Source organism: Lutjanus erythropterus, chromosome 7 (genome assembly GCF_056507025.1).
Source record: "Lutjanus erythropterus isolate fLutEry1 chromosome 7, fLutEry1.hap2, whole genome shotgun sequence".
Classification (NCBI taxonomy): domain Eukaryota; kingdom Metazoa; phylum Chordata; class Actinopteri; order Lutjaniformes; family Lutjanidae; genus Lutjanus; species Lutjanus erythropterus.
Genome location: NC_139323.1, coordinates 39,544,664 through 39,827,508, shown reverse-complemented (window position 1 = coordinate 39,827,508; position 282,845 = coordinate 39,544,664). Strand labels below are relative to the sequence as shown.

The 282,845-nt window shown below is 40.2% G+C and overlaps 7 protein-coding genes and 1 non-coding gene across 10 annotated transcripts; 4 read left to right on the top strand and 4 right to left on the bottom strand.

Annotated features, from left to right (window-relative positions):
* The first annotated feature begins 10,199 nt into the window (after positions 1–10,199).
* prg4b (proteoglycan 4b) lies at positions 10,200–19,967 on the top strand. Of its 2 annotated transcripts, XM_084723744.1 has the most exons (15): positions 10,200–10,437; positions 10,542–10,626; positions 10,994–11,110; positions 11,387–11,509; positions 12,891–12,971; positions 13,092–13,151; positions 14,145–14,204; positions 14,314–14,634; positions 15,112–15,786; positions 16,200–16,286; positions 17,218–17,354; positions 17,571–17,727; positions 17,885–17,992; positions 18,633–18,761; positions 19,444–19,967. In XM_084723744.1, the coding sequence occupies exons 2-15, from the start codon at positions 10,560–10,562 to the stop codon at positions 19,551–19,553; spliced, it is 2,232 nt and encodes a 743-aa protein (XP_084579870.1). In that variant the 5' UTR covers positions 10,200–10,437; positions 10,542–10,559; the 3' UTR covers positions 19,554–19,967. The 2 variants fall into 2 exon arrangements, with proteins under 2 accessions (XP_084579870.1, XP_084579871.1); XM_084723745.1 differs by lacking the exon at positions 12,891–12,971 and having other exon boundaries at positions 10,202–10,437.
* tprb (translocated promoter region b, nuclear basket protein) lies at positions 19,564–45,182 on the bottom strand. Its single transcript, XM_084723746.1, has 51 exons — positions 45,016–45,182; positions 44,554–44,658; positions 44,378–44,451; positions 43,483–43,579; positions 43,290–43,393; positions 43,026–43,190; positions 42,230–42,322; positions 41,949–42,029; positions 41,388–41,475; positions 41,098–41,238; positions 40,863–40,966; positions 40,303–40,500; positions 39,470–39,577; positions 39,120–39,349; positions 38,758–38,921; positions 38,446–38,582; positions 37,318–37,466; positions 36,982–37,144; positions 36,676–36,810; positions 36,450–36,590; positions 36,074–36,242; positions 35,307–35,473; positions 34,115–34,267; positions 33,849–33,965; positions 33,267–33,470; positions 32,891–33,078; positions 32,542–32,689; positions 32,088–32,225; positions 31,821–31,952; positions 31,522–31,652; positions 31,213–31,423; positions 30,687–30,833; positions 30,250–30,448; positions 29,944–30,137; positions 29,504–29,577; positions 28,724–28,920; positions 28,267–28,557; positions 27,891–28,045; positions 27,699–27,776; positions 26,789–26,977; positions 26,554–26,709; positions 24,741–24,834; positions 23,761–23,917; positions 23,558–23,615; positions 23,362–23,453; positions 22,810–22,919; positions 22,623–22,721; positions 22,282–22,438; positions 21,867–21,988; positions 21,678–21,773; positions 19,564–19,869 (listed from the first exon to the last, which is right to left on the bottom strand). The coding sequence occupies exons 1-51, from the start codon at positions 45,164–45,166 to the stop codon at positions 19,820–19,822; spliced, it is 7,101 nt and encodes a 2,366-aa protein (XP_084579872.1). The 5' UTR covers positions 45,167–45,182; the 3' UTR covers positions 19,564–19,819.
* A 9,033-nt stretch (positions 45,183–54,215) lies between these two features.
* On the bottom strand, positions 54,216–58,349 carry pdcb (phosducin b). The gene is made up of 4 exons (XM_084723743.1): positions 58,208–58,349; positions 56,730–56,791; positions 55,678–55,826; positions 54,216–55,184 (listed from the first exon to the last, which is right to left on the bottom strand). Exons 2-4 carry the CDS (start codon positions 56,773–56,775, stop codon positions 54,669–54,671), a joined length of 711 nt encoding a protein of 236 aa, XP_084579869.1. The 5' UTR covers positions 56,776–56,791; positions 58,208–58,349; the 3' UTR covers positions 54,216–54,668.
* A 32,968-nt stretch (positions 58,350–91,317) lies between these two features.
* Positions 91,318–97,149, bottom strand: ptgs2b (prostaglandin-endoperoxide synthase 2b). Its single transcript, XM_084723742.1, has 10 exons — positions 97,001–97,149; positions 96,548–96,664; positions 96,306–96,449; positions 95,773–95,916; positions 95,266–95,447; positions 95,091–95,174; positions 94,754–95,000; positions 93,572–93,858; positions 93,335–93,482; positions 91,318–92,259 (listed from the first exon to the last, which is right to left on the bottom strand). The coding sequence occupies exons 1-10, from the start codon at positions 97,059–97,061 to the stop codon at positions 91,847–91,849; spliced, it is 1,827 nt and encodes a 608-aa protein (XP_084579868.1). The 5' UTR covers positions 97,062–97,149; the 3' UTR covers positions 91,318–91,846.
* A 1,826-nt stretch (positions 97,150–98,975) lies between these two features.
* Positions 98,976–126,215, top strand: pla2g4ab (phospholipase A2, group IVAb (cytosolic, calcium-dependent)). Of its 2 annotated transcripts, none has more exons than XM_084723739.1 (19): positions 98,976–99,112; positions 102,441–102,556; positions 104,881–104,962; positions 106,237–106,385; positions 106,706–106,819; positions 107,899–107,936; positions 108,520–108,664; positions 110,854–110,990; positions 111,573–111,795; positions 112,087–112,201; positions 114,341–114,478; positions 114,565–114,654; positions 115,944–116,009; positions 117,440–117,570; positions 117,728–117,839; positions 118,163–118,347; positions 119,509–119,698; positions 120,966–121,123; positions 123,049–126,215. In XM_084723739.1, the coding sequence occupies exons 2-19, from the start codon at positions 102,539–102,541 to the stop codon at positions 123,205–123,207; spliced, it is 2,250 nt and encodes a 749-aa protein (XP_084579865.1). In that variant the 5' UTR covers positions 98,976–99,112; positions 102,441–102,538; the 3' UTR covers positions 123,208–126,215. The 2 variants fall into 2 exon arrangements, with proteins under 2 accessions (XP_084579865.1, XP_084579867.1); XM_084723741.1 differs by lacking the exon at positions 98,976–99,112 and adding an exon at positions 100,846–101,795.
* Positions 126,216–134,744: 8,529 nt separating this feature from the next.
* arpc5b (actin related protein 2/3 complex, subunit 5B) lies at positions 134,745–137,494 on the top strand. Its single transcript, XM_084723738.1, has 4 exons — positions 134,745–135,029; positions 136,191–136,262; positions 136,424–136,600; positions 137,104–137,494. The coding sequence occupies exons 1-4, from the start codon at positions 134,886–134,888 to the stop codon at positions 137,164–137,166; spliced, it is 456 nt and encodes a 151-aa protein (XP_084579864.1). The 5' UTR covers positions 134,745–134,885; the 3' UTR covers positions 137,167–137,494.
* Positions 137,495–141,997: 4,503 nt separating this feature from the next.
* On the bottom strand, positions 141,998–244,393 carry hmcn1 (hemicentin 1). Its single transcript, XM_084723737.1, has 107 exons — positions 243,893–244,393; positions 220,222–220,292; positions 217,417–217,575; positions 217,212–217,334; positions 215,866–216,037; positions 214,005–214,111; positions 207,613–207,733; positions 207,228–207,491; positions 206,987–207,131; positions 205,958–206,079; positions 201,425–201,694; positions 196,790–196,931; positions 196,388–196,515; positions 195,895–196,008; positions 195,600–195,758; positions 193,441–193,632; positions 193,256–193,351; positions 191,467–191,594; positions 191,222–191,366; positions 189,577–189,689; positions 187,411–187,570; positions 186,669–186,834; positions 186,029–186,156; positions 185,362–185,613; positions 184,954–185,049; positions 184,581–184,775; positions 184,305–184,435; positions 182,774–182,921; positions 180,859–180,985; positions 180,618–180,772; positions 180,166–180,444; positions 178,669–178,950; positions 176,422–176,530; positions 176,164–176,333; positions 175,768–175,922; positions 174,704–174,827; positions 174,449–174,550; positions 173,025–173,201; positions 172,738–172,889; positions 172,471–172,594; positions 169,452–169,627; positions 169,239–169,335; positions 168,758–168,880; positions 168,359–168,514; positions 167,438–167,719; positions 167,121–167,288; positions 166,016–166,129; positions 165,586–165,672; positions 165,246–165,437; positions 164,962–165,135; positions 164,764–164,877; positions 164,206–164,351; positions 163,956–164,106; positions 163,529–163,726; positions 163,338–163,451; positions 163,058–163,245; positions 162,723–162,819; positions 162,395–162,556; positions 162,163–162,276; positions 161,864–162,066; positions 161,255–161,336; positions 161,041–161,172; positions 160,750–160,899; positions 160,421–160,580; positions 160,202–160,326; positions 159,934–160,117; positions 159,224–159,321; positions 158,843–159,121; positions 158,563–158,759; positions 158,323–158,404; positions 158,079–158,215; positions 157,848–157,989; positions 157,539–157,683; positions 157,059–157,186; positions 156,793–156,949; positions 156,474–156,595; positions 156,156–156,320; positions 155,638–155,745; positions 155,371–155,508; positions 155,157–155,291; positions 154,308–154,577; positions 154,014–154,204; positions 153,650–153,863; positions 153,364–153,498; positions 152,879–153,069; positions 152,605–152,686; positions 152,128–152,397; positions 151,731–151,901; positions 151,465–151,635; positions 150,513–150,683; positions 150,218–150,388; positions 149,950–150,120; positions 149,515–149,685; positions 149,278–149,424; positions 149,017–149,154; positions 148,758–148,879; positions 148,348–148,585; positions 148,088–148,150; positions 147,784–147,903; positions 147,545–147,679; positions 147,341–147,454; positions 146,539–146,664; positions 146,286–146,414; positions 144,340–144,708; positions 143,755–143,874; positions 143,518–143,644; positions 141,998–143,195 (listed from the first exon to the last, which is right to left on the bottom strand). The coding sequence occupies exons 1-107, from the start codon at positions 244,146–244,148 to the stop codon at positions 142,829–142,831; spliced, it is 16,875 nt and encodes a 5,624-aa protein (XP_084579863.1). The 5' UTR covers positions 244,149–244,393; the 3' UTR covers positions 141,998–142,828.
* trnas-aga (transfer RNA serine (anticodon AGA)) lies at positions 176,987–177,068 on the top strand. The gene has a single exon. It is a non-coding gene; the product is annotated as a tRNA-Ser (tRNA).
* Positions 244,394–282,845: the final 38,452 nt, after the last annotated feature.

Genomic DNA, 282,845 nt, shown 5'->3' with positions numbered 1-282,845 from the left:
TGTACATTTCCCCAAATTTTGCCAAATTTTGTCTGTATGGATGTAGTCTGGACTCTTGGGACATCTTCTAGACCCTGTTGTTTACCGCCAATACAGAAAGACACACATAAATATGATCTCTTGCATATGGTCACAACAGGTGTAACTTAAAACCGCAACACGCTCTCTTTGTTATGCTGTTTTGTGTCTTTGGGTCAGACTTGTCCTTCAGTCACTCTGATGTTGCTTCAGGGTCCCCGCTGTACAACTGTGATGAGTAAGACATGCGGCTCTCTACCTGGCCCTGAACATTTAACAAAACACAGCTGCAGCAGAGATTTCTCTTATAATGTCACCATCAGTCTTTGTTATAGCACAGCTGATGTTTTGTGTAGGTTGAAGGCTTGCCGGCTATGAGGAAATGTATAAAGGAGCAGTTGTGTACAAACAGAAAGCACTTAAGGAATATGTCATTTACACACATCCTGGTTGGAACTGATTTGGATATTATGACCTACACAGTGAAATATAGTCATTTAAATGCTGTTGAAATAACAGATACATGCAACATCTAAAAATATTTAAATATAGACCGCTAAACATGTCGGCACTGCAATAAGGAGAAGTATGGAGAGAGGCCTTTTTTTTTACTACATGGAAATGCCCAAAACTGCAATGAGGAAGTTGGAAGACAGTTTAGAGTTATTAAAGAAGATTAGATTAGATTCTGTTATGCACTGATACTTAAAAAATGTGTCCGTTGGATTTATGAGTGCTAAATGAATTATAACCACTAACTATTAAAATTATAAATGAGAAATTGTGATGAAAAAAATCTTGAAACGTTAAGTTAAGGACAGCTGTCTAATTCCATATATATTTAACGGCAGGGGCGTGGGTCACCAGCATGCCAAACGCTGTGATGCATTTATGGTTAAATGGTTCCAATACCTGGTTTAGATTAAAACTGATTTATTATGTTACTGAAAGTACAACCACTACAAACAGTAAGTGACTATATGACCAATTAGAGGCAAGTAGAGGTCAACTAATTTTGTAGCATGTAAGGCAGCCTGTATGGGACTGCATCACGTTTTCTCCACTAGAGGGCAACATACAGAGCACTATATTATGTTCTGTCCATTAGAGGTGCACCGTAGATGACACTTTACCATGCCTTATTTACCACAGGGGCATCCAAGAGGGCATTTTTTGCTGTGTGGAGGTGGGGGTGGGGGTGGGGGTAATGTATTTGTATATATGCATAATTTATACATATGTATACAAGTGTGTGCATATATTAATATGCATGGAGAAATGTATGAATATGAGTATGCATAATACATGCATGCTGACTATGTATAATCACTTGTGGGTACTATATTAAGTACTATGTGTCTGAGATCAGCACAAGAATATATACAGTGATCTTATCTTTTTTGTTATTTCTATCCAATATATTTTTTTTTTTACCTGACAAAAAACAACAACATAAAGCTATCAATAAAAAATAAATATAGGCTGCTTTTGACCTGCAAATCACCAAATTTGTGCATTTGTTAGAGGGATAATGAGACAGTGTGTCCATCATGCTGTCACAGGAGGTGAGTGACAGGAAAATATGTAGCTAATTTTAGACCATCTTATCAAAATCAGATGCGATGGCTGAGATGCTGACAGTAGTGGGTCTGGTGGAGGCTGTGACAGCAGCTCTGGTGAGGTGAACATGGTGATTGACAGTGAGGAGGTGAAGCAGTCCTCTCCATCAGTACTTCAGTCAGGCCTGTAACATTCATATGGTGCGGTTAATGTTTGCAGCCAGGCCGCTGTGGATGATTGGTGGCAGAAATACACTCCTGATGCTCAGATTCCTGTGAGTGTAGGACACAAACAGGGTGTCATTACCTTGGCAATAACAGTTCAGTCTGTTCTGGGTCTGTCCTAAAAATGACTCAGGACACATAACAAGGCTGCATCTCTACTCATAACCCTGCTGCAGATCTAACAGGCTGAATGTTTTCATTAATTTTATTTTTATGGGTATTTAATTGATTAAAAGTACACAACAAAACAAATCCACAACCCAACATCCTCTTGTGGTTACAACTGTACCAGAAAAAAACTGTACCAGTCCAGAGGTGTAATGAACTTACTAAGATTGTCCATCCCAGTCATTTATATCTTTTAACTTATTGGAATAAATTAAAAAAAAGATCCCCGTACCTTGTGGACTTATTTCCCTTAAAGCTGTATTTTATTTTAACCAACTTTAAGTGAAACGGTGCATCTGTCAGCCATCTGGCATGACAAGGACATCTAAAATAATTAAATAAATAAATCATCAGGATTTGTCAGATGATATATGTAAACACACCAGAAAGATATTTTATTGTTGAGTCTCATTTCCAGGTCATTAAACGGCAACACTTTGGGTTGGTAAAGAATCAAGTGCACAGCGAAGTGATGAGAAAAATAATAAAATACAGGCAGAAAGCAGAGTCTCTGCAGATACAAACACCACCACACACTTCTAGTGGGTCGGACAGTAAGTGATAATTGCAAGGGATTCTGTTTATTTGAGCCAATACACTGTTTTTCAGGAGAATCTTGAGGTGGTGTTTCAGAAGCGTTGTGAATGTGTTTACATTATGTTATGCATAATAGATGAGCCTATTGAGCTGAAACAAAGCAATAATGGGTTGAACATCTATAGTGATAAATGAGCTGAATCCTCACATAATGACTGATTGATTATCATCAAGTTCTGCAATAGGGAGTCAGAGATTTGATGACTTTAGACTCGTTTTGACAAAATCAATAAAGTCTTGCAACTTGACTTGGACTTTAACACCGGTGACTCTTGAATTCACTTGACTCGAGCCTCTGTATCTTCCCCCGAGCAGAAGTATCTGCTTGAGTTTGTTTGTGAAGATTCTCAGTCATCCAGGTCATGGTATTCATAGAAAAGGCAGCTGGACTCGGTAAAGTTCTTGAAGATGCTTCGCCTCTCATGGAAGAGGCTTCTTCTTCTGTTCTGCTGCCTACCACAACGTTTTCTATGATACCATGACACCTAGATGACTGAGAATCTTCACAAACATGTTGCTACACACTGTGGGACAAACACCCTTCGACTGGTGCAGGAGTGTGACCAGAACTGAAGAAGCCTCTTGGATGAGAGGAGAAACGTCTTCAAGAACCTTACCAGGTCCAGCTGCCTACGACGACCTTTTCTCCGAATATCTGCTTGAATATTTATTCTTCTGACAACTTTTCACATTTGCATTTTAACAGAAATATCTGTACTTTCTACTTCCATTTTTAAAGCAGGCTTGTTACTTTAGCTTTAGTGCATTTCAGGAGAATTAACAATAATTTTTATTTTGCATGATTTCGCGCCGCCTTCTGAACATTAAGACTGATTTCAACCTAAAGGGATGAGAAAAGACGAATCCTTGTTATGTCCATCAGTGCATATTACAAACGACGGACATAACAAGACGAAAACAATGTAGAAGACGTAACAAGACATTAAAGTCGTAACCCAATGAAACAGACAGACAGCGGAGAAAAGGTGAGGTTCAGTTAGCTTTGCACAGAAACAGATGGGAGAAATGTCCACAAGATGGCGACTTTTTACTTTTATACTTTGAGTACATTTCGAAGCCTGTATTTTTTCACTTTTACCTGAGTAAAGAAATTGAATCAGTACTTCTACTTTTACCATTATTTTTACTTGGAATAAATTAATGATATTAACTTGTCATGAGCCAACTTGTTCAAAATCAATAGTAAAATCTAAATAAATGTGGCTATTCTCCATCAGAGGTGCATGCAACTGGTGTGTTGGTTGACACTGAGAGCCCTGCAGCAAGCGCAGCTGTTATGACTCACCGCTCGAGCCTCTCGTGTCCTTTCAGGTGCTCTGACACATCAGAGGCATGAGCAGTGAGAGGCCTCTGCTGGAGGTGTTGATGCCTGATGCGCTACTTACTGATGCAATATTAAAATCAAGACGGGGTGCAGCAGAACAAAATGTCAAAGGCAGCGCAAGGTTATAGTTAGTGAACATTTCCTGTGTGGAGACTGAGATGGTTAGATTGCCGCTTCCACCTTCAGACTCACACTGAGCCACAACCAGGAAGAGAACATTTTACCACAAAGTCACAAGGCAGGATATCTTATCTAAGATATATGTGAGGGTTTGCATTAATATGACATGTAAAGAAAACAAAATTTAGAGCAAATAGAGTGTTTTTATCCATATGTTAAGTGTCAAATGACATAGAGGAGGCTGACATTTATGTAAACAGTCTAATTGGCAGGGTACCTCTCCTCCATCTGCACACACAAGTGAAACGGAGGATAATCTTTTGAGCCTTTAATCCTTGCTAAAAATCTTCCCAATAAAATGAAATGAGCTGTCGAATTTAATTATGTATCATCAGTCCCTGCCACCTGTTGATGCTCCTATTCTTATCCTGCCTGAGCGTTGCCTCCGACAGCAGCCGATACGCTCTCATTTGTCTCCCTCTAAAGGTCCTTTCTGATCATGTTTCATTCATCATATCAATACACTGCAAACTAATACACTGTGACAGGCATTTTCATCGTTTCAGATAGACTTTGCAGCTGCCAGATGAAGAACTTTCACTGGCCAAGTCCTTCCATAGCTGCCTGATCAGTAACAGGCCTCTTCTGGCTGCTTAATTAAGCATGTTAAGTACAAATGTATATTGAAAAGGAATTCAACTTAAAAGGCACAGGGTGTTTCACTTGGTGAAGTACTGCACTTGTCCTCCAATGGTGGCAGACTGAGGCTACTAAGATTAAGATTTAGATTAATTTTTAATTCTGTTGAACCAAAATTTTAACTAACTCCATTTTGAACTGTGATCCACTGGCTAACTAGCCTGGCTAATTTTGTAGCTAGCTACCAAACAATATAACATTTTATTTACTTTTTTAACTAGCTAGTGATCAATATAAGCTTTCTTTTTAAACTTTGCATTTAACTAGCAAACAATGTAGACATTCTGTTAACTTTTTAACTTGCCATAAAACAATATGACATTATTCTTTTTTTATTTTTTTAATTTACAACACGTAGCAAACACACAGCCGCTGTACTGGACCTACAGCGCGGGAACATGGGGCCCACGCTCCAGCAAGTGAGCCACCTGATAAAAACCAATAAAACTGTATTTAATTTAGGTTGACATCACTAAACTTGGATTTATTAAAGAGAAAATAGTTTATAGTATAATATAAACCTAGTTTTGCTAACTCTGATTAGAGCTAATCTGAGATTTAATTGTGCTATTTCCTGTTTTAAACTTTAGTATGTTTGTTTTTACAGAAAAACTTCAACAAGTTCAACTTAGAAGCTGGCAAGAGCAAAAACACATGTACTGAATGAGTCCCAGTGTGAACATCCACATGCTCTTCATCACCTCACCTCTCCTCTCCTGTGTGTTTCCATGCCTGTGCCTCTCACTGAGCTCTTTCAAATCAGCTCAGCATCCCGCTCCAACAGGCTGGCTGATTAAAGCTGCCAAGACAGAAGATGGCCTCCGCTGCTCACAAAGCACAGACGCAGTTTGGATCCAGAAAAAGAAAGCTGACTCTACCCTCATCGGTCCTCTCATCTCCCCAGGAGGCCCAGTGTGTACGACATCCATCTGCGCTAATAAGTGCTTTGTGCCTCGTCTCGGTGATATCGCTGCCTTTTGCTGGCTGGTTTTCTCACTGTGGGCTTGTCGGCCTGTTGGGATGCTGCTGCTCATGTCTGTGAACCATCAGGGCAAAATGATGGAGAGGAAGTCACAGCACCTCTAGGAATTATATGAAGATCAGACTGAATGCTCATAGTAATCAGTGGTCATTTGTATGAATATATAAAGTAACAGAACAAACAAATTAAAAAATCCTCCTTTTAATGACCTGTGGAGTCTTCTTGTCCTGGGATGTGCACATCCCAAGATGCTGGTTTGTAATGTTTCCAGTCAGGATGCTTTCTATTCCTCCTCTGTAGAAGCTGACAAGAACTTGGTGAGAACAGCTGCGTCTGAGCCTTCTGGAGATGTGTGATGTCCGTGACAGATTCTCTGTGAACCTAAAATTGTTGTAGAGTCAATCTGAGAATTAAGATCGAGGAAATTAATAAAATATGACATGAGAGGAAGTGGCAAGTACATATAATTATGTATGTCACATGAATGTTTGTCTCACCTGAGCGTTTGATTTCACGGATTAGAAAAATTAAGTAAAATTAAATTCAAACAAAGCTTAAAAAAAGTCTGTGACTACAGTTGAACTTTGTTCTTACACAGATTTCACCTCAAGTGACTGGAGCATTTGGGACGCTGTAATTAGGGAGCACAGTGTCAGTCATTTGTTCACTCAGCATCCAGACGGACCACGAGCTGGTTTCTCTAATCTTAAGTGCCTGCCATGTCATCCTCTGGGGTACGTCACGGCAGAGACGCTCTCTAAATTGTCTGAACTGGAGAGCAGGTTTTGCACACACTAAAGGGCCTAATAGGTTTAAGAGGCTCCACAAAGAAAAGACAGCTTCCGCACTGCAATACTTTTAATTATCAAACTTTAATTAGGACCACAAGCTTGACAGTTAAAAGTTTTGCAGTGAGATCATGTGCAGAAACTCTTCGAGCTCAACTCTTGAGCTGTTAGATGCAGCACCGTAACCAGGATGTTAGAAATACTGAGGTCAGAGTCCCAGTCCTGCTACAGGGGCATGACTGTAGCTTAGTGCCAAGACATGGATGAAAATTGTATTGTAGTGCCAAATTTGTAATTTTTTCCCCCTTTTGGGCGTGGGGTAGCCAGGAATGTACATCATTTCTTTTAAATTTGGTGGTTTCTACACCAGCAAATATGGCCTGTTCCATACAAAGACAGAAAGGGTTGCTGGAATTTGATTGAGACTTATTCCTTTGCCAAAAAAAAAACAAAAAACAAAAAAACGTACTAATCATGCTCCACAGTTTAAAAGAAGCTGCGCAAAAATTGTTGAAAAGATATTTACAAGCCTCATATGTCTTTAAATATCTATATAAATATACATCCTTTAAATTAAATAAAATACCATAAATGTAGTTCTCATTTTCAATAAAATAAAAAGAAGAGGCATTTTTCATTATTGGTTAATGGATTACAGTTTTACATTTTGGTAATAAAACACAGGACACAAAAATATCAACTCATGCCTCATTTCTTGTCCACAAAGATTCATGATGGCGCGGCATTAGAAAGCAAATACATTAAGAAAAAAGAGAGAAAAGAGAGAAAGACTTCAGTGTCCTCAGCTGTAACTACAGGTCTAGTTAGAAGTTTAACTAGTAAAGAGCAGAAATGTAACTCACACAACCTTGTAAACACAAGGGGGCGCACTAACTCTACTTTCTAAACTTTAGCTTGACCTTGTCAACTCCTCAGTGAGGCATGAGATGTCTCTCAGTCAGTGTTTTTCAAATTAAGATGTCAGGGCCTCGATACTTCCTCTTTCACAGAGCTATAGTCAGAGGATTGTTTTGAGGACGTGTCCTTTATTAATGTCTGTGTTTACCTGACTGTTTGGTAAAGGGTTAGTCACTTCAACCAGATCCTGTTATTACTGTTGCCTTGACACAAGTGCACTAATGAGCACTTTACCTCTAATTGGACCATGACATGATGGGAAAATACCACAGCCATGATAAGGTTCATCGGCACTTCCAACCACAAAACTCCCACAATGCAGACAAGCCCTAAATCATAAAAATACATCAGCACGGTAATCAGTCTGGCACAGTACGAGAGGGATCCAATCTGTTGTTCCCCTATAATGGAAATACCCAACGTTAATGTTGTAAACTTGACAGGGCCTCACACCCAAATGTAGTTTATCTAAATGTGGAAAAATATAGCAGAGATAATCTACAGATAGATAGACAGACAGACAGACAGACAGACAGCGTTTTGTTCAGATGCATGTTGCAGGACCTGCCCAAGGAGTCGCTAGAGTTAAAAGTTAAAAAGTGAAAAAGTTAAGGATAGATATTTTCTTTGCATTTTTTTTTTTCCTGTCTACTAATATTTCTGATTTTTGCCCCAATGAACTAAAGGGAGATTACATTAGTGTTCTTTTCAAATGGTTCATTTAAAGTTCATTTAAAGTGGTGCCATAGGTTACAGTGCCGATGCCTTCCCTTCCCTCAACCTAGGTGTTTTTTGTTTGTTTGTTTATTTTTTTATATTTTGGGTGGCTTTTTATGCCTTTATTCAAATCAGAGGTGAATATTATGAGGGGAAAGGAGAAGGAAGAGTGGGGTGTTAACATGCAGCAAACAGCTGCAGGCAGGAGTCGAACCTTCATGGCCACTGCAGAGGACTCTCAGCCTCTGTGTATTTAGTGTATAAGCTCTAAAAACTGAGCTACCTGGCCTATAGCATACTAAAGAATAATGCAGTACAATACACTAACAATACAATACAATAATTGTTTTTTTTCTGCAGTGGTCTCAGGGTAATCAAACAAGTTGTCATAAGGTTACTATACTAGGGGGTAACTGCAGAGAGCCAACAACAACGACGACCAGGTTACTTAAGGGCACGTAAACTCCTGGACTATACACCATATCAGGACGGATTTGTTCGTCGATGACAGAAACCTCAAATAAAGACATGGCCAATAGTCCAGGTTTGTCCCTTATTACATACAATGTACTGTCTCAGCAGTGGAAAGTAAGCAACTGGACAGTTCACTTGCTTTTCAGATTAAAATTCATTTGACATACAAAAAATGTGATCATGTCCAGTAAAACCACCTTTTTTTATATGGTGCCATATCATAACAGAAGTTATCTCAGGGAACTTTTCATATAGAGCAGGTCTAAACCATACTTTTATAATATTATTTACAGAGACTCAACAATTCCTACCATGAGCAAGCACTAGGTGACAGTGGCTAGGAAAAACTCCATGCATTTTTATTGATTAAACTGCCCAAAAGTTTATAAAGCAGCAAAAATTAGCTCCACTTCAATCATCTATAATGTAAAAAATTTTCTTGTTTTTACATAAATGATAATGATCCAATAATGTAATAATATTATACTAAAAGGGCTCATTCTGCTTATTTTTGATCCTTTAAGCACATTTTGCCACTAATATGAACTTTCACTCAGGTAACAATTGCAATGCAAGACTTGTACTTTGATGTAGTATTTGAATAGTGTGGTATTGCTACTTTTACTTGAAAAAATCATCTCAGTCCACACCACTGGTCACTCTCATGTATTATCATGTGTTAGTGTGATATAATACATCATGATAAATATCTCGGTGCGTATTACAGAAACTTCCTAACTTACAGATCCTGTCATAACTGTATGGTCACTATGGTAATTAGAGTTAGGACCTGACTTAAGAGAAAATCCATTACAGATGAACAGGTCCTAAGGCAACGTTCCTATCCTAACTTAAGATGTGATAAGTGTATTACACAAGCCTCCTAACTTCCCAAAATCTTAAATAAACTCTCCTAACTTCAGGATAATTACCAAGCTATCCTTTGACTGTTCCACCTGTAGGAGCTAACTTAATAACAGTACTGCTCACTAACAGTAGTTAATGGGAGTGACGGTAGTCGCAGTGTTGTTGTTTTTGCTCTGTATATTTTAATGTTATCAAATGAACGGTTACAAAGTTGAGGGGTGAGAAAAGTAGGGTTGGTTGCTAGGTAACAGACATAAAAGTCGATAGGTGATGTTAGATTGAGCAGGATTTCTTAACATGAGATAAAATAGGATAAAGTAAGATAAGAAAGGATTCCAAAAGTTAATTAGGATTTGCTTCTGTAATGCTGAATTGGGAAAGATCCTATTTATTTTTCTTATCTTAAGACTTAAGACAGGAAGTGTCTGTATTGTGGCCCCAGAGGGATAAACTGAGGCTACTATGTTTCTAACAGCAGGTAACCATAGAAACAGCCTGTGCTTGAAGAAGACTGAACAATAAAATATCCTGCTGACCACTGAAGTTAAAGACTTCACTTATTATAGTTAATGAACTGTAGTTAGGTTATTTGTCCGTCCATGTGGTATTAATTTGACAAACCACGTCTGTCATGATGTCCAGCTCACCCATTTGTGACCTAACAAAAAGTCACAACCCCTGATTTTTTTTTTTTCTCTTGTGCTCAGAGGTGTGTGAAGTCAGCCGTCTGTCTGGCACAGATGTGTGTTGATGTGCTTCCAGCTGTTTGTGGGGACTCATGATGTCTAGACCTCTGGTCTGACTGGACTGGAGGACCCTCCCTTCTCAGCCTGTGAGATCATCACACTTTTAATTAGACCGGATCTGTCAATTAACGGGAAGTCAGCCGGTCTCTCTCTGGCTTTTATAAAAGCAGCCGACTCAAACCCTCAGCAGGAATCTGACAAGAGGACAAACAAGGTTGGTTACTCTTTATTTCCTCCTCTGTATCTCAGGATTTTTATGAACAGTTTCTGACACAAGAGAAATCTTGAGATGTATTTATTCTGTGTCTCACGCTTTAGTTTCAGATTTACAGAAGGATGTCTTCTCCTGTACTGTCTGCTGTTGTTTTGCTGGTTTGTGCGGTGACATTTAGTGCTGCTCAGAGTGAGTGTAACTTATGTGACATTTGTATTTCATACAGAAACATTTAACTGACATGTACTCTTCAGTATTTTGATTGACAGAAATTTATTTCCTGGAATGTATATGTGTTTTCTGTGCTTGTACTCATTCTTGTTTATTCTGTTAGTCTTTTTTTTTTTTTTTTTTACCATGGAGGGGAAATGCCTCAGCAATCAATATCTGGCACAGCTGTAATATTTACAGACTCTGTCATCAAGTAAACTATGTCACTGCAGATAAAATAGTGCAAATTTTAAAGGCACAGATGCAATCTAATTATCTGTACTGAATGTCCTATTTTTGACATGTGTTAATTTTTTTGTTTCCATGTACTCGTTCTCATGAACAGCCAGCTGTAAAGGACGATGCGGTGCTGAGTATTACAGGGGTTACATGTGCCAGTGTGATTACAACTGCCTGTCTTATGGAGAGTGCTGCAAAGACTTCGAATCTCAGTGCACCACAAGTGAGACTTTTTTCCTCTGATATATTTATAATCTTGTCTCCAGTAGAACCAGAAAAGTTTTGTAAATGTCAGTTCCAGTGGGGGAAGAAGTATTCAGCTCCTTTACTTAAATAAAACTATTAATGCCAGTTTGCCAGTGCAAACATTGCAATACAAGTAAAAGTCCTGCATTCACAAAGTATGTAATTAATATCAGCAAAATGCACTTAAAGTATGAAAAGTAAAACATGTCATTCTGCAGTGTTTTACGATTACTGCTGTGTTTGTGTTCAACAGAAAACTCATGTAAAGGGCGATGTGGAGAAAACTTCAGGAGAGGTCGGCTGTGTAGCTGCGACTCCGACTGCCTGAAGTACAATCAGTGTTGTTCAGATTACACGGCTCACTGTGATGCAGAAGGTAAGACCTGAACAACAAATTCAGCATGATTGTGTGTGTGTTATTTTTTGCATGGTAACAGATCGTACTCAGTATGATGATGATGATGATGATGATGATGATGATAATATCTGCTGTCCTGGTTCAGTTAGGAGTATCCATGCATCTTTGGTGTCTTTGTGACTTTTGGTGGTCATTTGATGCAGGACCAGCAGCGGTGTAACGATTCACTGATATGAATCCAAAACCGGTTTTAATGTTTAAGATCCGACTATATTGAAACGCAGATCAATTAGTGGATCAATCTACATATACCATGAACCAGTCAAGATAAGATAAGATAGATAAGACTGAAATTTATTAATCCTGAAGGAATTTCTTGGGCCAGATTGCTCCAAAATTACAGTAACAATAGAACATATTTTATATCATAAAATCATCATACACACATATATATATGTATGTACATATATATATATATATATATATATATATATATATATATATATATATACATATATATATATACATATATATACATATATGTGTGTGTGTGTGTGTGTGTGTATATATATATATATGTATGTGTGTGTATATATAAAGATTAGTAATGGCCTGATTCTAAAGATGCAAATTGGTTGACTGAAGGTTTGATTCTAATTCTGCACAGCTTCTCTGTTCTCGTAAAAAGGTTTTACAAAAGTAAAGTTTCTTGCAAGGTAAAAGCAAGAACGTGTCTGCCACACAGTTTAAAGTGCTCTTTCCAATCTAAAATCTAAAGTTAAAAATCCATTTGTATTTTAGAGAAAGGAAAGAAAATTTGTAAGGTTTGAGACGGACTTCAGTTTTTTTTCATAATGTCAAAATGGTTGTTCATACAGTAAGTCTTCTTAATCTGTCTGTTGGAAATGTAATAAATACAATAACATGTAATTCTGAAATTGGACATTTGCCTTCCATTTCTTTCTCTGTGCCACAAAAATACTTCCTATTATGAAATACTTTAATAGAATTGGCATATTTGAACTTATAATGGAAAACAAACATAAACAAACGATAAGATAAGTATAAGATTAGATCAAATCAGATTGCACAGAGTCGTTCCGTATTAAAGTGTATCGTCCCTGAATGTATCTGGATACGTATCAGAGGGAAAGTTACACACCCTGAATGACCAGCAAACACAGTGACGCTCTTGTGACTGCATGGCTGCAGGTCAGAGCCCTGAGCTGAGATGAGCACCTGTGCATGAATGGTGAAGTGCAAAGACGCCATGTTACATCTGATATGGAGAAACTTGCATGTCCACCAGCATGTGGAGCAGCATGCAATGCATGCAGTGATCTGCACTGATGCACTGGGTTAAATTTGACCATATTTTCTGTTTTGGTAATTACCACAGAACAAATCAGTGGAGCAGCCAGTGCTACAGCACCAGGGAAGACTAATTCATGCCAAAATGTAAATGATAACAAACCCAAAGGTATAACTGATTTGGCAAAAGTGGATTTTTTTCAGTAATTTAGGATTTAAGACAAATTGTTTTTCTTTTTGTGTGTGTGTGCGTGTTAATATACTAACCTCTTCATGAATATTATCACAGAGCCAACTCTGAATGAAGCCACAGAGCAGGACTCAACGTTCAGCGAGGGAAACAATGCAGGTGACTGTGCTTTTTTAAACTTTCTCATTATTTCACAACTTAAATAACTTCTGCTTGATTAAACTGAACTGAAAGAAATTAGTTTTAGATTACTTCAATAATAATAATCGATAATCACGAGCTGAACTCAGCAGATGTAATAAATCAATGTGTCAGGAAGACCGCAGGAAGATGTTGACGGTCGACTGCCACACTGCGGCCCTCTTGCTGTGGTTTCCTTCTGAGGCCAAGTCTCACCAGAACAAGCCAAGAGCGCAGGCCTCAGTGGCCAAAAGAAACACAAGGAAGCAGTGTTGTCATGAGTGTGTGGGAGGGTGACGGGCACAGGCTCAGTCACCAGAGAGGAAAGCACAGAACGAAGCCAAGAAAGGACCACAGAACATTTTCTTGGAGGTTTTAATTCAGTAATTGGCTGGGAATAGTTTTGTGGGTGGAGATGCTCTTGTATCCCTGTTACTTCTCTCTCAGGAGGAAGACATGTCGTAACATTTCCGTCTGGAATTTCACAGTCAGGAATGTACAGTGGACTAATGATTATTTTCATTATCGATTCATTTGTCAGTTATTTTCTTGATTAATTTTCTGTTCTGCTCCTGCCCCTTTTCACTCAGTAACAATACAGCATCTGATCAAACTAAAAAAATCAACCTTCTTCTCTCCTGTAGTCTAGTTAGATATGCTAGGCTCGTAAGTTAGAGAAGGTCAGTTGATTAGTTGTTTGGCTGATAAAATGTCACAAAAATGTTGGTCATTATTTGGAAAAAACCCAAACTGACATGCTCAGTGCCTTGTTTTGTCCTCAACCCAAATATATTCAGTTTATTATCATAGAAACAAACAGCCAGTCACCTCAGGCAAAGTACGACATTGGTATCAGCATCACTTTAAGGGTACTGGTATTGGTTCTGAGATTGTAATTTTTTTAAATGATATCCAGCGCTACTGCCAAATATGAACATTTACAATATTTAATTTTGCCTTGTTTGCCCACAGATGATCCTTTAAATCCACTGGTCAGTCCAACATCATATCCACAAGATGATCTCAGTGATGGTGAGCAATGATGTGCATGGATAATAAATCCAGCCAAGTGTTTTTTTTCCCTCCACTAAAGTTTCATGAGTGTGACATCCACCTTTTCTCATTTGTGACATTCCTCTAGATATGTACGGCCAGATTTTTCCAAGCGAATTTCCCAACAATGGGATGGAGGATCCAGAGGCGAGTCCAATCCCAGAGAGCACCAGCGGCTACGGATCGTCTACGCCCGACCTGCTGGATCACATTTCTGTTGAACCCACACAGTATCCAGACGCTCTGGAGATTTCAGCTGAACCCACACAGTATCCAGACGCTCTGGAGTTCAGTACAGAGACCTTTACAGCCGTCTCTCAGTCAGAGATGACCGGCTCAGACAATGAACCAACACAGGCTGATGACCTCCCCTCCATCTTTACTGCAGAAGCCCCTACTGAGAGCTCAGGTATGTGATGTCCAGAAATTACCTGACAGTAATAAATATATAGCTGGAAAATTATACTTTTCCCCCCAATTATTTAAACGTTTCTTGGAAGTACAGCTCAGTTTCTCAAAGCTTTAAACATAAAACATTGGCATTTTGAAGGCCAGTGTTTTCCAGGTGAACAAATGAGCTAAATGATGCACATTTGTGCTTAAACGTTTCTAAAAATGTGATTTAGAATTCTATTAGAGTGAAATCAACAACAGTGGGATTGTTCTTAGCAGTCTGGGGTTTTATTGTTGACACGCAAGCTTCAGGTTTTCAGAATTGTGCTTGTAGTTCCATATATGTGCTCATGCAATGGAGAAAAAACTGTAAAGGAAAAATATGTAGCGCCCATCAGCCTTCACAGCTCCTCTGTAAAGGTTCTTAACATTCTTGCATTGACTAAATTTAATGCAAATGTAAGAGTTTGGAATCATGTCCTTCCTGCTCCAGGTGCCGGTGATCCTACTAGCTTAGGTACAACTGTTCCTCAGCCCACAGCAGCACCTGACCACGACTCCAGCCAGCCGACCCCGACATCAGAACCCCAACCCTCAAACCCCACAGCCTACAGCCCAGAGCTGGAGGTGGGAGGGCAGGCAGAGGCACAGCTTGAGGATGAAGTTTTCCCTGAGGTGCAGAATGAAGATCCAAGTGTGGCGCCCTCCGATGAGCCAGATGTTACAACCACAGCTGGTTATCCACCTGTGGATTCAGCATCCACAGGGCCGACTGAGGCCTCTCAGGTCACCTTCACCCCTGACTCATCAACACTGGACCCAGCAGCCACCACCTTACACCCCGGAGCAGATCATACTGAGATCAACGCAGAGGACGTCACAGCAGGACCTGTAGATCCCGCAGGGTCTGATGACCTGACAACCCACATCCCTACATCCACAGAAGTAACCACTGCAGATTCGCTGAACGTCACCCCAGACTCGACCAAACCAAGCACATCTGAGGCCACTTCAAAACCTCAGGACAAACCGCAGCCTTACAAGCCACTGCCAGCTAAACCAGGACTGGCTAAACCAGCTGTTGCTAAACCCGGCTCCAAACCTGAGGCCAAGCCCCTGGACTCTGCACAAACCGTCACCATAGACGATCCCAGAGACTACCAAGCAGGTAAGACAAGTTCAGCAGCTCTGACAGAGGAAATTACAGTGCAAGTATCCAGATTTCCTCCCTGTAGCCTCTGCTAACATCTCATTTATTATACATGAGTTATTGCAGAAATGGACGCCTCTAGTTTCGCTCACAGCCTGCTTTGTGGGCTCGCTTGTGTTTTCCATTATGCCTCTGGGTCAACAGAGCCTCCATCAAAGCGTAGCTAGACTTTATTAAGTGACGGAGGTGGCTGTTTTCCCACACTGTAAATGAAACAGTCCTTTGAAATGTGAAATAAAGCTCAGCTACTTTAAAGGACGCTCCTGGAGCACAGAATTGCATTAACGCAGCCTGTGATTGCATGCTTTCTTTGTATTATTGCTTGTTTATTCAAACAGATGGTTTCCTCACAAATGTGTCCTTTTTCCCAGACGACAGCAACGATACAAATCTGTGCAGTGGGCGGCCGGTCAGTGCAGTCACCACGCTGAGGAACGGCACCATTGTGGTTTTCAGAGGTGAGCGCCAAACAGGCAGCTGCTACCGAGTGTGTTCACAGTCATTAGATCTAAAAATTATCATGTGTTCAAACAACCCCAGTTAACTGTCATACAGAGAGAGCAGTGGAGGAAAATTATTTAGTATATTTACTCAAGAATTCTACTTAAATGGTCCAGTGTGTAAGATTTATTAGATATATTAGAGTATAATCCACAGAAGCCGCCATGTTGAACCATGTTTCTACAGAAGCTCAGAATGGACAAAACCAAACACTGGCTTTAGACACAGCCTTTCATTGTTTTCGTGGGTTTTGCCGCCACTGTAGATCCTCCTACACGATTGGAAGGAGAGAGCGAGGCGAGCAGTATTCAGTTGGCAATAATCCACAGCCTCACCACTAAATCCTGTTACTTAAAGAACAGTTTTAGAAACTTGATTTTTGTTGTTTGTATTTTATGCTACTTTATACTTCAGTACATTTGTCTGATAACTATAGTTACTAGTTCATTTTGAAATTAACACTTTACATAAGAAAACCTACGACGGGTTTTAAAATGAACACAGTGCAATTTCCATTTAAACTGTTTAACAATGTAAAGAGATAAAATACAATATTTTTTTCTTTTCTATCCCATTAATCATCTCATGAACTCTCAGATTTAGTTCATTGCTCATTTTAGGGAAACAACCTTGAGGTTGGAAAATACCAAAGAGCAGGCAATATAAACGCCTCTCTGTTACAGCAGCTGTTTTTCTGCACACTGAGGACTTTAACCTTTGACTCTTTAAGGACATTTTACTCATTATTCTTTTACTATTGAGCAGGACTTTCACTTAAGTAGAGCAATACTTCCACCACTGCCAGAGTAATCAGAGTACAGTATAATGCTTTAAGGGCTGTTATGTGCAGGTGGACCACTCTGATGTAGCGATGGTTTTATGTTTCAGGGCACTATTTCTGGGTCCTGGACAGAAACAGGGTTCCTGGTCCGGCGCGTGGCATCACACAAGTGTGGGGCGTCCCCTCACCCATCGACACTGTGTTCACCCGCTGCAACTGCCAGGGCAAAACATACATCCTCAAGGTAAATTTATTCATCTCATGCAAACCATGTAGCGTAACTTGACAAATCTGGGATTTAAAGGATGTCACCCTGTGTGGACTAGGATTCACTTTTGGCACCTCTTTCTTCTTCAGTCTGCTCCTGAGTCGTCTTGGCCGATTGGCCACATCTGTAAAGTGCTGCACAGGTAGATTTTATTCACCTGAGGTTTAACGTTCTGGTCTGTGATCTTTGCAGGGAGCTCAGTACTGGAGATTTGAAAATGATGTTTTGGACGCCGGATATCCAAAGCCCATTGAAACAGGCTTCGATGGGCTCCGGGGCCACATCACAGCTGCTCTGTCTGTCCCTCAGTACCAGAGGAGGAGAGAGTCGGTTTACTTCTTTAAGAGAGGTGATGATGAACCGCTGCAGGGTCGAAATGACAAAACTAAACTACTGATGTTATTCTAAACTTCAATGATTTTGTAGTTTTTTTTCTTTTCAGTGTATAAAATAGATTTCTACTGAATGAATAAATTCTGTAATTGACTCTTGACTGGTTCTTGCAGGAGGATTAGTACAGAAATATTCATACCAGTACGGCCCCAGTTCAACATGTGGCAGGAACGTCCAATACGCCGTCTACACAGTCCGCAACCGAGTGGCTCGACAAGCAGGTGAACCAAGAATTTAACTTAACTCTAAATTTGTGTTGCATTTTACTTTTGTCATGGTCCAGTTTAAATGTAACTGACAGGCGTGCTGGGTGTTTGCTGAACATTTTAAAAGATTTACTTAAACTCACGTAAACATGTTTTATTTGAGTTACAACATGTGTAGTTCTCTGAAAAAGTGAGTCATGCTTTTCTGAGGGTGAGAAGGGCAGCGAGGTCCATCTTGTAAATAATTGCCAAGTGGAAATAAATTGCCTGTGTGCCGTTTGTGGGGCTGAAACTGTTAAAGGGTTGTGAGGTTAAACAGAAAAATGTCAAAACTAAATAATCTGTTGAAACATTTCACAAGTGATACATAATCAGGATTTATCCAGCTGGCAGCTCATGGACTCATACAGACCTTTGGGCTTTTAAACAACCTACTAACATTCAAAGTTTATGGGTGTTTACATCGTTTATAAGAAGATCATATTTTTATTAGTAGACTTTAAACTGTTTCTTTTCCAAAAGTAGAGAAAAAAGTGCATCAGTCATAGTTAATGTAAAGATTTTTTTGGTCCCTTCCAAAACAGTAACTGAACAGACCTGACTTAATCTATTATAGCACTTTGACTAATTTTACACGCAACCGTTTTGTTCTCAGTGTCTCTTCTGGGCCCAACTGTCAACATCCGGACGTCCTGGAGAGGTTTCCCCTCCACCGTCACAGCTGCGGTTTCCATCCCGAGTAACAGAGAACCAGAGGGATACAAGTACTACGTCTTCTCAAGATGTAAGACATCAACACACGCCGACGTTTCAAACTCTGTGATTTCTTCCGCATGTCAAAAAACCAGAATTTTTAAAGTCATTAGAGGAGAAAGAAACTCCTCGTTCTTGAATCCCCTCACACCCGCAACGGATCACTTTAACCTCTCTGTTCATAAGATCTTCAAAAGGACAGAAACTCCTTCACTTGTCTGTCTGCAGTAAGACAGTTGTTACCCTCATTCACATCATGTCTGTAATGCTTAACAAGGACCATGTGTGTCTGGGTGTGTGTGTGTGTGTGTCAGGGTGGGGTGGGGGATTAGACAGATGTGAAGCTCATTAAGGGTGGTGTCTGTCCATCCATCCACATATGTTCCATTTGAAAAAGTTTCCATTTTAACCATGATACCTATAGTTTAAGTTCCTGTCTGAAGAGACAAAATATTTCACTCAGTTTGAGGTCTGTGTCACACCAGGAGTCCGTCTAGTCATTTATGTCATTCAAGAAAAACTACAGCTCTTAAAATTCATGTCCTGGTGCCAAAAGCTGCCAGAGTCGGTTGAAGGCTGGGTTGTTTTTGCCAAATACATGTTCAGTGAAATGGAAACTGGCATGTACGTGGATAAAAACTGCATCCTAAATAACATGCATAAATTAAAATGCTTAATGAACTCATCAACAAACCATTCTGTTTCTTTTGCAGCCAAATCCTACAACGTGAGGATGGATGGTGAGCGTCCAGTCATCGCTACTCCTGCAGCCAACACGTCACCTCAGAGCAGCAATGTCTTCAAATGTCCAAAGAAAGTTTAATTCAAGAAAGTTGTTTTATAGTTTTAAAAGTTTATTACATTTTTTGTAAAACTCGCTGCTTCAGCACAGACTGATTACAAAATGTACTTTACAGGCACAAAAAATAAATGCAACTAAAAAAAAACAACAACAACAACAATAGGCTTCGGAACAATTGAACATTATTGAGGCTGAAAACAGAATCTGAACTCTCTGATTGGGAAATGTGTTTCTGACAGGTATGACAAGTTCTACTGTCACGGTTGTCAAGTTTTCTCATTAGTGCTTCATCTTGCGAACCTTCTCCCATGAATACCCCGAGACGGGAGTCCCTGACCTGTTGAAATATAAAATGTTTTATTCAAAACAAAGCCTGCTATACTGATGTAAAAATTCTGTACAGTGGCTGTATAAAATGTATGAAATGTAAAAGAATGATTGTGTTTCTTCTATTATTTTTCTCAGCACAAAACTGAATTATAATAAACCAACATGGTTGGTTGGTTGACTGTTAATTCAAATTTTGCAAATATTTATGAGGCCTGTGCATCTTGACCACAGACACATGTAGAGCTGTCAAAACACTTGTTGCACTGTGATGTATGTGCATTATGAATTAGTGAATAAGGAAACAAAAATCAGTTTGAGTTGTTGAAGTACAACTTCTTATATATATTATTAAAGACTGATATTATTAACATTATATTGTATTATATGCTGTAAAAGTTTTTTTTTTAAATCTGAAACAGGAAATCTGTAATTTTATTCTGATTTGCAATAAATATGGAAATATTGTTTCAAAAGTTTGTGTTGCTGTTTATTGGATTGATTGTAGAACTCTCAAATATAAACCGAGTGGCCGTGTGTGACACTACCGAGTGTGAAATCATTGCTTTATGTGAATTATTTGTCATTTATTTTTCAGAATAAGTTATGTTTTGACATTCAGGAGATTAGGAGCAAAATGTTTCCCATGTACAGAGAAAATCGGTCTGTAGATAAATGCTGCAAACAAAAAATACAAATATACTGTCTCATAAAGAACGTCAGATGTAGTGCATTATAATTTAAACCAGATTAATATCACTATGTGCACAGTTTGAGTCAGGAACATCATCATTAACCCTGGAGGAGAACAGACTATTACTGTTGTATGAACTCAGTGAAGCTGAGAATGAAGTTTAGGAATTTAGAAAGATGACAGAAGATGTGGAAATGATTTGAACAATGGACGTTACGGATCATCCTCAGTCTCTTGAACTCCTGAACCACATGCTGCAGATTTTAATGTGAAAACCTGCACAAACACAGCATCACTTTGAGCAGACAGTATTAACACTGTCAGAGAAGATGATGGTGTGACACGACGAGCTGATCAACGTTTCTCTATTTCTCAAAGCCCTCAAGAAATCTGAGAGGACAACGTGTGAGAATGCCGTTTTTTTTCCAGAAAGAAATCAAAGTTTTTTACTCTACAGTGAATACTTTGATTAGCAGCAGTGGTGTCAGTGTTTTTCACATGTAGACTTTACTTGAGCAGACCGCCCTGATATATCTGGTGACCCATTTAACTTTTTTTTTTGAAACAGTCCGAGGGAACGACTCAATGCTCCTTTTTTTGCAGTACTGATGGTCAGGTACCAGATGCACTTTCTCTGTCTCTCTTTTCTCACACAGGAAGTTGACTGCGGCGCCCACATAGTCCCGCCTCCTCTCATTACTCACAGCATCGTCTTCTCCTCTTGTCACTTGTCTCGTTTTCTAGATCAATTGTCATGTTATAGCCTTGTTATATTTATCTTTTAATAAAAATCTAAAATTTTATGCCCTCAGTGTTGACTCAAATTTGTTTGTTACAGCACTCGTGCACTGTGTCGATTATTTATTTTTATTTGGTTAACCATGATGGTTTTGGAGCGTACTGTTGTTAAATTATTCCTGCTTTTATTCACATCATCATAAGCAGATACAAAATTAACCAGACTTGAATGTTTTTCCTGAACTCCCTCTCTTCGTTTTATTAACCTGAAAATGAACCATGGAATAAATAATGACAAACCCACAGTGAGCCTGAAACATGTTCACACTAATGAGTAACATTAGCGCCATTACTGCCCAATTTGTGTGTTTGCTTTCATAAATTACCTCCTCTCTTCATGTGGCTGCTGCGGTGCTCTGGCCAGCGCTGCAGCTGTCTGCTGGGTCCGGGTCGAGAGGGTTTAGGTGGAGCAGTGCTTGTATCTAGAAAAAAAAAAACACAACACAGCAATCAGAACTGAAGGAGAGACATTAAGTGATGAAAGCCGTCAATCACAGCAGGAATCTACTGCGTACCTGCAGAGCTGGAGGAGGGCTCCTGGCTGGTGGAGGGGAGGTTGGCCTTGTCAGATGGCTGACTCGGCTCCTCGATGTCTCCCTGTGAGACCACCGGATCCACTGACACTTCTGCACTGGATCTGGAGTTAACAGATAACCAGACAGCACGCATGAGATCTGATGAAATTATATAATCCTGCAGTTTTAAAATCACAAGATGCACTTTTTATAAATCTGACAATTTCTACCGTGAGTTTAGTTTTATGTTTGATTCAGCAGTCGTATTAACGGTGGAGAAAGCAAAAAGTTTTCAGTGAATACTTGAACTTTGCATGGTGTTAAATAATAAACACTGCATTTAAAGGGCAGGGAAAAGACACTGACTGAAGCTCCAGAGGCCTGAATTCCCACGGTAGACAGAAGCGAGCCTCACCTATCAGTGTCTGGCTCCAGGAAGACGTCGTCTCTCTCCTCCCCTGTGCCGGCTGCTCCTGGCACGACCAGGCCCGGTGTGGACGTGCTCACCATGGGAACCGACTGGGAGGCGTGCTCGGTGGTGTCAGACTGAGCCACCTCCGAGAAGACCGTTACTGGAAGACGAGAGCATAAAAACAAGACACGCTCACTGATTTTGTTGTAGCGTCTGATGGCGCTGCCAAAGCCGAACGCTTCCAGCCAGCTTTCTGATTATTTTCAGAAACCATGTTGAGTACGGTGATGAAAAGGGCGGGTGAACAGAGAAACAGAACAGATCCCTTCATATCAGGAAGATACCTGGTGCTGCAACTTGTAGCGGTGTAGTGGGAACACTGCGTCCACCAGACTCCTCTTCATGAGTAGCGAGGAACAAGGGGCTTTCATACAACCCAAGACCTACAAACAAAGAAAAAACAGCTCTAATGTTGCGTACAAAAACTCATCTTTCTGCTGCAGATAGCTGGTGGGGTGGCGGCGGGAGTACCTCCTTGTGAGGCGAGCTGTCCGAGGTCAGAGTGTGAGGACGAGCTGGTCTGCGGCATGTCCTCTGAAGGACCAAATCTGAAGCGAGGAACTCCTGCCACTTGAGGAGAACTGAGCCAAACAAACAAAGTCATCCAGTGTCATGACACAGTGATTACAACTTCAGGTATTTAAGGTGCTTTTCCACCACAACTTTTTCTATCTAAATATAACTGTAATCTAATCTAAGATCTTTAGTCACATAGTTTAGAGCTGATATTCTTCCTCGAGCCATTGAGGTCAATTTAAAAACACTGAGGAGGAGAACAGTGTGAGCTCTGTGATTTGGGTGCAGTAGAAAGTGAGGCCCATTTTCTTTTGCACTGTATAAACAACAATAATTTAAGGGAGTTAATGTTCCATGAAATGGTTCGAGAAAACACAGAAATATTTTGTTGTTCAGATGAGCATTAGTATTCAGCATAATTTCGATCCATTTTAAGTTTGCCAATTATGTCTCAAATGCCTGGAGAAGGAGGCACGATAGATTGTTAATTACTTGTGCGAGACTTACTGGATGGCCTGGTCAAAACCATCGGAGCGGTGTGGCACCACCAGAGTGGGAGTACTGGGAACCATCCTGTCATCATCATCAAAGAAGTGCTGCTGCAGAGGGAGAGATGGCAGGAAGAACACAGAAGTTTAAGTTTCACACTAACATTTGTATTATGATTCTAAAAAAATTTGATATTGAATTACAGAGGACTTACAGCGCTGCCCGACACACCGGGAGTGAGCTGAGGGACTCGACGAACAGGGATACGCTGTGAAGCGACATTTAAAAGTGATTAGGAATATTTGTGCTCTGCAGAGCTGACAATGAAAAATCGACACTGTGAGAAGCACATTTGCAAAACAAACAAAAAACAAAGAAAAAAACTTTTCTTTTCCTTACTAAGAACACATTAGTCCTACCTGAGCAGGTGGTCCCAGTTCTGACGTCGGGGCAGGGTGGATGTTCAGGCGGGGGGGCAGCTGATGTGTTGGTCTCCGTGGTGACTGGGGCATCCTTGTACCAGAGCTTGTGATAGGTTGTTCTGTAGAGAAGGCCTCCATTGTGCTGCCCTCAACTAAAACAACAGTGGAGACGTTAAAATAAACAAAGGTCCATTTCATCTGTTTCATCAAAATACAACGGCATAAATCATATTAAAAGATCAAAGTATTTAAGTTTTCTAAAAGTGAGAGAAAGTTGATATGATCTGAAGGGAATGTGCACATTTTAGAAACACAGCTAATGTCAACAAAATGAGGGTAGAAGTTTTATAAACTTAAAAAAAAAAATACTTTAACAGACAAACAAAAATGTTTTTTTGATCGGTAGAAAAAAAAATAATCTTCCAGCTAAGATGCTTTGTTCTTTTTCTGTTAAATCTCAAAACACTCCAAGGCACTCTCATTTAAAATAATTAAAATACCTTTACTGTCACAGCATTAGAACTTAAAACAAACAAACTCAGGTGCATTTCAGCATCAATCAGAGAGAGAGAGGGCCTTGGAGGGTTTTTTTTGTCTGTTTATTTTTCTTTTTGTTTTTTTTTTCTGTTAATTTATCCCAGATCAGTTGGGTTTAAATAAAAATTGAATTACATTTGATAATCTGGCAGTTTAACATTTACTCTAAAGGCAGCTATAAGCCTTAAGAGCCACAACGTTACTTGAATGATTTGATTCATTTTCAAAGTAAAGCAACCTTTGGTGACCTTGGTGGACATGACCATTATTTTGGCTACCGCTTGTCTTCCCTTCAGACAGACAACAACATATTACATCTTCCTCAGTCATCGCGGAGCGTCCGATAAGTAATTGGATGTCGGGACATTTCGTGAGCGCATGTGGAGAGTGTGAGGTGGATCTACGTATGTGCGTTTGACGGGGTTTCCTGGCTCTTACAGCTGGGTGTCTGGGAATCCGCAGGCCTCTGGGTGGAGTCAGACGCCCCCAAACTCTCCTCTGTCTCCGTGCCTGGGTCCGTTACATCAGCTCCCTGAGAAAGCAAAGAACAAAAGGCATTAATATGAAAATGGGCGGTAAAGGGGAAAGGAAAACCATGGGCAGAATTTTAAAAAGTTTAACAGGGGCAATAAAAAAGTAACGTGAGAAAGTGGAAACGTGAAGACGAAGAAAAACAGGAGTTGGGTAAAATCAGAGGACGCAAGTTATGGGATGGTTCCCACACAATATAGATGCCAGGATATTCTGGCAGAGAAACACGTACAGATTATGATTCATTTTTTCCCTATATGGAACAAAGACCTCCTTCAGAAAAGGACACAAATTCTGTGTTAAAAAACACTGAAATACATTTATATTAGTTGGTATGGATGTTGACAGACAACTAACCCTAACTAGACACAGTTTCAAATCAATTTGTTTGCTTCTTTACAAACATTAGCTTCCTATCTTTGATACTGCCTCTAACAAGAAAATAAAAGCTAGCAGAAACACCCAGTGTTAATGGGAATCATAAGCTGGAACCACAAAGATAAATACTCCATTTCTCAAATACTATTCTTCTTAACATTGGAAACACATATGAAGCGGTCAGGAAGCCACCATGGATACAGAAAGTAAACAAAACATCCACCAGACGTGATTACCATGATGAAACACGAATCAGACCATGAATAAAAATTCATCCAAAACATCAACACATGAGGTGATTCAGTAGCTGTGATGCCTGAAGTACCGTCTTTTTCTTGGGAAACACTTTTGTTAGATTTGAATTTAATTTTAAAATTTGACAGACCAAATAATCTGATTATCCTGTCAGCATAATTGAATTAATGTTAATGTCTTTCTTCATACTTTAATAAATACGTCTCAGAAAGCTGCATTTCATTATCAACTTTGTCTCTTTTTTTTTTAAACTTGAGATGCACTGATTCTTTTTTTTTTTTTCAGTTCCAATCAGATTCTGATACCTGAACCTGGATATTTGCTGATACTGAACCCTTTAGCCTTTGCATTGTCTGCTGGAAGTGAGTGACTGCTGTCATACCACCATTTAATGACATCTAAATGTAGTCTCACGTCAGTATATCAATATAATATCAATATATTGACCAGCCCCAGTGAATCATGTCAGAATAGGCACTACTGCTCCTGATACTGAACTGGGTCGGTACAAACTTTAAACGCACTTTTGCACTATTCAGGGAAAAGTCAAAAGTAAACTTTCATGTTTGCAGCAGAGCTGACAGCCACAGTTTATGTTCAACTACCGGGTCATAAACTTCACTCATTGTCACAGCTGGTTCGGCACTTTTTCTTTCTAACAACTGCCTTCAAAAGTCATTCATTTAAAAGCAGTGGACAGCGGTTTACACATTCCCCACTTCAAACAACTTTCACACATGCAGATTAGAAGTGAAAGACCGTTTACTGTCCCCTCTGCAGACACTGACTCATCACGCCAAACATGTGCAACCAAGACTGGAGTAAAAAGGTAAACAACTAAAGTCAACACACACACACAGCTCTCACGCAGACAGAACGTTACGACACAGGGCTAAAATGCAAGTGACAGTGAAATGAGACGGTGTGGAAAAACTGAGTGTGTTAGCTGGAAACGGTGCGTAAACCCCTGACTGTAAGCGTGGGAAAGGTTAACGTGGCGTGCTGGATGTAGAAGTTGTGTGGGTGAGGACGTATCAAAGGTCAAAGCTGTGACTGTGAGTACAATATGCGTCACAGGTAATCTGACCTCTGTGTCGTCTCCTTCGTAAGCCTCGTTGCCGTCTCCGCTCCCCTCGTTACTGTCCTCTCCTTCCTCCCCCATCTCTCCGTCGTCTTCCTCCTCATCCTCTTCGTCGTCCTCCTCCTCTTCTTCCTCTTCCTCTTCTTCCTCCTCCTCATAGTCCTACATTGAGCAGCGGTCAAATCATTAGCAGCAGGAAAACAAAGAAAGACAAATTCTGCGACTAGCGTCTGAACTCTACCTGCTCTTCTTCCTCTTCATCCTCCTCTTCCTGGTCCTCGTCACTCTCTGTGTCTGTTACTATGACGATTACTTCCTGTTCCAGCCGGTCAGGGGTATCACTTTGGCTCAGGGTCACCTCTTGGTCCATTGCAATGGACTGGGAGGCTGCACCCTCGTCCCCTTCCTCCAGAGCTGGAAACTCTTCGGTCTGCAGGAAGAAACCGTGGACACTGAACAACGTGCATTAACATTCTTCTTAAAAAATAAATATCTTCCATAAAAAAGGTGTGATGCATGTGGTACCAATCTGCTTATGTCTGTTATACTGTATTTACTAGTATATTGTTTCCCATGAGATAGAATTTCATGGTAAGTCTACAGCTATAGGAGATTTCTTTATGATTAAAAACATGTAGTAGGCTATAACTCTGTGAGTGTTCAGTTTTTTTTGTTTTTTTTTGCAGGGTTCTGCTTTTATTGTTGGGCTGCACACTTTGCATTCGTGTTACTGGTTTCATTCTGTGGTTTTTACAGCTTGAATACAACCGTTCCCCGAAAACATATTTAAAAGCGAGACTGAAGTTTATACAACTTTAGCTTTAACGCCATAAACCAATTAATTTTTAAGATCTGTCAAAATCTTATTAAAAACATTGGAAGTCCTAAAATTCAGATTACTGGATTTGACACCTTATAAAGACCTGTGGAAACCCTGAACAAACAGGCAATCAGATGTAAAAAACCCCAAAACTTGCAGCATATTCATCTTTTCAAAAAAAAAAAAAAAAAAAGAAGATAAAAATCAAGTTGAGTCAAGATCTTTGTATCGCAAAACAATGGAGTTAACAGGAAAAGATAATTTTAAGAAGTCTTATCACTGCGATGAGTTCTTTTGAATATAATATTGCTCATATGAGATGATGGTCCACCTGGCTCGCTTCTGCACCGTCACTGTCTGTTGGCACCACCCCCTCAGCTTCAGCACTGTCCTCCACCAACACCTCCTCCTGAGGAGAACGTGCGACACTTATGAAACCCACAACACAACTGCACCCATTTTCAAATCATTAAAAAATAATGAAAACGCATATTAAGATGTCTATAAAGCCCCCGCTTCTCACCTCTGGACCCACTCTCTGGATGATGCGCAGCTTCTTCGGTATGGGAGCCCTGGAGGTGTCCTCCTGGGTGGTCTCTGTGTCAGTGACCATGGCGGCGCTCTCCTCCTCCTCACGAGGCCTCTTGGACATGGAGGAGGTTCCTGGTGTGGCTGAAACTAGAGAGAAGGCATCGGTACCGTTTAGACTTCTCCACGATGTGAGCCTGGGTGTTAAATCCAGTATTATTAGTTCATTATATGTGCTGTATCTCTTTAAAATATAAATGTCCTATCCTGATCTTCCCAAAACACAACATAAAACAGTATTATATATTATTATATTACACAATTTGTATTGATGTTTCATATAATCATCTTAACATTAAAAAGTCTCTCACCTGTACCAAATACAGAGGAGGTGGAGGACGTTGAAGGCCATTCCACCTGTGAGCTGGGTGTTGCCTCGATGACCACCGGCGGTGGCTCCTGATTGGCTGGCTCTGCATGGGTCACGCTCTGTTGCTGAGTTGGTTGGACGAACGCCGTGGCCTGTGTCTGAGTCTGCTGCACGGTCAGCATGGGGCTGGCCAGAGTGGTCTGGACATTTGGGCTGGCGGAGCGCACCGAGCCGCTGGCGCTGCCGTACACGGTCACGTGCTCCACCGGTGGGCCTTCAGTGGACTGCATGGCTGTGGAGGAGTTTTAAATTAGTGAAGAGCAGATTCAGCTTTTCACTGAGCCTGTAGCTGCATTAATTAGACTTAAACACACAATCTCTTTTTTAAACACTCATCTTTAGGGGCTAATACTCAGTTGGCTGGCTTCCTACTTTAACAGCTTATGACTGAAGCTTACCTTCCTGTGTCTCCACCTGTGTGGTGGGCATGACAGTAGCTGTGGGTGTTGGAGTGGGCACAGTGGCCGGGGTAATCATGGGCCTGATGCTCGCTCTTGGAGTGGGTTTGTTCCCTGGATTGACAGGCTGCTTGCTGGCTGTAGCCACCACAGGTGTTGGTTTAATGTTGGCAGTTGGAGGCTCAGAAGTGCTGGCACTGATCAAGACAAAGATCAGGGCATAAATCATGACTCTACTAATGAACATTTTGTACAAGAAGGACCCAGGATCTCATTTATAAAAGTCTATTCTGCAATTCTTGAATGCTATTTGACATAATCTTGGATTTCTACAACATCGACATGATGACCATGACAAACTGTCAGGCCATCTTCTCTGCAGTGTGAGGTAAGAATGAGGTGGAGACAGAAATATCAAGCAGACTCTGATTTAAGATATGTGCTGGCTTGCAAATAATTATTGTTTTTACAACATGGATGTAACGGCGATATTAAGTGAAATTAAATGTGAGAGGCATCATCATGTGTAAAATGATGCCTCTCACACACTGAATTTGTACAACCTGCCTTAATTCGCCATCTCATCATCAGCGTTGCCAATCTCCTGTCTCCAAAATGTGCATACACAAAGTTTACAGAAATATATGAACAAGTTTATGCAATTTTTTTGTGCATATACAACATTTACATGAGGTACATATGAGTGCACTGGACATGTCAAAGCCAATGTATTAGAGTACATCCATGACGTGCAGCGTTTTCGTGGTTTGTGTATCATACCTGCCCCTGTCTGCAGCTGGGGTCGTCTTCAGACTGATCTGTCTCTGTTCTGCGCTCCTCTGCTGCTCCTGGGTCTGAAAATCAGAACAGAAAGACAAAGTCATTATGGAGACGATGATCAACTTCTTCTTTTCATGACTTTAAGGCTTCCTTGCTTGTTTATCTTAAATCCACTTGTTCTAATTTTTGATTTGCTTGTAATTAAAAAGGCATTTTGCATTTGGAGTGAATTTCAGACCATGCTTACAAAATGCAATAACTAAATATTTAAAACATTACCAAACAGAATTTAACACTATTTAATGTTTTTGAGGACACTGTATCAGTAAATGTGACTTTAAGACATCGTAAGACTGTAGCCACCCTGTTTTATCAACCTACATCAACAGCTGATTGGATGCATCATGGGTGCTCATGAAAACTTTGAAGCAGACTCTCACCTTGCTGGGACCTGCCTCGGCTGGCTCGTCTCTCTGCTCTTGTCTCTCCTGTTGGCCGCGCAGGTCTCTCAGCTCTCTCTCCTGTCGACTCAGGCGGCCCTCGTACTGAGACTTGAGGGCGCTCACTCGCACCTCCAGCTCTTCACGCTGCTGCTTTAGCTCCTCATTTTCCTTCTGCAGCTGTTCTTTGGTGCCTGGACACAGATTAGAGTTTTAGATTCAGGTCTGAGATTAAAACAAAACACACATCACGACTAGAAAATAAGAAAGGTCCACTGGTTATAATACGAGGAAACATCGTCTTACTCATGAGCTGGCTGATCTTCTGCTTGCAGGAGGAGAAGATCTTCCTGGTCTTCTCCTCCTTCTCAGCCATCTGCTGTCTCAGCGTGTCCTCCTGAGACGATTTATCTTGCAGCTCCTGCCTCAGCCTGGTCAGCTCTGTCTGCAGCCTGGAGGACTGTTCCTGGGCATTACGCCCTTCAGTTTCACGCTCTGTAACCACCTGTCGCAGGCCAGGAAGACATGACACTAATGAATGTATGCATCTAGAAAAGAAAGATTATTTGGTGGGGCACTGTCTCGATATAAATCTCTTTTTCTAGAATATTTTTGCAGTGATGTAAACTGTTAACTATTCAAGCTATTATGATCCTGAAACTGATCATAGTGCTTGACACTAGTTTAACTACTAAGTGAACGGTTCAGTCAAACGTTCTGGTAGAAACTTTGTGGTGTTTAACCTTGTTGATGTTCTCCAGCTGTCCTTCCAGCTCTCTGGTCCTGGCTTCAGCCTGGCTCAGAGATTCTCGGAGGCTCTGCAACTCCTGAACCGAAGCTTGACGGGCTTCCTCTTCTTGGGACGGACCCGCTGCTGCCTCAGCAACCATCTGGAGGAACCGCAGTACAAAAGATTATTTATGCTCAAACCAGCACAATAACTGTTTAAACTGTGTCTTTTGCTTAAAAAAATATTATTATTAAATGTTTTCATTCATTCTCTTTTTTTTCTGTTAGTCTTTGACTTTGCGGTGTGTAACTTATTTTTTCTAAACTACATTTCATCTAGATTGTAGAGGATTGGGGCATGTGACGTAAGGAGAGAAATTATTCAGTACGATTTAGATGTTCAAACTAGAAATTTCAAAATAAAGGTTAAAAAAAAAAAAAAAACTAGGGGTGGCTTTAGGGGACTGTTTAAAAGTGCATGGCTGTATTTTACGTTTCAGCCCTTTTGGTTTCAAGACCTAGGAGCTACTGAGCTCTCACCTTGTCGTGTTCCACCTTGAGTTCATCATACTGAGTCTTGTAGCGGCGTCCAATCTTCTTGACCTGGGTAATAGTTCGGAATTTCTCCTGAAGCTCCTGGTTCTTGGTCTCCATGTCCCTCTTCAGCGTATTCCTCTCATCAGTAATCTTACTCATGTTGTCACGCAGGTTCTGTATCTGACTTTGTAGGGATGTTGTTAGGTTGTTGCTCCTATGGAAATGAAGAGATTGTAAGAAAGGGAGAAAAGGTTAACATTCAATTTCCTAAAATAATAAAATTCATTAGTTACATCATTTATAATCTCTCACCTGGTAGCCTCTTGTTTAAGCCTGTTGCTCTCCTCAGTGAGCTGCTGGATGCGTTTGAGATGTCCCTCCTTCTCAGAGTGCAGACGCTTATATTCTTCTGGATCTGAATCTTTTTGTTGGGTCACCAAATGCTAAAGGAGTACAAGAGGGAGTTTGTTTTAACAGTGTGAAATGGTAAAACACTAGGAATAAAAAGAGCCATCAGTTTTCATAAAAATGAAGCAAAACAATCTTTTCTAAAGACAACGGTTTTTTCCCCTTTAAAATTAGTTTTTTCTCTTTCTCGTATGTTCTCTGACCTGAGTGCGAGATTTCCAGCGCTTGATCTCATCTTCCAGAATCTTCTTCTCTGCCTGCAGCATGCCGCTCTTCTCGCTCAGCTCAGAGTTGGCCTGCTGCAGCGGCATGATGTCGGACTCAAGCCTTTGGACCTGAAACACACAGAAGATGAGCTGAACAGCGTCGATTTTGAAGTTCGCTGAGGGAAACTTATCAGAAACGTTACGGCTTTTTACAACCAGGAAGCACATCACCTCCTACATATTTCCATATAAATCAACTGATACCTTGGCTTGGTTTTGCTGCAGTTCTTGCTCCATCTTGTCCTTCTCCTCTCTCAGCATCTTGTTGGTCTCCATCAGGATGCTCATCGTTTCTGTCTTCTTCATCAGCTCATCATGCTGAGCCAGGGTCTTCGCTGTCACCTGAGTAAAATTATCATCAGACTTTTAGTTAGATATGGAACAACCAGGTTTGAGTCCTTGTAGCCAGGTTAGACTTAGATTTCACTGAGTAAAACATCTTTAAAGGATGGATAAACCATCCAAGAAAGAAATTCTCAATCTTCCTTAAAGGATCAACCCACTCAACTGATAACAGATAAGATTTCTTTGTGGACAGAGAGAAAAAAAATATGCATATCTGCCAGCCTACCTGTTCCCTACATCTGCAGTCTTACTTAGATGAAGAAAACGTGGATGTTGTAAACAAAATTATTAGTCAGTGAGTAGAAAAACATACCTGCATCCTCTCCTTTGCAGCACTCAAGCTGTCCTGCACCTCCTTCAGCTCTTGCTCCAGGTGCTCCACCCTCAGACGGTAACGCAAACTCTCCCCTTGGGCAACCTCAAAACGAGACTCTGCGATTTCCTTCTCCCGACGAACAAACCTGTGATGGAGAACAAATAAGGAGATTAAAAATAGCGACGAACAGGGAAGGATGGGAATGAGGCCAGGGGCAGGCAGAATATCTGATGTTTTGTTGAAAGTTTCCTTGATTTTTTTTTTTCACTTTACTAGTATTGATTTTCTTTGCAAGACTCCTCGAGTACAAGAAAGGATTTTTTGATTTGAAATGAGCATCTTTCACCTGAGAATCTCGAGAACTTGGTCTTGAGACTTGCCCTCCTCAGTCAGGGACATGTTCATCCGACTCTCACTGGCAGAACGTTGCAAATGGGCTGCCATCTTGCTGCTCATTGTCTGGATCTGCTCATGGACGAGGGTGTTCTGCCTCTGCAACTCCTCATTGCGGTTCTCCACCTTGGACATCTCCTCCTATGATATGAGCAAAGAAATTAAGATTTAAAATGCAATGGCTACTTTTTTATAAAAAGTAAATGATCAATAGTGGTGGAACAAAATAACCATATCACCTTTAAATATGACCAAATTTATTACAATGTTTAGCTTGACTGTGCAACTGTTATCACCTATACATCTACTGGATCCTCTCGACAACCAACCTTGAGGATTTTTTCCTGCTCCTCCCAGGAGACCCTGGCCTCCAGCAGCTCAGCGCTGATCCTCTGGGCTCTCTCCTCCAGCTGGTGTCTGAGCTCCACGGCCTGCAGGGCCTGAGCCTTCGCAGCCTGCAGTGCCTCCACGTCTGCTGCATGCAGCATCATCTCCCGCTCATATTTATCTTGTGCTTCGGCTGCCAGCTTAGCCTTGGGAATGGAAAAAGGATTTGATGCTATCTTTGCATGTTAAAGTCATATCATTTAATTGCAGTCACCTTATTTTTTTGCTATCAGACAAACCTGACTGTGAGATAAATAAATGTCACTCAAGTCTTTTCATGGTGTATTTTATTAAATCCATATTATGTCACATGTTATGGGTAAAACATGGCTGTTTTTTCATAGCTTCTTCTGTTGCAGAGTTCTCTAAAGTGTATTTGAGAACAGGAACCAAACAGTGTTAGGTATCATATCTGCAGATTATATTAAAAGTTGATTGCATCAACCTTAACTGCAGCATTCCCAAAAAATAAGAACTGATCATAGTCATATTTCCCTACATTACATTTTATAACAGCTGCTTACCTGCTCCTGGCTGTCCTGCAGAGCTTGCTGCTGCTGTGCTTCAGCTACAGACAGTCGCTGCAGCGCCGCCTGGTGATCAGCCTGGGCACTGCTGAGACTTCTCCTCAGACCGTTCATCTAAAATGAACAATTTTCCTTACTTGAATGTAACTGAACACCAAAACACTGCTCGTATGGTTGAAATACGGTGAGGGAGTTAACCATCTTTTAAGCATTTGTTACTCGATATGTGTAGATATTTCTTAATAATGTGGGGTTTAATCTACCTGTTCCTCCAGAGAAGCCTGATCTCTCCTCTTCTGTTCCTCCAAGTCTTGTTTTGCTTTCTCAGCTTCCAGAAGCTTCTCCTCCAGAATGTGATGCTGCTTCTCAGCCTCCTTCATGCGAGTTTCAATGGACGAGCGTGCCTGCTCTGTTACCTGGTGGTCAAAAATTACACAACAGTTATCTTCCAACATTTCCAAATGTGCAGTACTATTCCAAAGGTCTTTAAAGCTAAAAGCCAAAACTTTTTTGTGAAGCTTTCCCACAAAATTCCAGTTCATAGTGTTCTAACAAAAAGTTTAAAAGCTATTGAGACAAGAATGTAAATTTTTTGCCAGTTTAACTTAAAACAAAAATTCAAACGTGTGTTTTAGGGAAAGTAAGGATGTGAGGCAACACAACACAGATGCTCTTTATGGTGAGGAAAAAATAAATTAACTAATTAATCAAGCATGACTACTTTAAACCACTTTTCTCAACTTAGCGTGGTCTAATGCACACCTGGCAGACAGATGGATAAGAAAATTAAAATGTGCAATTGACAGTAATGATAATGAATTTCTGCACATCTGCCCCCAGTTTATTAGTGCTGAGAAAGTGCAGGAATTTATCACTATCAATTCGGTACAGCCGTGTTCCCACGACATGGTACGGCTTGGCTCAGCTCTACTCGACTCACTTTTGGTACCAGGTTCGTTTTTTTTTTTACATCTTCGACACAAACACAGGAACAAAAAAAATATATTGAAGTGATGGCTGTTTGTCACATCAAGGAGGCAAACTGAATATAGCAATACAAAAGACTGCTGAAATAAATTAAGAGTTTGGGAAACCCTACATCCGAGCGCAGATGACGAGACGACTCAGGTTGCTCAGTTTCACTCCACCCATTTAGTGTCAGCTCAGTTCACCTGGAACCTCAAACCAGATGATTGATAAAAAGTATCAGGTACTATCCACAACTTTTGTGGATAGTACCTGATACCTAGTACCAAAGAAAAAAAAGCAAAAAGGAGCGAGTCAAGTCTTACCATGCAGTGGAAACACTGCATCCCTCAGCTGTAATACAGGTTTATCTGCTTCCCCATAATTGCCTGTCTAAATATGTATAATTTTTTTAATAGTTTTTGTGGTTGCGGTCAATAGTTTTATGAGAGGTGGAGCACTGACAGACAGCTTGGGTTTATTCTGCACCTGTTTCTCTTTGTCCAGGGACTCCTCCAGGCTCTGAGCCATGGCTCTGTACTGCTCCATGCTGGAGGTGGTGGCTCTGAGGCTCTCCGCCAGCTCCTCTGCCCGGGTTTCAGCCAGCCGCAGGCGGCCCTGCAGGTCCTCTCTGTCCTGATCTGAACCTGGCAGGCCTGAAAGCAGGAGGAATCAGAAATGAGTGATACAATTTGACAACGCTACAATTAGTTGGTGCTTTTAGGACAGAAGGATGGACTGGACTAATGAAAATACCATTACCTTGTTAAGAGTTCGTGCTTAAAAGCCACATTTGTACAACATTATTTGTAAGAGTGCGGCTTAGACATTTCATTGGCTTTTTTACTGCGTCGGTCACAAATAAACTGTTTGCACAACACGAACTAGGGAGAGACCATAGCATCCTAGCATACATTTCTTTAAAAAAAAGAAGTAGGTCAAGTATAAAAGTGGGTCAGCTGACTAGAAAATGGACAGAACCGGTAAAATTTGAGCAATTTACATGTCTTATTGCATTACCAAAAATGTAAACAGGCATGTAAATGGTCAGTGTAACACACAGTAATTACACAGATGGTGACTTAACAAGAGGCCATAAATGATTTAAGTTCCAATAATGCTAAACCAGGAATTGAGGTCAAGTGATTTGAGGACAACCAGTGAAAATACTTTAAATTTAGCTGTACACACTATTAATTGTGTTATTGGGTTATGTACTTCTGCCTGTGTGTGTGTGTGTGTGTGTTTTTGCCAACCTCTGATAATGGGTGTGGAGGGGGCGCTCAGAGTGTGACGTGCTTCACTGCTGCCTTGCTGCAGCCTGAGGGTGTTGAGCTCCAACTCGGCAGCATTCAGCAGCTCCTTGGTCTTCTGATGTAAAGCCGCTTGTGTCTCCAGCTGCCGCTTTGCGTCCATCAACTGGACCTGTGCATGAGAAACAAACAAAGTATTGAATTTGAAGCTGACGTGTCAGTCTGGGTTTGAAGAGCAAATGAGGCATGAAGTTGTTCTTTAAACATAGTAAAAAGTATTGATTTATCAGCACTTCACATCACCTTTGAAAAGAACTAAAACAGACACAGTTTAGGTGGAATAATCTTGATGGACAAATGGATTCAGTTTTATACTTACTTCCTGGTTTCTGCCGAGCAGGTGGCGCTGCTCCACCTCGTGCTCCAGCCTCTTCTGGAGCTGAGAGATCTCTCGTTCCTGTTTCTCCAGCTGGCTGTTTAGACGCTGACGGGTGTCAGTCTCTGAACGCTCAAGAGTGGCCTAAAAGAAGGCAGCGGTTACAATTCTGAACCCTGTTCATGTGCGTGTGAGAAAATGAGTGAGAAGTTTCATACTTATAGATTACCTGAATGGTCTGGAGGTTGGTCAGCAGCAGGTTCTGGGTCTGTTGTTGGCTCAGGATCGCCTCTTTCTCCTGATTCAGCCTGGACTCCACTAGCTTCAGCATGTCTCTCTCCTTACGCAGGCTTTCAGCATGACCCTGAGAGACAGGGATAGATAAGTCTGGATGTCTCTATGGTACCTGCAACACTCACAAATTCACATCAAGCCCCAGTGTCATGGTCCTCAGAGACAATGAAATTCAAAGGAAACAAACTCAGACACAAACATCACTGTGAAAAAGGAAAAGGTTGCTGGAATGAAGACAAACCTCAGCCAAGGCCAGTTTCTCTTTGGCAGCTCTCAAGTCCTCATTCAAAGTGTGGTTGGTCTGCTCGTGCTTCTGTGTGGCAGCAGCCATTTTCTGTCCTTTCTCTCTGAGGGAAGCAATCTCTTTCCTGTAGCCCTCAACGTTGTCCTGCAGCATCTCATACCTGATATTGTTAACACAGACATCCTTTTTAGGGGCCTATGCATTTTCCTATGTATTCTTAAACATAATATGTGTTGAGGAAACCAGAGGATGTGATGGCCAAGAGTAGTTTTACTCAAAATAGCAGTTACTTTCTTCACGCAAGCTGTTCCTGCTCGTGTTGTTCAAACTAACCTCTTGGAAGCAAACTCCAGCTGGGTGGATATCTTAGCATTCTGGGAGTGGAGATCAGACAGCTGCTCCTGGAGTTTCTCGTTCTGCCCCGTCAGTGCCTTGTCACTCTCCATGCGCTCCTTCTTGTAGGTGGAGAACACCTCCTGCAGCTACAGATGCAAGCAGACACATTTATTTTACATCAACATGATTATAGTTATACACGAAACACAATTTTAATGGATACTAATGAACAGGTGTTACACTGACCTTTGACCCATTCATATGCTTCTGACTGTCACTGTTCTTATTTGGCCACTTGGCACTGTTGCACTTTTCCCCTCACTTCACTCCAATTAACTCTAGCATCGTTTGAAAAAAAGTGGTAATAATCTTTGAGGCACATAATTTAAGTCCCCGCAGATCTCACAATAGAGACATACTGCCATCTAGTGGCAGATGTGGGAAACAGCGTTTGTGACAATGTGCATACATACTTATACTAGCTACCTATTTTTCACTTTCAGAAATCTGGACACCTAAAGCCATGCTGCTGCTTTAAAGTAAACAAATAAAGTAAACCAACCATCAAGAAAAAACAAGCAAGGACCAAAGAGTGAGTCAACAGATCATCAGTCATTCTCACAGAACACGTGTTGGACACCGTTAATGCACCATGGCTTGGCTTGCTATGATAAATTCACTGTTAGATGACTTATATCTGCACCTGCTGTCTGAGCTGTGGGATTTTTACAATTTAAAACAGAAACTACTGTGAACATATCAAAGTTACAGCTCCACTGATTATTTGTTGATTTGGAAACCAACAGAAAATTAGTTGCCAGCTATTTTGATAAGTGATTAACTGTTTCAAGCAAAAATGTGCAACATTTGCAATTTCCAACTTCTTTAAGATTTGCACATTTTTTGTCATTTATGATGCTAAATTAAGAGTTTTGGACTGTTGGGTTAGAAAAAAAAAGTCATATGGCTTCATATCCTAGGAAACTGTGACAAACATTTATCACAGTTTTGACAGTTTAGACACTAAACAATTAATTGTGAAAATAGGCAGATTAACTGCTAATGAAAATAACCTCAGTTGCAGACCTAATTGCGATTTAAATGTTTGGCAAATTTTGCACTCACCTGTCGCAAAGCTGCCTTGGCCTCCAATGCTTCGGCTGAGTCTGTTGCCATGGACACAAGTGCAGTTGGTGTTCCTGTGGTGGCTGAAGGTGAGCGTCGGGGGGTGGAGGTCAGGGAGAACTCCTCAGGTGGTGTACCTGAAGGGAAAACACTCAGAGGTTAAGACAAAATCATAATAACCACACTGCATGAGGTGAAGTACTGTGACAAAAACAACTATTTTTGTTGGCAAACTAAACCACTTTGCACTGCTCTGTACTATAATCGAAGCAGTTCATTGTGCATGTGCAGGATGTCCTGCTTGTCTGTTACCTTGCTGAGGGAAGCTGACTCCAGTTGCCTGAGCCAGCAGCACACGATACATGTCCCTCTGCCTCACGATGGACTCAGTCATCTTAACCTGTTGGCTGCGTTGCTCCTTCAGGGACTCCAGCTCAGCCAGAGCTTTCTCCAAACCCTGTTCCATTTCACCACGTCTGTAACAGTTCATCTTTATTAGCCTAACTGGCAGTCTGACAAGGTTGGCTACCAGAAATAATAGATTTATGAACATAATATGTATGCTGAGATGGCATTTTTATGCTGAACAGTCTTAAATGACTTACAGTTCTGTTTGTTTACTGCAAAAAACAAAGAGAACAAAGAAAAACTAAAAGAAATCAGGACAAACATACTTGTTGCCAGTGGCCTCAAACTCCTCTTTCTCCTGGGCATCACTGAGCTCTCTGAGGGCCGTCAGGAGACGCTGGTTCTGCTTCTGTAGCTCCTCGATGCTGCGGAAGGTCACCAAATGTTGGCTGATCACCTCTGACGTGCTGCTGATGTCGGCTGAGCTCACCTCCTCGTCCTCTTGAATCACGTGGTTTCCACGAGCTTCTTCCAGCTCGATCAGCAGCACACGAACCTGGCAGGATAGACAAAGAAGGAAAATCAAATAGCAAGAATTTGGAGAAATCTGAAAATACATATTTTCCTGAAATAACAGTATTATCCTTTAAACTGGAGGGAGAGAGTGAGAACCCACCTGCTGAGCCAAGTCTCCCAGCTGCAGTTCACACCTCTGGTTGTCCCTTTCCAGAACAGAGGAGCGCTTGTTAGCTTCATCAGCCTCCTTCTGCAGGCGGTGCACCTCCTAAAGTACACACAAATTTTCCAAAGGCAAATTTAACAAAGAAATCAATAATTGTTGCCCTTAAGTGCAATATCTCTTGTGTAATGATTTTTATTTAGTAAAAGCATTAATTTCACATTCAACATTTTATATAGCATCAGTACTAAAGCAAGTAGCTTCACCTAGTTTTGTGCATGCTTACAATAACAAAAAAGTTGCAGTACGTGTAATTTTAAAGTTCTTTCATAGCATTAGCTTTAATTACTGAACATGGAAAGCTTTCACTTTATGAACAACTCACTCTTTATCCATTTTTTTGTGGTCTCTAACTTTGTTCGTTCCTTTTACTCAGTCCACTTTGTCCAAATCTGATTTTTTTTTGTTTGGACTTTGAAGGAAAAAAAGAAACCACACCCTTTCCATAATATAGATTTCATATATTATTTCTATCCGTTCATCAGTGATGGGTGGCTTTAATTTTAGACACTTCCTCTTGACAGCATTTTTACTTGCTGCAAGAAGTGTTTCTTTACAAACAGTTTCCAGATAAGCAAATTCTCTTTATTATTTTACCTATTTATCTCCACATAGATATATATTTATTGCACAAACCATAAAATTTGCTCTTGCATACGTAATGGTCAGCATAATACAAACAAATTAATAATACAGGAATAACAGAAATGTAATCTGATGGAAAATCACATTCTAACTGAAAATGCATGCAACTCGTCTGCATTACTCACCTTAACAGCCTGCTCCAACTTGGCAGACAGACTGGCCACTGACTTCTGCATGCGATCGTGTTCGTCCCTTTGGCGTTTGAGGATGGGGGCTTTTGCCTCCACTTCCTGCACAATGTCATCCAGGTACTTGTTAACCCGTTTGTTCTCCAACCGCTCCAGCTGCAGCTGCTCCTGGCTCTCCACGTACGCGGTATACAACTGAAAACACAGTGGACATCTCATATCAAAACAAGACAGTCCAAGAGGGGGCAGTAAAGACGACTCAGCTCACTGTTAGACCAGAACTGTTTGCTGAGCAATTAGAACCAGCAAGCCAATAACAACTCATGTGAAAATACTAAAACAGTCCCCATGGACTCTAATACAAGTGTCCAACACTGTGGTGTTCCAACATCAAAACCAAACCTACACTCGACCTTGATTTGGTCTACAGACTGCATTACATCATGTGGTCCATTGCAGCTCATCAATATCAAACTAATTTTCACAAGAAATTACTTCAGACTCATTTCAAAATCTACAGTAAAGTCATTTGGGTGCTGAAATTCAGCTGCATATACCTCTGTCAGCTTCATGCCAGGCTTTATCTTGGACACAGCAGCAGCTGTTGGAGACATTGTCGTCATTTGCTCCTCTGTGAGCACAGATGATGTACCGACAGGGCCTGGACATTCAAAAAGTGGAAGAGATGACAGGTTGTTAATTTAAAGACAAATCCCTGCGAGGCAACATTCTGTATGGATTTCCTTTAAAATATCCACCAGTCCAATGAAGACAAAAATCAACTCAACAGACCTCTAAGTTTAGAACTTGACAGCAGCTCATTGGCATTGTCCAGCTCTTTCTCAAGACCCTGGATCCTCTCCTTTAGCTCAGCAACAGACTTGTCTGTGGCATCATTCATTTCCTGCGACTTCTCCTCGAGGGCCTTGTTGGCTGTAGTGGAAGGAGTAAACAGAGCAACAGTCAGGCAGTACCAGTCACTCAAAGCTTAATTAGCAGTTTGCCAACTGAGTTATAATAACAAATGACAGCATATCCAGACTCTTGTCTTTCTAAGAAGAAGTGAAGTTAAAGCCTCGCACCTTCTCCGGCGTCCTTCAGCAGTTTATGTAGCTCCTCCACAGCTCGACTCAGCTCTTCACTCTTCGCCTCAGAATCTGCTGCTGCTCCCTGTCACCACAACAACATGGTCAGTGTTGGCAGAACAACAGCAAAAGGAACTTAAAAACATAAAACATACAGTGAATCATTTCAGTCATGGTAAATATGAAGCACTCTAATAAGATCACAGATGGAGGAAATATGCAGGATTTTTATTTTGTCTTCAGCACTATGTTTGAAAAAGGAGAAACATGTGGCAGTGATGCATCGATGCAATTCCTCATGCAGTCACATGATTTAAGTTTATTACATCTCTGATTTTAGATATTTTTACAGGAAATTAATATCACAAATTATCTATCCTAATTTTACCATAAACAATTTAATCTAATTTAATCTAATGAGCCAAAGGGCATAAGGTGTACTTGTCCTGAAAACATGAAACAGTGATTGAACTGTAAATAATGACTGGGGGCAAATGCTTTGGTGGTACAAAGTACAGCACCACATCGGCTTGCTGTCCTACATATACATATACATACCTTGTACAGATTGGAAAGCTTAATGTTGGCATTTAGCTCGTTTCTGAACTTTTCCTCCATGGTGGCTTGTTGTTCCTTGGCCTGGAATGAAAAAAATCAAATAAAAAAGTAAATCAATAAAAATCCATTTATACACTTCACTCATTGAAATTCACACTGAGTTCTATGATACTGATCAGTTTCTGGCAGATTATACAGTACATGACAAGTCTTACTTCTTCTGTGTAAAACAAGACAGGATGAAAACTCAGGATATGCTGTAACAAACACCACACACGTACTTCTTTTAGTTTGCTGATCAGCTCCTCATTCTGTTTCTGATGTTGCTCATTTGAAGTCTTCAAACTGCTCACTTGGTCTTGAAGTCTGTTCAACTGAAAGTCACATGGAAAAAAAAAACTTTTTAATTGTCTCAATAGATAAAGAAACAGGGTAGAGCATTGGGCAGTGCGAACTGTCTATTAAGCATACTGTAAAGTACCCACCATGTACCATTTGCATTACTATTAGTGCAAAACGATTGGGTCTGTGGTTGTTTCAGCGTGCCCATCTCTACACATTTGAGGTCATTCAAAAATATTACATACTGTCATTTCTTATCACTGTATTTGTTGCTATCATATCCATCCATCAGCTTTTTTTTCTACATCATTCAGCTTCATTAACATCTTCATGTTTAAAATCTTATTTTTTTTTCTCCTCTCATGTCTGTCCTTGCTTGCATTTGTTTGTTGTTGTTGACCTTGCTTGTCTTGTTGTTGTGTTATTTGCCTCTGGTCTTTTTGAACTGTGATTTGCTCTGCTTTTGTTACTCTGCCATTTCTGTTCTCTGTTTAATACTGTCTGTGTTCTGCTTTGACCGTAAGTAGCATGTCTTTAGAAATGTTGTTATGACTTGTTTCTTAACTCTCAAATTTCATATTGATTTTGGGCTACAAGCTTTACATCTGCCCAGAAACTACAGATAAAAACTAGCATTTTGGCTAATTCTGGCATATTTACAGTAATGTTTATTAATATGCACTGTGCAAGACAAATAAATATGTAAATAAATGTAAATACAAATGAGAGACATGCCTCATCTTCCTTGTTCTCCAGGTTGCACTTCAGTTCCAGGATCTGGTTTCCCTTTTCTCGAGACAAGGACAGCAGTTCCTCACTCTTAATCTTCAACTCCTCATTGAGCCAAGATGTTTGGCCGTGCAGCAGCTCCTTCTCCTGTTCCATTCGCTTCTCCTTGTACTGTAATAGAAAAACACAGAAAGTGTTTACAAAGTCACTTCCTCTAAAGACAATGTAAAGACAGTATTAAATCAGTGTAAAAATGACAACATAACTCACTTTGATGTTGACTTCAGCTGCTTCAAGTTCATCTAACTTCATCTGCAGGGCCATCTTAGAGGTGTTGACCTCTACCAACTTATCATTAAGTTGTCTAACGTCATCTGATGACGCAACAGAAATAACATAAATGCCGTGTACAAGGGACATTTTGTATTCACATAAAAGTAAAAGTTTTCAAAAACATCCATACCATTTAAATGCTCCACTTCCAAGGATCTCCTCTCAAGTGTTCGCACTAGCTCTCGTTTTTCCACCTCCAGTTCCTCTTTGGCTTTTGACAGCATTGTCTAAACAAATTATTACATTATTTTAATCATACTGATTTCTAGTAATAGCTTAAAAATTAAGCAAGACTTACAGAAATCAATCAATTAAAAAAATGGTCCATTCTTCAACTCAAAAGTTGAATGTGTTTATTTAATATTTTTCTCTACATGTATGCCAATAGGCACTGCAAAGGAAAACACAATAACCAAAAATACCTCTTGCAAACCACCAGGCTTTCCACTGGTGGTGAATTTGTTTGACTGTGCACACTCAACCTCCCTTTTTCATATATTTAACCATCTCATTGAAAAGGTCAATATCACAATATTTGCACAAATCAAAAAATATCTTGGCATCAAATGTTTAAAAATAGGCATGTTTCTCCGTCCAATCAAAAAAAAAAAAAAGATTTTCTTTTGTGCACATACTTTTACCTCAGCCTTGCAAACTATTGGTTAGTTGGTTTATTTACAGCACAGAGCAGAAAAAATGTGTTGCAAACTCCTGTAAAAATTCCCCAACTGAGATGCACATTCTGTTCATAAAATTTCTGTTTACATGTCCAAAAATGCTCCTAAAACCAAACTACCAGAATATCCCACGTCTTAATCAGAATATGCTCCATTCAGAATAAGACCCAATGTAGATCATCCAACCAGAATATGCTGTTCACGTGACTTGTATCGATTTCAGAATATTAATGGCAAAGTAGTGTGCATGTAAACGTGACCACTGTCAATGTTGGTCAATAAAATCCAAATAATACCCTATCCATAACCACAATACATAATTTGTGTTGCTAACTTTGTTTGCCTTACCTGCTCTGATGACAGCCTCTCTTGTGCGGATTCATATTCCCTGTTCTTCTCACGCACAGCTTTAAGTTCGTCGTCTAGAGAAGAGATTTAAAGAAAGCCAACATGATGAAGTAATCCAACCCACCCGAGTCAAGTTAAGATCATGCGTGATATTGTAACGATAAGTTCACTCTCACCGAGCTTTGTAAACTCCTCTTTGAGTTTCTGATGTTCTTGAGTCTGAGACAAAAAGTCTTCCTGACACTGAGCAAGTTGCTTCACCTTTTCAAAGAAATGTTGCTCTGCAAGAACAAACACAAACATGAAACGTTAAAATGGTTAATTAACTAAAGTTAACTACCTTTTGTCGTTCAATGTCATCTTGTTTATGTCAACGTTAGAAGCTAGCGGTTTAGCTAACAGTAGCATTAGCATCAAATCGTGGTTAATAATAGCTTACAGTGTGATTTACCTGGAGTCCAAAGGCGTTAATAGAACAAAATAACAAACATAATAAAGTGAGGCTGATATGTTAAACTAGCACATTCAAACCCACATTATTAACTTTAACTTTGTTCCATTAACCGACATGCGGGCATGGTGACCAAAGCAAAACACTTTAACACCGTTAGCAAACAAAATACCAGACAAAATCTTACCGCTGTCAACACGGAATTGTTCCTGTTGTGCTTTTAAAGAATCGATTTCATATTGCTGATCCGAAAGAATCCTCTCGAGCTTGTTCTGAATTGTTTTCGGTAGCTTAGATATCTCGGAGGCTTCCAACTCCTGCAGCAACAGTGCCGCCATTTTTCCGACAACAACCGGCGAGCGTGCGCAGTTTGACATTTGAGTTTGTCAACGCCACTGGAGCATTGTGGGAGTTGTATTTCTCACGTTTAAACTTAAAACACAAACATCGTTTTCTCTATCCTACTTCTCCCTTCTTTATATTTTTTAAAATGCTCTTTACTGACAAACATTTAAGATAATGTGAACAAAAAATAAAATAAAATAAAATAAAATAAATACACAACAAAACATGCAGGGGAACAGGAGCACAAATCTATTGTCATTTGGATTTGTGGATATAAAATTTTGCTAATTTTCATTAGGTTAATAATAAAATAGGTTTATTCTTTGATTTTATTGTCATCACATTTATTGAAACCAATCAAAACATTCTCTAAGCATAGAGTAGCATAGATAAAGAGTCAATACTGTCAATAATAAATCTGCTCAATAAATCTATTCAAAGAAAAATATGAATGATTAGTTGTCCCTGCAACATATCTGCAGTATTCAACTGAAGACAAGACAAAATCTTACCTCAAGGTCCACTAACTTTTTTTGGAGTTGACTCAATACCCACTCCCTCAGTCAAAGATGGTCAGCAGATGGCGCCAACACACACTAAAAGACAGCTGAGTGTTTGCAGTATCAGTATTAGTGTGTGTGTGTGTGAGTGAAAGTGTGTGTGTGTGTGTGTGTGTGTGTGTGTGTGTGTGTGTGTGTGTGTGTGTGTGCGTGTGCGTGTGTGTGAGAAAGTGTGTGTGCGTGTGTGCGTGCGTGTGTGTGTGTGTTTGTGTGTGTGTGTGTGTGTGTGTATGTGTGTGTGTGAAAGGATGTGTGTGTCACTTAAAAGGAAGAAGGAAGGAATTCAGCAAAGGATGTATTTTTGGGAAACTTCAGTTTCTGGGAAGTCCAGAGATGACCAAGCAGACCACCATCTGAGTGGTTCCAGTTATCTTACAATAAAGTGCAAAACATTTTTACACACATACACATATCAGCACAGGGAAAAGCACTGAAACAAACGTCTTGCCAGCTGCAATATTGATACCGGACGATATGTTCAATTCATTCATGAGAAAGTAACAACTGAAGGCATCATCATAAGATCATAAGACTGTCATTGCGTAATGTTAAAAGACCACTATAGATGCATGGTATCATCGACATGGTTAAACTTCGGTGTCTTTGAACTTGTTGATCAAACACAGGGTTGAGGTTTGAAGAGAACCAGTATGTTTCCATCTGCCTGGTGACATCACCTGTCCTTATGAGCTGCAGAGTGTCCTGCTGAATTGCCTACAGTGTAATTAGAAATTCTGTAGGTTGATAATATTGATGACGATGATATTCAAAATCATGCAGGGCCTTGATTTCATTTTGAAATGTCTTCACCCCTTCGAAAGGTTCATACTCAATGTTAGACTCAGACTTAGAAAAAACTTTAAGTGTCCTCAGAGAGGCAAGTTGTGGTACAGCACAGAAACATATAGACACATTAAAAGCACATCAGACAAAAACAACAATAACTGATCATCTGTAGCAACTGTCACAGTCAGAAGTGTTAAAGTGCATGTCAGTAATTACATACCAACAAATATACTGTACAACCCATATTTATTTCACATGTCTCACATCCCCTGATCCCTGTATTTCCCCAGAATCAAATTGGCAGTGGAGTTATGACCATGGGAATATATTTGTTTTTGCCCTGTTGGTTTTGATCTTGTGGGTATTTATTCCTCCCACCTGAAGGGAGTGGTGGAAACTCCACTGAGAGTGGACTGGATGTGTCCATGAAGACTTTGCCTGCCTTCTCAGTCAGCCTGGTCAGCTGGTCGGTGGTTCATCCGTCTATGTTTAAACTCATATTATTACTTATTAAATATTATTAGTAGCAATGTCCTGCCTTTATTTAAATGACCTAGTTTGCCACATTGATCTGTTCTTGTTGGTTACCACTGTGTTGTTGCTTTATTTCATGTTTGTACTCCATACCACGTTGTGTGGTAATTAAATAAACTTGAAACTTGAAACTTGAAGCAAGTCAGTCTGCTGTTTCCCCATGATTTTCCCACTGGTCTTAAGATTTTTTTTCCTAATTTGTTCCTGTGAATAACCTTAGAATGACCACACCAGCATACAATACAATAATACAAGATGCTTTCAATAAAGTAAAACACTTACACAGTAAATATGTCACGTAAGATGTTTTTGATGTTTTCTTTTCACAATTTATGGCTATGAACAGCAGACCATGTAAAATGATATATATGGTGTAGAATGCACTTGGAATGAAAGAGTGGGCCATAACTTTACAGTTTTAGTTGGATTCATAGAGATGAAGATGAGATGAAAAAAAAAAAAAACTCCAAAGAAATGACCTGTTGATTCAGCTTAAATGCATTTATTTCTCATTTCTAAAGTATTTAACATGTGGATGTTTTTTTATGACGCATGTCAAGATTATATAAGATGATGCAGACATTCATCATTCACTGATGAATTCATTCATTCATTCAATTCATTCATTACAGTTAAACTCTTCCCAGCATTCCTTTATAAGGCCTATTGTGAATTAGGTTGTGATAGTTAGTCATTTTTTAAAAAAAAGTTTGGGAAACACTGATATGCAGAACTTCAGCTTTTAGTTCCCTCCCTGCATGTGGACTTAAATTCCTTCCACAGTTTCAGTCTGAGTCGTTTATTGATTGCGTCCTTGGTGACATATACCTGGTAGGTATTTAAGCCCTGTCTGGACCAGTTTTGACAAATACTGTACCTCAGTGGTTTATTGGTTCATAACGAGACAAAAGAGTGGCGGCACGAACACACAAAGCATTAAGACAAATGTTTGCTCGAGGCAGCACAACTATTTTCTTACATTTGGTCGTCACGCCTGGATACCGAGATGTACAGTAACCTATAGCAACGCTGCTGTGCAAACCTCCTAATCTCAGTCAGCCATGTTGGTCATTGCCAAACACTTGCGCGTCCACGCAGTGTAATCTATGGTGTTTGAAGTAGCTGAGGCATGATTCATGCTGTCCAGTTCCCTTTTTAAGTTCCATATAACAGAACTCAGAAATTGTAAAGAACCTTTGATGTGTAAGGATTTAGACTTTTTCACTATAAATGAATTATTTGTCATGCCTCCAGGCCGCCCTGAAATTTTAAGTTGACTGAATTTGAAAAGACAAGTTGATATAATTTTGCAACGATTCAAAACAAAGAAACTTTTCAAGTCAAATAAACTTGACATTAATTCTCTTGTACTTGAAACACTGACAAACATTACAAACACATTTGGTTTCCTTTTCTTGACTTACATGTTAAAGTGTATTAGTATTTATAGTATATTAGAGACACACAACAATATTTCTGTCAAAACTGTCAAACAATGCAGGCTGGGAACTCTATTGTGCTGATCATATTTCTTTAGAAACTTCATTTAATGAGTTGAACTCATGTTTATACATTCATAACAGTGCTGGGATGTTTCTGTATACACACTGTTGGACTGCTCATGCTGGGTCTGAGGGATCGTAAGGGATTCATTCACATCCGAACAGCTGGTCGGGTTGTTTTGACCCTTGCAGCTGCTGTTAATTCACTATCCTGCTCGTCTGTTGCTTCTGGAAAGTTCTCTTTGAGTCAGAGGTTCACAGAAAACAATGTGGGCAAAGTGGAGTTTATAGTTTATCTTTATTTATTTTTAAGTTTTTTTTGGTGGGGGGCTTTTTGCCTTTATTTTGATAGAGATAGCTGAAGATATGACATGAAAGGGGGTAGAGAGTGCGGGAATGACATGCAGCCACTGCAGAGGACTAACAGCCCACAATGCAATGCAGGAGTGACGTACTGTACTGCGGGTATAAGGTATATATAATATTATTGATCCTTTCCTCTGTTCCTGCATGAACCCATGTATGAATCTGTATATTCATTCCATTGATTTAATAAAGTCAACCTAGTGTGAGAAACTCCAGTAAGACTAGCCCAGCTGTGATACAGGGGTGATATAATGTTCACTGTAATTTACAGCTTTGTTCCTCATTCTTTTGCTCATAGTGATTCTTATCTCTGACACCCTCCCTCTTGTTATCGTTAACAGCTTTGCTCACTTCACCTTTACTTCAGTAAAAACAGAATAGTATTTTGTGTTGATGTAGTGGTTGCCTTGCATCTATTTGTTCCACTCATGTTTGTTTTGCATGCATTGCATGCAGGTTGACATAAATGAGTCAAACCATAATATTTACAGCATCACTTCATCAATGAAACTAATGAGTCATGAAAGAACTTACACATATCTAAACAAGGACGATGATGACTTGAAATACGTTTATGATGACAGCCAGTGAGCACAGTTCATAGTTGCGTCATGTCGCCCACTTCCACTTTCCATGTTTGGTCAAGGGGCCTCAGACCGGGTCTCACTGCCGTGTCATGACATCACTCCAGTGCGATTGTTTTTTATTTGGGTGAACTAGAGCGTGGCAGCTGGGCTTTCCAAGACTCCAAACACAAAAATCACAAAAGTTCTCCAATTAGCGGAGCAGCATAAACAAAGGGATGGAATCTTAACGTCAGAAATGGGGGGTGGGATCACTGCAGGGGTAAACACTGAGGTAAACACTGGTTTGATAAGAGTGATGATTCAAATCTGGGGCTGTTTCCAAGAATCCAGTTCACAGAGGTGACTGGGTAAGTTTGGTGGGTAAAACCTGAAACACCCTTAAGTCTGGAGCACTTAATTTACTCCGCAAAGTTATACAGGGTCCATATTACAGAAACTTCCTATCTTAAATTAAAATAAGAAGAGTCTATATTGATTTGGGATTACAGAAGCGAATCCTAACTAAAAAGAGTTCACTCAGCAGAGTGCAGATATCTGCCAGGCAACAGATGATGAAGCACCTACTGCAATGTCACCACAACTGCCAGATGCAACCAGCAGAGACTTCCATATGTTGTCCCGAGCTGAAACCAGATTTTAAAGTTGATCTGTTGGACCCAGCAATAGTGGCATGAAATATCTGCCTCTGCTATTTTGATTAGTATTTCATATCTAAAATGAGCTATAATTCATATCTAAAACATAATTGCAAATAGCAAGTTAACATTTTTTTTATGTTATAACGGCATGCTATACTTGCAGATATATATTTGTATAAGTTGTTGTGAACTTAGTGGAGCAGTGGTGGCACACATGCGCCATCTAAAGAGTCAGAATAGGACGTTTCGGCTTGTTGGCTGTAATTCTTTTTGTAGTCCAGTTCAGCAGCAATCAGTGCAGCTGACATGTTTGGGCACCTCAGGAAAACCTCTCTTATACTCAGAAATCTCTTGTGGGAGGTATGAAAAAAAGGTTTTGATAAATCTTAGACACGCTACAGTGTGAAAGTGAGGTATTACCTGCTAGAGGCTATGCAAGCCGTGCCAGATGCGGTACTGTGGAAACACAAACACATATTTGTATATCTTCAGAGAAATATGTGTTAGCGTGTCACTGTTCACTAACTGCTGCATTCAGAGTAATTAGAAAATCAAATGTCTCTTTGCAGGCAATATGTCAAAGACTACTGGAATTTATTTCCATGAGAACTACATTAAATGACACCTTGGATTCTGAGGGTGTTTAAAGCTGCTTTTGTTACAAAAGTTACACAGCTGACATATGGTTAACAATTCAATTTAACAGAGGGATTGAGATCATTATAACCCTTTTTTGTCTTCCAACCAAAGCAGGTGTAAAAACACTCAGTATCCTGCTACTACTAAAGCTACAACCTTAATCCTGTAAGAGGATTGGCCTGGTTATCTCAGGATAGATCTCTGCACCGTGCATCATCAAGTTATACTCTTTGATGCCGCATTACACACTGATATCTGATATTATGACTATGTTAATCATTTTTCTTTCTTAAACCAGTAAACAGAAAAGCATATGCAGTTCTTTTTTTGTTTTTTTCCTTTTCATCTTAAAAAGAAAAACAGCTGCAATCAGTGTGTCCCCTTACTGAATCTGTAAAATGAAAATAGAAAAAGTAAGTGAGAGACAGAGGCAGCTGGCCTTCAAAATAAAGGCTGAATGATGCAACGGCCAATTTAAGGAGAGCTGAACTAAATAAATAAACAGACAGTCTGAATAAAGAACATAATTCATGACATACAGTTATATTTCTGCAACTTTCCCACAACTGATCATCACTAAAATGCCAGTGTGATGCTGTGATTCGTGTTTATGTAATTATTAATTTATATTCATCAACTTATACGTGAATTTGTAAGAGCCCACGGTCTGCTTTTATTAGTGTACCAACCTGTGTTTCCTACAGTAGCAGTGGCTGTGCCTGTGTGGTAATGTGTTTGGCAGTCTCTTCAGATATGAGGCATCTTAATTTAACATATCAAATTGTGGGTTAGTATTGCATGTCTTTACTTAAAAATCTTAACCGGCTTTTATGTTGTGGTTTTGGCATGCCTGCAGCTCTTTGGGGTTACAGGGGAGTCAAGTCTAGGTTACAAAACTAGCAGGTGAGGTTATTTAACATGTGACAGCCTGCTTCTGCAGCAGAGAAGAGAGATGGCTTCTGCAATGGTATGTGGCCCTCCATGTGTGCATTTTGTAGTTTTCTTCTGTTTTAAGTACTGAGGGAAGATGATTTGGATTCTTGCAAAACTGTTGCAAAACAGTAGAAATGCAATTTAAGTCTTTTTAGTTGTATGATCTTACATATAGCCTGTAATAATATAAAATCAGGGAACTGTTATTCATGCCTTCATAAGTAATTGATTAGATCACATAAATTTCTCGCTCTCTAGAATCAGTAAAAAATCTATCTAAACTATTTTCATTAGCCCTGAGGTTATTCAGCAGATCTTTTAGAGCCCTTTGTGCTTTTCTGCTCCCTGAGAGCTTTGGATGCTTCATTCCTGGTTGTTCTCATGTCCAAAGGCGATGGAAAGTTTGCAGTTAGTACTCTGAGACTTCGGAAAGACCTGCCTGAGGAGATCACGGCCGCAAACTCTGTTACGTCTCTTTATATCACTTTTAAAAACCTTCCTTTTAAAAATGTCTTTGATGATTTATGGCATTTTAGTTTGTTTTAGTTGGCTAATTTTCAGTTGATTTTATTTTCTTTTTGTTTTAAATTATGTTTTTTAAATTCAAAGCTCTTTCTAACTAACGATTCTGAAAGAAAGCTTGGATGTAAGTGAAAGTATTGGACTTCATTTGTTTCAGAGCGTATGAGGCAGGCCCTTGATGGCACAGGAGGGTCATGTAAAGACCCCTCCTGGAGTCCAGACACTGTTGCTGGTGGTCAAAAGACAAAAGTCGCACCAGCAGCCTCATTCTTGGCTGAATCTCCTCCGGCTCTCATGATGAGTTTAGCACCACTCAGTCTCATAATGAGTCACACTGAAATAATTCAGGGAATATTTGCTTTCTTGCCAAGAGTTAGGTAGAAATGATGCTTTTACGTATGCATGTAAGGATGGTAAATATGAAGGTACAGCTGGCAGCTAGTTAGCTTAGCTTAGCACAAAGACTGGAAACAGTGGGGAACAGCCAGCCTGTATCTGATCAATGGGTACAGTTTGGATTTTGATGATTCTTATGGATTTCAGTTTGATTCTTGATTCAAAGTCGTTCAGTATCCTCCTGAATTCTTCACAGCAGAGTTGTACAAAGTGCTAAATACCACAGATAAATGTTACGAGTGTAAACACTGAACTAAGCTTATGTTAGCTGGTTAAGCATAATGACGGTGGTCTCTGGTTTCTTAAATGTTTGCAGGTTTACTCACTTTACTGTCATGATTCAGAGTATCCTGTCCTTGTAAAGCGTTTTGTAGCATAACTGCTACTCACCTGCTAGTCAAGCAACTTAGTCAGAAACAAATAAATGCCTTCAGGCAGGCTTTACTTCTGTCTAAAGTTATCTCAAACAGCTATTTCAACCGCTGAGTGACTATGGAATCAAGTAACCACATAATAAAATAATCATGATCCCATAGACGTCCAGGAATTGAGCAAAACTATAAGCAAGTAAAGCAATTGCCGTTTTTCAAGCTCTGTCTCAGACTTTGAAAAACTTGACGTTAGGAGAAAACATCTAAAGGCACAGATAGATAGCTTGGTTGATATATGGTAGCTATGCTGTCAAAATTTCTTAATGATTCCTTTATTAACCATAATTTTGGAACCAATTTTTATTTGGAATTGGTTCTCAATCTCAGCCAATTAAGAAACACACACACTCCAGCACCTTTAAAACTCCCTAATTAACACTTTATGTCTTGTTTTTTTATTAGTGCAAAAATGATGTGGAAAAATCACAAGTTGTGGTTACTTTCTTGAGTGTATGAGGTTACCAGGCAACCAGAAGTGCTTCTACTATTGCGAATCAATAAAATAAAATGCAAAACTTCAGTATTTTATGTAATTTTGTTTTTATTTTCATTCAGGACAACATGAATATTAGGGTATATTTCTTCATATTCCAGTGTAAAATATTAACCAAATCTTTATTGAAATCAAATATGATGGTGATGATGATGATGATGATGATGATGATGATGACAGTGATGATGATGATGATGTTGAACATCATGCTGAGTCGAGTTGTTGGCTGATTCATATCACCCTAAGATAATCCAAGAACCACTGTTTCCTTTTTGTGTATTTCCATAAAGCACACAGAAAAGGATGAACTCCTCATCTGATGATGTTTCACCGATGATGATGATGATGATGATGATGATGGTAAAATACCAGACGCTCATGGATGTTTTTTTCCAGACACAATACGTACCTCCCACCACACTGACTTCAGAAGCACGGGGCGGTAATGTCAGGTTGGACTGTTGGGAGACATGTTTACACTAAAATGTTTCCACATCCAGAGAGCTTTGGCCTCTTCAGTCTTGGGAGTTCCTGTCTGTTTGTCTACAAAGTTTTTTTTTTCATTAAATCAATTTTGGCAAAAAAAAAAAAAACACACAGACCTTATGTATACACATGCTTAAATATCACATTTGAAGATGTCGCTTGTACAAACCCTGGATTTATAAACGACTTGTGTACAGATGAACCTAATCAAGTTCTACAAAAGTCTTTGACTTAATACATTTTTACAAGTACATAGAGCATGTAATATGATCTATCTTTACAAAATAAAACATTGCAGTTATTTTAAATTACAGTTAGCTTGCTTTGGCTTTTGTTTGGGTGGTGGTGAGGGGATTTATGATTTTTTTTTTTTTTTAAACATGAATAAACGCTGTATCTCCTCACTTTACTGTAACCCACACCCACATTTGAGAGCACCCATATTTGGGACATTGAGGTCAACTGGATGTAAAATTTCTCCTTTAGAGAACAATCTTCAAACACTAGTGAGCTAGTGGAGATGTTGGTTTTTCTATTTGTCGTCGCCCAAAAGATTAACTTGTCTGATGTCATAAATTGTCTTTCATAGCTCCTCCTCCTCCTCAGCAGCCAAACGCTTTGTTTACTCTACATCATTTTCTTCCTCGTCTTCCAGACCAGGCATCTCTTTCTCTGGCAGCAGGCCGTAGCTGTTGAGGAAGGCCTCCACATCGGTGGCGAAGAACTCCTCGTTTAGATGCTGCGTGCAGGCCAGGAAGTTCCCTAGCAGTTCTCCAGCCTTGTACACCAGCAGCGTGGGCAAAACCTCATCCGAGAACCGCTCGGCAGCACCAGACGCGACGGCATCGATCCTGCAGAACTTTACGGTGGGGTACTCAGTGGCCAGGCAGTCGAGGCAGGTGTTCAGCTCCTCGCAGCCTTTGACCCCCATCTTGTAGATGTGAACCACCACCACTGTGCTGTAATGCTCCTTCTCTATGACTTCTAGGAAGGCCTCTCCGCTGTCCAGGTCGTGCACACCTTCAAACTTTGGCCCAAAGCTGAGTTTATCGTGCATCTCCTGCATGCACCGCTTTCTGTATTTCTTTAGACATCCCTCATCCTCCTCCTTCAGCAGTTCATACTCTTGGACACTCATCTGAAAAATGACATTAAAGCTATAGTTAACATTTATATTACCAATCGAATACCATTACTTTCAGTTTCTATAGGTTATTATATATGTATGTATGTATTAAATTGCTCATTAAAGGGAAAATTTCCAATTTCATGTGGATGTCCAGTCAAAGTTGATGGTAAATGTAGTCAACTGAAGCAATGAATCCATGTTTGCTATATTGACTGAGAAAATGAAGTTATCCTGCTGCAAAATCTGTAGTTCTTCTGCTCTGCGGAATATATTCCTTCAACTGATTACATTTACCATCAATGCTGACTCGACATCCACATGAAAAGTAAAAAATTTTTCCTTTAACGCAGCAGTTTTCTATAATACCTCCAAGAAGTTCCCGTCAGACCTTTTGTTTTTCACACAAAGCCGTTTCATGCAGTATCCAAAGATCACAAACAAAAGCACAGTGTTTGCTGACTATCAAAATAAAAGTCTTCCATCTTCACTGTGGTCTGTTTACCTTGCGGTTAAGGTTTGCTCTGGAGTCATCTTTTGGCCCGCTCGGGGACGACATCTGTCTCAGCAGTTCCCTTTTTGCAGGAGGCAAGTTCTCCTGGTCCATACTTTCCAACTTAAACCTCCTCCAGTCATTGATGACTCCTTTTGGACCTGTGGAGAGGGCAAATAACATTTTATATTCAGTTATTGAGGCCTCTGGAGAAGAGTTGATTTGCAAAAGTGCTCTTATTATTAATGCATATCCCTGATTATTTAGTGAGCCAATATAAAGACAGATATCGGCAACGACAGAGGAAGACACAGGAAGCCAGTGCAATAGAATCCAATTTCCCAGCAGCCATTTTGACATGAAAACGTAGACGTAACACGTGACACGGGTGTTACCAATGACAGTGATTAAAATTCTGTTCCATTCAGGTCAAACAGAGTCAGGGTGCTGCTGTTGTGTGTGTTGGCTCACTGAACAGGCTTTGCTGCACTAAATTACACTAAATTAGCATCATTCATAACGCCAATATGGCTGCTATGAAAAAGGTCTATTCAGTTGTTGTCTAGGAGGAGCAGCTTGCTTGTCGTTTCATAAAAGCAGCATTCTCAAAATTCTCTCTCAGATTACAAATAATCAAAAATATTTGTGATTTCAAGCTAAACGACTGGTTTTTTGTTTTGTAAAAATGAAAATGCATCACTGATAGTCACTGTGTCCCGCTTTAAACGCAGGATTAAAGCTTCATCCCAACCCTCTAGAAAGTGCACTAATTGCCCAACTGTTGCGTAAGAAAAAGAAGATTAGGGCGTCAGTTAAACTGCCAAAGCTTTGCAGATCTGTGCTCTGCTTCACTTCGGTCTTCCTGTTGTCTGTTTACAGCCAACTGCTCTGTAAACAATGCTGTTTGCTTTTGCTCAATTTGTTCAGTATTTTCCGTTAAAGGCACAAATGATTTGTGTCTGCAGGTGCAAACACAAGCACAAACCGCAAGTTTGTAAAAAAAAACAAAAAACAAAAAAAACCTTAGTTACTGTGTGATGTTTGGAAACAGCTCTGGGACTAACCTGTGTGGGTTGCAGTCTCTTCCAAATCAATCACTCTCTCAGACATTTTTCTGGTTAGCGACCTGAAAGACAGCAAAATAAGAATCAGGCTGAGTTGAAGGAGGTCATTCAGATGGTACCCAGGAGGCTTTTCATGTGTAAATGAATAATTATTTTACTTCTTTAGGGCATTAATGGTCTGCAACATGTGTTTGTTCTCATTATGCAGCTAAAATCTTTGCACTGTGACAGAGCCACCGGATAACAAGTGAATCCCATGATATCTAATTAAATTAATGCAGTCTAAGAGGATTACTGACTGACTGACTGACTGAAACAGATCTCACAGTCTTGTTTGCTATTGTTTTAAGATGGAACAGGTGGGACAGGCAACTGAAAACGTTCAACTGTAAAGAAAAAAACAAAATCATTAATGACGGTATAATTTTAATGATAGTTATATATATAACACAACTGATGCATTTATTTCTATATTTAAAATTACTTGTTGTCCGTGTTATGATATTATCTCAATTTTAGGTTAACTTTGTCTCGCTGTTGTTTGGCCTCACTGTTAACTTTTCTGTCATTATGTTTATGGATATCATGCTTTTGTTTTGTCTGTCAAAGCACCTTGTAAATGCTGTTTTTAGAGATGCTATATTAATAAAGTTATTACACATTAAAGAAGGAAAACAGAGGGGAATTAATTAATATAAATATATTCTGTCAGATTCCATTTTTTTTAAGTATAATTGGTTTATATACATTATATACATTTATATACAGGAAATGTACGATACATTTGCTTCAGATGTAATAGTCTCACAGTGCTTTGCAAACGGTGTCAGTGTTTGGATCAGTCCATGTGTGGCGTATGCAGAGCCAGTATCTCCTGGCTTCTGCCCAGCATTTCAATTAGTTTAGTCTTCCTTCCTGCATGCAGTCACGATGCCGATCTGGCGCGATGATCTTTGAGGTCACCTCGCTAACCCCCAAATCCGCAAGTGGAGATTTGCCCTGATTAGTTCTAGCATGAGCGAATGAAGTCCTATGTAAATGTTTCAATTCTATGTGTGTGTGTGTGTGTGTGTGTGTGTGAGAGCAAGGGACAAGACAATAAAGTCTTGTGAACAGCTGACTTTCCATCAGACACAGAACCATGACTAAATTCAGTACGAAAAGAAAGAATCCTTTGTTCACGTATATTCATGTTCACAAGTATTTAGTTTATAACTAAAAAACTACACTAAACCAGAAAGAATAAGGACCTTTATACTGTATCTAATATTGTAAAATAGTGTAACTGGTTAATTCTATACATTAAAAATCAAGATGGCGCCCAAAATTAGCCTTAAATGTATGTAAAAACATGCAGACCAAATAACTTATCTCCCAGTACATCCATTCAAAACTAAACTTTCCAATTCTACACAAAGTTTTAGCTGATTTCACTCCATTATTATAAAAAAAATAGACCTCAGTGGAGTTTTTCTTACCTCCCACAGTCACAGTGAAGTCCTCCCTTTGTGTCAGTAGCTAACCTTGCACTGCTCCACGCTCGATCACTTCACTAAGCTATCTGCTGCTGGACAGCGTGTGTTTTTCTGTGCATGCGTGTGTCTTTTCCAGCCAATGAGCTTGGTCTAATGGAGATTTCAAAAAAAGACCCTACAGAGCAAACAGAAATAGAGCATAGATCCTAAGAGGATTTCACTTCAGTAATTAGCAGCCTCCACTCGATGAAGGCCCGACTGCACACAATGAGGAGAGACAGGGGCAGACAGATAAAAAGACAGGGAGAGAACAGACTGCTTATTTTTAAAACTTTTGAAAGTTCAGATAAGAGCTTCCTCTATTCAAGAGCAGCACACAAGAGCTACTGTGTTGTATTTCACTACAATAAACAGCACGTCAGGGGTTAACTCAAATAAGGGCACTATATCCGTGAGATGAACTCTCAAAGAAAGTGATCTTGTCTGGAATTCAAAGTTCTTCAAGGCATAGAGCTTCACACGAAAGTGAACACATGATGGGAATCTTTCAAAACACAAAACACCTCTAGCTACGGGGTGGGGAAAGTCTAGTGATGCTTTATCATGTGCCTCTTGATTATTTTCAACACAAACATCTCACTGTAGTCTCCTCTCCCTTCTTTGACTCTGATTTTCCTTTTATATTGGTCCCACAGGAAGCTTTAATGTTAGCAGAGGACTCACTTTTATTTTTATTTATTTTTTTTTAGTTTAAACACAATGCTTTTCCACAAAGATAGAAAATAAGACCATTTGAACATCTTGATGCATTTTAACCTGATTACCTGCTGCTGTGAATTAGAAACACTATAAATATCTGCAGGGGTGTCAAACTCAGTTTAGTTCAGGGGCCACATGCCATCCAATTCAAACTCAAGCAGGTCGCACAAGAAAAACCATTGCATAATAAATCTAGAAATAACATCTCCATTTATGTTTATTGCCAAAATTGTTTTATTTTTGTTATACATATATATTCTTATATACATATATATATATATATATAAGCGACTGCTCTACTGACTGAGCTACCTGGCCGCTGTGTTCAAGCACAAATGTGTGAAAAACTTTTTCTGGGAGTCTCCATTAAAGATCAAGTTAAAATAAATAGGTAAATTAAGTAATAATCAATGGAACAATAATAATAGGATAATATGAGTTAGAGTATGAAATAAAGTAAAATGTGCATAACAAAATACAGATCACAGTTAATCTATAGGTGGAACTGCAGTGCAACATTAACATTAGCTGTGCTGTTTGTTGTCAGTATCTTTAAATATCACCACATTAAGTATCCTGACTGTATTCTGCTCTGGAATTAATGTTTGCTCAGAATTTTTTTACACTTTGTAAATTCTTTGGTGGCCAGTTCTGGCCTGAAGGCTGTAGGCACAGAACTTCTTAAATTTATGGAAGAATTACGGGTTAAAAGTCTTGACGGCCAGTTTAAACGCCTGTTGTCTTTTTGTACTCCTCCATCTCTTAAAAGTTCCTGCCTCTCCATAGTATGAAGTGTTAACAATACTACAATGTAAAAATACTCAACACAAACTAAAAGAAATATGTTCTATATCAAACAGTAAAAAACACAATTTTATTCAAATGATATATATATAATATGTATCAAGCCATACTTTGTATCAAATTATAGAAATATGTCCTTTTTTAAATAAAACACAACTTTACTCTAATATGCCATAACAAGCTGTACTTTGTATCAAATTAGAAAAAAGTAGAGATAACATTTTTATTAGACACTAAACAAACACAGTTATTCACTAACAAGGGCTGACAAGCTGCACTTTGTATTAAATTAGACAGAAACTAGAAATAATACATTTTATTAGACATTAATTATCCCCTATGTGTCACCAGTTACCCTTTAATAAGCTCTAATTCAGATCTAAGAGGGGTGTTTTACCTAATTTGATACAAAGCATGGCTTGTTAGCTCTTATAAGGGTTTAACTCTGTGTGTTTACTGGCTAATAAAAAAATATAATTTCTAGTTTTTGTCATATTTGATACAAAGTTTGGTCTTATTAGGGTGTAACTGTGTCTAATAAAGAATATATTTCTATCTAATTTGATAAAATACAGCTTATTACATATTATTAGGAGTTTACTTATGTTCTAATAAAAAAACATTATGTCTAGTTTTTCTTCTAATTTGATACAAAGAACAGCTTGTAATGTACTTAGTTACATTCCAGCACTTTTGCTTTATTAATAGAGAGAAAGTAGCTCATTGTTCTCATCACATCACCCACAAAAGTCTGTATTCTTATAAATACTAATTATATATGAGGGTCTGTGTGACAGCATACCTCTTTATTCCCCTGAGACGTTATTAATAGTGTTTATTCTGAGGTTTCACCTTGTGACCACCTACATGTAGCCAGTAAATTTCAGGCGGTACATTTCCACAAGCTGCAGCGTAAAAGAAATACCTGAATCACTACTAATTCTTTGTCTTGCACTGGCCTCATTGTAAGCTTTACTGAACTTTAGCTGAGTGTTGAATCATTGCAGTGCAAATAGGACAGCTAAACGCTCCCAACCACCCACACGATATTTTCGGGGACAGCTCATGCAACCATGTTTGACTTCTGTCCTCCGCCGATGTGTCTGTGTCCTGTATTTATTGGCTTAAAGGATTACTAGACTTTTTTATTCAGGCACACACAGTATGCATGTCAGGTGAGCTTGCATTATTCCCACTCCCTCGGTCAGCAGCATAGATTGCTTAAAATGGAGTTCAGCTGATTATTTAGACCCTTCGGTTCTAAAAATGTCTTTGAGCCTCGGAGCTTAAAGTTAATATGAGCCTCTGTGACTATTTTTTCCCAGAGGAATCCTCTCCTCACGCTATTATTAACAAAACAATCGAGTTTTATAATCAAAAGCAGATTTGTCATGCTGGCTCACTGTTCCATCTGTGTGATACATTAAAATCTGTGTGATATATTTTATAAAAGCATGACTTTAACAGCTCGTAATGAAGTACAGGTAAGCATCCTCCCATTTGATGAGATACTTACACAGACATTTAGCACTTCTGACAGGTACTCCATCCTCTCACGTTCATCCATCCTTGCATCTTTGCATTTCTTCTTCTTCTTCTTCTTCTTCTTCTTCTTCTTCCTTGTCTTCTTCTTCTTCTTCTGTTGACGGGTGCCATTTGATTGACAACACCGTGGTGAAGATCCACTTAGGTTTAGGGACAAAAACACTCAGTTATGATTCCTCTTACGAGGTCTTTCCTTGTTTTGTTGTGTCTCAGAGTAGGGGTCGACACCCCAACTTTATGGTGATATGCTGCTGCTTTTTCTTTTGACTGTAACTGAATATGGGTATGTCATTTATTTATGATAATGGGAATATGTTGAATGTGTTTCCTGTAGCACAATAACAGATTCAAACAGCAAAGAACTTATGCATTTGTTAAGTCACAATCACATGGTGTACTACAGTACGTGTAGGCCACATCAGCAACAAAATATTATGGCTCAGACCAGTCTCCGTGAGAAAAAACATTTCATTAGATGATTGTGTGTTTGAGCCTCATTCAGTGTCACTTAGTTACACCACCAGGGATCAGTGGATCAGTTCCCTCGGCTGGATAACACTGTGACACCAGGTCAACTCTCTCACACCTTTTAAAAAGCTAGATGGCAGCCTTCTGCCATCGTTGGCCTGGAACAAGGATACTCACCTTACTTTGCCCCAGGGCTGTTTTAACAAAGTGACAGAAGTCAGTTAATAAAGAAATAAAAGAAATAAAATCTTTATTTGAAATTATTTAATGTCAAACTAATTAACCGGCTGATAAATCAGATATTTTACTGCATTTAATAACTGGAGCTGCATTTTCGTTGTAAATGCTTTGGTAACATTTGAAAGAGTTTGCAGAGCAATCATCCTCACGTTGGTGTAACTTTTGCTCCTCTTTAGGTAATAGTTGTCTTCCCCTGAATTGTTCAATGTCTGATCCTACCCCTCTTTGCACAGCCTCGAAGGCCATTGCGCAAAGACTGGCCTTCTCTGTTACTAACAGTGTAATTCGTCCCATCATACAAAACAGTGTGAGTCAACTTATTTTCATATTAAATGAGTGAATGGTCCGGTTGCACGTTGAGTATCAGTGGCTTATGAATAATCATGTTGTCAAAGAGTTTCATTAAACTTTTTTCAGTGACTTGATGCCCTTTACACAATGACCTTACTTTGCATTTACACATGGGAACCGTTATATCTCCTAAAGATTAAATCCTGTTATAGTGAATATACATCCTATTACTGTAAGTTGATAAACACCACAGCTTGCAAACATAAGGCATCTCCACATGTGTAGATCTTTGCTGGACTAAATTATATTATCTTATCCTAGACAGAGCAACAAGCTGAACCATGTTTTCTTATTTTTTTCCTTACTGACTTAATTGACTTAATAGAAATAGTTTAAAAAGTGGATGAAGTGGATTTAACTGACCATGATTTCCTCAGTTGTATACACCATGCTGTAGTATATTTAGATTGAGGATGTAAAGTTAAAAGAAGTGAAATGTTGAACTCCCAGTCTGCCTTATTCCCCACTTCTTCATGACTCACCAGCACCTCTCTGTCTCTGTTTGCTTTATAAATAGGCATTTACGTCCTCGGGCATGTCGTCTCTCTGTGGGGGCTGGAGACTTCAGAGAAGAACATTAAACTTGTAAAACCATGGTGACCAATCTAAATACCACACTGTATTTACACCTAAAAAAACGGATGGATAAATTAGTAAAAATATATGGGAGCAGGAGATTTACAGTAAATGAGGTGGATAAGTGTCTGTGAATGTGTGCGTCAGCTCGCCTTTACCTTAAAAGTATAGAAGCGCAGATATGAACCATATGCTGCCTGACGTCTGAGGGTATAGAGTTACCTCTTTTCTCAAAGCCTGCAATTACAACCAGTCACAGCTTTTTACACGTCCAGCGTTTGCTGTGAATAGTTAGTTCCTATACATTAATGCAAACTGTGCCTGGACCTTTTTCTGCCAGTATTAATGTAAAATAATTCTTAAATATCATTCATAATGGTCTGAAAAAGGTCTTATAATGTCCTGAATTAAACTGAAAGTTAAATTACAGTTCAAATAAGACAGAGATGAAGTGTGCAGTCATCTGATAAGATTAGATTGATAAGATTTTCTAACAGAAGAGTATGTCAGCAGCAAAGTGTGGCTCCAGTTCTGCAGCATCATTTGTTCAAATGATTTTTAATTACCAGAGATATAATTGAGTTGGCAGCTAAAATTCAGTCATCTAAACATATACAGCAGAAGAAAAACACTGTACATTCACTTCTGTATAGGTGAAATGATTCTGTTCCTGAATCGTACTGAGCATGTGCAGAGTAAGCGTCATCACTCTACCTTGTTTCTGATTGAAGGAATTGAGTGTGATACAGTCGCCCCTTGTTACACTCGCCCCCCTCTCCTCTAGTTAGTAAATTATTAATAAAACGTTTTAGAAAATAAAGGCCTTGCTTCGAAATAAAGTCATGAAACTGTGTCATTTTAGCCTAGATACAGTAGAAAATAACAATTAATTCATTTCCAAAAATATCTGTATGTGCTTGCCCATTTAACTGTGCTCTGTGGCGACCAATGTGTCACTCAGATTAGATGTGGAATGTAAATCTTCAGAGCTGCTGCATACATTGTGTGTTTCACAGTAATAAATCTTCAGTGCGTCTCTCCCACATGTTACAGGTAGACTCCGTAGGCGAGTCCTTTTTGTCTCCTCATTTTCTTCGGGTGACTCAGAGGACTTGTGTGTGCATACCAAAGATAAGCTGAATGGCGTTGGGAGCAGCCATATTAAGCAACGGCCTTTTCCTGAGACTATTAATCATTGACTGTAACGCTAACAGGAGGAAATCACAGGTAAGGTGGCCTGGTCTGCATACCAATCTTATCAGACATGTGAGGCGCAATGTCACTCTGGTCTCGACAGACTAGTTTTGTCGCAGGGTGCATTCAACTCGTTAGATGATTTATTCTGATAAATATACAATAGATGTATTAATGGAACTGGTTCTTTTTGCACCTGTCATGTTTTAATGGCAACTGTCAGAGTGAAAAATGTTAATACTAAAAGAGAAAACCACTGTCATTTCTTGTAACAACAAACTTCTTAAGTAGCTCACTTATTGTGGTATTTACTCCTGACAAATGTTTTCACTATAATTAAGATGTAATCTCTGTATGATGCAAAGTGAAACTATCAAACATCCACTCATAGTTTTGTTTACTCCTCACACCTCCACCTTTCAATGACAGACATGCCCCATGAGTTAGTTAGTTAGTTAGTTAGTGGTTCTGTAATTTTCCCCTGGCTGGGCTCTGACCTACATGCGGGTTTTCTTCTGACATTTTAATCACCCCTATGAGAAGGAATTGAGAGTCTTCCAATATTATGACAGCAGGAGGCTATTACACTGTTATGTCTGTCTGAAAGTCCAGTTTTGCTTTATTTGAGGCCCAGGGCCAACACAAATCACTGCCGCTCTGACTCAGGAGTTTTCACTTCCAGTTCCATGAAAGTGACTTCCCACCGTCTCTAACTGTATAATTTTATGAATCAGTGTTGAGCAATCGAACATATGAAACACTTACGTACGTTGGTGATCTATTCTTTAAGTCCAATGCAATAAGATCATAAGGTCACATTGAAACATCCTTTACAGAAATATTACATGCGAAAAACTCTTTAGGGTTACTGTTTATTCATATTTTAAAACAAAACAATATATTATTTGAACAGTCACATCTTCTTGAGCCATCAGTTTTGCAATATTTGCTTTTTAATTAGTTATAAAGAATTCCAAGTACCAGAAAAGTGCTTGTCCCCACAGTGATTTACTGGGAAAATGATGCATTTTGAGGCTTTCTACCATTTAAAATGCAGTAATGTATACATAACTATCAAATGATGTAAAAAACAAAATGACACAGTGGTCCCCTGGAGTCACTGGTGTTACATGTGGTCTTAAAGAAATGTTGCTGTCATTTATGTGTATTTATAAAGTCAACGAGTTATCTAATATTATTAATATTATCCTAATCAGTGGTAAATTATGTTCCCTACACACTGAGATGATCCTGATGCTTGTGCAGACCGCAGGCCTTGTTTTTCCCTCTGAAGGTGACGTAAAGACCAACACGCTGTTTTCAGATGTGCTGGACGATCTGAAGGAGTAAAGAGGTTAGAGGTTAACCCTAACCCTAACCCTAACCCTCTCACACTTCCGGACTTTTCCGGACGTTCCCAAACCACGCTCAGTCTCTGCAGCCAGGTGTACACAGGTGTGAAAGCTTCATGTCCTCCGCCTCTGCAAATTCTTTTCTCCACATTCCTCTCATTACTTTGGTACACTCATTTCCCTGGTTTAATACATTTAATCTGTCATAGTCAGTTCCGCTTCCCCTCCCTTTCTCCTCCGCCCAGCAGGCTCTGGCAAGTAAGTGGAGTTGCCGTACCTGGACCTGGCGGCTTCTTTGAGCAAGCAAAATTAATTAACTCTACACCCATCAAAGGATTAGTCCACCAAAATCAATAAAGTTTAAAGCTGTACAAGTTGTTTTTACTGATATGAAACTGCCCCAGTTTATTACTGATCCCTCTATATGACGCACACAAGTCACCACAGACAATCTGTGTGAAGATTCCCAAGTAGTTATTCTTAAAGGCTGCCACTGAGTCGGATTCTCTGGAAAAATCATATGAAATATGGGTTTAAATTTTCTCATGCAAAGTTACAGTCAGTAGTTTGTCGGACAGTTAAAAAGAAGCAGGAGTTTTGGCAAAATCAACAAAATATTAAATGTGAAAATTTTCCTAGTTTGGAGCAGAATGCACTTACATACGAGGAGTTTACACTCCTTAATTAAAGGAAGACGATGCAGGATTTTCCTCAAAAATCAGTGTATAGATTCAGACAAAAATAATCCCTTTCAGTCACAGCTCATGACCCACCATGTGTCGTGTTATCTGCATCTGCAGAGACCTCTCCCTCTGCCTGCACCTTATTTTCTCATTATTTCGCTGCGCACACGATGTTTTCCAGGTCCAGGGAATGAGACTCATCATTCAACTATCGTTCTGGTGCATTTACTAAAAGAAAATGACAAATCCTACTTATTTCCCTTTAAATATCTGGACAAGTTAAATAGAAACTATCTGCATTTGCCACTGGCACTGCCAGACTAATTCATTAATGTGAATTAATCCGGAACTTCTCAGTTCTTTTTCGATAAAGCAGTGTAATCAACACGCACAGGCCTTAATGCCCCAGGACGCGACTGGATCGGCCAATAACAAGTCAGAGGAATGAAATGTGTGAGGGTAGCAGTATTTAGTCTGTTTCGCAGCAGGGTACAAAATGACAGCCACCTGGTTGCAAACTTTAGAGCTAAAATAAACACTAGAATATGTTTCTGAAATCTTGATCCATGTTTGATCAGAACTGCAGAGTTTGACAGTTTGATGTGAGTTTTGTGAGTCTGAGGCGTTGCATTTGACAGGCCTGCTGACTGGACGCAATTGGACAAACCTGCAACCAATCAGAGCAGCAACATGGTAACATATGACTTTTCCAGTTTGGACCAGTGATGTTTCTCTGCCAATCATTGTATAGAACATGCTCCATATTAAATAAATTGTTATGATTGGCCTAACAGGATCCGAGGAAATGAAAAGATATGTCTGGTTTCCAGGCTAATACCACTCGAGGTAAGTGAGGAAAAAAAATAATAAACGTGAACCCGTCCTCCGGAGCTCTTATGAACTTGATGAACCCAACACTTACATACTTTCTGCTGCCTCCACTTACAGTAAAAGTGCAGTGATTGCCTAAAGCACAGAGTGCATATTCAGTCTGAAGGAAGAGGATGGAAACAGTGATGAAGTGTAGATGGATTGAGGATTAGAAGGTCTAAAATGGATAAACTGAAACAGGCAGTGGAGATGAGGATGAATCAACAGCACGATAGCCTCATATGGTTTCACACAGTGAAGGATGTTTTTTGTCTGAACGTCATGTCTACATGCGTGTGTGTCTGCCTCAGTGTCTGCATGTGAGCACTGGAAATGCACGGACACTCGTCTGATCTTACGGAGAGAATTAGAAAATAACCTTTTGATTCTTCAGTGATTCATTGTGGGCAAACGTTTTTCTTTCCTAAGTCCTCTCCCTGCATGTGAAGTGGCACGAATGTCCTGCAAAGTCAAGACAAACTGTCCCTTCATAAGAAATTAATCTACTGTGTTTTTATTTTTTGGAGCAAAATATTTTCCCTTTCTTTGCTCAAAGGGAAAATCTGCGACCATGCTGTAATCTGCAGAGATTAATTACATTTCCAGTCAATTTATCACTCAAGTTGGATTAAAATTGTTTTCACAAAATAAGACAGTGCACGTTATCTGCTCACATTTATTGTGGAGATTCTGCACGTCAGTTTTTATGACAAGGTTTGATGCAGTTGGGGGTCTGATCTGATTGTGGAATTTAATTCATTGTTATTGATAGTTAATATTTTTTATCTCCCAATCTTCCTACCAAGACCAATCAGAAACTGCAAATGCACAAGGTCCAGTATAGACAAAAACAACAGAAGACAGTCTAAAGTAGTGAAGAAAAGGTAAAAAAAAAAAGACATAAAGAAAGACAAATAAACTTAGTGAATGTATAAAATGTTTTGACAGTAATCTCTTCACTCAAATGGTTAATCAGTTTGTGAATCAGCAGAAACAGTTTTCAAAAAGTCACCGGTTGCACATTTTTCTATGCGCTGTTTTGCTGATTTCCTCTGACTCATATGACAGTTTTCTTTAAAAAAAAAAAAAAAAAAAGAGCAATTCTGAGGATCACCTTGGTAACCTGTGATGGGTATTTTCCACCACTGAATAGAAAATTAAAATAAGTGGACATCTTCAGTGGACATTTACTTTATCTTATGTTCTATGCTACAGCCTCGTTCTACAAAGTAAATAGTAACTAGATAGACCTAAAGGACCAGTGTGCAGGATTTAGTGGCATCTGGGGGTGAGGTTGCAAACACGTTGTCTCATCCTTACCTTGCAAATGTGTAGGAGAACCTATGGTGGCCACGAGACTCATGCCTCTGCTCAAGGCTGTGCCACTTAAGGTCTCTGTATGTCTGTCCGTCTTATTTTGAGTTTGATGAAGTCTCGTCTGTTTCTCCTGAACCCACCCTTAGAAGAAAAAAGGAGCAAAACAAGGTGTCTCAGCAGTTTCTCCTTGACGACCGTATGGAGCAACAAGACTTTAATGTCAGGAGCAGGTTACTAATTTAAGATCAGTGCCAGTGAGAACATTTTAAGATCTTCAGTTGGGCTCAGATTGGTCTCAGGCTGAGACGAGACAAAGGCTATTTCTTTGGAGCTGAATTTACAAAGTATGCAAAGAAGGTGAGATCTTATTTTAAACTTTTCCTTTCCTCGGTGTCGACATCTGCTCACGTCAGGTCTGATGGTGATTTTTGATTTCCTGGCTGCAATTTCCCTGATGTTTGTCATTCGATGACATTCCATGTACAATGTATATATGTATAAAATATATGTACTGTATGGACTTTGATGGAAATATCCAACACTTGTTGGTCAGTAATTTTCCCTTGTCATTGTTCTCATCATCATCATCATAATCATCATCATAATCATCATCATCATCATCATCATCGTCACTGTCGTGATCATTCAGGACATTGAGAAATTAGAGAGAGTCAGGGGACGCAGGAGGATATGGATTTGAATATTAAAACAATATGTAGCTTTGTGGTTCAACAGTTCCACAGAGACCCTGATTCACTCTGTATGTGATTGTGCGTCGATTGTGCAACACTTATTCAGTCCAGCTGCAGTGCGTAAGAGTGGGGGGGGGTGACGTGGCCGGAGGCATTCACCCACCTCCCCGCTGCTGCCACCGTTGCTACTACTGCGACTCATTCATAAATAACAGTCATGCCACAGAAATGTTGGTGTTTGTGTTTTCAACAGAGAGGCCCTCCTCAACTATTTCATGTTCCGATGGGAAAAAGTGACGCACACACAAAACACTGTGCTGTTTTTGATATGCTGCCTGACCTGCCAGCAGGAGGAGCTGCAGGAGCACAGAGACAGACACATAAAGTCTGTGAGAAGGTGGTGACGGGTGGAGCCATTCCTGTCCTCTGCATGGTGCTGGAATTTTTTATTTTATTTTTATTTTTACTGGTCATAAATCATAAATGTCCTAATCTTATCTCCACTGTCACTGATGGGAACAGGACATGGCGGAGATGTTAGAAATCACGTATAAAATGGGACTGATATTGACATCTATTTATACATTAACTTACAAATCAATGTCACAAGGTGAGAAAATAATGATTAAAACATTTTGAGATAAGTGGAACAAATCAGTTAACATGGAACACAGTGGAACAGATGAAATCAAGGTAAAGTGAAAAAAATAACAGATTAAAAACTGATGAATTACAAAACAAAAGTTAACAAGTTTTTTTTTTTTGCTGAGCTCTCAAGATGAAAATTGTAGATCTGTAAATTATGATTATTATGCAGCTCTCATTAAATGTAATCTTGGGAGAAAAACTCATGTAACAATAATGAATGTCTGCCTTTTTTGCTTGGAAAAATTAACTTAAATGATTAATGAGATATCAAAATAGTTCAAGTGACCTTTTTGCAGATCAACTAGTTAATTAATTACTTTGATTAATTATCTAGTAATCCTGATTTTGGTTCAGCTTCAGCTTTCTTGTTGTTGCAAAATTGCAGCTGTTTGAGTCTTATGTTTTTTTAAATTATTTGTCAAATTTTAGGATATTACTAGGATAGAAATGTAACAAAAATGTAATTATGTAAACCAGCTATAAGATAAGATAAGATACCATAAACTATGCCCTTTAATGCCCTCAGTCTGACCCTTTGATCATTTCAAAATATGAAACATTGTGTTTATTAAAACAACAAGATGGATGGACGTACTTATGTCTAATGATCCGATGAAAAAACATTATATCATAAAACATTATTCTGTTTATTTATTGTAACTTCATCAAAGCTGTTGTACTGCTTTATATTTGATTTTCGATTTAAGTGCATGTGGTGTTTTGCAGACCTGTTCAGTTACTTCTTTAAAAGTGTCAAGAGGCTGGACGTGAAAAGCCTGAAACATTTTCTTAAGTACTATGTCATCCACTTAATCCCAAAGAAATCCTTTTGAAACACTATATTTGCATAAAAGAAACTCAAAGGCACTGCAGTTCAAGAGAAAGACAGGCGATTGGCGGTTTCACGCCCATTCCCAGCGTTGAAACATTAATACTGTCGTTGTGGGTCAGTGGTTCAGTCTGCCTGTTGGGGATGAGTCCCAACAATCAATCTTTCTCTGGAATCGTTCCCTCCGCCTTAAGATAACACTTTTCAGAAATTACACCTACGTGTCAGGACACTGAAGAGAAATCACTGAGTTTCCATCGGTTAATTATGAAGCTATGGTTGTTGTTAGTGAGGCCACATTTACATCATAAATAACAAATATATATATATAAAAAAGGAACAGTGCCGAAAATACTCACTGCTACACAATGTGTATTAATCCGACTGCATTTCAGTTCTAATCCTGCAGTTCATTTTCTGTCAATCAACTAATTAATTAATCAACTAATCATTTCAGCTGCACTTCTATAAACTGTTGGGTTTAGTTCATAACAAAACATCATTTCTTCTTATGTTTTGTGCATAAAAATCTGCTGCTTCTACATCTGTGGGTGTTTACATTGTTTGATCATTAAGATCATCATTTTATTAGTATAATTAGAAATTAGTTGTGTCTGTTGTTGTTAGGCACAGATAAACATTTTAACTCAGGCACTTTAAGCAGAGGTTATTTAGAGGAGTCTAACTGAATGAAAACTTGTTTTAAATGCAGTATTGGGTTTATCGAAACAAAAAGCCTTTTCTGCTGCAGTGCTGCAGGATCACAAAGTTGCACTGTTTTTCTTCCTTTACTTTTGTGTATAATGTTCACTTTTCAGTTGTGAAAACTAATAAAGTGGAGACACATCCAGCTTCTTGACACGTCTGAAAAAGTAACTGAACAGGCCTGCAATACACCACATGCACTTAAACAGAAAATCACACATAAAGCAGCCCAGCAGTTTAGATGCTAAGTTACAATAAACAAACACAGAATAATGTTTGATGTGTCATCGGATCATTGGACATAAATACTTCCATCCTTTTGAAATACAGTAATTACAGAAGACAAAGGATGCTCCCTGGCTACAGCCTACACTTTCTGTGTTTCCATGTGACTCAGTGATCATTAGGACCACAACGTGCAGCGCCTCACAGAGGCTCAGACCAGCTCAAACCAGCTGCAAGTTCAGTGACAGGCTTTTGAGATGAAATATCAGTACTGCTATTATCTCTGTCAGTGCCGGTGTCATGCTTTTTGATTGAGAATTGTTAATACGGCAAAATCGGATAGACTTTATGCTTTAGGCTTCATGCTTTACTATAAAAGTATGAGAAACAGCAAATCACAACTGGAGACATGGAGACACTGGAGATCACAGATGTCTTCATTCTTGTTTGTGAATAAAAACGTTGTGTTAGTTGTAAGCTGCAGTAATACGGTCCCTGATCATAAATCTGTGGTACTTCCCCTTGGCAAATTTTCAAAGAATCAACTTCCATGTAAGTGTATCTTTCATTGTTCATTCTCGAGGTTCCCTTTCTCAAGCATACTTCCTCCCATGAACCGCCTTCCTCTCCTCTTCCACTTGTCTCACACCTTCACCTCCTCCGCCAGGTGACTCCCACCTCAGTGTTTACATGCACACTCTGGCCTACGCTGACTCATCCACCATTAGTTTGCAATTTACTGCAAAGGGCTTCTTATATGTTTTCCTAAGTATTACGTCCTCCACTTAGTGACGAGGAAATCCTTTTGAAAACTTATAGGTGCTGCAGTTTGAGAGAAAGACAGGTGATTGGTGGTTTCATGCCCGCTCCTAATCCCATTCATTGGTAAATACTGACGCTTTGGGTCGGTGGCTCATTCTGACCTGGGACTCAATAATCAGTTAATGTGCTTTAGTTGTCATGGTTACAGCCTCTCTCCATTTATATTCTGAGTCCTGTCCATTTGTCAAAAAACAGAAAGAGAGAAAATGCACAACAAAGTTAAAGATGATTTTCTTTTGTTTGTTGTTAAACAACCAAATCAAAGTTTGAACAAAATTTTCTGTGATCTTATCATCAAATATGTTGCAACATTATTTTGGGGAGTTTATTTTAGTCTGACGGCATGCCGGACCTGGAAAGTTCAGACATATGTGAATTATAGGTGTGGTCAGTGATTCTGGAGAATAAATGATTGAGTCTATTTATGGGAATGAGACTCAACAATCAACAATCTTTCTCTAGAATTGCAAACTGCACCTTTAACCCCATTGTGAACTGCATTCACACACCTGTGATCAACATAGTTCCTGTGTCACGACACAAGGCATCACGTGGATGTGTGTTGTAGCACTGATGACAGGCTTTGAGCTGAGAGTTCGTTGTCACCGGACATGTTGTGACAACACAACGCATGTCATGGAAACTGTTGCAAGGTGACAGACGCCTGCGACAGACTTCCTGAGAAAAGACTGGTTACCTGTTCAAATCACACATGTCCATCAGAAACATCTCTTTCTTATTGTTCCAGTTTCCCTGTTCTGTTTTCTGACATTTGTGTTAAAGTTTGTTTATAACTCGATAAGACCAGAGAACTTTTATTTTTTAGCCAGTCTAGTCCAGTTTATTTTAAGCGTGCATTCACATTGTTCTCACCTCATTTTGAATTAAACTCTTCAAATATTCACATCAAAAACAATACACACATAAAAGTGCTGCAGTTTCCTTGTATGTAATTCTTAAATCAGGTTTGATTTATTATCACAAGATGATATAATGCTGTCATGTCTTGTGCCATAATGGGAAATGTTTTGATTTTAAATTTCCACCTCCCAAAACGTCACTAAATACAGTAAAAACCAGGCTCTAATTATGGCTAACCAATATTAACAACTAAAGTTTCATCAACACCACACACACGGTTGTTCTATCTTTTGCATGTTTAGTGTGGTTAAAGTGTAGCACCGGGGAGGAAAGTAGAAGTGGTCAAACATTTGGCATTATAAGAACATCCCCATTTAACTGAACCATTGAATTAAAGAAGTAAATTAAAGCACTTTTTATTCTACACAGTTTACATGAGTTTGACTTCAGTGACTGTTCTTAGATCCACGCAAAAAAAAAAAAAACAGCGAAGAGGACAGGACTGATTGATCAAATCTGAGCATATAAAATATAAAGATGGATTATTATGGAAGTAAAATTACAGTAAATACAGTATTTAGTGCATAACTGTAACATTAAAATACTTATTAATGCATCTAATAAAAGTAATATATAATATCTGTAACACATGCAGGTGAAATTGTTTTGCATTAAGTGCTTTAATCAAATTAAATTAATAAAAATCAAGATTATTTATTTAGCAAACGACAACCAAAGTTGTACAAAATAATTGATAATAACGAGTAAAATGACATTAGTAGCAGAAAAGTACAAATAATAGTAAACAAGTGTAGCAACAACAAATGGCAGTGATAAAAACCAGGCAGTACCAGAATATACGCACAAATGTAAAACTTATGTAGAATAAAATTTGTTCAGGTTATTGAGAAAATTAATGATTAAATAAATAAAAGAATAAAAAGTGATAAAATACTAGCTGCATCTGAAGACTTTTACCTGCAACTGGGTATTTTACATCCTTCCACTCTGCTCCATTTACAAGAAATGGAAAATTCACCTTGAATAAACTGTTATTAAGTGTTTTAAAGAGGCCGTGTGCGTCAGGGGTGGAAATAATTAGAATTTACTGGTTTATGGGACTTTTAAATGTCAAGTGTTTTGCCCACAGAGTCGGTGTGTCGGTGTGATAAATAAGTAAAGGACAAGTGGAAAAACTCAAAGAGCATCTGCTGGCAGATTCCCACAAAATTCACTAAAAGTCACTAAAAATGAAAATATAAATTGGTTTTTGTAGCGGCAGAACTGATAGTTTACTTCTGTTATTTTTAAGAAATCTTGCAAGCAAAGTGGGATATTCTGTATTATTTTGAAAAAGAAAAAAAAGAACAAAGAGAGGTTCATCTCATTGACTCACTTGAAGGTGAAAGTACAGAAGTCATGGAGAGAAAAAGGAGAACATTATAACTTTTACCTTTTAGACATGTTTGACACATCAGCATTTCAGAACGGTCACATTATTCCAGCGTCTAATATCAGTGGTTCAGATCAACCTCTTATCAACCCTGGCTGCTGGAAATTATGTTTATGTATCACTAAATCGCTCTTCCAATTACACTGTGATGGCAAATGTAATTATACCTAAGTGTTGTATTTACGCTGATCACGGGTGTGGAAGGGAGGCGGTCGTGGGTTTTGATTAAATGATACAAAAACATGTTGTGTCTCATGCTTCGGGTGATATTCATGAACATGATAGTTCCATATATTAACCAAGAGCTGCAGCGCTGACACACAGCCACACATATCGTTTTACAAGAAGATATTCTGACAGGAAGCAAATGAAATACTTTCCTCTTATGATCAGTATCAACATCTTTTGCCAGCTATGATCATTAACAACCTTTTTTCATTTTTCTTTTGCTGCTGCGAGCTGCACATTACAATACAAACACAACACTTTGTGAAGGCAGTTGACTCAATAAACAATGATGCCTCTTCATATGTGTTGTGCTGTGAAGATTGACAAAAACTAAAACTTAAGACATTTCATGTGTATTTTTTATTTGATTTTATTATTTATTTACTTGCAAAATCAGTTCGTTTTCAATATTGTCTTAATTATTATTACTTTTTATTTATATTACAGGTAACTAAAATGTTTTTTCCTGCCTAGTTTTCACTTTTAGTTTAGTTTTAGTTAAGGTTGTATTTGTGTTCCTTGTGCATGACAAATTCTTTTTGGAGCAATAAACTTTCCAGTCACTCATTAATACAAGTTCCCGGAGGTTAAATAATTAACAAACTGGAAAGCCACCAATAATCAGGAATTACACGATTAAAATGGCTGCTGGAGGGCTTTGTTACTTGATGGTAACCGTGCTGTTTTGGGTCACTCGCTGGATGGTTTCCTCTGTTTCGGTAAAGCGTTGCCTCACAGAGAACACTGTTCATTTTTTGTGCCAGGTTTCAGTTGTATTTTAAGCTGTCATTGTTGCCTATTAATTTGCATAAAAATGTGCTCCTGATGAGTCTCTGTTCTTAGAATCACGATCGTGCCTAAACAGAGCTTTACATTCTGCTAAAACTAGGTCATCGGTAGTTCAAGCTTGTCGTGTAACAACATGAATAAACTGATGACAAATCCTGATCTTCAGTCATGTACGAGAAATACGAACCTTAAGAGGAAAAAACAAACACAGGGGTGGATGGAGGGTTTTGATGACAACAAACAATTCCTTGAATGTCTCTTCATGTAAATAAAATTACTAAGGAGTTTCGTTGTGTCATACAGTGAATGACATGGTGATGCTTGGAAGGAAGTCAGTGTGCATAACCACGCGCACGCATGCACGCACACACACACACACACACACACACACACACACACACACACACACACACACCTAAATACTGCAGAAACAGTCGAGGCATTTTACCCCAAAGTGTGGCTCAACCTCACACAAACTGCAGCATAAACAAACTTAACACATTTTGTGTCCTCAGTGTGTTTTGGATAAAAGAAAAAAAAGGGAAAGTTTTGAAAATGACCTAAATATGACCCTATTTTTTATTGCAGACATTTTGTGAGGAAAAAGGGTTGAACCTCACAACAAGTACAACAATAAAATCTGAAAAATGTTTATCACTCATTAAAATCTCCTCTATAACATATAAAATGTTCTCAGAGATCCAAATGGTGTTTTTTAACAACATCACCTTTTTGCTTCCTAAAATACAATTTAAATCAACATCACTATATTAGTATAATTGTATACAAGACATTATTATTATTATTATTATTATTATTATTATTATTATTATTATTATTATTATTATTATTATTATATCACTTAAAATAGCACTTTTATATTACTTTCAAAATATTTGTTTCTGCCATATTGACACATTGTCCAAATTAAAACAGGTAAAACTTTATGTAAAACTTGTTTTCATTAAGATATCTGCAAGAAAATGAACATGAACCTTCTCTGTCATTTTTACCCACTTGTGCATCTAAGGGTTAAAAATTTCCTTTTGCACTTTCACTGTGCTGCATCCAACTCCATTTATCCTGTTAGAAAAACAAAAAAGTTTGTGGTTGATTGTGAAACACTGAGCTCTTTGTGTTGACACTGGACAAGGAATAAGATTTTTAACATGGGAAATTGCGGCGTTACAGATTTCAGTATTTTTCAAAACTTTCCTCCCCTTGGATATATCTCTCACTTTTTATTTGTTTTAAATTACTTATTTATGAAACACTACAAAAATTAAAAAGTTGATAAACTTCATGTTTTTTGAGTTTTGATCCCAACTCAAACTCTTAAGTTTTGGAAAAAGTTTTACCAAATACTAACCTTTTATTGAAATAACATTTTTCTTTGAGATTCAGAAACCCCTCAAAAGTATTTTTCACAAAATAAAAGAGTAAAGTGAAATGATATGAAAGTGAATAATGGTTAAAATGTTAATATTTTCAATTTAAACCATTTAATTTTCAGGCGCCAAAATAATGACATGAATTTGAGTTTCTGAAACTCAGAGATTCAAGTTTAAGAAAATTAAAATTCTGTTTAAATTGATTAAAGATTATAGGTTTTTTTTACAGTGTAGAACAGTTGAAAGTGTCTGCAGTAAAACACATGAACAGATTTTCTTACCATAAGCATGAACTCTTAACCTTTGTTTAAAGACTTTGCTTCCACTTCAGAATTTTCCTAAAGAGAACTTGAATCTGAAGGAAAGGGGCAGCTGGACATCTACAAGTAACACACACACACACACACACACACACACACACACACACACACACACACACACACACACACACACACACTCATCAGCCGCCATCAAGGTTACGTGCTGATTCTGGACGCCAATTAAGCATTGCTTTGCTGAACGTGTTCCCGGTCAGTCTCTGGGTGTCCCCTGGCTGTCCTGCCAAGTTCCTGATCCCTGTGGAGTCTGACTCACAGAACCGTCCAACAAACACAAACACGTCATTTCACCAAGACGACCCGGGAGACATGAAAACCAGAATCATGTGTTTTAATGTTTGAAAGGGAAAAGTACTAAGAGATTTTCTAGCCACTGTTGCAAACATGAATCACATGGCTGTTGTTATAAAACTGTAATGTTTTTAATCTGAAATCATTTACGGTGTTGGTGTTATTATGATTTACAGCTGCTTCCGCCTAAAGAAACAGCTGGCTTATTGATAAACCAGAAGTCATTACTGTATTATGTGTCTGTTTGTTGGAAAAACGTTTCCAAGGTAATGTGTTGTACGTTGAAGGCATTAGAAGAACTGATGGGGGCTGAGTAAATAGACAGGTGACAGATATGCAAGGTGTGTCAAGGTATGTGAGCTCGAGACACCCTATTACTAACATGGGAAAGCGTTCAAGACACCCGATCAAAGAACTGACACTTTCCAAGTCACCCGTGAGACGTTAGTCACTGCAGTGATGTGTGAGAAAAGGGACTGAGCAACACTGATACTGCAGTCTGTGAGTGACAGCAGGTGATCAGCTCCTTTATGACAGATGGGTGGGATCATATGTCTGAATATGTGTGTGTACGTGAGTGTGATCACTTAATTTCTGATGAAAACATTTGTCAACAAAAAAAAATGAATGTCGCAATATGACTAAGGGAATAACATCTGTTAAAATCATACTTCATTACCTCAGCTGGAGTTTTTCACATACAGACTTGTTCTGCAAAGTAACTTCATAGATTTAAAGGAACAGTTCAGAATTTTCTTTCAAAAGTTCACAAGTACAGCACAGAAAAAAAGTCCCTGAAAAAAAATTAATGGTCCATTTTATAGGCGAAACAAAACAAAACCTGTACATTAATTTGTTAAAATATGTACATAATGTTAACAAAACATGAGACGTACAGATAGCTTCTCTCAGAGTTTTGGCTCAATCATTAACTCAAAAGATGCATTCTCTGTCATCAACTTTAACAACTATGTTCAGGTCTAATTTGGCTCTTCCAGTTTTGAAGGATAACTCCAGCAACTGAAATAAAGCCTGTCAGGGCTAGAGCAAATGTTGGTTTAGAAATTTTTTTTTAATAATCACTCGCCAGAAAGGCAAAACTAAAGGGCAAGCTAATATTGCATGAAAAAAAGTGCCTCCATGCTTTTTATATTTACAGCAAAGACGAAGACGAACAGGTGTAAAATATATCAGAACGGACTGAAGGGGGCAGTGAGTTCCTGTTCTACACCCACCCATCCTAAGTAATTGTGCCCACTGGTCCAGGAATAGTTCAGGATTTTCAGAATTCTGAGAGTAAGATGAGAAGACTGATCATTCTCATGTCAGTGCATTAAAGAAGTATAGATCAGGATGATATTAGCTAGCTTAGCATAAAACACTGGATGCAGAGGTCCTGTCCAAAGTTAAAATTTCACCTACATGAAAACTTTGGGATGGTTCAATAAAAAAAAAACACTGTCTGATGAGGCAAGAAGAGGAAATTCTGTGCTGAAAAGACTGTGACCATAGGAGAACCTATGAAATTTAGCATGAAACATGAAAGGCTGCATCTAGAGCCAGAGTTTACTTTGTCCATGCTGGGCTACTGTAGAAACATGGCAGTGCAACATAGTGACCTCTGTGGAAGAGGACCTCTGTAGAGATAACCGCTCATTCTAAGGTGACGAAAACACATTTCTGCCATAATCTGCCTTTAAATACTTGCAAACACACACACTGGAGACTTAAGAGGCAGCCGTCACACAGAACTGGTTAGGTTAGGTATAGGTGCCAGAACTACTTGTTTAGGTTCAGGAAAAGATTATGGTTTGAGTTAAAATAAGTACATGCGTCACATGGATGTAAGTAAAGTAAGTGGTGATGCAAGTCATGTGACACATGTAATGTTATGTTACTTAAAACTTTAGATAACGTAGAGTTGTGTTTTCATAAGTGCTGTCTGACCAATTAATCATCAACTGGTGCCAGAGTGACCGGATGTTCCCGCTTAATGTGCACAGCATTTTTATCCCTCGTCCGATGTTCCACATTTTGATCAACTCTAGTCTTCAAAAATCAGGACAGAAACTCAGCCTGTTACGTTCTTTGCCACCCTTCCCCCCAGTGTGAAAAATGTACTTGTCACAGATTTGCAAACCGCGCAGAATATGATGGAAACTACAGCAAAGAGAAGGAAATGCAGTTACAGCAGAAGATTGGGAAACTAATCATCTACTGTCTTGGACGGTCAAAGTCCAATGCGCGGATGCGGTCATCCTAACTGGGTGGATTTACATTGAAGTGACTTGAAAGCCTGGTGATTCTCATGTAGACGACTTGGGAAAGAGAACAGGCTGTTTTTGTCCTCCATCGCTTACATTAAAATTGCTTTAGGAAGGGGTCCCTTTGCTGCTGATACAAACAGAAGGAAGCATTACAGCAACCATCTTACAATGGGATCACACCAGCTGCAACCTCATCAACATGTGAACTTTCTGACCCATGTCTACTCATTACAACATCATTACATTAATACTCAGAGCTCCTGACTCTGACCGCACCTATCTTCTTACTCAACCTTCATATTGATCTCAGCTGCACACCTGTGCAGTTTATAAGTAAGTAAAGCATCTTGCACGGTTGAAACACTATCACACTGACAAAATCTGTCTGCAGACTTATAACCACCTGCCGAGGTGAAACCAATACCAGCCACACCGTACTCTCTCAAGTTACAACAACTCCCTGCTTCATGGCAAATGATGCGTCATCATGGCCAAAGTGTTTGATGAAAAATTCACAAGCCTCACTATTTAACATCATAGGCTTTGCTGAAACACATACGAAGTGGATCGGGTTAACCTGCTAGGTGCTGTACCAGTTGGGGACGTGGCCAATCAGAGCGGGCTGACTGCCCGGCAGTTTTTTTCGAGGAACACTCGCCCAACTGGCTCCACACTCGACACTGCACTGCCTTGGATTCTCAGCAATACACCTGCAAGTGTGAAGTCAGTTGGATGAACACATTTGTCACTGTCACTCAAACATCAAATGTTGACGTGCTCATCAAATGCGATGGCACAAAGTTCAAGTGATGTGATATTTTTAGTAATGAGCCCTGCCCACAACATCTCTTATCCAGCGATGTTCTGCACCAATTTTACAGACGATAGCTCAACCTTTGAAGGCGCAATAGCAAAAAAAAACGATTTGGACAAAATTCGAAATGACAAGAAATCAAATAAGATCATACTTGCAAACCCTTGCGATTTTCCCAGGAGACCTCTTCCTGTTTCCTCCTGGGTTTGCAGTTCTCCTGTATTGTTCTCTGTTTTTGGCAAATGTTTAAATGTTTCTTCCCCTTTTTTGTTATCACAACCTGTTTCTCATGCTGCAAAGTTTACAACAACACAGCAGTATGTGATGAGGAAGTGAGCTGCTGATGTCTGCTGTATCCAGCTGTCCTTTGTGTCTGACCCACCTCAGGGGTGATATAGTGAGTATTAAGAGAAAGAAATGCTTGAGCAAATTTCAGATATCCTGTTTCTCACGGAAAGAAAAAGTCCCCAGAATGCAAGAAACAAAGTTTATGAAGCTGCTCTGGACAACTCCTAGACCACAAACTATAGTTTCGAAATCCACAAATTTTTTTTAGGTCTCAAGGTTGGGAAGTATGATCAAGACACAAAGGCCTTAAATGGAGAGATGTGTCATATCCATATCCAGGAAAAACATAATTTGATTCTGAGACTTCAAACGTCAAAGGCCAAAACATAAACTTTGTGGTTGTAGCGCCACCATCTCTCCAAATTCCACTAAATTCAACCATGCACTCCTTTGGGTCCCCAGCATTAAAACCAACAAGTGAAGAAGAGTTTCGAGATACAGTTTTCAAAATTTTCCCAAGTGCTTTTTTAACAGAGCAAGAGCAAGCATAAATTATTTCTCTTTGCACATAATAACAGAATAATTTCAGAAAAAAAAACAAAAATGACCAGGGTCAATGAGAGATTCACCAAAGAACAACGGACTTGTTGACAACTACAAATACTGAAATACTTGAAAAAAAAAAAAAGTCCTCATCTGTGTGTAAATGACATACAAACAGACAGAGATTATGTAGTGGCATATTTTCATCATGATATTCACCATGTAGTGATATATTTGGCATACTCTTCACTATGGTATTTTCCTTAGGGGAATTTTACCTGGACTGTTTCGGCTTGAAGCGCATGCTTGATCATGTGGCACACTACAAGTCAACTGCTAGGGGAAATTAGTTGGGAAAATTTATGTGATACTTGACTTATATTATTTTAAAATATATATATGTATATATATGTATATATATGTATATATATATATACATACATGTATATATATATATATATATATATATATATATATATATATATATATATGCTATTAAACCACACGAACTTAAGGGAAGTAGACTTTTGCTGCACTGTGAATTATGAGAAGGCCAAAAACCAGAGTTTTCAAAATTTCCCAAGTGCTTTTTTAACAGAGCAAGCGTAAATAATTTATTTGCACATAATAACAGAATTATTTCAGAAAAAAACAACAATTACCAGGGTCAATATTATTAGCCCTCTTAAGAACTGACCTTTTTTATTGAGCGAAATGTCAAAAGAGGGAGGAGGCACTCAGGAATTGAACAGGGTGGACTGACTCACGCTTGTTGATTTTTCTGTATCAGAGAGATCAATAAACTTTGTATGGTAGAACTTTTTACTCCTCCAGTGATTCTTTCTCTGATGATGGTCTGGACTTTGAAATAAGGGTGATATCTGGGTTTTTTTTAATAAGGTTGATAAGGTGTTGTGGCAATAAGCCCAGATCTTACTGGCCCATCTTCTGAGACTTTTTTGTCACAACAATTCCTTCCTTTATAATTAGATTGTATTGTATTATATTCAATATAGAGCCTATAATTTCCTGTCACCAGTAGGTGGAGCTATGACTATTATTCGTGCGTCTCTACTTATGGCGCTCTTCCTCGTACCACACCTATCTTCAATTTCACCTTTTGCCATGATGACACACACACAAGTCACAGGGTGAAAACAATACCAGCCACACACACTGTTGTGGCCAGTAATAACCCCTCTAATGTACATCCGGGCATTCCAGTAACCTGTCATTCAACATGACTGATGTGATGAGAAAATTACTACTGAGGCTGCACGTAAAAACTCTTAAAACACCAGTGTTTCAGGTTTCATAAACTGCTTCTTATCATGTTAAGTGCAGATCACCTCTAACATCTCTGGTATGTGATGTCATCCGCTGCGTCTGCTTCATCAGGCCCTTTAATGGTTTTGTATAATGTATGTGAGTGATGTGTGTGTATGTCTGATAGATGAGTAACAGTGTGAGTGCACATCGATGATATGATGTTTGACTGCGTGTTCGTGTGATTCCTGACAGTTAAACAGCTGTTTTGTGTTTTTTGTTTTGTTGTTTTGTCATCTTGTGACATAGATTGGTAGACTGAGGGCCTCTTCACCCCCGTGTGACCTAAAAAGGCTCGGTTAACAGATACTGGAGGAAGTTTCTGTCAGCGACGCTCCTCTAATGTACACGTAAGATGTGGAAATGGAAAATACCTCCTTGCTGAAGGAGAGAACATGAGGGTCAAACTCTGGCAAGATATTTGCTCCATCTTTCTTTGTTCTTTATTTTCGTCTTTCTTTATTTATCTCTTATCTGGCACGCCTCCCTTCACAGACGGAAAAAAAGGTTAACATTGTTTTAAATCAAACACTAACCATGATAGGGGAGGCAACCAATAAAATGGATCCAAGCTGAATTTACGTGAAATAAAACTCAACATACGGTGTTGCCAGGGTGGTTTTCACCCAGTTGGCCTGCTTTGGTTTGCATTGTGCGATTGACATGGGTTTGGGTGTGTGGACAGAAGCTGGGCTGGTTAACCATGAACTGGACTGTTTTTTTTTTTTAAATATATTGGAAATGACAGTATATTAGAAATATATTTGTAAATTGCAATCACTTTGTTATGTGACAGCACAACTTTGATATGAACTAACTTTCACTCATTTTGCTGTGAGAAGATCTGCAGCTATCAAATCTGTACTTTCCTTACAACTGAAACCTCTTGCAACATTACAGCGTCATGATTTGTTTGGGCTTTTGATAGCACAGGATTGCATGTAGTTCTCTTTGTTCCTCTTCATGTTACAGCTGGTGAACGGATGAGAGTGGACTCTGGAGACGGTTCAGGTAAAATAGCACAGTCTTTACTGGTCAAAAGGTGAGTTTGGTGCACAGAAGGACAATCAGTGGAGGCAAACAACAGGCACAATCCAAAAAAACAAGAAAAGGACACCAGAACAAGGACATAAGACAAACACACACTAAATAGTCTGGTGAGGGGAAGGACAACGAGACACAGGTGAGACTATTCAGGGCAGGACAAACAATCAGACACAGGTGAAGCCATCGAAAGGGAAGGAAAACACAGGGGCAGGAAGTGAAGCGATCTGAAACGAGAGTTTCAAAGTAAAACGACACAACATGAATGAATAAAATAATATAAAACATAAATAAATAAAACACTTCATGCATTGATTTGGTACACTCAAGGTTTGTTGCAGTTGACAAAGTTGGATCAAACCTGTTATTTCTATTGTTTGAGCAGTAAATTTGTTTTATAGCTGCACTGTGCAATGTAACTGAATTTGTTTCAGGGGGCTTATAATGCAAACTTTTACTGCAAGTCAATGGAAATATACAGCAGCTCGGTTTTAACTCCTCTTCCTATGTTACTGTATGTTGTTTACAAGGGTCACATCAAAAAACCTTCTGCACCCAGCAGCCTTTCAAGAGGACAGACCTTTAAACTCAAAGCAGGTGTTCTACGGCAGGACTATTTTTTCACAGTAAAAACTTTAGTTGCACCATCACAAAGACTCTTGTCTGATTCACTTGGATCTGCAACCCGTGATGAAGAGTTTGCCACACACACATGTACACCACACGTATTGGCTGGCTCGGCACTGCGGTGCTTGTTTTCACCAGACGACAAGGACCTACGTGGTTCCTATCACTCAGTAGGATAGATAAGAGGAACATTAACAAGACCTTCAAACAGTGTTGTGTTTGTGTGTGAGTTATTTCAGTAGTGGAGTTGGCTTCTAAATCTTTCTTTCTTTCTTATTCTTCATATTAAACTCTCAATGCTTCCTTGTTCAGCAGGTGTAGTAAGAAAGATTAACCTCACCTGCTCTTCACCAAAGGCTTTACAGTTATATTTTTAAGTCAGAATCAGTGGTACATTCCCACAGTTTACCGTTGGTTGATCAGAATTTTAATGCAATATAATTTTATTGTATCATATTGTGCAAACCAAACACAACCGCAGACAAATCATTGTAAACACACAAATGAGGATGAATCATCAGTCTTCTCTCCTTCTTACTTGCACAATGTTTCATTGTGTGTGTGGATCTCCTGCCCTTCCCCGCCTTCCTTCTAATAGCTTCTTTTTAATCCCATGGGATGAAATCAATGGCACGTTTTCTGTTCAATCAAAACTACTGTTTTGTACTTAACCATCGACTTCACAGAAATAGAAAGAAAGAGAGTAAACTGTTCGTAAACTGTGGGTTTCGTAGGAATCTTACCTGACCAACATTTCAAACGCCCTGGGCTTTCCCTCACAGTCACTATGACTTAAGGTGTCGCATGCTCATGCTCAAGTATGAAGAAAATGTTATCAGTGTGAGTGCATACAGAGTCAAGTGAAACCGCCATCGTTTCGAAAGAATGACATCATCGACAGTGACTCTCAGATCTCCCCTCCGGCGACTGCGTTGCCCAGACAGAAGCAAAACACTTCACATCATCACAAGAAGAGATTCTGCATTCAAAAAACTCCCATTCACATATGGGTGGATACAGGCCGGGCAAAATTGCAGCAATCATTACTTTACATGTGCTGTAATAATCAGTTTTTGTAAGTTGCTTAAGCACATTTACTGAAACACTGTTGTAATTCTTGGCTCACTAACAGCAATCACAACATCATTTCATGAAGCTCCACATTCATTCATTCACGATTGTCCATCTCTCTCTGATGTTGACCGTTCTCCATCAGTCAATCGTATCGTTGCTGTTGAACTTTAAATCCGTTCTCCTCTGTGCTGCTGCCGGCTGTCACTTTAGACACTTTAAGTAATCACCTTCCAGTGACAAGGTGAGCTCATCTGAAGTCCACACCTCATCATATTCATCATCTATGACTTACATTCATAGAGTGGTGCAACAGTAAATTCAAACATCCTCAGTGGCTGAATAATATTCATCAGAACTCAATGTCTGTGACAACATGCCCCAGCTTGACCTTTAAACTGTCACAAGTGTATCGTTAGTCGTGTTCCCCAGTTCTTCTGGGCTACGGGTAATAAGAGGCACTCCCTGTGTGTATCACTCATACCTGTCCCCACAAAAACAAGGGCAGGTAGGAACCAACTACCTCAACCGAGGGAATACAGTAACTCTACTTAAACACTGCACATGAACGCACAAATGAAACAATATACAAAGTACTATACATGACAATGAAATTATCATTTACAAGTAACTCAGTGATGCTGTAAAAATATTATGATGTGAATGTGACATTCAAAACTGCAAAGGATAAATATATTATCAACAAGTAGTAATAAATAGTGACATGGTCACATTAATGAGAGTAATACAGTTCATTTAACACTCTTGTCATATATTCATGCATTCATTCATTGTCCATAACTGCTTATCCCTGAAGGGTCACGGGGAGCTGGAGTCTATCCCAGCTGACACTGGGTGAGAGGCGGGGTTCACCCTGGACAAGTCGCCAGTTCATCACAGGGCTGACACACAGAGACAGACAACCACCCACACTCACATTCACACCTTCACACTTATGGGCAATTTAGAGTCACCAATTAACTTATTATGCTGCAAGTCTTTGGACCGTGGGAAGAACCCGGAGAACCCGGACAGGACCCACGCGGACACAGAAACCCTGCCCCAGCTACAAACCACTGCACCACCATGCCGCCCTCTTGTCATATATTTAACCATTTATTGCAACTCATGGAAATACAGTTGCCCTCTGGATTAGCTAAGTAGCATGCTGAGCTAAAGCAGTGAGCACAATGCAAAAGCACCCAGAGTACACAAGAGTGGAGGAGGCAAAGCTTTGCCAGAAGCAGTGTGTGTGTGTGTGTGTGTGTGTGTGTGTGTGTGTGTGTGTGTGTGTGTGTGTGTGTGTGTTTGTGTGTGTGTTGGAAATGAAAAAAAAATGGGGAGTGGATTCAAAAAGAAGTGAGTTCACCAGCTTACAGGCTCACAGATCCATTTGCTTATGTTACATAACACAACCAAACCAACCCAAACTCTAACCGAACTGCCAGCAGTTGAGCTGCAGCGTGGGTGATGTATGCACCACGTTCTGCTGCATCAGTTTCTCTTTTGAATGCCCGTCGTGAGCCTAACAATGTTATAGGAGTGCAATGGAGTACTCTTAAAGGGTAACTTTGGTACTTTTCAAAATGGACTCATGTTTACTTGTCTAAGTAAGTTTTTTTAATTGGTTCAGCATTGAGGGAGAGGACTGCAGCTGTCAACTTGAATGCAATGTAATCCTTATCCTTATTTGCCAGTGACAGACTCAGATGGTTATTATAAGTGTCTGACAACATTATTGAATGATACAGAGATATACAGATCATCTTTCCACTCCTTCAACAATCAACAGCTTGGGTGTGGTCAAAATAAACCCTTAATTCACAGAGTTAGATGTGAAAATATCCTGGCTCAGCGCTGGTTCTCTAATGTCTGATCTCCCTCTCGTTCCTCTCCTGATATTTTCACATCAAAGCTCAAATTAAGGGTTTATTTTGACCAAATGAGAGCTGGTGATTGTTGGGAGAAATGGAAAGAACCAGACACTTTTGGTGAGATTCATTACATTTTTGTTGTGTTTGACTGACGTTGGTTTTACAATGTTAAAACTACTGTCTCTGTAAAAGGAGTCTGGTGGCTTTGGTGAAGGTGATAAATCGGCTCTTATATTGCAGCCTGTTTCACGGCTGATGGCTGCATCAGGATGAAGAAGTCTGTTGAGCTTGGTGAGAGCAATAAAACAGATAAGCAAGCAAAAACAAGCAAAAGTCGTCAGATAACCACCAGCACATGTTGTCATGAGGGTTTGTTTGAATATATATGCCAGCTAATATCACAATATAATTATGATTGTCCTTAATTCCTCACTGAAATCTTTCCTGTGCATTTTTGTGAGCTTACATCTGTTTTATCCTGTTTGTGTTATTCACACTGACTGACAAAGGAAAAAAAAACAATCGTCTGACTGGAAAAACCTCAGCTGACTGAGAGGGCTTCAACTAATGATTCAAATATTTGATGATAAGAAGCGACCCTAAAGTTAACTTTCGTTTTGAGAATATAACATTTAACATTGTGTTTCGACCGACAAAAAAAGACTGTCCTGTCAGGACATCGACATTTGTGGGTCAGCGCCAGTGTTTCTCGTGCAGAGGTGGCTGGCGGCAGTTCCCAGTTGGCACCGGTTCCTGCCATCTGCAAGGCGTCACGTAACTCCGCGCTGGGTCTGGTTCAGAGAGGTCCAGAGGCGGTCAGAGGGCGGTCAGAGGGAAAACACACACTGAAGTCTCCTGATCTCCTCCCACACCAGGGCCCACGGCCTGCTCATGCTCATTACACTCACACAAAGCAAGATGTGCCCCCATGTCCGATCTCATAGACAGGGACCTGAACATGCCACACACTGATGCACAATGAAACACTAATACTCACCCTCGGGCAGATGACAGTGGGGAAAACAACATTGTGCACGCACAATTAGGTCATTTTCATGCTGTGATGGCCAAGTCCCCCTGATGGGGAATCCTACGCCTGGTTCTTTGAAGTGCGGGACAAAGATTACGAGACGGACAAGGAACTGTCTATCAGCTTCAGTTGAGATGACAACTGATGCACATGACTTAATTAATGTAATTTCCTCGCTTCTGTGTGGTTTTGTGCATAAAACTCGAATCGTCCGACGTGAGGGGAGAGAGTAAATGTGGTCTCTGTATCGGTTGTGAGAAATGTGTGAATGGATGGGAAAATCTGGCTTGTCATTGTCTGTGTTTAGAAGGGATGATACCCGGCGGCCCGACTCACCACTCTGTGCCGCCAGTCACGTCAACATTCTTTCCACCGTGTGTTTAGCTGGAACGAGTACCCCAGAAAAATAACTTTACTGCCAGTCTATACTGCTGCTGTGCGTGTTTGGACTGAGCGGGTCTTCACACCTCATGTACAGTAAAAAAGCCTTTTTATCCCTCTGCATCTTTTCCCAGAAATACTTGCATCAACTAACGGAAAGTTTTAGGAACGTGCGTTATTCCGCAGCCGCCCACTTCATGTTTTCCTCTCTGATACACACCATGCTGCATGTGTTATGTTAGTTATCTAAAACCAACACAAAGCAGGATGCAGAAACTGTTTCTGAGAATACACTGGTAATTTTACTCAAGAAAAATCTTACTCTGCCTCAGGAATGTGGACTGATAGAATGATTTTATCTAATTATCGGACAAAGCCTCAAAGAGAAAGTGAGAAATTTCTGATCTGTTCCTCCTCACATGATTCTTTCTCTCCACATCTTATCTGTGAAGCAGGAGATCACGCCATCAGCGTAGAGGCTTCCTCAAGCCTGACAAGTGTCTACATGTTTTATCAGATGAACTAACAAGTGAGAGCTCTTCCACTGCAAAAAGTCAGCTAGTGGTCATATATTTGTGTGTGTGTGTGTGTGTGTGTGTGTGTGTGTGTGTGTGTGTGTGATGGTAATGTAGGTTAAGATTAAAGCAGCGACTCCTCAAACCCTCCTATAAGCCATGCTGAAGTCACGTCAGCCTTCTGAAAAAGCTGATTTATTTGCTGTTCATCATTGATCAGCTGCACTTTCCAATCTGTAGTTAAGAATATGTTTATACATACAGTAAATGTGCACAGCAGATGAAGGTTGAGCAGGAATGTTTAGTCTTGAAAGTAGACAAAATACTGCCAAGAAAAATGAAAATAGTTCATCTAAAAAAAAAAAAGTCAAGTCCTTTTAAGTCATCTCTAGTCTCTAGTCATCTCTCTAGTCATGTCGAACTTGAGTCTTTGCCAGTGTTAGTCAAGCAATATTGTGACTTTGTGACTTTAATCACATATAAGACAAGTCATTGTCTCAAGTCCTGCACCTCTGCAGGAGGGGAACTGGACTGGTCCGGAAGGATGAGGACAACGTGAAAACTCCGCACAGAAAACCAGCAGGCTTGGACCCAGAACCTTTTTTTTTGACAGGACAGCTGAAGCTTGGACAGGACAGGGGGAGAAAGAGTGTGTGTGTGTGTGGGGGGGTGACATGCACCACCAGGGTGCCTCCATTTATTTAATTTTTTAATTTTTTGTTTCAATTCAGTTTAGTTTTATTAGGTTACATAGTTTTTTAGATAATATGCATGTATTTGTCAGGGGCAGGTTTAAGAAGTTCATAATAGGTATTATAATACAAATGCAACAGTTTATGAACGCAACTGACTTAGCAGCCGATGCCTCCTCATTGGTGCGTATGTGTTGCTCAAGCTTTTTGTATTTTTTAAAATGTTTTTCTAGGTTTTTATGCCTTTATTGAAAGGACAGTTTACAGTGAGGTTAAGGCCTGACATGCAGCAAAGGGCCACATGCAGGAGTCAAACATACGGCTGCTGCAGGGGCCTCACAGCCTCGTACACGGGGCCAACGCTCTACCAACTGAGCTACAAATTTGACCAAATTGACAATGACTTAAGTATTTTTGTATATATATTTTTTTATTTTACTTTAGTTAGTTTTGGAAGTAGGCAATATTGTTGGAGTTAGTTTTCATTTTTGTTGTTTTTCTCACCTTGTTTTAGTCTTTAGTCTTCTAGTTTTAGTAACTATAACAACCTTGTCTCTCAGACATTGAGGCTGATGTTTGCAAACATAAGGATCATACGCAGCGGCTCAGGAAGGTGTGCAGGTTGCCAACTAATCAGAATGTCATGAATTCAATCCCGGCTTCTTTAGTCTGCATGTCAAAGTGTCCTTGGTTAAGATACTTTGATACTTTGCATATGAAGTGCTGCATCGCTCCTGATGAGCAGGTTGTCATCTTGAAGAGCAGCCTCCGCCATCGGTGTGTGAATGTTGACGTGTTGTTGTTGTCGATATAGAAAAGCATTATAAATGCATTCCATTTACCATTTAATTAAGTGGTTAATTAATTTAAATGTTTGTAATCTACCACAATAAAAAATCTCTTCTGTTCTGGGATAAGATGGTCTGTATTCTTATGACTGTCCCAATTTCTGTCAATGTACAAATACAGAAAACAAATTTATAAAGACATGTAAGTTAAATTAATTACAAAACCGTCAGATGTCACACCCACATTAAAATATCTGTGGGATGTGGAAAGTTTAGCGAACTGTGTGAGCTCTTAACGGCTGTGTGTTCTTGGCTGACAGAGGAGCAACAGCCTCTGCAGTAACAGCCATGGCTTCAGTCAGAGAGTTTCAATAAGAGCACAGTCAGAGTCGCAAAGTGAAAATGACGACATAGTCAACTGATTTCTGAGAAATGTGCTCCATTTCCTGGAGGCATTTATTAATGTCAAACTTGCAAGTCCAGAGGCACTGACAGCAAAAAAAAAACAAAACTTTTAAACAACAGTGCAGCTTAAATGAAGAAGTAAAACATCAGAGAGACAATAATAAAACAGGAATGTACTTTGTGATAAATGAGATCAACATGACAGCTATATTCTCAAACTGTCACACAAAACAACTGAATGAACTGATATTTACATCAGACATGGAACGTACACTACCATGTATTTGAAGCTGTAAACTAACCTTCAAGTATCAAGTTTTAGTGACTGAGGTCATTACTGTAACAATAACTTATAATACAATGCATCTTTCAATAAATAGCCAAACTTTTGTTCTTGAAAACCCAACGAAAATATACAAAATACATTAAAAAAAAACAATTGCGTTGCACTTTTTCATATTATTTTATAAATATAGGACAATAAATACCAAAATAAATAAATAAATAAATACTCATATTTAAAAAAAAAAATACAGTTAATACAAATTAGAGCTCAGTAGTCCTTTCTTTCAAGATGACTGTAGGGTTGATATCACTGCCTCGTGAGTGGGACGTGCTGGAGTTGATGATCATGGAGCCCGTGTCTTTAACGTCGGGCACGTGAAAGGACGCAACGGGACAGGGGCCCTGCACGTTATTGCAGACGAGCTTCTGCAGGGACGCGGTGTTGACGATGTCGAAGCCCACGCTGCCTCCAAACGTGCTCGGCTTCCAGTACTCCGGGGAGCAGATGGGATTTCCCATCAAGCCTTTGAGGGAGTAAGGGGCCCCCATCTCCACCATGGTCTCCCCAAAGATGGCGTTGGGCCTGGGTTTCTCCACCAGCAGACCCGGGTAGAGCTCCACGGCGTCGACGTGTCCGTACAGCTCCTCGAGCACTGCGGCCATTTCTTTCTCACCTGGGCAACACAAAGAAGCAAATAGTTTTAGTTAATCTGCACCTTAAAAAACAAAAAGCAGAGAAAACTTTCAAAAAAATTCAAGCCAGCTTGATTCTTAAAGCTTTAGAAACCCCAAAAATTGCTGAGTAAACTCATGGAAGTGAAAGTAAAAACTAAAATGTCTGGTGAAGACAGCTGCCTTCAACATTTTTTACAGTATGGCTTCTCTCAATTGCTCAGCAGCTGCAAACCTCGCTGGTAGTCCAAATATGAGCTCTGTGTTTTGACTGATTCAAATCCAGCAATCTCTCTTCTTGTCTTTACTACTTCCTCCTACTTCTCTCTATTTTTCTGTCCTCATACATCACAGGTAGTTTTTTTTTTTATCAACATTAAAACCTCTTTTTTTATTTTCGGGAAGTTTAAATCTTCTCCTGTGAGGCAGGATGCCTCTCCTGTCTGTTTATGTCTTGCTCTCTTGTGATGACAATCTGCTTACACTATCTCAAGATGAAATGAACATCTGGTTCTTTAGAGTCACGCAAATAAATTCCTGCTCTCCTAAAGCTGCTGGGGACTAAAGCTGAGTCCAAACCATTTCTTTAATAATAACTTTTCTCTGACAAAAGCTTTGATCTGCAGAGTCTGGGTGTGTTTCTCGAGAACATATGGAATTCCTACAATCAGTCCATGAAAATGGTGTTAATAATTAAATAATCTGTCTGGAGGCAGCATTTCCTTTTGCTTCATGATGATAATAACCTCTAAATAATCTTCTGACGTCAACCTTTCCACCCTGCAAGTATTAGACTTTGTAATAGAGGTGCAGAGACGTTATTATTTGTATCTGTATCTGTTCAACCAACAAAATGATCTCTTTCTCTGTATCTGTGTTACATAGAATACCGTCACGTTAAACTGGGCGAATTTTCTAATGATGCAATCTTTTTTAACCATGCTAAGGTAATCATAGAGCTGATTTTTTTCTGAATAATAATCAGCAACATCGCTTTCCATCACATTATTTGTGCTTTCCTGAATATTTGGATTCAGGCGCATCCCTCCATCATAAATGATCTTGACTTTGTCTCACCTGTCATGTCTTCAAAGGAGCTGTAGGGCTTCATGGAGAATCGTTTCCTGTAGGCGTTCAGAGACTGGTAGCGCATTTGTCTGCTGTTTTCAATGGACTTAATGGCCACATACAGTATAGGTCCTGGAACATTTCTGCCACCTGCGACCTAAAAAACATGAATGGAAAGTCAGCTAATCAGCTTTGAAAGCAGTGAAAGTACCAGCTGTGTTATGATCTAATTCTCACAGTTCTTACCCGTCCAGCGATCTGCTTGGAAAACGACTCCACGAGGTTGCTGATGCCGTGCTCGGTGACCACAGAGTTGTTGAAGACGAACTGTTTGTAGCTGTAATCTTTCTCCTCGATGTGGAAAGAGTCGGGCATCAGTGGGTGCCAGTGGTACAGGGTGTTGAACTCGGATGAGATGCGGTTCTGGTACTGGAAGCGCTGGTTGAACAGCAGCTCCGGGTCGAACTTGAGCTTGAAGTTGTAGCCACTCAGATGCTGCACGTAGTCCTCGATCACAATCTTAATGGTCTCTCCTATATAACATGTAATGCAGATGTTTAAGATCCAGCTGCACTTAAAAACATGTTTTTCCGTTTGTTATTTCACCTGGATGTTCCAGTGTCACTGTGCAGAAAGATTTATGTGCAGTTTGACACTAGAAAGCTGTTTTCACATGCATCTGCTGAAGGTGGAGAGCTTCTCTGTGCTCGCCATAAATCTGAGTTTAAGACGTGTACCAACGAGCACAATCTGAGAAATCACAGCAAGTTTGGAAGCCAATCAAGGTTCAATATGAAGACACTGAGAATAAAGTTTTCAGTGAATTAGAAGACAATTTGAGTCCAGAAGAAACTTTTGAATGAAAAATATTTGCATGCTGTAATGACTTTTAAATTAGTCACCAACTATTTTGGTAAACAATTCATTGGTTTAGTATTTTTTTAAGAAAACTCTGATTAAAGGTTTTTTAATATGAATATTTTCTGGTTTCTTTGCTCCTCTCTGACAGTAAACAGAATAAGTTTGAGTTGTGGACAGAACAAGGTATTTGAGGACGTCATTTTGGGCTTTGTGAAACACTAATCATCATTTTTGATCATTTTCTCACATTATAGACCAAACAGCTACACGATTAATGAAGAAAATAATTGAGGTTAATCATTAAAAATAACTCTTAGTTGCAGTCCTAATCCTGCTACAAATATCAAAACGTGTCCTCTTTCTCACATCTTTCAGTGAAACCTGTTTCTTGCAAAAGAACTTGAATCCTTGTGGCGATGTGGTTGCTAGTATGTGACAACCAAAATAAAAAGAACAACTTCCTCTTTTCATAACTGCCATAGTTACTATATTAATACCATGACTCTTCCATCATCACATCCACAAGGAAATGTTTTGAAAAGTTTCGTCAAAATCTCATGAACTCACCGATGAGAATGAGACGTGTGGTCTGGAAGATCCTCTCGTCGTCCCAGTCAGGGTGGACCTCCTTCAGCACGTCACACACCCGGTTGTGTTCCCGCAGCCAGATGGTGGCGTACATCATCAGACCGGGGACCAGGCCGAACGCTTCGTGGCCCACGGCGAAGCGGTGAGATTCGGGAACGTGAGGAGGGTAGTGCATGTCGACGCCCACCTCCTTGACTGTTGGGGGGTACACCTCTCCGTCCAGGATCTGCAGAGAGGACGCGACTGTTAGACACGTGTGCGGTCTGAATCACTTGGCCGTTTCAACTATAACACAGCCTTTTCTCTCCTCTCATACCTGATATTTAAGCTTGCCGTCCTTGAAGAGTCGGAGCTTGTACTGCCTCTCCAGGTTGTCTCCATAAATGTGGTTGAGGTCCACCTGAAAGCAAAGACAAGACCCTTAATACATGTTCATTCATTCATAAATTTGGTCTCTTTCCTGACTTAACTCTGGCATCTGCTGTCCTTACCCCGTGACCTTTAGCTACAGTAAAAGCGGGTCCTTTCTTCATGTCAGATTTGAAGAACTGGTGGGTGAAATGCTGCGCGAAGAATGCGAACATGAGGCTGGTGCCCTGTGGGTCCGGGATAAACTCTCTCCTTACCAGAAGCTTCTCGGCCAGTAGCTTGGCGTCAGGTAGCTCCTTTTTACCTGCGGGAACAATTAAGAACATTAAAGCAAGCGTACAAGACTATAGCCAGTTTAATTTGGATAAAACACATTAACTGAGATTAACTTTAACTGTAAAATCCTGAGACGTGTTCAGTGGAAAACATGAAAAAAAAAATGGTTTTGTGTTCTTAAGTTCTGGCCTGTTGGGACAGGTTTCACTGTCTTCCCTCAGCACATTTCCACTCTGTCAATCCAGCAGAGGGCTTAATTTCAATGCATGATGTAATGAGGCCAAGCCAGTCTTGCTCAGTATTCAAGAATCTGAGAAAACTGGTTTGCCCGAAGACAGAGAAAGCGCACTCACCTACTACTCCCATTGGGGTTGGGCAATCCTCTGGCACAGGGGGGAGGGTGCGCGTATAGTAGGATAAGTTGGAGTATGCTTCCCAGCTTTTGTAACCATAATCCGCATTGAACGTTGGAGGACTATCAATCAAGTGGGATCGGGCTGGAGAGAAAAAAAAGCATTTCATTGTTAGTTTAAACTGCTTCTCTATTAGCTGCTGTACAAATTATTTGTCCAATCCAATTTCTCACTGTAAAAAATGATACATAATCATTCTTTTTCGCAAGTAAATATAGTTAAATATTTTGTATTCATTCAAGTTAATTAAACTTAAAATGTATGGTATTAATTTTTCAGAACTTATAAACAGGAGTTCTTCTAACTTTTTAAAGTTAATACACACACCTTGGTTGCTTGTTTATTTGTTTTGAATATTTGAAAATTGTCATTTCAATTATTCAGCCAACTTATTTTTTTTTTTTTTTTTACAGCAGCCCTGACACAGACTTTGTTTTTAAAGTTGAAATAATTAGTTAGGTAGAGACACTTACATGTGAGCACATATCTCATGATGGCGTCCCTGAGAAATGAGATGTTGTTGATGATGTTCCAGAAACCCTTGAAGTGGGTCAGAAGATAGTGGACAGTGTTGGGCGATGGCTTCAGGGAGATTTTGAGCCAGGTGAGGAACTCAGCTGTGAAGCACAAGAGGGAAAAAGACAATTATCATACAAAAATAAACCACAACAACCTAATTTTATTACTTAATCAATAGTTCTTCATTAATACTTACGTTTTGTGCAGTTCTGTCCATAAAATCCTGTCCGTGTGCAGTCACACTCATAATTATCTGTTCCCAGCGCTGTGCACACGCCCCTGTTCTGACATGGTTCTGAGCAACATGGGTTACCTGAAAAAGCAGGTAAAGTCGGGAGGTTGTTAAATTCACCTCAGGTACCAAAAGAAATCAGCTAGAAAATCCTAAAAATATCACTGTAACACTATAATACCTCAGCTACAACACAGTTTAATGATATTTAAAAAAAAAACTTTTATTGTTATTATATTCCTAAGAAATCTACATTAACATATTGTGAGTGGTTTGAAATCACAGCCAAGTCTTCTGACACAAAAGTAAAAAAAAAATCTCAATATGCAAATACAATTTCAGTCACTTAAAACCGTTTTGACTTCTGGTTAAGCTGTTAATAATCATTTTCTGTTTTTTTTTTTTTTTTTTACTTACCAGCTTCGCAGACAAGAAAACCCAGTGCCAAGAGGAAAACCGCAAATGTGATTTTGTTCATACTACAAACACTTTGTCCGACCTTCTTCTTCTCTCTCTCTATCTTTTTCTCTCTCTCTCCTCTTCTTTTTCTCCGCACTTGTGTCGCTCTGAAGCTCCAAGTTTGAATGCGCAAACCTGCTCACCGAGCACCTTTTAAACACTGCACATGACGTCAACACGTTGCGTTACTTATAAAAAAAATGATCAAGAGGGGAGAGTGACACGGGCGATGAATACAACTGACCACCGGGGGAAAATTATGTCTTTCACAATCTGTTATTTTGTATGGTTTGTTTTGGCATCGAGCTGGGATTACTGGCATCCTGAACTCTTTCCTGCTCTCCCTTTCCTTCATTTTCCTTATTTTCAAAACGGCATCCTTTCAATGCAAAATTAATTTCTTACAAAAAGCCTGCAAAGTTCCAGTTTTTACATCATGTAAAACGGAAAGTTGTAAAACAGGCTATGGGGATCGATGGGAATTGGTTTTATGATCTTTTTACATTTTAATTCATGTTTCTTCAGCACCACAACCAATTTTAAATTATTAACATATTCAACATACAGTGACACCGAGGGGTCTCTGAGGACCCCAAGAATAAACTATTAAGAAGCAATTATCAAAGCAAAACGTTAACTTATTTCTTTCTTATAACATAATGAGTTATGTAATTAAAATCCACTGAATTAGAAAATGTTTCAGCTGATTTTCATATTGTGTGAAACGAAAACAGACATGAGGGGAAAAAATCTGCGCATCTGTGTCTGCCTCCTTCAAAATGCCACTGATAAGTGTGATACTTTAAATTCGGAACCATGACAAACATGAACTCAATCAATAAATAGTTCCATCTACTAAAACTGCATAAGCTGAACTGGGTGCTTTTGACTGGGGTCCACCAGGATCTCAATGCATTTTTTAAAGCACAATTAAAACACTCAGCAACGTTATGAGGTCATTAGATTGATAAAGTCATGAAAAATCGGAATGATAAAATAAAATACCTCTGAGACATGATTAAAAAAAGTATTGCCCGCCTCTTGGGCAGACCTCAAGATAAAGAGTAAAGACACAGTTTTAAGATATTAATGTCTCCTGAATGCTTTAATTATATAATAATAAATGAGATCTGCAGCCTATGTAACTTCTCAAGAAACATAAAAACATGTATTTGTAGTATTTGATTAATTATAAATCTCCAGTTAATGTACTTTTTCGAAGAATCAAGTCAATTTTATTTATGTAGCGCCAAATTATAACATAAATGATCTCAGGGCACTTTTCATAGAGCAGGTCTGCATGTATTCCTCATTATCTATAAGTGATAAGGTTTGAAATTAATTTACTTGATGCTGTATGAAACTCCCGGATTTCTGTTGGTATGATGCACAGTTTTTTATTGTCTAAATTATTTTACTTTTAAGAACAAATTCTTATTTACAGTGGTGGCCTGGCTGACAGTGCTTCTTGAGGATATTTGATAGTAATATTGCACGGAGAAAGAGACGCTTCATTGAATTATGATTTTGTCAGACCCATCTATCCAAAGTGTTTCCTAGTCGATGTTTGGCTTTAAACGTGTAACGGAAATAACCAGCAGACAACTCAGCAGACAAAGTCAATAACCGAGTAATGCTTTCGCGTCAGCTCTGATTCATCTTCTACGAAATTAACAAAACTCACTAATTTAGTCAACGATCCGTCAGCCTTTACGCGCCCTCATGTGGACGCAAGTGCGCACTGGTGCACGTTTGGAGAGGTTGGACAGGCTTACAGACGTAAGCTGCAGCTTCCTCCGCTGAGTCAAACTCGTCCAGAGTTTTCCGTAACTCTCCCCTAACATTTTTTAAACCACGAGTTATTTTTGCCGTCTGTTTTGCAGTTCGTGTTTTCTTAGGCTTCCCCTCAACTTGTATTTGGCGACGCTCCTGACTGCCGGGTGTGCGAAACGTTACAGTACAGCTGCCGATAAGCACCTCCTCCATCTCCAGACTGCAGTGGTGGAACGATACTCTCGATCAGCATGACACATTTTTCAGGATTTGAGTTGATAGCGCTTTCCGGCTCAGGTATGTTCCCCTCTTTTCCTTCTTTTCAACACGCAGTATATTTTTCTTGAAGGGTTGGACAGGAATGTGGAGAAGAAAGTCAGTGCCAGCAGTATAACCAGCGCGTCTTCGTGAGCTCTGAACTTTACGCAAGTTAGAGGACAAGGAAACTGAAAAGTCGCTTTTGCCAACACTTACAGAACAATAATACTTTCTTAAACAAACTGGCAATAGTCTTTGTTAAGCGCTAAACATTGTAGATCAGAGCGAAAGGTGCAATATAGTTGCGTTTCGTGTCTTAAAATACTCTATCAGCCTGTCATGTGTTTATTATGTTTACATTATTACAGACTAATATCTTACACCATCTCTATTCTCTTGCATTATCTGAGGCAATACTATTATCTGTCATGGCATGTTGCAAACTCACACCATCATCAGGCCTCGTCAGATCTGACCTAATTCTGCCCAGCTACAGTAACATGAACCAGGCAAAACCTGTTTATAATGGCCTAATAACTAGTTTTTTAATTGCGCCCATAATTCAGATAATAGTCGCAGTGTAATGATTTTTTCCTGTAACATTTCATTTGGGATTCATCAATGAATTCTTTTACTTCTAACCTTAACCCTTTATGCAGTGGTGTAGTGGTGCCCGTAGAAGTGGGTATACTCTTATTTGATTCCCCAAATGTTTTTAAAGTTGCTTGTCCAGTAAAGGACAAACACCTTGTTTAAACAGCAACATGTAAGACTACTTTTGATATTTATTTCACCCAAAATATGAGCAAGTAATATTTGCACATTGTCTCTTAACTTCAGCTGATTCAGGGGAAAAAGGATCTTTATGAAATTAACATCAACCACAGAGGCGCAGATTTTGCAATCAGTCCTCGGTCACAGACTGTAGGGTGACACAGCTACATAACTATGCATTTTGAGTGAACTATTCCTTATCCTTCAGTCCATCCACACCTAAGAAATGGATAACTATTCTCTCACTTTGCAAGTAGTCTTTGGGACAGTAGTTTCTTTTGAAAACTGCCTCTGGGAGAAGCTGATTTGCAACAGTGTGGTGTCTGTCAAAGGCCAGTTTGCAAATATTACTAGTCGCATGCATGAATATAACATATACTCAAGATGAATCGTTACCAAGTTATATTGTTTTCCTAGGATGGCAAAGTGAAGACATGGCATACCCTGCTCTGCCTCTGATTGGCTTACGCTGATATTCTTACCCTAAACCTAACCAGGGGTGTAAGAAAATATCACTAATCTGTTGTTTGTGATAAAACGTTTTGTGATACTGTATCACTTCTCAGAAACACGGTATTGTGATACTGTGTGAAATGCTAAAAATCGTGATAGCAATAGCAATGATAGATATCTATATTTACTGTTCTGATTGCATAAAAAGTCAACTTTTAACTCAGATTTTATGCATATGGTGGTGTGCTCTTCATCCTATGACAGTTTTTTCTAAAAATTAGAATAAATAATAGCAATCTATTTGCTCATAGTATCATAATATATCACAGTATATTCAATCATGACCCCTGTATCATGATGCGCATCATATCGGCAGGGTCGTACCAATACACAGTCCTACAATTGACCCAACAAGCAAAGGAAACAAGTACTAGACAATCAGAGGCAAAGACAGTGGGGTCATGCCTTCTCCATCCTAGACTTGCAGCACATTACTGAATGATGCACATCAGAGGGGATTTATAAGTGAGTATACTTAATGCTGACTGAAAAATATGTGAGTAAACTCCTGGGTAAACTCTGCACTACACCATTGCTTTAATGTCTCAAACAAGACCACACTTGTACACAGGAGACTCACTATATGCCTTTAACATCTATAATTACTGCAGCTGTTTTGCATCCTGGCTGGCTGCTGTCTGTCTCTTTCACACTTTGAGTCCCTGTATGAAAATTTAGCAGCGTGGAGTCTCTGGGCGATGTTGGCACAAACACAGGACTCAGCGGGCTGCATGCACTCTTTGTACTGTACGCCGCGAAACAAGGGCAGAGTGAACTGGCACTTCCAAAAAGTTGGACCACTGATGGATACTACGTGACCAGCGCTGTGAACACACAGACTCTCTACGTGCTCCCTGTCCCCTCAGTAATGATACGCTTTGGTGAACAGCTGAGAAAAGACTCGCTGACCTTCATATGCTATCTCACACAGACACACACACACACACACACACACACACACACACACACACACACACACACACACACACACAGTCTGTATGCAAATTTGTTATCAACATATGTGTGTTTAGCCTGTTGCTAAAAATACCACCTTTCTGCAAAGTCACACCCATCAGTCAATCAGACTGCAAAGTATGTTATACAAACCATTATTCTTCAGTCATATCAGTCACAGTTACTGTCAAAGATGCATCTCTTTTTACTGGCATCTTTCTCTCTCACTCTCCCTACATATGCATGCGCTGTACTTACACTGACACACACGTAGACTGTTGCTATTGGCCCAGTCAACCTATCATGGGTTTGTGGCTCAGCACACTTCCCCTTGCTCCTGTCAAGATGCAAAAGGCCTCACTGATATATCTAAAGGAGCTGTGGCTTCTATAAGAGGGCATCCTCCTTCAAGAAGTTAGAGTCGAGCTGCATTTCCGTCCAAAGTACCCAGAAACTTTAGTCAGACGAACTACTTTTCAAGGTACAAAAAAGCTTCTTTCATCCTTTTGTTGTCTGTGTTTATCCTGTTAAGGAAAATTAGACTGTTGATGTGTAAAGTGGCAGCTGTTTTTACTAGGACTGCCCCAACTAAAGATTTTCTTCATCAACTACTAGTTTTCAACTAAAGCCAATAGCTGACTTGTAATCGCACGTTTATGATATTAACTTTATTATTTAAATATATGCATTTTGGGGCAGGAAGCAAGTAGATGTTAACAGTAAAAGCAGTACTGATTCTGAATAAAGCCTCACACAATTCTTTCTTAAAACACGGGAATAAATAACTTTCAACTTCAGAAAAACAAATATTCGGGAATCTATCAGTACGATGGATGATGTATATAAGTATTCCCAGTCATCAGACAAGACTGCATCCTCCTCTGAGGCTGTGTCCGACTCTGTGTGTGGTGACTTCAGTGTTACAAGAGAAAAGGTCCACGTTGCAACAATCTCCTGGGTCTAACACGAGATTACTTTGCTAAATATAACCACTGGAAATCCTTAGTAAAATGACACAGCGACATTTTCATGTGAGAGCGTCACTTCAGCATCATTTCATTACACATAGGGTGTTTTTTCATATAACAACCTTTGCACAGATATTAAGCCTTTTTTGTTTCCTCAGGCTCCAAATGCTCCTGTTCTTGACTGAGATGTTCTCCTGAGTTAAAGTTTGCAACTTGACGAAGGTTTTCCTGAGAATTAATCTCCTGACAGCACACAATGGCTTCTAATATCATTGTGAGTATTATCATTTTGCATGTACTGGAAACCAGATGAATCTGCTGAGCCCATGTTTTCATTTCCTCTGGCCCTCGTTTTATTCAGACAGAACTCCACTAGCCTTGGATCCGGTCGGGCCAATCATGCTTGTTTATTTAATATGGGTCTGTTAAGTCTATCGAATCGCGCCTGGTTAACAAGTCCATCTGGTGTGATGCCTCAGGCCCAAGAAACTCAGATCAAACTGTTAAATTATGCAGTGCTGATCAACATTCTGTATTGCACTGCCCATTTCTCACCTCAGAGGGTTTCAGAAACATATTTTAGTGTACTTTGCTGTCGTATGAGAAGGGCTCCAACCAGACGGCTGTCATTTTGAAAATAGACTAAGCACATTGCGCTCATCGGTTGTAGGTCTGATTCATTGGTTTGTAGGTCTATCTAATTGTGTCCAGAGGTGGTCGTGTCCAGCAGGGAACCTCAGACCCACAAGATCTCACATGAGTCATCATTTCAACCCCAACCATGATCTTTCCCTGTCCCTAAACAGCTGTTTTTTGTCCCTAAACTTTCCCAGAGCTAAACAACAGCACTGTCACATTACAAACTGTGTGCAACGTGCACAATCAAGAAACAAGTGTACAAATATTTGTAAGTCTTAGGATCCGTTCTAGAAATCCATCCAGGGGAATTTTGGTCTGTGTGCACTTGTTGGCAATCCAAAATGAACTGAGAGCATTTAGTCAATGCCAGGCCAGTATGTGCAATAAAAACCGAGCCAAGTTAAAACCAGTGGATTAAATCATGGTGCCGCAGAATGAGTTTCAGTCTCATTGCTTCAAAAACTTTTTGTGCAAACATTGCATCAAACATCTCAACAGCAAGGCGTTTTTCGTTATCAGCGCAGCATGCAGCGAATTATGATGTGGGTTGTTTTAAGCAGCAAAGATTAACATGAGATAATCTAAGTGATAGCTGCATTCACTGCCCTGTAGAAGTGTTTCACATCTGTTAAAAGTCTCACAACACTTCTTGCTTTAAAGACTTGTAAATCTTTAGTTGAAACTAAACACAGCAAGCCATCACAAGGCAGTCTTTTGAGATTACTCGTGTCCCTTGTGGATGTTCACCTTAAAACTACAGTGAGTATTAACAGATGTCAAGATTTCTCAAGGCTGACACACAAAAAAATTACAACAACTTCTGTTCTCAATCCAACATGTGGGCTCCAGCGATGGATATCTCTGAAGGACAAAGGGAACATTGTTTGGAGATTAATGACCTCTAAAGATGACTGACATATCACATACTTTTCAACAGTGGAGAGAGTAGACATCAACTTTGAAGGGACCTCTGTACTATGTTTGGTAACACTTTATTATACAGCCTGGTCATTATATGAATGAAGTACCTATAGCATTTATAGCATTTCTGCATTAAAGTTAGAGCTGCAATGAAAGTTGGCGCCTTAAAATCAATTTAAAAACTGAGAATTAAGAGGCGTGCTAATTATAGTAAAAGCAGAACACAGACAGTGTTAGGCAGAGAACAAACATGGCAGAGTAATAAAAGCAGAGCAAATCACTGTTCAAAAGCACCAGAAGCAAATAGCAAAACAACAACAACAACAGCAAAAGCAACAACAACAAACAGATGCAAGCAAGGACAGACATGCCAGGAGAATAAGAATAACAAGTCCCCTGATATGAACTGGAACATCGTTCCATTCATGTGCTGCTTTTATTAATTGAATAATAGACTATTAATCTGTTATTAAATTAATTACATTATTAAATTGAGGTTTCGTCAACAGGAATCTGATGTCCATCTGACAGAAACTGCTTTTATAAAGTTCAGTTGTAATTCTCGTTCTCTAGTCTTCTCCTTCTGCCGCTGTACTTACTTTAAGAAACTGTTTTATTGGTGTTTTATTCATGCAACAAAATTCAACTGTAAATCCCAGCCTGTGTTACCACATTTTAAAAAATTTGCCCCTTGCTGGACAAATGCAAAAAGACGTAAAGTAATCAGATTAGTCATCAAATCTGTGAGAACACAGCTGGGAAGTGAACTGAACTGGAGAGAATTTCACAGCGGACGTGACATTCAGTGTCAACCTGCCAAAAAACCCCCCCCAGATTTTCTCACACACACCGACACGACCCCACAGTGAATCTGCTCACATCATATTTGTTCATCATCATCATCATATTTCTCATATGTTATTGGTTGCGCGCCTACACAGCTGTGTGATTTGTAATCTCTGTTATCTGTGTGGTTAGAGTGACTTTCCCACATGAGGCGACGGAGCCAAACTGAACCGAATGAATGTTGTGTTACAGGTGGAGCAGCAGTTTTCTCACAAATTCACAGTGACGGTGGTTCGAGCCGAAAGCGTCACCAAGGGAGCGCTCGGCGACCTGTGTGAGTCTAAATACGTCTTTTTTGACCCCGGCTCGTGATTCTAACATATAACACAACACAAATGCAGGGGATGCTTTGACTTTGAGATTCTGATAATAAAGGTCCAGTGTGAAAGATTTATGGGGCAGAATAGAGCAGAAATAGGATATAATGTATGTTTTCACCTGAATATAAGAATCATTGTGTTACCTTAGAAAGAGCCGTTTATATCTACAGAGGGTGAAGGGCGTCTTCCACAGAGTCGGCCATGTCGTAGTCAAGGGTGCAGATCTCGCTGCAACTTAGTGAAGCAGAAGTAGAAAACAGAAAATAGGTCAGTTTCAGCCACACTTCCTACATTACTTTATGCCATTTACAAGGTTCACCATTATAAAGTAGATCAGCTCAATTTATGTGACATATTCACATTGTTTCTTTCTTTCTTTCCTCTTTCAAGTGGACAGACTGTCAAAACAAACTCTTCAAAACTTCTTCACGGTCGGAATATATTTTGTTCACAGTAAAAACTTTAGTTACACCATCACTCAAAGTCTTTTCTGATTTGCTTCGGTTCACAGGCACAATCGGCACACACCTCTTTTACTCAGTAACATAAATAAAACTTTCAAGAAGTGTTTATGTGTGAATTATTTCAGAAGTGAAGTCACTTTCTATTAAATATATATTTTCAATTACATAATTTATATGGAAATAATTTATTGGGAGGGGCAACTCGTCCCCTCAAACCTTCCCAGCATCTGCAACCAAGGTTTTAGTTTATACTAGACATTTGAGATCTTACCGCCTACTGGTCGTCTGGGGATTTCTAAATATGTTGTTCATTTTGAGGTTTTTTCAAGGACATGACTTACGAGAAACGATTTCCTTCCCCTTTTTTGTTCAGTAGTAAGCACGCAGTGTCGCTGCCGCAGCATGAAGGACCGTTCTTAAGACTCTGGTTCGGCAGTGGAGGTTTTGTTCTACTCCCTAATTGTCTCCACCCAGTTTTAGCAACAAAAGCGAGGGAGTCGAAGTGACTTGTGAGTATAGCCGTGTTGCACCACCGTGTTTCTACGGTAGCCCAGAACGGACAAACCAAACACTGGATCTAGATTCGACTTTTCACACTTTGTGTGAGTTTCGCGGCCTCTGTAGGTTCTCCTACAAACTTGGAAGTTGAGTGTAATACAAGGTGTTTGCAATCTGCCAGCTGCGACTAAATCCTACACACTGGTCCTTTAATTAAGCTCAGTTGATTCTCTGTTGAATATATGTGTGTGTGTGTGTGTGCGCAGTGGACACCCCAGATCCATATGTCGAGCTGTTCATCCCAACGGCCCCAGAGAGCAGAAAGAGGACCAAGCACATAGACAACGACATCAACCCAAAATGGAACGAGACCTTCAGCTTCATATTAGATCCCAACCAGCAGAACGTCCTGGAGGTTTGACCTGCATTTGATTGTCTTGCACAGTCCACACCAGTGTAGGATGACGAGGAGGATGTAATGGAGCGTAAACCCACATAAACACAGTGTAGCACTTTTAGCCTGATATGAGATAAGTAGTATCATCATAGAAACAAAGTATGACTCAGTACATTAGCTTAAGGTCATCTAAAAAAAATAAATTAAGTTAAAGTTTTGTTTAAACAGATCACTGTTTAATGTCTTGGTTGTTCAGGTGAACTTTAAACACATCAGAATAACTAATGTGCATCTCTTGAAATGTATTTAATCATATAACTGCTGTTTATTTCACCCAGTTAACATTAATGGACGCCAATTACGTGATGGATGAGACACTTGGGACTGCGTCCTATGACATCACCCAGCTCCGCGTAGGCCAGACAAAGATGGAGTCATTCCTCATCGGAAAAGTAAGACATTCAGCCCCTGCAGACTCCCCGGCAGCGTCATCATCATAAATATACTGCGTGTGTATCAGGGCTGCAACTAATGATTATTTTCATAGTCGAATAATCAGTTGGTTATTTTCTCAGTAAATCAATTAATATTTGTCTTAAAATGTCAGAAAATGGTGAAAAATGTAAATCAGTGTTTTCCAAAGATGATGTACTCAAATGTCTGATATATTCAGTTAATTATTCAGTTTACTGTCATAAAGGACTAATGAAACCAGAAAATATTCACATTTAAGAAGCTGAAATCAGACTTTTCCCTTTACTTAATTGCTGAAACCTATTAATTGATTATCAAAATAGTTGGTGATGAATAAATAAATAAATTATTATTAAATTAATAAATCAATTAATAATAATTAATAATCATTAAATTGCTAAATCGTTGCAGCTGTAATGTGTATAGAGACTAGAGTGTGTCAACAAAATGACTAGACTTTTTAGACTTCCTGTTTCAAAAACTTAACAAAACGTTAAATAGTTTGATAGCTAGCTAAAAAATTTTAAAAACTAATATTGTTTATTATCTAGCTAAATAGCTAGGTAACTAAAAAGTTCACAAAATGTCACATTGTTCACTAGCTTGCTAAAAAGTGAAAGAAAAAATGTAATATTGTTTGCTAGCTAGCTGAACAGTTGACTAAACTTTAAAAATTTGGCTAGCTAGCTAAATAGTTGGCCTAGTTAGCCTACACATGACAAGCTCAAATTTGAAAGAAAAAAAGAAGGAAAGAAAGAAAAAACACATCATAGAAGCATTTTAAGTCTGAGGCCTCCTAAAGTGTAACATTAAAGTTGATCCTAGATCAGTTTTAGTGCAACAGAATTAAATTTAATGTATGTTAAAACTAAACTTAGGTTTAAATAGAGATTTAAATGTGGTGTAGCTAGTATAAAAGTTTGGTGCCACATCATTTAAAATTAAACCATGATTTCCTTGTTGGTACACCCAGCCTTTGTTTTTTCCTGTTTCCTGTTTCCTGTTTCCTGTTACTAATCACAATTAACAATAACCACATATTTCATTGTCTTGACAGGCAACCAAAGTATACTTAGAGATGTCGCTGGAGATTTGGTATGTATTACCATCAAAGCTAAAAACTGCCTTAGTAATTTTAGTTTAGTTTGAAGTTGAGTTTTTAGCAATTCTGATAATGAAGGCTTGTGTAGAAATACGCCACAGGTTCAAGAATTCGTGCAAGAATTCAAGAATACATAGGAATTCACCTGGAGCAGTGCTGAGGCTAAAATTAGCACTTTTCTTAAAGTAGAACAAGTTTCTGATTCAGTAACAACAGGATGCTTGAGTAAGCTAATACGGGGTTATAATGCATCATAACTCCCATGCTATCACTGCGTAGGGGTCAGCGGGAGGGTTTGGAAATGCCGCACAAGTTTGAAGGGTTAGTAATTAGGAGATGGTGAGTAGTAAAGGGTGAGAGGCTGCGGCTGTTTGTGACTGCATATTTCTCATCAGACCACCCAGAGGCGGCTCTTATCTGACCTAGAAGATCAGTTTCAGCAGTATCAGTGGTGTTACATAGCCTACAGTCGAGGTCATACTCTCTGCCTGCCTGTCAGCAGCAAACATAAAAACACAAGTCAGCATTTGTCTTCCCTCCATTAGATTTTACTAAACCTTATTTCTGTTTCTGCAGTACCAAACTGGACCTGCGGTTCAGCCTGGCTCTGTGTGACAAAGAGAAGCAGTTCAGACAGACCCGCAGAGAAAGAGTGATGCTGGGCATCAAGAAGCTGCTGGACATGGAGAAGCCTCGCTTCCTCCCCAGCTCTCCAGAGGAGGTGGGAACAGAACAATAAAATCAAGTTTTAACACAGATCCTATCCTGTTTTCAGTCAATAGTGAGAATCTTCTTGTCAAATATAAAACTACAGCCAACAACCGTCAGCTCGCCCTCCTCAAACATGGTAAAACATCCACCTAATAAAAGCTTACAAACATGTTATTTATTTAAACCCGTACAAAGACAAAGTCTAAACAGATTTAAACATGAAGCTGAAGTGATAAATTTATTTCCCAAAATAACATTCTGATAATTGGTTGTAGTGGGGAACCAGGGTGAAATGTCTCCTGCTGTGTGCGCATTTACACTGATTGTTTGATTGGATTTATTCTGTCCTGTCAAGTTCATAGCTACAAGTTTTAGCTTCGCTGCTTAAATATAATATACTGCGGTGACATTACAGAAAATGTTTAAAGTGACTGAAAGCAGCCTTGTTAAAGAAATTCGACATCATTTAAGAGGTAATGTAGGCAACAGAGAGCAATAGAGGAGCAGATCTAAAACTTAGAGAAAATAACGTTTGGGTGGATGATTTAAACATACATATGGATTTGGATTTAGTTAGAGCTAAAACACGTTTTTCACTATGGCAGTGAACTCAGCCATCAGTGCTCTGCTCTTGCATAATTAAAAACTCATCTCAGTTTAGAAAATCCAAGGATTTTGATGTAAACTAAATATTAACAGACTTAATTTAATTTCATAGACTTTTTATGGAGATGCATTCTTACCCAAGTTAAATAAATAATAATAAACTCGAGTGCTATCAGGACCTAGTAAGTAAAAAAGAGGGAGTCACTTTCAGTTGTATTCCTGAAGTCACTCAGACTCAGCAGTGAGGCTCTTATTTCTCCTCCTTTGAGAAAAGCTTGTTGGCCAAACTGGAGGGAAAGAAAGACACATCAAAAGTAAAAAAAAAAATGGGTTGAGTCTACTCCTTAACCCTCTTCAACCTTGATTATTTTCCTCAATCCAATTCAAAAAGACAGCACGTGAAACCTCCTCAGCCTCCTTCTTCTACTGCTAGCCTGTTGCCACCCCACTCACCTGACAGCTCCACTGTCATTGAGTGCTGCTATCATTCAAAAGCCCCGCCTCCAACCCCGCATCTACCTGTCTACATTCCTCGAACAGAGGAAGTTCATATCATTACTCTCCACTCCCTGCTGTGCCAAGCCTGGGGTTTTCTTGTGGTGAGTGATTAGGTCAGAGCCTGGATACCAAATACCTACGCTGTACACATTATACACTCACACAATAATCCATTCAACATGAGTTAGCTGACTGAGCTGCAGCTGCTGTAGCCTCTTAAGAATGGTAATGCATACAGTGTATAGGAATGAAGGGTGTGATATGTATGCTCGCTGTGGCATCTCTCATTCTAGTATAGATTCACTCTTATGGTATGTAGCATTTACTAGTGAAGATGGAAAAAGAAGAATCATGCTAAGCTTTAAAGCCATTAGGTAATGTAACTAGACTCTGGCCTGCTGACTTGCCAAATTCATGACCGTGATGCACCTTTTCACACGTTTTGTTCTCACTTTATAATAACACCCGACATTTCTCACACTGGAAAGCAAACTATACCATAAGCCTCAAGAAAACTGCGACTTCTGCTGCTCTGCTCTGGGCGAAGCCAAGTTTCATTTTCTCACTGGTGTGGTTTTGCTTGCATGCCCTTGGAGCTGGCTGTAATCTCCAGCCAGGCCTGCTTTTTTCTTCAGCGTATGCAGGAAGCTCCAGAGGAATGAGATAACCAGCTACTGCTCTCCACAATGCTACAACATCCCTTCAACTCCCTGTCCAGGATGAAATTGTGGAAATATGTCAAAATATTCAGAATAAACCACAAGATAAACGGAGTCTGCAGAAAGGAAGCAATGTTGCTCAATGAGAATTATGAAATAGTTGAAAATCCAAAGACATGAGTTAAAAAAATTTTTCAAAGGCGTGACGCAACAGGCATGGTGCCCTCACTGTATGATGGTACAGGAGGGAAGTTACTCAACCTGAAAGAATGAGATAGAATGAATGTGAGACTCATACTCTGAGCTGTATAGTATGTGATTATAAGATTAAACATGCCTCTTACTCAAATTATGACTCCCTTCTTTTGTGTGTGTGTGTGTGTGTGTGTGTGTGTGTGTGTGTGTGTGTGTGTGTGTGTGTGTGTGTGTGTTTTAGGTTCCGGTGATCGCGATAGCGGGCTCAGGAGGTGGTTTCCGTGCCATGGTCGGCTTCTCGGGTGTGATGAAAGCCCTGTTTGAGTCTGGAGTCTTGGATTGTGCCACATACATCGCCGGCCTCTCCGGATCCACATGGTTAGCTTTCATCACTCAGCTCTTTTTGCACTTCCTCTCCTTTTTTCTTCATCTTTGTTGTTACTGCCGTGTTTCCTCCGACCTTTCCTTCTGACTCTCCTTCGATGTTGCTGCCTCCCTTCTCTGGCAAACGTTCCTGCCTTCCTCTGCTGGTATGAAGCTGTCATCAAGAGAACATCTCTGGCTTATTTCAGTCTCCATCTTCATGTTTATGGAGCGCCTCATTGGATTGAACTTCCTTACAAGTACAGTGACTCCTGCATAAACCTTGTAAAGAGAAGAGTGATATCTTTAGGGGTGGACGATTTGATCTAAAATTCATTATGGTTTTGTTTTTACATTGGTGGTATTATATAATACAAAAATAATGTAGTATAAAAATAATACTAAAAAGTTCTAGTCCTCTAACTGCATGTTATCACACCCTCACATAGCACATTACTTTTCATTTCATATTTATCATGGTAACAATGTAAAATTCATGTCATAACACAGACGGTGACAAAACTAGTATACTGTCCACCGCTAGTATTAACTGATTTGACAACATTTTACATTTTGTTTTTATCTTTATTCCTTTAGGTATATGTCCACTCTCTACTCGCACCCAGACTTCCCGAACAAGGGCCCAAAGGACATCAACCAGGAGCTGATGAACAGAGTTAGAAGTAACCCACTGAGGCTGCTGCTGCCCCAACACATCACCAACTACATCCAGGCCCTCTGGACCAAAAAGGCCACCGGGCAGCCCGTCACGTTTACCGATATCTTCGGTATGCTCATAGGGGAGACGCTCATACCTGCGGTAAGAGCCACCTGGCAGCTGTTGTTTGTTTTAACTTTGATGGGATTCCTTATTTCTTCATCTCTTTTATGTCAATCCTCCTCTTCCCTTAAATTCATGTTTCATTTCCTGACATCTCCCCCGAGCCTTGCGTAAGCCCTTTATTTTCATTTTGTGCTGTGTTTCTTCACGTCCATTTTTATTTCTACTTTTTTTAAAAAATGAACTCACACATAACCATGGCAATCATGACTCCAACTCCAAGTCGAGTGTGACTGCAAAGGACTGAAAGACTTTGTTCTCTTCTCCCAGAGGATGGACATCAAGCTTAGTAGCATCCAGGAGAAAATAAACCAGGCCCAGAGTCCTCTCCCCCTCTTCACATGTCTGCATGTCAAGCCAGATGTTTCTGAGCTCATGTTTGCAGGTAATTATCTCTCTTTTTGTGAGTATCTCTAGTGCAAATTTGCTAAAATTTGTTGCATGTAACTGGTGTCCCTCGGAGAACTATTTTGCATATGTATGTAATGAGTAACTACAGATAATCAGATGAGTTTGGCCACATGCAAAGTAACCGAGCAGTACTCATTTCCTTATAATACTGCTGTACTACCACAGAGAGGATGTGTCATTACGTGGTGGGGTGTCGTTTAATGACGGCTCTGTAATAGTAACTGTTCAAGGAACTGAACAGTGTGCACAAGGTCGTGAAAGAGTCTGGGTTAGTCCCACGTTGTATAGTGCTTCCTCATTGTTAGCCTGCACAACAAATGTGCACTATGCTTCAGGGGGGCAGACGTTTCAATAGAAAAGGAACAAAACTTTTAATGAGTAAACTATACCACTCAAAAGCTGCAGTATTACATCAGGACTGAAATGGTTGATGTCCTTCAGAGACACTTTGTGAAGTTCTTCTGTAACGACTCTGACAATGTTTTGCTGCTGCAGTATTGAAGTTGTTTAAAGCTAAAATGTTCAAACACAGAGAAATGTGTAGTTTAATCAAGGTCAGGGGATAGGTCGGATACACTAGAGTGAGGAAACAAGTTGGCAAATGTCACTAAATCAAATGTGAATGAAACTTTAATATAAATGAACATGATTTCTGCCAGAGTTAATGACAACTCCCACAATCCCATGCTACTTCACAGCATCATCATACTACGTTTTTTATTATAGTTTTAATGTGAAAGACCGCTAGTGTCAGGACTTCTTCATATTTGAAGAATGACAAAACAATGCATTTTATGCTGTGTCTGTTTATGTACATATATGTAGAGAAAACACTGACAGAAGCTCAGGAAATAAAAAAAACACTGATAACAACAGTGTACTTGGAGTTCCTAATTGACCATATCTCACTTTGAGTGTGTGTAAACATGCCAACCGTCACAGTAGAAAGACAAATACAAAGTGCTTTTTGTTATTTCTGATTGATGAAGTGCCAATATTTTGCAGTGTCACTTTGATATGCAGGGTGAGGCCACCTTCATTCCTGATCTAGTACTACATGTTATATTCTATTGTTAGTTCTCTCCATCACGGCTAAATTTATAAATCTGACCTTCAAAAAGTAGACACCCAGGTGCTAAATCATTTGAAGTGACTAAAATAGACAAGACTTGTTCTTCAGTTTTTTGTCCTGACTCTCCTCTTACCCTAAATCTCCGGTTTCTTTATGACCCGGCGAAATGGAAAACACGGCATTGTCAAAAGAAAGCTTAAGGAAAGTTAAGCCGCGAAAATATCTTCACATTTAAGAGCCAATTATTGTCTAAAAGGTTACAGAGGTTCAAGTATTTCTATTGTATGTGCATGTGTTTGTATGTATGTTTGTGCGCATTTGTACGGCCATTCTCGCTCCCATGCCTGCAAGGCGAGCGTTTGTGAAGGCGTCTACGTGACAGCCTCTTCTTCTAAAAGCTGTTGCAAAAGCATCATAATGACTAGTTGGTAAAGAGTAGCCAGGGCCGGAATAACCCCCTCGTGGTCCTTAGAAGCCCTCTGACCCTTGTATCTCCTCCCACTCTCTGTGCATTGCGCTTAAAGGAGGAATCTGTAATATATTTACTGTACTAAATCAAAAATAAACACAGTGTTTCATCAGAGAATAAGGAAACATGCTATGTTTAAATGCTGGCTTTCCCAACAACAACACCACAACAAGGATGTTCTCCTTTCAAATTTCCATTCTGGCTGGTTCTAGTTGACCACACTGCATGTTCCACATTTATTCACTTTACAAAGAGTTAAAATTAATGTTGAATATTTGGTGAATAAATAAGTGTCTGTTTATGAGTTGTAAGAAATCATTAAAGACCCCCTGCAGTGAAAACTATGTTTTTAAGCTTGTTAACTTGTCCATGTGGTGTTTTTCATGTGTTATATCAGGAGTGAAATAAGCAGTAAATCCCAAAGATTTAGCAACGGCAGTGTAAAAAATAATGTAATGTAATTATAATGCAATACCAGTACAAGCTTTGTAATATACATAGTGACAGTTACTCCATTGCAGTGGTGACCATATTGTTTCCTGTTGCATTAACTCTGAGGCTTCAACCTGCAGACTGGGTGGAGTTCAGCCCGTATGAAATTGGGATGGCAAAGTACGGCACCTTCATGACCCCTGACTTGTTTGGAAGCAAGTTCTTCATGGGAACCGTTGTGAAGAAATACGAGGAAAACCCTCTTCATTTTCTGATGGGTGAGTTTTCACCTGCACCGTTTAACACAGCCGTCGGACCATTTTACACGAGTAAACTACTAACTGTGTGTTTTCACTGTGTTCAGGTGTGTGGGGCAGCGCCTTCTCAATTCTGTTCAACAGAGTGCTGGGAGTCAAAGACACAGTTGGTGGATGCACCATGGAGGAAGAGTTAGGTAATCTCTCGCTGTTTCTCCTTCTTGTTTTGTTCTGAGCTCCACTGTGCTGGTTTGAAGACATTTGTGTGGTTTACTGGAACAGCACACTCTCCATTCTCTCACCCTCAATGCTTTGGATTTGGCCAGAAACATTGATTATTAATGATGATCTCAAATACAGTTTTAATGTTCTTTTTAATGTTTTGTTTTAATGTGTTTCTATGCTCTTGTAAAGCAGATTGAATTGCATCTGAATGGTGCTATAGAAGAAAATGTATTTCTAGTTTCCAAAATACAACATACTACAAAGAGTTTTAACTGGTTATGAAACAGTCTTAATTTAATAATGATGACTGTATATGACCTACATAATCAAACAAGACTGTTCGCGAGAAAATTGTCTGTTAGGTTCTCAGTTCTCCTTGAAATCAGATGAACTTGAAGAGCCTATGTTTACATTTGACTAAGCAAGGTTATATTATCTGCTTAAAAAGAAGCAGGAGACTTTTCTTGGGATGATTTTATTTTTGATGTTCTATTTTGTGGTTATTATGGCAGTGGTCACAGTGGCCTCCGATATGGAAGCTCCTGTTAGCAGCTCGGTGTACAACAATACATTTGAAATTGTTGTTCTTGAAATATGTCTTGAATACAATCTGAAGTGTGTTTTAGTTACAGGTATTTTGAGTAAGTAGGTATAGGTGTTTGTTTTCAGATAATGCCATTGTCTTCCATCTGTATTGATCTGCTGATAAAATCACTTTCCACCCTCTTACTGAGACTGACATTTAGTCATGTCTGAGAATCTATTGTTGTCTGTCTTTTTGACTCTTTGTCTCATGCAAGAATTATTTCTCCACACCTTTTAAAGCAGCCAACCTACATTTATCACAACAGATCTAAAATGTGGAGTACGTGTGTGTGTGTGTGTGTGTGTGTGTGTGTGTGTGTGTGTGTGTGTGTGGGATGTTACCATAACATGGAAAGGTATCACCTTCTTGTGATTATTCTGACAGCTCATCAGATGTTTGTTTTGGTTGAACACATTTGTTTGAGGTGACCTTTAAGCATTCAGATGCTCTCTGACAATGTACTGGCTGTACAACAGCGCCTCTCCACCCAGTTCAAGAATGCATTATTGTATTTTTCTCAGGACTTATTTTGATGGAGATAAACAATAGACTGTGAATTTGATAATGTCACATAACTGAGCAGGTACTGTGTTGACGTGTGATCTAAATTAGATTAGTGAGCCTCTCTTTAAGTTGTAACCTGATGAGTGAAGCTGTCTGTCTTGTGTCTTGCAGAGCAGATCAAACCGCAGCACATCGTTGGAGAGGACAGCCTGGACAATGACGACGAGCCGCGTAAAGGTGAGCCAAGACATGCATGATTCATACAAACATTGTGCGGTATACTTCAATTTGCTGTGGTGCAATAGAGATGTGTGACTTTGAATGCTGCCAGAAAACATTTTGACACATTGCAGGGTTTGAGAGAATGTCAACACCTTAACACTTTTTTTTTCTTTCATTTTTGTGGTAATGAGACCATTGGCTGTTAGTATAACACAGCAACATCAGAACAGCCGCTGTGGTTACTTTCAAATCAAGAAATTGCTTTCACTTTTACTCTTTGGTTTAATGATCTTGTTAATAATGATGTTGAAGGTGAATTTTAGGAGATAAATGTTTTTTATGTGCAAGAGTATGCTTTAGTTGTGAGTGAAATAGACAGACATCATCTTTTATCATCATCATCATCATCATCATCATCTTTTAAGCTGTTGTAGCCAGAAAAGTTGCTATGAGGGCGATAAGAACAGAACAGTAAAGTTGAAGCAAAAAGTGACTACATTTACATGCACTAAATAAGACAAGACGATATTCCTCCTAAGCTGTTTACATGACTAATTAAAATTAATTTATTCAGCCGCCTTCTTGTAAAGGTTGTTGTGATATTTTCACATATCCAAGTTTTTTATAATGTCAAAAAGCAGGTGTGTTTCTCCTTCTGACCACAAACGTGGGTCGACCCCGGAGCTGCATGCTGTTGGCTTGTTTACAACACAGAGAGCTGAGTGTAAACAGGCGAGAGTCTGTGTCACAAACCATGGCAAAAACCTGTGTACCTCCGTACGTGTCCAAAGAATGCTCCTAAAACCTGAATAATATCATCACATCCCACGTTTTGATATGTATCAAATTCAGAATATTGTCATATCCAGAACAGCGGAAAATAAATGTGGGCTAAAACTCAGTATTAACCTCTTTAAAGCTTCAAAAAAAAAAAAGGTGACAAAATTCTCTGAGGTTCACCACTACAAGTGACCCCTCTCACATTGTCATTTGGTACAAACTTAGGCGCCATCTACATGGGGGGACATTGGGTTTTATGCCCTCCTACACTCAAAGTTGGGGGTGCAGCGGCCCCGCAGTCTTGAGGCACAGCAAAATAAGCATACGCTAATTAATTTAATTGGCATTTGACAGGAAAGGAAAATAAATTCATAGCATGTGCTACATATATAAGATTTAATGTAAATTGTGTGCTGGACTGATGTTTGCTGCGACATTTGGAATGAAATCTTCAAGGACACTGGATTTTATAGTTTATCCAAAATACATCTGAGTAAGGTAGATTATGATGGATTTACCCTCAGCAGTTGGCTGTGGTAAAAAGCGCCCTTCACTGAAGAAAGATTCCAAAATCTCCTGAAGAATCCAATTGAAAAAGATTCATTCTTAGAGTCACAGCTGCCCACATTTGATAGTATTTTTTCTGTCATTGTTTTGATGTTCAGGTGGGACAGAGAACCAGGAAGCGGAAGACGAGTACCATCGCACTGCCCAGGCCAGCTGGGTTCAGCGAATGTTCACGTCTCTCTTCAGCGACTCTGCTTTATTCAACACAAGAGAAGGCCGAGCCGGGAAGGTACCCGAATTTGTTTATTCACCGGAAACCATGACATTATAAAGCACTGTATACAAAACACTACATGCTGTGCTCTAGCTGGGTTCACTTTTCCTGTGTTCAAATTTCCAACAACCAGCATCTTTTTCTCTCTATAACCCACCTCACCCCATATCAGGTTCATAATTTCATGTTGGGCCTGAACTTGAACACCAACATCCCGTTCTCTCCGATCACTGAGGTTTCGTGTCCCGTCGCTACACCTGAGGAGGAGGTGGATGCTGTTACGGGTAAGAAGGATGAATGATTCACTGCTTTTAGACTTAATTTTCGCAGCACGAAACTAAAAACAGGACAGGGCATGATCATTTTATGTCTTGCGGTTTCAATCCTCCTGTGAGACCAAGGCACAAGATAGATTTACTTCAATTGAAAGGTGTGGTTCAAACATTTTCAAATGATAACCAGCCTGTCCTCCTTTGAATATTATACAGCTGAGTCATTACAATGGAAAATCCGTTGGTTCAGGTCATGTGGAACAAATATTTGTTGCACACAAGAGAAATTGCTCATGTCCTTGCATCAATAATTTAATATATTGTTATTTTCTCAGACCCAGACGAGTTTGATCGTATTTACGAGCCTCTGGATGTGAAGAGTAAGAAGATCCATGTAGTGGACAGCGGCCTGACCTACAACCTTCCCTACCCTCTCATCCTGCGGCCACAGCGCGGCGTAAACCTCATCATCTCCTTTGACTTTTCTGCTCGACCCAGCGACTCCAGCCCCCCATTCAAGGTCAGCGTTGTTGTGTTGTTTTACTAGGGTTTCTTAAAAAAAAAGTATTAAAAGTGTAAAATTCAAATTGAATTTCAAGCTTAAAATTTCTTAAATACAACATTGACAGGTTTTAAAAATTGGATTATGAAGTTACTCTTATAAAGTTGCATGAACTTCAGTGCAAGTTCAGTAAGATCTGACTTGAGAACATTGAATTTAGTGTTTGGTTGAAGTCTGTTGAAAACAGCCTGCTGCATCTTGTGCAAGAAAATAATCAAATTAGCAACTTTTGGTTGATTCAAATGATTCAAATCACATTGGCAGTCAGAAAAACATAAAGCAACCGTGATTCACTCTGCACTAACAGTGTTAACCCTTGCATCTTCTGTAAGTGACCTCTGCACAGTGTTTGGGTCTACGCCAACATTAAATGCAGAGGTGCGCTGGACATTACACATAGTATGTCAGTGTGGTCTTAAATTGTATTCATAATGGTCTTAAACTCTGTATATTGTGCAATATGTCTCAAATGAAAGATTACTAAACATGGCAGTGTCTTTGGAAGTGACGCTGTTCCTGTGTGAGAGAGGTTCAAAGACGGCCAAAGATAGCCTGGGATAAAAGTCTGATAAATTTAGTATAACCATCTCTTAATGTAACTGCTGCTATGATCTATGTCTACCAACTAACCTATATCTATAGACATGCAGCAAGAAATGATGCAATGATTAAAGCGACGCTAGCGAGAGAGATAATCTTTGCTGGCGCTTAAGGCAAACTCCTCCTCTTCTTTTTTTCAAGACACATAAATGCAACTATTTCAAGGACTCGCTTCCTGCTTAGCAGCATTTTGTTGTATCTCTATCAGCGGTGTAGATTGATGAGCTGCGCTGATGCAACTTGACTCATGCTGATGACATTTTATTGACTTGCTCTGTAGCCAGTATCATCATTTAGTCCACATACCTCAAACGTTTATTAGATCCATGTACGGTGTGGCATGCAATAAACTTACAATTGCTAAAATCTCACAGTGTGTAGGAGGCTTTAAAACTGTCTTACATGTAGCTTGTTGAAATCTGCAGAAACCCAGTTTTACAGTTGTGTAATTCTAAGATTTATCTGTGCAGACAAGGAATCCCAAACACATTTTGTATCTTTTGTAAATGTGTGGCACAGGAGCTCCTGTTGGCAGAAAAGTGGGCTCGAATGAACAAGCTTCCATTCCCCAAGATTGACCCCAAAGTCTTCGACCGCGAGGGCCTGAAGGAATGCTACGTGTTCAAACCAAAAAAAGGCGAAAGGAACTGCCCGACCGTGATCCACTTTGTCCTGGTCAACATCAACTTTAGGCAATTCAAGGCACCTGGTAAGTTTATGCATACGTGGAGGTTTCCACAGCATGTGTGAGAAGGAAAAAATGCCAAGGCTCTGTCTATTATTGTAATTATACTGTTTTACCGTCATGGCATATGAGGCAACTCTTCCTCGAAATTGCACACTGGAAGTCAACCATATTCGGGCAGCAGGCAGTTTTTCATGTTCAGCCAAAAGTTGGGCCCCTCAGCTGAGTGACCCTGTTAAAAAAACAGCCTCTGCTCAGGGTCACCGTGGTTTCGTGGTGGAAATGGTGTCTCTGCCTTTAAGCATACCTGCAGTTCACTGAGTGTGAGTGTGTGTGCACGCCAGTGTGTGACCACATATGTGAACCCCAGTGTTTTACGAGCTGCTCGGTGAATTATGGTTCCTTAAGGAGCCAGGTGCCGATAGGGAATCTCTCGCTCTGGTGGGAGAGCTCTATGTGTAAACAGGCCGTATATCATGAGCCATACAAAGACACACTAACACCACATCTCCAGATCTCCGCTCTGCTCTTTACATTCAGTAGGTCATCTGCCCACATACTTCCGCAGTCTGTTTATGGATGTTACGTAAGTTTTTTACACTCAAATCCAAAGCATGTCTCAAGGAAATTGGAAATCCATAAATGGACTTCCCATTCCCATCGGTGTATGCTCACATTTTCCAAACCTTAACTTCTTCCTGCATACGGTCTTTCATCTTTACATCTGTGATATTATAATAAAAGCAAATTCTGCATCATTTATATTGATTATACTTTTATTTTCCACTGGAAAAAGGTGATCTTAAGTTGTCGCTTTTATTGCATGTCTTGTTCTGGTTACAAAGAAAAGCAGATATAGTTATTTAATCTGATGCAGCAGTTGATTTACACAGAACCATCTGGGAAGTCGTGTTTGGAAAAGGGCGGTCTCCTTCAAATAATATTTGGATGAACCATCCGTCTATATCTATCTGTCGGGAGAAGAGTGGAAACGTTTTTTCCATTGCTCTTCTTTCAGTGAAGAAATACTCTGCAGTTCTGATCTGATGCTATAGCAGCATCTGTGCTAACCTCTTTGCAGCTTTTACACCATTATTGAACAGCTGATTCTCGCTGTGTCACACCTTGCATGAAATCAAACACAGTAGTTCCTCATAGGACGTGCTTCCTCAGATCAACTCAACAGTATCATATCTTTTGTTCCGATATCAGCTCTGCTTTCATTCCAGTGGAGTTTCTGTGTAATGGAGTTTGTATTTGTTTACTTAGTGTCTTGTTAATTTACTGGCAGGTGTTCCGCGAGAAACTGAGAAGGAGAAGGAACTGGCTGATTTTGACATCTTCGATGACCCCGAGTCACCATTCTCCACCTTTAACTTCCAGTACTCCAACGAGGCCTTCACCAGACTCCACGACCTGATGGAGTTCAACACGCTCAACAACCTGGAGGTCAGTTCTACTCTCGTTGTTTTGTTACTAGAGGCAAAGTGGGTGTCGATAAACAACAGGAAACTGCAGTGTATGTTACAGTTTCATCATCGGGGATCAAAAAGAACTACTTTCATACAGTGATGTCAGCTGGGAAGTTTTACATTTTTGTTGCTGTTTGTTGTGCAACTTTAAACATTTCAATTCCCAAAGGCCCATTTCAGTCCAGATAGTAGTTTAATAGAACAAGTCTTTTCTGGTTTGCATTGGGTGTGTCATTATGAGAGGTCAGAATGACTTTCACTCACTGAGTCTTACTCACTTCTGCGCTGTATGACAACTCAAATGTGATGCAATGTGTTTGATTTCACTGGAAGGTCAACAAACTTATTTGTGCAATAAATGTATTTCCTCAATATCGTTCGTAGCAGCATCAGCAGCACTGACACCAGATTCCAGCTTTAAGTCATGTTCATCAAATTTTATTAAAGGTTCTATATAAGACATTCAGTTTCAGTTAGTTGTCACACTAAAGCATCATCATCTCAGACCAAAACAAACAGGATGAGGTGAGCCTTATCTCTGTTCTCAAATCCACCAGATGCCACTTACAAATACTGTAGTTTTACCTCACAGCTCATCGTCAAACACTCAGTCAAACTTGACCATGTCTTCCTTAGTCTTTCCACTGTCCCAACAACCACCAACTCTGGTTTGGTTGAAATAAATCCTTAATCCACTGAGCAAGATGGGAAAATATTCTAAATGTGCGCCTCTGTCTTTTTGTTCACATCCACTATATCACTCTCCTCAAAGCCATCAGACTCATTTAAAACAAACTTTATTCAAACTTGACAGAAGCAAAGTAAAACTCACTAAAACTGTCTTAGCTCATCTTTTCACTGTTTCAATAATCTCAACCTCTGATTGGTCAAAATAAACCCTTAATTCTCCGAGTTACATGTCAGAATATTCTGGCTGTATACACATATATCCAGGGGTAAATCCCCACATTCAGCTTGGTAAGGAGCTAATCGTTCGATCTGCCAAGTGGCCTAAATAAATGTAACATAATTATTAGCTTGCTAGCTATCCAGCTAACACTAGCTACCTGAAACATCAGGTAAAATATAGTTTAGGTAGCTAACGTTTGATGGATTCAACTGAATGTGAATGATTTTAACTTAACTGTCATCTCACTTTTTCAGCCCTGTGTGGAGGGTCACTCTCTTAGTGTCTTTATAAATGTGGGGAGGGCCAGAAGTTTCTGGGAGGGACTCACATGTACTAGCAAGCACTAACATGCACACGCAACCAGACCAACCGCCAAAACAAAGAACAGATAAGCTCAGATTACAACATTAAACAGAGGGAGTGTGACTTCATTCTCTGTCCAGGACGCCATTACTCAGTTGTTTCCTGCTATATTAATGTTTATAATCTCATTTAATATATATGAAATCTGCCAAGTATTTATCCAGTATTAATTAGATGCACTCCACAGCTCAAGACTTCAAACAAATTTGTGCATCCTGATCTTTGTATATTTAAAGTCAGATAACATAAAAATGCCTTGTAACTCTTTTAAAGCACATCTTCAGTTGTACTGTGCAACTATTTAACAATATCTACCAGTTTCAACCAATGAAATCATGACATGCACTCATCAGTCTTTAACTTTTAGCAGCACAGATTCATAAGTTAGCTACATAGCAACAGCATGGTATGTCGGGTTATAACAGACCCAGTTGTCAATGTTGAAATGAAATTTCTCCATTTCTCCATTTGCCGCCTGCTGATCTTGTTGGTTTATCTGGACATTATCTAGACTTTAAATCGGTATCCATCAAAATTTTTAACCAATGTCATTTCTCCTCATTGATGAAACAGAGCTGACTGATACAATATTGCATTTTGTATTTAATCCCTGTATTTGTCCTCTTCAGGTGATCAAAGAAGCCATCAAGGACTGCATCGTCTCCCGGAAGGAGAATCCCTCGTGCGTCTCCCTTCCTTTTTCCCTCAGTGAAATCCCAAAAAAGAGGTTTCTCAAAAGAGATCCTCGGGTAAAACCCTGGAATCACCTGGGAAATGATAACCAGTAGCCTGATCTAAGACTTTGGATAAAGCAGACTTTAGGGATTTTTTTTGTAGATTCTGTTTTAAAGTAAAGCATTTTCTTTTTGGAAGATGCTATCGTGTTGATCTCTGTTTTCTTTAAACTTTTAATCATACTTTGAAGAGCCTTAACGTTTACTGGTAAAAGCCTTATGATTGCATTCATATACAATGGAGTGATAATGTTTGTCTGGCTTTGAATGCACCACAAATGTGGCTGCTGGGAAAACTGTTGTTGCTGTTGTTTATTGACCACAAGCAGGTCTTCCCTGCTGGCTGTGAGAAAGACTGGATGTTTAAAATCAACACTTACTAAACACTGCAGTGTGACTGGATTGTTAGAGCCGACATCTGGCTCCGTCACAAACAACAGGAGATTGTTTGTGAGTTCTTTATTTTGTTTTTGATATTTAGTCCCTGTAGCCACATAGCATTTTTTTTTTCTTTTTTCTCCTGTCAGAAAGGCGCTGGCAGGGTGATGACATGACAACAATATCTATAGGAGCATAGTCCTGCATCACCCCTATGTTTTGTTTATTTATCTATTTGTATCTACAGTATTTTGACACTTTGTTACTATGACCACCAACTGGAAGATGCTTGCTCTGATATGGTTCTTTTCCATACTCAGTTTGACTCAGCGTGCCAGCCCAGTGAGGCAGAGATTTACAACTGGGACACCTGCTTGAAGGTGTGTCTTGATACGGGCTTGTCTTGAGTCAAGCAGCTGTAAAATGCTAGCTAACCACATTTCATTTCCTATATATTCTTCACAATAAAAGGAAGTGTTGGGTTAACATCTATCAGCTGAAAGCAAACATGAAATAAAGGAGATACCTGAAAGTACAAACAGCGACGCAGCAACCACAGAAATTCAGAGTCCCTATGATTGGTTGCTTGAATGGTGTGACAGTCCCGACACTAGTGCCTTTCTGAAAAGTTCAGAGATTTTCACCTAGAAGTGTGCAGAGCTGCTGCACGACAAAGGCAGAGCACTCTGAAAAAAGCGCAGAGCACAGCGCCTTTTCTATAGATGGCTGCATGCTGCCGTAGACACGCTGTCCTCACTGGGAACAACTTTTAAAATATACACATTGGTGCACAGACAAAAAATGCTATGTGGACACAAAACCTGACTGAGAATCCCAGACTATGGTATCTCTTATTTCCTCACGTTTGAAAAAAATGTAAAATCCATTTGCTCATTCGATTTCATGCACCATGTGAATTTCCTACTCCAGTTACAACATTCCTACTTCATGTGGACGCCTCTTTGTTTCAGTCCATGCTGCCAAGAGCAAAGCTGCATTTGCATCTTTCCTGTGACTTCTAATGCAGCCTCGGTGTTCCTAATTTTGCGAAGAGGCCTCACATGCACTGTAACTGTTTGTCAGCTGAACTCTTTCCATATCGAACGTGCGACTACAGAGCATGCAAATCACCATGTTTTTTTTTCCCTCACCGGATGGCTCGTCTAAACATGTAATCCTGTTTGAAAACATGGAAGAGGAGCTCGTAACCAGTGGTTTTGTTTGATGACAACTCCTAAACACGCCAAGTGCACCCCCTTGGATACCTCAAACATCTCAGTGATGCTTCCCCACCTACAGGGAAGGAGCACTCCCTGCTCCCCATAGGGAGTGTCTCACATTAAAGCCACCATTTTGGAAAAACAAACTTGATGCCATAGAAACAGCACCGCTTCTCCTCTTCTCTTTCTCTCTCCTTCTCTCCATCAGGATAAAGGTGTGTTTATTTTCCTGATCATGTTGTTTCAGGCTGTTTTTAAGATACCGGCACAGTTTGTTTAACACGGGTCATTTCCTCCCTCTGCAAACTCGACGTTCTGCAGGACTCCTCGAAAGGCCCCCGCGCAGTGAAGTGGAGTGTAGGTCAGAGCGAGGGAATGGAGTGGGTGGAGTGGGGAGTGCGATCACGAGACCTGCTCGCAGCTGAAAACGATGGCTCTCGACGGCACTCAGTGGAATTTTACACACTACACCTACACCTGCAGCAGTGGCAGCCTGGAATCTGACACACTACACCTAGACCTGCAGGGGCCCGAAGACTGCGCACAGAGCAGTGGAATTTTACACTGAAGCACGTCCGACCCCTATATGCTCATGTTTCAGCCCCACTGGTTTGGAAGAAACTGAGAAAACAAAAACAAAAAGTGTGCCGCAACCTTGCTGCAGGGATTCACGACCAACAAACCTTTGCAACTTGCCTTTGTGTAGATTTTTTAGCAGAACATTTGTGTCCGTTTCCGCATTTTTTTTTTTTTTCTGTAGCATAACAGCATTCTTTTGTGTTTGGGGAATTTGTTTATTAGTTTTTGTTTATTTGATATGACTGTAGTGTCTGTCTGTTACAAATGTTAATGTTTGAATGACATTTTCTTACTTCTGGAGCCAAACCTGGAAGTTTCAGTTTCTTTTTAACGCTGCCTTTGGATAGAACCCGTGAGCTTGTGTTTATGACATGGGAAGTTGTGTACACCAGGGGTCTCCAACGTTTCTCAGGCCCCTTACCTGAGAGATGGAGCAGGGACCACTTTTTATGACATTGAATATGTTCGGATCTGTGCTTACTGTAGCTGCTGAGTCAATAGCAGCTGAAGCATGGCTAATGTTAGCTGTGTTAGCATCACCCTTTGTACTTTTGCCAGTGGTCTCTGAGGTGGAGACCAAATAGGGCAGTCTATCTTTGTTATTAATATCTTGGATTCAAGTTAATGTGTATTTTCTGACATGTTTTAGCTACCAGTAATTTGGCAGGGCCCCCTTTAAGTCACAGACCCCTTGCTGAAGACCCATGGTGTAACACAATATGCTTGGCATAAAAGTGGTTAAGTCATGAGGACGCTGGTGCCTGGCAACAGCAACATGGTTGCCAAAACTGCTGGTGTCACCACCTGCTGGTGTTAGCCACCAAGGCTAACAATTTAGCACGTTAGCGCTCAGGTCATGTAATGCAGGAAATGCAGAGGCATAATGACATAAGATAAGAGATAAGACTGCTGAGAATAGCAAGATTTCCATCAGACGCGTTGTAAAATTATGAAGAAAACCACTATGCTTATCATCCTCCAGAGAAAGAACTCCTGCAGCTTCTGCCATTTACGAAAACTTGATCAAACACATCATAACTAGTGAACTCAGAGCTTTCAGAAAATTTCCACTTGGGAGGTCGTGAATACCACAAAACAGTTTTCAGCATTTTTAAAATAATAATTATAATATTATACTTATTTTCAGACCTTTATCATGATCTGTCCCTCTCATTGTTACCTAACCCAATATAAAAACATAAACAATTGTCTCTATGTTTGTCCATGTCGTCAAGGCTGTTGCTAGGTGGGCTGTTGCTAGGCTTTCTGAAAGAACCTGTCAGTAGGCTATGCTAATGGTTAGCTGTAATGCTGAAGAGAAAGTCTGTCTTTTTTTAAAAAAGGCTAACCCCTTCCTTCGTAACGTACCGAGCAACAAAAATACTGGTGTCCCGTTTGGGTGTTTGAAAATATGGTCACTCCAGCATAGCTTTCTTCAAGGCCACAGCTAGCAGTCTGTTAGCTTAGCTCAGCATAAATATTGTAAAGAGGGGGAAACAACTACCTAGCTTCACAAATATGAAAATGTTTTAAGATAAAAATAAAACAAGATATAAAATGTTACGAGCTTTAGAAGTGCTAGTGTAGTTGGACTTCCTCCTTTTAGTCAGGCTAGCTGTTCCCCCATGTTGTCGATCTTTTAGGTAAGCTAAGCTAACCAGTGCTGCCTATATTGGACATATCTGAAGGTGACATCAAATGTTCCATTGAGGTTGATTTGCAAAAAAGCATATAAGCATATCTCCCAAAATGTTGAAGTACTATTTTGAGACAAAGTTTATAGCTAGTCAAAGCAAAGTTACGTGCAAGAAAACACTGTTAAACTCTGAGCTATCGTGTTACTTTTATTTTTATTTTTATTTGTAGCATAAGGTTAGTTAATTTAGAAAGCGTACATGAGCTGTAGCTATTTTATTTTCTAATATATTCTATTGTCATAACATTTTTATGATCTCTGATAATGTTTACAAATGTGTCAGATGCTAAACGGTCAGTTCGAGGGAATCAAGACGTGTATGTAAAAACCCCTGTGATCATTAACTGTGTTGTAACTGGCAAAGCATGTCGTACATAATGTTTATGTGCATTGTAAAATGACGATAATAAATGAGAAAATCAATCTTGTGTGTCGTGTTTTCTGGTAAAATATTCAACACACTTCCTGAGACCCCTCCTGAAATAACAAAGCAGCTGGTGATAAAGTGTGGGGTCGCACTTCTAGCATGATTTGTTTCCTTCTATTTAACTCAGATATTTAAAAAATGTTGGGTATGGGTCTGTGTAGATATACAGTTATTTTAGACATTTCTTTATAAATATGAATATGTGAAATGTAGGTTTTAGTGTATGTTGGACTGTAACTAAAAGCAGAATCCATAACTGAGATGTGAAGTTTCAGTGTTTGTCCTTCTCACGGTCTGAGTAACGTCACCATATCACTTTCAAGGGATTTATTTTACCGTCAGTGATGTCATTTCAGAACATCCACATGAATTTACTGGAATTAAAAGAAAAACATATTTTCTCACTTAGTCCTTTGTATTATGCTATTCAAGTACCTATTTAGAGCATGTTGAGTTTAGTATACTTTCTAATTACTTTCATATTCCCTTTTAAGGTAAGATAGAATTTTATTTATTTCATTTATTCATTTATTTATCTATTGTAGCAGCAGCAGTTGCAGTCCAAAGTAAGAGGGTTGCAAATATAAAATGTCAATAAATGTGCAAATATGAAAAATCAAGCCAGTGAGTTAAATCATAAAACTAAACTGTGAAGTTTTGCACATTACTGCACACAACTGTACAGCTCTTTCATTTAAATAACATCTAGTAAAACTTTTCCATATTTTATTATCTATTTTCTGATTATGGTTTGTGATTTATCTTTCTTTATATCACCAAGGCAATTTCCTTGTATGTGTAAACCCGCTTGGCAGTTAACCTGATTCTGATTCTCAAACAGTCTACAGCAAAGTGTGTATGTTTAATGAAAACTAAAATGGGAAGTTTAGAAGTCAATATTTTTTCAGCTTGACCCCTAGAAGTGACTAAATGTCTGCCTGTAACTTTGATTTTCATTGTACTTTTTAAAATCTGTAATTGCAATACTAATCACTGGATTACCTCATTAACGCTATTGATTATGTAGCAAGCATGGATGTGCACACTGAAAGACATGGAAAAGAAGTTGTTATAGAGCTTAAAATCCACAGTTTAATGTACATTTACAGGGTAGATTCTGCCAAATAATAAAAAACAACATTTTCTCACGCTACTCCAGTGGTGTCTAGCCATCTAGACATAAAAAAAAAATCTGTTCTGAGATTTCAGCTGACTCACTAAAACAAAGGAAGTTTGCCAGATTTTGTTTTTGGTTGTTATCTAAAGTTTTTCAAAGGGACTTTACTTCCCTAATGGATTTCCAGTTTCTTTTTTTTCTGCTGAAGAAATAGTTCCTGTGAAAAACAAAACAGGGTATTGTTTCTGGGAGGAGAAAAAAAAAGAGATTTCTGTGGAATCTTATGTAATCTCATTTTTCAAACCTGCGAGCGCCACAATTGTGCTGTGGTGAAGACGGAAATCTCAAAAGCAAACTAACTTAGAATTAATATGTATTCATCTATTTTTGTGGATCAGTTCAAGCTTGTTTCATATTCTACAGCTGGTGGTGTTATAAAAGCTGTTTTTATTTTCTCAGATTTAAAGATATGTGTGGGGTTTTTTTGTCCTGTTTCATTAGTTGTGACTGTGTTCAATGTTCTGTGATCAATGGTAATAAATTAGTCAATAAATCGCAAAGGCAAAAATAATCTCTTTTTGACTTGTTTGTTTTAATTGTTTATTCTTCTGTAACTTTTTTCTCCTGTGGATTTTATAACGTAGGCTTCTGCAAGTAAAACTTGATGTTGTCAAAACCATTCAATATATTTAGATTTTAAATGTTTTGAATTTTAATATTAATTAATTGTATTTTTCATCACTAATAATACTCTCAACATGCTGAAAATAACTAACTTTAAAGGGTTGATTCGCATAAATTACAGAAAGAAACCTTTCTCTTTAACTCTCGTAATCTAGCCATGTCGACAGTTTTGTTTTATTTGCACAAATTTTGATACATCTAGTTTTCAGATGTAATTTTTCAATGGTGTGAGCACCACAAATGGAATGCTTTTTATTTGTACAGGGCTGGTGACCTTTCAATTAAATGAAATAATGCAATTTATACACTACAAGTTGCATATTGTTAATGATGTGTGTTCATTGAAGCTAATGGACACGTTCTAAATTTGGAAATTTAAAGGGTTGGTTTACCAAATTACAAGAAAAAAACATTCTGTTTTATTGAAAATGTGATTTATTTATCCAAGTTTGAAGTAACTATTTTAAAGTTTGCTCCATTTACCTTCACTGTATTTGGGATGTGGCAGTAATCAGAGACAGTATTCAAACCTGGACAAATGAAACTTAAACTTTTAGCATTGGGAGAACCCAGTAAGAGTTTCGTGAGAACTGGGTGTACTGACCCTTTAAAAGCAAATGAAATGATGTATATAAGGAATTATTTCACATGAGCATCACAGGCAGAAATCTCAAAACTGGACAACTCAAAACCTGAATAAATAACCCCAAACTATGTGCATGAATAGATAAAAATGTATTGATACAGCTAAAAACATTTGCATCACTGTTATGATCATATAAAAATGCTCTAACTTGAAAACGTTCAGCTCCATGTGATGTTACAAAACAAACACAGCGGAAGCATTTTCACCTCCAGAGAGGAGGAAACCACCCACAGTCTCTCCCAGCCTGCAGACCTGCTCCAACGCAGCACCCGCTAATTCATTACATTCCCCAATTAAATCATCATCCAAGAGCAATATTCCCCTCATGTGAAAGTACTAATTATGTGCTTAGGATACTTTGCTATGCTGTTAGTCCTTTTCTCTGGCACGGAAGCACCTGGCCCGGCGCCCCACAGATTTGCTCTGACACTGAAAACCTGGAGCTCTACAGACAGCTTCTCAGAAGCTGTTTCAAATTTGTCTGCCTCGGTGCGCAGCGTGCAGCAGGAGGCGAAAGTGAAATATTGAAATTTTCCAGGGCTTGTTAATTTGCACATTCACGTGAAGGTCATGTATGTGCCTGTATCCTTCTTTTGATGTGCTGACTCATTCACATAGCACAGACGGGTTGGGGCGCTCCACAAAGCCCGCAATGAGGATACTCATGACCAATGCACGCAAGGCTGTGTGAGTGTGTGTGTGTGTGTGTGTGTGTGTGTGTGTATAGGGGGTTGAATAAGACTTCTACATTTCACAATCATCCAGTCTTGCTATTCTGGTTGTTATTCAGCTTTGCTCTTACGTAGCCACGTCCAGCGCAGTGAGCAACACTTTCTTACTCCTCTGAAGCATATCGGTGTCTTCCGGAGTCAGATATGTCAGATATGTGTGCGAGAGAACACTGGGAAAAAAAAAAAAAGGAAAAACTCCAACTGTTTCAACTTAAAAAAGTTAGTCTCCGGGCTGCCTCAGAACTTGAATTTTAAAAGACAGGTTGAGGTAATTTTGTGATGATTCAAAACAAATGAACTTTTCTAGTCAAATAGATTTGATATTAATTCGGTTGTACTTGAGAAAACATGTTCAATAAGTATGTTAGTATGTCTGAAAGTAAGTGAGCTGCATACTATTCTCAGCAAAATCTTACAGTATAAGCACTGGACACTATGCCGGCACAAATATCCCACAATGCCGTGCAGTACAGACTGACAAAGACAACAATCCTCACGAAACATGTGAGCTAGCTAACCTGCTAAATCACTATGTGGCTCCTATCCATGAAGACAAACTAGCTAGATACATATTTTTTAAAAAACATACTGGCCAAATTATTATTATTCTTATTATTATTCTTCTTATTATTATTATTATTACTATTATTATTATTATCAATATATTAAGTGCACAGACACTCTTGTGAGCCACAATGGGTTTTTTCTAACTGCACAAACAAGAGACTCCACCTCAGAAACTACCGGCGACATTGCAGATTGTGAGGCTAATGCAGCTAACATCAGCAATGCTACAACTGCTGCTGACAGTTCTGTAAGGACCAACAAGAGAAAAACTGAACATATTTAATGCAATATACAGAGCAGAGGTCCCTGCTCTGTCTTTCTATCAGCCAAAGGTCTAATCTTTGAAGACGCCTGCATACAACTGTTTATTCACACAAAAGTACATTAAACAATACTACATATATTGGGTATGTCTTGTGTAGTACGCCGTTTCGGATGCAGCAAATATGTGAAATGCTGTATAATATTGTATGCTTTGGTACTGGAATGCTACAAATGACACGCAACCAGACAGTCATTTAACATGTGTGTTGTTTGGTTGCAACATCGACATGTGACACAACAACAAAAACAGCACAGAATGAGAAGATGAGTGCAGACAGGGAGGTAAGTGTTAATTAAAAAACAACAGTCTGGGCAGTTCATGTGGTTAAATTCTACTTTTTCCTCCCGGTCTTTATTAAAAATAGGTCATTAAAATAATCTTGCATATTTATATTAATCAAGAGTAGGAGATTCCACTAAACTCCTGTGTGATTTTTTTTTTTTTACAGTGAATGGGAGGTCCACAGTGGGAACATTTCACCGGGGTTGTCTTTTGTCCTCCTGAGGCGAAGGGGCCAGCAGTCTAGACGGGGCCAATAAGGAAATTAAAGATTCCCCTTCCAGCAAGAAAAAAAAAGGCATCAATGAAACGTAGGTGTGTCTTCACTTCCCAGAAAAGGCCTGTGACTTATGCACTAGCTGCTATTGGTCAGGATCACGACCAATAAATTGTATGCCTGTTGCCCGTGGCAACATTACATGACTCCCAGCCAGAATTTAACATGAGCTCATGAGTTTCAGGGATGAAGGGAGCCCATTTGTCTTGCAAGCTCGACAAGCAGATATGTGTGCTTGTGGTTATTCCAAGTGGTTCTTGTGATTCAAATGGAGACGAGTGTGTGTGAGTTAGCGACATGGAAAGTGTGTCTGAAAAAAAGCTTGATGTGACGCAGGAGACCCCTGACATCACGGAGCTGATGTGGTGGTCTGTGGGATCACCGCTTAAATATCACCACTTAAACTTATCACAGCAGTGAAAGGGTCAGTAGACACAGTGACTCAACACACACACACACACACACACACACACACACACACACACACACACACACACACACACACACACACACACACACACACACACACACACACACACTCATCTGGTGGATTCCAGCAGATAAAACCCAGATTTAATCACTTGAGCGGTTGCATCTGGCTTTTCTCAGAGTAAAAGCCCATGCAATCATAGGGGTCAATTATATGGGTGCTATGACACCCTTATGGCACCCCTGTGTGTCGGTGTGTGCGTGTGTGTGTGTGAGTGTGCATTGTTTATTCCATGATAAACCGTCTGTGACTCCATGCTCAGGCTGAATGCCTCCATGTGGAACTTATTTGTCTATTGTGTATGTAAACTTTGTGTGTGCATTGTGTGTTGTTTTTCTCAGTGCACCTACGTGTTCTGATTAAAGGGACAGTTCACCCCAAAATCAAAAATCCAGGTTTACCCCCTGAAATGCAATGCGATTTATCCATCTAGATTTTTTTTGGGTGTGAGTTACAGAGTTTTGAAGAAAGAGGCTGTACAGAGATGTCTACCTTCTCTCAAGTATAATGGAACTAATTGGCCTGTTCTTCCTCAAAGCATAAAAAAAGACATTTGAAAAGTGTCAAAATCATGACTGAGTTACTGAAGATAAGTCGCACGCCTTATTGTGAGCAGTTTCATGTAGGAACTACTTTCTTTCTGCAGTAGAATCTACTTTATTTTCTACTAGAAACAAAGTAGTTCCTACATTTAACTGCTCACAATAAGGTCTGTGGATTATCTTGAGGAACCAGGTACTGATATCTGGAAAGAGACACTGATGTTTTTTTGCCACCTTGAACAACACAAGCCGAGTGCCATTTAGTCCCATTCCATTCAAAAGAGGGCGGACATCTCTCAGGCCGATATCTCAAAAACTTTACAACTCACACTAAAAGTTACCAGATGGATAAATTCCACTACAGGCCAGGTTTGCTTTTGGGGTGAACTGTCCCTTTAAGGATTAGCTCTCTGTCCACTCACCAATATGAAAAGTGTCTCTCTGTGGCATTTGCTGCCAAAAAGTGAATATTCTGTAAATGTAAACTGATAAGTAGACCTTATTATTAAATATTGATGAAAAATTGCTACTTTTTAGTTTTTTTTTTTTAGGAAAGTATGCTATCTTGAAATGATTAGATTGTGTTTCAGTACATGTAAGTAACATGACAATAAACATGAATTGAAAAGGATTTGGCTGATTCATACTTCAAGTTTTTATTTCAAATTCTTTTTATTTTTTAATTATTACATTTCTGGATTAATTGGTTTGTCTATACTATGAGTCATTAGCTAAACTGTTAGATTTGTGTTAGTGTAAGACAACAAAGGCTATACATCACAAAGGACAAAAAAAATAAATAAATAAATAAATAAGTATTAAATAAAAAATAAATAGATTTTGTTAATTATTTTTAGACAATATGCTATTCATATGAAAGGTTTTTAAATTAAAAAGGTTTTTGAATTGAAAACATTTTTTTTAAGTTAAAAATGTAATGATCTTTTTGGAATTGCTTTCAAATACTAAGAACGATGGTCAGAGGATCAGAGCGATTGTGTTTATGAATGTGCTTTTTGGCACGCAATTACATCATATTGATAACATAGTAACTAAAAAAAAATTTATTGATTACAGAAAAATACAGAAAATAAACAACATAAAAGCAGGACTGTACACTAAGGTCATGTCCTTGATAATATTTCTGGGATTTTAGTTTTTGACAAACTTTATTAAAATTAGCCACTTTTATGCACTGGCTACACTGAAGGGGCCATGTATAGTTTAAAACAAAAATATTGCAATTTGACGTGCCATACTAGATTATGACTTAAAGCTAATAGTTTAGTATAGAAGAAATATTTTAAGATTATTTTAAATACCTGGCAGCACAGAGAAGGCTCTCAAACATAATTTAGACCATAAGTATGCAGCTCAAATGTACAGAAAATATAAATGAATAAATAAATAAATGGGATGATTTAGTCTTTTTTTAAACATAGTACATTTTCGTGTTTGTCAAAAATGTGTTGACTCATGACATTGAGTAAAATGTGCTGCTTTCACGGACACTGGTTCTATTTCTTGTGTTTGATCGCCCTCTAGCGAGCAGAACCCGGAAGTACAGGCAGCGACCTGCAGTGTCACATTTTGTCCACTAGGGGGAGATGTCGTGCACGCGGAAGGGGAGGAAGTCAGGAAGCTGCTTGCCTGTGACAGCCGCCGTATCAAAGAGAAGCACTGTACAAAAAAAAAGAAAAAAAAAAGGCCGGACTTGAGCTTCAACTCTGGTCCTTTTCGGTTAAAGAATCAGACTCAGAAAACCGCCGCCGACATGTCGAAGAACACCGTGTCCGCCGCCCGCTTCAGGCGGGTGGACGTGGACGAGTACGACGAGAACAAATTTGTGGACGAGGAGGACGGAGGAGAGAACCAGCTGGGTCCTGACGAGGCAGAGGTGGACTCCCTCATCAGACAATATCCTTCACATGATGATTAGCTAGCCGGTCTGTTAGCATACAGGATCTGCTTGAGGAAAACAACAGTCTGTTTGCATTCTTGGCTCTGATTTAGCGGTAATTTTCCTGTACATATGTCTGCTGCTGCTGCTGCCTGTTTGAATAGGCGTTTTGCAAGTAGGCCAGTTACTGTCCAGACTTGCCTGGCAGTCACATTCCAGGGATTTCTCCCCCAAGACAGAACAGACTCTTTATGTATATCAACTGCAAGCTAATATGCATTTGCACAAGTTCACTATGTATTCGTATAAAGACTTAATTAACCAGTACTCGTACAACTTTATTGTGTTTCTGCAGATTAGCTTAGTAAGGTGAGTGTTGCTGAAGCAAAGATTTGCCTCATGTGCTAAAAATCTGTTTTCTCTTTGGCACAGAAATCGCATTATGATTACAGTTACATTTTGGGCATTAATGAGAGGCTTTTGTGAAAATCTGTGGCCAGCTGAGTCTCTAGTTTTCGGTTCCATACTCCTTATAAGGCATGGAAGTGCTCCACTTCCTCATTGAATAAGATTGTTCACTCCCACTTCATGTTACAGTGGAGGAGATTTAAAGGATAGGTTCGCATTTTTTCAACTGACAATACAGTGCTCAAAATTTTAGCAGAAAACAACACTGGCATGCTCTGTTCCAGTGTGTAAACATTACTGCTGTTTGTTCAGGCTGTGAAGAGTACAGAGTAATATAGTTAGCAAAGAAACGCTGTAAAGAGGAGACTGTGTATTATGTATAAACAACATAGTCGAGGTGGAACATACTTGATGTGTCAGTCAACAGTACTGAGTCCTGCTGAACATTTTGCGTGCATTTGTGACATGAGGAAGTGACCTCTTTGCGGTCTGTGTGGACAGCAGGATTAATATAGTTATAGATAGACAGATCTTAGGTCTTTTTTTTTTTGCAGAGAATTAACAAAAAGCACCTTCATGAGATCTGGATCTCATTGAAAGTGCAGTCAGACAATCACCAACTGCTGATCTGAGAGAACTGAGTGATTTGAAATCTGAAGCCAATCATCATTAACACAGAGAGCTGTGAGGGCTTGACAGTGGGATTACATTATTTGGGCTTTTGATGTATGAAGGTGTCTGCTGTGTTGTATCCTTAACCCTCACTGCACAGGAAATCTGATGGAGGCTTTACATGCAGTTCTGAAGAATCCACCAATCAACACAAAGAACCAGAACGTCAAGGTGGGTTTGGCCGATGGAAATGCATTGTTTTGAAATGCAGCTAAAATCTTGTGCCAATTTAGGCGCGTGAACTTTTACTGAACTGCAGATTTGTGATTCAGTGGTCTGGAAGGAGAACTCTGCAGTAACTCTCATCCTCACGTCTTCCCTTGTGTCGTCAGGATCGTGCGGAGAGTTTGGTGCTGAAGGTGCTCAGCGCCTTTAAGAGCAGCGACATTGAGAAAGGGGTCCAGTCCCTCGACAAGAACGGTGTTGACCTGCTGATGAAATACATCTACAAAGGCTTCGAGAGGCCGTCAGAAAACAGCAGCGCAGTCCTACTGCAGTGGCACGAAAAGGTAAATATTTCCACTTTACTGTCTGACATGACCGTTAAGTGACGGACGTTTCCTAAAAATCCTCAAGACAAACTAGAAAACAAACATTTTTACGGATGCAGTGTCCAACCTTTTCTCTCCTGATAAGGATTTTAATAATCAAACTGAGTGTCACGGCCCTCATACACACTAAACTTTCAAAATCTTAACAGGCACCTAAAGAGAAAATAGAACTAGAAAAAAATGATTCAGAGTGCTGAGCTGCATCTCAAGTTAATCTTAAGGTTCCCAGTTTTCAGATGATGTTTATGTGTTTATGTGTCATATACTATTGACTTGCTGTCTCCACCTCACAACCCCCCTAAAATAATCTAAATGGGTCCATGGTGGGGAGGGAAGGAGTGGAAGAGGTTAAACAGCATCATGTCCGTGGGGGTCTGTAGTTTGAGGCCATGGTGGGACTGTAGAGATTCGGTTTCAGTAAAAAAAACAGCCTGACGGTATTTATCTCTCTGTTTCTCCAGGCTCTGGCAGCTGGAGGAGTGGGCAGCATCGTCAGGGTACTAACAGCGAGGAAGACGGTCTAAAAAGAGAAGCGGAGGAGGATCAGCTCACTCCACATCACTGACAGATACAGGAGGACTGCATCTGTACCGTACTGTTCGTGTAATCTAACAGAGAGCATAGGAACTAAAAGGAACAACTGATTTTTAACCCAGTGTGAGATCCTGCTGCGTTCAAGGCTAGACTGAAAAAAGAAAATCAAATCTGGGTCACACATTAGGTTAAAACGTGGCTTTTCTTTTTTCTTCCTATGCATGATCACAGCCTAAATTGTATTCCTCACAGGGTGCTACAGATGATTTCACACCCCATGTGTCTGTGCTGCGTCCCTGATCTATTAACAGTATAACCCTAACCTAACCCCCCCCCCGTGTCACACCTGTACAGTATGAGCTCATTCTGCTCACCAGTGGTTCCCAACCCAGAACGCAGGAGACTCTTGCTTTTATCTTATAAACGACTGGATCTTTTTACCTCTAAAAACCAGTGGACAGACTGAATGCACCTCTGATGAGGAGCCATAAGCAGACCTGCTTCGTTTTAAAGGGATAGTTTGGATTATTTGAAGTGGAGATACTTATCCATAGTCAGTAGCAGGAATACTGGAGTAGTACTGCTACGGACAGGCTTAATAACGAAATTTATTTTTGTATTTTAGCCACCTAAAACAGGCCCAACTAAAAAGTTTCACATCATTTCTACTGTTACATTTTTACCTTTGCATCAGACAGCCTTATGATGGAAAACCGCTGTCATATAAGGCAAACATCGCTCTCTCCAAACCAACCAGACTCAACTGACAAAATCAGCAATTTTAGCTTGCAGAACACAGGAGCTGCTGGTCTGTCGCTGTCTTGATTGGTCAGAGTATTTGTCTTATTGTGTGACTTTGGTGTTTTACTGAGTTTGTTCTGCGAGGTAAAATGACTAATGGAGTCTTGGTTGGGTGACAGAGAATGATATTTGATTCATATAATGGTGGTTTCGCATCTGAAAAGGCAAAGTAAAATCAATAAGGACCTCGTATAACCCCACTTCACATAATCCAAACTATCCTTTTAAATGGTCACATGCCAAAAAGGTTGGGAGCCACAGCTAAACACACACATTACTACACACTCGTATGAACAAACACAGTGTATCCTCCATTGATTTCCACACAGACGGCTTCAGCTTTGTTTCTCTCAGGAAAAATCTCTCTCAGTGTTTGTTTTTCCATCTTTCTCTCTCGCGTTTTATCTGCTGCAGAGACTTCCTGGTGGAATAAAAGCCTGATCCTCTGTCAGTAAATCCTCTCATTGCCTCTCGATATAACACTTTAGCAGCGGGAGGCTCCTGAAAAGCACAGTCACAGATGGAGGGCGGTGGATTTGCTCATGTGGGGGTCGTCATGCACCCAGAAGGAGGAGTGGTGGAGTGGGGGGGTTGGTGTCATCCATCCATCCATCCATCCATCCTTTCATGCTGCCTGCTGCCCCAGTTAAGGATTATTATTACCCACGATGCATCTCCACCACCACTCTTATTAATCCCATTTTACTGTCCATCACGTCCTCTGTGTGTCTGACTTCTCTCTCTGCGACTGATGCGGCCCTGGAGCCGCACTCTGTCTGTTCTTTCAGGAAAACGACCCTCTCAGATCGCTTTTTTTATTTTGGTATTTAACAAAAAAAAATAATCTAGGATTAAATATTTTCCTCTTGGTTTTGTTTTATAGTGATGATTTTTGCCTCAAAGGCCAAATCCCTACTTGATGGAAATTAAAAAACACAGCATAAAAGGGGTGACATTATCAGAAGAGACTGAGATAAGATGAATATTTTCTCTCTTTTAAGTGATTTTAGAATAATATCGTTTGCATGATCCCACTTTTTTGAGAGTATTTTCTCAAGCATTTCATACCTGTCTTTTGTACATGTTTATGTGTCTCTAATGGAAAAATTAAGTGATTTTTTTTTTTGTATTTAATCCAAGTTCAGATTTATCGAACAAATGCTCCTCACATGCTATAATCTGGCAGCAGGAAGTCATACTGTTACTACCACATATGCTTATAATTTTCCGTATGTTTTATAAAATGAGGAGGAAAACTGGAAATGTTAAAGTTTTATCTGCCTTATCAGGTAGATAACGTCTGTTGCCAAATGATTTATTTTGCTTTCATGTAGATTACATTGATGATTTAGTTGCCATTGCGTGTTAGAGAAGAATTTTAACGATAAAGTGGTGCAGTTATAATTATAAACGGTGTAAATGAACATAAAAGGAAAGAAAAAGTTGCCGTATTGCAACCTTGCTCCTCGTGTAGACGTAGTATTACAGGGAATTCACTTCGAGCATAACGTTTTTGTTCCTCATTTCCAGTCAAACACTTGAGTGGAATTTCTCAAACGGATGTTGCTTTTTTCTAAAACACACAGTTGTTTTACTCAACAGTTGATATTTAGACATCATGTTTGAATACTGTCATCAGTGATGATGCATCCAGAAGTTAGATTACTTTTCCTAATGCAGTAACGTCTAGTTTTACATGACGACAAAGAGGAGAGCGGTCTGGTTTCTTCTTCTCCTGTTTCATGTATTCTAGTCAGAGATGCTCTTCTAGCTGAGCGCAGGACGAGGGAGCGTACCAAACTGATGTACAAACTGCCTTACTCAATATTCCTTTTTTATGTTTGTGCTTTTTTGACAAAAAAATAAAAGGTATGAATGCTGATCATAACTTTGTCATGACTTTTGATGATGTTTGACGAGCACACACTCATATATATGGTGAATAGAAGTCGGGGCCTGTATTTATAATGCTGCCCTCAAGGATTCCCTTTTCCGCTTCAGTCATACTCTTATCATACGACCTGTCACCAATTAATGTGCCTGTATGAAGCTCATTTTCAAGCTCATACTAATGTTGGGTTCCTTCTAGAACAGATTTAGGCCATAGCTGCAGGACCGTTCTTCATCCTGAGAACAGACACTTTACCTCTGTCTTAGCTTTTGTCTTTCTAAGTCCCACAGATCTTTCCAAATTAATTTACAAGTTAGCTGCGTAATCCAAGATGTGTTACACAGTGATGTCACCAAGTGACAGAACAAAGGTTGGACTACAAACAAACGAAATGTTTTAGTGTGTTTAGGAGTGTTTTCTGTAGAAATGAAACTTCTACAGAGTAAGTAAAAGGCATCAAATGCAGAATGAGTGTATATTAACAAAAAGCAAGGTTGATGAGGAAACCCTTTAAATATATATGTCTACACTCTTTAATTGATAATATGTCAGAAAGAATTAGCTAAACTTTTTGGAATCATGTTTATATACTATCACTGCAAAAAACTGCTACAAGTACGATTTTGTGATTTTGGTGAACATTTAAAGTAGAAATCCCTAAAAAAAATGTAGAACACAGAAAAAGAAGATATGTGATCATGGTCATGGTAAGTAAAACATTAGCTGCAAAAATGTAGAATTCAGAATAAGGTAGTAGTTTAACCTTTATACATTGTTACACTACATTTTTTGCATTTATCAGGGGTGCAACAAGATTTTATATTAATTTTGTTTAATCAGTTTCCATGCATTTTCAGATTCTGAACTGTGGCACTAAACTCTTTAGATTTGATGGACTGTCTCTACCAGCAGCAGCTGATCAGCTTTACTGATCCACTTCCCATTATTTCATCCCTATTTCATGCATTTATACACGATACATATATGCGATTGTTGTTAATTTAACATGTTATTTGTTAATTTACAGGGAAAGTGTGTGATTTCCAGTGACATCTAACGTTCAAACCTTAGATTGCAACTAAGAGGATTTACCCCGACACCGCCCCTCTCTCACCAAGAGTACGGTGGCCGTCAGCGGACAAAATGGCGAGCGAAAGCTATCTCACAACAAACTACAATTATGTGTGTAGGATGACTTACCTGTCCAGCAGGAAACAGGCAACCTCGGTGTCACTGTGAAAACGTTTGTCCTCCATCAGCGATTTCCGTCGTGTAAACACTATGCCGACGTTGATTCGTGTTTTTGCCGTTTCCTGTCATGTTTGCGTTTACTTTCTTCGCGTCTCCGCTTCTTGGATGACGGGGATTCACTGTTCGCTGCTTTTTGTTCTGGTACAGTGTATGTATGATCCTCCATTTGTCAAAACTGTGCCAGTCAAGGTTCGCAACGCTAAATGGTCTGCCAGCGATCACCCGCGTCTATCCTCCTCGTCTACTTCCGTGTTTACGCTGCGGCGTCTACGTAAGGTCGCCATGGGCTTCCCAAGACTCACTGTTAGTGCAGTTTGTCCGCTCTGCGCTGCCGTAAACGGCGCAGGATGATGATCTCCGTAAGTCGACCCGACCGTATGTAACTATAAATGGCGTAAGGTGCTAAAAATCAAACCCTTTTTCTGTGCCTTTAAAAAGGAAGCAGAATCCTACATCAAGACCTCAAGTAAAAGAAAAGCTGTGAAAACCCTAAGATTGTGCTCTAAATTTAAGATTCTGTTATAATGTTAATTTTTTTGATACAATTTTATTGCATATATTTTATTTATTTATAATGCAACTTAATTTGTAACCCCTGGCATTGTCTACTTCTCCCTTTGATGATCCCTGTTCTATGTTCCAATGTAATATATTATCATGCCACTACTGCTATGTTTGCATAATGCACAATAAAGATTATTAATAAAAAAAAAAAAAAAATTAAATGGCTATTTCTAAAGTAACGGGAACATATAGATTATGAGTTTATGTTGATTTATAATAATAAATAACATACTTATATATATCTCATTTATGTACGTGATGTGAAAGGCTTAAATGTGCAGTCGTGTTGCAGACATATTGTACATTCTGCTTAATTTCAGTGTATATTCATTTATTACATTTTTATTACAAAATGGATACAATAAGTACAGTATGGAAAAACATTATGAGAAACAAAACATATGTACAAGTCATAAAAATAAAATACATCTTGGCATCAACTGTTGGATGGAGCAGTATGGCACATTGATGATGTGATCAGTGTAATGGTTGAATAGGCGTTTCTGTGTATTTGATGCACTTGTGTGTATGATAGGCCGCTACCTGAGGATGTACAATATATGACGGTCAAGTTTTAAATCGCCAAAATGAGCACCATAATCTGAACAGTCACAACTCCACTGTGGTGACCGGAGACACAAAGGGCTGAACGAAGGTGGGAACTGCCCGTTTTTCTTGTTCAAGCACTTCCCAATAAGTTAATAATAGTTAGATGTAAATAAAAGGCTAGCTAAGATTTCTGGAGCCAAGTTTCTGAGCCAGAGGTGGACGCTTCGGCTTTGAGGAGCAAAATATCGTTGATCTTATAAATAAACCTGAAGGGGCAAGGGGAAATAACACGGGAAAAACAAATCAAACATTTCACTGAAAATGTCCTGACAGACTGAGGGATGATTCCAGGGATTAGAGCCAATAAACGGCCAGTTTCATCGTCCTGTGAACCTCCAAGCGGCCTGCGTCTTCAGGGCTGTACGCACTCACTGGTCACTCTCACACTTCAACAAAAAGTCTTTTTTCTTTCAGTTTGTTCACCGATGTGGTGACTTTTCCAGAACCACACCCACTCGCTCCTTTATCTCAGTGGTGCTGCAAGCGGAGGACGCAAGTCATCGCCGCACCTTCGTCCCGCGTCATTTAAAGTGCTCTCAGTAGGGGTAGGCGGAGACTGCGATGTAGACGATGAAGGTCGTCTGGTACTCGATGCCTCCGTCTTCGCTGTAAGAGAGGGCTCGGACCTTCATGCGGTATGTGCGGGGCTCTCGCAGAGCCTTGGTGGTGAACAGCACTCCCTTCAGGTTCTCGTCTCGCAGGGCAAACGGTATCGTGACGTCCTCGTCCACCACGAGGAAGGTGGTTCTGGGGTGCATCACTCCGTCCTGCGTGTAGGCCACCAGTCTGATCAGGTCCTGGTTTGCCGCGATGCCGAAGGGGAGCGACAGCAACTTGTACTCCAGAGCGTAAGGACTCAGTGCGCACTCCAGGTCGTTTGGTGGACAGTTCTTCAGGCAGAATCTAAAACAGAGACGGCAGATTTCAGCTGAACATAGAGTGGAAAGCAGAAAAACAACAAATACTATCTCAGATTGATAGACAGATCGATAGATCGGTCGATAGATATACAGTTAGATAGAGTTGTAATTAATTTAATGAGAAGTTTTTCTCACAAGGTTAAATACAGTCAGACTTCTTTTTGCAAACACTGGAGTTGCCCCCTGCCATCAGGAAGAATGCAAGTTTAAGTTTAACGCATTTCTGCATTGGCTTCACTTTGCAGACCCAGAAGCTCCACCCACTGATCTTATTGAGTGTTAAGTGTATTTCTGTGAAGGTTTACCCTGTGGCTGGATCCCTCTGGTAGTTGGTCGGACAGGGTGTGTCGATACACTGGTAACTTCCTCTCATGTTGAAGCACATCTGGTTCGCTCCACACTGGATGTTCTGTTCCAGACACTCGTCTATGTCTGTTCATACAGCAAACAGCTCATCAGTATCACAGTACGTGGTATAATGAAGCAATGATGATGATGATGATGATGGTGGGAGAAAACAGGAAGTAGCTGGTTGTTCTCACCTTGACATGTCTTCCCGTTGGTCATGAGACGGTAACCAGAAGGACAGATACACCTGTGGCTCCCCGGTGTGTTCATGCACTCGTGCTGACAAGCATCCCTCACCTCACACTCATTGATGTCTGTTGGTGACACACACACACACACACACACACACACACACACACACACACACACACACACGAACACACACACACACACAAATGAAACAGAGAAAATCAGAGACATAAATTATGTAAGGAGACACATTTTTAAAGGGACAGTTCAGCCCAAAATTAGATTGTTGCAGTGTATGTCAAAGATGGGGACTCCAGTCTGCGATGTGAGCTCAAGTTGCATTTAAGTCGCACACTCAAGTGACTGGAGACTTGATTTGGACTCGGTTGTGAACAATCGTGACCATCTAGTTCCAACATATTGAGAGAAGGCAGATCTGTAAGCTAAAAAACATGTATTTTTGATTTTGGGGTGAACTGTCCCTTTAAAGCTAGCAAACCAACAAGCAGCAGGAAGGCAACAAAACAGTTTCCGTCATATTAACTTCTCTCCTCTCCCTCATCTCAGCCCTGCCTGTCCTCCATAGTTACCTACGCAGGAACCACCCCTGGACTCAAACCCCTGCTGGCAAGCGAGGAGACCCCGCTGAGAGGAATGTACACGAGTCTGTCTGCGACTCCGGCTCCTGTGGCGCCCCCTCTCATTGGCTGTGTAGGAGTGGAAGCTCTGAGAGGCCAGGTTGTGGTACAGTCTCTGGTAGGAGCTGCGCTCAGGAGAGGACTGCGACGTCCTGTAGCCGTACGAGTAACTCTCATAGCTGGGCAGACGCTCCAGACCAGCGCAGGACTTGCCATCGCCCAGCAGGTGGCGCCCTGGTGGGCAGGTGCACTTGAAGCTGCCAGGCGTGTTGATGCACTGGTGGGCACAGGGCTGTGGCAGCCGCTCACACTCATTAATGTCTGCCCTCAGCACAGAGAAAGACCAGCACCAGGAAAAGACAAAAGGACAAAAGAAGAAAAAAGTGCAAAAATAATGCAGAAGAAACAAGGAAAAGGGTGATGGATGAAAATGAGGCCATGAAAATAGAGGAGGGAGATGAGAATGAGGGGGAAAAAATGGTATATGTCAATTACCCCACTGTACAACAATACAGTTTCATGTCACAAGACAGAAATGTATTGAGACTACGAATATGTTTGTTTAGTTTGAATGAGAGACAGATGATCTCCTCTCATATCAAATAAAAGTAATGATTTGAAGATGAGCTCTGAATCTAGTTCACATTTGATCTGAGGAAACGATATCAAATATAATTCACATTTGATATCAGGTACAAAGTCCAATTCATGCCAGATAAATATGTCACAAAGACAGACATCAGCATACCATGTTAATGATGTCATGAGTGGAACAGTGAGTGTATGCCATTACAAAGCAACACCAGGAAATAGCCAGATCCAAACGTAAAGGTAAAAGTTTGAAAAAGAATTTGGAAGAGAATGAAAGAAAACAGAGTGACAGACAGGGCTGGTGGTGCTGGTCTTTTTATGGCTGACGTGTCAAAAGGAGGACACACGTCAGTTTCTCCTCCTCTGTTGTCCTTTCTTGCCCTCTCTCTTACTCATGTCTGATAGAGCTTCAGAGGACCGGACACCATGCACTGAATCTTTGCGGGGTCTCTACCTTTACTGTTATGAGTTAGTCAGCGGGTTTAATTGCAGCATTTTAGAGATGTAAGCAAGCATTGACAGAATATAAACGTGAACTACACAGTGAATGACAGCAGAGTTATTTTAGGCTTTAAACAGGAGTGAGTCACTGACACAAAGAGAGAAGTTTGTGGCAGAAGCAAGCAAGCTGACAGGAAGCATGAAGGAGAAGCAGTGCGTATTTTTTTAATTGCTTAAAGAGACAGTTCACCCCCAGATCAAAAATACATATTTCTCCACTGGCCTCTCATGTTATTTATTAATGTTTTGGAGATGTTGACTGGAGAGATGTCTGCCTTCTCTTCAATATAATGGAACTAGATGCAGTTTGTGACGATACGAAAGCAGCAGGAACTAATTTCATTCTCCCATCAACCATTCTCACTGTGGAGAAAGAAGCATGCATCTACTCATGGATGAGAGGTTACAGCTCAGCTGAGGAGGAAGCCATCCTGTGCTGTCACGATCATCATTTTTGGTGCCTTGAGCATCACAGACCAACTGTGTCTAGTTCCATTATGTTTGAGAGAAGACATATCTTTGGCCAACATCTCCAAAAACCTGGTAACTCACACCAAAACAGCTGAGTTGGATAAATATCTCTACAGGCTGAACTGGAGGTGAACTGTCCCTTTAACATGCTGTATGCTTTCGCAAACATCCCGAGCTTAACATTATTAGACATACAAGCAAGCTGAAGTATCGCCTGCCTGGTCACTGCAAATAAAGTTCTTTTGAATGTCATAAAATACTGGATCATGTTTGATTTATACTTTGTCTGACGGGGGGTTATAACAGGATATGAGCGACATAAAGGATGCACGTACCGACACAGGGCCGTCCCACTCCCTGTGACCTGTAGCCACGCGGACAGGTGCAGTGGTAGCTGCCTCTGGTGTTCTCACAGATCTGATTGTATCGGCATTGATGAGTTCCATCTCTGCACTCATCGATGTCTGCAGCAGCAAACGTCACAGAGGTTAATCACAAAACTAAAATCTCTCCTAGTCCAGATTTCTGTAAAATTTTGTACTTTGGTGAATTCTCTCTGGCTTAAGAAGAAATCCTGTGATTACTCACCAACACACGTCCCGTTGGCACCTTTGGTCATACCACTGGGGCACAGATCGATACAGGTGTAACCTCCCCGTGTGTTTTTACACTGCTGGTCTGATCGACAGACCCTCTGTCTGCACTCGTTTATGTCTGGGAGGAGAAGAGGTCAAATACAGAACTTCAGCTTCCTCAAGGAATTTTTACATAACTTACTATAATGCCCACGTCTATAATGCATTATAGACATACTGGCACTCATAAAAATACTCACAAAGCTTAATAACAATGATCTTAACACCTTATAAAGCAAGGTCAAGTATCATAATACTTCATAACTGCTGGTCAGTCACAGACATCTTTTGGCAAGGATCATACTGTATTATAATTCTCATATTTCTAATATATTTACAATTTACTTTATAATGTATTAAAACCAGTATTATAATGCATTATAATGGGCTTCTAAGTGGTCAGTGGGTACTTTATGTAAAGTAATCCTGAGGTAAATGAGGATATAATAAATTACAAGTTGGTTATATGTCACATTTCAATAATGTTAAGTTCCCCCAAATCAATTATTTTGCTTCATAGTGCATTGTAGTGTGATTATAATGCATTATAAAATGGTTATAATGTACTACAACTATGAGAGTTATAATACTCTATGGTCCTTACAAAAAAGTGTAGTGAGTGACCAGCAGTTATGAAGTAGTATGATAGCTGACCTTATGAGTAATAATTAAAGCAATAAAAAAGCCAAAAGTAGCAGGTTTTTACGATCAACACCACAGATAAATCACTATATGTAGAGGTGTAGCTGCCTCACCTATACAGCGTCGGTTCCTGAGTTGAAAGCCCGGCTCGCAGGCGCATCTGTAGCTACCGATCGTGTTCAGACAGTGTTGATTGCACGGATTGGACTCCTGGCACTCGTTCACATCTGACCAACACAGAAGAAAACTGTCAGATGTTTCATATCAGTAACGCTCACAACAGATGCTCAGCTAATCATTAAAACCTGTTGATGTACCTGCACAGCTGAGACCATCAGCTGTTCTCCTGAAGCCCCGCCCACAGCGCATGACACAGCGGTAAGAGCCAATGGTGTTCTCGCAGTCCTCTGCATCATGGCACACGTTCCCACCGAGTGAACACTCATCGATGTCTACAAGAACGGAGAGCAGTGAATTATTGAAACAATGACCTGTTTGTGTGAGAATAATCCTGACAGCACTGATTCTGACTGGTGGATGTTTGCGAGCTGTTTACCCTGACAGGTCCGGCCGTCAGCTGAGATGGTGAGACCTCGGGGACAAGAGCAGTAGTAGGTTCCCATGGCGTTGTGGCAGGCATGAGAACAAGGGTTCCCGACCTCACACTCGTTCTCATCTGCAGCACATACATGATGCATAAACAAAAATATTGTACACGCAGAGGAAAGTTCCACTCAGTGTCTTTAAAAGCAGATTTTTAACTGCAAATGTCACTATTATTAACTAGCCATAGACTACAAAGTTGTTTAACTGATTCCCAATGAGTTAGGAACAGCCTAATATGTTGTTATGAACATTACCTGCACAGTAGGGCCCAGCAGACACCAGAGTGAATCCCTGAGGACACTGGTTACTGCGATCTCCTGCAAACATGTAAACATTTCATTGTTAAATTTATTTTAAATATGAGACAAAAACATGCAGGGAAAAGAGGACAGATCAGACGTAACTGACTGGATGACAACATAAAAATATGGCAATATAAAAGTTAAAAAAAAGATAATCCAAAAGTTCATCTCTCTCATAGTTGAAGTGTTATCCCCACGTCCAGTGTTCTCACCTTTGGAGATGCTAGCTTGGATGCTATACTCCAGCATCTCCTCCAGGGGGTGGTAGTGAGCGCTGATGGCGGTGGCGTGCAGCATCTCTACCAGATAAGGCATCTTGCCCTTGGACAGGTCGTAGGAGATGGTGTGGTTCCAGGAGTAGGGCACGCTCTCCCTGTCGATGCTGAACATGCGTGTGGACAGAGCGTACAGCTGACCCGGGCCGGTCTGGATGTAATCCTCCGTGTAGTCCTGAGACCAACAAAGTGAACACGTAAGGCAAATTTACAGTATTTTCACTGATTCGTAATTGATACATGACTCATAGTTTTACTGCTTTTCCCACAGATTTTATACAAGACACAATTTAATCTAAGTAATAAATATACCATGGTCAAATAATCTGCATATTTTATTTATTTACCTTAATGTTAATGTCTGCATGTGAGGGCAGCTGCAGGATGTGTCCGTTCACCACGATGTCCAGTAACAGCGCTCCATCTGAGTCCAGGCCTCTGGCGATGTGGGTCATCCTCAGGATCTCACCTACCAAGATATAGACATTTGTTAGGTTTCAAGCCACTTTATAACATCATTCGCAACCAAAGTCATCAAGCCAACATTTTCATTTTTATATACATGATGTTAATGATACAGACAGAACAAGGAATGTCCATTCTTACCTGTGGCAAACTCCACCTGTGTCTCTCGTCTGAAGATGCCTCCTGTTAGCGTGTAGCCGTTGACAGCCTCTCCTATTTCCTGTGCAGTGGTCCAGTAGATAGGGTTCAGGATTGAGATGAGTTTTCTCATCGCAGGACCTTGAAATTAAAGGCAGAAGAAGAGCGGATTTCATTTATTTTTATGAGACTTACCGAGAAAGTTCAAGAGAACAGCATCCAAAAGTAGAAGATTTAAACACGTGAAACAGTTGGAAAACTGACCTAATGACCTCGGTACATTAGTGATCGTGGCTTTGATGATTTTGCCTCCAGTCTTGCTGTCTGTGATGGTGGCGTTGAGGATGGCGATGCCAAACTCAATATCATTGATGTTCCCTATGATGCTTCCTCGTGCTTTCTGGGGTCCACCTGATAAAAAAAGAGAAGGTTTTTAAGAATTCTTCGAGTTCTGCAATGAACTGCACAGATACACAACATATATTTACAAAGATGCCTTACCTGGGCAGGCCTGAGTGTTACACCTGGTCAGCTGAGAGGAGTCTCCTGGACACGGCCGACCACTGTTGCTAGGAGACGGACTATTACAGAGACGGACGCGTGTCCTCTCTCCACCCCCACAGGAAGCAGAGCACTCTCCCCACGGCTGCCAAGGACCCCAGTTACCATCAACTGCAAGCATACGCAACAAAAACACACAATAATTACATTCATTCACACATAAATCAAGTTATCATACAGACACACAGCAGGGAATTGTTAATTGTCTCATAGTCTGAGTTTTAGGACCAGTGTAGTCTTTTTAGGATACCTTCAAAATTATGAAATACACAGTTTGAGGTTTTCTTTTTAAAGATGCATTCCACATATGTTTCCCCTATGTCTGAGCACAAAGAAAACACACTAACATCACTAACTTTTTCACTCTCGACTCACCAGGACAGTTGGCAGTGCCGCATCTCTGTATCTGTGTATCTGCACCTGCACACGCTCTCCCACCATTGGCAGGCCTGGGGTTGTCACATGTCCTGTAACGCCTCATTTGACCTCCGTTACATGTCTTACTGCAGCTGCCCCAGCTACTCCAGGGACCCCAGTTACCGCTGACTGAAAAACAGAAGGTCAAAAAGTCAAAGACGAAGAAAAGAGCGGTGCATTAATGGGAGGAAATAAAATCTAAGCAGTCAAAGTTAATGTGACTCACTGGGGCAGGGGTCACTGTTACAGAAGTCAATGTGCACATCGTTGCCTTCACACTGCCTGCCGCCATGCTGAGGGGCGGGGCTGGCACAGAGGCGCGTCCTCTGTCTGGTCCCGCCTCCACATGAAACACTGCAGGCTCCCCAGCTCACCCAGGAGGACCACTTTCCATCCACTGGAGGGCACAAGAGAAGAAGAAACAGGGGCGACGGTCACTGAGGCCGATTGTCTGTTGCTAAAATGCATTTTCAGGTATTAAAATCCGTTTTTTTTGTAAAGTAAAAGCCCCGAGCTCTCACCAGGACAAGGTCTCTCCTTGCACACTTGTGTCTGGGTGTCTGAGCCTTCACACCGTGGCCCATCGAATGCTGGAGGAGGGTTGTTGCACAGCCGGATTCTGGACTGCATACCTTTACCACAGGTCTCACTGCACGGGCTCCATGGTAACCAAGAGCCCCAGTTACCCGCCACTGCAGGAGTGTAAACAGATCGTCACACATACAGGCATATAGTGGTGGAAAATAACTCGTACATTTGCTAAAGTACTGTACTGAAGTGCAGTTCTGAGTTCCTTCCATTTGATGCAACTTTAGACTTGTACTCTTCTACATGTCTGAGCGAAGTACTATAATTTTTATCCCACTATATTTATTTGACTGCTATACTTATAAGTTACTTATAGACATTAATATACAATATAACACACTATTTTTCTGCCTTATAAGTACTCTCACTTTTGATACTTAAGTATATTTTGCGGATTTGTGTACTTTTACTAAAAATTAGTTTAAATGCCGGAACCTGTCTGCCAAAGCATCCAACCCGGCCCACTGGTTGACTTTGCAAAGCATGAAAATTGTAGAGAAGTCATTAATTCAAAATTTTCATTAAACTGCAATGCTATTCCTGATTTACATTGTTGAATTTACACAGTGTTTTTCTTCTTTACACTAAAAATAAGGGAAAACTTTGAGTTATGATTATTTATAGTTTATTATGCAATGGTTTTACGGGTCCAGCCCACTTGGGATCAAAGTTATGTGGCCCATGAACTAAAATGAGTTTGACACGCCTCATCTAAACTTCAGACCGGTAATCTTGCATAATAGAAACTGTGGAAGTTCAGAAAGTATGATTTTAAACAAATATGTTGTCTTTGGTCTGTACTGGACAGTTGAGTTGAGGTTGGACACATTCCTGCCAGCTGACAGTCTTCTGCTGCATTTCCAGAAAAAGTATCTCATTACTCACCTGGACAAGGTCTGACGCTGCACATGATGACCTCCACTGCCTTCCCCTCACAAGGTCGGCCTCCATGCTGAGCTGGAGGGTTACTGCAGGTCCGGACCCTGGTTCTGTTGCCCTGACCACACGTACGAGAGCACTCCTCCCAGAGAGACCACTCCGACCAGTTACCATCCACTGGACAGAGGTACAGATTTTGTTACCACGCACACCGTTCGCTCACAGGCTCCTTTAGAAGTGCAGAGACAACAGGTCAAATGAAGCACTCTTACCTGGACAGGGCTTTCCCTGACAGTTACGTGTCTCTGCGTCTGATCCTGCACAGTGACGCCCTCCGTTGGCAGGTAGAGGGTTGTTACACTGTCTCAGCCTCCTCTGGGAGCCGACACCACAGGACACACTGCAAGGACCCCACTCTGCCCACTCTGAGTAGCCCCCATGAACTGGAAAACAAAAGAATGCACATGTCTTGAGTAATTTGGCCAATTTAGATTATTGTTTTTGGCTTTCTTCTTTATTCTCTGAGGAGGGTAGAGATGATGATTTTATCTCGGATTGTGAGAAAGATCCATTTAAAGTGGAAAACACAAAGCCACCTTATTCATTTTAACTATAACTACGACAGCCTAAAATGGACTCAAAAATATGGTACAAATACGTCCAGCTCACCTCTTACAGTGAGGGTGACCCTGACCAGCACCGACCCCAACAGGTTTCTGGCCACACATTCATATTCAGCTGTGTCCTCCTTCTGAGCGCTGCTAACCCTGAGGGAACCGTTGGACAAGGTGGAGAAGCGGTCGTTGCCCAGCAGGGGGCGCCCCTGGCGGGACCACTCTATCATGGGTGTGGGCTCACCCTCCGCCTGACAGTTGAGCACAACTGTGGTGCCAGCATCCACCACCGTCTCCACTGGCTCCACGATGATGATGGGTGCACCTGGAGGAAGGGCAGATCCATGTGATCGATCTAATTTCTAAATAAACCAGAGCACTATTTGGTTTATTTATTTTTTTTTTAAAGTAACCAGAACTAATAAAAATTAAATTAGATGTTATTCTCGGTTTATCTGACCACATTTTGTTCATGTATCAAATGCCAGATCGCACGCTAAACAGGGCTGATGCAAAGAAAAAAGACTCTTACTCTGCAAGGTTAGTGTGACACTCCTCTCCACCACACCAGCATCATTTGTTGCAACACACATGTAGTTCCCTGCATCTTCACTCTGTGCAAAATTTAATGAAAATGCATTTCATTATCATGATCACAAGTAATTCCAAAACGTGTGTGAACTTCATAAATGCCAGCCTAAGAAACTGCACATTATAAAAATACTTACACTGTACATAATTATATATTAAGAAAAAGTTAACGGTCCAAATATTCCACATAAGAAGTCTCAGTGTCATTGTCTTACCACTGTGCCGTAGATGGCCAGAGAGCCGTTGTCCAGCTGACGGATGCGGTTACTGATCTGGATGTTTATTCCATTTTTGCTCCAGCGGATGGTGGGCAGGGGGTCGCCACGAACCTCACAGTTCAGGATGGCGTTACCACCCAGAGGTTCAATACGATTAGAGTGAAGGTCCCCATCGATGATAGGAGGCTCTGAGGACAGACACAAGAACTTTTAATATGGACACATGACCTGATTAGAGCTGAGCTGTGAGTTATTTATATTCTGCATTTATAAGCAGAAGGCAAAATGTCAGGCATAATAAGCAGCGTACAAACATTTAATAAATGGCTTATAACACACACATTTGTAAGAGTTTATAAATGTGTTTAATTTGTCATAAATTACAACCTGTCCTATGAAGGAGGAATATGAGGAGGAATTAGGAGGGATTATATAAGTAAAATGAAGTTGTGTAAAACAGCTTCGTGGCAGTGTGGGTTTACCTTTGACGTAGACGAAGCCCAGTGACTTGATGGTTCCCACATTGTTTTCTGCCACACAGGTGTAAGTGCCAGACTCGTCTTTGCTCACTCTCTCTATCACCAGTTCACTGTGGCCGTTCATATGATCATAGTGAACTAAAGTGTTAACAAAAGGCAGGAAAAGACAGTAAGACAAAAACAGTTTAAGTCTTTATTCTAAGATATGACACACAGCTACATTTGATTTTTCAGTGAATGCTCCTTGATATTAAACCGTCTCCTAAACAGTGGGGATCTTGCCGTTTACCTGGGATGATGTTGTTGTTGAAGGCCCACGTGATTCTGGGTGGGGGGCTGCCACTGACTCCACAGGTCAGCAGGAGGCGCTCTCCCTTGTTGAGGGCCACGTCTCCGAGCAGCTCAGTGAAGACGGGGTGAGTATGGACGGACAGGGACACTGTCCGGCTGTCCTGTCCGACTTCATTTGTCGCTACGCAGGTATAACTGCCTGCATCCTCAGGCTGGAAGAGAGGGAGGGGAGATGAGAGGAGTGGGAGGCAGAAAACAAATTTAATACAAGCCAGTTAAACTTTCTTGCAATCTACAGACAAAAACAAACAGAAAGATAAAGTGTTTTAAAGATAATCAGAGTTTGTCTTTGTTTCCCTTACCTGAGCGATGTCTATGATCAACTCTCCAGAGGGCAGGACTGTGTACTCCCCTGTGCTTTCAACAAGAGGATTACCGTCCTTCTCCCAGGACACGCCGGGCTGAGGGACCCCCTCCGCCACACACACCAGCTGAGCCTGACTGTTTTCCACCACTGCTACATCCTGCTCTCCACCACGTATGGAAGGTGGGACTGCAAAGATCAGGGAGTTCATTTTTCATTATCACATTCATTTTAAAACATCTGGGGCGCTGGCAGCCCAGTGGTTTAAAACACTACATTGACTGAGACGTACTCTGCACGGTGAGGCTCATCTCGAGGCTGACGGTGCCCGCTGCATTGGCAGCGGTGCATGTGTATCGTCCGGTATCGCTTGGCTGGATGAATGCGATGTGCAGGGATCCTGAACTGAGCACCCGCTGGCGCACAGACTCGCTGAGTGGCTGCCCGTCTTTGTGCCATGTGACGGAGGGGGGAGGGGAGCCGTCAGCTTGGCACTGCAGCGTCACAGAGGAGTCCACAGGAGCCAGGTACGTCTGAGTCTCTGAGCTGATAACAGGAGGGACTGCAGGACGCAGCAAACAAAAACAACACAACAAGTCAAAACTATGAGTCTATGAGTGTAATAAGTTTGATGTTGCAACATTTTTTTTTTTTTACAACAGCAGCATTTAACACGGTGCTATTGTATCAGAAAACAGTAGATTATTTTTTCTTTAATATATGTTCATGTACTGTGTGGTAGGTCTTTAGTCATAACCCTACATAGGGGTACCATGTAACATTAACGAAAAAAGTCGTTATATATGTCTATTGTTTTCAGTGCTTTACAATTTCAGTCCATGTAATGTCTCAAAAATAGTGTTTTTTTCTAAATTAACATCAGCGTCTTAAAGAATTATTCTCTTTCTAACCAAAATAATTTTACACATAGCCATTCATAAAATACATGACACGCAGTCTCATTTTGGTTAATGCAACATACACATTTCTAATCAATATCGCCTGAATTTTGCACCTGGTTTACAGGATTAATCAAGTCCTCTGACATTTTCAAATCTGGAAATCTCTGTTTTTCTTATATGCATGTAGACAACTGCTGAATCTTGCATGATATGTCTGTTAATAAAGTGTTTTGCTCTACCTTGTACTCTGAGTTTGGTCTTGCCCAGCGCAGTTCCTGCAGGGTTCTGAGCCACGCAGATGTACGTTCCAGAGTCCGACACAGAGGCCTTAGAGATCTGCAGACTTCCATTAGGCAGCACTGTGAAACCTCCGCCTGGCATGAGGAAAGAAACATAATGTTATAACTGTCTGTTTATGATTACAGACACACACACACAGACAGGATTAATTACCCGTAGTGGGTATATTGATGCCCTCCTTCTGCCAGGTGATGGTGGGTCTGGGTGAGCCTGTGGCCCTGCAGGGCAGAGTGATGGGGTTATTCAGGATCACATCCAGGGTGGGCGGGTGAGACTGGATCGCTGGGAGCTCTGAGGAGAGGGACGAGAAAGAGCGATGCTGATATCAACTGCACTGAATGATGAAATAATTGGTAGAAGAATCCACACCTATGATATGAAAAGTAATGACAATGATATTGTGTCTCAGGATGTTCTTACCCTGCACCGTGAGCTGCACGTGGCGGTGGGTGGAGCCTGCAGCGTTCCTGGCCGTGCATGAGTATCGTCCTGCATGACTGAGCTCAGCTGAGGTGATTTCAACTGGACCTGAGATCACACAGATCAACATCATTAATAAAGCTTATCAGTGATGACAACTGTTGATTAAAATGCATCCTGTACCCACAGCAATCAATATATATAGTCTCTTTGTTTATTTTCCCAGCTGTTTATATTAAATTTCAAGAGTAAAGGATTAGACTTATACAGCTATGAATGACAAACATAATGACAGGATTGTTTCATTTCAAGTATTGAAAGAGTTTTGGTTTACATGAGTTAGATGAGTAGATAAACAGCTGACTATGTTGAAAATGGAGCATTTTTCAATGAATGTTTTAAATTCAATAATATTCATAACTTTGAAACATTTAAAATTAAGCGTTTTCCAAACTTTTAAGTATTTTGGAGGCAGTTTTTGCTCTCCTGGATTCTATCTGCAGTAATAAAAGTCTGACCTGTAGGCAGGATGCTGTAGCCCTGTCCCTCTGCAGAAAGCTTCATGCCATCTTTGCTCCAGTGGATTGTGGGCTCTGGGACGCCAGATGCAGTACATGCGATGACCACTGGGGACAGTCTGGTCACAACAAGCTCTGTGGGTTCGTCTGCTATAGACGGAGGAACTGTAAGGACATAAGTTACAACACGTGAGGGAAAATATCTGATCTTGAGGGCTGATCTCTTTAGAAATTAAAGGGTTACAACCGAAAGATTGAGCACATCATGATAAAACATCACTTTTAGTGAGAAGTATCAATGGATGCTGTGTTACTCACCGTGGACAGTGAGGCTGATGGATCTGGAGTCTTCTCCTGCCTCATTAGACGCCACACACTCATACACTGCTGTGTCCTCCACTGTGGGTGCTATCACGACCAGGGAGCCTGATGATAGTAATCTGTAAATAAGAATAAAATTAGTATCTGAGACGACTGTCACCCTTTAAATATGGTTAAAAATTAACCTTGCAATAAATCGTTCAATCAATATTAATTTGGTCTAAGCTGAGTGTTTATAATGTCTCTTAAGTTCCAGTTTGTCTTTTTGTTTTTAATCTTAAATGAGAGAACAGAGAGGGAGAAAACCTGGATCAACCTGTACATATTCTGGTTTTGGTCAGTATTGATGGTTCGACCATTTTTCATCCAGCTGACGGTGGGTTTGGGTATGCCGGTGGCCTCGCAGGACAAGGTGGTCTGAACGTTGACCGTAACCGTCACGTTAGTGCGCCCGTCAGCGATGGAAGGAGGGACTGAAAGATGAGAAGTGAGAATCAGAAAATTACTGTGTGACTGTGGCTGTGGTTGATTGAGAAAGTATTGATGTGTTTTTTTTATGCACATATCAACAATACAACCCACCGTATACTTGCAGATCCACTCTCTTGCGTTGCGTCCCAGCCTGATTTGTTGCCATGCACAGGTAGCGGCCAGTGTCAGTCACCTGAGCAGAGTGGATGTGTAATGATCCATCTTCTGAAAATGTGTATCTGCACACAAACAGGGTAAGTTGCAGCATTGAGGAAATGCTAATAATTCAATATCAAATCTACTTCAATTTAAAGCACTGGTTCCTAACCTGGGGGTCCCGACCCCCTTAGAGGTCACAGAATCTTTATGGGGGTTTGCGAAGTAAATATAAGAAAACTTTACGATATAAACTTATGAATAACTGGAAAAAAGAAGCACATTAAGTATGTAGGATTACTAAAAATTAAAAAACACATAATACTGACAGAGACTGGTATAAAAAGTTCCTTAAAATATCAGGAATATTCAGCTGCAATATTCACAGGAAATAATCTGCTCAAAATTCATTCAAATTGCGTCTTCTACACAAACCTTGGGTTGTTTCCAGCCAATATGGCACCATGTTTCCTCCAGGTTACGCGAGGCGGTGGCACTCCACTAACGATACACTCGAGCACAGCTGGTTTATTGATGTGCACTGACACTGTCAGGGAGCCTTCTTTTATAGTTGGGGCCACTGAAGGGACAGGAGGGAGATACATTACTTGTTTCTAGCTGGGTAAAAAATTCAGCTCTATAACTAATTAAGGAACTGGAGAATTCTCCTCCCTTCAGCTCTATAAAAAGCATATACAGTATCTCTATATGTACATGAGTTGTAGATAACAGCTGTAAATGTACCATTGACAGCCAGGTTAAACTGTCGCGTGGTCTTGCCAGCAATGTTGCTGGCCACACAGGTATACTGAGCTGCATCGCTGAGCTCAGCCAGGTTGATCTGTAAGTAGCGGCCAGCAGACAGAATACGCACACGGGCAGAGGTCTGCAGAAAAATAAAAAGAAGTCCGTGAATACATTTCAGGAGAAGTCACTGTATTGTGTGGATGTTTGTTAATATGTCTGATTTCTGACCTGCAGTGGTTGGCCATCTTTGAGCCAGGTCAGAGTTGGAGGTGGAACAGCGTCAGACTTGCACTCCAGAGTCACCTGTCTGTTCTGCAGCACGGACACGTCCTGAGGTGTGCTCTCCCCGGCAATGTTAGGAGGGACTGTAACGGGAAAACCAGAACGAGACGTCACATGGATTTTACATAAATCTGATTCTAATTCTGTACAGTGCACACTGCACTGTATCCTGACAATCTGTGTTACCCACCATGAATTCGAACCAGAAACTCCTTGTCATCATCTCCTGCTGGACTGTTGGCTAAGCAGCTGTATCTGCCTGTATCCTCCAACTGAGAACAAAAACGTGATAAAGTAAGAAAACAATGGAGAAAGACTTTAAATATACAAAATATAATGAAAGCATGTTTTTACTGTTTTTATAGACAAGAGAAACTGAATTTAATATATGAGAAATGGGATTTCGCTGCAACAATCCCTGGTCCCTGACCTGTGCTGAGGCCACACGGAGCACCTCTCCTCCCCGCAGGAGGCGCAGGCTGTCTGTCTGTGGGAGCGGCCGTCCATCTTTCAGCCAGGTCAGAGAGGGTGTAGGAATACCTGAGGCCTCACACTGAAGCTCCAGGACATTATTAACCACAACAGACACTTCAGCTGGCACATCAGAGCCCTTGATGCGTGGAGGGTCTGAGAAGGAAAAAAAAAATTTACTCATCCTTGAATCAAAATCTGAGGCTGGAGAATAAGAGCTACAATCTGATTTTACTCACCCAGAACTTTCAGGTTGAAGTGGCGGCTAGCTTGACCAGCAGTGTTGTTAGCCACGCAGGTGTAGCGTCCTGTATCATTGACCTGAGCCTGGATGATCTGCAGAGTGGTGTTCAGGTTGAGGAACTTGAGGTGGGGGTCAGGAATTAAAGGCTGCCCCTCTTTGAGCCAGGACACAGTGGGGGTCGGGGTCCCATCAGCAACACATAGCAGTGAGGCCAAGTTTCCTCTGACTACAGTCACATCCTCTGTGCTCCCTGCTCCATCCAGACCGGGAGGGACTGAGGACAGTGATAAAACACACACTTTATTATTATTCATTGCTGAACAGTGCTCTCAGAATGATGTCTGGTTTTCTAAGCGAGTAAAGTTTTCAGACTCACCATGCACCTGTAAGTTATACTGCCTGTTGTCCACTCCTGCTCTGTTTGATGCGACGCAGGTGTAAGTGCCACTGTCAGACACCTGGGTTCTAGTAATCCTAACAGATGCAAAAGTATCCTGTTATATTATAACTCTTTAAAGGTGTAAAACAACCAACAAACATTTTTGTAACCTTGTTGAATGAAAACAGTTGAGACTGATAGACTGTTTTAGACAAACTTTTAGAATTAAGTCAAGTCAAATTTTAGTTTAGTAGCTCAAAAACCACAAATCATAATTTGCCACAGGGGTCTTTATGATCTGTACAGTGTATGACAACCCTGTGGACTTAAACTTTTAATGCAGGTAAGGGAAAAACTACTTAAAAAAAACTTTTAACTGAGAAAAAAATGGAAGAAACTTCCACAGAAGATCCACAGAAGAGAGATCAGTGAACACTTTTTTTGGTTGGTATAGGAGTAAAAGACAAATTCAACCCATGAAACACAAGCTTCAGGGTTAATTTCTAAACCACATGAGATCACCTAGTAAGATCACCTTAGTACCATGTGAATAGAGCTTAACAGCCTAATATAATACACTGCTTTGCAGTAATTTCATCTTATGTGTGGGTGTTAAGCGTTTTCCCTCACATAAGATGTACAAGAAGTTGTTCTTAATGTAGCACCACATGTTAGAAACTCTTCTTGAGCCCTGTCCACTGACCTACCGGAGCACCTGTCCAGCAGAGAGAAGCCGTATGTGCGAGGACACCGGCAGAGGAAGGCCGTTCCTCAGCCAGTTGAGCTGCGGTGGAGGAGAGCCTGTAGCAACGCACTCGATGTTGACAGAACTGTCCAGAACTGTGGTCAGCTGCTCAACTGCGTCACTGTTGCCGTCTATCACAGGAGGCACTGAAAAAGTAAAAAAAAACTCCTCGTGTCATCGTACTGTTTGTACTGGGCGACACATGAAAGAAAAAAAAGAATGAAACCCACCATAAACATTCAGATTGAATATCCTGTCTTCTTCTCCTGCAGTGTTGGTGGCCACACAGGTGTACTTTCCACTGTCAGTGGTGTGAGCTCCAGTCACAGTGAGTGTGGTGCCATCTGGACTGATCCTGAACACAAAAGGCAGCATCACATCATCATTATAACATCACTCACCTGCTGAAAAATCCCACATTTTCTTCTTCTTCTTTTTTTTTTTTTTACCTGAGCCCTGCGCTCCTCGTGTTGTTGATGACTTCCCCGTCCTTCAACCACTGGATGGTTGGAGTCGGCGTTCCTCTGGCTCGACAGACCAGCTGGATGCTATCATTTAGTAGGACCCCCATTTCACTGGGCAGCTCTGATCCAGAGATACTGGGAGGGACTAAGAGAGAAGTACTGGTCTTGAACGCCATGAGAAACCATTAGCTGGTAAAGACATGTACTTGTGTGATAACATATAAGCTTGACGAACAATATCACATTTATTTAATTTGATTTCAAGAAAAGTTATAATTTTTTTATAGGGACTGAAGCTCTGCATGTGCACGTACCTTGTATGGTGAGATGGTAGCTTTTGCGCGCCTTTCCCTCCACGTTGGAGGCCACACATGTGTAAGTGCCACTGTCAGAAAGCTGTGACCGAGCAATCTGCAGCTTACTTCCTCCTGAGAAGATGTGCATCTCCAGAGACTCTGAGTTCTCTAAAGAAATACGAAGTTCAAAGTTTGGTATAAATAAAACGACACTGACAAACCAAACATTACCCTGTTTCCCTTTGCCTCATCGTCGCTTCCTAATGTTTTCATCCTGCGCAAAGATAGCGGTGAAAAATCACGGTGTACCTATGGGTCGTCCATTCTTCAACCAAGCGAGGCTGGGAGGAGGGATTCCAGTAGCATCACAGGCAAATGTTACTGGGTTACTGATGGTTTCCACAACCCTCTCCTCTGCTGGGCCGTCGATACTGGGAGGTACTGAAGAGAGAGAGAGAGATTTTTCTTTAATATTATATTGCAAGTATGAATTTTCAGATTTTTGAATAAATGAATGTTCTACCATAGATATTCAGGTGGAAGTTCTTGTCCACTTGTCCAGCAACATTGGTGGCCTTGCAGACATATTGTCCAGTATCAGACACCTGAGGAACAGAGGAGACATATAAGGAATATGTCAAAAAAAACCAAAACAAAACAAAGCAACAAAGGCATTAAAACAATAGTCAGTTGGTTATCAAAAACAGTGAAATGTACAAAAAGTGAGTTAATCCTGTGGAAGCAGAGCTATGACAGGTAATAACACCCTGATCTAAATACCTTTAAGCTGACTTTAACTCCTACTCCAAACTAAGGAAAAGCTTAATCCAGCTTTACATCTACAGCGTATCTGATTAGCAATATCCAATAATTAGCAGCATGCCTGGTATGGAGGAATACAGCCACTCAGTGTAGGCTTCCCTGCAGTTATGAGATTTTTTTTTTTTTTTTTTTTAAATCTTTGCAGGCAGCAGGATATATTTATTTATTTTACTTATTTTTTACAACAAAGACAAGAATGGCTCAAACTTTGATCAAAACAAAAAACAAAGAAAAAAAGAAATCTTTGTCCCCGCCACACTGTTTGACTTGACATTCAATCATTTAAAGATGCTGAAAATTCATGTCTTACCTCTGAGCCTTTGATCTGAAGCATCTGTCCGTCTGCCAAGATGCGCAGGTTGGCTGATTCTGTCACCACCCGGCCGTTCTTGTACCAGGTGATGGTGGGAGGAGGTACAGCGTTGGACTCACACTCCAGAGTTACTGATTTACCGACGAGGACGTTCACCACCACGGGAGAGTCCCCACTGCTGTCCCGGATACTCGGAGGAACTGAAAGGAAGAGCAGAGAAGAAAACATCTACCGTCAGTTAAAGATTAAAGTCAAGTGCTCAGTTTTCAGTACACACAGTATGGATGGGAACTGACCAAAGACTGTGAGGGAGATGTGTTTGTAAGCCTCTCCTGCTGCGTTCATGGCCACACAGCTGTACTTTCCTCCGTCGGATACTTTTGCTTTCAGAATCTGCAGCGTACGGCCACCTGAGGGCACAAACGGACACACAGACTCATTCAGAATCTACTATGATTAAGTAGTTTGCTGTTGGTCATATCCAGTTATTATTATTCCGATGCAAAATGTGACCCGAGTTCACAGAACCTGGCATGATGAGTGCATTGGCGTTGGCCTGAATGGGCCCCCTGTCGTTGAGCCAGCTCAAGGTGGGAGGGGGGAAACCAGTGGCCTCGCAAGAGAGAGACACAAAGTTGTTCACCACCACAGTCACAGTCTCGGGACTCAGGCCGATAATGGTGGGAGGCACTGAAAGGAAAAAACATTCAGTATAGGACACAGCATTTTAGAGTGCAGAAATAATAGATTTAACACTTTAACTTTAACAGTGCTTTTCTACAACACATCTTATCTTTTTATCTAATTTATTTTTTCACATAAAATGATGTAATTTAATGTTTCACATGTGACTCACCATGGACATTAAGGTTGAAGGATTTTTCTGCACTTCCAGCCACGTTGTCAGCCACACACACGTATCGCCCAGTGTCAGACACCTGAGCCGTCAACACCTGATGGTCGGGAAAGATGGAGAAATATAGAATCAAGTGAGAACACGCGCAAATGTAAATGTCTGTAATATCCGATTTATCCGAACCTTACAAGCTTCTGTTTACATAAAAGTGGATGGACCCAAACTCAGCAGCGTTACTACAGTAAAAGCTTCATAAATTCCATAACTTTATTGCATGTACACTTTTCTTTCTGAGTTTTTCAATTTTAATTTCTTTTACTTTTCTTAGTTGTTACCTGGAGCGTTCGTCCATTGGACAGGATCCTGTGTGGCCCATCAGTGCCGATTGACAGGCCATCCTTAAACCAGGTGATCTTGGGGGCGGGGTTTCCGTCCACGTGACACTCCAGTTGGGTAGTTTTGTTGACTAGGACTGTGACCTCATCAGGCACATCGCCGTCTGCTCCTCGTATGGTCGGGGGCACTGTTGTAGGATGGAAAATACGCGATGAGAAACTTTTCTCTTTTGTTAAACTGACTGATACTTGAGCCACAAAGAAAAGTGTTTTTACTCACATAAAACTCTGACATCATACTGAATGGAGTCTTCTCCTGCCTCGTTGACGGCCACGCACGTGTATCTGCCCGAGTCTTCAGCCTGCGCTCTGGGAATCTGTAACACCCGCCCACCTGAAAATAAAACTCATTAATAAGAACTCATACTCCGTCTTGGTCCTTCTTTCTATCTGTTCTTACGTGTATCTCACCTGGCAATATCAGAACTTTGTCATTGGAGGTCAGCAGTTGCCCGTCTTTGTACCAGGTGAGCGTTGGAGGGGGGACAGCGTTGGTCTCACAGTACAGAGAGACGGGATTGTTGAGAATCACATCTCGAACATCCCCACCAAAGCCTGGCGAGGACGTGGTATCACCATCTCCACCAGGCCTGTTGAAATTAGGTGGAACTGAATAAGGGGAAAAGAAAAGGAGGGAAAATGTTTACGTCCATCTTGGAGCATTTTTGGAAACGTTATTTTGAAGTGTGGCTGGAAACACAATTAGTATCAATCTCAAAGGATGCTGACTTTAACGTGAATGGAACGCTACATATTTTTGCAGTTCTTAACAAGTTTTGAAATACAGTTTTAGCATTTTAATAAAGTTAACACATCTGCATCAGTCAACCCAGTTCACCTTGTATATTTACATCAAAGTCCTTCTCATCCTCTCCAGCTATATTTGTGGCTACGCAGGTGTAGCGGCCGGTGTCTGACACCTGGGCGTGCTTGATCTGAACAATACGCCCGCTGGCTGTTATGGACACGTGGTCATCTGCCCGCAGGATCTGTGAAGGAAAAAAAAGCATGCGGAGGGAGATCAGAGCAGCTTTTACAGGCTATTTTCAAATACGCCACGTCCAGTGAAATCAAGTCAGATTCTCTACCTGTCCGTCCTTGTACCATTGCAGCGCAGGGGTAGGGAAGGCCTGAGCCGCACACTCCAGGGTCAGTGTGCTGTTGACTTTGATCTTGACCTCTTTGGGGGACAGTCCTTCCCCTGGGATATCATTCTTATTGATCTGAGGGGGGACTGGAGTCAAGATACGTGTTTTAGATTACACTGTCATTTGTGTATAGCGTACAGGACCATTTATTTATATCCCTTGAAACTCCTCATGTCAATTTTGAGGTCAGTAAATTAGCTTTTAGCTTTTTTGCACAAAACAAATGGAACGAATTACAAGAGGTACTGGAATTCGACAGGTATGTATCAGTAGATCCTTATGATTGTGTGAGATCATACAGTTCTTGTACAGTGTTCCTGCTTTGCTTGACTCATTGACATGGTTATTATTTATTGTTTTTATTAGGCCTTTTTTCTATTTCATTATTTTTGTTGTTGTATATCCGTATTGTCAGACTTGACAGATTTGCCATATTTAAAAGTTTAAACCGTACACTGCTTTTCTTACAGCATGTTTGCAAAGATGCAGAAATCTCACCATAAACCTTGACCTCATAGTGCTTCAGTGTCTCTCCAGCCTCATTAGTGGCCACGCAGGTATATCTCCCAGCATCCTCTTCTTTAGCATTGAGAATCTGCAGTGTTCGCCCACCTGTGAAAGCATTGGAATGACGTAAACGTCGAAGAATTTACCATACTGCTTCAATCTACTGCTACATGCATGTGATCTCGTAACCTGGAAGGACTCGGACGTTGCGGCTGGACTCAAACGGAGTGCCGTCCTTGAACCAGGTGATGAGGGCGGGAGGGTAGGACTGGACTTCACACACCAGAGAGGTCGGACTGCTCAGCGTGACTGTCACCTCCTCCGAAGAACCGTCGGGACCTGAGCCAGCAATGGTCGGAGAAACTGGCCAAAAAAAACGAGACGTGCAGAGCAAACAAAATAAAACATCACTTAAATTCATTCATTCATTCTAGAAATGATTGCCAGCAGATTCAAATGAGTTGTGTTCGTACCCAGGACGTTGAGGTTGAAGTGCCGGCTGCGATCTCCTGCACTGTTTGATGCCAGACAGCTGTACCTGCCTGTGTCTGCAACCTGGGCCCCAGAGATCTGGAGGAAACGGCCGTGAGACAAAACTTGGTGGCGTCTGTCAGGCACCAACAGCTGCCCATCCTTCAGCCATTTAATCTCTGGCACAGGGTTACCTGGGAAATCATCAGGTGGGGTTAACAGAGTAGCAGTATACAAAGATTGCCATGTATTAAATGGATTGTAATTATGGATTGATCAAGCAGAGCATGTAATCTAGTGTGGAGATGTACAGATGATACAGAGATGTAATATGTGAATTACCTGATGCCTCACAGGTGAGAGTGATGTTGTGTTTCTCCTTGACTTTGGTGTCCGCCACAGTTCCCTCGTCGACGATGCTTGGTGGAACTGTTGAATTAGACTAAAAATCAATCACAGTCTCCCCGTTCATTAAAAAGCTTTCACAGAGAAATACATTTCAATTATTTTAATTAGCATAAATTGGACATCTTTATTTTTATACTTCCACTTTACCTCACAGCATTTTAACAAAAGGAAAACAAAAAAATTCAACAACTTTGCACAATCGTCTAATGCATGTAGCATCCTATTTGTCATCTATCTACGTCTCTTCAGATTTATGTTAAATTAAATTAAAGTACCCATAAATGTAACAAATGTTCACTGACATAGACCTTTAAATCTGATCTAGACATCTTCATTCAGTGCGAGTCGTTTATTATTTCATTACCGAGGATGTCGAGGTCAAAGTTCTTCCTTTCCTCTCCGGCGCTGTTAGAGACGATACAGGTGTACCTCCCAGCATCCTCCACTGCAGCATGCATCAGACGCAGGCTCCGGCCGCCTGCAGATTGAACAGGCCGATTATTCAATTATCATAATTTATCTATTGTCATCGTGGAATGCGTTTAAAGGCTATGTCAGCACAAACCCGCCCTTCTTCACGAAACAACCCGATGTCGTGTAAACAACACTTTTAAGCCTGTGAAAAGTGAATAACCCCTCTTTGAAAAGATCAATTACTGGAAAGAATTTAGACTCTGACACTCACAGCTGTTAAAACACTTACAAACCAATTTAATGAGATTCAAGACTGATGGCATCTGTCTTTAAAAATGACCTCGTCACTTGTTTTCTAGTGAGATTCTCACAAACCCTGTTGAGACAGACTATAACAGAATGTGAATTCTGCAGTGCACTGAATTACACACCTCTGACATGAACCCACCCCTCTGACCACTAGTCTAGTCATGGTCAACTTTTTCTGAAAAGCTCCTTTCATTTGGTTGCCAAATAATCTCCCATTATGCTGAACTCATGTCCAAAATGTACATAAGTTAAAAACCGAATGGACCACCGTGGCAGACTGTGGTACTTTTAGTTTCTGATTATGCTTAACTGCCGGGGCCACGGTTTAAATCGGACACACTCAATACATCTTGTTAAATGTTTAAAAACACAATTCAAAGCAGTTGCTCCTGTTTGTCTTGTTTCACAAATCTCCATCTGTTGTGTTTGGCCCCAGCTGCGATGATCCTATTACATGGAATTACTGGTGATGTATTGCAACTGCTTGGCCTCTGAAACCCAGCTAGGAAGCAAAATAGTTCCAGTTACTCCTCTGAAAATTTAGACTCATTCATATTGTTTCTGACTTGCTCTCCTTAAGTCTGCTTCTATGTGAATGGGACACGAAACTATGACAGAATTTTATAAACATTTGAAGATACCTGACATGATATACGCTGCGTGAAAGCCAAAAACCTAGTCTGAATTTGAAATACTGCACATTTTGAGGGTTTTATAAAAGCACAAAAAGTCAAACAGGAACTCACCGGAGAGGACGCGCACTGAGCTGGAAGCTTTGATTGGCCGACCGTCCTTCAGCCAGGTGATGGCAGGAAGAGGGATACCAGAGGCCTCGCAGCTCAGAGCAACTGGGTTCTTAACGACAACGCTCACATTTTCTGGCACCTCCACCTGACCTATTATACTGGGTGGGACTGAGTGAGAGGGGAGGGGATGAAGGAATGAGGGACAAAAAGAAAATCTAAGACTTTGAGATGTTCTCCAAATTGAAGACTGACGAGGACAAGACAAGCAAATGTTATAAATTAAAGCAAAAAAAAAAACAACTTCAGATAATTCATACCATGTACACTGATGTCATGTTTGCTGTCAGCCTGTCCCGCCACGTTAACAGCGATGCAGGTGTAGCGCCCCGTGTCTGACACCTTCGCGTCTTTAATCTGCAACAGCCTCCCCTCGTTCAGGACCTTGGCACCGTGCTGACCCGTGATAGGCCGCCCATCTTTCAGCCACGTGACCGCCGGCCGTGGGACGCCCTCGGCAGCACACTGAAGGGTCACGTCGCCTCCTTTTGTCACAGCAACGTCATCGCTGTCGCCCTCGCTGCGTCTGATGGAAGGGCGGACTGAAGTGAGAAAAGCAAGTGAGTCGGTGCATCAAGACATACTAAACACTTATAGGACAGCCAACATATATTTAGTATCCTTTATATCTATGGGAACACATTATTTCATACTGTACAGTATGGATTTTAAATATTTGTTGCATAGATATATACACATCTGTGAAATTGTCAGTCACAATGTAAGTGGATCAAATTATCTGCATGATACTTGAGTCACTTTAAATGGACAATAGAAATTTGCAAATTTCATGATCTGGCAAAACCAGGCATCCCTTTGCTATCTTGCACTCAGTACATCCCCTGGGCGTCCTCTTTTACATGTAAAGAACATGACTTTTATTCACTTTCTTTTCCAGTGATAAAAGCCAAAATAACAGCAGAAATTAGGGTTGAAAGATATGGGAAAAAAAGTCACAGCAGTCTTACATTTAGAAATATGATTTGCTGGCCAGAGCATCTCTGTAGCACCACTATGCTTCATTTATAATGTTATGTTTTGACACATTTTTCCTCAATCAATAAGCTGCAGCTCCTAGGATCTGGATTTTGTGACTTTGATAACATTTCAGTTAACTGTTCAGCCCTAACAGAAGTGATTGTGATCATTAGATGTACACAGATTTACGGGGACACACGTACCATAAACCTGCAGGCTGTACTCCTTGGATGTGGTGCCGGCTGCACTGGAGGCTGTGCAGGTGTAGGAGGCTGAATCTGTCCTCTCAGCGCTGGAGATCTGCAGCTGACGACCTCCTGACAAAATCCTGAGCCGCTGGTCTGACTTTAACTCAGAACCTGGGAAACACACAAACCACAGGTTACCACAGGCTGTTCGAATATATTTGAACATTACACATGTAAATGCTTTTAACTTCTTAATGTGCGTCTATAAATGATCTGTGCATCTGTATATGTTTATTTCTGTAAACAGGTCTCTATTGTAATGCCACGCACATGGTATTCAGTACATCATGAAATATCCATATGTCATATTTCTCTTTCTCTTTGTTTGTGTATCTCTTTCTCTCACACACTCACCGTCCTTCCTCCAGGAGAGGCTGGGGGGCGGTATGCCGCTGGACTCACACACCAGAGTGATGAGACTTCCTTCAATCACAGTCAGAGGAGACACCTCCTCTGAGCCGCGGATACTGGGAGAAACTGTAATGACAACAAGACACCAAAAGGAGGCGCTCACATCTCATTCAAACTGCATGCTGGTGCATTTAACTCAGGTGAGAAGCAAAACCTAACAGCAAAACACTGCAGTGAGATTGTGAAATGTGAGAAACAATTGTAAGTAGATCCCCAGACAGAAACTTTACATAATTCTTTAAATAAAATGTCATGAATATAAGAACTAAAACCAAAATTCTGCCTGACCATTGCTGCTTTACAACTTAGTTCAATGTTTCACTTTTGTCAAATTTAACTTTAGAATCATTTTCTTAGCAAAAACAAACTTATTTTAATGAACAGAACAACAAACAAGCAGAGCCAGAAGTTGAGATAAACTCACCCCAGACATTGAGGTTATAGTTCTTCTCTGTTTTTCCAGCAACATTGGTGGCTTCACAGGAATACCTGCCTGAATCCTGCACCTGGGCGCTGTCGATCTAACAGTTAGAGTCACAGATAAATCATGAGACAACACAGACACTTTACACTCTGAACTCTCTCAGTCAAAAAAAACAGTCCAAAACAGTTTTATGATCTCTAACTCTGGCTGTACCTTGAGCACACTCCCATCCGCTGAGACCGTCAGACCAGGCTTCCTGAAGAGCGGGCGTCCATCTTTGCGCCAGGAGAGGGTTGGTGGAGGAATTGCATCGCTCTGGCAGTGCAGCTCCACCGGACGACCGAGCATCACTGTGGCGTTGACCTCCTCACCCTTGATGTTAGGTGGCACTGTGGCGGACATGAAGGCAGAGCCATGTATAAAAAATAATTTGAAGAATAAATAAGGAACGCATTCACAGTACTCACATGCTCTTTTAAATTAATTCCCCTTGAAAGTTTGCTAAGTCATTCTAAAATGCAGTAAACTCTTCATATTACCTCATCAGTGAACAGAATAATTGCTTCCTGAGATGCACGTGCTCTGTTAACTTGGGCATCTGGCGCTCTTTAAGTGCTAATTCTATTTTGGGCAATGACAGCACTGCTCAACCTTTTTAACATTTGTTTGTGGTATTAACAATCAGACTACCTTCATTTCCAAGACATTCATGAAATCTAATCTCCATGCAAATTGCTAACATGCACCGAGATGCATAATGACTCAGGAGCAAAGAAATTCCCACAAGAATGTTTTTGTTCCCCTGTGATTATCCTTCTTTGGTTATGATATTTAGACAGAGTACTGGTTTGTTGGCAACTTTGGTACAACAGTTTAAAAATGTCTCATGCATGATTTTGTTTTTCTTATTTGTCTTTTATATTATTTGTATTGTTCTTGCACAAAGCAATAAGAGGGAAATAAGAAAATCCTGGGTGGAATTCATGAAACGTGCGCTGACAGCCAGTGTTTGATCATAAATTGGACACACGTGCCAGGAAATTTGCAATTAGCATAAAGAACCAGCCCAATAAATCCATATAAGCAGAGTTAAGTGCCGTGTACAAACCACAAACCAACAGGCCACTGACATTTGATGAGTAATGTTGAGCTCAGAAAAAAAAGAAGAAAAGAAAGAAAAAGAAAAAAACTTTCCATCAGGCACGGACGAGTGTATTGGAACATCATCGCAGGCCACTGTGTTTAACATGTAATTCTGTGCATCACATTTTATTTTAATGTTTCTTTTTTTTTGAGAAAGAACAGACTCGGAGATGGACCCATCGTAAATTTCTTGTCCTACATCATTTTTAATATTCACAGCACAACACACAAGTTGGCTTATGGATCCAACTTATTTCTATTTATTTCAGTTTTTTCTTGTACATATATTTATTGATTTAGAAGTTTTTTATCCCACAAAACTAAAAAGAACAAAACATGCTTGACTTCAGTTCACCTACTCATGTCCCTCATACAAAGGGCATGTTGACATCCCCACACCCATCTCTACCACCCTTCCCACTCTTAACTGCACCCAGTCTGCCTTTCCTGCAACTGGTTCTTCTTCAGACCAGAGAATTAACTTCTGAATGCTGCATAACTAAAAACAGAAAATGAAATTAGGCAGGGCCAGATCATTTACACTAAATGCTTAACTTTCTTAAGAACTGTGCTTCCTAAGAATTGATGAATGCCACAAAACTTCTTGAATTGCTCACACAAGTTCAAATCTGTGAGTACGACTGATTCATCCATGAGGCCTTTTGTCTCTAATTGTCTCTGGACTCCTTAAATAGAACTTCAAGTACTTCAAGTTGCTATTTTGTTCATCTATGCTTCTATTCATCAGTGTTTTTTTTCTGGGACAGTTCCCCCTTTTTTGTTGAATCTATCCTCGTCTACAAAATAACTGCTGACCAGTTTCCCCTGCATTATGATTATTGGACAGACAGAGTGCGAGTCACTGGGGACGAACAGAAACAGGCTCTCAGGCTCTCAGTATTTGGCCAGACACAGGAAGCTGCTGGAGAATGGTAACAATTACCACAACAAATCTGCCTTTATTTGTCTGGACAAGCTCTTTTTGATCTTTCTGGGGACACGCACGTCATGATGTGGATGTTTGTATTCTGCATACATATGTTTAAACAGACATACAGGGACAGACACGCACAAGCACAAGCTTTTACAATCCCCCCATATGTAAACTACGTGTCTCCCATTACCTCAGTGACATTAGCTTTGATTAGATTTGTATAACAGCTGTTTTGCCGTCAAGCTCAGCTCTGTGCAGGAAACTGACAAGGTTTATTGGAAGGCTGTACTCAAATCAAACTTTCTCTACATGCACGTGTTTCGCTTAAGGCCTTTTTCAGATACTGTTGCAGCGTCTCAATGCATGTTTTGTGCAGGAAGAAGGAGAGGAACTGAGCGTAAGTACTGTTCGTTCTACAGCATCTGCCAACAACTCGCCTAATGAAGCTGATGTTTTACAACTACTTTAATACTAAAATTCATTCCAAAGCGTCCTGTTATTAAAAAACACTTTTCATCCAAGGTTTGACTTCATTTCTAATGTAGCGCTGCATTTTTTTAAGTCTGGGTAATGATTATAAAAGTTATGTCATTGTTGGCCGACGAAAGGCTCAATCTGTGATCCAGCAGTAACCCACCACCGAAAGTCAAAAAATATGACTGAAACCTACTCGGGCTGCAACTTACGTTCATATTTGATTAATCTGCTGGTTACTTTTTTCAATTAATGAATCGTCTTGTCTGTACAATGAAAAGAATGGTGCCAGAGAATAATCACTGAGCTGACTGTGACACATGTAAACATTTTTTTTGTCTGCCTAAACGTCCAAAACACAAAGATATTCGGTTTACTATCATACAAACAACAAAGACAAAGAAAAGTTGAACATTGTTATATTTGTAAGTCTGGAACCAGAGAATCTTTTGGCATTTTTGCTTGAAAAATGACTAAAACTATAAATCGATTTCATTTTTTGTTGTTTGGCTAAATGATTAATTGATTCATCACTGAAGCTAAAACCTGAATTATACAAATTTTAATATTCTGACTCATATTATCTCATATTTTCATGATGATTTGGCCTTTATTATACTGGAGAACTGTTGTACAACTTGTTTTAAAGGCAATTAACGACTATAACAACTATGAACTCACCGTAAACCCTCAGGTCGTACTCTCTCTGTTGTTCTCCTCCAGCGTTGACAGCCACGCAGGTGTACCTGCCTGTATCACTGACCAGTGCACTGCTCAGAGACAGCACTCTGCCGCCAGACAACACCTGACAGGGAGACAGAAACAGGTCAGAGACCAGAGCACAGCACACACACACATACAAATACACACAAACAGAGCTTCAAAAAACCTATATTAAAATTGTACTGTACTGTATTGTATTAATTTAAATTGTTTATTTATGGGTACCTCCATGCCATGTGATAGACTTGCCACAGGGCTGCCGTCTTTGAGCCATGTGAGGCTGGGCGGAGGAACGCCGGTGGCTTCACACTCCAGCCTGGCAGGTTCGTTCACCACCACTGTTACTGTACCACCTCGGCTGGAGATGACTGGAGGGACTGCAAAGAAAACGAAGGAAATGCAGGAGGAATAATTGCATGGATGCATGACATAAAGTCTGGCAATGTGGAATTGCTGGACAGGTTGGGTAGCTGAAGCTTATCTTAACTCTGTGCCGACAAACAGTCACTCACCGTACACCTGCAGGCTGTGGGATATCTCAGCAACCCCAGCCAGGTTTACCGCCACACATCTGTATATGCCAGCATCAGACAGCTGAGCCCGCTCGATCTCCAGCACCTGGCCGCGCTTCAGCATCGTCACCCCGGCTGCACTCGTCAGCGGTCGGCCGTCTTTGTACCATGTGATGGCTGAGGCACAAAGGTAATTCAAACTGTTTTACTTAAAGCAAACAATCCATGAAAATTACATTTATAAAGACATCAGAGAGCAAAATGAAATTAAACCAAACCAAAGATTGGAGTGCAGATACTGTGCAAAAATATTTTTAGCCTCGATTTCAAGAGTTTGGAGTTGGATCAGATCTCAGACCTTGTGTACATTTGTTCCAGATATGCAGTTAATAGAAACTAAAAGCTGCTTAATGTTGTGAAATGTTGTTGTTGTGACTTTAAATGCTGTTAAGTTTGCTGCTTTGATTTCTTAGTCTTGTGAAAGCTGTTGTATCGTGAATATGTCTTAAATTAAGCAGAGATGTTCTGTCTCCTGCCCAGCAACTACAAATTAAAATGAGGTTTGTAGCTAACTTTACTACAGTTAAGAAGCCGTGCATTGTCCCTGTCAAGTAAACAAATAAAATAAAGAAACACAAAATAAAATGTGTTGTTTAAACTCTCAGGACAGTAAGTAAAACACTTCCAGCTGAATTTGAAGAAGGGTTTGTAACACAGAAGCAGATCAGGAACATGTACTTTGGCCTATTTTACTGTTTAGTGCTTCATAAATAGAATTTACTGCAGTTGAAACGACTGCAGATGAAAACTCGCCATCTGTCTAACACTGGCGTATTTACAGAAGTGATGATTAATGTGCGTTGTCCCTATAAATAAAATAAATACGAATGAAACACTGTGTGACTATTTGTGTTGGGGAATTTTATCCTGGCATCGCCAGACTAATTCATAAATTTGAATTACTATCTGCCACAGTGAGTGAAAACAGTTCAACAGATTTGTCTGGTTCCCAGTTGTATTTATGTGTATTTACTTATTATTTATTTGTGTATAAACTTAGGACAATGGAGCTTGAAATAGATTTCTAAAACAACATTTTCACATGTAACATGGAGTCACTTTTATCAGATAGTTAGAACGAAACACCTGCTGTGAAATTCAGAAACGTCCCGTGAAAAGAGAGTTCAATTGCACTGGAATGTGACTCTTATCTGTACTGAAGCTGGAAAAAAAAGGCAGTGGGAAGAGAGTGAAGCTGCCTGAGGGGAATCATCTGAGATCGATTTTCTGCCGCTCATTTAGTGGTGAAAGATAAGGAAAGCAGCAGTGCAGCCAGTTTCAGCTCAGCAGTCGGGGAGAACGACGCCCCGGAGCCTGCGAGTGAACACAGCAGGACGGAGGAGGACGTTGGTGAGCCGTCTTACCAGGTAACGGGCTGCCTGTGGCCTTGCACTCGAGCTCAGTGGGAAAGCCTGACAGGATGGTCTGGTTGATGATCTCTCCAGAGTCGGGGATACTGGGAGGCTCTGAGTATTACACACACGAAGAACAATTCATCAGATGATATTCTCCTGTCTCCACCCAGTCCCCTGACGCAGGACGCAGAGAGGGAAATATATCTGACAGAAACCAGGTGATGGGTGAGACGAGAGAGAGCGAAGTGTGTATCTTTGCGTTACCATGGACACTGAGCCGTATGTGCTGTTGGGCTTCGCCAGCTGCATTGGTCGCCAGGCAGGTGTATTTCCCAGAATCCTCCAGCCTCGCCTCTGTGACCTTCAGCATTCTGCCTGCAGACTCCAGCTGTAACAGACAAACACACACACAATTCAGACCACTAACTATCTACTGTCCCAGTCACTTTGTGAATCTGGGACAGAAACATGTTGCTGTGACTAGTTTGACATATAATATATAATTTCTTGGGATTTCTCACATCCAAACAAAACAAAACTTGAGACAACTTAAAATTTCAAGGCAACTTTTCGGCCCAACTCAAACTTTTAAGTTTTGAAAAAAACTTCAAAAAGTTCTGCTGACCTACAATCTTTAGTTGAGATAATTTTCTTTGGTTCTTTAGATAAACTTGAATCTTTGAGTTTTTGCATTTCAGAAATTGGTCACAGTGAACTGCAAATCATTGTTTAGGTGCCTAGAAATTAAATGGTTTTAAGTGAAAATATTGAAATTTTAGCCATCACTCACTTTTAGGTCAATTAATTTGTTCAGTAATGTTTTATATACAATTTTTGGGGGATTCTAAAGCTCAAAGATTGAAGTTTATCTAAAGAAGAAAAATAAATTCTCTCAACAAAAGATGAGCAGTTGGTAACACTTTTTCAAAACTTGAGAATTTTGGTTGGACTCAAAACTCAATAATCTCCTGCAGTATTTTGCTTTGAAATTTTGAGTTTTCTCAACTTTTTCATTTTTACAGTCTAGTCATGTTCCTTCCTTAGTCTGACAAAGAATCAACTGTGACTTCTATTGCAAATCAAAAAACACCCCTAGCATTAAAATTGCAATGTTCAGTGACTTAATGTTGCCGCTTGCAGCCGGGAAATAAAACAGTGATCAATTTTTTTTCTTCGTGTTGGTTGGCAGAGGTTCAAATAGCCAATCATGCTGAAGCAAAACAGTGCGTGTGTTTTGTTTTGTGTGTTTGGTGCTGAAGCTGTGTCTACTCCAGACGTGTGTCATATCAGAATCAATTAATTAATATTCAGTCAGTCGGGGAACGAACCCTGAGGTGGCCCTGTGTTGTGTCGACAGGTCGGCCGTCTTTAAGCCAGGTGATGCTGGGAGGAGGGATGCCGCTGGAGATGCACTCCAGAGTGATGAGCTTGTGGAGAACCACTGAACGTTCAGAAGGCCCGGTGGTACGAATGGATGGAGGAACTGGATGGACGAAAAGGGTGGAGTTATTATCTTAAAAACGCTTTACATCAGCAAATTAAATATGGAGAAGACAGAGAGTTGTATTTACCCAAAGTGGGAGCGTCCCTGTGGCTTGCATTTAAAGCATAAATTACATTTTATTGCAATTGAAGGTACATGCACAAACTATCCACTATATTCATTTGCTGTCAGAAAACAGTTAATTTTTGCTACAAATCAAGAAAAGATTTTAATATTTTACCATGGACAACAACATTGAAGTCCCTCTCATGGTCTCCTGCTTCATTAGTGGCCACACACTGAAACCGAGCCGTGTCGGCGACCTGAGCGCGGGAAACGACCAGCCGTCGACCACTGGCCGCCACCCGCAGCCCCTCACCCTGTCTGACTGGTTTACCATCTTTATACCACCTGGAAAAAATAACCATTTATACAGTTAATATGAGTGTGTAGACGCGTGTGTGTTTCTATTTGTTTATCCGTATGCATGAGATCTCACGTGATGACAGGCGCAGGCGTTCCAGTGGCCTGACACTCCAGCTCCAGAGGACTGTTGACTATCACTGTGCTGTCTGTCACATCATCAGCTCCGTCGATGAAAGGAGGAACTAGGATTGGTAAAAAAAAACCTCTGTGATGTTTTGAAGCATTATTTGAATATGTAAAACTCTGACACAACCACAATACATTCACATGTAAATCTAAAATAGATTTTGTCATATTTAAGGCTGGAAAACCATGTCACAGGAAATTAAAGGGAGTTTTATCACTCTGAAACTCTTATTTTATCACTTTTATGTATTCTTTTTATCCTCTCTCTATTTGTGCCACTGATCGTACCAATAGAAAAGATCCCTAAAAAATTTAAGAGGAATGTAAAAATAAAATCTTCTCATCCTCTGGGATGTGCTGAACCAAATTTTCTGGTATTTGTGAGGAGTTCTTGTGAGCGTATGAGTCAGACATGCGGTCAGTCGTAGTGAAATGGCAGCTGTCTGTTTCCCATGTGGAATGCACACATGGTGCAGACAGCGACCGTCGGGAGGAGCTCAGGTTTCACACAAGTTGTCGTGGCCGAGTGGTTAAGGCGATGGACTAGAAATCCATTGGGGTCTCCCCGCGCAGGTTCGAATCCTGCCGACAACGGCACAACATTTTCCCAGCTATCTGTTAGAGCATAAACTAAACATGACAGGCTGTCGTTGTTGGAGTGATTAGGTTTGCTCATGAAGATTAAAGGACCCACGAGAGCGCAATGTGTCTGCAGAGGCGCCGTGCCATTAAGGGCAGATTTAGGTGATGTGAGATGGTTTCATTCCCCGAGGAAAGCACTGGTTTCTGCTCTGGTGTTTACTGATAAGGATTGGTAAAGAATTAAAGGCAGAAACAGTCTAAAAAATATAGAAATTTTATCTTAACAAGCCATAGAGACAGAGTGTTTTTTATAATAGCTTCTGATTCATGATGACAACTCAAGCCACATTGCCCTAAAGTAATAATAATAAAGATCATCTTTACAGAAAAAAAACATCAGCTTGTCCTGTCTCAACTTAAATTTAAAAGATAATAAAAATTTCATCTTCCTATTACAGAAGCAATTTCTAAACTCTTGGCTGTGTTTTATCCTCTCTCAGGCCTCGCATCTTAGAGCTGTAAACTTGATTCTTCAATCGGTACACTATCGGTACTCTGTTTTCAGAATACACACGAGACCGCCTGTATCCATGACGACAGCTGTCTCACTTCACTTGTCACTGGTTAGATAGAAACATTAACCATGTTGGTGGAGAGAGGAAACCACTTTTCTTCCCAGTTACTGGCACAACACAAAGATCTGAATCAATTTATCAAATTTAAAATTAATCATTGTGGCAGTCGATAGATATACCCCAGAATTAGGTTCAGGTCGAGGAAGTTTAAAGAGCGGCACTGTCATCACCATAAAGACCTATTGACTGTGGTGCTTCCATGTTTGCCAGTGATTTTAAATTAAGGACAGGGTCTATGCCATCCTAATTCAGGATTCCTAACTTTGGAAAATCCTCAGTTAAGGCGGTTCTGTCATATCTAAATTCGTAGCCTAAGATGAGTTAGGTTTTTCACTAAATGCAGTTGAGGATCATGTTTGAGTAATACTGGAAAATCCTAAAAGTCATCTAAACTGGGGTAAGAAAGGATTTCAGACCGAGGAAGTTTCTATAGTGAGGCCCCTGGACCAAGATCAGCAAATGTCCTTTCTCTTCGCAGCTATAAAACACTTGTAACTGGGTGGCCACTTAAGACAACAACCATGTATGAAGCCTTTCCTCTCTGATGTGTTTTATCTGGCACAGACTGAATCAAATGTTTGGCTTCTGTTTCTTTTGAACTTGCTGTTTTTGTGAGCAGTGGTTAACTAAACGCCGCACTTCTGTTTATATATTCTGCAGGAGACTAATCAATCTTTATTTTGATTAATGAGTTTGACTCAGAAATTAACTAGAATTGAAGACCAATCAAAGAAATCCATGTGGAAAGAATGGTGTGGTCAGGCCATGGCTTTAGACTAATAATATAATTTATTACCACAACATGTGTGCACACAAACACAAGCCAACCTCCTAGAAAAGTTAGATTTTACAAAATTTAAAAAGTACCATATGCATTTTTGGATGCATAGAGAGAGAGAGGCCACTTAGTTTTGCATGTTAGTGTTAGGACTGTGTGTACCAACTCAAGTTTTTATTTATTTTGTGCGTTTCATTACCTAAAACTCTGACGTCGTATTTGACCTCCTTCTCTCCAGCGATGCTCGTGGCCACGCAGACGTACCGCCCCGAGTCTGACACCGTGGCTGAGAGGATCTCTATTTTGCCGCCCTGCTCGAGAACACGGACACTTTCACCGTCACGCACAGGAACTCCATCCTTCAGCCAGGTGAGGGAGGGGGGAGGGTGTCCCCCAGCCTCACACTCCAGGATGAGAGGCTTACTGAGGACCACCTTCCTCTCGGTGGGCCCGTCATCGCCCCCTGCAATGGTCGGAGGCACTGAGGGGGAGAAATACGCATAAAAAAAGAAAGAGAACAAAAAGGAGGGTTAAAGCTTCGTGGACTTTTCTGCTTGACTGACATCTTATTTACATCTCACACTCAAAGCTTTCATCAGCCAACTATATGTAAAACTGCTTTATGCTTCAAGTCCTCCTCTCTCTATTCATTTTTGCGCTTTTCAAGGATCAAGGATTTTTTTTTTAAAGATTAAATTGTTTGCCAACTATCCACAGCTGTTTGAAATTACTCTTGAATGCTACAAATGCTTTGTGAGTGAAACCAAATGCCTTAAAGCTCTGATTAATAGTATAATAAGCTTCAGAGCTCAAAGGATTGCACACGCAGAGACAATGGAAGCTTAAGTTCACAGAGATGCTCATTTCCTACAATCTGAAAGCATGATTTAATGTCAAAATGTGCTCTAGATTTTCAAAATCACACAGTCAAGATGAGTTTCTAAAAGCTTTTTGTTTCAAGCTGACATACAGCACAGTGAAAAGGGAAATGGGTGAAGATTTGCACAGATGACTACAACAACTGCAGCTAATTACTCATCCTGAAGATGATAAATGGGCATTTGAACCCATTTATCATCTTGGGAAAGAAAGTGCAAAGAATAATAAGTTGTGTGCATCGAAGACACTCGCTGTCCTCAGTGTTTTTAAGTGAATCGTGTCCAAATTGGTTTATTTGTTCATAGTTCCTTAAAAAGAATCCTCTTTTTTTCATGAGATATATCAATTTCATACTTATTCCACATGTTGGCATTTATGCCTGCACATTTTGTGAGTCAGTCTGTAAACAGCAGCTTAAAAGAGGCTCTAAACAATATTTTGTTTGGTGACACAAGTCTTAAATCCCACTATGAATATCGTTTGTTGTTCTTTTTCTTACGCCAGCGGTTGTCAGTTCTCCACTATATCTGGAAAACGTCACTCTGCAAACTGCCAGGAGGTTTTTAGGCAATTCTCCTTCACAGTCATTTGTAATTAAAATATATGGTGTCTTTTCAAATCCTGTGGATATCATATTCCTTTCATATCGCTTCATCCCTATTTGCGCTACATTTTTTCTTTCATATACTTTTTATCATTACAGTTTTTGTTTCTGTTCTTTATCTGTGCCTTATTATTCCACCCAACCCCCACTTAACTTGGAAACAATTCTTGGTACTGAGAGAAACTTTACTTCAACTTCAACTCAGGTCCTTACAGTAGACGTCCAGTTCGTAGATCTTCTCAGAGGTCCCGGCCACGCTGGTCACCTTGCAGGTGTACCGGCCGGCATCTGACGCCTGCGCCCGAGGGATCTTCAGGTAGTGGCCTCGCTCGACATACTGAGCCTGTCGGTTGGACAGGATGGCCTCTCCGTTTCTGTACCAGGTGATGGTGGGTAGCGGCACTCCGCGTGCCTCACACTCCAGCGTTACCACCGTGTCCAGCAGGGCTGTGACCTCTGTGGTTATGTTTCCGCCTTTGATGGAGGGGGGCACTGGAACAACGGCACAAAAATGATAAAATATGAAAACTGTATTTCAGATGTATTTGGCCATGTGATGTGTATGAACATATTTACCCATATGGAAAATGATTATTTTATTAAAGAGGCTCTGTACATTAGCTAACTGTGTCTGTCTGTGTCTGTCTATCCAAATCCACACTCACCATAGACACTGAGGTTGAAGTCCTTGGACTGTTTGCCAGCCGTGTTCATGACACTACACTGGTAGCGCGCCTTGTCCCCAAGACGGGCGCTTTTTATCTTCAAAACCTGACCCCTGTTGGTGACCTCCAGGTTGGGATCACCAAGAAACACCAACCTGGAAACAGTTTTTATTTTCAGTGTGCTTGATCGTTCTAATCTTGATGTAAAACGGTGAATATTTGAATATTAGGAGGCGCTTACTTCCTGTCCTTGTACCACTGGATTGTGGGAAAAGGCACTCCTTGTACGACGCACTCCAGACTGATCTCCTGTTTGACAACGGCTGAAACATCTTGTGCAGAGTCTGAGCCTTCAATGGTCGGTGGGACTTGAGCACAGAGTGAGAGTATCAGTGTATATTAGCCGACTCATCAAGACACTGATTAAATGAGAAAGGTCAAAGAGAAAAGAGTCCTGCATATTCGGCTTCTGTGACTTATTAAAAGAGTATGATAGGCTTTCCATTAATGTGGAATTTAAGGGACAGTTCACCCCCAAATAAAAAAAAAACCTTCCTTTTACCTGAAGTGCAATTTTATATAGATATTGGTCGTAGAGATGTTTGCCTTTTCTCAAATATAATTAAACTAGATGGCACTTGGCTCGTGGTGCTCAAAGCACATTTGAAAAAACTGTTACTCAATATAATCCACAGACCTTGTTATAAGCGGTTTCCACTGAACTAACAAATATTCCACCCCCTGCTTTTTGGAAATTGCAGTGGGCCATGTAGCAGTTTCGGAAAGATTTCAATTAACTGTTCAGCGCTTGTAGGAGATATTTATATTTCACAGATCCTTAGGAAACATGGACTTCCTTTGTTTGTATTTCTTGTTGCTGTGTGTGCTTTCTTTGTCTGCAGAGGTGTTTTCAGAACCTTGGTATGTATGTTTTTTGTATATGAAATGTTGTCTTTTTATGGCTGCAAATTTCCTACCCTGCGGGACGATGACAACTTAATCTTGAATCTTGAACAATTTTTTTCTATCGCACTACACCCACCAACTGCATCATCACACAGAAGTAAGTGCGCATCTACTCATGGACGAGACGCTTGTGCGCAGCACAGGATCTAAAGATCAATGGCGCGTTCCTCAGCTGAGCTTCAATGTTTAACCACTGAGCTCGTTCGCACGGCGAGTTCAGTACAAAGAAAGTAGCCGCTAAAAGAAGCTGGTCGCAACAAGTTCTGTGGATTATCTTGAGTAACAAGGTCATCATTTCTGAAAGAGACAGTGGTGTTAAGTAAGACGCATGTGCAAGTCACAAGCAAGTCTCAAGTTACTGTGGAGAGAATCAAACAAGTCGAGTCGAGTCACTGCTGTAAGTCGAGCAAGTCAAGTCAAACAGCATTCTGATGATCTACCCGAAGTTTCCACATTTTAAATCAGTTAAAAGACAGCAGTCATGAAAAGTTTCATTGTCAACATTAACACAAACTGATAAAGCTGGCTGATACCTGATTAATCTTATTGATCTTTGGCTTTTTGTCACAATCAATAACAAGCCTCCTACATTAAAAGAGAAGGAGAGCGAGGCTCTGAAATGATAATCTAGCTCTATAACTGTAAAGAGAACTGAAGTGAAAACAGAAGTGCAACACAAGCCTCCTTCCACTACTGTCATAAACAAAACAATCCTTGAACCCAAACTTTATTATTTTTGGACTAGCCCCTCCATGACAGCTGTCTTCTGTGTTAGTCTCTTTTGGTCTGCCTAGAAAAATGCAAATATTTGATTAAAAGAAAGTTTTTTGGAGTCATCTGTCTTAAGTCTTGAATACCAAGTCAAAGTCGAGTCGTGTCTTTTATCTGTGTTAGTCAAGCAAGTCTCAAGTCCTCAGATTTGTGTCATACTAACTTAAGTCAAGTCATGTGACTCAAGTTCCCCACTTCTGCTGTTGAGTTTTCAAATGTACTTTTCTTATGCTTTGAGCAACGCAAGCTGCGTGCCATCCAGTTCCATTATATACAAGAGAGGGGAGACATCTCTACAGCGTATATCTTCAAAACGTGGCACCTCACACCAAAACAAATAATTTATTCCAAGTTCAGTATGTTCAGTCTGCACACAGCTCTTTCCCTGTAAAGTTTCCATACAGAGATGCCTTACTCACCCAGTATATCCAGGAAGAAGTCTTTCTCTGTGCTGCCGGCGATGTTGATGGCTTTACAGCTGTAACTGCCTGCGTCTGTTGTGTCGGCCTTCAACAGTCTCAGGGTTTTTCCCATATCTAGAATCTGGATGCTGGTACTAGCAACTACCTGTCCATCAACATAAAAAATTAAATTAAACACAAATGAAAAATTAACAACATAACTTACAGTTCAGGAAATGCTGTCTGACAGTAATTACGGGGCAAATTGTAAGACATCATGATAAAAGGATCTAAACTACAAAAAGCTGCAGCTTACAACAGCCGCTGTCTGAGAGCCAGAGAACTGTTCAGCTGAAGAATATAATTTAAAAAGTGTGCAAAACATGAAACGTTTTAAATTGCCACTTAGAGCCAGGAACATTCAGAGAGCAAAGCATCTTTATTGAGATTGCTCATAATTAGCAGATTGAAGTAAGCGCTCTCATTTTCCCATCTGTGCTTTGCAGGAAAAATTAGCGAGCCGGCCAAGGGAACAAAAGGCAGCCAGCTAACTGGGATGTTAGAGCAGAGTGTGCGCTAACTCTCTGTTCTCATATCAATTTATCACAATTATTCTGTCATTACGGCTCTGACCATGCTGCCACCATGGCGGGCCTGGCTGGTCTTTGATACACACACACACACGAACACACACAGGATTAAGGTCTGTTCTCTTGGACAGTGCACCCTGTGATCAGAGCTAATTCACTCTTTATGAGCACTTTTTTCATTAATAAATGAAAGGAAAGGTCATTATGATCTCTGAATACTTTTATGCATGTAAAACTTTGTGGTCCAACCCTTGTAGAAGAATTACTAGACCACAGTATAAGTATAGGTCAGGCAAATTATAAGGCAGCATGTTACTTACTCTCTCTGACTGTGTCTATGATGGGTGTATTTACCTTTAAATGAAGTAACATTTGATCTTCTTTGACTGGGTTGCACCAACAGAGATTATTTTAATCCAAAATTGGTACTAATCAAAGTTTAGTAAAACTAGTTTAAGATGAGTAAATAAAATTGAGCAGAGCTGTGTTACACAATTAAATCAAATCAAAATAAAGAGTTTCATCAGTATGGAGATGCTTGCCTACCCAATTAAGTTCATCTAATTATATGCACTGAAAGCAAATGTGCGAATTATAGATGCAAAACAATGTGTTTTTATGTTTAGAAAGATTGCACCCCATTTGCCCCACAGTGGTTTGGTCCACTTCCTGCCACACATTAGCCCTCGGTAGGAGACAAGTGTACCTGGAGCAAAATCTGGACGTGTGTGGTGGTTGACCTCCAGCAGCAGTATTTCCCTCACACAGACTTTATTTGAGCAGGTACCTTTTTTCCAATGGTCCAAGAAATCCAGTGAAACTTAATCTTATTGACTTTAAGCTAGTTTTAAAGTGAAACCACAGTTTAATCGAGTTTAAAAACTCACCCTTGTTGGTGCAGCCCAGCCCTTTTGGTATAAAATAATTGTTAACAGTTTACTCAGTGGTGTTTCACCTACAGGAATCCCATCCTTGTACCAGGTGATGACTGGCGTCGGACTTCCAATGACATCACACACCAGGCTGGTGGACTGGCTCAGGACCAACGACACGTTTTCCGGTGTGTCGCCATCACGGAAATCTGGGGGCACTGTGGGAACGTCAGAGGTGATTATCAAGCTTTAAGCAAGTGTCAACAGAATTAAAATAAATGTAAAGTATAAGAAAAGGTAACTCTGAGCTTGTAAACTTATTCTAAAGTCCCAGGTCAGGACTACAGAGAAGAAGTGAATCACCGTTGACTTTGAGCTGGTACTTCCTCTCAGTGGATCCGGCGTCGTTGATCGCAGCACAGACGTACTCTCCATTATCCAGCGGGGACACGGAGGCCAGAATCAGCAGCGTGCCGTCCTCCAGGATGGACACACCAGGCTCATTACCTGTCAGTTCCTGGCCATTACGTAACCAGCGAATCACCGGCTTAGGAAGACCTGACCGAGCATAACGTATGCTTTTAGTAGAATATTCAGAATTATTTACTATATATAACAATGTGTGACACTCATGATAGGACTGAAACTAAGTTTTGTTATCCCACACAGGGAAACAAAAGGGTCAGTCATCTTCTTCTTCATGATATCAGAGCCTGGCGTGGAAATTTTCCTTTACCTTTGGCAGGGCAGGGGAATGCAATACGCTGGTTTGCAACTCTTTCCTGCAGAGGACTGTTGAAGGGGGGCTCCAATACCTCGACCACGGGGGGCACTGAAAACACACAAACATATAATCAATGGCCAATACACACTACAGTACAAATACACTTCTACACACTACAAAGCATCTGTAGCAGTTTAAGTATGCATCTTTAAAAATCATTACTGTATTGAATAAGTCGTCATCTGTGCTGCAGATGCTGCAGTGGTTTGGAATAATTTAAAGTAAGTGTTGCTAAATAAACACTGCCAGGATAAAGAATACAAGGTAACAGGTATTATTTGTTGTGTTTTCTATTCAAAAATTAAAGGGACAAAGGACTCTGCGACTTAAAAAGACACATATTCTCTGACTGAAACCAACCTTGGACTTGAAGCTGAACTCGAGCCTCGTCTCTGCCTGCAGTGTTGGTGGCTGTGCAGGTGTACGTTCCTTCATCGTCCAGCCCCACATTTCTCAGCACCAAGCTGCCATCAGGTGATACCTGGTACCTCTTACCATCCTTTGTCCAGGTGAGGGTGGGCTCTGGGACCCCTCTCACCACGCAGGGCAGCTCCACAAGGTGACCCACCTGAACCTTCATCACTCTGGGTCCAGCCTGGATACTGGGGGGCACTGAGGGGGACAGACAACATGATCATTATTAAACCTCTGTTAACATTTTTGATCATTGAATTTTTTATTTTCATATCCAAATGTGAAAAGAGGATAAACTCAGTGATATTTACAGAGTGCCTCAGGCAAAACAAAAATTAAGTAAATAAATACATGAATAATAGTAATAAGTTAAATAATCAAACAACACTCTCACATCATCCCAAACCATACCTACTACATCTGTTACAACATCTCCACAAAAAGAATAAGAAAGAAATTAAATAAACAGGTTGAATAGCTATAAACTAAAAATTATAATAAATACAATCAAAAACAAGATCAGGTGGATTTACGTAAGATGAAAAAGCAACAAAGAAAGAAATCAATCTGAGCGAAATAAGCAAATTATTCCGCTCAAAAAATCCCAACTTACCCAAAACACTCAGCTCAATAGACTGTGTGAGGTTACCAGCAATATTTGCGGCAACACACACATAAAGTCCACTGTCTGACACTCTGGTCTCCAAGATCTTCATCGAGCCTGAGGGAAGCTGAGTGTGCCTGGGAGGAACACAAACACACACCAGCAGCAATGAATTAAACTGCAGAGTGAAAGTCTGAGCAACAATCACTCTTGCAAAGCTTCCAAATACCAAAAAAAAGGGATTTTTTCCCACTCTGTGACTTATTCTGTCATTTCTGTAAACAGATACTCCAGTAATTCTTACTAATCCACCATCAACCACAATTACAGCGGCTGTGGCAGACGCACAGTAGGTAGGACAGATCACAGAGAAGAGAATGATTACTCAGTCATCCTATAAAACCACAAACTGTACCCTGAGGCTATGAACGCAGCAATGTCAACAGCACAGCGGTTCTCTTAGTCTTATAGGACTACAAATCTAACTCTTACTTTGTAGCCAGGATAATATGATCGTACCACATGTTTGTTTATGTTTATGGGACTGTATTATTAATGGGGTGGATTTTAAGGCAGCAAGGTGTTTTTGTCAGCGTACGAGTGGCTGTTGGATTATCAGCGCACAGCAGCGGTATTGCGTGTGTTTTACCTGGGAGAAAAAGGGGAGATGAGCTGCCTCTCCTTGGCCCAGGTGATGGTGGGAGGTGGGACGCTGCGTACGTCACATGGCAAAATGGCGTCCTCACCCTCAATCACTGACATTTGCGTTGGCTGTCCTGAGCCTCCGCTGCCGTCGGCGGTGGATCTGGGTCGAACTGGACATACGCACATGAACAGGCAAAGACAGCGATTCACTTCGAAGTGAAAATTTCAGACAAATAAAGCATAAAGATCCAAAACAATTGGTGCAAACAATTGTTTCCTGTTTCAGTGAGCTGGTTGGTATTGTTTCAGGGCTGCAACTAATGATTATTTTCATTGTCAATTAATCTGCAGATTATTTTCTTAGATAATCAATTATTGTTTGGTCTATAAAATGTCAGAAAATGCAGACTCTGGCCTCAAATGATGTCAGCAGCGCACGATGGCAGTGCTCATGTCTGGCATATTTTCACTTTATTTTTGTAGAACTTTTGGGAGAACTGATCGAAACCTGTTCCTGTCTTGTATTGTCAAACGTATCTCCGTGCTGCAAAGTAATTTTCTTGCAAAATCCACAGTAACATAACTTGTAATGTGGTTTGCCAGCTGGAGGATGCTGTTTGACCTCTTGGCAATGAGCACAGTAATTATAATGATGTCTTTGTAAATAAATTGAGGATAAATATTACATATAGCTCATTTATCTTCGTACAGACTTTATCCAGCCTTTAGCTGGTGATGAGGTTTACCATAGACTGTCAGCTGGACCTTCTTGGAGGCGTATCCGGCAGCATTGGTAGCTGTACAGATGAACTCTCCGGTCTCATTTCCAGAGGGGGAGGTGATGCGGAGGCTGCCGTCAGAATCTGAGGAGAAAGCTGGACCACCCAAGAAAAGCAGCTCCCCACCCTGCAAAACAAATCACAGCAGGGAAAGGGCAGGGGCCAGGGTTTGTTTCATTAACTCAGCTTTATTAACACTTGACACGGTGTCCAAGACAGAGGCAGGATGTGTGGTTTGACCTACTAAGTTTCCTTAAAGTTAAGATTTCATTTTCTTCCCTGCTGCTAAATAAAAAGACTGTGAATAGAGATGTTAACAGTTATACAATCAGATGAAGAACCAAAATATGAAGACGTGATGTCAGTGTACCAGGACTGTGCCGTTTCTAGACTGTCCTTGTGGATCTGACTTGACTAACTTGACTTGATGTTGCGGAGAAAAAGCAAAGAAATCGGACGGAATCACATCTTCACAGCTGCTGCAAAACTTAGCAGGGTCCGGTTTCATGCGTCCCTGTAGCCCAGTTCTCTTTAACAGCATTGCTTTTACAACTCCGAGAAACTAGTGTAAAAGATGGAAAAGAGGGAGGGGCTGTCCACATACACACACTGGCTTCTAGTGCACGCACTGACTCACAAACCTGCACATGTAAAGACTGAGCAGACTGTACAGGCCAATGGTCACAGGTAGAACTGATTTCATGGAGCAGCACATGAGGCACACACATGTATCTGCACACAGACACACAGTTTCCCATCATGTGCTATTGTCTTGCCAGAGCCCATCAGCAGAGTAAGTATTGCACTAAAATATATAACAACTCTGACCTTTGACATAAAACAACCACGGGATCTGCTCCCTTGTAGTTGAAAACAGTGCAACTACATCTGCACTTTTTCAAGTTGAGCTTATCGCTGCCAAAAACTGCACCGCCATCCTACATAAATACAAATATTACACATTTGTCTCTTTCAGTCCAAATGAGCTGCAGAACAGCATTCAGGTATGAGTAAAGAGTCCAGAGGTGTCTGTGCATGAGTGGGAATTTGTGAGTCGAGACATTATAAAATGCCTCTTGAACATGTGAAGCTGTCAGCTAGAAATTATGACCCTGGGATGCCATGACGCTGCTCGCTTTGGTCTGCATGTTGTGGAGTCTCATCCGATGATGAGATTTGGACAAAAATGTGATCTTGGCTCTTCTACCTTTGATTCGCCCTTTCTTCACGATTCAGCTCATTTCATGTGGTTTCCCTCTATCCCCCTTTCATTACTTTGCCGTTTTTGGAGAGAAAATGAAGATCATCAGAGGAAGGAAAACATCACACCACTGCGAGCAGAGTACTGGCTCTTCTGCTGCTTTCACATGGCAGATGGTAGACCGCACACTAGATATCATTTTGGTGTTCATGCGCAGGATTGCAAAATTAGCTGAAGGTGAATTTTATATTTAACTTTTTGGTATCGTCCGCAACGGAATTTACAAGCAGATTTCATGTGGATCATTCACACAAGGAGAAAACATGGATAATCTGGACAATACAAACCAAGAAGCTACTAAGAAACACAAATGAGGGACACTTCAAGTGCATTTTTCCTTTCACACGGGGTTAGGGAAATAATAAATTCTTGGATGTATTGTGAGACTCTCTTGAAAGATTATGAATCAATGCACAAAAGTCAACAATCAGAAATGTAAAACCTAATTCTTAACATTATGATCGCCTGTATTCATTTTGTAAGACCGGCTGCACGTCCCGTCTGGCTGAACAAACTGGATGGTGAAATGAGACAGAGATTAAAAATCCAAAAGTACTTAAAGTTTTCAAGATGCATCGATAATCATTTTAAAATCACATCATCGTCCTTTGAATTGGGATTTAATCAATCATGGCAAGAGATTCCCGCCCCTACCTTTAACTATCTTTTGGAAATGAATGGATTTTGCCTTTCCATGTTATGAAGGGAATTTACACTTTTAAGCGAATTTAATATTAATTTTAAGTTTGCAATGGATTATTAAGAAAGCTGCATTTAATCACTACATGCATGACTAGAATAATAATCTGCCATCTTCCTGAATCCATCTTATTTTGTCTTACTTTATACTCAGAGGTAAAGCTGATACCTACCTTGGTCCAGGTAATCTCAGGTGTGGGGACTCCATTGGCCCGGCAGGGCAGAGTGATGGGCGTCCCCTCGATTGTGCTGAACACCTGAGGGCCATGCTGAATGGTAGGAATCACTGCAAAGATCAGGAAAAATAAAGACACAGCTTGTCAAATACGTTTTCTGTGCAACCGCACATTCATCAAGTATTGACAAAGTAGCTGCCAAGATGCATTTTGCTCTTTGCATATACTATGTGCTTGGTTGTTGTTGTATATAATGGCACCACTATCTGCAGAAAGCCTGTACCTAAATGAACATGCAGCATTAAGTACAGATATCCCACTTATTTTATGCTTCACTATCCGTCTTCTTTTCGCTCTTTGTTAAGATTCCAGGAATCTGCAGAAAAGATCAGCCCTGTGAGGCTTGGAGCATCTTCATGGAAATGAAAAATAAACAGAGCAGACAAAATCGCACAGTGTGCTCAATACAAACCAGTATCATATGGTGGTCTACTATCTGCACTCTTTGCATTTACTTCACACTTTTCAGGCTCTGTGGAAAGTACTTCTCATAGATTATGGCATATGAACAATACACTGACCTATACAGTGTAAATGTCCAGTGCTTTGTGCACAGTATGTACATGCTGACCTCGTTTCAAGCGCCGGGGGAGCCTGGGCTTTTACGTACATGCTGTGGATGATTCCTATTCAAGTTGGTAGAATCTGGCAATGACTGACTGCAGTATAAATGGAGAACACATTTTCCCCTCTTACTGTGCTCCAAAGTCCGCTATTACCCTCAGCTGCTCCTGGCTTTAATGCAGCCTCAAAGATAATCCTATTCATGAGGTTAAGAGCCCTCTGCAGTGTAAAGGAGACATTTAAGAGGGGCAGTGAGAAATGGAGGAGGTTAAAAAGAAAAAAAAAGATATAAAAGACAGAGGGGGCATTCCATATCTCATAAAACATTTACAACAGGCCTTTGTCACAGAACATGTTTTGACTCATCATGCCAGAAAAAGCAAATGTGATTAATAACATTAACCATGGCTCAGTTCCAGTAAGTATCTCAGTATTCAATACCAGCAATCCTGGATTGTTTCAGTGGCAACACTTAACTTTAAGAGCTCATTTTTAGCACTTTTAGCACTAGCACACACTTTAATGTTGCTGTATGCAGCTTAAAGCTTTATTAATGTACAGCATTTGTAAACAAATACTCATTCTCCTATTAAGTCACATGTTATGCGTTTCACTATATTGTCTTTCATTACTCTATTTATACAATAGCATCCACATATAGGAGCCTACAGGAGAACTTACAGTTTAATTGCTATCAAATACATTAATAAATACCTATATCTGCTTGTAACTATATTATAGTGTGATAAAAAACAAATGTTGGTGTTTATATTCTTATCTTTCAAACATAATGCTTGTTATTCAGGTGTATTTTTTTTATTCTGTTTTATTCTCTTCTATCTGCTCTGGTTGCAGCCACTGGATCAGTGCATGGCGTGTGGACTGGACTGGATTAACGGGAATGAGATGGGAGTCATTCTTCCAGGACTGGGACGGGACGAGTATTTTTGAGGGGGTGAGATGGGACAGAAGTGACATCTTCTTGTTTATTGTCTGCCTCTATGTTTTTGTACACTACCGTAGACGTTGACAGTGGTGGTATGGTTGGTGGCCCCAACAACACTTTCAGCCAAACAGGTGTAGTCGCCCGCATCATCCAGCCGAATTCTCTCAATGTGCAGACTGCCGTCCCTCCTTACTGTCAAATACTGGTCTGGGGTCACCTGAAAGATTTGTAGATTCAATTGAAAGCACGGTTATTTAATTCAGGTGCAAAATAAAGACATGGTCTAAAAATTGTAAATTCCCTCTCTGTGTTCTCACCAAGCCGTAGTTGTGCAGCCACTGTCTCTCAGGCAGCGGATTCCCAGCCAGCAGCACGCAGGGCAAAGTCACCTGCTGGTCCTCGATCACACTGAGCACAGTCGGACTCATCGCGATGACGGGCGGCACTGCAGATACCGACAAAACAATTACACCGGGTTTGTGAAAAATAATCAAGGAGCCTAAGAGGATGACAAGTAATTAGATTCATATGATCAGGGAGCTCTAAAAATCCTGCGCTGAGATGTACGTCTCAACAGCAGCAGCCTCTTCTGTGCAGAGAGACAAAAAACATTCTCACACACACAGGTCAAGATAAGAATGTGCACAAGAGGGAGTTTTAGGGTCACGTAGGGCTGGGCATCATTCAAGAATTTTTGATACTGGTGCTGGTACAGATACCTTGGCTTTGATAACGGCTCCTGAACAATAGTTTTGACTTTATTCTCAAAATGCAAAATGAGAAAATCTTATTCCTCTCCTTTTTTCCGTTTAGGCATGGCTCTAATACTCCTCTGCACCGTACGTTTGTGGGTCTGGAAGCATACAACCAAAAGAACCCAACTAATTACTAAAATCCAGTTCATCCTTCAAAATAATCTCACATGTCCCAGACAGTCATAAAATGTCTGCAACATGACAAATGTTTCTAATTTGGTGTTAACAGAATTTAAGAGAGTGTGGTTGAATTCTGAAATATTTTCAGACAAAAATAATAAGCTAACGATCAAAAGTCTGGCAAAACTTAAAGGAAGCACATGTGTAAGTGTTTGAGCGTGTACAGTATGATGCGTAGGGAATGTTTGGTTGCTATAAACACATTAACAGTATATACAGTATATATTTTCCACAGCTGCTGGAAATATCAACACACCCCTTTCTTCCACAACACACACACACACACAAACACGCACTCAGTGTCATGTGACATCATATTTGCCTGGCGGTGGTCGCACAAACAATGCTGATGTCATCTGTGGGGGCTGTGATAGACAACAGGGTGTCGTCGGGAAATTTACGACCACCCTGACTGGACCGGGAACACACCCTCACACGCACGCGAACACACAAACACATACATGGACATGCCAGCTTCACCGCTCTTTACTTCCACCACTGTCCAAAGAAGTGACTTTACATGTGGTTTTGTACTGGGTGTGTGTGTGTTTCTCGTGAGACGTGTTGTCAGTGGGGAAATGGGGCAGTGGGGCAGTAATATATGTCATCTGGGCTGGTCTGCGGTTTCTAACCTTTGGCCCACATAAGAAGAGCTCAGTGTGTTTCCACTGTAGAGAAAACGGTGAAACAGAAACAGTGGTTAACAAGGCACATGTGTTCAAACACACCCACTGAAATGTGCTAATGAACTCACACTCTCGTGCAAAGACTGAAACACACACACACACCTACAAAGACACACAGACAGATGTAGGTACTCAAAGGTGCTGTATCTTGTTTTAGAGAATGTATCAAACTTGGAGAAGAGATATGATCTTTGATTAGATGTCCTCAGAAAAAAGCATTTTTTGCAAAAAAGGAATGAAAGTGTGCGTAAGAGTGTGTGTGCATTTTGTGCTCTTTGAAGTGCAAAAGGTGTAAAAATTGTTTAGCAGAAGTACGGGGGAATTGTGATCCCAGGAGAGGGAAATGAAAAAATGTCAGGTTTGCAAGTACACCTGCTGCCTTTCTGAAGTAACTGCCCTGTGAATACTGCTACTCATTTGAAGATTAAGAGACATTATTCTGTGATCTGATACAGAGGGAAATACTTTTCAAATGTTGCCCTTACCCAGTCCAGTCACAGTGACTCTGGCCTCGGCCTGGATCCTGCCAAAGTGGTTTTGAGCCTCGCAGACATAGACCGCCTCGTCATCCACCCACAGACCTGAGAGAAAAATGGATATTTAGGCGTAAACCTACAGCATTTCCATGTGTGATGTGTATGCACATATACCACAACAAAAAAACACTCACTGGTGATATGTAGACTTCCCCGGTTCTGCGTAATGCTGCCATGTGTGCGGGGCCTGTTGGAAAGGGGAAGTCCATCCTCTCTCCTCCAGGTGACCTGTGGTTCAGGATGACCTTCAGCGATGCACGGCAGGGTCACGTTGGAGCCGATGTCCAACGCCACATCTGATGGCTCTCGGGTGAACTTGGGTGCGGCTGGAGCAACCAAGTTTAAAGATGGTAAAGGTCAAAAAGTTTAAGGGATATATATATATATATATATATATATATATATATATATATATATATATATATATATACATATATATGTATACATAAAGCACATTTTACAGACAACCAAGCTGTTCTTCATGTAAACTCAGGTTGTTTACGACTGACTTTAGCATCAGATGTATAATTGAACTGTGTATATGGAGCAGAGAGTTCAATATAAAATAAATAAATATTTAATAATCAAATGAAGACATGAAAAAAATGTTTTCATAAAGTCCCTTTTCATGACACTCACCTTTCAGCCAATCTCATGCCCCCTGCTAGCAAGTTCCAACAACTGCTATCAGAATTAGCCAGTTAGCACCTGATTGCTAGAGCAACAACACTGTCAAAGTAATTCTGATCAACTATCTTGATGTTGCTGTAAATAAACACGGTACACAGACACAGAAACTAGCATATTTTACTTTACTTTTAGCTTAACAAGGCTGTGCATGCTACCTACCTTGCTAACTAACTAGCCAGCTCTGGGCAGGGATGTGAGCATCAAAGTGAAGACACAGCATTAAAGGCAGCAGCTAGCTAGCTAATTCAGAATTACCTCTGCGGCGTGTTACTCAGAGAAAGACACACAACTCTGCAAAGATTAGAAAGACATGACAGACTTTTCTCTGACAAGACAGACTTTCTTTGGCTGCTAAAGCCGACAGAGGGACGCTGCTGCTGCTCTAATGTTAGCTAACAGGAGCTAAGTGGCTAATTGTAGTGACAGATGTTGAGCTTGCTAGCAGAGGTGTGTGACTGGCTGAGAGGGGTGGGAGGAGCATCAGGAAAAGTGACATTATTAAAAAATGTGTCATGAAAAAAACTTGACAGTGACGAAAAAAGGCATTTTGACAAAAATTGTACACAATGAGATAAAAATGATTCAATAAAATGTCTTTTTTATTTATTTAAATTGAACATTTTGTGGTTCCATAGGTCTATGTGTTGTTTAAAGATTAAAATAATGTTATTGAACAACAGTAGAAATATTGCAGAACAGACTTATCGTCCTCTGGGTATGCATTGGTCTGTGTTACACATCTGTCAATTTTAAAAAATCTAACCAGCCCAGTTAACCATACACAAATACTGACACATCCCTGTGTAGTGTTGTTTATTTGTGAAGCAGACATGTTCTGTCTTTGGTCTGGCAAAGGTATCGTTCATCAGCAGCACCAAAGCAGCTTTTGTATAAGTAAACACAGACCAGATATCTCACACGTAAGTGTACTGCGAGCCATAACAGCTAATTCATTGGTGGTTTGGGGTTTACGTGTCGGCTACATTCACTCTGTCTCCTTGCCACAGAGACACATCGCACTCAGTCCAGCTCGCTAACGTGTATGCATGGTGGTGTAAAAAGTGTGAGGGTACAAATATTCTAGTGACACCTTCTTTTATACATTTTGGCCTCAGAACCAGGTTTCACAGCCATGCCGAGTTTGCTGAGGAAATAAAGTCCCTCTCAGAGGCTTAAAAGCTACTACAGAGAGATGAAAATCCCATTAAAGGCTCAGCTTCTGTTTGTGTTTTACTTTGTGAACAGGTTTGTGCATTCAGACAAAGTTTTGTTGCTGTTTCTAAGAAGCTAACTGTTTTTTTTTTGGACATATTCTGTGTTATATAGGTATTTACAGCTGGACTGGACAGTAAAAAATAAGCAGCCCGTCATTTAAAACAGATTTTATGGTCCAAAACAGAAGCAAAGACCTCTTTAGCTTTGAATGTGGACAGCACAGGGACATCCTGATAGGACAGAGCCCTAAGATGCATATTGTGAACAGCTCCCTGTTACAACCGTGCAACACAAGAAACAAGCCATCACTACTGAACTCCTGTCAAACTAAATAATGTTCACAAGTGGTCATCTACCTGTTTATTCTGTTCAATATACTGGCTCTCACCTCCTACATCAAGAGAGATCTTTCCTGAGGAGGTGCCAGCAGCATTGACAGCTACACAGGTATAATCTCCAGCATCCACATCCTGGGTCTCCTTAATTGTCAGAGTACCTCCTAACAGGTCCACGTCCAGCAGGGATGATGAACGCAGCTGGATGTCACCTAGCGATTAGAGGAAATGAAACAGTAGAGTGTGGTCAGCTTGGCTCTTAAATCCTTTTTTTTTTGTATTTTCCTCCAGAATGTGCAATTATTGTCCATATTTTTGTTTTATTTCCTTCTAGTTCTTAGGTGTTACCTTTGTACCACCTGATCTCAGGTTGTGGGGTTCCAGACGCAGAACAGCCCATCACTGTGGTTTCTCCAACGCCAACGAGAATGTCGCTCAAAGCCACCGTCACCACAGGAGATTCTAGGGAAGGAGAGTTTTTGGGACAATGGACAGAAGATCACGTGACCCGTCCAGGGGGTTTCGCACTCAAGTCTGCATGATTTTGGTGCGATTTTAATCTCAGAAACAAAACCAAACCGACATCCACTGTGTCAAGAAATGAAATGGCGATGCTCTCATCATGTTTAAACTACTATAATCCTCTTTTCACTAGTCTTGCCTCTTTAAACCTCTTTGCACTAACTTACCGTTAATTTTACAATTGAGTTGAATATTTTGCCACTCACTTATAGAGCCCTACATACCCAGGCTCCATAGCACATGATTGATCTTCTGCACCACCACAATAAGAGCTGAGCCACCCACCAGTTGGTGGATGGATGTGTTTTGTGGCACTCACCAATGTAAGTGAGGATGGAGGTCATCGTGTCTGTCCCCGCCTGGTTGCTGGCCAGGCAGCCGTACACTCCTCCATCTTTTTTCTCCATGTTTCTTATAACCAGTGTGCCATCAGGAGTCATCCTCAATCTGAACACACAAGACACACCATTCAGGTCTTTCATGGAAATTCAGCATTATTCAAAAGTGCACAGGGGAACATGATCGATTGTATACAGTAATTCTGATTGGCTGATATCAACACAAACGGAAGCAGATTTACAGTCGCTTTCAAAATCATCATCACCAGCTTAGGAAACCATCCCACAGGTCTATTAAAACAACTGAAAACATCAAATGTCCATTTGTAAAATTAAGACATAAAGTTCTTCAAATGTATTTATGTTAAAGGAGATGAATTCACCTGCTAGTCGCCATGATGAACATGTCATTGTGGGTCCAGACCAGACGGGGTGAAGGGTAGCCGCTGGTCGAGCATCTGATCCTCACTTGCTCTCCTGTTGTAAAGGTTTGATTCCGAGGCTCTACGGAAACCCTGGGCATCTCTGGAGGAACACAGTTCATTTAGGTCCTCTTTTCTCAGTGTTCTCGAATGTTTGATGAAATACCATCTCCATCATTTAGGATTTAGGAGTGTGTTTGGCTTTGAGAAACGTCAGACAAAAATCTTGACACATCAAACATCTTCCGCGACCCTGGATGAATTCAGGCCGAGCCACAAGACGTAACAGAGCATAAACTTTTATTGTGACTGTAGCAGGAAGAGTGATGGCTGTTACTACAACTAATAATGTTTCACAGCATATCTTTCACCATCATTTCCTCTTTATTGGTAAAACAGGGAGGAATATTGAATCCAGACCCGGAGAAGCAGCGGAATCTCAAAAGATTTTCCAATTGATTCATGATGTGTAACTCAACCCGTCAAGGGCGTGTTTTCTCTATTCTATTCCCACTGCTAGAATCATCTCCAGAGTCTCTGACCTTTCCAACGTGTAGAAAAACACTGTGAGAACCAGTAGTCAGAAGAGAGAGCCAGAACATTTCCAAAACAACAAAATACCAATTTGTGCTAATCTAATTTGCCAGAGAGGGATCTATTTTGAGGTATTTAAAGTTGTTTCCTTTAATTCTTTATTATAGATACACGTGAGTTCAGTGGGTGTGAAGGAATGTCTAGAGCTCTGCACTGATGCTTCAACTTCAATCATCAGTGATGCCGCATTTTTGACAGAAATACAGCACATTTACCAGATGCTAACAGTAAATTTACAGGCGATATTCTTGATGTATTATATCCTTGACTTGCCACCATATTGATCTTCATCTTAGCGACGCCTAAGGCTGCACGGTGCCGATTGTATGACCCAGACAAGGTCAGAAGTAAGGGCGTCAGAACAACTGTCAGGCCCCTTTCTGTGTTTACAGCCAAGCCAGGCGCTCTCCTCTCACGTGCTGCTTCCAACTGGCGAGGTCACCCTGCCCCGAGGGGCTGGGGGGGGGGGCAGGGACACCTCTGAGATCAGGAACAAGGAGGTTCCAGAGAGGGAAGACGCATTCTTCGACCCTGACTCAGCAGCAGCCTCACTGTGTCAGGAGGAAGCCTGTGTTTAGCGCTGCCTTCATCACCTGCTCCATCTTTCCCTCCCGTCATCATTCACTTCCGCTCATCCTCCTCCTATCTCGGCTTCTGACTCTTTCCCCCTCTTTCTCTGCAACAATGAGCCTGAATATTTCCTTCCACGCTAAAACAGCAGGAAAACAGCTACTAACATTTCACTCAATCTGGATCTGGATTCAATGAATGACTATCCAATACCACTGAAGTGAAAACGCTGATCCATATCATCATCTTTAAGATACGCCTTTGGTCTGAAACTCCCATTCCCACGCCAGGCAGATGACGGCAAGCTGCCAAGAAGAAGACGATGAGGATATAGTCCTCTCTCAAGAATAAATCTGCAGTGTGGAAATATTTTGGATTTCGGAGAAAAGACAGTCAACAGACTCTCAATCTGCAGAATTAGCTGCTCCGTTTCATCAGTGTTAGGCAGGCTGATGTTCAACTGTAGTTTTGTGAGGGGAGATGCAATGACTTATTGTGATTTGTTAAGACATGAATAGAGGAAAAGAATTGATGAAATGCAAACAGCTATAGACTTAAAAAATAGTGTTGATTTTTTTTTTTAAGTTTGTAGCTGTGTAAGTGGGATAACGTACAGTGAGCAGGTCATTATCACAAAATAAACCCCTTTAGGGTGAAACAGGATCCAGAAAAAAGAGTATACATTATCTGTTACGCATCAATCACTGGCCCTTGATGGCAAACAACAAAACTATTTATCCCATACAACATTTGCTCAAGAGTGCTGTTCTCAAATGAAAAAACTCAAAATTTTGTGAATTGAAAATTTTGTAAGTTCACTCTTTCTGATCTCTGACAACTGACCAAGCAGAAAAGAGTGACTTGTTTGACGTTATATATAATTAACCACTCGAGACTCAATCAAAGCATTATTTTATGATTGAAAGTTGTCAAAACACACCTAAATTGACACTGACATTTAAATTTTCTGATTTGTGTGGATTAAAGCTCGGGTTAGCAGTTTATTTCTGGTGTCACTGGAATAAAGTTTCATAATAATTTTTAAGGATATTGTAATTCAAGTAGTCTTGCGAGAAAACAAGTTTTCTGCTGCTCCTCCTGGCTCTGTTTTCAGGTTTTTAAAGATCAGAGCATGACCAGAAAGTGAATCACAATCCCAAAAGACAGTATTTCACAACTTCAGAGTAAGACTCAACAATCAGCTATCTTCTTCCAGAATGGCTTACTGCACCTTTAAGTCCAAGGAAGAACAATTTAGTGGTCTTAGTGTGGTTGTGCAGCGTGATACGTCCAAGTGTTATACTGTAAGTTGTCTGCAAACTTGACACACTTCAAAGTTAGACTAATAACTAGGAGGGGACTGACCAGGGGGTAATTAGGAAACCCCCAGGGCTCGCTGACAGCTGTTTCAGAGAAAGAACGAAATGAGGCCAAAAAAAGGCAGTAAGACATTAGTTTTAAAAAAGGATAAAGAGAAAGAAATTTGTGACAGTTATGAAAAAAGATAAACAGGTGGAGAGGATGGGAAAGAGAAAAATATCCAGTTAAAGCAGGGAAAATGTTTTAGGGTCAACTGTGCAACTTATCACTCAGTGAGACGAGCCAAATGACAGAGTTCCCCTCCAAATCTGTCTGCAGCTCTGGTGTTAAACCTGCAGCTTTTCAATCCGTGTCGCCACGGTTCACGTGTTCGCTCCAAGTTAAAATCACAGTGAACTTTTCGATTTTTCAAATTTAGGTCAAGAGAAAAAGTCGGTTTAAGTTGAGGTGGACCAATTTCTTTTTTTATTTTAAAAGAAAATAGATGACATTTTTTCTTCAAAGACCTGGCGGGACACAGACGAAGGAGGAATTCAGCAGCATATGGCCTTTGAATTAACTTCTTCTGGGACTGATGGTTGTATAACAAAGTAAATACTGGATGTTCATTTCGACAGGGTGAATTATGTAAAACAAAATCCTTTGCTGCTCTCACTTTCTTTCTTTCAACTCTCTATACCTCCTGGATTTTCCTCAGTGGGTTCTGGCTGAAATCATCTGCTAATGACAGCTTTTAATGGCTCTATTACATCGCCATTTCCTGGCCCGGCGCAGCCCCGTGCTCGGCGGTGCTGGCCAGATAGCCAGCGATACTCTCCTCCATCTGTACAACAAAGTGCTCCTGATTGTCAGTGAAGTGTTAGGAACGGGACTATAAGAGCTGTCCGGAGATGGAAAACTCTACTTTAGCGCTGCTTGAGAGTCAGGCATAAATAATTTTCACACGTCCCATAAAGCATTAGAGTGAATTATAGGAAGCTGGGGAGGGGAGAGGGGCGGGAGCACTTGGGAGACGATCGTGTATTTGAGAAGGAGTTTGTGTTAGCCAAGAGTCTTGGCCTCCGTGGTGTAAATCACACAGAAGAAACATTCACAAGACAAAGTCTTACAAACACATGCTAGCACACACACACACACACACACACACACACACACACACACACACACGCACACACACACACACACACACACACACACACACACGCACCACAGACACAATTAAAGTTCAAGTGTAGCCTGGTAGCTCCTGCTTTTGGAAGCTGATTTGTGCTTCTGAAATTACAATTTCAAAAAAAGTTGGGATGTTGTGTAACACGTAAATAAAAACAAAATGCAATGATTTACAAATCAGTGTCAACTTGTATCCAATTGAAGACAGTAAAAAGATTATATATTTATTATTAAAACTGATCAACTTTATTGTTTTTTAGTTCCAAAAAAGTTGGGACAGGAGCGACAAAAGACTGGGAAAGTTGTGGAATGCTCAAAGATTCTGAGAACCCAGAGAAATCTGTGCACATAAGGGTCAAAGCTGAAAACAATAAATGACCTTTGACCACAACATACACAAATGTAAATTAAGATTTTACCATACAAAGTAAAAGTCATATATCAACAACATCATCAACTTCTCTGGGGCCTGAGCTCATCTGAGACGGACTGAGAGAAACAGGAAAACTTTGCTGCGGTCTGATGAGTTCACATTCCAGGTTTCGGAGCGACACGTTCTGCCATCCAGGCAACTGAAGAGTTCAGGTACCAGACCTGTCTCCCACTGAAAATATGTGGTGCATCATGAAGCACAAAACATGACAATGGAGACGCTGGTAGTTGAATCAAGCAAGAATGGGAACGAATTTCAGTTTCAGAACTTCAGTCCTGAGTTCCCAAAAGTTGATGTGACACAGCTGTAAACACGCCCCTGTCGCATCTTTTTTGAAACGTGCTGCAGGCATCCAATCGTTGCATTCTGTTTTGATTTACGTTTTACACAACATCCCAACTTTATTGGAATTGGGTTTGCACGTATTTGAACACAGGCTATAAACTGTCTGCAATGTCACGCCACAGAATCATACTTAACACAGGCAGATAAATTCACGCACTCCTCACCTTGCACCGTGAGGTAGATTCGCTCTGCCATCACCCCTCCTTCATTTATAGCGATGCACTCATACCAGCCCGAGTGATCTGGGGTCACAGAGGACACCTGAAGTGAGAGGTTGGTCAAGACGTGCACCCGTGGGTCCAGACGGGCGTCGTAGCCCCCTCTCAGCCAGGTGAGGTTGAAGTTGACTGTGCTGACGACGTGGCAGGTGAGGACAACACGAGAGCCAGGAGACGCCGTGACATTACCCTCGACTGTGATGGCCGGAGGCGGCTCTGCAGGAAGAAGGCATAATGTTGTTGGCAGCTGGCAGGAACTTTACATCATAAAGAAAATAAACAGGAATTCAGAGCAGGTGGTTTCTTTCTTGCTGACACTTACGTATGTAGAGACACGTAGTATTTTTCAGTCAGTGGTGCAGAAATTTTTTATCCTAAATGAGAATCAACTTTCTGTTTGAGTCGAGGTAGAAAGATCCCAACAGGTACATTTGAGGGCTTAACAGATAACTGGGGGGGGGCAAGGGGTCACGAGCCAGAGAGATTACTTTAGACCATGGACACTAAAACCACCTAAAATGATAAAGATTTCAACAGTATGTGACAGTATGTTTACCAGCCTGGCAGGGTCTAATGAAAGATGCTTTTTAATGAGAAATGTAGGATCCAGTTATTAGGATATTTTCAGTTCTGAAAATATTGTTTTGACCATCTTTATTTAATCTGCCTCTTTGTAGTCAACTAACTTTATGAAAGTGAAAAATTAAATAGATGGAGTGCCCCTTTATGAAAAACAAAGTTGTTAAACTGCACCAGCTGTGCCTGGCTGAAACAGAGGAAGGTGCAACAGATGATGAAGCACCTACTGCAATGCCACCACAACTGCCAGATGCAACCAGCGGATATTTGCAAAGTTTCGTATTGTATCATTCCTAACTTTGGCAGATCATAATATATTGGGTATGGAAATAATTTGCAGAAGTGGGACTCAGTTGGTAGAGCGTGCCTCCACAGACTGAGTCCTCTGCAGTGTCCATGGGCTTGATGCCCCTTGATGCCAGACATTCCAGTTTAAAGTGAGACCAATATTTTCTGTCATTTTTGAGTGACAACAAAGGCCAAATTGTGGACTGAAACAAACTAGTTAAGATTTGTTTTCAACCTATAATTGTTGTGTTGTAGCACATATAGTAAAATGACAAGTGCCAAAGTCAGCCACAGTATAAAACTAGAATAAAATAGAAAAACTATGAATCACCACAACCATGAGAGGTCCTTGAGCATACAGTCATAATGTGCACATAAAAAGCATTAGGCTGATGGGTCCAGTAATATGCAAGATTAGCTGCGGACAGATAAACGCACACACATGAAAATGCATGATCTCCCCCAGATAATAAAATATTATTGTTCGTTTTGGAGAGTGTTGTCTGAAAGGAATCTTCATGATCTGCATTTATAGTTTAAATAATTCATATTTCTTCACTGACACTCAAAGTGTGATTGAATGTGTGTGTTTTCTTAGTTATTTCATGTTGCTTATCTTAGCGGTCCTCAAGAGAAATTAGATAACTAAAACACCCCCATTACACTGATAATCATCAATCATGCTTTTCCTATCTCATTTCTCTCTCTCTTCCATTATCTCTGCCTTTCCTCTCATCACCACGTCGAATACGCTCATCCCTTGAGCCTCGATGAGTCGTCAGTCTTTTTTCAGGGGTGAGCCAGAGCTAAGCAGCGAAAAGGGGAAGGGAGAGAAGAGGGGAGAGAAAAAGAGAGGACGAGGGTGAGGAGAGGTAGCAGAGGCTTTGGCTCTGATAGAAGGAGGATGCTGGGGATTTCAGCGCAGCTCATCGGGATTAGGATGACATAAATTTGGCAGCTGAGCAGGTGAGATGTGTGTGTTTCTGTGTGTGTAAAAGTAAATGGTGAGGCCTATGATCCTGTTAAGTAACAAGGGTCGGAGTTGTGGATGAGGAGGATTAATTTCACCTAATTTTAGAGACGTCATAAGAGGTTGAAGTTGGACAAACTCTGCACATTTGGACCGCGAGTTACAGTAAAGAGTTACGCTCATACATTGCGCAGATCCCTGCCTGGCTCCTTCTCTGCTTCTTCTGTTTCACAAAGCGTCTTTCAGCTACCTCTCACTCTTTCTCTCCGCACTCCACCTTCTTCCTTTCTGCTCGGCATCCATCACGTTGACGAGGCTCCAGTGAATTTCACGAAGCAGGAAGTTTTTTGGAAGGCAAAATTTGGACAAGGAGACATTTACTGACTGCGCTGGGACTCATGCGGTGTCAGCTCTGGTGTCTCATAATGGAAAGGGCTCAGACTGAAAAATAAATGCACTACAGAGGACTTTGGAACAGGCAGAAATAATTTTTTATCTTGGCTCGTGGCGAGACAAAAGGTGTAAATCTTTACCTGCGCTCAGAGCTTTGATCATCATGGCGATCACACAATCATCACCCAAATTTACTGCCTAAATTATGAATTTCTTTCTGTTAGATCATAAATTCTTATACGTTTATTATTTATTGCGGCAACCAGTGAGGATCTGTGTGCTTCTACTGAAACTGTGCACCTGAGTCAAAGTACAGCCACCTAAACTATCACTGCACTGTATTTTTTTGTGCACAACCTGGAACTTATTTACAACTTTATATGCATTCTCATTTTACATCCTATTTACAGTCCACTGCTTTACAAATCAAGCACAAAAACCATACCATAAAGCTCATGACATGATCGCAGTGAGGCATGGATTACAACACCATGTTAGGGTCAAATTTTCCATAAAGCTGCATTAATTCTGTCATCGTGCAGGTTCTCGGCATGGGAGCCACAGCGAGAGACCTTGAAGCCAGTAAAATTCAACAGACACCGACTGGCACTTGGATTCCAACCTTGTGTCCATAAGTGGTATAAGTGTATGTGTGTAAACCTACTGAGCATGATATAAACTTGCATCTCACTCAAGTATTTGGTGTTTTTATGCAATAAGTGTGTGTCCCATAAGTGTTATTTTCTAAACATGATATGGGACATTAAAGACAGTGATAATTTAAGTCCAACTGAAATCAGATTTAGTTTTTGTCATCTATAATAATGTCAACATGTTTTTTTAATATACTGTTAATATTTTTTTCTTGGTGGTTTAGTAAAAGGAACAAAAGGGCCTTTGAGGAAATATCAGAAATGTTCCCAGTCGTCTCAGCAGTCGTCTGTGTTTGACTGACAGCAGCTGGCAAGTCGAAGAGTGCCGGTGTTATACTGGAGGGAACAAGAGACAAGTAAACAAAAGCCCCTTTGACAGAGCCTGTTCAATGTGGGAAAGTTGTGGTGTTATTCCACTTTGCCGCTCTGTATAAAACACACAAACACAAAACGGGAGGCATTGCTGCTCTGCCTTTAAGACGGCGGTGGAGGTGGAAACAGAGAGAAATCGACTCGGTGTAAAAGCCCCCGGTATATGAAGCGTTACATGAGCAGCCCATAATTTAAAAAGCATTTAGCGTATATCTCAAAGACGAAGCACAACAAATAAAGTCTGCAAACTGTGAACGCAACAAGGTCCGGAAGCTCCTCACCGTCCCAGCAGAGCATGAGATCAGACGTCATGTAACAGGGACAGTAAAGGTCATTGTTATTGTTTAGAAAGCAATTGCTTTAGAAAGCAACAAAGCAAGTCACTGTCTAATTCATATGTTATATATCACACTAGATGCTGTTGTGTTACACGTCACACTTGTCATGCATCTGCTGCTTGAAGAAAACACTTGCAGGATTTGTAAAAAAGACTAAATTTGCACTGTACTCTTTCATGTCATGGACAGACAGCAGCTTAGCTTAGCAGCTAATAACTGCTTTGACCTTGCAAGAAAGCTAAGCACTTACACCTAATCATAATCAGGCAAATTCATGTAAAACTACTGGGGTCGCCACCAAAACATTTATATTAAAAAGACACTGTTACTTTTGGTTCCAAAGGCGAACACAAGACAAATGATTTACAGACTGGTTCTATAAACTCTAGCGGGCAAAATAATGCAATTTAATTTCATTTGGACTCAAAATTGTTCGCTGCCCAGCAAGTAAATCCATCATACACCAATTACACTTGTTGACAGTGTAATGTTTGCCAGGCCCTAAGCCTTCCTGTCTGACAGTCCTGCCTCATTACACACAGTGATGGAGGGTAACTCACCATGAGATAAACTACAGTATCACAGTCCACTGACAAAAGTCAACACTGCTGTCTATGGAGCGAGTCCTCCTGTCATGTTGTAATGAAAATTAACAACAGAGCGAAAAAAAATAACTTCCCCAAGAGGGATTAAGAAAGTATTTATTCCTCTTAAAACATAATGTGCCTCATTTTATGTAAATTCCCTTTTTTAAGAAGAGTTTTTTTTAAGAAGCTTTGCATTTGGAATTGAATTATTGCTTTAAAAGTAAATCATCAAATAAGTTGAATAAGTCGCCTCTTATCTTTTTGCGACAGGTTGAATGAGTCTTGGTATGTGTGGTTACCTGATACATCCAGGAAGGTGCGAGCTCGCCCTGTCCCAGCACTGCTTATAGCGATGCACTCGTAGTAGCCCTCGTCCTTCAGAGTTACCTGGGGTATTTTCCATGATGCACTGTCAGAGTCACTACAGTCAAAAAGAAAGAACATTCATCATCTTAGTCTTCATTATTTGTTGGGAATAATGTTGAATCCATCTGATTGTGCTACAAACTCATCCCATCCTGTTTGTCTGTCTGCCTCCTGGACAGAGATCATTTTAAAAAAATGGGAAACCATAAGTCATTGCACAAAGAGGTGACTGTCACGGCTTCTCTATGGAAATGACTGAAGACTACTGTATCATCCTCAAACTTTATGTGTCTGTGTGTCCATCAGAGAGAGAAGAAGGAGCAAACACTTCATCATCAGTCAAATCCAAAAACAAAGTGCATCTGCAGAGCTCATCTCCAGGTTTAACATGACATGACGTGGCTGCGCGTCGAAGGGCAGCTCTGATATGCAGCAACCACATGTTGCTGTGATAATCATCTGAAACGCTTAAAAGGTGGCTAAGAGTTTAACAGATGTATCCCAAGTCACAGTTCAGGTACAGTCATAAATACGTGTTAATCACTTACCAGTAAACAAGTTGGACAATTGCTAAGTTTTGGTAGAGGTATGAACTTTACAGTCTTTTCCTGTTGATATTCGAAAGGTCAACAGAGGAGGGATCCCTCTTCTGCCCTGGAAAAGCTTGTCCTCATGTGAATTGTAGGTGTAATTCTGTGATTCCACTGCAGCCGTCATTCTACACAGCGCTGCATACTTACCCATAGTATAAGCAAAAGAAAAGACCAAATCAACAAAATCAGGAAGGCGAAACGCTCTGCTTCTGAAAGGTTATTAGTATGGCATGATATGCCCAGAGAAATCAAGGAGGAGAGAGTGCTGTAAACCACTTTGAAGAAAATTTCTGATTTTGGGCTACATAACTAAAAACTTAAAAGACAGACCCTGAACTGACACATGCAGTCTCCCTCAGCCCTGCTCACCTGAAGAGCTGGTCCACCCCAAGTCGCTTCCCGTCCCTGCTGAAACGCAGAGTGTAGGGGATCAGGCTCTCCACCTGGCATCTCACCTCCCCTCTCTGGAGGTAGTAACCAGGAGTCGTGGCTGGCATCAGCACCTTCGGGGCATCTAAAAGTGAGATAAAGGAGAAAACTGCAAAGTTAATCATTCATCTTGTTAATCAATGAAACTACTAAGCAATCCATCACAACCTGCGTCACTGACCGGGTATAATGCTGGAGAAGGAAACGCTGGAGACTCTCTGGAACAGGAATCCGTCAAGGTCGTATCCCGTCACCCGCAGGAAGAACGCCTCGTTTGGCGGGATGAACTCTGTGATGTTCCAGAGGCCGTACGGCTGCCGCTCAGGGTAGTACCGGATCGGCAAAGTTTTGATCACTTTGCCCGTGATTGACAGGAGCTCTAGCCTGTCGGCCCGAGCAGGAGGTGAAAGCCCGGTGGTGTTCAGGAGGATGTGGGTGGGAATACCTGGAAAATTGGTATAACATTTACCGAGTACTTCGCTGTCCCTAAAGCTAAAAGATGTAAGTGAAAACGACAGGTGAAAATAAAAACAGACGACTGCTGCGGTGTGGTTGACCTCACTGACCTTGAACTGGCCGACTGGAGGTCTGTTTGAAGTCCATGTTGGGCTTCCTGGAAAACCCGGCCCGAAAGTCGATGGTGCTGAGACCTGAGATACGGACTGAGTGTCTTCCTTCACTAGAGGTCTGCATCAAAGAAAGGGGACATGTACGTCCTGGACTTAAAACTACTTTTCTGGCTTCATCTTCGTGAAAAGGTTTTGTCTTAAAGGGATAGTTCGGGTTATTTGAAGTGGGGTCATATGAGGTAGTTCTCAATAGTCAGTGTATTACCTACAGTAGATTAGTAGTTTTCTTTATTTTAGAGCTGCATGATTTGGTAAAAACATAATATTGTGGTTCTTCTGATTAACGATTAGTGGGAATAATCATTTTTGGATCAAAATTTTTACTTTAATTGAACAAAGATCAAAATCGTAATGACATTTCTTGGAGTCTGTACCAAACAAACATGTTTTCTTACATCCAGAGAACTAGATTTGTAGGCCAGGGCGTCTCTTCATTATAATCCTGCTTTGTCAAACATTTCTCCTTTATCAAACGATTGCAGCTTCAGCAATTTGGATATTTTATTTGGCCAAATTTACTTTGCCTTCTGGCAGCCTTTTCCAACAGGAAGCCACCACAGTGTAAGCCAAAATATCATTCCCTCTTGTTAAACTCCTCTGGCAAAATCAGTAATTTTACATCACGGAACATGGGAGTGGTCTGGCCTAATCACTGTCATGATTGGTTAGTTTATTTGTGTGACTTGAACTGAACATTTAAACACCAAAGTCACACAATAACCTCGAACAAACAAACTAACCAATCAGGGCAGCGGTAGACCAGCAGCTCCTGTGTTCTGCGAGGTGAAATGACTGATTTTTCCAGTTGAATCTGGATGGTTTGAAGGGAGTGATATTTGGCTTACATAATGACAGCTCCCTTCAGAAAAGTTTGCCTGATGCCAAGGTAAAGCAGTGAAAATATTCTAAATATAGCATGAACTTCAACTGATATTAATTTGTGTAGGTTTGCCTTGTTTTGGTTGCTAAAATATGTTTTGCTGCCTCACCCTATTCACAGCCTGTCCTGAACTGCTGCCTCATGCAACCCCACTGTGAATAATCCAAACTATTCCTTTAATATACTGTGCAAGATCAGAGTCTATATAAAACAGGCACTCCATATGATCTTTACCATTTAAAACAAACTTTATGAGTAGTATTAGATATTTTGCCCAAACTGATTTGGACAAAAACCCTGGCTGACAGTTGATGGTGGTAAGTTTTATATAACTCAGAGACAAAAGACAGAAGAGCTGCTGCATCAAAGGCAGCACTGAGTGGTCTAAATGACAGACACAGACACACCGGGCTGTTGTGTAACAGCCTTTTGTGTGCCAACCATCCCTGCATGTATAAACAAGCCTTTCTAAGTAAGTCGATGCTGACTGTTGAATATCTCACAGCCGAGCTTATAAAACATCCACAGTTTAGAGATGACCCATTCAGTCTGACATTCGCGTTTTAATTACAGAAAGACGACCACTATAATCACAGAGAGGCTAATGGCTCATGTGGTCTTCATCACGTGGAGGTCTTTTGAAGCTCTGAGAGACAGAGACAGAGTAATTACAATGAAATATAGGTTGGTGAGAGGTGGAAACTCCTCACCTTAGGTAAAACACACCGAAGGTGTCACACACACTGACTCACGATGCAGAGTGAGGCATGCAAACCTAAACTGTCATTTACAATTGCCTGAAATGAAAGATAATGTGTGGATTTACTGTATTTTACTGTTTTTACAACTCCAATTCCCGGTGGAAAGAAAACTACCAAACGGGACGGTGTGGTGCAGACAGAGAGCAAAGCTGGAGGTGAAATGGCTCAAACAATGTGGTGACATCAGGACAAAGGGGATCTGACACAGCCCTTAAATGCTAATGCCTGCCATCATGAAAAACAATACATGTCGTGGTCATCAAACCTGCCTTAATGGCCGCCGTGGAATTATCCCGGGTCATTAGTTGGTTGTAAATAAGGCCATAATTAGGGGAGAGGTCCTTTAAAGGTCATGCTGTTACGAAAGACAAGAATAGTCCCTGTCATTAAAGCTACTCATTTCCCAATTTCACACCCACCCAGACAGCGCAGGTCTCAGATACACCCTCACTCAGCTGAATCAGCTCCTCTGTGGCTGGAATAAGACGAATGACGCAGACCTTCACACTGAAAACCTACTGATCTGATTGTTTTTAACACGCAAAAAGAAAACCAGTTAAGTCACTATACAAAGTTGGATTTGAGAGAAAACTGATCTAAATGCACTATTTTCTTTAATCATTAAGTGACATTAAAATATGATTTGAGTGCAGACTTTACTGAAGACCCTTTGCAATACTCCAAACTAAAGTGTCTGAGATTCTTTAAAGGTTACATTATATTATATTTTCATGAAGTTAGAATTAAGTATTCAGTCCTATTCTCCAAAATGGGCATCAAGAGGCACAAGGGAACACAATGGTTTTAAACTGAAGATGCTGCACAGTTCAAAAGTTCTGCTCATTCTTTGTTTTCTCTGTGTTTAGCAGGGAAAGGCTCTTCACTGAGCATCCCAGTTGCTTCAAGTCCTTTAAAAACAGTGGCCTGCTTCCTCTCCTTCATTATTTAAATGATCTGATGCGTCCTGTGGTCAGCAGGATACCTCAGGACAGAAGAGACGGGAGCAGACACAAAGAAGCAGAGTAAAGCCGGTCACTGGCACAGTACTTCCTTTGAGCTGTTTGCACGCTTTTAAAATTACAGCCTGTCTAAACTATTATCACGGGCTATAAAATCCAGTATGAAGCTTAAATGCGCTCATCAGTGCTGAGGTCACTGCGGCACAAGTCTCACCTGGATGGCTTTCAGTAGACACATATTTTAACATGAGAGGCACAAACACCAGTTTACTTTACTGTCATCTATGCAGACATTATACAGACTTGCATTAATTTCCTGGTGACGTACCCTAAACCTAAACCTAAAACTAAAACAAACACTAACACCAACACTAACACTATCCTAACCAATGACCCAAAAATCTGCATTTTTCCAACTGGGAAATTATTTTTGTTTTGTCTCCCAGTTAAACCAGCGAATTTATTGGTCCTGAGTCCAAAATGTTTATGCATGCTGTAAGCTGGAATTCTTAGAAAGAACGAAATCGGCAGGTCAGAGTTTTAAAAAATCAGAATATGACAAGAAAATTGCATTATTTCTTCTACACCGGTTACCAGTACAGTATTTGCACACTGATTACACTTAGTAACAGCAGAATATAGGATGTATTTAGCACAAAGGGAATGTATGGTAGCAAAAACTATGTGTAAAATTGAAGGAGGAGGGGGTGATAGCGGGGTGAGCCCACCACCACAACATCCAATTAAAGGCAGATTAAAAAGGATCAAATTCCTTTTCACACACAATCTATGGCCTGGCTTTACACTGGGGTGTCACGGGCCATTAGTCTTACAGAAACCCAGCATGGCAGAACAGCGAAATCCCCCTAAAGTATTTATCCACATTTCTGTTGATGTCCTGGGAAACACAGATGACAGGGAGATATTTTTAGTCTGCGGGCCAGATAGACCGATGTGGGGGACTGAGGTTGGAAACGGCAGTGTCCAACAGGACAAATGGGGGGGAAAAAAAGAGAGAACAGAAGATCCTCCTGTGCTTCTCTGCAGGAGAGAATTAGAGGAGTTAATGTGTTTGGATGAAGATGCACGAGGAAACAGAGAAGAAGATAAGTGACAGAAAGATTCATGAAGAAAGATGAGACAGGGAGAAGAATTAGAGGTAGCCACAGGACAGAAATATGACAGGAGGATGCAGTTTCTCTTCTTTATGTCTGTTTGATTTCCCTCATCACTTCTGTGAGCACTGTCCATGGAAAAGGTCAGAATATTAACTGGCAGAAAGCAAATTCCTCAATCAAAGCCTTGTGATGTGATGTTGAGGCTGATATTAAACAGAGCACACAGCGATGCAGAACAGTTCATCTTTGAGCATCTTTTGATCCCAAAGTTTCATCTCATAAGTGTCCCCAACAGAGAAGACTGAGTGTTACGAGGCCAAAAAAGAAATATTTAATGTAAACAATCAATCAAAAGTTGCAAAAGGTCTGCCAGAGGTAATGCAACATACTGTGGAGTGTTTTTAATCTCCATCACGCAGGAGGAAAAAGATGGCCAGCTATACTACAGTTAGAAATGTTGATCTCCCGCCAGTTGTTTCTATGTGAACAGAGAAAGGAGTCCTTACACTGGTGTTTAGTGACACACAACAGCATGAGATTAACCTGTGGGTTAAGTGCAGACACAGCTGGAACAGCCTTGTTTCATCTTATACAATAAATCAACCTCAGTCCAAAAACAAAATTTGTTTGAACAACTGGTTGAGCAACACAGCGTCATGGCAGTTTGTAAAACGCTGACGAAATATATTTACTAGATTTGTGTAAATGGACACAATTTTTCCATTTTTTTTGTGACTGTGATGAGGTTATGTAATTTTATTTTGAAGGTTCAAGCTCATGTTGAGATCATAGCCTCTGATTGGTTGGCAAGTCAGACACACAGACAGACTCGACTCAAGGCATCTTGGGCGGCTAACAACATGCTAACAGCAACAACAACAACAATGGTTTTATAGAATAATTTAAATTTAATTAATCATCATTAATTTATTTTAAAAAGATGCAATCAACATGACTTTCAATATATATGAATCCCAATTGGTCAGGTTACCAATAATAAATATGCAATATCTGCTTAAACTTTCAAAATAAAGGTACTGGCTAAGGTTACACACCAAAACTATGTGGTTGACCTCACATGGGAACCAAACACCAGTCTCCTGTGTAAGAGTCCTTTATATATTACAGGCCTACTACATTAGTTCATATTATTATTTGTGAATGGTTCACAAACTGCCGTGATAGTGGGCTGCTTTGAAAGTACCACATCCATATTTTTTTTTGAGGTAACTCTAATTGAAGGCATGCCATTTAAATTTTGAATACAATAGAAGGAGAGGCAGAACATTAAAGGGACACCATTCAGGGAAGTTTCATGGATTTGTAAGTGATGAGAGCCAAGTGCCACATGTTGTACAAGAATAAAAAAGAGCGTAGAAGTGCCAGAACAAATCATAGGAAATTAAATCCTTAAGAGGACCTACAGCGTAGCTTCAGCATAAGCCCTGTTTCCACCAAGTCCAGTTCAGTTCAGGCTGTTACACTTTAGGACAGTTATTTCTGCATTTCCACTGGCTCTTTCATTCCTGCTACTAAAAGATGGATTTAATGCACTGTGGACCAATGATTGGCCAGAGAGAACCTGAGCAACCAGTGTCGTCCCGTCTGCACTCTGAAGCAGAATTTCCCAAACTCTCCAGTTTTTTGTTTTCTCAGCAGACTTTTGTCTTGCTGCCTGCAGCCTTTTCTCAAACAGCTGCAGTTTCTCCAGACCAAGAAAAGTCTCGCCAGTTATTTCCCAACTGGTGGAAAAGTGAAAGATGCTAGCCCAGAAGCCCGGTAACGTCCTCGCCTACTTTTAAGAGTACTGTCTGTGACTGAAACGCAAAACAGATCGAGGGTTTAGATACGCGTTGATATGGGTTTCAAGGATTTGGTGGAGGCGCAGCTAAACATGCATCCTCACCTGCACCGCAACTATGCTCTGCAGAGATGACACACTTTTTCACCAAATCTCTTCTCCTGTAAATCAGACGGACAGTAACACAAAACACAGCTATGCAGAGATGAGGGGAAAGTGTCCCAGCAGGAGTCTTCTGAGACTACTGGTGCTACCGAGGCCCCTTCAACAAATCACTCAGGTAAAAATGCTTGTCATTTCCCAACATCTGGCACCAACAATGCGGCCAGTCAAATGTGTGACCCTTTTTTTTTTTTTGCATTACCTTGACAGCAGGGTGCCAACAGTTTCGACAAAACAGCAAGGGTGCCCCGAACAAAAATGTAGCAGGTTGTGTTGACAGCAGAGGCCTTGAACACACTTTATCTCCATCCACCAGGACTGTCGTAAAGATCATCTCAAATATGTCCTTCTGATCGTGTTTTTTTTTTTGTTTTGTTTGCTCAGAGATGCTTCCACCAGCTGTCACGCATGTTAAATTGATTACATATCACTGTATCTCAACATACTGATATATTACTGCAGTAATTCAACTTAAGAACCTTCCTCGAGGGCATAGCTCCCTCCTGGGGTGTGAGCTGTGACCTCATTCCAAGGTTACACTACTGAACTATTTGCAGTAAGTCTAAGTAAAAGACAGCTCGCTCTGGGAATTGTTAGGGGAAGCCTGTAATTTTACACACATTCCCAGGTAAAGAATGAATTGTTTACCTTGATAGTCCACATCCCGGGCTGCGGGTCCTTGATGTTGACAACTTTGGCAGAGTTGGGAATGTGCAGGAGCTCAGTCAGGCCATCACTCTTCCCCACAAGCTTCCCTGGAGGCCAAACATGAAAACAGAGACGAGTGTTCAGATTTCCTGCAGCTCTGACTGATAAAAAATAATTTCTTAACACTTCTTGGTGCGTGGCTGCAAGCTACATGTAAAATATTGACTTTAGTTGTTAAAATTTAAAGATGAAGGTTTGTTTTTGTCGGTGTACTCACTCAGTTCTGCCTGGTCTGTGTCCCGTACGTCAGCCTCTACAGTTAACTTAATTTCCTAAAAAGTAAAATTTTCTAGAAAAAGCTTCTACTCTCTGATTTCGAGAGACAGACACCTAAAACCTTAAGTTTACACTTGATGTTTAGACAGATACAGGCTTGACTGGGAGAGTCTGAAATTTTAAAACATAAACCTTCTTCTGCTGCCAGGATTTTGATTAAGAATGGCTTACAGGCATGAACTTTATTGATTTTTAAATATTTTAATAGTTTTATTTTATTTAACTGTATTTTATTAACATTATCTGTCAATTTATTATTATCAGAATAGTTTTTTAATCCCTTAAATCAGTTTTGTTTGTTTTTTTATTAAGCTTTATTAAAGTCTATTTTATTAATATTGTTTTTTTCTTTGTTTTTACTCACTAGTTCATCTATACTTTTTACTTCCCCCAATTATGGTCTTATTGTCAGTCATCTGTAAAGCACTTTGAATTGCACTATATAAATGAAGTTTGATTGATTGGTTGATTGATTATCAAGGTTTGTGCCATTATCTGTGCAACCAATATCGCAGACTCAGGCATAATCAAGAATAATCACATCCTTTACAGTAAAAAGTTCTGTATTACAGTATTGATACAGAAAAATACTACAATTGCAGTAATTGTGAGTCAGAAAATTTTAGCGGTTTTTCCATTCACATGTGAAGAGTGTCTAAAATAACCGGACACACGAAAATGAAAGGACTGCTCAAAGAGGACGGTGGTACAGGAAGCCTTCACTTAAAGGGGACATGGGAAAAGGAGTGTGAGGACCTAAAGTGTCTGTAACAGAATAAGAACTATTCAACTCAAGATTAAATACATATATTTAATATATTTAACACATGTATATCCCCTTCCCAGCTCCCAAAAGTTGGATGCTGACCCCCCTCTGTGTCTCAAGTGCGAAATAGAGACGCGAGTCTCGCCTGTGGTCTTGCTGAAGAATTTAACAGTGGCATAAGATCGTACTTGAGTATGTTTGACATGTACGGCTTTTTATGTCCTATACTGGACTGCAAATTTCTATTATTCTTACTAGACAGTTTATAATATGTTAGTATGGAGGATTTTTAAATTTGCTTGTCCTACTTTATGTAATGCCTGAGTCTCCTTATGTGTGTTTTTTTTTTTAAGTTTGTTTGTTTCTTAATGGGCAGAAAGTGAAAATAAACATGAAGGGAGTAATTCCTTCAGCCATTCATTTAGAAATGGGGAAAACCTAACATGAAGTGACAGCATGCAGCTCTAACAGCTTCCATGCTTTTGGCGTCTTTAAGTCTGAGCTGCTCAGCTGGAGCGATGGAAGATCATTTTTGCAAACAATATTTATTCCCTCATTTGGTGTTTTGATTATACGGTCGTATTACATGTCAGTTTAAAATCTCCCAGAGACGTTCAGACGAGCTGAGATCTAGTAACTGTGAAGCTCACGCTGTCACTCTCATCAAACCATTAAATGAGCCTTCATAAAAAGAAGCATCTGCATTCATCCACTCATTATAAAAATAATCCTGTTTATGTACGGTGACATTTATCGTACCCTGTGGGTTTTTAATCTCAATGTTGGGTGCTGGGCCGCTGAGGGCCACGGTGACTTCCTTGAGACTGGGGTCAAAGGGCATCTGCCAAGTGTTGCTGACCCCAGCAAAGTGATCAGTGGACAGCAGGTGGACCTTGGATGACTGCACCGCCTCCTCCACCCATTTCAGAACCTATAGCGATGGGAAAAAAACAGAAGAAAGCAGGAATTACACTTCACTTACATCGTGGGAAATGTAATCTGTCTATAAGATAGAGAAGGTTGTGTATTTCTAGACCTCTTTTTTTTTAACATTAATACACACACACACAGACACACACACAGACACAGACACACACACACATTTACCCCCTCAGCTGCACACAAGGTCATCCCCTCAACATGTGCAAAGCTTTCATCAAGAAGTTTCTCACATTCCCTCGTGTTCTGCCCCCCCGTTTCCCCTGTGTCCCTCTGGAGAACTCAGCAGCTACTGTGTGAGACCCAGACGCTGTTTAACTCAGAACGTGTAAAGAAACAGGCGTATGAGACATGAGAGTAATGTGACACAGTGCTGGCTGCACTGAGGAAGGGGATATGATTTGCAACAAAAACTACAATTTCTTGATTTTTCCATTAATTTTCATCCTTCAGTTCCTGAAAGCCACGGGCGTTTTTGCACATCAATCTGTCCATGTCAATTTAAATCAGTTTTAGAGTGAGCGCTGCAAAACCAAATCTAAGCACAGTCAAGATATTTGATATTAATGTTTCTCAAAACTACTCCTCTAATTTAAGTCATTACTTCCTTTGAAACCTGCTCTGGAGGCACAGACTGTACATGGAGTGATGTGTGTAATCATGCAAACGTCTTGCTAAAAAGAGGGACACAGAGCAAAGACCTCTTATGCTATCTTCATACAAAATTGTTCAAACTCTTCCTCCCCTTGCAAAGACTCCTATCTTACAGTAATAAAACAGCCATGCTACTCAGACTGCAGGCTTTGACTCACTGCCCAGTCCAAGACTGTAGATTTACATTTCTTGGAAAGGTTAAAAAGAGCTACGGTATGCATCAATCAATTAAACGTTTCCTGCACATGAGATCTGGAGTGCAGACTCGAACATGGGCACAGCAAAAGACACGAGAGAGGCTGTAAAAGCTTCTGCTGCCATTTAATTTACACGGCTTAGGGGTACAACCAAGCAGGCCAAGCTGAAATGATTTGAATACTGTGACCGAGGCACGTCTTTTCAAAACAGAAAGTCTTTTTTTTTTCTGAGTCGGAAACTTGAAAACTTGTACTTTCAAAGAAGCAAAGGGAGCAGAAGTGCAGCTCCACATTTCTGTTCAGTAATGAACTTACCTCATTGACCTGCTTCTTGTCTAAGTGGAAGACCTGCCCAGAGCTGGTGGAGGCGATCTCCTCGTACACCTTGTAGCCGATGTGAGTCCTGTCATCACAGTCCCCTGTCAGCACAAATACCACCTACAAACACACACACAAAAACGTGATCTCTTTGCATCTAAATCAGTTTACCATAGACTATATATAACAGTAATATCCAGACCTGTGACTGTTTCTGCTGAATGAGCTGCAGGACTTCATGGGTCAGCTTGTAATCTTTGGACCGGGCGTCTGTGAAGACATAAATATAGGACCCAGGCAAGGAGATCTCCAGGGCGATCTTAATGGCACCAACGCTCATCTCTGGACAGTCCCCACCTCCCTGAGAAACACAAGGATATCATGACAGTATGTACAACTGTATGTGTGAGTTTGTGAGCCTCCAACAAGTATGTTGGTTATAATATGCAGTCTCGGGAAATGCATGGTAGCATTGGATGATTGGACAAATATATTGGATTGGAGTCCATCAGCGGTTGTTTTATTTGCTAATTTGATGGTCTGTCTCTGAAGAACGAGCGAGAGCCAGCGCTCAACAACAGAGTCTTGTTCTGTGAGCTAACCGAATCACACAAAGAGGCCAGACATGGCAGAAATGGGTAGTGGGGGAAGAACAGCATGTAGAGCCAGAATATTTTCAGATCCAGCTCCGTGAATCTGTCTGCCTTTCTGCTCGGCTCAGGTTTTAAAAGGACAGTTCACCCCAAAGTCAAAAATACATCCTCGTGCCTCTGGTGCTATTCATCCACGTGGACCCAGTTACTCAAGATCATTTTTTGGCTCTTTGAGGACCACAAGCAGTTTGCAAAAACTCTGCAACTCAGACTAACACTATCTAGATAGATGAATAGCACTACAGGTAAAAAGAAAAAATATGCATCTTTGATTTTGGGGTGAACTTTCCCTTTAAGCTGGAGTGAAGATACTGGTGGTATCATGTGACACTAGATGACCTAAAACATCCATTCATGTCACGTCAACCATACCAGCTTGTTGGACAGGAGGCTAAATAACCCTCCAATGTTGGCAAAACTGGTATTCCCATTTTCAAGGGGTCACTTGAGATCTAACCTCAAGAATTAATGAATAAATGAATTAATTAATCTGAATTCTAAAAATAATGTGAATATTCCTGCACATTACGGTCCTGAAACAGTACTGAAAATGCATGAACTGGATACGACTCTTGTAGATTCAGTGAATGCATTAATGTGTGACCAGTTTGTGAAACTTGGACATGATACTGGTAACTTGATTAAATTAAATTCATTAATCAGCTCGATGCCAAAACATTAACTCTCTGACATCGGGACATGCACGCTCCAACCAATATATAGGCAACATCAAATTGAAAGTAATGTAATGTTTGAAATAAATAGTTTTAATTGAGAAGTTTGGACATATTGTCATGTTCATAATTATTATCCCTGCCAGGCATAAGCATGGAGGCTCTCATGCGTTCTCTTCTTTGTGTGTTTGATCAGGGGACCTACATCTTGTCCGCAGCTAACCTTGCATAATACTGGACAGATCAGCCTATTTTTTTGTGCACATTCACGTTGATGGTACTTTGCAGATCTCAGCTGGTTGCATCTGACATCGCAGTAGCTGCTCCACCATCTGCTGCCTCGCCAAGATCTGTCAGCTATCAGCAACACATATATAGCACTAAAATTATGTCTCGGAAAAATATTGAAGAGACTGCCAATATCTAATGAACTTCATAGCTTGTGAAGATATGTGGCTGCTCTCGTTCCAACAAACTGACAGAAGTAATAAATGTAGTTAAAAACGTGTGATGGTTTGTGCGGATGTGAGCGTTCGATCTGTCTTTATATTCTGTCTGTCTCTCTGTCTTATTGGTGAGGTCAAAGACAAATGTCCTCTGCAGCATTCCAACAGACGCATTTCTGAGGGGTTCAATAGTTAGCTTTGATGCATCACCCCCAGGAGCAACATCTGGAATGGAGTGACCCATGATTTTAGGCCACGATCTCTCCTGAACCTCAACATCTCCCCGTCCGCCAAAAAAATCCACTCCCTCATTCCCTGATTGCCTCCAACACTGAGCCCGATAACCCCTCTCTGCACTTTTGTTCTTGTGGTTTAGAAATATGCAGCATTGCCTCACATCTTCGCTCTCTGAAACAATAAAGTTCACGTCAGAAGAATTTCAATTTTAAGAATAATGTCAATTCCAAAGAGTATCTTTTCCACGCACTCTGGCCAAAACCTCTTCAGGGGTTGAGCAGGTGAAGAGGTGAGGGGAGGAAAAACAGACTGAGGAATGAAGCAGCAAGTGAGAGGAAACTGGACGTCTTCCATGCTACACACAACACGCTCACACACCAGATTAACGGCAGCACATGCCAAGGATGCACAGACACTTGCCAAATCTTCTTCTTCAAAGGACAGACCTCTGAATGCTACTTGTCTCTGTCTGTGTCTGTCTGTCCCCATCATCCTGAGACACAAAGAGGACCACTTTTGCAGTTTTCCTGCTTTGTTCAAGTAGTAAAAAACTTTTTTCTGCACAACTTCCTCCTTTTCTCAAAGTGATTACACAAATATTCGAACTTGGCAGAAGTCTGTTTATCCTTCTAGCCATTGTATGTTTTTGTTTATGCACTTGTTTGTAATGGGGCAGGAAGACAAATAAATATGGGATGAGGGGTTTTTTTTTCATTTGCAAAAGCAAGGTCGACATATGACCGGTGCGTATGAAAAGCCACTAAAATTGGAACAGTGATTGCAAATCTAAAAGTAAAGAAAAATAAATGGTTTGAAATTTCTTTCATCATCCAATGTAGACGACTTAATCAGCTAAAAACGTTGCTCCCCAGACGTCTGGTATGACCACAGTCTGCCGCTTTTTATCAAGGCCAGATGACCTTATGCTGCTGCTGTAGCATCCAGGCTGCTGCTGCTGCTGCTTCCTTACTTTGGCGAACGTGATCTCTGAACCCACCTGAACGTACAGCTCTCTCAGCTCATACTGGAACTTCTTGGGGTCTGTTGTGATTGTTACGGGTCCAATCTCTGCAAAAAACAAAACAAAAGAAAGCGGCTCTGTGATTAATAGGGCCACAGGCTGAAGTCTACATCAGATGAATAACTGAAAGCTGTTTCCTAAACTCCTCTCTTTAGCCAAATATTAGTGTTGGCGGATGTGCACGGATGTCCAGATTAAAATGTCACAATATGAACTGCAGCGAGGAAAAAACTTCAGGAAAGGAGATATATTTAACTAACAGAGAAAGGGAAAAGAAGGAAATGTGAGAAAGATTGAGAAGAGTGACAGATGATAAAAACATAGAAGGAATGACAAGGAAGATTGGAATAACAGCCTTAAAATGTTTCTCAAGACTGATCAGATATAACTATGTGTCAGAAGAGTCTCTCTACATGTCAAGAATTTTAGAATTCAATCGGCTATCGTTAAACACTGATTTAGCCTCTGGGGGTAAGCAGATATCTGGATAATGTATAACAGACATCTGGGATGAGACTTCCTCCTCTATGTGCTGGTCTTTGTTTACATTCCACTTAGCAACCTGAAATGCAATAATGGAGTCGGATCTATAACCAGATTGTATGTGAATATGAATGCAGATACATTTTTTAGAAAACTGATAAAAAGCTAAAAAATCAATAACCAAAACCTTGTCCCCTGACAAGAGATTCTGAATTTGTATGCTGACTAAATACAATGACAGACAGAAGACAAAGAGACAAATGATGAAGCTGTCAAGGAATAAAGAGTTAAGAGAAGTGTGTTGAAAGAAAGCTGCAGTCATTAAAATACCAATTATGTGATGTCAGTTTATGAATGACTGGATGAATTTAGTTTGACTGAAAGCAGCCGGACATGACTGATGCTGTTAGGATTCAGCTGGGATTGTTTGTGGTAAAGTGATGATCTTTGAACTCAAACAGAATGAACTAAAACACACAGAAAATATGAGGCATGACAGTTAGACAGCAGGGGTTCTCAAACTTATTATTCTAAGATCCACATCTGATGTCTAGTCAATGACAGTGGTCTGGGATAACTGCCAATCACAAAATAACATATTATCAACTCATATATGACTTTAAAGCAACATACACTCAAGATAAAGACAGTCAAAATACATTAGAGCCAACAGGAAGAAGAGAAGATTTAGGAGCTGATTCTCTGGTGTAAAAGTTAATGTGTGAACTTGAAGCAACAACACACAACATTCAGTCCAACGTTATCATCACAATGATGTCAATGTTATCTTTCATTTAAAGACAGATAATGTTGTATTTCATAATGTTTTGGATTCATAACAGGTGGAATGGACTGGTTCCAGACTGACTTGTGATTTCATCTGCATCTGGACCTCGGTGTGGACTTTAAGGAGCCTGTCTACATCTTAAAAAAAAAGTGCATAACTCTGTTTTATTTTCTATGTTCCTTTGACAGTGTATTTTTTTACATCACCGATCCAATCAGATCACATCCAAGCAACATCAAAGTTGCTAAATCACTAATTTGTATCAGCGGAAAGAATTACTGAATAATCTGCAGATTATTTTCTCAATTAATTTATACATTTTTGTTTATAAAACATGAGGAAAAAATGTCTGTTTCTCACAGACTAAAAGTGTCTTCAAATGTCTTGTTTCTTTTGTTTCTTTTTCTACAGATATTTAGTTTGCTAAGGCAATGAAAAGCATCATATTCTCACATTTGAGAAGCTGGAACCGGGGAAACTTTGCCATTTCTGTTATTTATGTAGAAGTGCAGTCCTCCCCGCCATTACTCTGATTTTGGCTCCTCTGAGGTTGCAGACAAATGACTTTTCAGTTCAGTTATCGTAATGCGACTGTGTCAACGTCTGCTCAGGATTTGGCCCCTGCGAGGCCATCTTTCACTGGATCATAAAAGTAGAGCACCAACGCCACATAGTGACAGCATGGCCTGTTCTCTGTGCCTCTGCTAGAGCTGGTAGTCACTGCTGTTTCTCAGCTTACTTTGTTCTATCCGTTAATGAGCTGCTAAGCCTCTTCTTGAGTCAAACTGTGTGACTTCAGCCACTGCAGCTGTGCTGTGGAATGAGCCTGATGAGGGGCTGCAAAGAGCACACACACGAAGGCACACACACTCTCTCTCTCTCACACACACACACACACACACTGCACTTCTGCACATGCAAGCAGATTGGAAAACAAGGTTTCCCTTGTTGAGGAGAGGGCACTTTCAAAGCTTTCAACTTTTGAAAACGGATACAGTTTGAGCTGTTTTACAACAGTCTTCTCCTAGAGTCCAGGACCCAAATGAGAAATTTGGCACTTTAGTGTAGTGCTGACAGTCCTTAAACACACTTATCATCAAGAACTTTCTATTCTTCTTCTGTCTTGAGTGATTTTTTAAAGTAAAACATTTACGGTTGTTGCATTTGACTCAACTTTACACCACATGCAATGAGGAATCAGATGCATTTTCTTTTCTTTGCAACCAGCGTCCCTTTATGTTTCCTCCTGAAAAGCACTCCACAAGCACTTTCAATTTCTATAATAACATACACAAAGGAGCAAGAAGCCTTTTTTCCAAAACGACCCAGATTTTGGCATCCTTGTAAATCCTCAAGGTGGAGTGCAGGAACATTTGCAGCGATCGGAGACACTTTTTAAAACTAACATGGAAATGTGTCTGGCTGCTCTGAACGGAATATGGTTCTCGAGCCAAACTTTTCAGGGATGGAAAAGTTGACATCTCTTTCCTAATGGGAGAAGTTCCCATGGCTGTTGTAAGTATTCTTTAGACTATTTTGGCTACGGTGCCCCTTAACACAGCCACCGTCTTTGCACCAGCGCTGTGGAAAACCATAGCCAATGCAAAATGACCTCTGAACAGTATGTGATGACATGAAACTAACTCTTCAAACTCTACTTGAGTAATGATCTGTGACATATCGGGATAAAGATAGCATTGCTGTTCTTTGTTATTTTCTCTTTAAATGTGCTTAAATGTTCCTTTGTCAGTGGAAGCTCCGGAGTATAACAGTTACAGATATTCCGCCTGGGAGCATCCCAGTCCGAGCGGCCCGCAAGAACTGTTGGGGGTTAAGCGTCCTGCCCGTGAGCGTCTCATGAATTGTGGTTAAGGGAAGGGAAATGATTACTTCTACATTTCCAAAAACATATTCTCCCTGCAGGTCTGGTTCCTTAGACAAAATATAGTACCTTTTTAAGAAAATTAATTTTGGACATCCCAGTAGGCTCCTGGACCCAATTTTCCCATGTTTTTTATATCAAAGTGACTAATGGAGACAACAACTTTTGGTCCAGTATTGAGGGAGAGCACTGTAGCTTTTGTTGTTGCAACGTGAATCCCCTGGCCAACTGCACTCTGTTAAAGTAAACCTGCTAAAAGTGCTTTGTTATTGTAATGGCTTGATTCCACCAGGCGCGGCTACATCGCGTTGCGCGTGCACCATGTCCACTGGAGCTGATTGCTGCCATTATACACAGTGCTGGCTGATTTCATCGGCAGCGCTGCACTGCGTCCCAGATGCTGCTCTCCACTCCGCTCCACTTCAAATACTTACAAAGTCTATTTTTGACAGATGCTGTGTCAGTCTGCACAGAACAGATGGAGCACTCAGGAAGTCGGACACAGAAACACCAAAGAGAATCTATTCAATTTTCAAAATATAAGACCCTATGCATTTAACTATGTAGCCTACAGGCTTGGGAAGTAATGGATTACATGTTATGGAATTACAGAATCTGGATACCAAAAAAAGCTAACTGTAATCCATTACAGTTAGATCTTAAAAGTACATAATCAGATTACAGACACATTTAGTAAAATTGGGATTATTAGCAGGATTATGATTTTAAAGTACATAATCATATGCAGGGCTCATACATTACAACACCTCATGTTTCAGAGAGACCTTTTTTTTTAAAGAGGAAGATTTTCTTCAACCAGAAGCAGCTGTTTTATCACTCTTGCCAAACTAATTAGACTTTCTTTGCAAAGCTGTCACTTTAACCTTGTCATCTTCATTCAAACTTGACAGAAACAAAATAAAACCTTTTGGCTTGTCTTTCAGAACTCTTTGGTTTATTTCAACCACACCAGATTTGGTGATTGTTGGAACAGTTGAAAGATGAATCAAGATGTTTTTGATGAGGTTTTTGACGACGATGACAATGATAAAATGAATGTTTCTGTAAATGGAGTCTGGATGGTTTGGCGAGAACAATAAGACAGCTGTTTCTGGTGAAACAAACAGATCTTACGCTTTAACAACATTATGGAAATGATCGCTACAGAGACAAACCTTTTTTGTTTGCCACTCTTAAGAATGTGGGCCTGTCAGATGGCGTGCAGTCACCTGGAGTGATAAAGATGCAGTGGTCTTCCTCAATACAGGACTAATTCAAAAGTAGGGTCCAGGCTGAAAAAGTTACCTATTAAGGAACAAAGATATTTTCCTCATTTGCCACCTGAATGTCATAAATAAAATGAACTAATGTCTTCTGGCTGCCACACAGGAAATAGTTTTAATGGTTTCTCTGTGATGACAAGAAACACATCAATGGCACGGAGGCGGCCAAGTGAATGAACTCAGGGTGAAAGAATGTTCTAAAGTCTGACAAGAAGGAACAACAAAGGGGAGAAAATGACCCAAACAAACAAATCAAAAGGAAGATCTGCATCTCATCCGTTTTTTTTTTTTAATATGTTGCGTTCAAAGTTCAAACAAATCACTCCAGCCGTCACCTCAATGTCCTTACAGCATCCATCTGTAATGCTGCTGTAAAAGCATGTATCTGCAAATCACGTGCAGGCCTGAACACTCGCAGAAAAGTCTAATGGGAAGGAACAAAGTGGGCAACTGTCCAACGGCAAATTTAGTTTCACCTCCACTGACATTCGGGCTTAATGTAATTTGCTGGGAATCACTCACACACTCACGGCGGAGTGAGTTTCTCTTTCCTCACAACATCAGCGGCAAGGAATTCCAAGGCCAATGCATTGAAAGGTCACAGCCGTTAACGTCCTCCAAAACCAAATAAATTCAGAATTTTGGCAGCAATACATTAAAGACGTGAGCCTCACAAGCTGCTACGGTGCATGGTAGACAATTAAAAGAGACACTGTTCTACGTACTACTGACATTTCTTTAAAGTTGTGACCGTGATATGATGTGACAGTTTGGGAAAGTTTTGCTCTTTGTGTTCTGTGTTTGCTGCCGGCAAAGACCTTCTGCCACAGCGGGGAGAGTTTATATAACAGTGACAGCGATCACATTTACCATCTACAACATTTGTTTTCATTTTTCATTCCTGAAGGCAAAGACAAGGATGTGCCTAACTCACAATTACTCTGTTTATAAGAGCCTAATCACAAAGCGCCAGAAAACCAATGCTGTCACAATACTGACAAACGCCGACCTGCGGATCTCCTAAACTGAACCTCCTGCTCATCAATACCAGCAGCCGCACAAAAAGACTGTGTTCTTTTTCCTATTTTTATAAGCCACGGTTCATTCATGGTTCAGGACTTTATTGAGAAAAGGTGCCCAGTGTAGCCTGGAATCACCAGACTAATTCACAAGTCTGGAATCTCTCAGTTCAGTTTCAGTTTCCAAAGGGCGCTATTAGGCAACAGAGTCCGGATGCAAATGTGTAGACCTATAACCAATCAGAGCACAGAAACTTGTGATGTAATGCCCAGTGACACATGTGAGTTGGCGCAGTGCTTGGTCTGTAGAAAAGCTGGAAAAAAAATGGCGGCAAGTCACAAGCATTCTGAAACTACAGCTAAACGTGAAACAACCTACACCTGTGTATTCAGTACTAGACCCAATCACAACGCAGATAACGGTGCCTCATTTTGGTGCCACACACACACCCGAGCTGTCGATTTGAATAGTAGTCCTCTGGTGCAAACAGACGCACCACCAAACAGCGAGTTAACATCGCTGCAACACTCTCTCTACATGGATCTGGCAGCAGGTAACCTCTGCTAACTAGCAGCTACAGGAAACATGGTTAAAATACAGTCTAAAGTGTAATAAGAATATTAATATGTTTTATTTGTATAAAAAAAGCACTCAAAGACACTTTATATGGCAGAGAAAAAGAAAAGCAAATAAAACAAAACCAGGTCTGGTGCTTGGATCGGGTGAGAGGTGTGAGGAGGTTGATGTCGACATGTGGCTCTGTTTCACTCGAAAGAATGCCAGCAGCAGGTGGGACGTGCAACAGATATTTAAAAACAGGTAAAGGAGGATGCACTGTGCTCGACCGCTTGCTCCCTGACCCCAGAGACGGGGAGCATAGATATAAAACAGATATGATGTGTCATAGACACTATGTACGCCTGATATTAAAATAGGTACGTTATCCAGATTCTTGTACGGATTGAATAAGATCCAAACACAAAGCAAGCCAGACTACCTCCACATGTGGTCAGGCAGAAGCTTTTATACCTTGCATTAACATGCATTTTTCTCTTATCTGGATCACAAATCTGTTTACAGATCGTATTTTAATACCAGGTCAAAACGGGGGTGATGATAACTTGCCAGCGCACTGCCAGTGCAAACTAAACATGAGTTTGCAGATTCTTCTGGTTCCCAGGATGTACCCAACGTGCCCGGTTTTAATGAACAAAAGTATATTACTGGTTTATAAGTTAAAAAGTCAAATAATGTTCAGGTTAAAGAGGTTCTATGGCTTTCCCCGTCCAACAAAATCCAACAGGTTATACAACATGTAGCTGCTACAGCGCTTAACAGCAGCAGAGGCTGTAAACATACACACCGCTTTCTGTCATTCTGCTGACTCAGGCTAAAATCTGCCAGAATGAGAGTGGCTGTCATCCTGAGCGTCAGCTATGGGGCATAATTCACCTAATCAACCCCACTGAGAAAACACATGTGAAACAGCACACGGCGTAATTAGTGTGCCTCGGTGAGGAAAGCGTCTGCACACAACGGAGCCAACGTCCATTTACACTCTTGACATGTAAATTCACACAGAAACACAAACAAATATACTGTAGATGAAGGGTCAACAACATAATGCTCTGTAATTACATCAGTATGAGCAGCCATGAGTCTTAATCGAATGTACACATGTGCTTTGTCTCTCAGGGGACGAAACTAAACAGGTCTGAGGACACTGTGTACAAAATACCTACATTCTCTGTCTGTCTTAATCGCTGAATCTCCATTACTTTTTAACCATTTATTTTATTTTCTTAATTATTTACTGTTGACTTTTAATTCCTTTATTTTCCTTTTCTTTTTCTTTTTTTCGGATTTTGCTCGCCTAGAGACCTAAATCCCTAATTAAATTTGCTCAAATTGGCCAGCTTTACTCAGACACCGGTGGTGAAATCAGCCTGAAAGACTTTCCCAAACAGGAAATTGCAGCCTTGTGAAAGATTAATTCCTGCTTTTTACCAACTTCATATGTGTTGACTGTTTAAAATGGGAAAGCACGGTGGAGAGGAAGTGGTTAGACCGTCTCACAGGATAATAATCTCCATTTAGGGTTATTATTGAAAATAAAGTCTCGTTAACTGTCAGCATAAAAAGATCATATTTTGGCTTGATGTAAGCTGACTGTACTAACAGTCCCTGCTTTTACTCTTTCCTCTGGACTGGATTCAAAGCTTATCAGTCACCAGGTTGCACAATCCAAGCTCAATCTTGCTTTTGCTTTTCTTTCTTCCAGTTTTGCCCCTTTATATCGTCACTTTATTTTTCTTTCTGTCCCTTTTTGTCCCCCTTAACCTCGCCCTTTTATACTGCATCTTTTACCCTGTTTGACTTCACCAGCTGCCATCTAATGGCTGAGGTTTCGCCTGGAGCGGCAGAGCTGACAACAGGCTTGATTTTAACCACCACAAACTGAACTTGTGATGGAAACTTCTCCCCACAACCAGCAGAGAGGCAGCAGGACCACCACGCAGCTAAACTGCCGTGGTTGCAGCGCTGCATCTCATTTCATACCTCCCGACGCGATTGGTTTTGTCTCGGGACGATGGGTCTAAAAACCACAGATCTCTATTAATGGCACTCATGAGTTCAAATGATCACACGAAGCCAGTCACACACAAACATAAAATGAGACCCAAGCGATGCACACGCTGCACACAGGCATGCGATCCCTCCCAGCTGCACGGCCTGATGGGGAGCATGTCCCGGAGACAGATTGCAGATCTGAACCCTCCGCCAGTCATCAATCTGTCTTGATAACTGGTGCCGGAGACAGAACACAGAAGAGGATGCAACCCGAGGGGAAGTCTTAATTAAGTGCGTGCCGTGTGGACGTGTGTTTGCAAATTTATGATTGTCATTTATGGGGATGTGTGGTTTTGTGGCGTAGCCATTCATGAGACCAAAGAAACATGGAGTCCCTGCAGGAAATAGAAATGTCCTGCCTGTGTATATGTATGTTTAAACATATACTGAGGAGGATTTTCCCTAAAAACAATGTATAGATTAAAAAAAACTCTCAGTCAACACTTAGGACATGCTAAAAGTGTGCAGTTGCAGGTTTATGTTGATCGACTGATGGCGAGGCTCTTTTTGCATAAGATATGATGCATAGATGACAAAGACTGAACATCGTCTTCATGAAAACAACACAGTACAATGTGACACCAAACAGTACAACAGCAATAAATTATTGGTGTCGTTTTGCCATCGTCTTCCTTCCATATTCATCCGCGTTCTTCTCTTGTGGCTGGTATCCAGACACAAAGTCTAGGCAGTCACCCAACCACACAGACAGATTACATTCAACTCCCTCTTTTATGTTTTTCTTTGTAAAAATCCACAAGTTCTTACGTCACGTTCAGTCATATAGACCTTGTGGTGAGAATTAGACTCGATGCTTTGACTGCCAACATACGATATTGCTCATGTGAATCTTCAAGAAGAGACATCTTTGTTGGGTCCAGTGTACCTCTGCCAAACCAGATGTAAATGGAGCATCAAAAGGAATGCAGAAACAAGTTGAAAGTTCTTTAACTTCACTGACTTTTATGCATTTATGATTTCTAGATAATGTTTGTGAAGACCATGAGAGATAATAGCACACAGATGGCCCGTGCTGACAGATACTTTGCATCGACGACAACAGTTATTTCCTCAAATCATTTTAGTGACTTACTGCTGTCAAAGACATTTAATAGGATGGTGGAGTTGGTTTGTCATTAATCATGGCCCGATGACAAATACTCCATGTGGCCACCAAGTTTTACACCCATACTGCAAACCTCGGCCAACACAATGTCGCAAACTTCCCGATTCCTTAGTGCTTTTTAGCAACCAGTACTCATCACTGGCCAGCTAAAGATATATAATGACGACTGAAGTCTGAGTTTATTAAATCTACTCAAGCTGCTAACGAGAAATGAAACAGAAAGAACATGTCACATTTGAGGCTGTAATATACTGTGGTGTGTGCTGCCAATTTCCTCAACTAGCCAAGAAGTCTAGCTCATTTTTTCATTAGAAACATTTATCTATAAAAATAAAATCGACTCAGCGACTGGTGAGATGTTTGTGCTCCTGTATGAGATGCAAAGAAAAGAACCGCAGGAAGGAATGAGTTATAATCTTCGGAGGCCTTGTCTGACCCTGACTTCAAGGTTGACCTTTGACCTTTGCAGGTTGTCCACCGTGTTCTTCAACTCTGTGATCTGTAAACGGTCTGAACATGGTAAAAAACAAATAACTCTATCTGGAGCACGGTTGTTTACCTTTCTATAGGCTGCTATTTGAGAGACTGATTTTAGTTTTCTGAACTATTATTAGTATTTTATTTAGTATAATTTCCTAGAATTTATTTGGCTATTTTTGATTTTGAGATTTTTATTTAAATGTAGTTTCACTGTACTGCACAAAAAACTGCACCAAAGTGAGATTTAGATTTTTGTGTCTTCGAGAGCAGATGTTTCACATGACAGACATCTCCGATTCATCAGTGTTACCACATCTCTAACATTATCTGCTGACTTTGCCGACCACAGAAGCTTTATCAAAGCCTGACAGTCCGTGTCTGTGGTGTTTTAAAAACGTGCCAGGTCAGGCATCTGTGCTGATCTTTCATCTGTCTGACATCTTTGAATGCAACTTTATGTGCTCAGTGAAGATAGTTTGGAATTTTGATTTTACTTTTTTAAGTTCATGTCAAGAAACAAAATGCCAGAATCTGTTTTTTGTTAAGATGAGCCCAAACAGTCCTCACTCAGTCTGTGTAACCAATGTTACACAGTTTTCGGACACACACCATTAATCAATCGCCCACCACTGTCTGAGTGTGTTATCAATTCTTAAACAGAGGACGAACAGTACAGTTATAAACTGAAAGTGTGTCCTTTGTACAGCAGCAACAGCAGAGTGTCAGCGCAGAGCCTGAATCACGTTTCAAAAATATGATATTATAGGCTAATCACAGCCTGTTATGAGGTTGTTTGACACCTGGATACAGAAACCTGCTGAAAGGCTACAGAGCCAGAGCATCGCCAAAGAGCTGAGGGGTTCAGGCAAACAAAAGTTATTATTCTGTTGTAGAAAACACGACCATGAGGGCATTAGCTGGTGCTGATTCGTCTAAACTAAACTAACTAACCAAGCCAGTCTTGACAACGAGCTAACACTACAATCAAAGCTTTCAATTTTCAATAATCAAAATCTCTCTCTCCTATTTGTAGCATCCTGCACATTTCCAAAGAAAAAACAACCTTTCAAAGACAACACAGCGTACCTTACCAGCTGTTATATCACACCTGATATCATAAATACTTTTTTTTAAAAGAAGAATTTAAAAATGTAAATTAAGTTAGAACCAATGATCTGTTGATCTTCACAAATTAAGACTCGATAGTCACAATTTGCAAGTGACATTGACATTGACTTAAAGCAAACGCTGTGTAAAATTCAAAGGAATGTGAGTGAGTGGAAGAGTTCTGGTCTGATTTACTGTGTTATCAATTCTCCGCTCTGCACCTCCTCACCTCTTACACACCAGCACCCATTTGTCTCACCTCAGCATGACTTAAACATTTTTCAGTTTCTATCAATACTGATTGATGACCGGGTGTCTCGGTCAACCTGTAATAAATCTTCACATGTGAAAAACACAAAACTAAAAAAAAAAAACATATCATGGTCGTAAGTCCTGCTGACACCTTGCATGGTTGCAAAATTGCTTACAGAACTGACCCCACTGGGTTTTGTTGCACAACATCTACTCTTACCCATAATGCATCACAGCGAAGTTCATTTTATCGCCATGACAACATAAGATGAGATGGAGGGCAGGAGAAGAAGATTAAAAGGACAAAGCTGTGGCTTAGAAAGGCATCGTGAAGTGTTGACTCTAAATGAGAAAGGGCAGAAACCGGCACAGGCAGCGAACACAGAGACGCTGTGACGTCTCTACATATGGTATCCATTGAAGAAATAAAGACTGAAACCCTGAGACTTGGCTGAGGCCGATTCTATGATTCACGTTCAGACAAAAAAAAAAGAACTTTACAATTAAACATGGCTTTTAATTGCATTAATGTGCCTCAAAAATTAAGTAGAGGGCTTAAAAATAAAAGGTAACAACCTCAAGATTATAAAACCACAAAATTGCAAGTATTTTATGAGTGATGGTGTAATCCCAGAGAGCTAGAAAGTAACCAGGTGGTGTTTTCTGTTTAGTGTGCCTCTTTTGTTTTACTGAGGAAATTCTAATTGTGCGTGCTAAAGCAGACGGAGAAACCTCAGATGCAGCAGATCAGCACTGACGACCACACACAGACGCACACTCAGATGTCTGAGGCGCCGATTTCTAAGCGGTGCGCCGCGGCACACGAGAGCACCTTCACCCAGAAGAGCACAGCTGCCACGCCAGAAAAATAAAACTAGACCAGTATCACATCATAATGTGAAAAGTTTATTATAACAAGATGTTTTTTTATGTTAGGACAGGATATTTTCACATTATTACTGCATACAAACAAACATCACGCTCAACAAGACAAGAGACAAGAGACTTTTCATATTATAACACCTTATTTATCAAGTTACATCTCGAAACGTGGGCCTAGCACAGCTTCATCGTTCTATATATATATAGTAACAGAATATATATTGTATATTTTTTCACAAAACATAATGCAGATTGTTTGTTGTTTTTTCGTTTTTAGGCAGCATTTTATGTATATGTGTTCACTTTTCTTTATTCAAGTTGTTTTTTTTAATTTATTTTGAGATATTAAAAATACCACTGAAAGTTTACTGTTTCAGATTTTATATATAAATACAGTATATATTATAGTATAGTATTGGCATAGGCCTAACAATCCAGTGTCAGTTGTTATAGCATAAAACATTTGATAACTTTATAATGTCACATCAAAACAATATAAGTAACCATGTTATGACAAGTAAAGTTTTTTTAATCACATTGTGGTATGTTTGTATGTCACAATAACATGAAATTATCTCACTGTAACAGTCAACATTCACGTTTGTTATCATATTGTAATGTGAAACCTTTTAATATAATTGTAATAACAAGTTTTCACATAATAATATGAAACTTTTTTTACATGAAAACATGATAAATGATATATTCTTAAAAATGAAAAGATGCCAAGATTGTATGATATGTTCGATGTTATAACATGAAAAACTGTCTGCTGTGAAAATGAAAAATTCAGGTTGGTTTTTTTTTATGGAAAATAAGATAATTTTAGCCTTTTGAGGTTTCCGTTACAGTTGACCATGAGCTCAGCATGTGCTTATCATCAGGTCGACACAGAATACCGGGTTCATCAAAACACGCTCAGGTTTCACACTGAATCATAGTAGTTTTGTAGGAAATTAACACAGTTTAACGTAAATTATTTTATGACGCTTAAGTGCTTTAAATTATCGCGTTTTTTGGGGGGGGTTTTTTGGAAAACACTGGTGTAAGGTCTTCTTCTTGATAAATGACTTCCCCCAGCACATACCCATCAGAGGCAGGGGGGCAGAGGGCCCTGACAGCCTGACCTTCAGCCCTGCAGCCTGTAATTCAGATTCCCTAAACACTTGTCTGCTTCAGACACATATAAAAACCACACAGGCCTCCATGTCACTCAAAATTCTTGCCGTTTTATCGCTGCTTCCATTCCTTGCTTCTATCTTTGAGCTCTTTCAACACTACACATCAGGTTTGTCTGGAGGAGGAGGAGGGAGCAATAAGCACTAATGTGGACAGAGAGACGTGAGAGGATGACAAAACAGAAATTTTGACCATTTTGACCAGGATTACAGAAAGCATTGCAGAAATTTGGCTCTTTTCCACAAGAGAAATAGTCTGCATTAAGTAAGGTACATTTCTGACAGAACCAAGCTTTTTTTGCTCTTTAAAAACTGATAAATCTTCCTCCGCAGCTTCTGTAAACATACATACTGTACGTACTGTCACTGAAAACTTCCTGCTCATGTATGGCTGTAAAGTTGTAGTCCTGTGATAATAAGATCATTAAACTTTTACAAGGATGTAAATTTGCACTGCTTGTTTTTTTTTTTTTCCAGTTCGGTAAAACTGGCCCAGTAGACAGAATTTAATGGACGCAACATTAATTGACTTTTTTGGCAACAACAGTGGGATATTATCACCTTATAAAGTTGGTGATGAACGTGTTAGCAAACAGTTTCCTATTTACATATCCAGGAGATGCAGAAAAACATCAGCACTCACTTGTGTCTTTGGCCAACGAGTCCCCAGCAAATATCAGTCGGATGGTGACATCGTGCCCTGACCAAAAAACCGCCCCTGCTGGACGCCAAAGATTGCAATGTGGTTATGAAGTGGATGGCAAAATGGTGATGTTTCCACGTCCAGTAACAGAAGTGATCCAGGAAACCAGGACATCTTAATCATAGGATTGCTATGAACGAAGCAAATGCACGCTACTTTGTTTTATATGCAACATTGATTGACATCTTATTTGGTTGGGAAATGGTTGTGATCAGAAAGCCACATGGCGTCCAATCCACGTACGAAGACGTCCAATTTTAAATACATAAAACATGTTTCTGCCATTTATGCATATCTACATGTAAACTATACTTCTGTCTCATTGACTTAAGCCTGTGGTGTTTGTAAAAGCCAAAAATCTTGATCCAAACCTTTATTTCTTTGTCTATAATCACACATGGGAGAAGTCTGTCTTCCGCCAGAAAGTGTGGTGACATAGAGAGTGACAAGGTCCATGAAGGCAGCAGGGGAAGACTGGGGATCGAGTCCTGCGTGAAGCCAAACTGATACTTTTTTTTTTAAGACTTAGCTGGCTCATCATTTTCAGCTGCTGTCTACATGAACTTGAGGAGAATTGCTGAACAGTAGTAACTGTAGTAACAAAATATTTTGATGTTGCTAAGACGGCTAGGTGACGGCTAAGCTAACGTTCCAGACATCGGCAGAACTTGCACTTTGTAAATTTTTTGAACCATGGTTGGACGTCCAAACAACGATCATTCAACATCTCGATATTTGCTGGGTCCAATGTAATTTTTATCTCTGTTTAGCTCTTGACTAACTGCTGAGGGAAATATCTGACTCTTTAGCAGCTTTACTATGTTCACCAGCTAGTTGCTAACTTTGTTTGACTGCTCTTAGGAAGGTAGCGTGCAGTGGGTTTATCAAAGCATTTTTATGGAAAGCAGCTGTCTGCTGAGGTTGGAAATATGGTTGATGAGACCAGTGAGAGTGAACCAAAACTCTGGGAACAAATGAAAGAACTTGAAGATGCTAAAAAGCCCTGTAAGTCAGAATCAGGAGATGATTTTCTGTGGGTCAGTCATTTGATAGGCTAATAAATATTTATTTTTATAGCTTTAAGGATTCAAATCGATGCCAAAAATGAAAAATAAGTACAATAACAACAACAAGATGCTTTTCTGGTGACCTGCACATTCACCCCTGTGCATGGCATTCAGTTCAAATAAATATCTGCATGTAGTGAAGATAATAACAGTTCAAAATGCATCCTCTATCCATTTCTGTGGTAAGAACATCATTTAAGTGTCAGTGGTTTGAGAGTAAATGTCACTCTGAACACAGCAGCCAAGCTGGGGAAACCTAACATATGTTTCAACTGAAATGTACATAAACAGCTTACACAGTACAGAAAATGAGGTCATGCCATACCAAACCATGGGAATGTTCAACTTTGGCACCAGATCTATATGGATGTAAGTCTAATGTGTTCCAAATGAGTCCACCAGACCCTGAAAGTATGACGTAAAACAATGAAATCAAATGAAGCTATGCTAAAAGTCTTTTGGGAAAACGTTTTCTTAATAATAACGTCTAGACATCGATATGTAGAGTCTAAATTGACTATAAAAATGCTGATTTGAGGAAAGCCCTCATTGAAGGGGCAACAGTAAAAGTGCTGAGGTTGCTGCTTATTATTATGAGTAATAAAGTACGAAAAATGCTGACTGGCAAATGCTAATATACAACATAGTGCACGTATGTCTGCAGCTGGTATAGCTGCCAATGAGCAGCTGGAAACAATCCACTTGGATTCCAGGGTAGTGATTGTGAAAGTGCGCTTCGGGACCCACACTTTTGTTGCAGAAGCATAAAAATGGGTCAGCATGTTATTCATGACTATATTACAAAATCTGAATGTGTTATGTGACTCCAGCCACTACACTGTTACGGCTACTGCCAAAGCAAACTGCAAGAACAGCGTTTAAAAGCTGCTCCGCAAGCAACAAAAGGCCAGCAGTGGCAGCTGTTATCAAAATCACCTGCTTGCTTCGGGGTGCTCAGCACTTTCGGATAAATGGACTTGGAGTGACTGGCTGCTTATGCTGCGGACACATGGTAAGAGTTAGGGACAGGTCAGGTAAACACGTCTGCTCCAGAACAGGAAAAACACATCTTAGACATGCAGCAAACACAGTGCAAGTTCTATAAACATACAGAGGAATGATCAGATTCCTCTGTGAAGTGAGCTGCTTCAAAAGACAGCTCTGTTTTAACTTGTCACATCTAAAATAACACTGAGAGACAAACTATGAAATTATAGTCTAAACTTGAAAACTGGGCCACAACAAGGTTTATAGAGGTCTGATTAAAAGATCTAAAGCGTGGGGATGCAAGTACTAATGGGGTTGATTTGGTGGTAGCATGTTATTTCATGTACCTCTGAGATGATGAAATATGATCAGACTCCACAATAATTCACAGGGGTTTATAACACTATGAGCATAGGTGGGACCACGTCATTGTTTAGCAAGTCACAAGCAAGTCTCACTCAAGTCCCATGTTGTGTCAGACTGTACTCATTTCCAACAAATCAGATTACAACTTGTGTCACCACAAGTCAGTGACTCATGCAGATGTGCGCGGTACCCGTTAGAAGCTGAAAGAGACACGCAGGGCTTTCAAGTGATTTGAATGTAAACCCATCTGCAGCTGTATGAGACGCACAGAGGGAGGAAGTCTGTACCTGGAGGAGGTGGGGTGGATGGATGGTTCAGACAAACACAAGACTTTAACCCAGGAGACCGGGGTTCGTGTCCAATGTGAAACCAAAAAGTTATTAAAAGTTTTAAGGCATTCTTTGTGCAACTTCAAAGGTTGAGAGAAATTGGGATTTGTTGCATCTCCGTCTGTCCACACATTTTGCATATTCCATAGTTTGTACATGAACAGATTTATCTTTAATATCATTTTTCCTGACTGGCACTTAGTAACGTAACATTAGATCTTGGTTCAACTTGACTGGATGCTGTTGGAACAAAATGGATCTAGGGAGCTAAATGTCCACAGTGAATAGTTGATTTAGGAGATGAGGGGAAATGACTTTATTTGTGGCACACTTGTTAAATAACTTTTTTTTTTTTTTTAAAGGTATCAAGTATGTAAGTAGTAAGTCAAAAGGCTCAAATCCAAGTGAAGTAACATGTTGTTGTTAAAGTCCAAGTTGAGTTGGAAGTCTTTTGAGTTTGTCAAGTCGAGTCAAGTCATCAAATCTGTGACTCCAGCTCTCGTCATGTGACTCCAGTCCACACCTCTGACTATGACACAGTCTGGAAAACTATCACAGTAACAATCATTCTGTGTTTAGTCACAAGGTAAACAGAGGAAATATGGCATTCATATTATAAAGTAATCAATCCTTGAAGCCTCAATCCACTTCCAGCAATGAATCAGAATGTTTTATACCCCTACAGCTACATTTCATCTTAAGTTCCCAATCTGTTTCTCCACTTTTTCACTACTGAAGTCTGTCCATGCCTCCATGCTCAGATGGTTACCCAAAAGATATTGGAACACAAACAAGAGGTCCGCAAGAGGTCAAGAGGATATTGATGAGAGCCCAGACAGTGATGTCAACGAGGCCTGAAGGTCACAACCAGGGCAGGACCTCAGGATGAGGCTCAGAGGTTAGAAAACAAATCCAAAGCCTAGAGGGAAACAAACCCAGCACGACAGAGAGCGCAAATTACCAGACACGTTTGACAAATGCCCCTTGAATGGGTCATTCATGTCAGATGGATTAATGTCAACCGGTGCATCCAAAAGGTCAACTACCTGCGACTTTTCGTAACAGCGGCCACATCCTTTAGTCACAGTAGCCTGGGCATCTCTAAAGCTGTCAAATTTGTAAACAGGAACAGGATGGACAGCGTTTAAAGTGCGCCTGTAGCAGCTCGCAGGTATGTGCTGCCCTCCAAAGATGAAAGAGGGATAACCTCTGAGCACCGATTACAAAGTTAAATGGAGCTGAAACTACTGCGCTAAGAGCACCTCGGGGCACTTCAGAAGGTGCGTGTACAGTCCTAAAAATTAAAGGCCATTTTAATATTTCAGGGCTGGTCTATAAGAACATGACACACAGACACACATTGTAGTCTGCCACAGTCTTCTCCTCTCCTCCTCTAATTCTCCAGAAAACCTCCACCTCTCTCTTTTGGCATTCCTGCCTAATAGCATCATTATTGACTCTGTCCAGCCAAACGCAGGCTCCTTGTAATCTCACACAGGCGGGGCGGTTCAGACGAAATACTGCTGCTCTGGAAAGACGGAAACAAAGGGAGAAGGGGACGGTGGAAAAGGACGCTGAACACCAACAAAGGCAGCTCTGAGATGAGAGCCTTTGATCACGCAGAGGAGGTAGAAGCCATCCCGTCATCTCCTCTCATCACTCAGCGCCCAGGGCTTTGGTCCATCTCCTTCTAACTAAAGTTGACTGGCTGGAAAAGGGTAGCAAGGCAAGCCATCAAGTCGGCGTGACCAATCTATGGAGCACGGAGCTGAAACAAACACTAGATACCAATTAAACAGAAGTAAAACTCCAAGATTGATTTCATTTTGGAACGTCAAAATCTGAGTCTGAGCTCCTTGATGTGACTCACCAGCTCTCAGTTTGGCTTGTGCCATTCCTTGTATCTTTCCTTAAACACATCCAGCGCAGTCAGAAAGTATTAGGACAGAGATATGTTTATATGTTTTGGCTCTGTTCTACAGCACGCTGGATTTGAAATTATTCTGACAATCATTTGTGAAATCAATGATGATACTTGGGGGTCTGCATCTCAAGACTTTTTGTAGCTTTTGCCCTCTTCACAATTATTCACAGTTCACACAACCAGTCCATCACATTTGGCATGTACAAATGTTTGCAACACTATGAACGCTTTGTATCGGACTGTTGTGGTCAGTTGAACCTCACATCATCATGAGGTCTGGGTAGTGACCGAAAGAATCAGATCCTGGATGCGAGCGGCTGTGGTGAGTTTCTTCCAGGTGGCTGGGCTCAGTCTTAGAGATAAGGTGAGGAAGTTGGACACACAAGGGAGCTTTGAGTAGAACAGCTGCTCCTTCGCTTCAAAACGAGCCAGCTGAGGTGGTTCGAGCATCTGATTAAGATGCCTCCTGGGCGCCTTCCTTTGAGAAGGAACTGGGAGGAGAGCTGAGGGTAGATCCAGAACTCACTGGAAGGATTACATATCCCATCTAGCCTTAGAAGGCCTCAGGATCCCCCAGGATGAGCTGGAAAGTGTTGCTGGGGAGAGGGCTGTTTCGAATTCCCTGTTTAGCCCACTGCCACTGTGACCAGATCCCGGATAATCAGAAGAAAATGGATGGATGTCTCCCAGGAAAAACTATGCAGACGTGCATCATGATCCCCATTTGAACGATTGTTTTACAAACTAGCACACCACTCAGTGGGTTTAAGGGTTTTCACATCTATACTTGGAGAACAATGTTGGACTTGAAGCCCTATTTATAAGCAGTTAGGGTTAGAGTTACATTTAGGACAACAAATTCAAAACATAAAGACAAGACAATCAAGTGAGGCACCTGATTGCACCTTGGAAAGGGTCCAAAACTACATTTACTACAAAATACTAAATAATAACAACTTTATCTAAGTTTACATTAACTTTTCTGACACTGAAACTTGGAGGATTACGCAGCTAAACACTATGAAAGAGGGACTGAACTTTGACACTTTTGATATAGATGCAAACACCCTCAAATTAAAACACTGAGTCAGAACGATAACGTTGCAGTCATTGCTCCATTTGAAATCCATCATACAGCTAACATGACAAGACAGTGTCACTGTCTTCATCTTTTCTGACAGCACTAAATGAATTATGGGTATGGTGAAAGCATGCTAGGCCCCCTTCACTGACCCAAGGCATTGGACTCTGACCCATCTCAACTTCAGCTAATTAAACACTCACACAAGCACGTACAAGACACACACACACAAACACACCCTCTCACAGCAAGGTAGTATTTACAAGGATGAGCATGTGTGCGTACAGACGTCAGCGGACCCATGAAGAACGTAGAACCTCGGAGGGCACTGGCAACAAATCCGTGGACACCTACACACGGACCTTAAAGCGCATTCTTCACACATTGTAGAGTTTCTTTATATGTGGTTAATTGGAAAACTGCACGATTTTGACAGTAATTCTGGGGGAAATGCCACATTTCCCGGCTTGCGTGTTGTGAAATAAAGTTTATTTGGCTGTAAACTCTCAAATAAATGTTCCATGAGTCCAAAGAGTCTGATTGCAATGCCCCTTTGACTTCTCGGCCTAAGACTGGATTCCTTAATGATGGATTAGTTTTTTTTTCCCCCTGCAGACACAGAAGATAGATGTTCATGTTCACAGCTGCTGTTTTAACAGTCAAGGACGGATATTACACAGTGAATTCTCTCATTAAAGCTGGTGTAGGCAGTTTATTTTGGTGTCACTGGGTAAAAGTTCCATAATAACCTTTAAGCATAATGTAATTGAACTGGTGTAAGAAAAAACTAGACATCTGCCCTTCATCTTGGCTCTGTCTTCAGGCTTTGCAAAGTCTTTCATCTCATTCCCATATTGTAAGTATTTGACAAGCTGGGAATCAACTATCTTTGACCCACCAATAAATAGCACTGGTGATTTGACAACCTGGGAATAAAGACTCATTTATGCTTAATGTTAGGTATGCATACGGGCAGAGCCTTCTTTCTGTAATTTTGTCCGTATTAGTGCACATTTTCTGAAAGCTTAACGCTCATTTATGCATCCTTTTCGTATGAAAGCAGAGGCATATCTGTAAGCCTCCTGAAAACGTGCACAAAAATGGACAAAGTGAACACAGATTATGAACAGAAGACTCTGTCTGTCTCCGTACAGATCGCCGCTATCAACAATGTTGCCATGATTTGCCTCCGTCTCAAGAAACAGTTATTACGACGCCCTCCAGCGTCGCCTTGTTTGTTGTTGTCAGAAACTTCTGACTCCGAGTGGCGCCCTCTCCTGAGTGTATTCCTTAACATCCGTGCCAATGTAAGGTCCGTGTGGAAGTATTGTTTGTTTGTTTGTTCAAAACGGACTTATCTATTTTCATATGTTAAGGGCACATAAATGAGCCTTAAGACTCAACTATCAACTACTACCTTTCTCCGGGATCAGTTACTGCACTTTTACTGCACTGTTTTCAGACTGTAGTGTTAAATACACAACCTCTGTGCTTCATTAAAATGACTTGTGAAGTATCCTCTTGCTTTCTTTCTTTCTCTCCCCGCAGGATGGAGGAAAGGGGGGAGGCTTCCTGACTGATCTTCCCACACACGCCTGACCCCAATATCCAGGCGTCCTCCTGACACTCTCGCTTCACACACACACAGACAAGCACGCACACAGCCTGGGAGAAACACAGATACACAAACACACACTCTGATGTTTACCGTGTCAGTTTGCAGTGTAAATAGAAGGGGAAGCTCCGGCCTGTGATTTAAAAGGAGCCAAATCAAACAGGAGGGACTGCGTTATCGCACTGGGTCGGATGGAACGCGGAGAAAATGGATCCGTGTCAGACTGAAACAAAACCTAAATAAAGGTTCTTATGAAAACAAAACGGATCCTCTCAGAGGGTCTGGAATATTGTCGGAGAAAGACAAAAAGTGAGACAAGGGAGACGGGCAGAACAACATTTGGGGAAATGTTCAGCTACCCCTGCCTGCAGTGTGCTGTGCTAATCATTCCTCTATTCCCCTGAGGGGTTTGGAGAACACATTCTGACATCCTCGTAAACATTTTAAGAAGCAAACGAACGTCACTTCGTGGTGAGGGACAAACACAAAGACTTCGTAAAGAGAAGTCAACACGAAAGTTCTGAATCAACATGTTGCAGCTTCAGGTTACTGAAAGAGGAGAATCCTATAATTACTTCCTAGAGAGGGTAACATTTGCTATGAATCAAGCCTTGAAGTTAGACAGTGGTTGCAATCACATTATTCTTTCACTACTGTTGCTTTGTCCAAGATACAATGCATCACAGCTCTTTTATCATCTGCTAATGATCTACAATTTTCTTTTCCCCCCAGAGGCACACACTAATGAATTCATCATTTGTTACTCTTTGTGTACACTGAGCATATTTCTTCCTCAGATATAATTATTATTCTAGGCACAGAGCTGCAGCTTGAATCTATGATTGAGGAATTGGGCTTCATAAGAATCTGTGACATGCTGAAGTTTAGCCGAGGAGAACAAACATCTGGAATAGGAATCTGTCAGATCACCTCTGACGATTCATCTTGTACCTTCTGTCTCAGATCTCTTGGATCAGTTTGTTTCTGCAGTTGTTAAGTGTCTTCAAGTTTAACTAAGCACATTTTAAACACAAATATCATGAAGTAATCAGCGAGAAGCACATATATTTGGCAGTGTACTACACAAATACTACAAAACTGTGGTGAAAAATGATTGAAGTTGTACCCTAAAATGCTTAAAGACAGCTGTCGAGCAAAGATGTTCCGATACCACTTTTTCCTTTAACATACCAATTCTGATTCTCATAACCAGTACCAATGAGTTGCAAGTACTATACGATCATTGTTGTACGGCTTGGTTCAGGTTAAACCTTCCCTTTAGTTGTCATTTCTGCCCGTCTAGAGTTCTACAGCACGCACTGTCCAGCACGTCCCCTTGGTCTTGCTGTTGATGGAGCATTTTTGCAGGTGGACATCTATCACGTCTCCAAATCAGCACACAAACCCCCCATGACATGGCATGACAGCAGCCTTTGATGCTATTTTTACAAGCAGGTAAGTGACCTCACCTCCCTCTCAGAAAATAGTAATTACTGGTATTTTAACGTCCTTACACAAAGTAGGGTTGTTCTGATACTGACACCAGTGTTGGAAAATAACTCAGATACCCAGGAAGATGCTGGTGTACAGCTGACCACTACACACACTGGTATTGTAAGGGTACACGGTATCGGCCGATATCCAAAGTTCAAGTATCAGAACACAAAGTCTCTCATCGCCAAAACTTTGTAGAAAAAAGTGCAGCCAAACCCAGCAACTGTGCACAGCAGCCCACCATAATCTTTAGTTCTGCTTAAGGTTTCTGCCTGTTAAAAGGAGGTTTTTCCTCACCACTGTTGCCTTGGTGCTTGCTCTTGGTGCGAACTATTAGGTCTTTGTAAATATTATTATACAGAGTATGGGGTGCCATAAATAAATGGTGCCATATAAATAAAACTGACTGGACCTGAAATAAATTTATTTGAAATGTCAACTTCAATAAAGCTGAAGGTGAATGTGCATTTTACTTGGAAAGTGATATGTCAGTCTAATGGATGTATGGAGGACTCACATCTTAACTTAATGTCAATCCTGTGAACATGACTGTGTGCACCTCTGACCTACAAGACAGGGTTACTGTTAGATAGCTCAACTCAGCGATATATTGTCTAGGCATTAGGTGTTGAGAATGAGAGAGCACCCAGGAGTGATGATAATCATCAAGCTGCATTGCAAACCTAAAGCCACACACTAACCCTGGCGGAATGCTAATGATAGTGACCGCCAGGCTGAACATCTGTGTGCGGAGACAGAATCCCCCAGAGTCCCTCCTCTGGAGGTGTGAGGAACATTAGGCATTCAAAGGGCGGACTGTGAACAAACTATCACATTTCTCACTTTTCTGTGTGCTTTTGTTGTCACAGCGGAGCCAAATAATGCCAAAAGTGTGCGGAAGAAAGTTAACAAAAGAGAAAAAACGTCATGCGTAAAAACACTTTGACTCCACATATTTTTAGTACATTACCTGGGTCATGAAAGGGGACCAGGGCGAAGTTATACAAAGGTCTCTTCGGTCTGCTCAGGGACGTCTCCAAAATCTTGGATGCACCCTCGATGACCTGGACCAGGTCGTCGTACATGGAGCCGGTCACATCAAAGACGAACGCCAGGGTGGATGCGCCCTCCGGGATGTCCTCCTTTGTGGCCCCGGTCCCTGCGTCCTGCCCGGCGGAAAACGCCACTGACAGCGCCAGGGACAGCCACACCAGTCCGCCGCCCATCTCACAGCACAGATGCTTCTCAAGCAAAGTTCTTGAGTGTTTTGTTCTCGCCAGTCGGAACCTCAAGGAGAGTCTCGAGATGAAGGTAGAGACATCGGGCTCTCAAAAAATGGACAGTTTACAAACGGCGCAACACCAGCTACAGAAAACGTAAGAAAGGAATCCCTCGTTTTCGTGCGCGTCTTTGGTTGCTTGTGCAGTTTGTGTGCGCAGAAGTCGCAGCCTCTCACCTCTCTGTGAACCAAACTTCTGCTCCCAGCAGCTGCAGCAGCGCCTGTTGTCTGCAGAGTCAGAAGCCTTGTTCAGCAGCTCTGTCATACAAAGAGAGAGAGGGAGAGAGAGAGAGAGAGAGAGAGAGAGAGAGACCACCTCTCAGCTGGTCAGAGGCTCCGACGCGCAAACTGCCCCATGCAGAACAGCGCTGCTCTGATTGGACGAGATGATTTTGGGGGACTTTGAGGGAACGTTTGCGAAATTTACTCTAATATTTTTTAAGAAACAAAAAGAATAGTAACCAATTAATTGCTAATTATTAGATGATAATTAATGTGGAACTACTTTGAACCACGAACCAACCATCCATTCAGAAACAGAGAGGAAGCAACAGTTTAAAACACTGAACTTCTGTATGAAACAGGCTGATATGAGACGAGAGCAGCTTGTCAGAGATTTTGAGCTCTGTATCGCCATCTAGCGGTTGTGATTTGACCTCACGCTAATTGCATACAGCAGGAGGACACGGGAATTTTTATGCAGTGTGCAAATGATAGGAAACTGAACTTGAAACGTCCGTTTGCTCCACATGTTTGGACCTACTTTCTCAGTAAATCTGTCGACTATTTTTCCCATTAATCAGTCAGTTATTTGGTCCAGAAAATGGTGAAAAATGTTGATCAGTGTTTGTCAATGTCCAAATGATTTGTCCACTTCTCAAAAATATTCAGTTTACTGTCAGTGAGAAGTAAAGACGTATTCACACGTACAAAGCTGAAAATTAGAAAGTTTAGATGTTTTTTTCTTAAAAAAAAAAAAAGACAAAATCAGTTATCAAAATAGATGAGGATTAGCTAAGAGTCAATTAATAATAGATTAATTGTTGCAGCTTTAAGTGTTTTATGTTCATTGTTAGGTTCATTAGTTTGCCCAGCTGTTGGACAAAAATTCTGTTGGAATTTATTGATTGAAATGTCTTTAAATCAATCAATCAGTTGCTCACCACAAAAGAATGAAAAGCTGGACAATTAATCTATTATTAATCAATCTGCATCTGCACAATTTTGATAATTGATTAATCATTCTCATTTTTAATTAAAAAAAATATAAATTCTCCGACCTCAGCTTCTTACATGTGAAGATTTTCTTGTTTCTTTTCTCCTCTCTGACAGTAAATTGAATATATTTGGGTTGTGAGAAAAAAAAAAGACATTTGATGACGTCACCTGGAGATCTGATCAACATTTTCACCATTTTCTGACTTTTAATGGCCTAAACAACTAAGTGATTAATTTAGAAAATAATCAGCCAGTTATTCCATGATGAAATAATCATTAGTTGAAAAAATACTATATTAGGCTAAACAATTGCACCATATTTCATACTGAGGTACTCCAAAAGTAACGGAAAGTAACCAAGTGATTTAATATTGTGATACTTGCATTATATTATTGACTACATTTTTTTTTTTAAGAAAGATGTAGAAAGATATGTTTTGGTGCTTTGAGCACCACGAGTCAAGTTACATTTAGTTCCATCATACTGAAGACAGATATTTTCCAAAGCCTGCAACTCACACCAGAACCATCCAGATGGATAAATAGTACAACAGATGAGAGGAAAAAATGGATTTGGGGATAAATGTTCCTCTGTACATGTTTGGAGATGCAGAGAATGTTTAGCTGCTCTGAGTTGTGTCTTTAAAAAGAGTGCTAAATGTTGTGATGAGCACAGACACGCATTGCCTTTATCCTCACAGTTTAATTGGAGTGCACACATTCTCACACTGTGGGGTTTCTTTATCTTTGACTTTCTGTGGTTGTTGGGGGGGCAGTTCTCTTCCTGGTTGAGCAAAACTTGTGGCTGAAGACTCTTCAAACCAAACCATATGCTGCCAAGCCGGGGGGGGGGGGGGGGGGGGTCTGGCTTTGGTTAGTTTTTGCTTTGACTTAGTTGTGTTATTTGTTAATATTAGACGTGGCACCTTTTACTGTTGTATCTTTCCCAAAATGTTATCGGGGGACTGATCTGCACCCATCTGTGTATTTAAAGTCTTTGTCCAGTGTGCACAAGACAGACTTGGTCATACACTCATGTCTAGCATAATTTGGTTTATTTGAAGTTTAGTTTTTAGTGTTGCTTCACTATTTCCTGTAGCCGAAAATGCTCACATCTACCTGCAGAAGGTTTGTGCATTAATGTAGTGTTTAAACAGGCGGAAACAAACCTCACACTTCAAAAATGGTGCTCCTTCTTTCTGCCTCTACTGATCTCTCTTGTTTCTCTGACTTTCCTTTGGATGCTGCAGTAACATCAGTCAACCTTCAAATGATCCAAATGACACAAGACATTAGAGGAATGACTAAGTCTGCCTCGTGCAGGCTGGACAAAGGCTTTATACACACATGGTTGCAGTCCCCGCTAACATTTGCAAAAGCTACAAAAGTTAAATGTGTGAGCCTCCATTAGTCACCTCTAACATTAACACTCAAAAGACGTTCCATACAGTTGTAACACGAGGGTCTGATGTGTACTGGTTGGATTCCTCTTAGGAAGAAACAGCAGGATGATGACCTAACTTTTATTTAATGTTCTCATCACTTCAGCAGCTTCACAACAACTCTCCATATGACTCACACATGTGACTGAAGCTAGAAGGACTGAGGTAGACTGAGGCAAATGTGCGAGACAGCTAAGCTAAGAACCTCTGCAGAAAATTGGTGTCCCTTGGAATAAATTGATATAGCCTTTTTTCCTTGTACTTCTACTTAGTCAAGTGGTCAGACAAAAGAAGAGAAATGTATTAGAAAGATATTAAACATTCACTGTAAAATCTAATAAGCAAATGCAAACTCATTGCCTCAAAAAAAAAACTAAGAAAAGTTAAGATTTTAAAGTAAAAGGTGTGCAAAACTCAAATCAGTGTATGATATTCACAATCATTTTCTATTATTAGGATGTAAAAGGGCAAAAGTAGATGCCAAATATTTCTGATTAAATAACAAACTGATCATTTTAGCTGCACTTAGTTTAGTTTATGATGAAACATGATAATCTATAAGTTCTTACAGTATTGTGCATACAAGATTTTTAATTTGTTAATAACACTATTGCCTACATTTAGGCCTACTTAAAAATATTTTTTTCCCATGAAATGTGGTGGAGTAGGCTACAAGTAGAAAGTGACAAACACATAACACACTGAAAAAAAAATATTATGGGAGGATGTAAATGATGTTAACAAGAAAAGTTTATGTTTTTATCTCAACTTTAATAAATGCAGTCCTGGACTTAATTTGCATTTGTTTAAAATACAAGAAATTGTGCATTTTTTCCCTTAACAATATGTATATATGTAATCCCAGCGAATCTTCTTTCATACAACCACGCAACAAACATTTTATTGTTGAATTTAATCTGCAAAGTGCGTGGAGTCAAGTGACCTCTTTCAAATGCAAGGTGCTTGTCACTCACTGCAAGATCTGCCATTTTATGCAGCAACTGCTGGACATTAACTGAACTCCTTGACAGACGACGGTGTCAACTGAACTTTAAGGTAAGCAAAAAAGTTTGCAAAGTTGGGTGAGCTACAGTCTTTTCAGTTTTCAGATCATTGTTGAAATAAAAATACACACACACACAAACACACACACACACACACACACACACACACACACACACACACACACACACACACACACACTTTTCTTTCAAAACAGTATCAATTCTTCTAGGTACATTTGCACAAAGTCAGGGATTTTTGTAGGATCACAGTCAGGTGTTTGATTAACCAGTTATACCAAACAGGTGCTAATGATCATCAATTTCATATGCAGGTTGAAACAGTCATTAAGTGAAACAGAAACAGCTGTGTAAGAGGTGAGGAACAGACAAACTCTGCTACCAAGGTGAGGTTGTGGAAGACAGTTTGATATCACAGGTCAAACACCATGACAAGACTGAGCACAGCAACAAGACACAAGGTGGTTCTACTCCATCAGCAAGGTCTCTCCCAGGCAAAGATTTCAAAGCAGACTGGGGTTTCAAGATGTGCTGTTCAAGCTCTTTTGAAGAAGCACAAAGAAACAGGCAGTGTTGAGGCCAAGGAAACGTAGTGCAGCAGATGAAAGACACATTATGTTTACTCCCCTTTCAAGCTGGAAGATGTCCAGCACTGCAATCGGCTCAGAACTAGCAGAAACCAGTGGGACCCAGGTACACCCATCTACTGTCCAGAAGTGGTCTTCATGGAAGAATTACGGCCAAAAAGCCACACCTCCGACATGGAAACGAGGCCAAGCGACTCAACTATGTATGAAAACAGAGGAACTGGGGTGCAGAAAAATGGCAGCAGGTGCTCTGGACTGATGAGTCAAAATCTGAAATATTTGATTGTAGCAGAAGCCAGTTTGTTTACCGAAGGGCTGGAGAGCGGAACAATAATGAGTGTCTGCAGGCAACAGTGAAGCATGATGGAGGTTCCTGGCAAGCTTGGGGTTGCATTTCTGGAAATGGAGTTTGGGATTTGGTCAGGATTAATGTGTCCTCAATGCTGAGAAATACAGGCAGATACTTATCCATCATGCAACACCATCAGGGAGGCGTCTGATTGGCCCCACATTTATTCTGCAGCAGGACAACGACCCCAAACATACAGCCAGTGTCATTAGGAACCATCTTCAGTGTAAAGAAGAACATGGAGTCCTGGAAGTGATGAGAGCCCTGATCTCAACATCATGGAGTCTGTCTGGGGTTACATGAAGAGACAGAAGGATCTGAGGCAGCCGACATCCACACAAGATCTGTGGTTGGTTCTCCAAGATGTTTGGAACGACCTACCTGCTGATTTCCTTCAAAAACTGTGTGCAAGTGTACCTAGAAGAATTGATGCTGTTTTGAAGGAAAAGGGTGGTCAAACCAAATATTGATTTGATTTAGATTTTTCTTCTGTTGGCTCACTTTGCATTTTGTAAATTGATTAAATTGTAAATTTTTATTTCTAAAAGCATTCTTACTTTACAGCATTTCTTCACACTTAAAACTTTTGCACAGTACTGCGTGTATGTATGTAGGTACACACACACACACACACACACACACACACACACACACACACACTTTTTCAATAATCCCTCAAAAGTGGTTAACATTTGTGACATGTAATGAAGGAATTACATTTTACTTTATTGTCCCAAATGAAAAGGTGATGAAACCATAATCTTTAACAACTATGTGTTTAAAAAATGAAAATAGAGCTAAACATGTATATAATAAACCTGAATTAAGAAATAAGGCTCGACTATACACAGAATGCACATATGGGTTTGAAAATAATGCCAACCACAATAATATTTTCAGAAATGTCTCATTGTATTAAAAATATCCCACCTGTGACAGCTGCTGAAAGAGTCAAGAGGCCTGAAAGATTCTGGAGTGAACCGTTTGATTCCATGTTAGTGACGACAGTCTGCAGCACAGATCATCTGAACGGATAGAAAATGTTCAGTTGACTGGAATAATAAGAAAACATGTCTAAAAAGATGGATGTGAGTAACTACATTTAAAAGTTTGGGGAAAACTCTGTTGAATGAGGCCTAATATATGAAAAGAGGTTTAGATGATGGTAGTTTGAGTAGTTGTCATTCATTACTTCCCCCTGCTCGACATTTTGCAAAAATCACTATGATGATGATTGTCAGCAAAATATTTCATCATTGTTTTTATGGTGCAGCCAGAGTTCATCTCACAATTTCCTGTTTGAAATTTAAAAAAAGGTCATTCCTCCACATGGATGCATGAATACACTCTGTCATAAACACACTTTTCATCAAAATTAACCAGCAGAACAATGACAGGACGATGAAAAAACACATTTAACCAGAGAGAGAGAAGAGAAAAGAGAGAGAGTCATTTTCAATCAAGTCCAAAATAAATATTCCCTGAAACCTTTCAGGTCTTCAACAATAAACAGCAAAAAGAACTCAGTTTGTTCAGTTCAGGATCTCAAAATTCAGCTGAGTAAACCCTCTTCACTGAAACAAATCAAATGAGGATCTTTGGAAAAGTTTTAGCGGTTAGTAAAAAGATTAAATCAACTCGTCAACAAAGTTAATCAGAGATCAGTGGTCAGGTGTCAGCTGTTTGGTTCATGATCAAACAGAAAATCAAACAGCAAAAGTTTGTGAAAGAAGAAAATAAACGGAAAAAAGGAGAAATGAAGACCTGGCGTGAAGGGAGCTTATTGATCGGCTGGTTCCGGAGATGTTCGGTCTTTTCGGAGACTGGCGTGGCGTTTTTCCCACGCTGTCACCTTTTGACACCATCACTTCCCTTTTACCTCCATATAGGAAGAGACGTGGGGCGACTGCTCGAAAAACGGTCAGTGATTGGTTGTCAGGACGGACAGGTGACAGGGGTGTGGACTTGACATAACATATTCATAAACATTACTATAAATATACCAGAATTAACCAAAAGCCTAGTTTTTATTGATCAGATGTAAAGTTGGAAACCTAAAATCAATCTGAAAATGAAGAAAGAAGTAAATGAATGAAAGAAATCTGCCTGATAATCTGAGACAGGTCACTTTGAAATGTGGACGCTGAATAAAAAGACCTTTGATTCACATGACAAACCCAATATCAACAACTTTACAGAGACATTATGAAGAAATGAAAAGAAAAGACAACTGGGTAAGAAAATGTTTATAATTCATAGAAATTTCATTTCAGTTTCTTTATGTATCTTTTAAATTGTAGTAATATTGTATTTTCCTTTATTCCTTTATCATTCTGTTGTATTATTTTATTCTTTATTGTTCTTTTTCACTTGTAAATCTTTTATTTTCATATTTTAGGGGCCAGTTAATAAACAAGCATTAATAATAACTTCATTTACCTGAAAAAATAAGTAAACATTAAAACATAACATAACTAGTTCTAAACTGAAACAGATTTAAACAGTTTTAATTCAAAATGATTTGCACAGTTTTATTGTACAATATTGATATTGACCTTGTTGTGGATGATTAGATGGAGGATTGGAGCTCCAGGACTTCAGACATGCAGCTTTAACTTGTCCTCACTGCTGTTTGTGAGGGAACATGGACTGTTTGTAAGATCTAAATCAGAGGTGGACAAACTTTTTCCCTTCAGGAGCCAAAACTGAAACTTACTGTTGGGCCATGAGCCAAAAGCACAAACCTGATACAGACCCGATCCAGATACAAAATGATATTAAGATCTCAAGTTTCCTTAACTTCCTGTGCAAAGAGTCGCTCTATCTGTCTGCTCAGATTGTGAAAAATAATAAATAATAAAGGATCCTATTTAAAAAGTTTTTTTTTATAATATTTTGGGGGATTTTGCCTCTGTTGAACAAGACAGGTGAAGGTAGACTGGAAAGGTGAGAGAGACAAAGGAGACGACAGACAAAAATAATAATTTATATATTCATTCTTAATTAAAGCTAGAAACATCTGGTGGGCCAAATCAAATGTTATGGTGGGCCAACTTTGGTCCAGGAGCCCCAGTTTGGACAGCCCTGATCTAAATAAAGACTAACAGGCTCTACAGAGGCCAGATGAGTCTGTTTTTGACTTTCAGTAACTGGATAGTTTGAGACAATTTGTTTTAGAGGCATTTTTAATTCTCGCTTATGTAAAGTGCCTCTAATTTGTGGGATACTTAAGTACAAAAGTAATGTACTTAGTTACATTTCACCACTGAAAAAAGCATAACATCTAAGTACTTGGTTTGTTTAAGTGAACTCAACTCAAGTACACTGAGTTTGGCAGTTTTTTCAGCAGCAGTGAAAAAACAACTGTGCAAAAGCATAAAAAAAAGAAAAGTAAAGAGGAAATAAAATGTAGCCACAAATGGCCCCCGTGCCAGCAGTTTGAGACCCCTGGTCAAGATCATTAGCATAACGTGATTTCTTAATCTTATAGTTAGTTTATTTTTAGTCATCGAATCCAAATATATCTCATAAATCGATCACTAAAAGGTTTTCAGTAGCTGATTTCTCCTCAAACACTCCCCCTCTTCACTCCCCTCAGACAGGCATTGCAAACTGCAAGTAATGAGCATATTTTGGCTCTAGGGGGAGCTAGTACACCACTGATGTCTCATACTGTTGTTTCTGCATGACTTCAGAAACTAAGAAGTGAGATCAATGCCATGCAAGATGGATTCTAACAGGACAGACAAGTAAGCATAAAGAGATAGAGCACGTGAAAGTGATTGCCACAGTTTAGTCAAAATACAAGGCAGATTTATTTATTTATTATTATATAACACAGGATGGTATATAGAGGTTAAGTTGTTCCCTTTTTGACTCATTAAAAATAATATACAATGTACTGGTTGAATAAATAAAAATAAAACAAACTAGATACAAGACTTTGCAGAGAGTCTCACATTGACAAGTGAAGTCTGGCTTTTTATTTTTCCTAAGGTCGTGGTCTTTACTGGAGGATGTGGACGGAAAGTTACATGGAAACATTCAAATAAGAGTCCAGACCTCACTAACCAAGATGCACTCAGATGATGTAAGAACAGAGCATCTGCTGAGGAGAATTTTGCATGGCAAACAAATAGGGAGGCTGAAGCTTTTTGAAATGCACCGTGGCAAATCTAGCATGCACGCAGTGATTACACAACATGTTCCTCGACATAAATAAATCATGTCTTTTCCAGGCTGAAGTAACAGCTCGGAGACACGTCCTGTTACTGACAAGTTCATACAAGAAAGTAAAAAATAAAGAAATTGTTATCCAATCAGTCACACATTAGATTAACATCATTTTATTATTTGTGTTATTCCTTTCTATGTGATTAACAAATGTGATCCACTCACCAAACAGTGACCTGTGCTAGTAGACGTGTCGAAATAATTCCCTGGAATTCGGAGGAAGAATATTTAGACCGACACGGACGTGTCAGGCACACACGTGTTATAGCTTGTTTTCAAAGTAAACACTGAATTCTGCCAAAGTGAAGAGATTTGTTATCAGGTGTGGGCAAACAGAACTGAAAATTGTTTAATTTCAGAGGAAAGTGGTGCAACTTGTACTTTTATTTCCACATCGTAAACCAGTACAGCGGGTGAACATTTAAATAAACTTTTTGAATGACAGTATAAATGATTAAAGTGATCGTATAATCAATCACTATGATTTGTTTAAATGGAGAAATTTCTGTGCTTGATAATTTACTTTATAACTGCGGAACTTGAATGGTTTGCACAAACAGGATGTTTGTTCACTGACACACTGCCTCAAGGCAACCGCCAAGGCTGCCACAGCTCAAACCAAAGACAATGAATGAATGAATGATTTACCTCGCTGACGTGGAATGGAAGTGAGTGGAGTGTGCCAGATCCACAGTTTACTGTATCTCACGATGACATCACAGATTACAATCTGATCTGACTGGTTTTTGGTGGTTGGCATGTCCCCACTTTGGAGACGCAGCAGGAGTACCGGCTTTACCTCGCTGTCAGACAACCTTCTCTGATTGGAAACCGCCATTATGCAAATGTGACTCTCTCCAAACCAGCCAGACTCCTTTGGCAATTTTACTTTGCAGAACACAGGAGTTGCTGGTCTGCGGTGGCCTCAGTCAGTTAGTTTGTTTGTTTGTGTCATTGTGTGACTTTGGTGAATCTGAACTAGTCACACAATAACAATAACAATAACAAATTGATACATTGATTTTTTTGGGGGGGGGGGGGGGGGGGTTATACAGGTGGATAAAACATGTGCTGCAGCTGACCCCGTCCACACCAGTCCACTCTTGCTGATTCTCCAAACACACAGCGTCACTTTGGCTTGGCGGGAATACACTCAGCTGAGACAGTTTCTCCAAAGATTTACCAAACTTGACAAAAAACAAATAACCCGATGGCCTCAGCATTAGAGTTGCATAACTTCCTTTTCCATTGCACAGCGAATCTCAACTCAGCTTTCACAAGATGACATTAGAGTAACTTTCTCCTTCTTCTAAGTTGTTTTTGGATAATGGAGTGAGGAGACAAGAAGGAAAGACCGAGTCACCGTCCATACATACTCACTGCTCTGTTGCTGTGTTGTTACATAACTGTGACTGAAATGAAATGTGTTGAAAATCCTGCAGCACAAGTTTCAGAAAGATGGTGGGAAGAGATTTTTCTCCGGTGACTAACAATGAGATATGACACAGATCTGAACATGCACAGGTAAGTGGACGGCAGTCTCACACCGACAAAAATACAGAGGAGAACCTTCTTCTCTCTCAAGAACAGTCGGCAGTTCACCTTCCCCGGGGATTTCATTATTTTTCAGGTTAGAAAGAGAACAGGGATCTAACACCAGCCAGCTGCAGGCACTTGAAAATTATTTTTCAACCACGCTCACTTGTCTTTTGACCACCAAGCACTTCTAGAAATTTTAAATTTGGCTACACTTGTCTTTTCCCCTGTATTATAAGTGAACTAAGGTACCGGCTGCATAGGAAAGATAAAAGACTAAGCCACGTCGCAAGAAGAGATCTCAGGAGAAATCAATGAGAGTGCAGCATTTCATTTTACACACTGAAACAGCTGTGGAAATAAATGTTTTATATTTATCAGTAAAAAAAAAAACAAGTTGAATTCAAGACTTTTGAAAAGCTTTTAAGATAATTACATTTTTCATGTCCATATTGGCATAAAAGTATATAAAAATAAATGCAAAATAAATTAATTTAATCACATATGACTGATGTTTAGCTAAGATGTGTAAAGAGCAAAGCACCTCTGCTTTTATTAGTGACCATTAGTGATTATTGGTTCCATATTGGTTTTGATTTGTAGTTGTTTGCACTGCATGAATACAAAATTTATTCCCCAGAATACACTTAAAAGCAAGACTGAAGCAATATAACTTTCAAATTCAGATTATTGGACTTTAGACTTTTTAAGACTTTTTAAATATCTGTGGAAACTCTGTTAGTTAATAGAGCCCTTTGACGCTGTGAACAGGAGAGGTTAAAAGGCCGCTCAGAAGGACGTGAACTGAGGTTGAAACAGGAAGGAAAGAGAGAAACTCAGGCTGTATTATGTTTTCACACCACAGCGCATTCTGCCTGAGCTGCGGTCTGCTTCTAGCAGTCTGTCACATCTTCATCTTTCATTCCCTGCCCTCTCTCTGTCTCTGTCGCTCTCTCTCTCGATTGTTCTCGAACGTTCTCGGGATGAGAAACGGACGAGAAGGTGCCAGAAAACGTGTTCTTCGTGTGAGCTGCTTCACATTTGTTTGCGATGATTTTGTGCCATTTTTACAAGCCAGGTGAACCACATTAAAGGCACAGTTTGGAGTTTTTGAAGTGGGTTTGTATGAAGTGTTTATCCATAGTCAGTGTGTTACCTACAGAAGATGGCAGTAGATGCTACCTCAGTTTGAAGAAGCAGCCAGAGCACAGGTGCAGGAAGCTACGCAATGTGCTTCTGTGGATGGGGTCCGCAGCAAAACAAAGTTTACCCCCCCAAAAAATATGAATATCAATTCAAGTGAGCACTATATTGAGAATATTTTCAGTACTTAACCTTGCAATTTTTTATTAATAATAAATTTATTATGAAACATTAAATGCAATGAAAGTATGTCTTTGTGTAGAACAGATTTCAAAATGATTAAATAAATATGTGTTTTGTGACATGCTGATGTTTACGGTTATTTTACCTCACAGCACACAGCAGTTTCTGGTCAGCTGTTGCCTTAATCAGTTAGATCTTTTGTGTTATTGTCTGACTTCAGTGTTTTAATGGTTTAGTTTGGATTGGCTGAAGTCTCACAATACTGTACTCTGCAAAGTAAAAATACTGATTTTGCCAAAGGAATCTTGTTGGTTTGGAAAGAGTGACATATGGCTTATACAGTGGCGAGATAAAGCAGTGAAAATATTGTAAATACACTGCCTAAATGTCCAAATTCAGTCAGTGTCTTCAAATAGTTGGTGAAAATCTTTCACCTTTGAACCTCTTCCAAATGTGACCACAGTTGTTTTTTTCAAAAGTCTATTCAAAGGAAAAATGCTTACTGGGAACTGCTTTTGTTTTTGTCTTGTGGCCTTGGAGAGACCAGTATCTGGCCAGTATCTGAATGGGGGTTTCCCATCTGAAAAAGCTGTCTGACAGCAAAATGAAAAACAGTGAATATTCAAAAAAAAATTGTTTACACTTAAAATGATGTTGATTTTTTTAAAAGATGATTATAATATGTTTTGCTGCTGACCCTGTCCACAGCATGACATTTCTTAGCTTCCTGTACTGGGTACTTCTCCTTTTTCTCCAAACTGGAGGCGTGCCAATATACTGTATGTAACACAGTATATTTGTACTGACTATTTGTACCTCATACAACCTCACTTCAAAAAATCTGACCCATCCCCTTTAAAGTGTTTCGTTTCCTGTTTGATTGTGTGTTTTTGCCCATGCCGTAGTTTTCTGTATTGCTGGTAAAGGGCAAATTATTGGCTGAGTGCGGGTCACAGGACAGACATGGCTGTGGCACACAAACAGCAGCGCCTCTGTCTCCCAAACAAGATCCACATGACATATGGGCTCCATCCCTCCAGTAAGCCAACCAGAAAGCCCGCCCTGAGGCGTGGTGCTCTGTTGCCCAACAGACCTAATCCCTGAGCTTACTGCCTCTCATCTCACTAAAGTCCCTCTTTTGTAGTGAACACAACTCATCTGGCCAATGAGGCTCACTGGTTGTGCACATACACACCAGCATGCCCTTTGTAATCCCCCTCCATTCTCTCACTCTCTCCCACTCTCCCCTGCTTTCATAAACAGACACTGTACAGTATGGGCACGGGTAATAATCACACGGATACCAACATAAACAACTGTCCCCGTTCTCTGTCACCCACTCGGATTCATAGACAAGCAGGGATGACAAAGCCTCTTTGTTCATCGGCTATTTTTATCAGGAGTTTGGCTGTAGATGATGAAAAAAAGGCAGTGAAAGAGCGGAGGAGAGAAAAGCAGAAAACAAGGAAAAAGGGGTCGCACTTTATTTTACAGTTCACTACGAAGACGTTAACAAGCTGTATCAAAACCCTAGAAACAATATGTTCTCAATTAGACAATAGTAAACCCTTTCTTGGACTTTATTAGAGTGTAACTGGGGACACATAACAGCAGAACTGGACTGTAAACTAAAGTGAAATCACATATGGAGACATACCTTCTTTGGCTGATACCATACAATTGACAAAGTATCCAAGACTGGTGCCGATCTCTTTAATCAAATCACTCTATCTGCCTACAGTATTACTTTAATTCTGTGTCCCACTCACAAAATATTCTTCTTCCTCTATAATTTTGGCCCAAATGAGGAAGTAGCAGAATCATAGATGTGGGTGTGTGTTTGGTTGAATAGTGTCTAAGTAGAATATAGTTGTGTTTGTTTAATGTCTAATAAAGAAGATATTTATATATTTTTTTTGTCTAATCTGATACAGAACATGGCTTGTTATCTCTTATATGTGGCTTCTACTGTCTGTAACTTAATGGCAAAAACCACTGCAGGCCTTACATGATGAGAATTTAAGACATGTGACTTCTGAAAAGTTAAGATAGGCTGCAGCCACTCTTCACTCGAGTGATAATAGAAATCACAGATGAGGAAAGAAGAAGGTTCGCTCCGTCTCTCAGATTCAGATCTAACTGGATCTGGCCGGACCGCTGCCTGCCTGATTATCTCATCTCATTGTTCCTTGCACCTTTCTTTGTCGCCCTCTTCACTCTGGCTTCTGCCTCTATTTGGTCAACACATTCCTCTCTTCAAAGCCACTGTGAGTGCTGATCACATAATCAAGCGCTCATTCAGGCTTTGTTTTTCAACAGACGCTGCGAGAACAGCGTGTGTGTGTGTGTGTGTGTGCCCACATGTGAGTATACATGGGTGTGTCAGAAAGTGAAAGAGAGACACAGAATGAGGGTGAGAGAAGCGCAGGCAGTGAGACAGCAGCAGAAAGCTGTGACATACGACTTCTGACCCACAGTAACTTCTAAAGGCTCATTTACATTTAAAAAGGCGCCTGTTTGTCCCAATCCACCGCGGCTGTCACTGCCCTGGTTGCCATGGTCACACCTATAGGACTATAGTGAACAGGCCAAGAAAGAAAATAGCATGACTAAGCCTTTTACTATACATGATTGTGCATACCTGCAATTATGATGTACACAATGTACACTTCAGTGGATATACAGGTTTTAGTGTGCTTATGTAATGAAACTACAGTACAAATATTCACCATACGTCTTTACTAGGATGATAAGAACATCCCTGCATGCAACATATGTGTTTTAAATGCCTGATCCATTACTGGCATGATTAAATTATAGTTCTGAAATAGTTGATTAAGTCATTATGTCATCAGTTGATGACATACAATTACAATTTAGATGATTAATTTAAGTTTAAATAACTTTTCAAGGAAAAATGTTAAACATTTCTTTATTCCAGTTTCATAATTGTAAGAAATATGAGATTTTCTTCTTTCAAAAATCTCAAAACTCAAAACAGATTTCCATATTGACACCACTGCGCAGATGTTCATCATCATCAAGTTGCTACTCTAGCTAGTCAGCACAGGAAACACTCGCTGGCTAAAAATACATTTTTAAATTAACTCTTGTGTCCAGGATGTTATGCAGCCGCACGCCAAGCAGCACCCCCCCCCCCCCCCCCCCCCCTTAAACCAGATGTAGACCAGCAAGGTGGAAAGTGGGAGGACACTGTACAGACTGTAAACCCCCCTGAAGCAAACTGTGATTTGTGATATATAGAACTATATAAATGAAATCTGAGTCACCTTGACTCAACAAAGATGACATCTCAACCAGCACGGTAATGAAAACATTTTGCATGTTGGCTGACTGATTCATCATTTACAACAAGGGTGTATAACATATATATCAATTATTCATATCATCATATCATTATATAACTTGAATAAACTGGCATTTAACCACTGGAGCTACTACAGGGACTTTCATAGACCCCTGTTTCCACCACCGTAACCACAAAAAGTGATGTCAAAAATAAAAGCATGGAAAGACAAATCTCCTCTGCTTCTTTTTAACTGGTTAAAATACTTCTCACGGTGACTTTGCCTGGGAAAATGTAAACACAGACTCCAATTTACATTTAAATATCAGGTTAATGTGAATTTACAAAAATAGAAATCCCCATTTTTATTTATTTTCCTAAATCACTTTGTTGTGCAGTCCAGGCAATATCAATCAAACCAAATCGGTTTATTCATGTTAACAATGGTGTTTATCTGTTTTTGCAAATGCAAATGACCACTGATTTGCAGAACAAAGGTAACTGAGGGTACTCAGACACTGCGGCTTTCTGGGGAAAGAGGATCTGTCAGGAAATCACACACAGTCCACCAAATTTAATCCCACAGCAGAAACTGATGCATAACACTAAAGGTGTTATGAGGATATGATACTGTCCACACAACTTGTACATAATACTGTCACACTTTCCATCCTTGTGGGGGGAATTTGGGTCAGTCATATGACTTTATCTATCTGGGTTTTTCAATTACAGCTTCCCCTCTTTAGTGCTCTGCTGAGTGGACCAAATCGAACTGTGCCAATATGTCTGCAGAACTCAACAGACTAAAGTACAAAGAGAAGAGATAACTCGGCTGAACTGTGATATTTTCTGTTAATCTGCTCCATTCGTCTCTCTGTCCTTCCTTTTTTCTCCATCTGCTGCTGATGTCACTCCACTTTTTCCTTTTTTCTTTTATTTTATTGAGTGATTAAGGGTCTAAATAAAATACAGTCAATATTCCATCACGTCACAATGTCATCGGTGCTTCAAAATTAATAAATACTCAGTTAATTTCTGTCACAAGCACCTCCTTTGCATGTCTGCCTTCCCTTTTCCCCTCCTAGTGTGCATGTGAGCATAGGCGCCTAATTATGGTTAAAAGTGGAGGTGCAGGATTAATGCCAGGCAACGGGAGGTATGGCAGGAAATTCTTTTCTGCAGTGGTGATAAAATGTTCAAAAATATACATATTACCAGTCTGAGTTAAAGCTCCCTGTGCACTCTGTTGAAAATAAATGCCAAACTCCTTTTAAGAAATATATTAACAATTCCATATGCGTTCAGAAAAAACATGTAACACTCGACACACAAGATAAAAGGCGTTATATGTCGACAGGTTTCGAGTCAATTCAGTACCAGTATAATCCATAAAGATAGTGAATTTATGGTTTTCCCAGCCTTTGACAGAAGGGATGAAAGACAAACTGTTTTCATAATTAAAATTCTCACTATAATAGGTGCAGGTTGGTTGATCAGACAGACGCTGAATTAAACCCTGGACTCATAACACTGTTAATTCCCTGTTTATTGTGAGCGTGACAGTATTTTAGCCTGATTTTCTACCTGGCTTGCTGATTCCTGTTTGGTGATGTACAGAGCACGCCTACGTTATAATATTAAATATGTTTGATTTTATTGTGATGATGAACTATTTTTTGATCCAAACTAGCTTAAATGTTTAAAAATAGCAAAGTTGTGTGTGTGTGGAAATCAAGAGACAGAAAACTGTCCAGTAGTGACAACAATGAAGGAATGTGTCATAAATAATACAATTAGAGAGGGACGGTGGAGAGTGAGAAGGGATTTAAGCGGAAGAGAATAAAGAAATAGCTTGGAGGAAAGGGAGGAGGAGGGTGGGAGGACATGTTGTGCAAATGACTGTATTATGCAATACTCTGTCATTCTTTCTTAGTCCGCTTGTCAATCAGTTTGCCTCTCCTTTATACGTAAAGCCCACACACCTGCACGTAGGCAGCAACCACTCATTCACACACACACACGATACAAAACAAGAAGTAGACACATACACATGTGCTGGAGTGTTATGGGAAAGCAGACTTTATCTCTTCCCATACGACATTTCTCAAAACATTTCCCTGACCTAATCCCACCGAAGGAACTTCTAACATAATCACAATGTTCACAAAGTTTCTCAAAGCCCACCTAAGTCTTCTGACAGAGGGCATTTGCGTGTGCATCAGGTATACGTGTGCATGTAAACTTTTGTGTGTTTGTATGTGCGAACATAATGTCTTCACTCTCTGAGTTTCATCACTCTCACTTCCCACGGCCTTGAGGAAGCTGACTTGTGGATGTTTATCTTATATAAGAGCACGAGAGAAAATGCGAAGTCTGCATGTTTTAAAATACTTTTTACGGTTGGATAGAAACGTATTAAACAAGCTCCGGCATGGAACATCTGCTTCGGCAAGTCAAACCATGGTTTCCATTACTCGTCAAAAAAATGTGACGTTAATTAATTCAATGTTTCAAAAACATTTTTTAATTTTGACTTGGCTCGTCTTTAGAAAGGTCAGGAAGTATTATGTGTGCTGCTCTCTTCCTCTAGTTAACATGCAAGTTCCCAGCACATATTTTCCTGCAGTCTCTTCACTGAAGTGTTGCCCTTTGCAAAACTAAATTAATATGTTCTCCAATTTAATGTGTGTGCCATTTTGTAATGATCTGTTTTTTAAAGGTTTACTCTACAGCATGGAATCATACTATAAAGGCTTCTTCCTCACAGAACATTTTGTAGCCCAACCATGAGTAGCATTTCTTGAATAGGCTCTAAGTAAGAAGTGAAAAAAGGCTTCTTCATATTATTCAAATTATGAGTAAAATATGTATGTATATTAAAATATTATACTTATTTATATTATAGCTCAGATGGTAAGCGCTGGCTTTGATTATTAAAATACACATTTAATTATTAGAATTATTAAAACATATTAATGTAGCTTCTCATGAATGTGTGTAATACATGTACTGTTAATGGCAAATTATTTAAAATTAAAAGACTGCTGACGAATTAGAAAAGTTGGTGACCAAAAGGTCGGAATCGCTTCGGAAATTGTGTTTTATGATGAAATTAGCTTATCTCTTATTACTTGTCCTAGCTAGTAACCTAGCTAATTAGCTAATGAGCTTATAGCCTATTTATCATGTGTTGAATATTTGTGACATTGTTGACAAATTATGTACAAAGTATTAATAGCTGGAGACCAAATTATCCACAAAGATCAAAATCACAAGCTAAATGCTAACTTCACATTGCTAACACAAATACATATATATAGCTATACTAGCTACTTGCATCTTGAGTACATAACTAATAATATCAACTGATATTTTTCCAAAGCAGCTGAGTTTTATTGATTGTCTCCCAGCATTGATAAATGACAGACTATTAATTTACTTTTAACTATATGTCCTCATAATTGTGTCTTTTACAGCCAAATATGTTAGCTAAAGCTCATGCTAACCTATGCTAATTTTGGGTGATAAAGCTGCACCTGTTGAAACTAGGTGGCTACATTCTGTCTATTACAATAGGACACTGATGCCATTGTTTAAGACAAAAATAAAAGGTGACAACAATGGAATTTCAGGATAAAATTTACCTGTGTTTTAAGATTAGCTTACCTGTTTGTGAAACCATTAACTCTTGTGCAAGTTAAAGATTGCTGCTCTGCACTGTTTTGTCAACAGTGTCAGAAAAATCCATAAAGTTAATAAAAAACTAGCATGGGGCCATAAAAAACCTAGAAAGACCTCCTTGTACCAAAACAGTTTATTATTAACATGCTTATAGCCAAAACCTTGTTTAGCCTTCATCTGACAGCCTCTATAGACACTGGATTACAAAAATATAGGCCTATTACAGCTAAAATTTATAGTCGAGAGGCAAACATAGGTTATAAGATTAATACATTTTTACCAATTTTCTATATTAATATATACATGATATTTTCCAAAAACAGTCCCATCAAATCACATGTGATTATGTAGATCATGACCAAAAATATAGTAGGTGTAGGGATTTTTTTTAAAGAACACTTTGATAGTTTATAGTTTTTGCAAAAAGTACAAACCACAAATGCATGTGCACTCTGTATATATGGGGTAAAAAAACATTTGGGTGAAGGTGTGAGTAGAGATAAAATCTCAGCAGCGGCAGTGTTGACCTCATGTTTTTAACACATTCCCAAAGACAGCGGACCAAAGTTCCCCTTTCCCAGTTACACCTGGATGTATATGGATCGTTGCTATGAAATGTATGCAGTTTAAAACACACATCACACACAAGTAAGCAGTAGCCTTCTTTATTTTACATACTGTATTTGTGAGACAAATTGATATTCCAGCCCAGCCTGCCTCAGCGGCACCACAGAACCTCACGTGCAGGTTTCAGATTACTAATATACGTCACCATGGTAACGGTGTGATGTGATGATCCCGGTGAGCAGATTTATACGACGCGTATCGACAAGGTCACTACAGGTTTTCTTAATCAGACTCGCTGCTGCTGTATGTGACTGTGAGTGCACTCTCAGAGATAAAGGGCCTGACTAGAACCATAAAGGGTTCACCAGCTTGTCCCCACAGGAGAACCCTTTTTTAGTTCCTGGTGGAACCTTTAATAAAGGTTACACTTGGAACCCTGTCATAGGGTTCTACTTAGAACAAAATGTAAAGGGTTATACATAGAATCATCTACGAAAGGTTTCATGCCATATGACAGGTTCTAAATGAGAAGCCTTCTCTGATGTAATGGTTCCACACTGAACCTTCTCTTGGGTTCTATCTGCAATCGCTCCACCTTGTAAGAGTGCCAACAAGAACCCACCCAGGGGATTCCACTGAGAACCTATTTATATTCCAAGTGTTTTATCTAGGACCTAACCAAGGGGCTCTACTGAGAACCCTTTTACATTATGGTACAAAGAACAAAGAAGGAACAAACAACCGAAGGAGATCGTCAAGGAATTCAACATCTCTCTCAGGGATCCTGTACAGAATCTTTCCACCTTCTAAGGGTGCTAAACAAGAACCCACCCTCTCTGTTCTACTGAAGGGTTATATCCTGTACCCACCCAGGGGGTTCTATCGAGAACCCTTCTACAGTTCAAGGGTTTTAACTAGAACCCAAGAACCTTTCAACCAAGTAGTTCAACCAAGAACCTTTTTATATTCCTAGAACCCAATCTGCGGCTTCTACTGAAAACCATTCTATATTCCAAGGGTTTTAACTGGAACCAATCCAGGGTCCAAGTGTTTTAGCTAGACCCTATTCAGTGGGTTCTTCCAAGAACCCTTTTATATTGCAAAGATTTTATCTAGAACCTATCCAGTGGGTTCTATCAAGAAACCTTTTATATTCTAAAGGTTTTATCTTGAACCCACTCAGGGAAGGGTCATTTGGATGGTCTGACAAAGAACCCTCAACAAACCATTTCTTCAAAAAATGGTTCATCAGCAGCAAATGATTCTGGGTAGAACCTCAGCCCTTCAAGCAGAACCCTTTTGGAACCCTTGTTTCTCAGAGTGTGGGTAATGTGTGTATTTACTGTAATGTGTGTGTATGCAGGTTGGTGTGGCGGATTAAACGCTTCACGTCCTGGTGAAGCAGGTGACCGCTGATGTTTTTTGGTTTGTTGTTGCTTCGTCTAAATGAAAACAAAAAATCAGATAAAAATGAATCATTGCTGAAATAGTACAAAGAGCCAACAGCAACACAGAGACGCTCCAGTAATAACATTCCCTCAGTGATGCCAGCAGCATATTCACTTTCAGGTAGATGTTGTGCTGTATGTCAGCTCGGTGACGTCGGTCAGCTGTGAAAGTCAAGGATTTATTTCTGAACAGGCTGAGCGTGTCTGTTGTAGCGTGTACCCGAGGCTGCGATGCACGTGACAGGAGGAGAGCTGTAAAGTATCTGTCATACATGTTTACACTGAACAGATTTATCGTCTTTTTCATCCTCATCTATGACACAGTCTTTTGCTCGTGTCATTAATCTGTCACTTATGGATAATTTAAGTAAACGTATTTCATTGACTGTACATTAGTGTCAGTGTGTCCTCCATAAACCTCGATGACCTCACCACCCCCTGCTTCCTCTCTCCTCTCTTACCTACACACACACACACACACACACACACACACACACACACACACTAGAACTAATCACACACTCTTTACAGGAAAATATTCTGTGTTGCTATTACCACACTCAAAAGTACTTGTACTTTTCTGAGTATTTTTTTTTCAAGACTGTGATTTTACTCATACCTCAGTAAGTGTTACACTATATAACCTACTTAGTTACTTAAGTCGGCCTACATTTTGATTTAATATCCAAACCTTTAATCTGCATACATAACCACTGAGCAGAACAGTGCATACACTGGATCAAACTGTGGTTAGAACTGTCGCCTCACAGCGAGATGGTTCGAATCCCCCAGCCGCCTGGGACGCCGGGGGGTTTGTGGCTGGGGCAGGACCTTTCTGCAAGGAGTTTGCATGTTCTCCTCGTATCCATGTGGGTTCTCTTATAATAGCAGCATAATAGGTTATTTGATAAATCTAAATTGCCCATAGACTGTGTCAGCCCTGCGATGAACAGGTGACTTGTCCAGGGTGCACCCCGCCTCTCGCCCAGTGTCAGCTGGGATAGGTTCCAGTCCTTCCTCGCAACCCGTCAGGATAAGAGATTACAGACAATGGATGAATGGATTTAATCAATTTTTGTGATCTCTTTGTTTTCTGATTTCTATTTAGTTTGTTGTCCAAAACTGTTTTCTCTGTTGCTCCCAGTAAAAACAAAAAACAAAAAGTTGCCTCCAACATTTATTGAAAGTGTGTTTCGCTCGCTTCATAGCCGTGCATCTTAATGTAGAGTGAAGGCAGAAGGCAGAGGATTAGTCAAACATGCAGCGAGTGAGGAAATTGGCAGTCGAGATTTCTCAACAAAACAACAACAAAATGCACCTTTATGAGCTTTGGATCAAACCCACCAAGAAATGTATCTGTCCATGAATCCATTCTGTATTTAAAAACAATATTTAGTTGGTTGTTAAAGGATGAGCGTGTAGGATTTTAGTTTTGAGGTTGTAGACTGCAACCAACTGAATATCGTTCGCCTCACCCTCCCCTTCCAAGTGTGTAGGAGAAACTATGGTGGCCATTAAATGCGAAACACTGTATCTAGAGTCAGGTTTGTCTGTTCTATGATCCGCGCCCTCTGTATTTATAAACGGTTCATTATAAGGTAATGAAAACACAATGATTCTTGTTTTCAGGTGATTATACACTAATGAAAACATGAACATGAATATTCATTTTCATTCCTGCCATCAGTCTGTTAATAGATCCCCGTTAAATCTTTCACACTGGAGCTTTAATGTGTTTACTCTGTGGCCTGCAGTCATCTGTTGTGCAGTCAGAGGTTAGAAAGTTCCATTTTAGCTCAACCGATGCAAAAAGGGATTTTCTTGGTTCCCTCTTTCCAATCACCAAAATGTATTAAAACCAGCTGAGTGTCAGGGAGAAACAAACACTTTTTTATTAATCCCCTTTCACCGAACTACAGAATGAAGTGATGGCGACCATGACCTAGAAAACGGTTCCAGCTGACCTCAACTCAAAAACTGTGACCTGTCCTCGGTGTTTGTCTGACTTCATTCTATTTAACATGAAAACAGCTCGGTGAGACCTTCAGGAAGGCCAGAGAAAGGATTATAAAACGTGAGTGATTGTTTTTGGCCAAAACAGAAGATCGTGGTCAAAATATCAGCGCTCCTCTTCGCTGCTGGAATGTGACATTGAGGAAAATACAAAATACAAGGGAGCTACAACTATTTTTGAAAGAGGCTGCTCTGTGGGGCAGCTGCATTATACGTCTACTGAAAAGCCTGTAAATTCATCTTAAGAAGCACCTCACGTCGCTGTCTCGTCTCACAGCTGTAATTTATCCACCGTCCTCTTCTGTCTGATTAGTTTAAGTAAAAATAATACTCTTCTTTGCTTGGAGAGACACACAGCTTTCATGCTGCTGCTATTATAGTCTTTAGCTCTTTAGCTCTAATTATATTTACTTGTTCTGAGTGCAATACTTTTACATTTTTGATGGTCAAAAGCAGAAAAATGAATCTGTCATGCTGCTTATAGTATCAGTTGTGTCTTTCAGGAATTAAAAGTCTAATTGGTATTTTTAATACACACGCACAGGTATATTTACACTATATTAAGTAGGTGAAAAGGTAAACACTGAAACATAAATCCAACTTTTTCACTGAAGAAAGAAATTTTATTTAGCGCAACAAGAGTGTGATTTGTCAGTCTTATCAACAAGCTAATGTTCAAAAGATTTCTAGCCAAAAATGCTAAATACTATAATTATCATGTATTATATAATATATGAAATGTTCATTATATAATATTGTGCAAAATGTTATATAATTACTCATAAATTATTTTCCTAAAGGCGATTTCATTGTACATGCTGTGCCGTGTTCAATTATGTATTTCCGTGGATAAATCAAATGAGACAGCCATGGATTTGTTATGATCCAATTTCTAGAGTAAATATTATGGTCTGCCACAGCAGAATATACCTGCTGACATTTGCTGTTGGTGCCAGAACAAAACACATCATGGACAACAATGATAAAACACAAGCTGCTGGAATAACACAACAGCTTGGAGGTCGAGCTGCAAATTTTCCACAAGATAAGCACATGGTCTCGTCATTTTACACTTGAATGAGCGGACAGCGCGGACACATGATCAAGGCCACTGTCTCTGTTTCTGTGTGGGGCTGCTGAATTTAAACAGCAATGCCAGGTTTTTACCTCTGCAGTTTACTGGGTATGGGCCTCAAAGAGAAGGCTAACCTTCTGTTCACTCTCTGCAAAGAGTTATGAAAACACACCGTGTGGGTTTTTTTTTCTTTTTTTTTTGTTATGCAAAATCTAGACCGAGAACTACCACATGATGTCAACATGCATTAGCACTCCAGTCTCTCCACAATTAATTCACACTCCCCAGCCTGCACTGTAAATGTCACGGCCTCTCCTGTTACAGCACCAGTCAGTTCAGTACAAATTTCAACATCATCTGCCTGCTCAGTTAATCCTTCATCCACTTTAACAAACACAGACACTGAAGTTGAGAAAGAAATAGAAGCACATTAAACTTTTAAGAGGCGGTCTGTCTAGAAACAGAGATGAATAAGATCATTCATTGTATCTGTGAAGCAACTAGAACAAGTATGAAGCATGTTCAAGTTTCACTACGGGTATAAAAACTGTGCCGATGTTGTTCCAGAGTTATTTCCCTTTTCCAATCATAATTCAGCCCAAATTCACTTTAAAGGTCCAGTGTTATTGACAGAGTATGGCAGAAAGGGCTTCTTTAGTGAGAGGGACAGCATATGGACAGCAGTGCAACGAAAATTCAGACTTTTCATAGAGGAGATGAGTGTTTAATGAAGATCTGGCTGTTTGTCGTTGTTAACAGAAACCACAGAACTGTAGAGCAGCATTAGGCTTCGTGATCAAATAAAGTTTATATCACATTAACATTTCTTGTGTCCGTATTTCCACGCTCCCTGTCTCGCCCTCATCCCCCTGAGCACTTTGTCTCTCCGGTGCGAGTCAGCATCACACTTAATTAGCCCAGTTTTCCAGTGGTGAGAGCGAGCAACACTGAGAGAGTCGCACTGATAGTAGGGCTCCCTCATAACAGTTGTGGCCTAAAGGGAGCGAGGAGTGGCCTGTCCTGACACCGGTCCTTTAAAGAGACAAGTGCATATAGAAATCGGGTCAACTGTCCTAGAAAGAACATTAATGCAAATTTCCAGACCTGCTTATTCTGCCTCTCAATTCTGAAGCTCTCTCCATTTAACTTGAATTGTGACTCTGTGTCTGATCATGTCTCCTGTTAATCAAAAATCTGAAAATGTTCTACTTTATTGTGGTGCCTTTGATTAATCCTGAGTTAAGCTCCTCGACCCAGACAGCTGAGTTGACAAGGGTGAATCTCAGGTCCAATTTATAATAATGTGCCAGTACTGCACTTTGATACAATTATTATATGATTATGAGATTGTAAAATGCACTAAATATCCTCTACAATCATTCTGTGTAAATAATGCTTGAGGTTTTACTGTAATAATTATGATCATTTTTATGCAACATAATTACCTTTCTAGGATTAATAAAGTACTGCTGATAATGCGACGCTGTGTAGTGGAATGAGGTGCCAATAACTGGTTATAACTGGATAAATGTAGCTGAGGTCAAAGTGATGCAAGGCTTCCTCTCTGGAAGCACACTAGTTAAAAGTTAAACCGCTTAAAGAGAATATTACTGATAGCCAACAGCCACTGTGTGCGCGCAGATGTGTGTGTGTGATTGTGTTTGCTCACATGCATGTGTCCACAACATGTGCTTCAGTTGTGTCTGTCTGCCTCCGCTCATTGAAGTTTGACCTATGATGTTATCTAGGTCACATTTCATTTCCACCTGTTTTAGGGATAACCCCCCTCAGCAGGTCAAACAGAAAAATCCTATTGCAACATCAGCAGCTCTGCTTTAAGCCCCAGTTGTCGGCAGCGTGAGGAAACAACTCACTTAAACAGTGGAAAATTCCCTTTGAGCAACACTGAGTGTGAACAGAATAATGATTAACTGTGTTTGCAGTGACGATCCATATTATCTTACTGCATGTTTGTCTGTCATCATAGCTATTCAAATCATTACTGTGTGTCTCCATATGCAGGCTGTTAACATGCCTGTGCAACTTTAGGGAAATTACCTTCTATAGACCCGTTTTGTCTCTTTACGGGGAGATAGCAGGTCAACAGTATATGTCACTTAGAAGTTGTATACATCACCTGAAAGCCAGGAACCTGACGAGTAGTTTCAGATGCAACCCAGCACGGTCATTTTTTTTCTAGTAATAAATGTGTAATAAACATTGTGTTTCGATTTGGCACCTATAAAAGGTGTTTGGAGTTAATAAGAGCTTAGAACATCATGACCAATCATGACCATCATCACCAATTCATGCAAATTCGGTCCTGTTCAGAGGATGCAAAATGCAATAATATTCAGATAGAAAAGGCAAAAATAACACATTAATATTGCATGCAAAAACCTGCATGGATTTACCCAAAGTTGCATGGGATTAGGTAGTGTCTGTAAAATTGTACCCATAGAAACAATTTTCATTCTGATATCTTGAGGTGAGAAGAGAAGGGACTCCTGTGAAAACTTCCAGGCCAGTTTTCAGAGCGTTATTCACCCAACTTACCCCAAAATAAAACTGGTAACTAAAGCCTCATAATCAGTGGTAGTTGCACAGATGGCTGTAGTGAAATATGGTTAAACAGCTGACTGATGTTGATAAAGCTGTCCATTCACCATAGCCTCAGGAACAGGATTGTGGATATCATCGCCATCAGTGCACAACACTAATGTGTATCACTGTACTGTTCCTCCAAGGGGACATGCTGCTAACAAGCTCGTTATGGAAAGCACAGTGTGATGAGCTGGCCGTTGGTACACAACTAATTAGGTATTGCTGGCAGCTTTTCTCGGCGCCCCACTGTCACCATGGGTGAAGCGTGTTCAGAGAAAAGCTGTGAGGTATTAAAATCTTATTAAGGAAGACAGAGGAATTAAACAACAAAGGGAAAACTGGGTATAAAGTGTGTATAGTTCAGTTCAACAGGTTCACAGATTATAGCATTGTAAAAATCATACAGGAATTCTGTGGAATCAACTTTTCTCATTCACTTAATGACAAAACAGCAGTCTGAATAGCAAGTCGGAGCCATAGACTATGTATTAAAGAGGTTGAAATCCTATTTAATATATGATCTAAGTTTGGAGCAAGGTGTTTCAGCCTGCAGCCCTCTCCCCAGGCTCAGGAAAGCCCTGCAGGCTGCAGGAGCTCCACTGGAGCTCCACAGGAGTGCAGGACGCACACAACACTGTAAATTGACAATAACACCTGAAGACAAATCCTCCACTGTAAGTTGATCAGCTATTCAAAACTGTGAAATTCCTGTCGTGAAAATATAAACCCACTGCTCTGAAAATACACACTTGACTCTGGAATTAAGGGGCTGCTTGTCTCACTGCCTGCCAGACCTCAGCAAGTATTCAACAGTATTTTATTCTGAAAATAGAAATATAGAATATATAGAAAATATAGAAAAACACCTGGCAACTAAAGGCCATATATCCCACATCTGCAGGGCGTTAGCAGCTGACATGGCAGAAAAAACCCACCATCTGAAAGAAAAGTGGGAGTTAAAACTGAATATTGTGATTGAGGATACGACCTGGGGGGGACATGTGTCTAAGTTGTCATGAAGGTGTCAACAGCCATCTATGGACAGACTTTGACTGGAAGCTGAAAATTAGATTTTTCAGGACTCCATTGATTTTTATAAATGTTCAATATTAGCTTTGTGTTGGAGGATGATTGGGAACTTTTCCCATATCTTCTGGGACTATTGCAGGGGTTCTGGCAAGATATTAAAGAGGACACAGAAATAAATGATGAAAACTGCCCTCCCACTGGATCCAGTAGTGTTTATACTTGGAGAACCAACCCAATTTAGAACAGTCCAAAGACCAAAGATATATACTTAGAATACTCTTGCTTATCACCTGCAAAATGATAACCATAAACTGGAGAAAAAAAAGCCAGCCTGCCAGCCTGAACGCAATGGACTCAGAGACTTAGACAGGTCTATATAATGGAACACGTGACAGCAAAACTCCAGATGAAGATGGACATTTTTTCTGCAGAGGTGGACTCCTCTACACCTGTCTAAGCCCTCTGTCAAGGACTGTTCTAAAGAGTTCTCTCCTGTGTCTTTGCTATTGATGCTGAAATCTAAATAAATTCATGATATCTGAAGAACGACTTGAGTGAATTTCATCGAACTTGATACAAGCGCCCACTTGGACTCAAGAGTGAACTGCTTAGATTTAGGTGACACATTTTTGGCCATAACTCATGAATTCATGTGCCATGCTGAATTCAGAAAACAAAATGTGCTCAAATATTTAATAAGATAATATGATGCAGTGATATCCAAAAGGTCAAAGGTCAACTTCACAATGACATTATAATGTTCAGCTCCCTATCAGTCCTCTGTACTCCTCTGTAAAAATAGTCAGTAAGTGAAGACAGCATGCTTCTCACTGGAAATTATCATGTCAGTAAAGTGAGAACTTCCATTTTTGCCCAGTCAACAGAGGGAAAAGTTCCACATTAAATTCCTTGCAGTTGTGGTGGCATTGCAGTAGGTGCTTCACCAACTGCTGCCTGGTGGGGGTCTGCACACTACTGAGTGTGCTCTTCGAGTTGAACATGTTTTTTCATGTACATCTGAATTAATATCAAGTTTATTTGACTATAAATTTGTTTTGAATCATTACAAAATTACCTCAGTCAAAGCAAAACAAATATTTCTTGTATGGTGAATCAAGCAAATAAAGCACTAAACCATGATTAACTTAAGTCATGATATATTTAGTATTGCAGAGAGGATGTTAGAGAATAGGAATCAATGAATTCCACACTCACAGATTATACTGATATGACTGTAAAGGCTGTCTAAACAAAGAGAGAAAAGATCAAGAGATGACGAGAGCCCCGAGCCCCGATTAGAGCTACAGTTTACGAAGCAGCGGGGAGATGTCGTGTTTGCCTCTCTGCTTTGTTTTTCATGTCCTCTCTCCATCCAGCTTCTTGTCCCGCAGTAAACACGAAACCCAGGGGAATCTGTCGTGCATGTGGGAATCCAGAAAATTGCAGTCCTGTGATGTTTATTTCATTATAAATAATTTATATCCACAGATGAATTTCTAGACGTGAACATATGTTTTTTTTTTTTTTTGATGATATACTGCATCTGCTGCTCCAGTATTGACTTGAGGCGTCCATATGATGTCTCTGATACTGATGTAAAATTGATGTTATATCTTGTGAAATTCACAACAACGCTTGCTCCTGGCTCTGTGTAATATGTATGAGGTTTTATGAGTTCAGCTGAGATAATCCTGTCTTAACAGTCGCAAGGAAAAGAGAAGAGAGCTCAGCGAGACACAGCATCAGATTAAAACACTGGCTAGCAGTGATATAAAGGGTAAAAAGGATGACGTGTTTCAAAGAAACGAGCATCTAACAAATCCTCAGCACTTCGGGCATCAGCCTTATTCACAAAAATAGAGATGGGAAGGCTGATAGGCTAAAACAGAGGGATGAAAACAGAGAGATGAGAGCGACAGACAGACGAGAAGGAACGGAGGAGCAGCCAATGATTGGAATTATCTGCAACCAAACACGCTGTCACATGCAAGTCTACAGATTTGCATGTTTGTAAACTGCATGTTTTTAAGGTCACCAGCATGGGCAGCGTGAGAAGAGGTCATGTGTCATCTTAGTCATGTAACATCCATCCATCATTTTCATACACAAACACACAGTACACACATTACTGCGACAGTCGCATCAGTCGATTATTAAGATATTATTTAGGGTCGTCGATCATTTGAAGTGACATGGTTATTGATCCTTCTTGTTATGTGTTGCTTTTAAATAGCAATCCTGTGTGCTGAAGGCTGCTTAATGATTGACATGTTTACTTTTTCAGAAGAACGTCAGCCTCCCTTTGGAATGAGAAAAAACAGGTGACACAAGAAGCATCCTTCAACTTAAAGTGACTTAAATTTGTGTTTTTGCCTACATGTTAGTCCTGTCTTGTTGTCTAACCTTTATGCTGTAAGAGCATTGTGAAAATTGTCCTAACTTGGGAGAGGACCTTTTTCACAGCAGCCATGTAGAGTAAACACAGGTGTTACCAGTGATACTAATTAAGGTTCAGTTCCATAGAAGAAGCCTTAATTAGTATCACTGGTCACACATGTGTTTGCCCAACTGTTTCACCTCAATCTGATGCTGTGTTAAAGGGGTATTGATATGAAGAGATCCAACACACTGGTCCTTTAACACTGAGCAAACCATTGTTTTATTGGTGACACTGTACACCTTTATCACAGCAGCCATACTGATGTGAAATCGTAGGTTAAGCATCGATGATATGAGTCCACATGAAATGGAAAGCTGAGCGCTATTTGCTTCTGCATATTTACGTGTAGCTGTAGAGGGACTTGTTGTAGTAACACTGAATGGATGATAAGACAGCGCCTCTGCAGCTGTGCTGCTATTTTCAAATATGTGCACAATATGACTGGGGATGTAATCTAAAAGGGTCGAGAAGGAATTTTTCATTTCATCTTGACTTAATGAAGGTCCTGTTGTATTTAATTTACCAGAGCCTTTCCAGTGAACCATCATGCACAATGGCAGCACTCTAACTGTGTTTGACCTGAATGGAGCAGAACCTTCATCAGTATCATTAGTTATTCTTGTGCTCTATCTCGTCAAAGTGGCTGCTGTAAATGGGATCTATCTTTTTAAGGTTTATTAAGTTATTGTTTTAAGTTTATTGAAGTGACTGAAGCAGATGTGGTATGGTCGGTACTGTTACATCACTGTGTAAACGCAGGTCAGAGGGCAAGACGCATGTGGGGTTCAAGGGTCATGACCTCTGAACCTGCCTGTACAACACAAGACTAACATACCACAGTCACATGTGAGTGTGTGAAGGGGTGTTATGGAGTCGTTTGGCTAATTTGTTCAACTTCACAAGCCTTTGCAAGCAAATAGGACTTGTGAAAATAGTCAAACAGAGTTTAGATTCAGTACAAATTTGATATTTGATGTATGTACAACTTTGGATTCCTGACACTTATTCTCAGCAGAAATGTTGCCTGTTTTTAAAGATAATTAGAAAGCGACAAATCTGACAACAGGTGAGTTCTGGATAACTTAGAGAAAGAAATAAAAGACTGACATTAATGCAATGTTTTAATCAAAAAACACAGACTGGTTTTTCTGAGTTAATTAGAGTACCTAGTACATTTACAGGAAGCCAGTGAGCCCTCCAGGGACATCAGTGCAAGATAGCAGTGCAGTTTCCCACTAACCAAGTCTTTTATTCCAACAAAATTGTGCCGGTGTGTGTGTGTGTGTTTTTGTGTGAGTTTTCTATTCTCACTGAACTGACCCACTTCCTAAGCGAGGGGCAGCCCACGGGAGGATGGAGGGTTTGAAAAGAGAGAGTCTGGGAGGGATATTGTGCTTTTACATGGGACAGAGAGCCGGACTCTTGTGACACTCCTGTGACTCTTCCTCCTGTAAGGGCCAGAGGAGAGCCTGGCACAGTTCTGTGGGAAAGACCACAGAGGGTGTTTTGACTACAGCCAGCCTTTGTGGCTCTGCATAGTCCCAATTATCAGTTACAGCGGAAGGTGTTAGCTGTAACTTATCATCTGACTGAAACCGATAGCTCACATTGTCGCCTATTTTCATGTAAAGTGGTGCAGGTTAAAATTAACAACTCCATTTTGCCACACTTAGTTCAATGAATGTCATTGTAATGCTTGTAAAAAGGTGAAATTAAATCTGTTTTAAATGTTTGTTTTAGCAAAATGTGGTACGATACGATACAACACGATACAATACGATATGATACTATAAGATACGATATACAATACGATATGTTACGATACAATATGTTACGGTATGATATGATAAGATACGATATGATTCGATATGATACGATAAGATATGATATGATACAATATGATACGATACTATAAGATACGATATACAATACGATACGTTACGATACAATATGATATGGTACGATACGATAAGAAACGATACAATAAGATACAATACGATATGATACTATAAGATACGATATACAATACGATATGTTACGATACAATATGTTACGGTACGATACGATAAGATACGATATGATTCGATATGATACGATACTATAGGATACAATATACAATATGATACGATACGTTATGATACAATATGATATGATACGATACGGTAAGATACAATATACAATATGATACGATACGTTATGATACGATACAATATGATACGATACGATAAGACACAATAACATCTGATACGATATAATATGATGCGATACGTCACGATACAATATGATGCAATACGTCACGATACAACATGATGCGATATGTCACGATACAATATGCTTTATATTGTCCACATAGGTAAAACTGTCTTGGACTCAGATGCTACACACATATATAGCTGATTTTGTAATAATAGCAGGAAGAAACAATACAAAAACATGCAAACAAGACACAGGCAAAAACACATATTAGCAAATCACGATATTGTACAAATAACTCACATTGCCCATATTACCATCCCAATTTCACTCACAACTCGTCAGATACTGTCATACAGATGTGTGCGTTCATGGCTAACCGTCGCATCAGGCTTTTCAAGTGACGTCAGCAGCTAAAGGGTACCTTCTGTTTCAGTATCAGATGCTGAGAGGCAGGGGATGAGAATGTGTTCATATTATGCAACCAGTCATAAGAACACTATAAAGCTATTGCACAACAACCTCAGCAGCCTCTGCAGCCTCGAGCAACACTGTTTAAAATCTTAATTGAGGTAGGCGCAAATGAATTTTTATAAGGGTTAAGCTTACATTAGGGCACCGTATATCTTCTGCTCGAGGGTAAGAGCTCAAACATGGGCTGGAGTCAGTCAGACATTACTCTCTGTGCTTGCCTGAGGAGTGACTGCTTTTACAGTGACTGGAGGGATGAGAGTAGTATTCGTATGCTCTCTAATTATAGTTGTGGTTAATCACATACACACACCATTGTTACTCCATGTGCTATGTGCATGGATGTGTCATTCAAATTCAGACCTGTTTTTTCTGATGATATGAAATCTGAACACACATCACTTTACTTTTACTCTTAAACACAATCCTCATAACATATTTGTATATATATATTTATGCAAAAATATTTCTACTCTGGGTGACCAGGTGTTCCACTTTATATGCGACCATGCACCAGTTTTATACCTTGTCCCATGTCCCACATTTTGATTGGATCAGATCGGAGGCTTTTCTAAAAACCCAGCTTTTATCCAATGGCTGTGAAGAAAGCAGGCTGTCATCACAGGGCTGTTTGATATCAATCAAACTGTGCACACACAGGTCAACTGCAGTTTAACCTGCCACTGTCTTTGCTGTCCTCTGCCAAAAGGGGAGATTTACAAGTCACCCTAAAGTCACAAGCTGTGCAGATTTAGGAGAAATATGATGGAAACTATAATCATAAGATGTTAGGAGCAAAGGGCAGAATAGAAATTACATTTTTTGTAATATCAAAATTTTAGAAAACCACTTTTGTCTCACATTTGGTTTGTTGTGATCTGGTCATCCTAGTCATTCTCCTTTAAGAGAAAGGATGAAAAAAAAGGAGCGCAGATCATATCTGTGTTAACAAAACATTACAGGCTGGAGTCTTAGGAAATAATCCAGATTCCTCCAATGCTTACAGTAAGTAGTGTGAAGTCTAAGACCCCACCGACCAGAAAGTAGGCCACAACTCGTATGCCACTAAACTTCAAAGTCATGACATTCTTCACCTTTGAGCTGACCCACTAATAAACCCCCTGCCTCTGTTTCATCAATGTCACTGTTCTGTCCTGAGAAGGTTAACTTAATGAGTTTCACAGTTTATCAGTGCCTTATCAGAGGACTATGTAACTACATACTCACGTGGCACTGTGCTCATTTCTCAGTGCCCCAGGGCGAGGGGTAGGAAGGCACGTACAGTTCAATGGAAGAAGAATGAGAATATAGGGCAAAAGAAGAGAGAAGATATTAATAAACTGATTCATTACAACATAAAATGATTTAAATGAATCCAGACTAAAATAAGACAAAGTGTCACATTTTACTTAACAGAGATCCTGTAAATATCTTGTAGGGCCATCGCTGGCATTTTAATATTTCCTTTAAAAGTAAATAATCGAGTTTTTCAACACTGCAGTGTCACTCTAGACTCTTCTGAAGACTTAAGCTGCCTGCTTGCCTTGACTCTGTCCACACAGCAGCACCAGCCACGTGTTACTGCTGGGCCCAGATACCTAAAATATTCATAGTGTCCTTGTCAGAACACATTTATGCAGCCTCACTGAACAAATCTCTGTAGAATGAAAGAATGAAGGGGGCGCCAGAGTTTACAAGATGACTCAGCAAAATGAAGGCTGTGTGCTTTGTGTTGGAATTAGACGAAGGCAGTGCACATACTCACATGGGCTTTTTTTTTTATAGCTGATTCAAGATTCAGTGATAACAAATCAGAGATAAAAACATCAGCAAGGCGAAGATGTTCGCCTTCCATGTGACACCTCTTTGACAAAACAGAGCCACAGTAATACTGACCATGTGTCACTGGTATGTGAGCCATGTGTGCTGTTGCAGAAGAGAAGCTGGTAATGACATCTGGAGATGAGGCAGTGATGACAACCTGCAGGGTAACGCTTTATAATAAGGGTATAAATCATAAATTTAAAAGTATAAGCTGCAACATTTTCCTAAAAAAAAAAAAGTGTGTGGTTGTCTCTGTAGCTGCAGAGACCCTGCCTTCTGCTTGTATTAGTCATTATTTATTTTGTGCTTGGGCCACTTTACCAGCCCAGAATATTGGTATTTGATGTCCTGGGAATGAGCCACAACGATAATTAAAAAAATCTTTTGTGTGCATTTATGAACAGCTCAGACAAATGTTTTACCGAGGCATGAATCATGCTGATTTAATGCCTGAGTTCATGCAGGATGTATCACAAATTCACTTTTTCACTTTGATTTATCTGATTAGTCCACACATCATCAGTCAAGGCGGTGGTTTCCAAACTTTTTCTAGCATGCCCTCATCAGAGCTGAAAAAAGTTCATGCCTCCCACCATACAATTATTTTCAGTCATAAACAATAATTGGGAAAACAGCTGATTAAAAACAGAAACCTAGTTGAATTTTAGTGAAATAAAGGTTAGCATGATAGCATCAGTGAACTAATATTTATTATTTCCCCTACATAAATCAAATTTGTTTAACTTACACCTACATTCATGGAAGGGGAGGGTGAAGCAAGCTGTATTCAGCTGACTGGAATCTATGACCTCACAGCTAGCAGCTCACTACCAGCTACCAGCTCAGAAATAAGTATTGCATTGATAATTCTCTTCCACAGTCTCAACAAAAACTGAACACTGTAAACTTCACAGAGGTAGTATTTATCTCAGACCCACTGGGTCCACTTTCTTTATCTGCCAGTAGAATTAATCACTCCAAAGGTGGAGGGCAATATCACTCTGGATACCAATTTCATTTGTTCATTTCTTCAATTCCCTTCACACTTTTTGATCCTAATCCAATTCCTAAAAACACCTCCTGAAGAAACTAATAAGTCAGACTTGACTAGTTGGCTGCAGTCCATCGGCTGTAATCACCACTTCCCTGTCTGAGGCTCCAGACACTGTGCTGAGGAGATGGACTGACTGCTTGCCAGGGATCTTCATTCACCTTCGCACACAGTCAAGATAATGCTGAAGTCAGACATCCCAAAGGAGCTTTTGCAAAGACAAAACTTGGAATGACTAATGAAGGACTCCTTAACATGAAGGACACGGTGCTGATGTGGAAGCTTGCAGTCTGTATTTCACAAACTCAAGCCATTAACTATTTTTAGGTTCATTTAAATTTTCATTAGTATGTATGTGGCAGTCATGGAAGTTGCTGCATCAGGTGTGCAGCCTCCACTCTCAGAAATAAAGGTGCAAACTAGAATGGTTCTTCAGCTCGTCCTCATAGGATAACCCTGTTTGGTTTCTGGTAGAACCTCCTAGAACCATCTGAGATAGGTTTCACACAAAATCCCCTGTGAGAGTTTCTACAGAGAACCCTTCTATGGTGTAGTGGTTCTGCCCAGAACCCTATCTGGGGGCCATATCTGGAACCTTTTCGGCTTCTAAGGGTGCTAATAAGAGAGTTCTACTGAAAGCCTCTTTATATGCCAAGGGTTTCATCTGGAGCCCAACTAAAGGGTTCTACAGAGAGCCTTTTTTATATTCTAAGGGTTTCATCTAGAGGGGGATCTACCGAGAACCCTTTTATATTATGGTACAAAGAACCCATGATGAACCCATCAATCTTTGAAGAACTCTCTCTTTCAAAAAAAGTCTTACAAAGGACCCTTCAGGAAGAACCCTTTGGGGCCCTTATTTCGAAGAGCGTACTGTATTTTACTTGGATTTGCTTTGTTGAAAACATCCTTGGTGAAATGACCTTAAAGCTGGTTGTTTTCCTGGAACGTCTGTGTGGAGACTCTTCCTCTACATTCGAGTCACACAGAAAAGAAATAAGGGTGAAATATGATGCAGGTGACCATCCTTGGAAACCAGCCATTCATTTTCTTGCCCATGAGCCAGCAATAACTTCTCTCACCTTGTCAGGAATGTCACCCCCACATGGATGGAAGCACAGCGTTTTACGGTAATAATACCAGCAGTAGTGCTGTTATGAAGAGATTACTTTGTGTTGATAAGTCTAATCTCTGTTGACTGGACCCCCTGGCTTTGCTTGTTATCACGGTGGTTTTCAACACAATGGTCAGAGCACTTTTAAATAGCTAAATGCTCTCTTGTCACTGAGTTACATTTGGTGCCAGGCTTTCACAAACAGCTTCACATGCAGACAAACACAGACACACACAGCTCCTGCAGATACAAAGGCTGGATGACACATTGGTATTGAAGCGATTCTTTATCCTCTAATCTAATTACTGACGTACTGAGGTACTACTAAGCTCTATTCATTCAAGGCAGGTGAATGAGTTGTTCTTCCTCTAGATGACGCAGCGGTGAGGCTTGAGCCTGGATGTTCCTTCTTAATGGACATCAAACGCCTTATGGAAGGGTTCTCGTCCCGGTGTGCTTCATGACTCACAGACAGAGGAGAATATGACAAATGCAAGCAGGTCGGGCACAGGGGTGGTGAAAACTGAATAAGACAGAAGACTCAAAATTTAAAAAAGAGAATTTCATACGTTTCACATAACAAGCTAAAGTCTGGGGAGCAATGCTGGCATCAGGGCCGAGTGGATTTGGATTTAGCTCAGAGAGTGTCCATCCTGCTGTAGTGTCCTGCTCTGCAGACAGGGGCGCTGTTTGTAGCTCACCTGCTCTCTGACCTCACTCTTTAGGACACAGGTGGATATCCAATAGTAAGTAAAAACCCCAATTCCAAAAAAGTTTAAATGCATTCTAAAACATACCACAATGCAATGATTTGCAAATACTTTTCAACTTATATTGAAGTGAGTACAGTACACAGATTTCTAATGTTCAAACTGATAAACTTTATTGTTTAAATATACATTCATTCTCAATTTGATGCCTGCAACATGCCTGCTGTGGAATGCTCAAAAAATACCTGTCTGGAACATTCAACAGGTAAACAAGTTAACTAACAGCTTAGCTAGACTGACCTGACTGCAGTCCAGACATGTCTTCCTCTGAAAATGTGTGGTGCGTTATGAAGTGCAAACCACAACAACAGAGACCCTGAACTGTTGAGCAACTGAAGTCATAGATCAAGCAAGAATGAGGAAGATCTTCATTTCAAAACGTCAACAATTAGAGTCCTCAGTTCTCAAATACTTACTGAGTGTTGTTAAAAGAAAAGGTGATTTATCACGGTGGTAAACATGCCCCTCTGCCAACTTTATTTGGAATGTACTGTAGGCATCAAATTCAAAATGAGCGTATATTTACAAAAAACAATAAAGCTAATCAGTTTGAAAATTAAATATCTTATCTTTGTACTGTATTCACTTCAATACAAGTCAAAAAAGTATTTGTAAAGCATTGCATTCTGTTTTTTTTCATTTTACACAATGCCACAACTTTTTTGGAATTGCTTTTTGTATATTTTAAACATTTAGTCAAGAAATCTTCAAGTGCAGTGTTGAGGGGCTCCACTTCTGTTCTGTCTTTCTCTGCATTTATAAATATTTTAAAGAGAATATCATTGTGATTTTATTTAAACAATATGCTAACATTCTAATTTTATGGGTGTTTACATTGTTTATTAGAAGATTATCAAGATTATCATAGGCTAATTAGCCTTTTAATTTTTTTAAGCACAGAGACACTTACACTTATTTTAAAAGTTTTATCTCAGGCTATTAAAGCAGAGGGAATTTTGGAGGATCAGACTGAATCCATATATATGTTAAATGCAACACTGTTGTACGTAATGTTTCTTTTACAATTGTGAAAACTAATAAAGTGGATAAAAAAATACAAGTATAAAGGTGCATTGTTTTACATATTTAAATTCCTAAATTAAGTTAAATTAAATATATACAAAAACTTAAGATATGTGCTCCTCCATTGGTATTCCAAAGATTTTCTGAGAAAAGACAGTAAATTAATGTTCATACAAAATAAAGATGACTAGAGGGGACAAGGGGAAAATACATTACATTTCACTGAAGAGATTGTTGTATAACTGTATAGTATTGATATTTTTGTTGTCAGTGAATTGGAAAGTCCCAATACAGTCCTTAAATTCAAATAAGACTTGTAAG

Excerpts from the sequence above, each read along its gene's own strand:
- pdcb (XM_084723743.1), bottom strand. The coding sequence starts at position 56,775 with ATGTCTGAGAGAGTGATTGATTTGGAAGAGACTGCAACCCACACAG. Across the intron at positions 55,827-56,729 it reads AGAGACTGCAACCCACACAG|GTCCAAAAGGAGTCATCAAT; the intron begins GTTAGTCCCAGA and ends CCCTCTCCACAG. Across the intron at positions 55,185-55,677 it reads GAGCAAACCTTAACCGCAAG|ATGAGTGTCCAAGAGTATGA; the intron begins GTAAACAGACCA and ends GTCATTTTTCAG.
- tprb (XM_084723746.1), bottom strand. The coding sequence starts at position 45,166 with ATGGCGGCACTGTTGCTGCAGGAGTTGGAAGCCTCCGAGATATCTAAG. Across the intron at positions 39,578-40,302 it reads AGTTGGAGCAGGCTGTTAAG|GAGGTGCACCGCCTGCAGAA; the intron begins GTGAGTAATGCA and ends TGTGTACTTTAG. Across the intron at positions 32,226-32,541 it reads CTGCAAAGGAGAGGATGCAG|GTGACAGCGAAGACCCTGGC; the intron begins GTATGTTTTTCT and ends AATTTTACTCAG.
- prg4b (XM_084723744.1), top strand. The coding sequence starts at position 10,560 with ATGTCTTCTCCTGTACTGTCTGCTGTTGTTTTGCTGGTTTGTGCGGTG. Across the intron at positions 17,728-17,884 it reads GGTTTACTTCTTTAAGAGAG|GAGGATTAGTACAGAAATAT; the intron begins GTGATGATGAAC and ends TGGTTCTTGCAG. Across the intron at positions 17,993-18,632 it reads CCGAGTGGCTCGACAAGCAG|TGTCTCTTCTGGGCCCAACT; the intron begins GTGAACCAAGAA and ends TTTTGTTCTCAG.
- ptgs2b (XM_084723742.1), bottom strand. The coding sequence starts at position 97,061 with ATGAACAAAATCACATTTGCGGTTTTCCTCTTGGCACTGGGTTTTCTT. Across the intron at positions 95,917-96,305 it reads CATGAGATATGTGCTCACAT|CCCGATCCCACTTGATTGAT; the intron begins GTAAGTGTCTCT and ends TTTTCTCTCCAG. Across the intron at positions 95,001-95,090 it reads ACGGCAAGCTTAAATATCAG|ATCCTGGACGGAGAGGTGTA; the intron begins GTATGAGAGGAG and ends TCCTCTCTGCAG.
- pla2g4ab (XM_084723739.1), top strand. Across the intron at positions 106,386-106,705 it reads ACCAGCAGAACGTCCTGGAG|TTAACATTAATGGACGCCAA; the intron begins GTTTGACCTGCA and ends TATTTCACCCAG. Across the intron at positions 118,348-119,508 it reads ACTCCAGCCCCCCATTCAAG|GAGCTCCTGTTGGCAGAAAA; the intron begins GTCAGCGTTGTT and ends TGTGTGGCACAG.
- arpc5b (XM_084723738.1), top strand. The coding sequence starts at position 134,886 with ATGTCGAAGAACACCGTGTCCGCCGCCCGCTTCAGGCGGGTGGACGTG. Across the intron at positions 135,030-136,190 it reads TGGACTCCCTCATCAGACAA|GGAAATCTGATGGAGGCTTT; the intron begins TATCCTTCACAT and ends CCTCACTGCACA. Across the intron at positions 136,263-136,423 it reads CAAAGAACCAGAACGTCAAG|GATCGTGCGGAGAGTTTGGT; the intron begins GTGGGTTTGGCC and ends TTGTGTCGTCAG.
- hmcn1 (XM_084723737.1), bottom strand. The coding sequence starts at position 244,148 with ATGGGCGGCGGACTGGTGTGGCTGTCCCTGGCGCTGTCAGTGGCGTTT. Across the intron at positions 158,760-158,842 it reads CTTCAACCTGAAAGTTCTGG|ACCCTCCACGCATCAAGGGC; the intron begins GTGAGTAAAATC and ends TTTCCTTCTCAG. Across the intron at positions 143,645-143,754 it reads CAACGGGAAGACATGTCAAG|ACATAGACGAGTGTCTGGAA; the intron begins GTGAGAACAACC and ends CTGTATGAACAG.